Source organism: Microcebus murinus, unplaced genomic scaffold (genome assembly GCF_040939455.1).
Source record: "Microcebus murinus isolate Inina unplaced genomic scaffold, M.murinus_Inina_mat1.0 scaf006_hap2_Mmur4.0, whole genome shotgun sequence".
Taxonomy (NCBI): Eukaryota; Metazoa; Chordata; class Mammalia; order Primates; family Cheirogaleidae; genus Microcebus; species Microcebus murinus.
In genome coordinates this window covers 640,836-913,649 of record NW_027438952.1, presented here as the reverse complement: position 1 = coordinate 913,649, position 272,814 = coordinate 640,836, and the positions used below count along the sequence as shown (strand labels likewise).

General features: G+C 62.3%; 1 long non-coding RNA gene and 67 pseudogenes across 3 annotated transcripts; all 68 read left to right on the top strand.

Moving 5' to 3' along the window:
- The first annotated feature begins 613 nt into the window (after positions 1 to 613).
- LOC142866608 (uncharacterized) lies at positions 614 to 732 on the top strand (annotated as a pseudogene).
- A 3,858-nt stretch (positions 733 to 4,590) lies between these two features.
- Positions 4,591 to 4,709, top strand: LOC142866607 (uncharacterized; annotated as a pseudogene).
- A 3,854-nt stretch (positions 4,710 to 8,563) lies between these two features.
- On the top strand, positions 8,564 to 8,682 carry LOC142866606 (uncharacterized; annotated as a pseudogene).
- A 3,851-nt stretch (positions 8,683 to 12,533) lies between these two features.
- On the top strand, positions 12,534 to 12,652 carry LOC142866605 (uncharacterized; annotated as a pseudogene).
- A 3,851-nt stretch (positions 12,653 to 16,503) lies between these two features.
- Positions 16,504 to 16,622, top strand: LOC142866604 (uncharacterized; annotated as a pseudogene).
- Positions 16,623 to 20,467: 3,845 nt separating this feature from the next.
- On the top strand, positions 20,468 to 20,586 carry LOC142866603 (uncharacterized; annotated as a pseudogene).
- A 3,850-nt stretch (positions 20,587 to 24,436) lies between these two features.
- LOC142866602 (uncharacterized) lies at positions 24,437 to 24,555 on the top strand (annotated as a pseudogene).
- Positions 24,556 to 28,392: 3,837 nt separating this feature from the next.
- LOC142866601 (uncharacterized) lies at positions 28,393 to 28,511 on the top strand (annotated as a pseudogene).
- Positions 28,512 to 32,359: 3,848 nt separating this feature from the next.
- On the top strand, positions 32,360 to 32,478 carry LOC142866599 (uncharacterized; annotated as a pseudogene).
- Positions 32,479 to 36,325: 3,847 nt separating this feature from the next.
- Positions 36,326 to 36,444, top strand: LOC142866598 (uncharacterized; annotated as a pseudogene).
- A 3,539-nt stretch (positions 36,445 to 39,983) lies between these two features.
- LOC142866588 (uncharacterized) lies at positions 39,984 to 40,102 on the top strand (annotated as a pseudogene).
- Positions 40,103 to 43,648: 3,546 nt separating this feature from the next.
- LOC142866536 (uncharacterized) lies at positions 43,649 to 43,767 on the top strand (annotated as a pseudogene).
- A 3,555-nt stretch (positions 43,768 to 47,322) lies between these two features.
- LOC142866535 (uncharacterized) lies at positions 47,323 to 47,441 on the top strand (annotated as a pseudogene).
- Positions 47,442 to 51,017: 3,576 nt separating this feature from the next.
- LOC142866585 (uncharacterized) lies at positions 51,018 to 51,136 on the top strand (annotated as a pseudogene).
- Positions 51,137 to 54,702: 3,566 nt separating this feature from the next.
- Positions 54,703 to 54,821, top strand: LOC142866584 (uncharacterized; annotated as a pseudogene).
- A 3,574-nt stretch (positions 54,822 to 58,395) lies between these two features.
- LOC142866597 (uncharacterized) lies at positions 58,396 to 58,514 on the top strand (annotated as a pseudogene).
- Positions 58,515 to 62,082: 3,568 nt separating this feature from the next.
- Positions 62,083 to 62,201, top strand: LOC142866596 (uncharacterized; annotated as a pseudogene).
- A 3,562-nt stretch (positions 62,202 to 65,763) lies between these two features.
- On the top strand, positions 65,764 to 65,882 carry LOC142866595 (uncharacterized; annotated as a pseudogene).
- A 3,564-nt stretch (positions 65,883 to 69,446) lies between these two features.
- Positions 69,447 to 69,565, top strand: LOC142866594 (uncharacterized; annotated as a pseudogene).
- A 3,552-nt stretch (positions 69,566 to 73,117) lies between these two features.
- Positions 73,118 to 73,236, top strand: LOC142866583 (uncharacterized; annotated as a pseudogene).
- Positions 73,237 to 76,798: 3,562 nt separating this feature from the next.
- LOC142866582 (uncharacterized) lies at positions 76,799 to 76,917 on the top strand (annotated as a pseudogene).
- Positions 76,918 to 80,489: 3,572 nt separating this feature from the next.
- Positions 80,490 to 80,608, top strand: LOC142866581 (uncharacterized; annotated as a pseudogene).
- Positions 80,609 to 84,163: 3,555 nt separating this feature from the next.
- Positions 84,164 to 84,282, top strand: LOC142866580 (uncharacterized; annotated as a pseudogene).
- Positions 84,283 to 87,827: 3,545 nt separating this feature from the next.
- LOC142866579 (uncharacterized) lies at positions 87,828 to 87,946 on the top strand (annotated as a pseudogene).
- A 3,541-nt stretch (positions 87,947 to 91,487) lies between these two features.
- On the top strand, positions 91,488 to 91,606 carry LOC142866534 (uncharacterized; annotated as a pseudogene).
- A 3,562-nt stretch (positions 91,607 to 95,168) lies between these two features.
- LOC142866577 (uncharacterized) lies at positions 95,169 to 95,287 on the top strand (annotated as a pseudogene).
- Positions 95,288 to 98,849: 3,562 nt separating this feature from the next.
- Positions 98,850 to 98,968, top strand: LOC142866593 (uncharacterized; annotated as a pseudogene).
- Positions 98,969 to 102,521: 3,553 nt separating this feature from the next.
- LOC142866576 (uncharacterized) lies at positions 102,522 to 102,640 on the top strand (annotated as a pseudogene).
- A 3,577-nt stretch (positions 102,641 to 106,217) lies between these two features.
- Positions 106,218 to 106,336, top strand: LOC142866592 (uncharacterized; annotated as a pseudogene).
- Positions 106,337 to 109,893: 3,557 nt separating this feature from the next.
- On the top strand, positions 109,894 to 110,012 carry LOC142866575 (uncharacterized; annotated as a pseudogene).
- Positions 110,013 to 113,582: 3,570 nt separating this feature from the next.
- LOC142866574 (uncharacterized) lies at positions 113,583 to 113,701 on the top strand (annotated as a pseudogene).
- Positions 113,702 to 117,266: 3,565 nt separating this feature from the next.
- LOC142866573 (uncharacterized) lies at positions 117,267 to 117,385 on the top strand (annotated as a pseudogene).
- Positions 117,386 to 120,952: 3,567 nt separating this feature from the next.
- On the top strand, positions 120,953 to 121,071 carry LOC142866591 (uncharacterized; annotated as a pseudogene).
- Positions 121,072 to 124,636: 3,565 nt separating this feature from the next.
- Positions 124,637 to 124,755, top strand: LOC142866590 (uncharacterized; annotated as a pseudogene).
- A 3,559-nt stretch (positions 124,756 to 128,314) lies between these two features.
- LOC142866571 (uncharacterized) lies at positions 128,315 to 128,433 on the top strand (annotated as a pseudogene).
- Positions 128,434 to 131,990: 3,557 nt separating this feature from the next.
- Positions 131,991 to 132,109, top strand: LOC142866570 (uncharacterized; annotated as a pseudogene).
- Positions 132,110 to 135,672: 3,563 nt separating this feature from the next.
- On the top strand, positions 135,673 to 135,791 carry LOC142866569 (uncharacterized; annotated as a pseudogene).
- Positions 135,792 to 139,370: 3,579 nt separating this feature from the next.
- On the top strand, positions 139,371 to 139,489 carry LOC142866568 (uncharacterized; annotated as a pseudogene).
- A 3,565-nt stretch (positions 139,490 to 143,054) lies between these two features.
- Positions 143,055 to 143,173, top strand: LOC142866567 (uncharacterized; annotated as a pseudogene).
- Positions 143,174 to 146,731: 3,558 nt separating this feature from the next.
- Positions 146,732 to 146,850, top strand: LOC142866565 (uncharacterized; annotated as a pseudogene).
- A 3,545-nt stretch (positions 146,851 to 150,395) lies between these two features.
- On the top strand, positions 150,396 to 150,514 carry LOC142866564 (uncharacterized; annotated as a pseudogene).
- Positions 150,515 to 154,089: 3,575 nt separating this feature from the next.
- On the top strand, positions 154,090 to 154,208 carry LOC142866563 (uncharacterized; annotated as a pseudogene).
- Positions 154,209 to 157,764: 3,556 nt separating this feature from the next.
- On the top strand, positions 157,765 to 157,883 carry LOC142866562 (uncharacterized; annotated as a pseudogene).
- Positions 157,884 to 161,452: 3,569 nt separating this feature from the next.
- LOC142866560 (uncharacterized) lies at positions 161,453 to 161,571 on the top strand (annotated as a pseudogene).
- A 3,541-nt stretch (positions 161,572 to 165,112) lies between these two features.
- On the top strand, positions 165,113 to 165,231 carry LOC142866559 (uncharacterized; annotated as a pseudogene).
- Positions 165,232 to 168,805: 3,574 nt separating this feature from the next.
- On the top strand, positions 168,806 to 168,924 carry LOC142866558 (uncharacterized; annotated as a pseudogene).
- Positions 168,925 to 172,482: 3,558 nt separating this feature from the next.
- Positions 172,483 to 172,601, top strand: LOC142866557 (uncharacterized; annotated as a pseudogene).
- Positions 172,602 to 176,159: 3,558 nt separating this feature from the next.
- On the top strand, positions 176,160 to 176,278 carry LOC142866556 (uncharacterized; annotated as a pseudogene).
- A 3,558-nt stretch (positions 176,279 to 179,836) lies between these two features.
- LOC142866555 (uncharacterized) lies at positions 179,837 to 179,955 on the top strand (annotated as a pseudogene).
- Positions 179,956 to 183,527: 3,572 nt separating this feature from the next.
- LOC142866553 (uncharacterized) lies at positions 183,528 to 183,646 on the top strand (annotated as a pseudogene).
- A 3,567-nt stretch (positions 183,647 to 187,213) lies between these two features.
- On the top strand, positions 187,214 to 187,332 carry LOC142866552 (uncharacterized; annotated as a pseudogene).
- Positions 187,333 to 190,894: 3,562 nt separating this feature from the next.
- LOC142866551 (uncharacterized) lies at positions 190,895 to 191,013 on the top strand (annotated as a pseudogene).
- A 3,573-nt stretch (positions 191,014 to 194,586) lies between these two features.
- Positions 194,587 to 194,705, top strand: LOC142866550 (uncharacterized; annotated as a pseudogene).
- Positions 194,706 to 198,266: 3,561 nt separating this feature from the next.
- LOC142866549 (uncharacterized) lies at positions 198,267 to 198,385 on the top strand (annotated as a pseudogene).
- A 3,579-nt stretch (positions 198,386 to 201,964) lies between these two features.
- Positions 201,965 to 202,083, top strand: LOC142866548 (uncharacterized; annotated as a pseudogene).
- Positions 202,084 to 205,656: 3,573 nt separating this feature from the next.
- LOC142866547 (uncharacterized) lies at positions 205,657 to 205,775 on the top strand (annotated as a pseudogene).
- Positions 205,776 to 209,338: 3,563 nt separating this feature from the next.
- LOC142866546 (uncharacterized) lies at positions 209,339 to 209,457 on the top strand (annotated as a pseudogene).
- Positions 209,458 to 213,020: 3,563 nt separating this feature from the next.
- On the top strand, positions 213,021 to 213,139 carry LOC142866545 (uncharacterized; annotated as a pseudogene).
- A 3,562-nt stretch (positions 213,140 to 216,701) lies between these two features.
- On the top strand, positions 216,702 to 216,820 carry LOC142866544 (uncharacterized; annotated as a pseudogene).
- A 3,578-nt stretch (positions 216,821 to 220,398) lies between these two features.
- On the top strand, positions 220,399 to 220,517 carry LOC142866542 (uncharacterized; annotated as a pseudogene).
- Positions 220,518 to 224,094: 3,577 nt separating this feature from the next.
- On the top strand, positions 224,095 to 224,213 carry LOC142866541 (uncharacterized; annotated as a pseudogene).
- Positions 224,214 to 227,790: 3,577 nt separating this feature from the next.
- LOC142866540 (uncharacterized) lies at positions 227,791 to 227,909 on the top strand (annotated as a pseudogene).
- Positions 227,910 to 231,489: 3,580 nt separating this feature from the next.
- LOC142866695 (uncharacterized) lies at positions 231,490 to 231,608 on the top strand (annotated as a pseudogene).
- A 3,569-nt stretch (positions 231,609 to 235,177) lies between these two features.
- Positions 235,178 to 235,296, top strand: LOC142866533 (uncharacterized; annotated as a pseudogene).
- A 19-nt stretch (positions 235,297 to 235,315) lies between these two features.
- Positions 235,316 to 239,611, top strand: LOC142866413 (uncharacterized). Of its 3 annotated transcripts, none has more exons than XR_012916392.1 (3): positions 235,316 to 237,568; positions 237,689 to 238,521; positions 238,747 to 239,611. It is a non-coding gene; the product is annotated as an uncharacterized LOC142866413 (long non-coding RNA). The 3 variants fall into 3 exon arrangements; XR_012916393.1 differs by having other exon boundaries at positions 235,317 to 236,457; positions 236,578 to 238,521; XR_012916394.1 differs by having other exon boundaries at positions 235,317 to 236,720; positions 236,947 to 238,521.
- Positions 239,612 to 242,544: 2,933 nt separating this feature from the next.
- On the top strand, positions 242,545 to 242,663 carry LOC142866539 (uncharacterized; annotated as a pseudogene).
- A 13,448-nt stretch (positions 242,664 to 256,111) lies between these two features.
- Positions 256,112 to 256,230, top strand: LOC142866538 (uncharacterized; annotated as a pseudogene).
- Positions 256,231 to 258,327: 2,097 nt separating this feature from the next.
- On the top strand, positions 258,328 to 258,446 carry LOC142866586 (uncharacterized; annotated as a pseudogene).
- The last annotated feature ends 14,368 nt before the right edge of the window (positions 258,447 to 272,814 follow it).

The following is a 272,814-nucleotide window of genomic DNA, read 5'->3' as shown; positions in this document are numbered from 1 at the left end:
TTCCAGAGGTGGGAGATGGAGGGGACTGATTTCTTCAGCGCCCCACAAACCACGCCACCCCACCCCACCCCACCCCACCCATGGGACACATCCCCAGAGAGAGATGCCCCATACACTCGCTCCCCTCCCCCTTGCGCTGTGCCCCAGCCCTGGCCCGGGGGAATAGGCGGCAGCCCACCCACAGGGCGGGGGGAGGGGGGCACAGCTGAAAGCGGTTGTGGGGGAGGGCGGCCCCTGGCTGGGGTCAGAGGGCGAGCGCCGGGCGCGTGCGCAGTCAGCGGCGGCGACGCGCTGGGGGTGGGCGGCGGGTAGGTGAAGGAGGCCAGGCGGGGAGAGGAGGGGGGCTGGAAGGTCTCCACCTTGGCGAGTCCAGCCGTGGAGGCGCATCTTGTGTGAGTGTGAGTGAGTGTGAGTGTGTGTGTGTGTAGAGAGAGACAGCCCCCCGCCCCGCCCCGCCCCGCCCCGCCCATCACCCCGGTCCCTCGGAGCCCGCCGGACCCGGCCGCCGGCGAACTCAACAGGCCCGGCCCGGCGCGGGGCCTGGGGCGGGAGGCGGCGGCGGGGAAGCGCAGAGAGGCTCGGCTTCTTGAGCGGGGCAGGGGCGCCCTCCGCCGTCTAGGGCCACACCACCCTGAACGCCCCCCATCTCCTCTGGTCTCGGAAGCTAAGCAGGGTCGGGCCTCGTTAGTACTTGGATGGGAGACCGCCCGGGAATCACGGGTGCCCTAGGCGGCGGCTTTTTTTTTTTTTTTTGCCTCTCGTTCTGTCCCCTTTCTGGGAGCGCGGCGGCGGCCCGGGGTGGGGGTCACCCCCACCCTCAGCGCCCGCCGCTGTGCCTGGCGCCCCAGCCCGCACCGTGGGGCCTCCTCTTGTCCCAAGCCGCGACACCGCCGCCACGCGGCAGCACGCGTGGCATCTGGACTGTCAGGTCTCAGACCAAAGGTCTGCTCTGTGGGAACCGACACGCTGGAGGAAACCTTGAGAGTCTGAGAGGGGAGGGAGTTCCAGAAGAAGGCCAGGATGTCATTTTGAGGGAGTATGTGACCAGAACTCGTCCCGTTGCTTTTGGGGTTCTACGGGCTCCACGTAGGAATCTTTGGTGGTGGCACCTGATGTTGGGGGATCCGGAGTCACACCCAGACCTGCTCCACAGGCCTCCTTTTACTTTTCTCTTCGGATTCATTATTTTTAAAAAGTGTCTCTTACCTCTATTATTGCATTTTCTTTTTTTTTTTTTCTTTTTTTTTTTTTTTTTTTGAGACAGAGTCTCACTTTGTTGTCCAGGCTAGAGTGAGTGCCGTGGCGTCACCCTAGCTCACAGCAACCTCAAACTCCTGGGCTCGAGTGATCCTTCTGCCTCAGCCTCCCGAGTAGCTGGGACTACAGGCATGCGCCACTATGCCCGGCTAATTTTTTTTTATATATATATATATATCAGTTGGCCAATCAATTTCTTTCTATTTATAGTAGAGACGGGGTCTCGCTCTTGCTCAGGCTGGTTTTGAACTCCTGACCTTGAGCAATCCACCCGCCTCGGCCTCCCAAGAGCTAGGATTACAGGCGTGAGCCACCGCGCCCGGCCTCTATTATTGCATTTTCTTTTCTCTCTCTTTTCAAGCAGATGATGGGAGTACAAGTATTCAGGTGACATGTGTTGCCCGTGCCCCCCTCCCCCCTGTGTTCTTATTCATTTACCTCTCATGTTGTATACCTCCAGCGTATTGTGGGGGTACCAATGTTAAGGTCGGGTACGTTGCCCTCTCCCAGCCTCCCCCCTCGGGTCATTAGCTTCAAGTGCGCCCATGCCCCAGTCGGTGCGCACCCACCCCATTCCTAATGGATGTGTATGCCCATCCCCTCCCCCCACCCGCCCGACACCCACCCGAGGAAGGGGATTCCTCTCTGTCCACTTAGGTGTCCATCCGTTCGTACCAATTTGCCGGTGAGCGCGCTCACGTGGTGCTCGTGTGTCCATTCTTGGGATACTTGGCTTACTGGAACGGGTTCCAGCTCTGGCCAGGAGAACACGAGAGGTGCCCTCTCACCGCTGCTCCTCACAGCCGAATGGCACTCCGTGGTGTCCACGCGCCACATTTTATTAATGCACTCCTGGATGGATGGGCACTCGGGTCGCTTCCACATCTTTGCGATTGTGAATTGTGCCCTAACTGTAACCCTAACCCTTACCCAGCCCGTCTCCTCTGCCCCTGCCTGACTCGCTCCTCCCCGGCCAGGCCCGTCACTGTCCTGGGCCCCCGCCTGACCGGCTCCTTCCCGCCCGGCCTGTCACCGTCCTCTGCCCCTGCCTGACATGCTCCTTCCCGCCCGGCCTCTCACCGTCCTCGGCCCCTGCCTGACCGGCTGGCTCCTCCGTCGCCTGGGCCTTCCAAGGGCTTGGTGTGGACGCTGCTTCCAGGAAGCCCTCCAGAAACCCGGCAGCAGGGTGGCCGCAGCAGTCTCCAGCAGCCGTCCCTAAGGCGCTTGTGCGGGGATCGTGCCCCCCCGCTGTGCCCCCTCCCCCCCCCCCCCCCCGCTGTGCCGTGGGGGGGCCCAGCCTGGTGTCTTGCCTGAGGCCCTGGGGCTGCCGCTCCCCGCAAGGGGAGAGCCCCGGAGGTGGGGACCGCCTCCTGATGGGGACGTACACGCAGCTCTCCACGTCGGATTCCGGGGCTCTCTGTCCTGCCCGAAGGCCCAGCTGGCCTGCGGGTCCTTAGAGTGGCAAAAACATCCGAAAACTGAGACTGAGGGTCCGGTGGGTGTCTGCACTTTTGTGCTGGGCACCCCAGGGAGGCCCGGGGGCTGGCTGGACAACGTGGTCTGCTGGGCGGGGGGTTTGGAGGAGCAACCGATGCCCTTTGCACTTTGGGTAGCAAGGGTCTGAGGTGTCTCTGAGCCCTGTGCCATGTCGGTGGAGGGGTGGGGGCGGGGGGTGGGGGGGAAGAGGAGGAGGAGGAGGTGGGAAGGGCCGGGGCCTGCAGTCCTGTTCCCGGGGTGGCACGGCAAGTGGCTTCTTCCACAGGCTGCTTGGCCTGGGCTCCCTGTACCTGGGCCTTTGGAGGACTGGCCCTGTGCTTGCCAACACTTCCTGCAGGGACCCAGAGCTGGGAGGTGGCGTCTCTCAGCCCTGGGTCGGGCAGAGCCCCAGCGGGCCATGCCCACAACCTCTCTCAGCACCGGTCCCCCAGAAGGCTCCTTTGGGACCAGGATTCTCTTGCGGTGACTCTTTAAGGTCTGGCCCCTGGATGGAGGGGCACCAGGAGTAGAGGAGCAGGAAGGGGAAGGGGGTGGCCATGCGAGGGGACACTTTGCGGCCAAGTCCCAGCTTCAGCCTGATCCTCCTGGGAACCCCGCTCTGAGACAAGGAGCCGGGCTTCGCATTCCCACAGCAGCCAGTCGTGGGCTGAGGACACCTGGGGCGTTGGGAACTCCCTGGCTTCTCCTTGGTTTAACATCTGGAGCTGCTTGGGAATCGCGCCGCCACACACACCCGAGTGCAGGTGTCTTCCGCACAGACTGCGGGCCTCGCTCTTCTGAATGCCGCTAGCTCGCCACCCACCCACGGGTGAACCTGGTCAGGGTGCTTTCTCTCGGGGGCAGACTCTGATCCGGGCGGGCTACCGGTGTCTCTGTTTGCTCGTTTCTTTCTTCCATTTCGGGAAAGGCTTCCTTGCTGGGTGTGGAAATCTCCTATGCCTTCCCTCGCCTATTCTGTCAGCTTTCAAATTCTCTTTCAGTTGCCACCCTCACAGATGGATTAGGAAACTCTTTCCGGTGCACTCATTAGTGAAATGACCTCAAGGAAGCTGGAATCCAATATCTAATGGCCGATTTTTAGCGAGTCCACACGCCAGGGTGGTCGGGGTCCAATGCAGCCCCGGCCAGGCCCAGGCCCCTTGGACTGGGCCACAGGAGGACACAGAGGAGGGTCCCGGCCCCCACGGTAGCGGTGCCGGCAGTTCTCCAAGGGCTTGGGCGTTTTCCAGAGGTGGGAGATGGAGGGGACTGATTTCTTCAGCGCCCCACAAACCACGCCACCCCACCCCACCCCACCCCACCCATGGGACACATCCCCAGAGAGAGATGCCCCATACACTCGCTCCCCTCCCCCTTGCGCTGTGCCCCAGCCCTGGCCCGGGGGAATAGGCGGCAGCCCACCCACAGGGCGGGGGGAGGGGGGCACAGCTGAAAGCGGTTGTGGGGGAGGGCGGCCCCTGGCTGGGGTCAGAGGGCGAGCGCCGGGCGCGTGCGCAGTCAGCGGCGGCGACGCGCTGGGGGTGGGCGGCGGGTAGGTGAAGGAGGCCAGGCGGGGAGAGGAGGGGGGCTGGAAGGTCTCCACCTTGGCGAGTCCAGCCGTGGAGGCGCATCTTGTGTGAGTGTGAGTGAGTGTGAGTGTGTGTGTGTGTAGAGAGAGACAGCCCCCCGCCCCGCCCCGCCCCGCCCCGCCCATCACCCCGGTCCCTCGGAGCCCGCCGGACCCGGCCGCCGGCGAACTCAACAGGCCCGGCCCGGCGCGGGGCCTGGGGCGGGAGGCGGCGGCGGGGAAGCGCAGAGAGGCTCGGCTTCTTGAGCGGGGCAGGGGCGCCCTCCGCCGTCTAGGGCCACACCACCCTGAACGCCCCCCATCTCCTCTGGTCTCGGAAGCTAAGCAGGGTCGGGCCTCGTTAGTACTTGGATGGGAGACCGCCCGGGAATCACGGGTGCCCTAGGCGGCGGCTTTTTTTTTTTTTTTGCCTCTCGTTCTGTCCCCTTTCTGGGAGCGCGGCGGCGGCCCGGGGTGGGGGTCACCCCCACCCTCAGCGCCCGCCGCTGTGCCTGGCGCCCCAGCCCGCACCGTGGGGCCTCCTCTTGTCCCAAGCCGCGACACCGCCGCCACGCGGCAGCACGCGTGGCATCTGGACTGTCAGGTCTCAGACCAAAGGTCTGCTCTGTGGGAACCGACACGCTGGAGGAAACCTTGAGAGTCTGAGAGGGGAGGGAGTTCCAGAAGAAGGCCAGGATGTCATTTTGAGGGAGTATGTGACCAGAACTCGTCCCGTTGCTTTTGGGGTTCTACGGGCTCCACGTAGGAATCTTTGGTGGTGGCACCTGATGTTGGGGGATCCGGAGTCACACCCAGACCTGCTCCACAGGCCTCCTTTTACTTTTCTCTTCGGATTCATTATTTTTAAAAAGTGTCTCTTACCTCTATTATTGCATTTTCTTTTTTTTTTTTTCTTTTTTTTTTTTTTTTTTTGAGACAGAGTCTCACTTTGTTGTCCAGGCTAGAGTGAGTGCCGTGGCGTCACCCTAGCTCACAGCAACCTCAAACTCCTGGGCTCGAGTGATCCTTCTGCCTCAGCCTCCCGAGTAGCTGGGACTACAGGCATGCGCCACTATGCCCGGCTAATTTTTTTTTATATATATATATATATCAGTTGGCCAATCAATTTCTTTCTATTTATAGTAGAGACGGGGTCTCGCTCTTGCTCAGGCTGGTTTTGAACTCCTGACCTTGAGCAATCCACCCGCCTCGGCCTCCCAAGAGCTAGGATTACAGGCGTGAGCCACCGCGCCCGGCCTCTATTATTGCATTTTCTTTTCTCTCTCTTTTCAAGCAGATGATGGGAGTACAAGTATTCAGGTGACATGTGTTGCCCGTGCCCCCCTCCCCCCTGTGTTCTTATTCATTTACCTCTCATGTTGTATACCTCCAGCGTATTGTGGGGGTACCAATGTTAAGGTCGGGTACGTTGCCCTCTCCCAGCCTCCCCCCTCGGGTCATTAGCTTCAAGTGCGCCCATGCCCCAGTCGGTGCGCACCCACCCCATTCCTAATGGATGTGTATGCCCATCCCCTCCCCCCACCCGCCCGACACCCACCCGAGGAAGGGGATTCCTCTCTGTCCACTTAGGTGTCCATCCGTTCGTACCAATTTGCCGGTGAGCGCGCTCACGTGGTGCTCGTGTGTCCATTCTTGGGATACTTGGCTTACTGGAACGGGTTCCAGCTCTGGCCAGGAGAACACGAGAGGTGCCCTCTCACCGCTGCTCCTCACAGCCGAATGGCACTCCGTGGTGTCCACGCGCCACATTTTATTAATGCACTCCTGGATGGATGGGCACTCGGGTCGCTTCCACATCTTTGCGATTGTGAATTGTGCCCTAACTGTAACCCTAACCCTTACCCAGCCCGTCTCCTCTGCCCCTGCCTGACTCGCTCCTCCCCGGCCAGGCCCGTCACTGTCCTGGGCCCCCGCCTGACCGGCTCCTTCCCGCCCGGCCTGTCACCGTCCTCTGCCCCTGCCTGACATGCTCCTTCCCGCCCGGCCTCTCACCGTCCTCGGCCCCTGCCTGACCGGCTGGCTCCTCCGTCGCCTGGGCCTTCCAAGGGCTTGGTGTGGACGCTGCTTCCAGGAAGCCCTCCAGAAACCCGGCAGCAGGGTGGCCGCAGCAGTCTCCAGCAGCCGTCCCTAAGGCGCTTGTGCGGGGAACGTGCCCCCCCGCTGTGCCCCCTCCCCCCCCCCCCCGCTGTGCCGTGGGGGGGCCCAGCCTGGTGTCTTGCCTGAGGCCCTGGGGCTGCCGCTCCCCGCAAGGGGAGAGCCCCGGAGGTGGGGACCGCCTCCTGATGGGGACGTACACGCAGCTCTCCACGTCGGATTCCGGGGCTCTCTGTCCTGCCCGAAGGCCCAGCTGGCCTGCGGGTCCTTAGAGTGGCAAAAACATCCGAAAACTGAGACTGAGGGTCCGGTGGGTGTCTGCACTTTTGTGCTGGGCACCCCAGGGAGGCCCGGGGGCTGGCTGGACAACGTGGTCTGCTGGGCGGGGGGTTTGGAGGAGCAACCGATGCCCTTTGCACTTTGGGTAGCAAGGGTCTGAGGTGTCTCTGAGCCCTGTGCCATGTCGGTGGAGGGGTGGGGGCGGGGGGTGGGGGGGAAGAGGAGGAGGAGGAGGTGGGAAGGGCCGGGGCCTGCAGTCCTGTTCCCGGGGTGGCACGGCAAGTGGCTTCTTCCACAGGCTGCTTGGCCTGGGCTCCCTGTACCTGGGCCTTTGGAGGACTGGCCCTGTGCTTGCCAACACTTCCTGCAGGGACCCAGAGCTGGGAGGTGGCGTCTCTCAGCCCTGGGTCGGGCAGAGCCCCAGCGGGCCATGCCCACAACCTCTCTCAGCACCGGTCCCCCAGAAGGCTCCTTTGGGACCAGGATTCTCTTGCGGTGACTCTTTAAGGTCTGGCCCCTGGATGGAGGGGCACCAGGAGTAGAGGAGCAGGAAGGGGAAGGGGGTGGCCATGCGAGGGGACACTTTGCGGCCAAGTCCCAGCTTCAGCCTGATCCTCCTGGGAACCCCGCTCTGAGACAAGGAGCCGGGCTTCGCATTCCCACAGCAGCCAGTCGTGGGCTGAGGACACCTGGGGCGTTGGGAACTCCCTGGCTTCTCCTTGGTTTAACATCTGGAGCTGCTTGGGAATCGCGCCGCCACACACACCCGAGTGCAGGTGTCTTCCGCACAGACTGCGGGCCTCGCTCTTCTGAATGCCGCTAGCTCGCCACCCACCCACGGGTGAACCTGGTCAGGGTGCTTTCTCTCGGGGGCAGACTCTGATCCGGGCGGGCTACCGGTGTCTCTGTTTGCTCGTTTCTTTCTTCCATTTCGGGAAAGGCTTCCTTGCTGGGTGTGGAAATCTCCTATGCCTTCCCTCGCCTATTCTGTCAGCTTTCAAATTCTCTTTCAGTTGCCACCCTCACAGATGGATTAGGAAACTCTTTCCGGTGCACTCATTAGTGAAATGACCTCAAGGAAGCTGGAATCCAATATCTAATGGCCGATTTTTAGCGAGTCCACACGCCAGGGTGGTCGGGGTCCAATGCAGCCCCGGCCAGGCCCAGGCCCCTTGGACTGGGCCACAGGAGGACACAGAGGAGGGTCCCGGCCCCCACGGTAGCGGTGCCGGCAGTTCTCCAAGGGCTTGGGCGTTTTCCAGAGGTGGGAGATGGAGGGGACTGATTTCTTCAGCGCCCCACAAACCACGCCACCCCACCCCACCCCACCCCACCCATGGGACACATCCCCAGAGAGAGATGCCCCATACACTCGCTCCCCTCCCCCTTGCGCTGTGCCCCAGCCCTGGCCCGGGGGAATAGGCGGCAGCCCACCCACAGGGCGGGGGGAGGGGGGCACAGCTGAAAGCGGTTGTGGGGGAGGGCGGCCCCTGGCTGGGGTCAGAGGGCGAGCGCCGGGCGCGTGCGCAGTCAGCGGCGGCGACGCGCTGGGGGTGGGCGGCGGGTAGGTGAAGGAGGCCAGGCGGGGAGAGGAGGGGGGCTGGAAGGTCTCCACCTTGGCGAGTCCAGCCGTGGAGGCGCATCTTGTGTGAGTGTGAGTGAGTGTGAGTGTGTGTGTGTGTAGAGAGAGACAGCCCCCCGCCCCGCCCCGCCCCGCCCCGCCCATCACCCCGGTCCCTCGGAGCCCGCCGGACCCGGCCGCCGGCGAACTCAACAGGCCCGGCCCGGCGCGGGGCCTGGGGCGGGAGGCGGCGGCGGGGAAGCGCAGAGAGGCTCGGCTTCTTGAGCGGGGCAGGGGCGCCCTCCGCCGTCTAGGGCCACACCACCCTGAACGCCCCCCATCTCCTCTGGTCTCGGAAGCTAAGCAGGGTCGGGCCTCGTTAGTACTTGGATGGGAGACCGCCCGGGAATCACGGGTGCCCTAGGCGGCGGCTTTTTTTTTTTTTTTTGCCTCTCGTTCTGTCCCCTTTCTGGGAGCGCGGCGGCGGCCCGGGGTGGGGGTCACCCCCACCCTCAGCGCCCGCCGCTGTGCCTGGCGCCCCAGCCCGCACCGTGGGGCCTCCTCTTGTCCCAAGCCGCGACACCGCCGCCACGCGGCAGCACGCGTGGCATCTGGACTGTCAGGTCTCAGACCAAAGGTCTGCTCTGTGGGAACCGACACGCTGGAGGAAACCTTGAGAGTCTGAGAGGGGAGGGAGTTCCAGAAGAAGGCCAGGATGTCATTTTGAGGGAGTATGTGACCAGAACTCGTCCCGTTGCTTTTGGGGTTCTACGGGCTCCACGTAGGAATCTTTGGTGGTGGCACCTGATGTTGGGGGATCCGGAGTCACACCCAGACCTGCTCCACAGGCCTCCTTTTACTTTTCTCTTCGGATTCATTATTTTTAAAAAGTGTCTCTTACCTCTATTATTGCATTTTCTTTTTTTTTTTTTCTTTTTTTTTTTTTTTTTTGAGACAGAGTCTCACTTTGTTGTCCAGGCTAGAGTGAGTGCCGTGGCGTCACCCTAGCTCACAGCAACCTCAAACTCCTGGGCTCGAGTGATCCTTCTGCCTCAGCCTCCCGAGTAGCTGGGACTACAGGCATGCGCCACTATGCCCGGCTAATTTTTTTTTATATATATATATATATCAGTTGGCCAATCAATTTCTTTCTATTTATAGTAGAGACGGGGTCTCGCTCTTGCTCAGGCTGGTTTTGAACTCCTGACCTTGAGCAATCCACCCGCCTCGGCCTCCCAAGAGCTAGGATTACAGGCGTGAGCCACCGCGCCCGGCCTCTATTATTGCATTTTCTTTTCTCTCTCTTTTCAAGCAGATGATGGGAGTACAAGTATTCAGGTGACATGTGTTGCCCGTGCCCCCCTCCCCCCTGTGTTCTTATTCATTTACCTCTCATGTTGTATACCTCCAGCGTATTGTGGGGGTACCAATGTTAAGGTCGGGTACGTTGCCCTCTCCCAGCCTCCCCCCTCGGGTCATTAGCTTCAAGTGCGCCCATGCCCCAGTCGGTGCGCACCCACCCCATTCCTAATGGATGTGTATGCCCATCCCCTCCCCCCACCCGCCCGACACCCACCCGAGGAAGGGGATTCCTCTCAGTGCACTTAGGTGTCCATCCGTTCGTACCAATTTGCCGGTGAGCGCGCTCACGTGGTGCTCGTGTGTCCATTCTTGGGATACTTGGCTTACTGGAACGGGTTCCAGCTCTGGCCAGGAGAACACGAGAGGTGCCCTCTCACCGCTGCTCCTCACAGCCGAATGGCACTCCGTGGTGTCCACGCGCCACATTTTATTAATGCACTCCTGGATGGATGGGCACTCGGGTCGCTTCCACATCTTTGCGATTGTGAATTGTGCCCTAACTGTAACCCTAACCCTTACCCAGCCCGTCTCCTCTGCCCCTGCCTGACTCGCTCCTCCCCGGCCAGGCCCGTCACTGTCCTGGGCCCCCGCCTGACCGGCTCCTTCCCGCCCGGCCTGTCACCGTCCTCTGCCCCTGCCTGACATGCTCCTTCCCGCCCGGCCTCTCACCGTCCTCGGCCCCTGCCTGACCGGCTGGCTCCTCCGTCGCCTGGGCCTTCCAAGGGCTTGGTGTGGACGCTGCTTCCAGGAAGCCCTCCAGAAACCCGGCAGCAGGGTGGCCGCAGCAGTCTCCAGCAGCCGTCCCTAAGGCGCTTGTGCGGGGATCGTGCCCCCCCGCTGTGCCCCCTCCCCCCCCCCGCTGTGCCGTGGGGGGGCCCAGCCTGGTGTCTTGCCTGAGGCCCTGGGGCTGCCGCTCCCCGCAAGGGGAGAGCCCCGGAGGTGGGGACCGCCTCCTGATGGGGACGTACACGCAGCTCTCCACGTCGGATTCCGGGGCTCTCTGTCCTGCCCGAAGGCCCAGCTGGCCTGCGGGTCCTTAGAGTGGCAAAAACATCCGAAAACTGAGACTGAGGGTCCGGTGGGTGTCTGCACTTTTGTGCTGGGCACCCCAGGGAGGCCCGGGGGCTGGCTGGACAACGTGGTCTGCTGGGCGGGGGGTTTGGAGGAGCAACCGATGCCCTTTGCACTTTGGGTAGCAAGGGTCTGAGGTGTCTCTGAGCCCTGTGCCATGTCGGTGGAGGGGTGGGGGCGGGGGGTGGGGGGGAAGAGGAGGAGGAGGAGGTGGGAAGGGCCGGGGCCTGCAGTCCTGTTCCCGGGGTGGCACGGCAAGTGGCTTCTTCCACAGGCTGCTTGGCCTGGGCTCCCTGTACCTGGGCCTTTGGAGGACTGGCCCTGTGCTTGCCAACACTTCCTGCAGGGACCCAGAGCTGGGAGGTGGCGTCTCTCAGCCCTGGGTCGGGCAGAGCCCCAGCGGGCCATGCCCACAACCTCTCTCAGCACCGGTCCCCCAGAAGGCTCCTTTGGGACCAGGATTCTCTTGCGGTGACTCTTTAAGGTCTGGCCCCTGGATGGAGGGGCACCAGGAGTAGAGGAGCAGGAAGGGGAAGGGGGTGGCCATGCGAGGGGACACTTTGCGGCCAAGTCCCAGCTTCAGCCTGATCCTCCTGGGAACCCCGCTCTGAGACAAGGAGCCGGGCTTCGCATTCCCACAGCAGCCAGTCGTGGGCTGAGGACACCTGGGGCGTTGGGAACTCCCTGGCTTCTCCTTGGTTTAACATCTGGAGCTGCTTGGGAATCGCGCCGCCACACACACCCGAGTGCAGGTGTCTTCCGCACAGACTGCGGGCCTCGCTCTTCTGAATGCCGCTAGCTCGCCACCCACCCACGGGTGAACCTGGTCAGGGTGCTTTCTCTCGGGGGCAGACTCTGATCCGGGCGGGCTACCGGTGTCTCTGTTTGCTCGTTTCTTTCTTCCATTTCGGGAAAGGCTTCCTTGCTGGGTGTGGAAATCTCCTATGCCTTCCCTCGCCTATTCTGTCAGCTTTCAAATTCTCTTTCAGTTGCCACCCTCACAGATGGATTAGGAAACTCTTTCCGGTGCACTCATTAGTGAAATGACCTCAAGGAAGCTGGAATCCAATATCTAATGGCCGATTTTTAGCGAGTCCACACGCCAGGGTGGTCGGGGTCCAATGCAGCCCCGGCCAGGCCCAGGCCCCTTGGACTGGGCCACAGGAGGACACAGAGGAGGGTCCCGGCCCCCACGGTAGCGGTGCCGGCAGTTCTCCAAGGGCTTGGGCGTTTTCCAGAGGTGGGAGATGGAGGGGACTGATTTCTTCAGCGCCCCACAAACCACGCCACCCCACCCCACCCCACCCCACCCATGGGACACATCCCCAGAGAGAGATGCCCCATACACTCGCTCCCCTCCCCCTTGCGCTGTGCCCCAGCCCTGGCCCGGGGGAATAGGCGGCAGCCCACCCACAGGGCGGGGGGAGGGGGGCACAGCTGAAAGCGGTTGTGGGGGAGGGCGGCCCCTGGCTGGGGTCAGAGGGCGAGCGCCGGGCGCGTGCGCAGTCAGCGGCGGCGACGCGCTGGGGGTGGGCGGCGGGTAGGTGAAGGAGGCCAGGCGGGGAGAGGAGGGGGGCTGGAAGGTCTCCACCTTGGCGAGTCCAGCCGTGGAGGCGCATCTTGTGTGAGTGTGAGTGAGTGTGAGTGTGTGTGTGTGTAGAGAGAGACAGCCCCCCGCCCCGCCCCGCCCCGCCCCGCCCATCACCCCGGTCCCTCGGAGCCCGCCGGACCCGGCCGCCGGCGAACTCAACAGGCCCGGCCCGGCGCGGGGCCTGGGGCGGGAGGCGGCGGCGGGGAAGCGCAGAGAGGCTCGGCTTCTTGAGCGGGGCAGGGGCGCCCTCCGCCGTCTAGGGCCACACCACCCTGAACGCCCCCCATCTCCTCTGGTCTCGGAAGCTAAGCAGGGTCGGGCCTCGTTAGTACTTGGATGGGAGACCGCCCGGGAATCACGGGTGCCCTAGGCGGCGGCTTTTTTTTTTTTTTTTGCCTCTCGTTCTGTCCCCTTTCTGGGAGCGCGGCGGCGGCCCGGGGTGGGGGTCACCCCCACCCTCAGCGCCCGCCGCTGTGCCTGGCGCCCCAGCCCGCACCGTGGGGCCTCCTCTTGTCCCAAGCCGCGACACCGCCGCCACGCGGCAGCACGCGTGGCATCTGGACTGTCAGGTCTCAGACCAAAGGTCTGCTCTGTGGGAACCGACACGCTGGAGGAAACCTTGAGAGTCTGAGAGGGGAGGGAGTTCCAGAAGAAGGCCAGGATGTCATTTTGAGGGAGTATGTGACCAGAACTCGTCCCGTTGCTTTTGGGGTTCTACGGGCTCCACGTAGGAATCTTTGGTGGTGGCACCTGATGTTGGGGGATCCGGAGTCACACCCAGACCTGCTCCACAGGCCTCCTTTTACTTTTCTCTTCGGATTCATTATTTTTAAAAAGTGTCTCTTACCTCTATTATTGCATTTTCTTTTTTTTTTTTTCTTTTTTTTTTTTTTTTTTGAGACAGAGTCTCACTTTGTTGTCCAGGCTAGAGTGAGTGCCGTGGCGTCACCCTAGCTCACAGCAACCTCAAACTCCTGGGCTCGAGTGATCCTTCTGCCTCAGCCTCCCGAGTAGCTGGGACTACAGGCATGCGCCACTATGCCCGGCTAATTTTTTTTTATATATATATATATATCAGTTGGCCAATCAATTTCTTTCTATTTATAGTAGAGACGGGGTCTCGCTCTTGCTCAGGCTGGTTTTGAACTCCTGACCTTGAGCAATCCACCCGCCTCGGCCTCCCAAGAGCTAGGATTACAGGCGTGAGCCACCGCGCCCGGCCTCTATTATTGCATTTTCTTTTCTCTCTCTTTTCAAGCAGATGATGGGAGTACAAGTATTCAGGTGACATGTGTTGCCCGTGCCCCCCTCCCCCCTGTGTTCTTATTCATTTACCTCTCATGTTGTATACCTCCAGCGTATTGTGGGGGTACCAATGTTAAGGTCGGGTACGTTGCCCTCTCCCAGCCTCCCCCCTCGGGTCATTAGCTTCAAGTGCGCCCATGCCCCAGTCGGTGCGCACCCACCCCATTCCTAATGGATGTGTATGCCCATCCCCTCCCCCCACCCGCCCGACACCCACCCGAGGAAGGGGATTCCTCTCTGTCCACTTAGGTGTCCATCCGTTCGTACCAATTTGCCGGTGAGCGCGCTCACGTGGTGCTCGTGTGTCCATTCTTGGGATACTTGGCTTACTGGAACGGGTTCCAGCTCTGGCCAGGAGAACACGAGAGGTGCCCTCTCACCGCTGCTCCTCACAGCCGAATGGCACTCCGTGGTGTCCACGCGCCACATTTTATTAATGCACTCCTGGATGGATGGGCACTCGGGTCGCTTCCACATCTTTGCGATTGTGAATTGTGCCCTAACTGTAACCCTAACCCTTACCCAGCCCGTCTCCTCTGCCCCTGCCTGACTCGCTCCTCCCCGGCCAGGCCCGTCACTGTCCTGGGCCCCCGCCTGACCGGCTCCTTCCCGCCCGGCCTGTCACCGTCCTCTGCCCCTGCCTGACATGCTCCTTCCCGCCCGGCCTCTCACCGTCCTCGGCCCCTGCCTGACCGGCTGGCTCCTCCGTCGCCTGGGCCTTCCAAGGGCTTGGTGTGGACGCTGCTTCCAGGAAGCCCTCCAGAAACCCGGCAGCAGGGTGGCCGCAGCAGTCTCCAGCAGCCGTCCCTAAGGCGCTTGTGCGGGGAACGTGCCCCCCCGCTGTGCCCCCTCCCCCCCCCCCCCCCGCTGTGCCGTGGGGGGGCCCAGCCTGGTGTCTTGCCTGAGGCCCTGGGGCTGCCGCTCCCCGCAAGGGGAGAGCCCCGGAGGTGGGGACCGCCTCCTGATGGGGACGTACACGCAGCTCTCCACGTCGGATTCCGGGGCTCTCTGTCCTGCCCGAAGGCCCAGCTGGCCTGCGGGTCCTTAGAGTGGCAAAAACATCCGAAAACTGAGACTGAGGGTCCGGTGGGTGTCTGCACTTTTGTGCTGGGCACCCCAGGGAGGCCCGGGGGCTGGCTGGACAACGTGGTCTGCTGGGCGGGGGGTTTGGAGGAGCAACCGATGCCCTTTGCACTTTGGGTAGCAAGGGTCTGAGGTGTCTCTGAGCCCTGTGCCATGTCGGTGGAGGGGTGGGGGCGGGGGGTGGGGGGGAAGAGGAGGAGGAGGAGGTGGGAAGGGCCGGGGCCTGCAGTCCTGTTCCCGGGGTGGCACGGCAAGTGGCTTCTTCCACAGGCTGCTTGGCCTGGGCTCCCTGTACCTGGGCCTTTGGAGGACTGGCCCTGTGCTTGCCAACACTTCCTGCAGGGACCCAGAGCTGGGAGGTGGCGTCTCTCAGCCCTGGGTCGGGCAGAGCCCCAGCGGGCCATGCCCACAACCTCTCTCAGCACCGGTCCCCCAGAAGGCTCCTTTGGGACCAGGATTCTCTTGCGGTGACTCTTTAAGGTCTGGCCCCTGGATGGAGGGGCACCAGGAGTAGAGGAGCAGGAAGGGGAAGGGGGTGGCCATGCGAGGGGACACTTTGCGGCCAAGTCCCAGCTTCAGCCTGATCCTCCTGGGAACCCCGCTCTGAGACAAGGAGCCGGGCTTCGCATTCCCACAGCAGCCAGTCGTGGGCTGAGGACACCTGGGGCGTTGGGAACTCCCTGGCTTCTCCTTGGTTTAACATCTGGAGCTGCTTGGGAATCGCGCCGCCACACACACCCGAGTGCAGGTGTCTTCCGCACAGACTGCGGGCCTCGCTCTTCTGAATGCCGCTAGCTCGCCACCCACCCACGGGTGAACCTGGTCAGGGTGCTTTCTCTCGGGGGCAGACTCTGATCCGGGCGGGCTACCGGTGTCTCTGTTTGCTCGTTTCTTTCTTCCATTTCGGGAAAGGCTTCCTTGCTGGGTGTGGAAATCTCCTATGCCTTCCCTCGCCTATTCTGTCAGCTTTCAAATTCTCTTTCAGTTGCCACCCTCACAGATGGATTAGGAAACTCTTTCCGGTGCACTCATTAGTGAAATGACCTCAAGGAAGCTGGAATCCAATATCTAATGGCCGATTTTTAGCGAGTCCACACGCCAGGGTGGTCGGGGTCCAATGCAGCCCCGGCCAGGCCCAGGCCCCTTGGACTGGGCCACAGGAGGACACAGAGGAGGGTCCCGGCCCCCACGGTAGCGGTGCCGGCAGTTCTCCAAGGGCTTGGGCGTTTTCCAGAGGTGGGAGATGGAGGGGACTGATTTCTTCAGCGCCCCACAAACCACGCCACCCCACCCCACCCCACCCCACCCATGGGACACATCCCCAGAGAGAGATGCCCCATACACTCGCTCCCCTCCCCCTTGCGCTGTGCCCCAGCCCTGGCCCGGGGGAATAGGCGGCAGCCCACCCACAGGGCGGGGGGAGGGGGGCACAGCTGAAAGCGGTTGTGGGGGAGGGCGGCCCCTGGCTGGGGTCAGAGGGCGAGCGCCGGGCGCGTGCGCAGTCAGCGGCGGCGACGCGCTGGGGGTGGGCGGCGGGTAGGTGAAGGAGGCCAGGCGGGGAGAGGAGGGGGGCTGGAAGGTCTCCACCTTGGCGAGTCCAGCCGTGGAGGCGCATCTTGTGTGAGTGTGAGTGAGTGTGAGTGTGTGTGTGTGTAGAGAGAGACAGCCCCCCGCCCCGCCCCGCCCCGCCCATCACCCCGGTCCCTCGGAGCCCGCCGGACCCGGCCGCCGGCGAACTCAACAGGCCCGGCCCGGCGCGGGGCCTGGGGCGGGAGGCGGCGGCGGGGAAGCGCAGAGAGGCTCGGCTTCTTGAGCGGGGCAGGGGCGCCCTCCGCCGTCTAGGGCCACACCACCCTGAACGCCCCCCATCTCCTCTGGTCTCGGAAGCTAAGCAGGGTCGGGCCTCGTTAGTACTTGGATGGGAGACCGCCCGGGAATCACGGGTGCCCTAGGCGGCGGCTTTTTTTTTTTTTTTGCCTCTCGTTCTGTCCCCTTTCTGGGAGCGCGGCGGCGGCCCGGGGTGGGGGTCACCCCCACCCTCAGCGCCCGCCGCTGTGCCTGGCGCCCCAGCCCGCACCGTGGGGCCTCCTCTTGTCCCAAGCCGCGACACCGCCGCCACGCGGCAGCACGCGTGGCATCTGGACTGTCAGGTCTCAGACCAAAGGTCTGCTCTGTGGGAACCGACACGCTGGAGGAAACCTTGAGAGTCTGAGAGGGGAGGGAGTTCCAGAAGAAGGCCAGGATGTCATTTTGAGGGAGTATGTGACCAGAACTCGTCCCGTTGCTTTTGGGGTTCTACGGGCTCCACGTAGGAATCTTTGGTGGTGGCACCTGATGTTGGGGGATCCGGAGTCACACCCAGACCTGCTCCACAGGCCTCCTTTTACTTTTCTCTTCGGATTCATTATTTTTAAAAAGTGTCTCTTACCTCTATTATTGCATTTTCTTTTTTTTTTTTTCTTTTTTTTTTTTTTTTTTTGAGACAGAGTCTCACTTTGTTGTCCAGGCTAGAGTGAGTGCCGTGGCGTCACCCTAGCTCACAGCAACCTCAAACTCCTGGGCTCGAGTGATCCTTCTGCCTCAGCCTCCCGAGTAGCTGGGACTACAGGCATGCGCCACTATGCCCGGCTAATTTTTTTTTATATATATATATATATCAGTTGGCCAATCAATTTCTTTCTATTTATAGTAGAGACGGGGTCTCGCTCTTGCTCAGGCTGGTTTTGAACTCCTGACCTTGAGCAATCCACCCGCCTCGGCCTCCCAAGAGCTAGGATTACAGGCGTGAGCCACCGCGCCCGGCCTCTATTATTGCATTTTCTTTTCTCTCTCTTTTCAAGCAGATGATGGGAGTACAAGTATTCAGGTGACATGTGTTGCCCGTGCCCCCCTCCCCCCTGTGTTCTTATTCATTTACCTCTCATGTTGTATACCTCCAGCGTATTGTGGGGGTACCAATGTTAAGGTCGGGTACGTTGCCCTCTCCCAGCCTCCCCCCTCGGGTCATTAGCTTCAAGTGCGCCCATGCCCCAGTCGGTGCGCACCCACCCCATTCCTAATGGATGTGTATGCCCATCCCCTCCCCCCACCCGCCCGACACCCACCCGAGGAAGGGGATTCCTCTCTGTCCACTTAGGTGTCCATCCGTTCGTACCAATTTGCCGGTGAGCGCGCTCACGTGGTGCTCGTGTGTCCATTCTTGGGATACTTGGCTTACTGGAACGGGTTCCAGCTCTGGCCAGGAGAACACGAGAGGTGCCCTCTCACCGCTGCTCCTCACAGCCGAATGGCACTCCGTGGTGTCCACGCGCCACATTTTATTAATGCACTCCTGGATGGATGGGCACTCGGGTCGCTTCCACATCTTTGCGATTGTGAATTGTGCCCTAACTGTAACCCTAACCCTTACCCAGCCCGTCTCCTCTGCCCCTGCCTGACTCGCTCCTCCCCGGCCAGGCCCGTCACTGTCCTGGGCCCCCGCCTGACCGGCTCCTTCCCGCCCGGCCTGTCACCGTCCTCTGCCCCTGCCTGACATGCTCCTTCCCGCCCGGCCTCTCACCGTCCTCGGCCCCTGCCTGACCGGCTGGCTCCTCCGTCGCCTGGGCCTTCCAAGGGCTTGGTGTGGACGCTGCTTCCAGGAAGCCCTCCAGAAACCCGGCAGCAGGGTGGCCGCAGCAGTCTCCAGCAGCCGTCCCTAAGGCGCTTGTGCGGGGAACGTGCCCCCCCGCTGTGCCCCCTCCCCCCCCCGCTGTGCCGTGGGGGGGCCCAGCCTGGTGTCTTGCCTGAGGCCCTGGGGCTGCCGCTCCCCGCAAGGGGAGAGCCCCGGAGGTGGGGACCGCCTCCTGATGGGGACGTACACGCAGCTCTCCACGTCGGATTCCGGGGCTCTCTGTCCTGCCCGAAGGCCCAGCTGGCCTGCGGGTCCTTAGAGTGGCAAAAACATCCGAAAACTGAGACTGAGGGTCCGGTGGGTGTCTGCACTTTTGTGCTGGGCACCCCAGGGAGGCCCGGGGGCTGGCTGGACAACGTGGTCTGCTGGGCGGGGGGTTTGGAGGAGCAACCGATGCCCTTTGCACTTTGGGTAGCAAGGGTCTGAGGTGTCTCTGAGCCCTGTGCCATGTCGGTGGAGGGGTGGGGGCGGGGGGTGGGGGGGAAGAGGAGGAGGAGGAGGTGGGAAGGGCCGGGGCCTGCAGTCCTGTTCCCGGGGTGGCACGGCAAGTGGCTTCTTCCACAGGCTGCTTGGCCTGGGCTCCCTGTACCTGGGCCTTTGGAGGACTGGCCCTGTGCTTGCCAACACTTCCTGCAGGGACCCAGAGCTGGGAGGTGGCGTCTCTCAGCCCTGGGTCGGGCAGAGCCCCAGCGGGCCATGCCCACAACCTCTCTCAGCACCGGTCCCCCAGAAGGCTCCTTTGGGACCAGGATTCTCTTGCGGTGACTCTTTAAGGTCTGGCCCCTGGATGGAGGGGCACCAGGAGTAGAGGAGCAGGAAGGGGAAGGGGGTGGCCATGCGAGGGGACACTTTGCGGCCAAGTCCCAGCTTCAGCCTGATCCTCCTGGGAACCCCGCTCTGAGACAAGGAGCCGGGCTTCGCATTCCCACAGCAGCCAGTCGTGGGCTGAGGACACCTGGGGCGTTGGGAACTCCCTGGCTTCTCCTTGGTTTAACATCTGGAGCTGCTTGGGAATCGCGCCGCCACACACACCCGAGTGCAGGTGTCTTCCGCACAGACTGCGGGCCTCGCTCTTCTGAATGCCGCTAGCTCGCCACCCACCCACGGGTGAACCTGGTCAGGGTGCTTTCTCTCGGGGGCAGACTCTGATCCGGGCGGGCTACCGGTGTCTCTGTTTGCTCGTTTCTTTCTTCCATTTCGGGAAAGGCTTCCTTGCTGGGTGTGGAAATCTCCTATGCCTTCCCTCGCCTATTCTGTCAGCTTTCAAATTCTCTTTCAGTTGCCACCCTCACAGATGGATTAGGAAACTCTTTCCGGTGCACTCATTAGTGAAATGACCTCAAGGAAGCTGGAATCCAATATCTAATGGCCGATTTTTAGCGAGTCCACACGCCAGGGTGGTCGGGGTCCAATGCAGCCCCGGCCAGGCCCAGGCCCCTTGGACTGGGCCACAGGAGGACACAGAGGAGGGTCCCGGCCCCCACGGTAGCGGTGCCGGCAGTTCTCCAAGGGCTTGGGCGTTTTCCAGAGGTGGGAGATGGAGGGGACTGATTTCTTCAGCGCCCCACAAACCACGCCACCCCACCCCACCCCACCCCACCCATGGGACACATCCCCAGAGAGAGATGCCCCATACACTCGCTCCCCTCCCCCTTGCGCTGTGCCCCAGCCCTGGCCCGGGGGAATAGGCGGCAGCCCACCCACAGGGCGGGGGGAGGGGGGCACAGCTGAAAGCGGTTGTGGGGGAGGGCGGCCCCTGGCTGGGGTCAGAGGGCGAGCGCCGGGCGCGTGCGCAGTCAGCGGCGGCGACGCGCTGGGGGTGGGCGGCGGGTAGGTGAAGGAGGCCAGGCGGGGAGAGGAGGGGGGCTGGAAGGTCTCCACCTTGGCGAGTCCAGCCGTGGAGGCGCATCTTGTGTGAGTGTGAGTGAGTGTGAGTGTGTGTGTGTGTAGAGAGAGACAGCCCCCCGCCCCGCCCCGCCCCGCCCATCACCCCGGTCCCTCGGAGCCCGCCGGACCCGGCCGCCGGCGAACTCAACAGGCCCGGCCCGGCGCGGGGCCTGGGGCGGGAGGCGGCGGCGGGGAAGCGCAGAGAGGCTCGGCTTCTTGAGCGGGGCAGGGGCGCCCTCCGCCGTCTAGGGCCACACCACCCTGAACGCCCCCCATCTCCTCTGGTCTCGGAAGCTAAGCAGGGTCGGGCCTCGTTAGTACTTGGATGGGAGACCGCCCGGGAATCACGGGTGCCCTAGGCGGCGGCTTTTTTTTTTTTTTTGCCTCTCGTTCTGTCCCCTTTCTGGGAGCGCGGCGGCGGCCCGGGGTGGGGGTCACCCCCACCCTCAGCGCCCGCCGCTGTGCCTGGCGCCCCAGCCCGCACCGTGGGGCCTCCTCTTGTCCCAAGCCGCGACACCGCCGCCACGCGGCAGCACGCGTGGCATCTGGACTGTCAGGTCTCAGACCAAAGGTCTGCTCTGTGGGAACCGACACGCTGGAGGAAACCTTGAGAGTCTGAGAGGGGAGGGAGTTCCAGAAGAAGGCCAGGATGTCATTTTGAGGGAGTATGTGACCAGAACTCGTCCCGTTGCTTTTGGGGTTCTACGGGCTCCACGTAGGAATCTTTGGTGGTGGCACCTGATGTTGGGGGATCCGGAGTCACACCCAGACCTGCTCCACAGGCCTCCTTTTACTTTTCTCTTCGGATTCATTATTTTTAAAAAGTGTCTCTTACCTCTATTATTGCATTTTCTTTTTTTTTTTTTCTTTTTTTTTTTTTTTTTTTGAGACAGAGTCTCACTTTGTTGTCCAGGCTAGAGTGAGTGCCGTGGCGTCACCCTAGCTCACAGCAACCTCAAACTCCTGGGCTCGAGTGATCCTTCTGCCTCAGCCTCCCGAGTAGCTGGGACTACAGGCATGCGCCACTATGCCCGGCTAATTTTTTTTTATATATATATATATATCAGTTGGCCAATCAATTTCTTTCTATTTATAGTAGAGACGGGGTCTCGCTCTTGCTCAGGCTGGTTTTGAACTCCTGACCTTGAGCAATCCACCCGCCTCGGCCTCCCAAGAGCTAGGATTACAGGCGTGAGCCACCGCGCCCGGCCTCTATTATTGCATTTTCTTTTCTCTCTCTTTTCAAGCAGATGATGGGAGTACAAGTATTCAGGTGACATGTGTTGCCCGTGCCCCCCTCCCCCCTGTGTTCTTATTCATTTACCTCTCATGTTGTATACCTCTAGCGTATTGTGGGGGTACCAATGTTAAGGTCGGGTACGTTGCCCTCTCCCAGCCTCCCCCCTCGGGTCATTAGCTTCAAGTGCGCCCATGCCCCAGTCGGTGCGCACCCACCCCATTCCTAATGGATGTGTATGCCCATCCCCTCCCCCCACCCGCCCGACACCCACCCGAGGAAGGGGATTCCTCTCTGTCCACTTAGGTGTCCATCCGTTCGTACCAATTTGCCGGTGAGCGCGCTCACGTGGTGCTCGTGTGTCCATTCTTGGGATACTTGGCTTACTGGAACGGGTTCCAGCTCTGGCCAGGAGAACACGAGAGGTGCCCTCTCACCGCTGCTCCTCACAGCCGAATGGCACTCCGTGGTGTCCACGCGCCACATTTTATTAATGCACTCCTGGATGGATGGGCACTCGGGTCGCTTCCACATCTTTGCGATTGTGAATTGTGCCCTAACTGTAACCCTAACCCTTACCCAGCCCGTCTCCTCTGCCCCTGCCTGACTCGCTCCTCCCCGGCCAGGCCCGTCACTGTCCTGGGCCCCCGCCTGACCGGCTCCTTCCCGCCCGGCCTGTCACCGTCCTCTGCCCCTGCCTGACATGCTCCTTCCCGCCCGGCCTCTCACCGTCCTCGGCCCCTGCCTGACCGGCTGGCTCCTCCGTCGCCTGGGCCTTCCAAGGGCTTGGTGTGGACGCTGCTTCCAGGAAGCCCTCCAGAAACCCGGCAGCAGGGTGGCCGCAGCAGTCTCCAGCAGCCGTCCCTAAGGCGCTTGTGCGGGGAACGTGCCCCCCCGCTGTGCCCCCTCCCCCCCCCCCCCCGCTGTGCCGTGGGGGGGCCCAGCCTGGTGTCTTGCCTGAGGCCCTGGGGCTGCCGCTCCCCGCAAGGGGAGAGCCCCGGAGGTGGGGACCGCCTCCTGATGGGGACGTACACGCAGCTCTCCACGTCGGATTCCGGGGCTCTCTGTCCTGCCCGAAGGCCCAGCTGGCCTGCGGGTCCTTAGAGTGGCAAAAACATCCGAAAACTGAGACTGAGGGTCCGGTGGGTGTCTGCACTTTTGTGCTGGGCACCCCAGGGAGGCCCGGGGGCTGGCTGGACAACGTGGTCTGCTGGGCGGGGGGTTTGGAGGAGCAACCGATGCCCTTTGCACTTTGGGTAGCAAGGGTCTGAGGTGTCTCTGAGCCCTGTGCCATGTCGGTGGAGGGGTGGGGGCGGGGGGTGGGGGGGAAGAGGAGGAGGAGGAGGTGGGAAGGGCCGGGGCCTGCAGTCCTGTTCCCGGGGTGGCACGGCAAGTGGCTTCTTCCACAGGCTGCTTGGCCTGGGCTCCCTGTACCTGGGCCTTTGGAGGACTGGCCCTGTGCTTGCCAACACTTCCTGCAGGGACCCAGAGCTGGGAGGTGGCGTCTCTCAGCCCTGGGTCGGGCAGAGCCCCAGCGGGCCATGCCCACAACCTCTCTCAGCACCGGTCCCCCAGAAGGCTCCTTTGGGACCAGGATTCTCTTGCGGTGACTCTTTAAGGTCTGGCCCCTGGATGGAGGGGCACCAGGAGTAGAGGAGCAGGAAGGGGAAGGGGGTGGCCATGCGAGGGGACACTTTGCGGCCAAGTCCCAGCTTCAGCCTGATCCTCCTGGGAACCCCGCTCTGAGACAAGGAGCCGGGCTTCGCATTCCCACAGCAGCCAGTCGTGGGCTGAGGACACCTGGGGCGTTGGGAACTCCCTGGCTTCTCCTTGGTTTAACATCTGGAGCTGCTTGGGAATCGCGCCGCCACACACACCCGAGTGCAGGTGTCTTCCGCACAGACTGCGGGCCTCGCTCTTCTGAATGCCGCTAGCTCGCCACCCACCCACGGGTGAACCTGGTCAGGGTGCTTTCTCTCGGGGGCAGACTCTGATCCGGGCGGGCTACCGGTGTCTCTGTTTGCTCGTTTCTTTCTTCCATTTCGGGAAAGGCTTCCTTGCTGGGTGTGGAAATCTCCTATGCCTTCCCTCGCCTATTCTGTCAGCTTTCAAATTCTCTTTCAGTTGCCACCCTCACAGATGGATTAGGAAACTCTTTCCGGTGCACTCATTAGTGAAATGACCTCAAGGAAGCTGGAATCCAATATCTAATGGCCGATTTTTAGCGAGTCCACACGCCAGGGTGGTCGGGGTCCAATGCAGCCCCGGCCAGGCCCAGGCCCCTTGGACTGGGCCACAGGAGGACACAGAGGAGGGTCCCGGCCCCCACGGTAGCGGTGCCGGCAGTTCTCCAAGGGCTTGGGCGTTTTCCAGAGGTGGGAGATGGAGGGGACTGATTTCTTCAGCGCCCCACAAACCACGCCACCCCACCCCACCCCACCCCACCCATGGGACACATCCCCAGAGAGAGATGCCCCATACACTCGCTCCCCTCCCCCTTGCGCTGTGCCCCAGCCCTGGCCCGGGGGAATAGGCGGCAGCCCACCCACAGGGCGGGGGGAGGGGGGCACAGCTGAAAGCGGTTGTGGGGGAGGGCGGCCCCTGGCTGGGGTCAGAGGGCGAGCGCCGGGCGCGTGCGCAGTCAGCGGCGGCGACGCGCTGGGGGTGGGCGGCGGGTAGGTGAAGGAGGCCAGGCGGGGAGAGGAGGGGGGCTGGAAGGTCTCCACCTTGGCGAGTCCAGCCGTGGAGGCGCATCTTGTGTGAGTGTGAGTGAGTGTGAGTGTGTGTGTGTGTAGAGAGAGACAGCCCCCCGCCCCGCCCCGCCCCGCCCATCACCCCGGTCCCTCGGAGCCCGCCGGACCCGGCCGCCGGCGAACTCAACAGGCCCGGCCCGGCGCGGGGCCTGGGGCGGGAGGCGGCGGCGGGGAAGCGCAGAGAGGCTCGGCTTCTTGAGCGGGGCAGGGGCGCCCTCCGCCGTCTAGGGCCACACCACCCTGAACGCCCCCCATCTCCTCTGGTCTCGGAAGCTAAGCAGGGTCGGGCCTCGTTAGTACTTGGATGGGAGACCGCCCGGGAATCACGGGTGCCCTAGGCGGCGGCTTTTTTTTTTTTTTTGCCTCTCGTTCTGTCCCCTTTCTGGGAGCGCGGCGGCGGCCCGGGGTGGGGGTCACCCCCACCCTCAGCGCCCGCCGCTGTGCCTGGCGCCCCAGCCCGCACCGTGGGGCCTCCTCTTGTCCCAAGCCGCGACACCGCCGCCACGCGGCAGCACGCGTGGCATCTGGACTGTCAGGTCTCAGACCAAAGGTCTGCTCTGTGGGAACCGACACGCTGGAGGAAACCTTGAGAGTCTGAGAGGGGAGGGAGTTCCAGAAGAAGGCCAGGATGTCATTTTGAGGGAGTATGTGACCAGAACTCGTCCCGTTGCTTTTGGGGTTCTACGGGCTCCACGTAGGAATCTTTGGTGGTGGCACCTGATGTTGGGGGATCCGGAGTCACACCCAGACCTGCTCCACAGGCCTCCTTTTACTTTTCTCTTCGGATTCATTATTTTTAAAAAGTGTCTCTTACCTCTATTATTGCATTTTCTTTTTTTTTTTTTTTTTTTTGAGACAGAGTCTCACTTTGTTGTCCAGGCTAGAGTGAGTGCCGTGGCGTCACCCTAGCTCACAGCAACCTCAAACTCCTGGGCTCGAGTGATCCTTCTGCCTCAGCCTCCCGAGTAGCTGGGACTACAGGCATGCGCCACTATGCCCGGCTAATTTTTTTTTATATATATATATATATCAGTTGGCCAATCAATTTCTTTCTATTTATAGTAGAGACGGGGTCTCGCTCTTGCTCAGGCTGGTTTTGAACTCCTGACCTTGAGCAATCCACCCGCCTCGGCCTCCCAAGAGCTAGGATTACAGGCGTGAGCCACCGCGCCCGGCCTCTATTATTGCATTTTCTTTTCTCTCTCTTTTCAAGCAGATGATGGGAGTACAAGTATTCAGGTGACATGTGTTGCCCGTGCCCCCCTCCCCCCTGTGTTCTTATTCATTTACCTCTCATGTTGTATACCTCTAGCGTATTGTGGGGGTACCAATGTTAAGGTCGGGTACGTTGCCCTCTCCCAGCCTCCCCCCTCGGGTCATTAGCTTCAAGTGCGCCCATGCCCCAGTCGGTGCGCACCCACCCCATTCCTAATGGATGTGTATGCCCATCCCCTCCCCCCACCCGCCCGACACCCACCCGAGGAAGGGGATTCCTCTCTGTCCACTTAGGTGTCCATCCGTTCGTACCAATTTGCCGGTGAGCGCGCTCACGTGGTGCTCGTGTGTCCATTCTTGGGATACTTGGCTTACTGGAACGGGTTCCAGCTCTGGCCAGGAGAACACGAGAGGTGCCCTCTCACCGCTGCTCCTCACAGCCGAATGGCACTCCGTGGTGTCCACGCGCCACATTTTATTAATGCACTCCTGGATGGATGGGCACTCGGGTCGCTTCCACATCTTTGCGATTGTGAATTGTGCCCTAACTGTAACCCTAACCCTTACCCAGCCCGTCTCCTCTGCCCCTGCCTGACTCGCTCCTCCCCGGCCAGGCCCGTCACTGTCCTGGGCCCCCGCCTGACCGGCTCCTTCCCGCCCGGCCTGTCACCGTCCTCTGCCCCTGCCTGACATGCTCCTTCCCGCCCGGCCTCTCACCGTCCTCGGCCCCTGCCTGACCGGCTGGCTCCTCCGTCGCCTGGGCCTTCCAAGGGCTTGGTGTGGACGCTGCTTCCAGGAAGCCCTCCAGAAACCCGGCAGCAGGGTGGCCGCAGCAGTCTCCAGCAGCCGTCCCTAAGGCGCTTGTGCGGGGAACGTGCCCCCCCGCTGTGCCCCCTCCCCCCCCCCCCCCGCTGTGCCGTGGGGGGGCCCAGCCTGGTGTCTTGCCTGAGGCCCTGGGGCTGCCGCTCCCCGCAAGGGGAGAGCCCCGGAGGTGGGGACCGCCTCCTGATGGGGACGTACACGCAGCTCTCCACGTCGGATTCCGGGGCTCTCTGTCCTGCCCGAAGGCCCAGCTGGCCTGCGGGTCCTTAGAGTGGCAAAAACATCCGAAAACTGAGACTGAGGGTCCGGTGGGTGTCTGCACTTTTGTGCTGGGCACCCCAGGGAGGCCCGGGGGCTGGCTGGACAACGTGGTCTGCTGGGCGGGGGGTTTGGAGGAGCAACCGATGCCCTTTGCACTTTGGGTAGCAAGGGTCTGAGGTGTCTCTGAGCCCTGTGCCATGTCGGTGGAGGGGTGGGGGCGGGGGGTGGGGGGGAAGAGGAGGAGGAGGAGGTGGGAAGGGCCGGGGCCTGCAGTCCTGTTCCCGGGGTGGCACGGCAAGTGGCTTCTTCCACAGGCTGCTTGGCCTGGGCTCCCTGTACCTGGGCCTTTGGAGGACTGGCCCTGTGCTTGCCAACACTTCCTGCAGGGACCCAGAGCTGGGAGGTGGCGTCTCTCAGCCCTGGGTCGGGCAGAGCCCCAGCGGGCCATGCCCACAACCTCTCTCAGCACCGGTCCCCCAGAAGGCTCCTTTGGGACCAGGATTCTCTTGCGGTGACTCTTTAAGGTCTGGCCCCTGGATGGAGGGGCACCAGGAGTAGAGGAGCAGGAAGGGGAAGGGGGTGGCCATGCGAGGGGACACTTTGCGGCCAAGTCCCAGCTTCAGCCTGATCCTCCTGGGAACCCCGCTCTGAGACAAGGAGCCGGGCTTCGCATTCCCACAGCAGCCAGTCGTGGGCTGAGGACACCTGGGGCGTTGGGAACTCCCTGGCTTCTCCTTGGTTTAACATCTGGAGCTGCTTGGGAATCGCGCCGCCACACACACCCGAGTGCAGGTGTCTTCCGCACAGACTGCGGGCCTCGCTCTTCTGAATGCCGCTAGCTCGCCACCCACCCACGGGTGAACCTGGTCAGGGTGCTTTCTCTCGGGGGCAGACTCTGATCCGGGCGGGCTACCGGTGTCTCTGTTTGCTCGTTTCTTTCTTCCATTTCGGGAAAGGCTTCCTTGCTGGGTGTGGAAATCTCCTATGCCTTCCCTCGCCTATTCTGTCAGCTTTCAAATTCTCTTTCAGTTGCCACCCTCACAGATGGATTAGGAAACTCTTTCCGGTGCACTCATTAGTGAAATGACCTCAAGGAAGCTGGAATCCAATATCTAATGGCCGATTTTTAGCGAGTCCACACGCCAGGGTGGTCGGGGTCCAATGCAGCCCCGGCCAGGCCCAGGCCCCTTGGACTGGGCCACAGGAGGACACAGAGGAGGGTCCCGGCCCCCACGGTAGCGGTGCCGGCAGTTCTCCAAGGGCTTGGGCGTTTTCCAGAGGTGGGAGATGGAGGGGACTGATTTCTTCAGCGCCCCACAAACCACGCCACCCCACCCCACCCCACCCCACCCATGGGACACATCCCCAGAGAGAGATGCCCCATACACTCGCTCCCCTCCCCCTTGCGCTGTGCCCCAGCCCTGGCCCGGGGGAATAGGCGGCAGCCCACCCACAGGGCGGGGGGAGGGGGGCACAGCTGAAAGCGGTTGTGGGGGAGGGCGGCCCCTGGCTGGGGTCAGAGGGCGAGCGCCGGGCGCGTGCGCAGTCAGCGGCGGCGACGCGCTGGGGGTGGGCGGCGGGTAGGTGAAGGAGGCCAGGCGGGGAGAGGAGGGGGGCTGGAAGGTCTCCACCTTGGCGAGTCCAGCCGTGGAGGCGCATCTTGTGTGAGTGTGAGTGAGTGTGAGTGTGTGTGTGTGTAGAGAGAGACAGCCCCCCGCCCCGCCCCGCCCCGCCCATCACCCCGGTCCCTCGGAGCCCGCCGGACCCGGCCGCCGGCGAACTCAACAGGCCCGGCCCGGCGCGGGGCCTGGGGCGGGAGGCGGCGGCGGGGAAGCGCAGAGAGGCTCGGCTTCTTGAGCGGGGCAGGGGCGCCCTCCGCCGTCTAGGGCCACACCACCCTGAACGCCCCCCATCTCCTCTGGTCTCGGAAGCTAAGCAGGGTCGGGCCTCGTTAGTACTTGGATGGGAGACCGCCCGGGAATCACGGGTGCCCTAGGCGGCGGCTTTTTTTTTTTTTTTGCCTCTCGTTCTGTCCCCTTTCTGGGAGCGCGGCGGCGGCCCGGGGTGGGGGTCACCCCCACCCTCAGCGCCCGCCGCTGTGCCTGGCGCCCCAGCCCGCACCGTGGGGCCTCCTCTTGTCCCAAGCCGCGACACCGCCGCCACGCGGCAGCACGCGTGGCATCTGGACTGTCAGGTCTCAGACCAAAGGTCTGCTCTGTGGGAACCGACACGCTGGAGGAAACCTTGAGAGTCTGAGAGGGGAGGGAGTTCCAGAAGAAGGCCAGGATGTCATTTTGAGGGAGTATGTGACCAGAACTCGTCCCGTTGCTTTTGGGGTTCTACGGGCTCCACGTAGGAATCTTTGGTGGTGGCACCTGATGTTGGGGGATCCGGAGTCACACCCAGACCTGCTCCACAGGCCTCCTTTTACTTTTCTCTTCGGATTCATTATTTTTAAAAAGTGTCTCTTACCTCTATTATTGCATTTTCTTTTTTTTTTTTTCTTTTTTTTTTTTTTTTTTTGAGACAGAGTCTCACTTTGTTGTCCAGGCTAGAGTGAGTGCCGTGGCGTCACCCTAGCTCACAGCAACCTCAAACTCCTGGGCTCGAGTGATCCTTCTGCCTCAGCCTCCCGAGTAGCTGGGACTACAGGCATGCGCCACTATGCCCGGCTAATTTTTTTTTATATATATATATATATCAGTTGGCCAATCAATTTCTTTCTATTTATAGTAGAGACGGGGTCTCGCTCTTGCTCAGGCTGGTTTTGAACTCCTGACCTTGAGCAATCCACCCGCCTCGGCCTCCCAAGAGCTAGGATTACAGGCGTGAGCCACCGCGCCCGGCCTCTATTATTGCATTTTCTTTTCTCTCTCTTTTCAAGCAGATGATGGGAGTACAAGTATTCAGGTGACATGTGTTGCCCGTGCCCCCCTCCCCCCTGTGTTCTTATTCATTTACCTCTCATGTTGTATACCTCCAGCGTATTGTGGGGGTACCAATGTTAAGGTCGGGTACGTTGCCCTCTCCCAGCCTCCCCCCTCGGGTCATTAGCTTCAAGTGCGCCCATGCCCCAGTCGGTGCGCACCCACCCCATTCCTAATGGATGTGTATGCCCATCCCCTCCCCCCACCCGCCCGACACCCACCCGAGGAAGGGGATTCCTCTCTGTCCACTTAGGTGTCCATCCGTTCGTACCAATTTGCCGGTGAGCGCGCTCACGTGGTGCTCGTGTGTCCATTCTTGGGATACTTGGCTTACTGGAACGGGTTCCAGCTCTGGCCAGGAGAACACGAGAGGTGCCCTCTCACCGCTGCTCCTCACAGCCGAATGGCACTCCGTGGTGTCCACGCGCCACATTTTATTAATGCACTCCTGGATGGATGGGCACTCGGGTCGCTTCCACATCTTTGCGATTGTGAATTGTGCCCTAACTGTAACCCTAACCCTTACCCAGCCCGTCTCCTCTGCCCCTGCCTGACTCGCTCCTCCCCGGCCAGGCCCGTCACTGTCCTGGGCCCCCGCCTGACCGGCTCCTTCCCGCCCGGCCTGTCACCGTCCTCTGCCCCTGCCTGACATGCTCCTTCCCGCCCGGCCTCTCACCGTCCTCGGCCCCTGCCTGACCGGCTGGCTCCTCCGTCGCCTGGGCCTTCCAAGGGCTTGGTGTGGACGCTGCTTCCAGGAAGCCCTCCAGAAACCCGGCAGCAGGGTGGCCGCAGCAGTCTCCAGCAGCCGTCCCTAAGGCGCTTGTGCGGGGAACGTGCCCCCCCGCTGTGCCCCCTCCCCCCCCCCCCACTGTGCCGTGGGGGGGCCCAGCCTGGTGTCTTGCCTGAGGCCCTGGGGCTGCCGCTCCCCGCAAGGGGAGAGCCCCGGAGGTGGGGACCGCCTCCTGATGGGGACGTACACGCAGCTCTCCACGTCGGATTCCGGGGCTCTCTGTCCTGCCCGAAGGCCCAGCTGGCCTGCGGGTCCTTAGAGTGGCAAAAACATCCGAAAACTGAGACTGAGGGTCCGGTGGGTGTCTGCACTTTTGTGCTGGGCACCCCAGGGAGGCCCGGGGGCTGGCTGGACAACGTGGTCTGCTGGGCGGGGGGTTTGGAGGAGCAACCGATGCCCTTTGCACTTTGGGTAGCAAGGGTCTGAGGTGTCTCTGAGCCCTGTGCCATGTCGGTGGAGGGGTGGGGGCGGGGGGTGGGGGGGAAGAGGAGGAGGAGGAGGTGGGAAGGGCCGGGGCCTGCAGTCCTGTTCCCGGGGTGGCACGGCAAGTGGCTTCTTCCACAGGCTGCTTGGCCTGGGCTCCCTGTACCTGGGCCTTTGGAGGACTGGCCCTGTGCTTGCCAACACTTCCTGCAGGGACCCAGAGCTGGGAGGTTGCGTCTCTCAGCCCTGGGTCGGGCAGAGCCCCAGCGGGCCATGCCCACAACCTCTCTCAGCACCGGTCCCCCAGAAGGCTCCTTTGGGACCAGGATTCTCTTGCGGTGACTCTTTAAGGTCTGGCCCCTGGATGGAGGGGCACCAGGAGTAGAGGAGCAGGAAGGGGAAGGGGGTGGCCATGCGAGGGGACACTTTGCGGCCAAGTCCCAGCTTCAGCCTGATCCTCCTGGGAACCCCGCTCTGAGACAAGGAGCCGGGCTTCGCATTCCCACAGCAGCCAGTCGTGGGCTGAGGACACCTGGGGCGTTGGGAACTCCCTGGCTTCTCCTTGGTTTAACATCTGGAGCTGCTTGGGAATCGCGCCGCCACACACACCCGAGTGCAGGTGTCTTCCGCACAGACTGCGGGCCTCGCTCTTCTGAATGCCGCTAGCTCGCCACCCACCCACGGGTGAACCTGGTCAGGGTGCTTTCTCTCGGGGGCAGACTCTGATCCGGGCGGGCTACCGGTGTCTCTGTTTGCTCGTTTCTTTCTTCCATTTCGGGAAAGGCTTCCTTGCTGGGTGTGGAAATCTCCTATGCCTTTCCTCGCCTATTCTGTCAGCTTTCAAATTCTCTTTCAGTTGCCACCCTCACAGATGGATTAGGAAACTCTTTCCGGTGCACTCATTAGTGAAATGACCTCAAGGAAGCTGGAATCCAATATCTAATGGCCGATTTTTGGCGAGTCCACACGCCAGGGTGGTCGGGGTCCAATGCAGCCCCGGCCAGGCCCAGGCCCCTTGGACTGGGCCACAGGAGGACACAGAGGAGGGTCCCGGCCCCCACGGTAGCGGTGCCGGCAGTTCTCCAAGGGCTTGGGCGTTTTCCAGAGGTGGGAGATGGAGGGGACTGATTTCTTCAGCGCCCCACAAACCACGCCACCCCACCCCACCCCACCCCACCCATGGGACACATCCCCAGAGAGAGATGCCCCATACACTCGCTCCCCTCCCCCTTGCGCTGTGCCCCAGCCCTGGCCCGGGGGAATAGGCGGCAGCCCACCCACAGGGCGGGGGGAGGGGGGCACAGCTGAAAGCGGTTGTGGGGGAGGGCGGCCCCTGGCTGGGGTCAGAGGGCGAGCGCCGGGCGCGTGCGCAGTCAGCGGCGGCGACGCGCTGGGGGTGGGCGGCGGGTAGGTGAAGGAGGCCAGGCGGGGAGAGGAGGGGGGCTGGAAGGTCTCCACCTTGGCGAGTCCAGCCGTGGAGGCGCATCTTGTGTGAGTGTGAGTGAGTGTGAGTGTGTGTGTGTGTAGAGAGAGACAGCCCCCCGCCCCGCCCCGCCCCGCCCATCACCCCGGTCCCTCGGAGCCCGCCGGACCCGGCCGCCGGCGAACTCAACAGGCCCGGCCCGGCGCGGGGCCTGGGGCGGGAGGCGGCGGCGGGGAAGCGCAGAGAGGCTCGGCTTCTTGAGCGGGGCAGGGGCGCCCTCCGCCGTCTAGGGCCACACCACCCTGAACGCCCCCCATCTCCTCTGGTCTCGGAAGCTAAGCAGGGTCGGGCCTCGTTAGTACTTGGATGGGAGACCGCCCGGGAATCACGGGTGCCCTAGGCGGCGGCTTTTTTTTTTTTTTTGCCTCTCGTTCTGTCCCCTTTCTGGGAGCGCGGCGGCGGCCCGGGGTGGGGGTCACCCCCACCCTCAGCGCCCGCCGCTGTGCCTGGCGCCCCAGCCCGCACCGTGGGGCCTCCTCTTGTCCCAAGCCGCGACACCGCCGCCACGCGGCAGCACGCGTGGCATCTGGACTGTCAGGTCTCAGACCAAAGGTCTGCTCTGTGGGAACCGACACGCTGGAGGAAACCTTGAGAGTCTGAGAGGGGAGGGAGTTCCAGAAGAAGGCCAGGATGTCATTTTGAGGGAGTATGTGACCAGAACTCGTCCCGTTGCTTTTGGGGTTCTACGGGCTCCACGTAGGAATCTTTGGTGGTGGCACCTGATGTTGGGGGATCCGGAGTCACACCCAGACCTGCTCCACAGGCCTCCTTTTACTTTTCTCTTCGGATTCATTATTTTTAAAAAGTGTCTCTTACCTCTATTATTGCATTTTCTTTTTTTTTTTTTTCTTTTTTTTTTTTTTTTTTTGAGACAGAGTCTCACTTTGTTGTCCAGGCTAGAGTGAGTGCCGTGGCGTCACCCTAGCTCACAGCAACCTCAAACTCCTGGGCTCGAGTGATCCTTCTGCCTCAGCCTCCCGAGTAGCTGGGACTACAGGCATGCGCCACTATGCCCGGCTAATTTTTTTTTATATATATATATATATCAGTTGGCCAATCAATTTCTTTCTATTTATAGTAGAGACGGGGTCTCGCTCTTGCTCAGGCTGGTTTTGAACTCCTGACCTTGAGCAATCCACCCGCCTCGGCCTCCCAAGAGCTAGGATTACAGGCGTGAGCCACCGCGCCCGGCCTCTATTATTGCATTTTCTTTTCTCTCTCTTTTCAAGCAGATGATGGGAGTACAAGTATTCAGGTGACATGTGTTGCCCGTGCCCCCCTCCCCCCTGTGTTCTTATTCATTTACCTCTCATGTTGTATACCTCCAGCGTATTGTGGGGGTACCAATGTTAAGGTCGGGTACGTTGCCCTCTCCCAGCCTCCCCCCTCGGGTCATTAGCTTCAAGTGCGCCCATGCCCCAGTCGGTGCGCACCCACCCCATTCCTAATGGATGTGTATGCCCATCCCCTCCCCCCACCCGCCCGACACCCACCCGAGGAAGGGGATTCCTCTCTGTCCACTTAGGTGTCCATCCGTTCGTACCAATTTGCCGGTGAGCGCGCTCACGTGGTGCTCGTGTGTCCATTCTTGGGATACTTGGCTTACTGGAACGGGTTCCAGCTCTGGCCAGGAGAACACGAGAGGTGCCCTCTCACCGCTGCTCCTCACAGCCGAATGGCACTCCGTGGTGTCCACGCGCCACATTTTATTAATGCACTCCTGGATGGATGGGCACTCGGGTCGCTTCCACATCTTTGCGATTGTGAATTGTGCCCTAACTGTAACCCTAACCCTTACCCAGCCCGTCTCCTCTGCCCCTGCCTGACTCGCTCCTCCCCGGCCAGGCCCGTCACTGTCCTGGGCCCCCGCCTGACCGGCTCCTTCCCGCCCGGCCTGTCACCGTCCTCTGCCCCTGCCTGACATGCTCCTTCCCGCCCGGCCTCTCACCGTCCTCGGCCCCTGCCTGACCGGCTGGCTCCTCCGTCGCCTGGGCCTTCCAAGGGCTTGGTGTGGACGCTGCTTCCAGGAAGCCCTCCAGAAACCCGGCAGCAGGGTGGCCGCAGCAGTCTCCAGCAGCCGTCCCTAAGGCGCTTGTGCGGGGAACGTGCCCCCCCGCTGTGCCCCCTCCCCCCCCCCCCCCCGCTGTGCCGTGGGGGGGCCCAGCCTGGTGTCTTGCCTGAGGCCCTGGGGCTGCCGCTCCCCGCAAGGGGAGAGCCCCGGAGGTGGGGACCGCCTCCTGATGGGGACGTACACGCAGCTCTCCACGTCGGATTCCGGGGCTCTCTGTCCTGCCCGAAGGCCCAGCTGGCCTGCGGGTCCTTAGAGTGGCAAAAACATCCGAAAACTGAGACTGAGGGTCCGGTGGGTGTCTGCACTTTTGTGCTGGGCACCCCAGGGAGGCCCGGGGGCTGGCTGGACAACGTGGTCTGCTGGGCGGGGGGTTTGGAGGAGCAACCGATGCCCTTTGCACTTTGGGTAGCAAGGGTCTGAGGTGTCTCTGAGCCCTGTGCCATGTCGGTGGAGGGGTGGGGGCGGGGGGTGGGGGGGAAGAGGAGGAGGAGGAGGTGGGAAGGGCCGGGGCCTGCAGTCCTGTTCCCGGGGTGGCACGGCAAGTGGCTTCTTCCACAGGCTGCTTGGCCTGGGCTCCCTGTACCTGGGCCTTTGGAGGACTGGCCCTGTGCTTGCCAACACTTCCTGCAGGGACCCAGAGCTGGGAGGTGGCGTCTCTCAGCCCTGGGTCGGGCAGAGCCCCAGCGGGCCATGCCCACAACCTCTCTCAGCACCGGTCCCCCAGAAGGCTCCTTTGGGACCAGGATTCTCTTGCGGTGACTCTTTAAGGTCTGGCCCCTGGATGGAGGGGCACCAGGAGTAGAGGAGCAGGAAGGGGAAGGGGGTGGCCGTGCGAGGGGACACTTTGCGGCCAAGTCCCAGCTTCAGCCTGATCCTCCTGGGAACCCCGCTCTGAGACAAGGAGCCGGGCTTCGCATTCCCACAGCAGCCAGTCGTGGGCTGAGGACACCTGGGGCGTTGGGAACTCCCTGGCTTCTCCTTGGTTTAACATCTGGAGCTGCTTGGGAATCGCGCCGCCACACACACCCGAGTGCAGGTGTCTTCCGCACAGACTGCGGGCCTCGCTCTTCTGAATGCCGCTAGCTCGCCACCCACCCACGGGTGAACCTGGTCAGGGTGCTTTCTCTCGGGGGCAGACTCTGATCCGGGCGGGCTACCGGTGTCTCTGTTTGCTCGTTTCTTTCTTCCATTTCGGGAAAGGCTTCCTTGCTGGGTGTGGAAATCTCCTATGCCTTCCCTCGCCTATTCTGTCAGCTTTCAAATTCTCTTTCAGTTGCCACCCTCACAGATGGATTAGGAACCTCTTTCCGGTGCACTCATTAGTGAAATGACCTCAAGGAAGCTGGAATCCAATATCTAATGGCCGATTTTTGGCGAGTCCACACGCCAGGGTGGTCAGGGTCCAATGCAGCCCCGGCCAGGCCCAGGCCCCTTGGACTGGGCCACAGGAGGACACAGAGGAGGGTCCCGGCCCCCACGGTAGCGGTGCCGGCAGTTCTCCAAGGGCTTGGGCGTTTTCCAGAGGTGGGAGATGGAGGGGACTGATTTCTTCAGCGCCCCACAAACCACGCCACCCCACCCCACCCCACCCATGGGACACATCCCCAGAGAGAGATGCCCCATACACTCGCTCCCCTCCCCCTTGCGCTGTGCCCCAGTCCTGGCCCGGGGGAATAGGCGGCAGCCCACCCACAGGGCGGGGGGAGGGGGGCACAGCTGAAAGCGGTTGTGGGGGAGGGCGGCCCCTGGCTGGGGTCAGAGGGCGAGCGCCGGGCGCGTGCGCAGTCAGCGGCGGCGACGCGCTGGGGGTGGGCGGCGGGTAGGTGAAGGAGGCCAGGCGGGGAGAGGAGGGGGGCTGGAAGGTCTCCACCTTGGCGAGTCCAGCCGTGGAGGCGCATCTTGTGTGAGTGTGAGTGAGTGTGAGTGTGTGTGTGTGTAGAGAGAGACAGCCCCCCGCCCCGCCCCGCCCCGCCCATCACCCCGGTCCCTCGGAGCCCGCCGGACCCGGCCGCCGGCGAACTCAACAGGCCCGGCCCGGCGCGGGGCCTGGGGCGGGAGGCGGCGGCGGGGAAGCGCAGAGAGGCTCGGCTTCTTGAGCGGGGCAGGGGCGCCCTCCGCCGTCTAGGGCCACACCACCCTGAACGCCCCCCATCTCCTCTGGTCTCGGAAGCTAAGCAGGGTCGGGCCTCGTTAGTACTTGGATGGGAGACCGCCCGGGAATCACGGGTGCCCTAGGCGGCGGCTTTTTTTTTTTTTTTGCCTCTCGTTCTGTCCCCTTTCTGGGAGCGCGGCGGCGGCCCGGGGTGGGGTTCACCCCCACCCTCAGCGCCCGCCGCTGTGCCTGGCGCCCCAGCCCGCACCGTGGGGCCTCCTCTTGTCCCAAGCCGCGACACCGCCGCCACGCGGCAGCACGCGTGGCATCTGGACTGTCAGGTCTCAGACCAAAGGTCTGCTCTGTGGGAACCGACACGCTGGAGGAAACCTTGAGAGTCTGAGAGGGGAGGGAGTTCCAGAAGAAGGCCAGGATGTCATTTTGAGGGAGTATGTGACCAGAACTCGTCCCGTTGCTTTTGGGGTTCTACGGGCTCCACGTAGGAATCTTTGGTGGTGGCACCTGATGTTGGGGGATCCGGAGTCACACCCAGACCTGCTCGACAGGCCTCCTTTTACTTTTCTTTTCGGATTCATGTTCTTAGAAAGTGTCTCTTATCTCTATTATTGCATTTTCTTTTCTCTCTCCTTTCTAGCAGATGATGGGAGTACAAGTATTGAGGTGACATGTGTTGCCCGTGCCCCCCTCCCCCCTGTCTCCTTATTTATTTCTCATTCTCTCCCAGCGTATTGTGGGGGTACCAATGTTCAGGTCGGGTGCATTGCTCTTTCCCCGCCTCCCCCCTCGGGTCAGAGCTTCAAGTGCGCCCATCCCCCAGTAGGTGCGCACCCACCCCCTCCCTAATGGATGTGTATGCCCACCCCCTCCCCACGCCCGCCCGACACCCACCCGATGAAGGTGATTCCTGGCTGTCCACTTAGGTGTCCATCCGTTCCTACCAATTTGCCGGTGAGCGCGCGCACGTGGTGCTCGTGTGTCCGTTCTTGGGACACCTGGCCTACTGGAACGGGTTCCAGCTCTGGCCAGGAGAACACGAGAGGCGCCCCCTCACCGCTGCTCCTCACAGCCGAATGGCACTCCGTGGTGTCCACGCGCCACATGTTACTAATGCACTCCTGGATGGATGGGCACTCGGGTCGCTTCCACATCTTTGCGATTGTGAATTGTGCCCTAACTGTCACCCTACCCCTTACCCAGCCCGTCTCCTCTGCCCCTGCCTGACGCGCTCCTCCCCCGCCAGGCCCGTCACTGTCCTCGGCCCCTGCCCCTGCCTGACCGGCCCCTTCCCGCCCCGGCCCGTCACCGTCACCGTCACCGTCACCGTCCTCTGCCCCTGCCTGACAGGCTCCTCTCCGCCCGGCCCACCACCTGGGCCACTGCCTGACTCGCTCCTCCCCGGCCAGGCCCGTCACTGTCCTGGGCCCCCGCCTGACCGGCTCCTTCCCGCCCGGCCTGTCACCGTCCTCGGCCCCTGCCTGACACGCTCCTCCCCGCCCGTCACCGTCCTCGGCCCCTGCCTGACCGGCTCCTCCGTCGCCTGGGCCTTCCAGGGGCTTGGTGTGGACGCTGCTTCCAGGAAGCCCTCCAGGAACCCGGCAGCAGGGCGGCCGCAGCAGTCTGGCGCAGGCATCGCTAAGTCGCCTGCCGGGGACAGGGACGTGCCCCGCTGTGCCGCGGGGGCCCAGCCTGGTGTCTTCCCTGAGGCCCTGGGGCTGCCGCTCCCCGCAAGGGGAGAGCCTCGGAGGTGGGGACCGCCTCCTGATGGGGACGTCCACGCAGCTCTCCACGTCGGATTCCGGGGCTCTCTGTCCTGCCTGAAGGCCCAGCTGGCCTGCGGGTCCTTAGAATGGCAGGAACATCCTCAAACTGAGATTGCGAGTCCGGGGGTTGTCTGCACTTTTGTGCTGGGCACCCCAGGGAGGCCCAGGGTCTGGCTGGACAACGCGGTCTGCTCGGGTGCTTTGGAGGAGCAACCGATGCCCTTTGGACTTTGGTAGCAGCGTCTCAGGTGTCTCTGAGCCCTGCGCCATGTCGGGGAGGAGGCGGGAGGGGCCGCGACCTGCAGTCGTGTTCCCGGGGTGGCACGGCATGTGGCTTCTTCCACAGGCTGCTTGGCCTGGGCTCCCTGCACCTGGGCCTTTGGGGGACTGGCCCTGTGCTTGCCAACGCTTCCTGCAGGGACCCGGAGCTGGGAGGTGGCATCTCCCAGCCCTGGGCCGGGCAGAGCCCCAGCGGGCCATGCCCACAACCTCTCTCAGCACGGGTCCCCCAGAAGGCTCCTTTGGGACCAGGATTCTCCTGCGGGTGACTTCTTAAAGTCTGGCCCCTGGATGGAGGGGCACCGGGAGCAGAGGAGCCGGAAGCGGAAGGGGGTGCCCATGCGAGGGGACATTTTCAGGCCAAGTACCAGCTTCAGCCTGATCCTCCTGGGAACCCCGGGGTGTACGTCACACCTCCTGGTTGTCCCGCTCTGAGACAAGGAGCCGCCGGGCTTCGCATTCCCACAGCAGCCAGTCGTGGGCTGAGGACACCTGGGGCCTTGGGAACTCCCTGGCTTCTCTTTGGATTACCATTTGGAGCTGCTTGGGAATCGCGCCGCCACACACACCCGAGTGCAGGTGTCTTCTGCACAGACTGCGGGCCTCGCGCTTCTGAATGCCACTGGCTCGCCACCCACCCACGGGTGAACCTGGTCAGGGTGCTTTCTCTAAGGAGCCGACTCTGATCCGGGCGGGCTACCGGTGTCTCTGTTTGCTCGTTTCTTTCTTCCATTTCGGGAAAGTCTGCCTTACTGGGTGTGGAAATCTCCTATGCCTTTCCTCGCCTATTCTGTCAGCTTTAAAATTCTCTTTCAGTTGCCACCCTCACAGATGGATTAGGAAACTCTTTCCGGTGCACTCATTAGTGAAATGACCTCAAGGAAGCTCGAATCCAATATCTAATCGCCGGCTTTTAGCAAGTCCACACCTGAGGGTGGTTGGGGTCCAATCCAGCCCCGGGCCAGGCCCAGGCCCCTTGGACTGGGCCACAGGAGGACACGGAGCAGGGTCCCGGCCCCCACGGGAGCGGTGCCGGCAGTTCTCCAAGGGCTTGGGGGTTTTCCAGAGGTAGGAGATGGAGGGGACTGATTTCTTCAGCGCCCCCCAAACCACCCCGCCCCACCCCAGCCATGGGACACATCCCGAGAGACGCCCCTACACTCGCTCCCCTCCCCCATGCGCTGTGCCCCAGCCCTGGCCCTGGGGAATAGGCGGCAGCCCACCCACAGGGCGGGGGCGCAGCTGACAGGGGTTGTGCGGGAGGGCGGCCCCTGGCTGGGGTCAAAGGGTGAGCGCGCGTGCGCAGTCAGCGGCGGCGCGCTGGGGGTGGGGGCGGGTAGGTGAAGGAGGCGAGGTGAGGAGAGGAGGGGGGCTGGAAGGTCTCCACCTTGGCGGGTCCAGCCGTGGAGGCGCATCGTGTCTGTGTGTCTGTGTGTGTGTGTGTGTGTGTGTGTGTGTGTGTAGACAGCCCCCCACCCCACCCCACCCCGCCCCGTCCCTCACCTCAGTCCTCCGGAGTCCGCCCGACCGGGCCGGCCAACTGCACAGGCCCGGCGCGGGTCAGCGCTATCGCGGGGAAGCGCAGTGAGGCTGGCCTCTTGAGCGGGGCAGGGGCGCCCTCCGCGGTCTAGGGCCACACCACCCCGAACGCGCCCCATCTTGTCTGATCTCCGAAGCTAAGCAGCGTCGGGCCTGGTTAGTACTTGGATGGGAGACCGCCTGGGAATCCCGGGTGCCCTAGGCTTTTTTTTTTTTTTTTTTTTTTTTTTTGCCTGTTGCTCTGTCCCCTTGCCGGGAGCGCGGCGGGGCGGCGGTCCGGCGGATCACCCCCACCCTCAGCGCCCGCCGCGGTGCCTGCCGCCCCAGCCCGCACCGTGGGGCCTCCTCTTGTCCCAAGCCGGGACACCGCCGCCACGGGGCAGCATGCGTGCCATCTGGACTGTCCGGTCTCAGTCCAAAGGTCTGGTCTGTGGGAAACGACACGCTGGAGGAAACCTGGAGAGTCTGAGAGGGGAGGGAGTTCCGGAAGGATTCCAGGATGTCACTTTGAGCGAGTATGTGACCAGAACTCGTCCCGTTGCTTTTGGGGTTCTATGGGCTACACGTAGGAATCTCTGGTGGTGGCACTGGAGGTTGGGGGATCCGGAGTCACACCCAGACCTGCTCGACAGGCCTCCTTTTACTTTTCTTTTCGGATTCATGTTCTTAGAAAGTGTCTCTTATCTCTATTATTGCATTTCCTTTTCTCTCTCCTTTCTAGCAGATGATGGGAGTACAAGTATTGAGGTGACATGTGTTGCCCGTGCCCCCCTCCCCCCTGTCTCCTTATTTATTTCTCATTCTCTCCCAGCGTATTGTGGGGGTACCAATGTTCAGGTCGGGTGCATTGCTCTTTCCCCGCCTCCCCCCTCGGGTCAGAGCTTCAAGTGCGCCCATCCCCCAGTCGGTGCGCACCCACCCCCTCCCTAATGGATGTGTATGCCCACCCCCTCCCCACGCCCGCCCGACACCCACCCGATGAAGGTGATTCCTGGCTGTCCACTTAGGTGTCCATCCGTTCCTACCAATTTGCCGGTGAGCGCGCGCACGTGGTGCTCGTGTGTCCGTTCTTGGGACACCTGGCCTACTGGAACGGGTTCCAGCTCTGGCCAGGAGAACACGAGAGGCGCCCCCTCACCGCTGCTCCTCACAGCCGAATGGCACTCCGTGGTGTCCACGCGCCACATGTTACTAATGCACTCCTGGATGGATGGGCACTCGGGTCGCTTCCACATCTTTGCGATTGTGAATTGTGCCCTAACTGTCACCCTACCCCTTACCCAGCCCGTCTCCTCTGCCCCTGCCTGACGCGCTCCTCCCCCGCCAGGCCCGTCACTGTCCTCGGCCCCTGCCCCTGCCTGACCGGCCCCTTCCCGCCCCGGCCCGTCACCGTCACCGTCACCGTCACCGTCCTCTGCCCCTGCCTGACAGGCTCCTCTCCGCCCGGCCCACCACCTGGGCCACTGCCTGACTCGCTCCTCCCCGGCCAGGCCCGTCACTGTCCTGGGCCCCCGCCTGACCGGCTCCTTCCCGCCCGGCCTGTCACCGTCCTCGGCCCCTGCCTGACACGCTCCTCCCCGCCCGTCACCGTCCTCGGCCCCTGCCTGACCGGCTCCTCCGTCGCCTGGGCCTTCCAGGGGCTTGGTGTGGACGCTGCTTCCAGGAAGCCCTCCAGGAACCCGGCAGCAGGGCGGCCGCAGCAGTCTGGCGCAGGCATCGCTAAGTCGCCTGCCGGGGACAGGGACGTGCCCCGCTGTGCCGCGGGGGCCCAGCCTGGTGTCTTCCCTGAGGCCCTGGGGCTGCCGCTCCCCGCAAGGGGAGAGCCTCGGAGGTGGGGACCGCCTCCTGATGGGGACGTCCACGCAGCTCTCCACGTCGGATTCCGGGGCTCTCTGTCCTGCCTGAAGGCCCAGCTGGCCTGCGGGTCCTTAGAATGGCAGGAACATCCTCAAACTGAGATTGCGAGTCCGGGGGTTGTCTGCACTTTTGTGCTGGGCACCCCAGGGAGGCCCAGGGTCTGGCTGGACAACGCGGTCTGCTCGGGTGCTTTGGAGGAGCAACCGATGCCCTTTGGACTTTGGTAGCAGCGTCTCAGGTGTCTCTGAGCCCTGCGCCATGTCGGGGAGGAGGCGGGAGGGGCCGCGACCTGCAGTCGTGTTCCCGGGGTGGCACGGCATGTGGCTTCTTCCACAGGCTGCTTGGCCTGGGCTCCCTGCACCTGGGCCTTTGGGGGACTGGCCCTGTGCTTGCCAACGCTTCCTGCAGGGACCCGGAGCTGGGAGGTGGCATCTCCCAGCCCTGGGCCGGGCAGAGCCCCAGCGGGCCATGCCCACAACCTCTCTCAGCACGGGTCCCCCAGAAGGCTCCTTTGGGACCAGGATTCTCCTGCGGGTGACTTCTTAAAGTCTGGCCCCTGGATGGAGGGGCACCGGGAGCAGAGGAGCCGGAAGCGGAAGGGGGTGCCCATGCGAGGGGACATTTTCAGGCCAAGTACCAGCTTCAGCCTGATCCTCCTGGGAACCCCGGGGTGTACGTCACACCTCCTGGTTGTCCCGCTCTGAGACAAGGAGCCGCCGGGCTTCGCATTCCCACAGCAGCCAGTCGTGGGCTGAGGACACCTGGGGCCTTGGGAACTCCCTGGCTTCTCTTTGGATTACCATTTGGAGCTGCTTGGGAATCGCGCCGCCACACACACCCGAGTGCAGGTGTCTTCTGCACAGACTGCGGGCCTCGCGCTTCTGAATGCCACTGGCTCGCCACCCACCCACGGGTGAACCTGGTCAGGGTGCTTTCTCTAAGGAGCCGACTCTGATCCGGGCGGGCTACCGGTGTCTCTGTTTGCTCGTTTCTTTCTTCCATTTCGGGAAAGTCTGCCTTACTGGGTGTGGAAATCTCCTATGCCTTTCCTCGCCTATTCTGTCAGCTTTAAAATTCTCTTTCAGTTGCCACCCTCACAGATGGATTAGGAAACTCTTTCCGGTGCACTCATTAGTGAAATGACCTCAAGGAAGCTCGAATCCAATATCTAATCGCCGGCTTTTAGCAAGTCCACACCCGAGGGTGGTTGGGGTCCAATCCAGCCCCGGGCCAGGCCCAGGCCCCTTGGACTGGGCCACAGGAGGACACGGAGCAGGGTCCCGGCCCCCACGGGAGCGGTGCCGGCAGTTCTCCAAGGGCTTGGGGGTTTTCCAGAGGTAGGAGATGGAGGGGACTGATTTCTTCAGCGCCCCCCAAACCACCCCGCCCCACCCCAGCCATGGGACACATCCCGAGAGACGCCCCTACACTCGCTCCCCTCCCCCATGCGCTGTGCCCCAGCCCTGGCCCTGGGGAATAGGCGGCAGCCCACCCACAGGGCGGGGGCGCAGCTGACAGGGGTTGTGCGGGAGGGCGGCCCCTGGCTGGGGTCAAAGGGTGAGCGCGCGTGCGCAGTCAGCGGCAGCGCGCTGGGGGTGGGGACGGGTAGGTGAAGGAGGCGAGGTGAGGAGAGGAGGGGGGCTGGAAGGTCTCCACCTTGGCGGGTCCAGCCGTGGAGGCGCATCGTGTCTGTGTGTCTGTGTGTGTGTGTGTGTGTGTGTGTGTGTGTGTAGACAGCCCCCCACCCCACCCCACCCCGCCCCGTCCCTCACCTCAGTCCTCCGGAGTCCGCCCGACCGGGCCGGCCAACTGCACAGGCCCGGCGCGGGTCAGCGCTATCGCGGGGAAGCGCAGTGAGGCTGGCCTCTTGAGCGGGACAGGGGCGCCCTCCGCGGTCTAGGGCCACACCACCCCGAACGCGCCCCATCTCGTCTGATCTCCGAAGCTAAGCAGCGTCGGGCCTGGTTAGTACTTGGATGGGAGACCGCCTGGGAATCCCGGGTGCCCTAGGCTTTTTTTTTTTTTTTTTTTTTTTTTTTTGCCTGTTGCTCTGTCCCCTTGCCGGGAGCGCGGCGGGGCGGCCGTCCGGCGGATCACCACCACCCTCAGCGCCCGCCGCGGTGCCTGCCGCCCCAGCCCGCACCGTGGGGCCTCCTCTTGTCCCAAGCCGGGACACCGCCGCCACGGGGCAGCATGCGTGCCATCTGGACTGTCCGGTCTCAGTCCAAAGGTCTGGTCTGTGGGAAACGACACGCTGGAGGAAACCTGGAGAGTCTGAGAGGGGAGGGAGTTCCGGAAGGATTCCAGGATGTCACTTTGAGCGAGTATGTGACCAGAACTCGTCCCGTTGCTTTTGGGGTTCTATGGGCTACACGTAGGAATCTCTGGTGGTGGCACTGGAGGTTGGGGGATCCGGAGTCACACCCAGACCTGCTCGACAGGCCTCCTTTTACTTTTCTTTTCGGATTCATGTTCTTAGAAAGTGTCTCTTATCTCTATTATTGCATTTCCTTTTCTCTCTCCTTTCTAGCAGATGATGGGAGTACAAGTATTGAGGTGACATGTGTTGCCCGTGCCCCCCTCCCCCCTGTCTCCTTATTTATTTCTCATTCTCTCCCAGCGTATTGTGGGGGTACCAATGTTCAGGTCGGGTGCATTGCTCTTTCCCCGCCTCCCCCCTCGGGTCAGAGCTTCAAGTGCGCCCATCCCCCAGTCGGTGCGCACCCACCCCCTCCCTAATGGATGTGTATGCCCACCCCCTCCCCACGCCCGCCCGACACCCACCCGATGAAGGTGATTCCTCGCTGTCCACTTAGGTGTCCATCCGTTCCTACCAATTTGCCGGTGAGCGCGCGCACGTGGTGCTCGTGTGTCCGTTCTTGGGACACCTGGCCTACTGGAACGGGTTCCAGCTCTGGCCAGGAGAACACGAGAGGCGCCCCCTCACCGCTGCTCCTCACAGCCGAATGGCACTCCGTGGTGTCCACGCGCCACATGTTACTAATGCACTCCTGGATGGATGGGCACTCGGGTCGCTTCCACATCTTTGCGATTGTGAATTGTGCCCTAACTGTCACCCTACCCCTTACCCAGCCCGTCTCCTCTGCCCCTGCCTGACGCGCTCCTCCCCCGCCAGGCCCGTCACTGTCCTCGGCCCCTGCCCCTGCCTGACCGGCCCCTTCCCGCCCCGGCCCGTCACCGTCACCGTCACCGTCACCGTCCTCTGCCCCTGCCTGACAGGCTCCTCTCCGCCCGGCCCACCACCTGGGCCACTGCCTGACTCGCTCCTCCCCGGCCAGGCCCGTCACTGTCCTGGGCCCCCGCCTGACCGGCTCCTTTCCGCCCGGCCTGTCACCGTCCTCGGCCCCTGCCTGACACGCTCCTCCCCGCCCGTCACCGTCCTCGGCCCCTGCCTGACCGGCTCCTCCGTCGCCTGGGCCTTCCAGGGGCTTGGTGTGGACGCTGCTTCCAGGAAGCCCTCCAGGAACCCGGCAGCAGGGCGGCCGCAGCAGTCTGGCGCAGGCATCGCTAAGTCGCCTGCCTGCCGGGGACGGGGACGTGCCCCGCTGTGCCGCGGGGGCCCAGCCTGGTGTCTTCCCTGAGGCCCTGGGGCTGCCGCTCCCCGCAAGGGGAGAGCCTCGGAGGTGGGGACCGCCTCCTGATGGGGACGTCCACGCAGCTCTCCACGTCGGATTCCGGGGCTCTCTGTCCTGCCTGAAGGCCCAGCTGGCCTGCGGGTCCTTAGAATGGCAGGAACATCCTCAAACTGAGATTGCGAGTCCGGGGGTTGTCTGCACTTTTGTGCTGGGCACCCCAGGGAGGCCCAGGGGCTGGCTGGACAACGCGGTCTGCTCGGGTGCTTTGGAGGAGCAACCGATGCCCTTGGGACTTTGGTAGCAGCGTCTCAGGTGTCTCTGAGCCCTGCGCCATGTCGGGGAGGAGGCGGGAGGGGCCGCGACCTGCAGTCGTGTTCCCGGGGTGGCACGGCATGTGGCTTCTTCCACAGGCTGCTTGGCCTGGGCTCCCTGCACCTGGGCCTTTGGGGGACTGGCCCTGTGCTTGCCAACGCTTCCTGCAGGGACCCGGAGCTGGGAGGTGGCATCTCCCAGCCCTGGGCCGGGCAGAGCCCCAGCGGGCCATGCCCACAACCTCTCTCAGCACGGGTCCCCCAGAAGGCTCCTTTGGGACCAGGATTCTCCTGCGGGTGACTTCTTAAAGTCTGGCCCCTGGATGGAGGGGCACCGGGAGCAGAGGAGCCGGAAGCGGAAGGGGGTGCCCATGCGAGGGGACATTTTCAGGCCAAGTACCAGCTTCAGCCTGATCCTCCTGGGAACCCCGGGGTGTACGTCGTCACACCTCCTGGTTGTCCCGCTCTGAGACAAGGAGCCGGGCTTCGCATTCCCACAGCAGCCAGTCGTGGGCTGAGGACACCTGGGGCCTTGGGAACTCCCTGGCTTCTCTTTGGATTACCATTTGGAGCTGCTTGGGAATCGTGCCGCCACACACACCCGAGTGCAGGTGTCTTCTGCACAGACTGCGGGCCTCGCGCTTCTGAATGCCACTGGCTCGCCACCCACCCACGGGTGAACCTGGTCAGGGTGCTTTCTCTAAGGAGCCGACTCTGATCCGGGCGGGCTACCGGTGTCTCTGTTTGCTCGTTTCTTTCTTCCATTTCGGGAAAGTCTGCCTTACTGGGTGTGGAAATCTCCTATGCCTTTCCTCGCCTATTCTGTCAGCTTTAAAATTCTCTTTCAGTTGCCACCCTCACAGATGGATTAGGAAACTCTTTCCGGTGCACTCATTAGTGAAATGACCTCAAGGAAGCTCGAATCCAATATCTAATCGCCGGCTTTTAGCAAGTCCACACCCGAGGGTGGTTGGGGTCCAATCCAGCCCCGGGCCAGGCCCAGGCCCCTTGGACTGGGCCACAGGAGGACACGGAGCAGGGTCCCGGCCCCCACGGGAGCGGTGCCGGCAGTTCTCCAAGGGCTTGGGGGTTTTCCAGAGGTAGGAGATGGAGGGGACTGATTTCTTCAGCGCCCCCCAAACCACCCCGCCCCACCCCAGCCATGGGACACATCCCGAGAGACGCCCCTACACTCGCTCCCCTCCCCCATGCGCTGTGCCCCAGCCCTGGCCCTGGGGAATAGGCGGCAGCCCGCCCACCCACAGGGCGGGGGCGCAGCTGACAGGGGTTGTGCGGGAGGGCGGCCCCTGGCTGGGGTCAAAGGGTGAGCGCGCGTGCGCAGTCAGCGGCGGCGCGCTGGGGGTGGGGGCGGGTAGGTGAAGGAGGCGAGGTGAGGAGAGGAGGGGGGCTGGAAGGTCTCCACCTTGGCGGGTCCAGCCGTGGAGGCGCATCGTGTCTGTGTGTCTGTGTGTGTGTGTGTGTGTGTGTGTGTGTGTGTAGACAGCCCCCCACCCCACCCCACCCCGCCCCGTCCCTCACCTCAGTCCTCCGGAGTCCGCCCGACCGGGCCGGCCAACTGCACAGGCCCGGCGCGGGTCAGCGCTATCGCGGGGAAGCGCAGTGAGGCTGGCCTCTTGAGCGGGACAGGGGCGCCCTCCGCGGTCTAGGGCCACACCACCCCGAACGCGCCCCATCTCGTCTGATCTCCGAAGCTAAGCAGCGTCGGGCCTGGTTAGTACTTGGATGGGAGACCGCCTGGGAATCCCGGGTGCCCTAGGCTTTTTTTTTTTTTTTTTTTTTTTTTTTTTGCCTGTTGCTCTGTCCCCTTGCCGGGAGCGCGGCGGGGCGGCCGTCCGGCGGATCACCACCACCCTCAGCGCCCGCCGCGGTGCCTGCCGCCCCAGCCCGCACCGTGGGGCCTCCTCTTGTCCCAAGCCGGGACACCGCCGCCACGGGGCAGCATGCGTGCCATCTGGACTGTCCGGTCTCAGTCCAAAGGTCTGGTCTGTGGGAAACGACACGCTGGAGGAAACCTGGAGAGTCTGAGAGGGGAGGGAGTTCCGGAAGGATTCCAGGATGTCACTTTGAGCGAGTATGTGACCAGAACTCGTCCCGTTGCTTTTGGGGTTCTATGGGCTACACGTAGGAATCTCTGGTGGTGGCACTGGAGGTTGGGGGATCCGGAGTCACACCCAGACCTGCTCGACAGGCCTCCTTTTACTTTTCTTTTCGGATTCATGTTCTTAGAAAGTGTCTCTTATCTCTATTATTGCATTTCCTTTTCTCTCTCCTTTCTAGCAGATGATGGGAGTACAAGTATTGAGGTGACATGTGTTGCCCGTGCCCCCCTCCCCCCTGTCTCCTTATTTATTTCTCATTCTCTCCCAGCGTATTGTGGGGGTACCAATGTTCAGGTCGGGTGCATTGCTCTTTCCCCGCCTCCCCCCTCGGGTCAGAGCTTCAAGTGCGCCCATCCCCCAGTCGGTGCGCACCCACCCCCTCCCTAATGGATGTGTATGCCCACCCCCTCCCCACGCCCGCCCGACACCCACCCGATGAAGGTGATTCCTCGCTGTCCACTTAGGTGTCCATCCGTTCCTACCAATTTGCCGGTGAGCGCGCGCACGTGGTGCTCGTGTGTCCGTTCTTGGGACACCTGGCCTACTGGAACGGGTTCCAGCTCTGGCCAGGAGAACACGAGAGGCGCCCCCTCACCGCTGCTCCTCACAGCCGAATGGCACTCCGTGGTGTCCACGCGCCACATGTTACTAATGCACTCCTGGATGGATGGGCACTCGGGTCGCTTCCACATCTTTGCGATTGTGAATTGTGCCCTAACTGTCACCCTACCCCTTACCCAGCCCGTCTCCTCTGCCCCTGCCTGACGCGCTCCTCCCCCGCCAGGCCCGTCACTGTCCTCGGCCCCTGCCCCTGCCTGACCGGCCCCTTCCCGCCCCGGCCCGTCACCGTCACCGTCACCGTCACCGTCCTCTGCCCCTGCCTGACAGGCTCCTCTCCGCCCGGCCCACCACCTGGGCCACTGCCTGACTCGCTCCTCCCCGGCCAGGCCCGTCACTGTCCTGGGCCCCCGCCTGACCGGCTCCTTTCCGCCCGGCCTGTCACCGTCCTCGGCCCCTGCCTGACACGCTCCTCCCCGCCCGTCACCGTCCTCGGCCCCTGCCTGACCGGCTCCTCCGTCGCCTGGGCCTTCCAGGGGCTTGGTGTGGACGCTGCTTCCAGGAAGCCCTCCAGGAACCCGGCAGCAGGGCGGCCGCAGCAGTCTGGCGCAGGCATCGCTAAGTCGCCTGCCTGCCGGGGACGGGGACGTGCCCCGCTGTGCCGCGGGGGCCCAGCCTGGTGTCTTCCCTGAGGCCCTGGGGCTGCCGCTCCCCGCAAGGGGAGAGCCTCGGAGGTGGGGACCGCCTCCTGATGGGGACGTCCACGCAGCTCTCCACGTCGGATTCCGGGGCTCTCTGTCCTGCCTGAAGGCCCAGCTGGCCTGCGGGTCCTTAGAATGGCAGGAACATCCTCAAACTGAGATTGCGAGTCCGGGGGTTGTCTGCACTTTTGTGCTGGGCACCCCAGGGAGGCCCAGGGGCTGGCTGGACAACGCGGTCTGCTCGGGTGCTTTGGAGGAGCAACCGATGCCCTTTGGACTTTGGTAGCAGCGTCTCAGGTGTCTCTGAGCCCTGCGCCATGTCGGGGAGGAGGCGGGAGGGGCCGCGACCTGCAGTCGTGTTCCCGGGGTGGCACGGCATGTGGCTTCTTCCACAGGCTGCTTGGCCTGGGCTCCCTGCACCTGGGCCTTTGGGGGACTGGCCCTGTGCTTGCCAACGCTTCCTGCAGGGACCCGGAGCTGGGAGGTGGCATCTCCCAGCCCTGGGCCGGGCAGAGCCCCAGCGGGCCATGCCCACAACCTCTCTCAGCACGGGTCCCCCAGAAGGCTCCTTTGGGACCAGGATTCTCCTGCGGGTGACTTCTTAAAGTCTGGCCCCTGGATGGAGGGGCACCGGGAGCAGAGGAGCCGGAAGCGGAAGGGGGTGCCCATGCGAGGGGACATTTTCAGGCCAAGTACCAGCTTCAGCCTGATCCTCCTGGGAACCCCGGGGTGTACGTCGTCACACCTCCTGGTTGTCCCGCTCTGAGACAAGGAGCCGGGCTTCGCATTCCCACAGCAGCCAGTCGTGGGCTGAGGACACCTGGGGCCTTGGGAACTCCCTGGCTTCTCTTTGGATTACCATTTGGAGCTGCTTGGGAATCGTGCCGCCACACACACCCGAGTGCAGGTGTCTTCTGCACAGACTGCGGGCCTCGCGCTTCTGAATGCCACTGGCTCGCCACCCACCCACGGGTGAACCTGGTCAGGGTGCTTTCTCTAAGGAGCCGACTCTGATCCGGGCGGGCTACCGGTGTCTCTGTTTGCTCGTTTCTTTCTTCCATTTCGGGAAAGTCTGCCTTGCTGGGTGTGGAAATCTCCTATGCCTTTCCTCGCCTATTCTGTCAGCTTTAAAATTCTCTTTCAGTTGCCACCCTCACAGATGGATTAGGAAACTCTTTCCGGTGCACTCATTAGTGAAATGACCTCAAGGAAGCTCGAATCCAATATCTAATCGCCGGCTTTTAGCAAGTCCACACCCGAGGGTGGTTGGGGTCCAATCCAGCCCCGGGCCAGGCCCAGGCCCCTTGGACTGGGCCACAGGAGGACACGGAGCAGGGTCCCGGCCCCCACGGGAGCGGTGCCGGCAGTTCTCCAAGGGCTTGGGGGTTTTCCAGAGGTAGGAGATGGAGGGGACTGATTTCTTCAGCGCCCCCCAAACCACCCCGCCCCACCCCAGCCATGGGACACATCCCGAGAGACGCCCCTACACTCGCTCCCCTCCCCCATGCGCTGTGCCCCAGCCCTGGCCCTGGGGAATAGGCGGCAGCCCGCCCACCCACAGGGCGGGGGCGCAGCTGACAGGGGTTGTGCGGGAGGGCGGCCCCTGGCTGGGGTCAAAGGGTGAGCGCGCGTGCGCAGTCAGCGGCGGCGCGCTGGGGGTGGGGGCGGGTAGGTGAAGGAGGCGAGGTGAGGAGAGGAGGGGGGCTGGAAGGTCTCCACCTTGGCGGGTCCAGCCGTGGAGGCGCATCGTGTCTGTGTGTGTGTGTGTTTGTGTGTGTGTGTGTGTGTGTGTGTGTGTGTGTGTGTGTGTGTGTAGACAGCCCCCCACCCCACCCCACCCCGCCCCGTCCCTCACCTCAGTCCTCCGGAGTCCGCCCGACCGGGTCGGCCAACTGCACAGGCCCGGCGCGGGTCAGCGCTATCGCGGGGAAGCGCAGTGAGGCTGGCCTCTTGAGCGGGGCAGGGGCGCCCTCCGCGGTCTAGGGCCACACCACCCCGAACGCGCCCCGTCTCGTCTGATCTCCGAAGCTAAGCAGCGTCGGGCCTGGTTAGTACTTGGATGGGAGACCGCCTGGGAATCCCGGGTGCCCTAGGCTTTTTTTTTTTTTTTTTTTTTTTGCCTGTTGCTCTGTCCCCTTGCCGGGAGCGCGGCGGGGCGGCGGTCCGGCGGATCACCCCCACCCTCAGCGCCCGCCGCGGTGCCTGCCGCCCCAGCCCGCACCGTGGGGCCTCCTCTTGTCCCAAGCCGGGACACCGCCGCCGCGGGGCAGCATGCGTGCCATCTGGACTGTCCGGTCTCAGTCCAAAGGTCTGGTCTGTGGGAAACGACACGCTGGAGGAAACCTGGAGAGTCTGAGAGGGGAGGGAGTTCCGGAAGGATTCCAGGATGTCACTTTGAGCGAGTATGTGACCAGAACTCGTCCCGTTGCTTTTGGGGTTCTATGGGCTACACGTAGGAATCTCTGGTGGTGGCACTGGAGGTTGGGGGATCCGGAGTCACACCCAGACCTGCTCGACAGGCCTCCTTTTACTTTTCTTTTCGGATTCATGTTCTTAGAAAGTGTCTCTTATCTCTATTATTGCATTTTCTTTTCTCTCTCCTTTCTAGCAGATGATGGGAGTACAAGTATTGAGGTGACATGTGTTGCCCGTGCCCCCCTCCCCCCTGTCTCCTTATTTATTTCTCATTCTCTCCCAGCGTATTGTGGGGGTACCAATGTTCAGGTCGGGTGCATTGCTCTTTCCCCGCCTCCCCCCTCGGGTCAGAGCTTCAAGTGCGCCCATCCCCCAGTCGGTGCGCACCCACCCCCTCCCTAATGGATGTGTATGCCCACCCCCTCCCCACGCCCGCCCGACACCCACCCGATGAAGGTGATTCCTCGCTGTCCACTTAGGTGTCCATCCGTTCCTACCAATTTGCCGGTGAGCGCGCGCACGTGGTGCTCGTGTGTCCGTTCTTGGGACACCTGGCCTACTGGAACGGGTTCCAGCTCTGGCCAGGAGAACACGAGAGGCGCCCCCTCACCGCTGCTCCTCACAGCCGAATGGCACTCCGTGGTGTCCACGCGCCACATGTTACTAATGCACTCCTGGATGGATGGGCACTCGGGTCGCTTCCACATCTTTGCGATTGTGAATTGTGCCCTAACTGTCACCCTACCCCTTACCCAGCCCGTCTCCTCTGCCCCTGCCTGACGCGCTCCTCCCCCGCCAGGCCCGTCACTGTCCTCGGCCCCTGCCCCTGCCTGACCGGCCCCTTCCCGCCCCGGCCCGTCACCGTCACCGTCACCGTCACCGTCCTCTGCCCCTGCCTGACAGGCTCCTCTCCGCCCGGCCCACCACCTGGGCCACTGCCTGACTCGCTCCTCCCCGGCCAGGCCCGTCACTGTCCTGGGCCCCCGCCTGACCGGCTCCTTCCCGCCCGGCCTGTCACCGTCCTCGGCCCCTGCCTGACACGCTCCTCCCCGCCCGTCACCGTCCTCGGCCCCTGCCTGACCGGCTCCTCCGTCGCCTGGGCCTTCCAGGGGCTTGGTGTGGACGCTGCTTCCAGGAAGCCCTCCAGGAACCCGGCAGCAGGGCGGCCGCAGCAGTCTGGCGCAGGCATCGCTAAGTCGCCTGCCTGCCGGGGACGGGGACGTGCCCCGCTGTGCCGCGGGGGCCCAGCCTGGTGTCTTCCCTGAGGCCCTGGGGCTGCCGCTCCCCGCAAGGGGAGAGCCTCGGAGGTGGGGACCGCCTCCTGATGGGGACGTCCACGCAGCTCTCCACGTCGGATTCCGGGGCTCTCTGTCCTGCCTGAAGGCCCAGCTGGCCTGCGGGTCCTTAGAATGGCAGGAACATCCTCAAACTGATATTGCGAGTCCGGGGGTTGTCTGCACTTTTGTGCTGGGCACCCCAGGGAGGCCCAGGGGCTGGCTGGACAACGCGGTCTGCTCGGGTGCTTTGGAGGAGCAACCGATGCCCTTTGGACTTTGGTAGCAGCGTCTCAGGTGTCTCTGAGCCCTGCGCCATGTCGGGGAGGAGGCGGGAGGGGCCGCGACCTGCAGTCGTGTTCCCGGGGTGGCACGGCATGTGGCTTCTTCCACAGGCTGCTTGGCCTGGGCTCCCTGCACCTGGGCCTTTGGGGGACTGGCCCTGTGCTTGCCAACGCTTCCTGCAGGGACCCGGAGCTGGGAGGTGGCATCTCCCAGCCCTGGGCCGGGCAGAGCCCCAGCGGGCCATGCCCACAACCTCTCTCAGCACGGGTCCCCCAGAAGGCTCCTTTGGGACCAGGATTCTCCTGCGGGTGACTTCTTAAAGTCTGGCCCCTGGATGGAGGGGCACCGGGAGCAGAGGAGCCGGAAGCGGAAGGGGGTGCCCATGCGAGGGGACATTTTCAGGCCAAGTACCAGCTTCAGCCTGATCCTCCTGGGAACCCCGGGGTGTACGTCGTCACACCTCCTGGTTGTCCCGCTCTGAGACAAGGAGCCGGGCTTCGCATTCCCACAGCAGCCAGTCGTGGGCTGAGGACACCTGGGGCCTTGGGAACTCCCTGGCTTCTCTTTGGATTACCATTTGGAGCTGCTTGGGAATCGTGCCGCCACACACACCCGAGTGCAGGTGTCTTCTGCACAGACTGCGGGCCTCGCGCTTCTGAATGCCACTGGCTCGCCACCCACCCACGGGTGAACCTGGTCAGGGTGCTTTCTCTAAGGAGCCGACTCTGATCCGGGCGGGCTACCGGTGTCTCTGTTTGCTCGTTTCTTTCTTCCATTTCGGGAAAGTCTGCCTTACTGGGTGTGGAAATCTCCTATGCCTTTCCTCGCCTATTCTGTCAGCTTTAAAATTCTCTTTCAGTTGCCACCCTCACAGATGGATTAGGAAACTCTTTCCGGTGCACTCATTAGTGAAATGACCTCAAGGAAGCTCGAATCCAATATCTAATCGCCGGCTTTTAGCAAGTCCACACCCGAGGGTGGTTGGGGTCCAATCCAGCCCCGGGCCAGGCCCAGGCCCCTTGGACTGGGCCACAGGAGGACACGGAGCAGGGTCCCGGCCCCCACGGGAGCGGTGCCGGCAGTTCTCCAAGGGCTTGGGGGTTTTCCAGAGGTAGGAGATGGAGGGGACTGATTTCTTCAGCGCCCCCCAAACCACCCCGCCCCACCCCAGCCATGGGACACATCCCGAGAGACGCCCCTACACTCGCTCCCCTCCCCCATGCGCTGTGCCCCAGCCCTGGCCCTGGGGAATAGGCGGCAGCCCGCCCACCCACAGGGCGGGGGCGCAGCTGACAGGGGTTGTGCGGGAGGGCGGCCCCTGGCTGGGGTCAAAGGGTGAGCGCGCGTGCGCAGTCAGCGGCGGCGCGCTGGGGGTGGGGGCGGGTAGGTGAAGGAGGCGAGGTGAGGAGAGGAGGGGGGCTGGAAGGTCTCCACCTTGGCGGGTCCAGCCGTGGAGGCGCATCGTGTCTGTGTGTGTGTGTGTTTGTGTGTGTGTGTGTGTGTGTGTGTGTGTGTGTGTGTGTGTAGACAGCCCCCCACCCCACCCCACCCCGCCCCGTCCCTCACCTCAGTCCTCCGGAGTCCGCCCGACCGGGTCGGCCAACTGCACAGGCCCGGCGCGGGTCAGCGCTATCGCGGGGAAGCGCAGTGAGGCTGGCCTCTTGAGCGGGGCAGGGGCGCCCTCCGCGGTCTAGGGCCACACCACCCCGAACGCGCCCCGTCTCGTCTGATCTCCGAAGCTAAGCAGCGTCGGGCCTGGTTAGTACTTGGATGGGAGACCGCCTGGGAATCCCGGGTGCCCTAGGCTTTTTTTTTTTTTTTTTTTTTTTTTTTGCCTGTTGCTCTGTCCCCTTGCCCGGAGCGCGGCGGGGCGGCGGTCCGGCGGATCACCCCCACCCTCAGCGCCCGCCGCGGTGCCTGCCGCCCCAGCCCGCACCGTGGGGCCTCCTCTTGTCCCAAGCCGGGACACCGCCGCCGCGGGGCAGCATGCGTGCCATCTGGACTGTCCGGTCTCAGTCCAAAGGTCTGGTCTGTGGGAAACGACACGCTGGAGGAAACCTGGAGAGTCTGAGAGGGGAGGGAGTTCCGGAAGGATTCCAGGATGTCACTTTGAGCGAGTATGTGACCAGAACTCGTCCCGTTGCTTTTGGGGTTCTATGGGCTACACGTAGGAATCTCTGGTGGTGGCACTGGAGGTTGGGGGATCCGGAGTCACACCCAGACCTGCTCGACAGGCCTCCTTTTACTTTTCTTTTCGGATTCATGTTCTTAGAAAGTGTCTCTTATCTCTATTATTGCATTTTCTTTTCTCTCTCCTTTCTAGCAGATGATGGGAGTACAAGTATTGAGGTGACATGTGTTGCCCGTGCCCCCCTCCCCCCTGTCTCCTTATTTATTTCTCATTCTCTCCCAGCGTATTGTGGGGGTACCAATGTTCAGGTCGGGTGCATTGCTCTTTCCCCGCCTCCCCCCTCGGGTCAGAGCTTCAAGTGCGCCCATCCCCCAGTCGGTGCGCACCCACCCCCTCCCTAATGGATGTGTATGCCCACCCCCTCCCCACGCCCGCCCGACACCCACCCGATGAAGGTGATTCCTCGCTGTCCACTTAGGTGTCCATCCGTTCCTACCAATTTGCCGGTGAGCGCGCGCACGTGGTGCTCGTGTGTCCGTTCTTGGGACACCTGGCCTACTGGAACGGGTTCCAGCTCTGGCCAGGACAACACGAGAGGCGCCCCCTCACCGCTGCTCCTCACAGCCGAATGGCACTCCGTGGTGTCCACGCGCCACATGTTACTAATGCACTCCTGGATGGATGGGCACTCGGGTCGCTTCCACATCTTTGCGATTGTGAATTGTGCCCTAACTGTCACCCTACCCCTTACCCAGCCCGTCTCCTCTGCCCCTGCCTGACGCGCTCCTCCCCCGCCAGGCCCGTCACTGTCCTCGGCCCCTGCCCCTGCCTGACCGGCCCCTTCCCGCCCCGGCCCGTCACCGTCACCGTCACCGTCACCGTCCTCTGCCCCTGCCTGACAGGCTCCTCTCCGCCCGGCCCACCACCTGGGCCACTGCCTGACTCGCTCCTCCCCGGCCAGGCCCGTCACTGTCCTGGGCCCCCGCCTGACCGGCTCCTTCCCGCCCGGCCTGTCACCGTCCTCGGCCCCTGCCTGACACGCTCCTCCCCGCCCGTCACCGTCCTCGGCCCCTGCCTGACCGGCTCCTCCGTCGCCTGGGCCTTCCAGGGGCTTGGTGTGGACGCTGCTTCCAGGAAGCCCTCCAGGAACCCGGCAGCAGGGCGGCCGCAGCAGTCTGGCGCAGGCATCGCTAAGTCGCCTGCCTGCCGGGGACGGGGACGTGCCCCGCTGTGCCGCGGGGGCCCAGCCTGGTGTCTTCCCTGAGGCCCTGGGGCTGCCGCTCCCCGCAAGGGGAGAGCCTCGGAGGTGGGGACCGCCTCCTGATGGGGACGTCCACGCAGCTCTCCACGTCGGATTCCGGGGCTCTCTGTCCTGCCTGAAGGCCCAGCTGGCCTGCGGGTCCTTAGAATGGCAGGAACATCCTCAAACTGATATTGCGAGTCCGGGGGTTGTCTGCACTTTTGTGCTGGGCACCCCAGGGAGGCCCAGGGGCTGGCTGGACAACGCGGTCTGCTCGGGTGCTTTGGAGGAGCAACCGATGCCCTTTGGACTTTGGTAGCAGCGTCTCAGGTGTCTCTGAGCCCTGCGCCATGTCGGGGAGGAGGCGGGAGGGGCCGCGACCTGCAGTCGTGTTCCCGGGGTGGCACGGCATGTGGCTTCTTCCACAGGCTGCTTGGCCTGGGCTCCCTGCACCTGGGCCTTTGGGGGACTGGCCCTGTGCTTGCCAACGCTTCCTGCAGGGACCCGGAGCTGGGAGGTGGCATCTCCCAGCCCTGGGCCGGGCAGAGCCCCAGCGGGCCATGCCCACAACCTCTCTCAGCACGGGTCCCCCAGAAGGCTCCTTTGGGACCAGGATTCTCCTGCGGGTGACTTCTTAAAGTCTGGCCCCTGGATGGAGGGGCACCGGGAGCAGAGGAGCCGGAAGCGGAAGGGGGTGCCCATGCGAGGGGACATTTTCAGGCCAAGTACCAGCTTCAGCCTGATCCTCCTGGGAACCCCGGGGTGTACGTCGTCACACCTCCTGGTTGTCCCGCTCTGAGACAAGGAGCCGGGCTTCGCATTCCCACAGCAGCCAGTCGTGGGCTGAGGACACCTGGGGCCTTGGGAACTCCCTGGCTTCTCTTTGGATTACCATTTGGAGCTGCTTGGGAATCGTGCCGCCACACACACCCGAGTGCAGGTGTCTTCTGCACAGACTGCGGGCCTCGCGCTTCTGAATGCCACTGGCTCGCCACCCACCCACGGGTGAACCTGGTCAGGGTGCTTTCTCTAAGGAGCCGACTCTGATCCGGGCGGGCTACCGGTGTCTCTGTTTGCTCGTTTCTTTCTTCCATTTCGGGAAAGTCTGCCTTACTGGGTGTGGAAATCTCCTATGCCTTTCCTCGCCTATTCTGTCAGCTTTAAAATTCTCTTTCAGTTGCCACCCTCACAGATGGATTAGGAAACTCTTTCCGGTGCACTCATTAGTGAAATGACCTCAAGGAAGCTCGAATCCAATATCTAATCGCCGGCTTTTAGCAAGTCCACACCCGAGGGTGGTTGGGGTCCAATCCAGCCCCGGGCCAGGCCCAGGCCCCTTGGACTGGGCCACAGGAGGACACGGAGCAGGGTCCCGGCCCCCACGGGAGCGGTGCCGGCAGTTCTCCAAGGGCTTGGGGGTTTTCCAGAGGTAGGAGATGGAGGGGACTGATTTCTTCAGCGCCCCCCAAACCACCCCGCCCCACCCCAGCCATGGGACACATCCCGAGAGACGCCCCTACACTCGCTCCCCTCCCCCATGCGCTGTGCCCCAGCCCTGGCCCTGGGGAATAGGCGGCAGCCCGCCCACCCACAGGGCGGGGGCGCAGCTGACAGGGGTTGTGCGGGAGGGCGGCCCCTGGCTGGGGTCAAAGGGTGAGCGCGCGTGCGCAGTCAGCGGCGGCGCGCTGGGGGTGGGGGCGGGTAGGTGAAGGAGGCGAGGTGAGGAGAGGAGGGGGGCTGGAAGGTCTCCACCTTGGCGGGTCCAGCCGTGGAGGCGCATCGTGTCTGTGTGTGTGTGTGTTTGTGTGTGTGTGTGTGTGTGTGTGTGTGTGTGTGTGTGTGTGTGTAGACAGCCCCCCACCCCACCCCACCCCGCCCCGTCCCTCACCTCAGTCCTCCGGAGTCCGCCCGACCGGGTCGGCCAACTGCACAGGCCCGGCGCGGGTCAGCGCTATCGCGGGGAAGCGCAGTGAGGCTGGCCTCTTGAGCGGGGCAGGGGCGCCCTCCGCGGTCTAGGGCCACACCACCCCGAACGCGCCCCGTCTCGTCTGATCTCCGAAGCTAAGCAGCGTCGGGCCTGGTTAGTACTTGGATGGGAGACCGCCTGGGAATCCCGGGTGCCTTAGGCTTTTTTTTTTTTTTTTTTATTGCCTGTTGCTCTGTCCCCTTGCCGGGAGCGCGGCGGGGCGGCGGTCCGGCGGATCACCCCCACCCTCAGCGCCCGCCGCGGTGCCTGCCGCCCCAGCCCGCACCGTGGGGCCTCCTCTTGTCCCAAGCCGGGACACCGCCGCCGCGGGGCAGCATGCGTGCCATCTGGACTGTCCGGTCTCAGTCCAAAGGTCTGGTCTGTGGGAAACGACACGCTGGAGGAAACCTGGAGAGTCTGAGAGGGGAGGGAGTTCCGGAAGGATTCCAGGATGTCACTTTGAGCGAGTATGTGACCAGAACTCGTCCCGTTGCTTTTGGGGTTCTATGGGCTACACGTAGGAATCTCTGGTGGTGGCACTGGAGGTTGGGGGATCCGGAGTCACACCCAGACCTGCTCGACAGGCCTCCTTTTACTTTTCTTTTCGGATTCATGTTCTTAGAAAGTGTCTCTTATCTCTATTATTGCATTTTCTTTTCTCTCTCCTTTCTAGCAGATGATGGGAGTACAAGTATTGAGGTGACATGTGTTGCCCGTGCCCCCCTCCCCCCTGTCTCCTTATTTATTTCTCATTCTCTCCCAGCGTATTGTGGGGGTACCAATGTTCAGGTCGGGTGCATTGCTCTTTCCCCGCCTCCCCCCTCGGGTCAGAGCTTCAAGTGCGCCCATCCCCCAGTCGGTGCGCACCCACCCCCTCCCTAATGGATGTGTATGCCCACCCCCTCCCCACGCCCGCCCGACACCCACCCGATGAAGGTGATTCCTCGCTGTCCACTTAGGTGTCCATCCGTTCCTACCAATTTGCCGGTGAGCGCGCGCACGTGGTGCTCGTGTGTCCGTTCTTGGGACACCTGGCCTACTGGAACGGGTTCCAGCTCTGGCCAGGAGAACACGAGAGGCGCCCCCTCACCGCTGCTCCTCACAGCCGAATGGCACTCCGTGGTGTCCACGCGCCACATGTTACTAATGCACTCCTGGATGGATGGGCACTCGGGTCGCTTCCACATCTTTGCGATTGTGAATTGTGCCCTAACTGTCACCCTACCCCTTACCCAGCCCGTCTCCTCTGCCCCTGCCTGACGCGCTCCTCCCCCGCCAGGCCCGTCACTGTCCTCGGCCCCTGCCCCTGCCTGACCGGCCCCTTCCCGCCCCGGCCCGTCACCGTCACCGTCACCGTCACCGTCCTCTGCCCCTGCCTGACAGGCTCCTCTCCGCCCGGCCCACCACCTGGGCCACTGCCTGACTCGCTCCTCCCCGGCCAGGCCCGTCACTGTCCTGGGCCCCCGCCTGACCGGCTCCTTCCCGCCCGGCCTGTCACCGTCCTCGGCCCCTGCCTGACACGCTCCTCCCCGCCCGTCACCGTCCTCGGCCCCTGCCTGACCGGCTCCTCCGTCGCCTGGGCCTTCCAGGGGCTTGGTGTGGACGCTGCTTCCAGGAAGCCCTCCAGGAACCCGGCAGCAGGGCGGCCGCAGCAGTCTGGCGCAGGCATCGCTAAGTCGCCTGCCTGCCGGGGACGGGGACGTGCCCCGCTGTGCCGCGGGGGCCCAGCCTGGTGTCTTCCCTGAGGCCCTGGGGCTGCCGCTCCCCGCAAGGGGAGAGCCTCGGAGGTGGGGACCGCCTCCTGATGGGGACGTCCACGCAGCTCTCCACGTCGGATTCCGGGGCTCTCTGTCCTGCCTGAAGGCCCAGCTGGCCTGCGGGTCCTTAGAATGGCAGGAACATCCTCAAACTGATATTGCGAGTCCGGGGGTTGTCTGCACTTTTGTGCTGGGCACCCCAGGGAGGCCCAGGGGCTGGCTGGACAACGCGGTCTGCTCGGGTGCTTTGGAGGAGCAACCGATGCCCTTGGGACTTTGGTAGCAGCGTCTCAGGTGTCTCTGAGCCCTGCGCCATGTCGGGGAGGAGGCGGGAGGGGCCGCGACCTGCAGTCGTGTTCCCGGGGTGGCACGGCATGTGGCTTCTTCCACAGGCTGCTTGGCCTGGGCTCCCTGCACCTGGGCCTTTGGGGGACTGGCCCTGTGCTTGCCAACGCTTCCTGCAGGGACCCGGAGCTGGGAGGTGGCATCTCCCAGCCCTGGGCCGGGCAGAGCCCCAGCGGGCCATGCCCACAACCTCTCTCAGCACGGGTCCCCCAGAAGGCTCCTTTGGGACCAGGATTCTCCTGCGGGTGACTTCTTAAAGTCTGGCCCCTGGATGGAGGGGCACCGGGAGCAGAGGAGCCGGAAGCGGAAGGGGGTGCCCATGCGAGGGGACATTTTCAGGCCAAGTACCAGCTTCAGCCTGATCCTCCTGGGAACCCCGGGGTGTACGTCGTCACACCTCCTGGTTGTCCCGCTCTGAGACAAGGAGCCGGGCTTCGCATTCCCACAGCAGCCAGTCGTGGGCTGAGGACACCTGGGGCCTTGGGAACTCCCTGGCTTCTCTTTGGATTACCATTTGGAGCTGCTTGGGAATCGTGCCGCCACACACACCCGAGTGCAGGTGTCTTCTGCACAGACTGCGGGCCTCGCGCTTCTGAATGCCACTGGCTCGCCACCCACCCACGGGTGAACCTGGTCAGGGTGCTTTCTCTAAGGAGCCGACTCTGATCCGGGCGGGCTACCGGTGTCTCTGTTTGCTCGTTTCTTTCTTCCATTTCGGGAAAGTCTGCCTTACTGGGTGTGGAAATCTCCTATGCCTTTCCTCGCCTATTCTGTCAGCTTTAAAATTCTCTTTCAGTTGCCACCCTCACAGATGGATTAGGAAACTCTTTCCGGTGCACTCATTAGTGAAATGACCTCAAGGAAGCTCGAATCCAATATCTAATCGCCGGCTTTTAGCAAGTCCACACCCGAGGGTGGTTGGGGTCCAATCCAGCCCCGGGCCAGGCCCAGGCCCCTTGGACTGGGCCACAGGAGGACACGGAGCAGGGTCCCGGCCCCCACGGGAGCGGTGCCGGCAGTTCTCCAAGGGCTTGGGGGTTTTCCAGAGGTAGGAGATGGAGGGGACTGATTTCTTCAGCGCCCCCCAAACCACCCCGCCCCACCCCAGCCATGGGACACATCCCGAGAGACGCCCCTACACTCGCTCCCCTCCCCCATGCGCTGTGCCCCAGCCCTGGCCCTGGGGAATAGGCGGCAGCCCGCCCACCCACAGGGCGGGGGCGCAGCTGACAGGGGTTGTGCGGGAGGGCGGCCCCTGGCTGGGGCCAAAGGGTGAGCGCGCGTGCGCAGTCAGCGGCGGCGCGCTGGGGGTGGGGGCGGGTAGGTGAAGGAGGCGAGGTGAGGAGAGGAGGGGGGCTGGAAGGTCTCCACCTTGGCGGGTCCAGCCGTGGAGGCGCATCGTGTCTGTGTGTGTGTGTGTTTGTGTGTGTGTGTGTGTGTGTGTGTGTGTGTGTGTGTGTGTGTGTAGACAGCCCCCCACCCCACCCCACCCCGCCCCGTCCCTCACCTCAGTCCTCCGGAGTCCGCCCGACCGGGTCGGCCAACTGCACAGGCCCGGCGCGGGTCAGCGCTATCGCGGGGAAGCGCAGTGAGGCTGGCCTCTTGAGCGGGGCAGGGGCGCCCTCCGCGGTCTAGGGCCACACCACCCCGAACGCGCCCCGTCTCGTCTGATCTCCGAAGCTAAGCAGCGTCGGGCCTGGTTAGTACTTGGATGGGAGACCGCCTGGGAATCCCGGGTGCCTTAGGCTTTTTTTTTTTTTTTTTTATTGCCTGTTGCTCTGTCCCCTTGCCGGGAGCGCGGCGGGGCGGCGGTCCGGCGGATCACCCCCACCCTCAGCGCCCGCCGCGGTGCCTGCCGCCCCAGCCCGCACCGTGGGGCCTCCTCTTGTCCCAAGCCGGGACACCGCCGCCGCGGGGCAGCATGCGTGCCATCTGGACTGTCCGGTCTCAGTCCAAAGGTCTGGTCTGTGGGAAACGACACGCTGGAGGAAACCTGGAGAGTCTGAGAGGGGAGGGAGTTCCGGAAGGATTCCAGGATGTCACTTTGAGCGAGTATGTGACCAGAACTCGTCCCGTTGCTTTTGGGGTTCTATGGGCTACACGTAGGAATCTCTGGTGGTGGCACTGGAGGTTGGGGGATCCGGAGTCACACCCAGACCTGCTCGACAGGCCTCCTTTTACTTTTCTTTTCGGATTCATGTTCTTAGAAAGTGTCTCTTATCTCTATTATTGCATTTTCTTTTCTCTCTCCTTTCTAGCAGATGATGGGAGTACAAGTATTGAGGTGACATGTGTTGCCCGTGCCCCCCTCCCCCCTGTCTCCTTATTTATTTCTCATTCTCTCCCAGCGTATTGTGGGGGTACCAATGTTCAGGTCGGGTGCATTGCTCTTTCCCCGCCTCCCCCCTCGGGTCAGAGCTTCAAGTGCGCCCATCCCCCAGTCGGTGCGCACCCACCCCCTCCCTAATGGATGTGTATGCCCACCCCCTCCCCACGCCCGCCCGACACCCACCCGATGAAGGTGATTCCTCGCTGTCCACTTAGGTGTCCATCCGTTCCTACCAATTTGCCGGTGAGCGCGCGCACGTGGTGCTCGTGTGTCCGTTCTTGGGACACCTGGCCTACTGGAACGGGTTCCAGCTCTGGCCAGGAGAACACGAGAGGCGCCCCCTCACCGCTGCTCCTCACAGCCGAATGGCACTCCGTGGTGTCCACGCGCCACATGTTACTAATGCACTCCTGGATGGATGGGCACTCGGGTCGCTTCCACATCTTTGCGATTGTGAATTGTGCCCTAACTGTCACCCTACCCCTTACCCAGCCCGTCTCCTCTGCCCCTGCCTGACGCGCTCCTCCCCCGCCAGGCCCGTCACTGTCCTCGGCCCCTGCCCCTGCCTGACCGGCCCCTTCCCGCCCCGGCCCGTCACCGTCACCGTCACCGTCACCGTCCTCTGCCCCTGCCTGACAGGCTCCTCTCCGCCCGGCCCACCACCTGGGCCACTGCCTGACTCGCTCCTCCCCGGCCAGGCCCGTCACTGTCCTGGGCCCCCGCCTGACCGGCTCCTTCCCGCCCGGCCTGTCACCGTCCTCGGCCCCTGCCTGACACGCTCCTCCCCGCCCGTCACCGTCCTCGGCCCCTGCCTGACCGGCTCCTCCGTCGCCTGGGCCTTCCAGGGGCTTGGTGTGGACGCTGCTTCCAGGAAGCCCTCCAGGAACCCGGCAGCAGGGCGGCCGCAGCAGTCTGGCGCAGGCATCGCTAAGTCGCCTGCCTGCCGGGGACGGGGACGTGCCCCGCTGTGCCGCGGGGGCCCAGCCTGGTGTCTTCCCTGAGGCCCTGGGGCTGCCGCTCCCCGCAAGGGGAGAGCCTCGGAGGTGGGGACCGCCTCCTGATGGGGACGTCCACGCAGCTCTCCACGTCGGATTCCGGGGCTCTCTGTCCTGCCTGAAGGCCCAGCTGGCCTGCGGGTCCTTAGAATGGCAGGAACATCCTCAAACTGATATTGCGAGTCCGGGGGTTGTCTGCACTTTTGTGCTGGGCACCCCAGGGAGGCCCAGGGGCTGGCTGGACAACGCGGTCTGCTCGGGTGCTTTGGAGGAGCAACCGATGCCCTTTGGACTTTGGTAGCAGCGTCTCAGGTGTCTCTGAGCCCTGCGCCATGTCGGGGAGGAGGCGGGAGGGGCCGCGACCTGCAGTCGTGTTCCCGGGGTGGCACGGCATGTGGCTTCTTCCACAGGCTGCTTGGCCTGGGCTCCCTGCACCTGGGCCTTTGGGGGACTGGCCCTGTGCTTGCCAACGCTTCCTGCAGGGACCCGGAGCTGGGAGGTGGCATCTCCCAGCCCTGGGCCGGGCAGAGCCCCAGCGGGCCATGCCCACAACCTCTCTCAGCACGGGTCCCCCAGAAGGCTCCTTTGGGACCAGGATTCTCCTGCGGGTGACTTCTTAAAGTCTGGCCCCTGGATGGAGGGGCACCGGGAGCAGAGGAGCCGGAAGCGGAAGGGGGTGCCCATGCGAGGGGACATTTTCAGGCCAAGTACCAGCTTCAGCCTGATCCTCCTGGGAACCCCGGGGTGTACGTCGTCACACCTCCTGGTTGTCCCGCTCTGAGACAAGGAGCCGGGCTTCGCATTCCCACAGCAGCCAGTCGTGGGCTGAGGACACCTGGGGCCTTGGGAACTCCCTGGCTTCTCTTTGGATTACCATTTGGAGCTGCTTGGGAATCGTGCCGCCACACACACCCGAGTGCAGGTGTCTTCTGCACAGACTGCGGGCCTCGCGCTTCTGAATGCCACTGGCTCGCCACCCACCCACGGGTGAACCTGGTCAGGGTGCTTTCTCTAAGGAGCCGACTCTGATCCGGGCGGGCTACCGGTGTCTCTGTTTGCTCGTTTCTTTCTTCCATTTCGGGAAAGTCTGCCTTACTGGGTGTGGAAATCTCCTATGCCTTTCCTCGCCTATTCTGTCAGCTTTAAAATTCTCTTTCAGTTGCCACCCTCACAGATGGATTAGGAAACTCTTTCCGGTGCACTCATTAGTGAAATGACCTCAAGGAAGCTCGAATCCAATATCTAATCGCCGGCTTTTAGCAAGTCCACACCCGAGGGTGGTTGGGGTCCAATCCAGCCCCGGGCCAGGCCCAGGCCCCTTGGACTGGGCCACAGGAGGACACGGAGCAGGGTCCCGGCCCCCACGGGAGCGGTGCCGGCAGTTCTCCAAGGGCTTGGGGGTTTTCCAGAGGTAGGAGATGGAGGGGACTGATTTCTTCAGCGCCCCCCAAACCACCCCGCCCCACCCCAGCCATGGGACACATCCCGAGAGACGCCCCTACACTCGCTCCCCTCCCCCATGCGCTGTGCCCCAGCCCTGGCCCTGGGGAATAGGCGGCAGCCCGCCCACCCACAGGGCGGGGGCGCAGCTGACAGGGGTTGTGCGGGAGGGCGGCCCCTGGCTGGGGCCAAAGGGTGAGCGCGCGTGCGCAGTCAGCGGCGGCGCGCTGGGGGTGGGGGCGGGTAGGTGAAGGAGGCGAGGTGAGGAGAGGAGGGGGGCTGGAAGGTCTCCACCTTGGCGGGTCCAGCCGTGGAGGCGCATCGTGTCTGTGTGTGTGTGTGTTTGTGTGTGTGTGTGTGTGTGTGTGTGTGTGTGTGTGTGTAGACAGCCCCCCACCCCACCCCACCCCGCCCCGTCCCTCACCTCAGTCCTCCGGAGTCCGCCCGACCGGGTCGGCCAACTGCACAGGCCCGGCGCGGGTCAGCGCTATCGCGGGGAAGCGCAGTGAGGCTGGCCTCTTGAGCGGGGCAGGGGCGCCCTCCGCGGTCTAGGGCCACACCACCCCGAACGCGCCCCGTCTCGTCTGATCTCCGAAGCTAAGCAGCGTCGGGCCTGGTTAGTACTTGGATGGGAGACCGCCTGGGAATCCCGGGTGCCTTAGGCTTTTTTTTTTTTTTTTTTTTTGCCTGTTGCTCTGTCCCCTTGCCGGGAGCGCGGCGGGGCGGCGGTCCGGCGGATCACCCCCACCCTCAGCGCCCGCCGCGGTGCCTGCCGCCCCAGCCCGCACCGTGGGGCCTCCTCTTGTCCCAAGCCGGGACACCGCCGCCGCGGGGCAGCATGCGTGCCATCTGGACTGTCCGGTCTCAGTCCAAAGGTCTGGTCTGTGGGAAACGACACGCTGGAGGAAACCTGGAGAGTCTGAGAGGGGAGGGAGTTCCGGAAGGATTCCAGGATGTCACTTTGAGCGAGTATGTGACCAGAACTCGTCCCGTTGCTTTTGGGGTTCTATGGGCTACACGTAGGAATCTCTGGTGGTGGCACTGGAGGTTGGGGGATCCGGAGTCACACCCAGACCTGCTCGACAGGCCTCCTTTTACTTTTCTTTTCGGATTCATGTTCTTAGAAAGTGTCTCTTATCTCTATTATTGCATTTTCTTTTCTCTCTCCTTTCTAGCAGATGATGGGAGTACAAGTATTGAGGTGACATGTGTTGCCCGTGCCCCCCTCCCCCCTGTCTCCTTATTTATTTCTCATTCTCTCCCAGCGTATTGTGGGGGTACCAATGTTCAGGTCGGGTGCATTGCTCTTTCCCCGCCTCCCCCCTCGGGTCAGAGCTTCAAGTGCGCCCATCCCCCAGTCGGTGCGCACCCACCCCCTCCCTAATGGATGTGTATGCCCACCCCCTCCCCACGCCCGCCCGACACCCACCCGATGAAGGTGATTCCTCGCTGTCCACTTAGGTGTCCATCCGTTCCTACCAATTTGCCGGTGAGCGCGCGCACGTGGTGCTCGTGTGTCCGTTCTTGGGACACCTGGCCTACTGGAACGGGTTCCAGCTCTGGCCAGGAGAACACGAGAGGCGCCCCCTCACCGCTGCTCCTCACAGCCGAATGGCACTCCGTGGTGTCCACGCGCCACATGTTACTAATGCACTCCTGGATGGATGGGCACTCGGGTCGCTTCCACATCTTTGCGATTGTGAATTGTGCCCTAACTGTCACCCTACCCCTTACCCAGCCCGTCTCCTCTGCCCCTGCCTGACGCGCTCCTCCCCCGCCAGGCCCGTCACTGTCCTCGGCCCCTGCCCCTGCCTGACCGGCCCCTTCCCGCCCCGGCCCGTCACCGTCACCGTCACCGTCACCGTCCTCTGCCCCTGCCTGACAGGCTCCTCTCCGCCCGGCCCACCACCTGGGCCACTGCCTGACTCGCTCCTCCCCGGCCAGGCCCGTCACTGTCCTGGGCCCCCGCCTGACCGGCTCCTTCCCGCCCGGCCTGTCACCGTCCTCGGCCCCTGCCTGACACGCTCCTCCCCGCCCGTCACCGTCCTCGGCCCCTGCCTGACCGGCTCCTCCGTCGCCTGGGCCTTCCAGGGGCTTGGTGTGGACGCTGCTTCCAGGAAGCCCTCCAGGAACCCGGCAGCAGGGCGGCCGCAGCAGTCTGGCGCAGGCATCGCTAAGTCGCCTGCCTGCCGGGGACGGGGACGTGCCCCGCTGTGCCGCGGGGGCCCAGCCTGGTGTCTTCCCTGAGGCCCTGGGGCTGCCGCTCCCCGCAAGGGGAGAGCCTCGGAGGTGGGGACCGCCTCCTGATGGGGACGTCCACGCAGCTCTCCACGTCGGATTCCGGGGCTCTCTGTCCTGCCTGAAGGCCCAGCTGGCCTGCGGGTCCTTAGAATGGCAGGAACATCCTCAAACTGATATTGCGAGTCCGGGGGTTGTCTGCACTTTTGTGCTGGGCACCCCAGGGAGGCCCAGGGGCTGGCTGGACAACGCGGTCTGCTCGGGTGCTTTGGAGGAGCAACCGATGCCCTTGGGACTTTGGTAGCAGCGTCTCAGGTGTCTCTGAGCCCTGCGCCATGTCGGGGAGGAGGCGGGAGGGGCCGCGACCTGCAGTCGTGTTCCCGGGGTGGCACGGCATGTGGCTTCTTCCACAGGCTGCTTGGCCTGGGCTCCCTGCACCTGGGCCTTTGGGGGACTGGCCCTGTGCTTGCCAACGCTTCCTGCAGGGACCCGGAGCTGGGAGGTGGCATCTCCCAGCCCTGGGCCGGGCAGAGCCCCAGCGGGCCATGCCCACAACCTCTCTCAGCACGGGTCCCCCAGAAGGCTCCTTTGGGACCAGGATTCTCCTGCGGGTGACTTCTTAAAGTCTGGCCCCTGGATGGAGGGGCACCGGGAGCAGAGGAGCCGGAAGCGGAAGGGGGTGCCCATGCGAGGGGACATTTTCAGGCCAAGTACCAGCTTCAGCCTGATCCTCCTGGGAACCCCGGGGTGTACGTCGTCACACCTCCTGGTTGTCCCGCTCTGAGACAAGGAGCCGGGCTTCGCATTCCCACAGCAGCCAGTCGTGGGCTGAGGACACCTGGGGCCTTGGGAACTCCCTGGCTTCTCTTTGGATTACCATTTGGAGCTGCTTGGGAATCGTGCCGCCACACACACCCGAGTGCAGGTGTCTTCTGCACAGACTGCGGGCCTCGCGCTTCTGAATGCCACTGGCTCGCCACCCACCCACGGGTGAACCTGGTCAGGGTGCTTTCTCTAAGGAGCCGACTCTGATCCGGGCGGGCTACCGGTGTCTCTGTTTGCTCGTTTCTTTCTTCCATTTCGGGAAAGTCTGCCTTACTGGGTGTGGAAATCTCCTATGCCTTTCCTCGCCTATTCTGTCAGCTTTAAAATTCTCTTTCAGTTGCCACCCTCACAGATGGATTAGGAAACTCTTTCCGGTGCACTCATTAGTGAAATGACCTCAAGGAAGCTCGAATCCAATATCTAATCGCCGGCTTTTAGCAAGTCCACACCCGAGGGTGGTTGGGGTCCAATCCAGCCCCGGGCCAGGCCCAGGCCCCTTGGACTGGGCCACAGGAGGACACGGAGCAGGGTCCCGGCCCCCACGGGAGCGGTGCCGGCAGTTCTCCAAGGGCTTGGGGGTTTTCCAGAGGTAGGAGATGGAGGGGACTGATTTCTTCAGCGCCCCCCAAACCACCCCGCCCCACCCCAGCCATGGGACACATCCCGAGAGACGCCCCTACACTCGCTCCCCTCCCCCATGCGCTGTGCCCCAGCCCTGGCCCTGGGGAATAGGCGGCAGCCCGCCCACCCACAGGGCGGGGGCGCAGCTGACAGGGGTTGTGCGGGAGGGCGGCCCCTGGCTGGGGCCAAAGGGTGAGCGCGCGTGCGCAGTCAGCGGCGGCGCGCTGGGGGTGGGGGCGGGTAGGTGAAGGAGGCGAGGTGAGGAGAGGAGGGGGGCTGGAAGGTCTCCACCTTGGCGGGTCCAGCCGTGGAGGCGCATCGTGTCTGTGTGTGTGTGTGTTTGTGTGTGTGTGTGTGTGTGTGTGTGTGTGTGTGTGTGTGTAGACAGCCCCCCACCCCACCCCACCCCGCCCCGTCCCTCACCTCAGTCCTCCGGAGTCCGCCCGACCGGGTCGGCCAACTGCACAGGCCCGGCGCGGGTCAGCGCTATCGCGGGGAAGCGCAGTGAGGCTGGCCTCTTGAGCGGGGCAGGGGCGCCCTCCGCGGTCTAGGGCCACACCACCCCGAACGCGCCCCGTCTCGTCTGATCTCCGAAGCTAAGCAGCGTCGGGCCTGGTTAGTACTTGGATGGGAGACCGCCTGGGAATCCCGGGTGCCTTAGGCTTTTTTTTTTTTTTTTTTTTTGCCTGTTGCTCTGTCCCCTTGCCGGGAGCGCGGCGGGGCGGCGGTCCGGCGGATCACCCCCACCCTCAGCGCCCGCCGCGGTGCCTGCCGCCCCAGCCCGCACCGTGGGGCCTCCTCTTGTCCCAAGCCGGGACACCGCCGCCGCGGGGCAGCATGCGTGCCATCTGGACTGTCCGGTCTCAGTCCAAAGGTCTGGTCTGTGGGAAACGACACGCTGGAGGAAACCTGGAGAGTCTGAGAGGGGAGGGAGTTCCGGAAGGATTCCAGGATGTCACTTTGAGCGAGTATGTGACCAGAACTCGTCCCGTTGCTTTTGGGGTTCTATGGGCTACACGTAGGAATCTCTGGTGGTGGCACTGGAGGTTGGGGGATCCGGAGTCACACCCAGACCTGCTCGACAGGCCTCCTTTTACTTTTCTTTTCGGATTCATGTTCTTAGAAAGTGTCTCTTATCTCTATTATTGCATTTTCTTTTCTCTCTCCTTTCTAGCAGATGATGGGAGTACAAGTATTGAGGTGACATGTGTTGCCCGTGCCCCCCTCCCCCCTGTCTCCTTATTTATTTCTCATTCTCTCCCAGCGTATTGTGGGGGTACCAATGTTCAGGTCGGGTGCATTGCTCTTTCCCCGCCTCCCCCCTCGGGTCAGAGCTTCAAGTGCGCCCATCCCCCAGTCGGTGCGCACCCACCCCCTCCCTAATGGATGTGTATGCCCACCCCCTCCCCACGCCCGCCCGACACCCACCCGATGAAGGTGATTCCTCGCTGTCCACTTAGGTGTCCATCCGTTCCTACCAATTTGCCGGTGAGCGCGCGCACGTGGTGCTCGTGTGTCCGTTCTTGGGACACCTGGCCTACTGGAACGGGTTCCAGCTCTGGCCAGGAGAACACGAGAGGCGCCCCCTCACCGCTGCTCCTCACAGCCGAATGGCACTCCGTGGTGTCCACGCGCCACATGTTACTAATGCACTCCTGGATGGATGGGCACTCGGGTCGCTTCCACATCTTTGCGATTGTGAATTGTGCCCTAACTGTCACCCTACCCCTTACCCAGCCCGTCTCCTCTGCCCCTGCCTGACGCGCTCCTCCCCCGCCAGGCCCGTCACTGTCCTCGGCCCCTGCCCCTGCCTGACCGGCCCCTTCCCGCCCCGGCCCGTCACCGTCACCGTCACCGTCACCGTCCTCTGCCCCTGCCTGACAGGCTCCTCTCCGCCCGGCCCACCACCTGGGCCACTGCCTGACTCGCTCCTCCCCGGCCAGGCCCGTCACTGTCCTGGGCCCCCGCCTGACCGGCTCCTTCCCGCCCGGCCTGTCACCGTCCTCGGCCCCTGCCTGACACGCTCCTCCCCGCCCGTCACCGTCCTCGGCCCCTGCCTGACCGGCTCCTCCGTCGCCTGGGCCTTCCAGGGGCTTGGTGTGGACGCTGCTTCCAGGAAGCCCTCCAGGAACCCGGCAGCAGGGCGGCCGCAGCAGTCTGGCGCAGGCATCGCTAAGTCGCCTGCCTGCCGGGGACGGGGACGTGCCCCGCTGTGCCGCGGGGGCCCAGCCTGGTGTCTTCCCTGAGGCCCTGGGGCTGCCGCTCCCCGCAAGGGGAGAGCCTCGGAGGTGGGGACCGCCTCCTGATGGGGACGTCCACGCAGCTCTCCACGTCGGATTCCGGGGCTCTCTGTCCTGCCTGAAGGCCCAGCTGGCCTGCGGGTCCTTAGAATGGCAGGAACATCCTCAAACTGATATTGCGAGTCCGGGGGTTGTCTGCACTTTTGTGCTGGGCACCCCAGGGAGGCCCAGGGGCTGGCTGGACAACGCGGTCTGCTCGGGTGCTTTGGAGGAGCAACCGATGCCCTTGGGACTTTGGTAGCAGCGTCTCAGGTGTCTCTGAGCCCTGCGCCATGTCGGGGAGGAGGCGGGAGGGGCCGCGACCTGCAGTCGTGTTCCCGGGGTGGCACGGCATGTGGCTTCTTCCACAGGCTGCTTGGCCTGGGCTCCCTGCACCTGGGCCTTTGGGGGACTGGCCCTGTGCTTGCCAACGCTTCCTGCAGGGACCCGGAGCTGGGAGGTGGCATCTCCCAGCCCTGGGCCGGGCAGAGCCCCAGCGGGCCATGCCCACAACCTCTCTCAGCACGGGTCCCCCAGAAGGCTCCTTTGGGACCAGGATTCTCCTGCGGGTGACTTCTTAAAGTCTGGCCCCTGGATGGAGGGGCACCGGGAGCAGAGGAGCCGGAAGCGGAAGGGGGTGCCCATGCGAGGGGACATTTTCAGGCCAAGTACCAGCTTCAGCCTGATCCTCCTGGGAACCCCGGGGTGTACGTCGTCACACCTCCTGGTTGTCCCGCTCTGAGACAAGGAGCCGGGCTTCGCATTCCCACAGCAGCCAGTCGTGGGCTGAGGACACCTGGGGCCTTGGGAACTCCCTGGCTTCTCTTTGGATTACCATTTGGAGCTGCTTGGGAATCGTGCCGCCACACACACCCGAGTGCAGGTGTCTTCTGCACAGACTGCGGGCCTCGCGCTTCTGAATGCCACTGGCTCGCCACCCACCCACGGGTGAACCTGGTCAGGGTGCTTTCTCTAAGGAGCCGACTCTGATCCGGGCGGGCTACCGGTGTCTCTGTTTGCTCGTTTCTTTCTTCCATTTCGGGAAAGTCTGCCTTACTGGGTGTGGAAATCTCCTATGCCTTTCCTCGCCTATTCTGTCAGCTTTAAAATTCTCTTTCAGTTGCCACCCTCACAGATGGATTAGGAAACTCTTTCCGGTGCACTCATTAGTGAAATGACCTCAAGGAAGCTCGAATCCAATATCTAATCGCCGGCTTTTAGCAAGTCCACACCCGAGGGTGGTTGGGGTCCAATCCAGCCCCGGGCCAGGCCCAGGCCCCTTGGACTGGGCCACAGGAGGACACGGAGCAGGGTCCCGGCCCCCACGGGAGCGGTGCCGGCAGTTCTCCAAGGGCTTGGGGGTTTTCCAGAGGTAGGAGATGGAGGGGACTGATTTCTTCAGCGCCCCCCAAACCACCCCGCCCCACCCCAGCCATGGGACACATCCCGAGAGACGCCCCTACACTCGCTCCCCTCCCCCATGCGCTGTGCCCCAGCCCTGGCCCTGGGGAATAGGCGGCAGCCCGCCCACCCACAGGGCGGGGGCGCAGCTGACAGGGGTTGTGCGGGAGGGCGGCCCCTGGCTGGGGTCAAAGGGTGAGCGCGCGTGCGCAGTCAGCGGCGGCGCGCTGGGGGTGGGGGCGGGTAGGTGAAGGAGGCGAGGTGAGGAGAGGAGGGGGGCTGGAAGGTCTCCACCTTGGCGGGTCCAGCCGTGGAGGCGCATCGTGTCTGTGTGTGTGTGTGTGTGTGTGTGTGTGTGTGTGTGTGTGTGTGTAGACAGCCCCCCACCCCACCCCACCCCGCCCCGTCCCTCACCTCAGTCCTCCGGAGTCCGCCCGACCGGGTCGGCCAACTGCACAGGCCCGGCGCGGGTCAGCGCTATCGCGGGGAAGCGCAGTGAGGCTGGCCTCTTGAGCGGGGCAGGGGCGCCCTCCGCGGTCTAGGGCCACACCACCCCGAACGCGCCCCGTCTCGTCTGATCTCCGAAGCTAAGCAGCGTCGGGCCTGGTTAGTACTTGGATGGGAGACCGCCTGGGAATCCCGGGTGCCCTAGGCTTTTTTTTTTTTTTTTTTTTTTTTTTTTTTTGCCTGTTGCTCTGTCCCCTTGCCCGGAGCGCGGCGGGGCGGCGGTCCGGCGGATCACCCCCACCCTCAGCGCCCGCCGCGGTGCCTGCCGCCCCAGCCCGCACCGTGGGGCCTCCTCTTGTCCCAAGCCGGGACACCGCCGCCGCGGGGCAGCATGCGTGCCATCTGGACTGTCCGGTCTCAGTCCAAAGGTCTGGTCTGTGGGAAACGACACGCTGGAGGAAACCTGGAGAGTCTGAGAGGGGAGGGAGTTCCGGAAGGATTCCAGGATGTCACTTTGAGCGAGTATGTGACCAGAACTCGTCCCGTTGCTTTTGGGGTTCTATGGGCTACACGTAGGAATCTCTGGTGGTGGCACTGGAGGTTGGGGGATCCGGAGTCACACCCAGACCTGCTCGACAGGCCTCCTTTTACTTTTCTTTTCGGATTCATGTTCTTAGAAAGTGTCTCTTATCTCTATTATTGCATTTTCTTTTCTCTCTCCTTTCTAGCAGATGATGGGAGTACAAGTATTGAGGTGACATGTGTTGCCCGTGCCCCCCTCCCCCCTGTCTCCTTATTTATTTCTCATTCTCTCCCAGCGTATTGTGGGGGTACCAATGTTCAGGTCGGGTGCATTGCTCTTTCCCCGCCTCCCCCCTCGGGTCAGAGCTTCAAGTGCGCCCATCCCCCAGTCGGTGCGCACCCACCCCCTCCCTAATGGATGTGTATGCCCACCCCCTCCCCACGCCCGCCCGACACCCACCCGATGAAGGTGATTCCTCGCTGTCCACTTAGGTGTCCATCCGTTCCTACCAATTTGCCGGTGAGCGCGCGCACGTGGTGCTCGTGTGTCCGTTCTTGGGACACCTGGCCTACTGGAACGGGTTCCAGCTCTGGCCAGGAGAACACGAGAGGCGCCCCCTCACCGCTGCTCCTCACAGCCGAATGGCACTCCGTGGTGTCCACGCGCCACATGTTACTAATGCACTCCTGGATGGATGGGCACTCGGGTCGCTTCCACATCTTTGCGATTGTGAATTGTGCCCTAACTGTCACCCTACCCCTTACCCAGCCCGTCTCCTCTGCCCCTGCCTGACGCGCTCCTCCCCCGCCAGGCCCGTCACTGTCCTCGGCCCCTGCCCCTGCCTGACCGGCCCCTTCCCGCCCCGGCCCGTCACCGTCACCGTCACCGTCACCGTCCTCTGCCCCTGCCTGACAGGCTCCTCTCCGCCCGGCCCACCACCTGGGCCACTGCCTGACTCGCTCCTCCCCGGCCAGGCCCGTCACTGTCCTGGGCCCCCGCCTGACCGGCTCCTTCCCGCCCGGCCTGTCACCGTCCTCGGCCCCTGCCTGACACGCTCCTCCCCGCCCGTCACCGTCCTCGGCCCCTGCCTGACCGGCTCCTCCGTCGCCTGGGCCTTCCAGGGGCTTGGTGTGGACGCTGCTTCCAGGAAGCCCTCCAGGAACCCGGCAGCAGGGCGGCCGCAGCAGTCTGGCGCAGGCATCGCTAAGTCGCCTGCCTGCCGGGGACGGGGACGTGCCCCGCTGTGCCGCGGGGGCCCAGCCTGGTGTCTTCCCTGAGGCCCTGGGGCTGCCGCTCCCCGCAAGGGGAGAGCCTCGGAGGTGGGGACCGCCTCCTGATGGGGACGTCCACGCAGCTCTCCACGTCGGATTCCGGGGCTCTCTGTCCTGCCTGAAGGCCCAGCTGGCCTGCGGGTCCTTAGAATGGCAGGAACATCCTCAAACTGATATTGCGAGTCCGGGGGTTGTCTGCACTTTTGTGCTGGGCACCCCAGGGAGGCCCAGGGGCTGGCTGGACAACGCGGTCTGCTCGGGTGCTTTGGAGGAGCAACCGATGCCCTTGGGACTTTGGTAGCAGCGTCTCAGGTGTCTCTGAGCCCTGCGCCATGTCGGGGAGGAGGCGGGAGGGGCCGCGACCTGCAGTCGTGTTCCCGGGGTGGCACGGCATGTGGCTTCTTCCACAGGCTGCTTGGCCTGGGCTCCCTGCACCTGGGCCTTTGGGGGACTGGCCCTGTGCTTGCCAACGCTTCCTGCAGGGACCCGGAGCTGGGAGGTGGCATCTCCCAGCCCTGGGCCGGGCAGAGCCCCAGCGGGCCATGCCCACAACCTCTCTCAGCACGGGTCCCCCAGAAGGCTCCTTTGGGACCAGGATTCTCCTGCGGGTGACTTCTTAAAGTCTGGCCCCTGGATGGAGGGGCACCGGGAGCAGAGGAGCCGGAAGCGGAAGGGGGTGCCCATGCGAGGGGACATTTTCAGGCCAAGTACCAGCTTCAGCCTGATCCTCCTGGGAACCCCGGGGTGTACGTCGTCACACCTCCTGGTTGTCCCGCTCTGAGACAAGGAGCCGGGCTTCGCATTCCCACAGCAGCCAGTCGTGGGCTGAGGACACCTGGGGCCTTGGGAACTCCCTGGCTTCTCTTTGGATTACCATTTGGAGCTGCTTGGGAATCGTGCCGCCACACACACCCGAGTGCAGGTGTCTTCTGCACAGACTGCGGGCCTCGCGCTTCTGAATGCCACTGGCTCGCCACCCACCCACGGGTGAACCTGGTCAGGGTGCTTTCTCTAAGGAGCCGACTCTGATCCGGGCGGGCTACCGGTGTCTCTGTTTGCTCGTTTCTTTCTTCCATTTCGGGAAAGTCTGCCTTACTGGGTGTGGAAATCTCCTATGCCTTTCCTCGCCTATTCTGTCAGCTTTAAAATTCTCTTTCAGTTGCCACCCTCACAGATGGATTAGGAAACTCTTTCCGGTGCACTCATTAGTGAAATGACCTCAAGGAAGCTCGAATCCAATATCTAATCGCCGGCTTTTAGCAAGTCCACACCCGAGGGTGGTTGGGGTCCAATCCAGCCCCGGGCCAGGCCCAGGCCCCTTGGACTGGGCCACAGGAGGACACGGAGCAGGGTCCCGGCCCCCACGGGAGCGGTGCCGGCAGTTCTCCAAGGGCTTGGGGGTTTTCCAGAGGTAGGAGATGGAGGGGACTGATTTCTTCAGCGCCCCCCAAACCACCCCGCCCCACCCCAGCCATGGGACACATCCCGAGAGACGCCCCTACACTCGCTCCCCTCCCCCATGCGCTGTGCCCCAGCCCTGGCCCTGGGGAATAGGCGGCAGCCCGCCCACCCACAGGGCGGGGGCGCAGCTGACAGGGGTTGTGCGGGAGGGCGGCCCCTGGCTGGGGTCAAAGGGTGAGCGCGCGTGCGCAGTCAGCGGCGGCGCGCTGGGGGTGGGGGCGGGTAGGTGAAGGAGGCGAGGTGAGGAGAGGAGGGGGGCTGGAAGGTCTCCACCTTGGCGGGTCCAGCCGTGGAGGCGCATCGTGTCTGTGTGTGTGTGTGTGTGTGTGTGTGTGTGTGTGTGTGTGTGTGTAGACAGCCCCCCACCCCACCCCACCCCGCCCCGTCCCTCACCTCAGTCCTCCGGAGTCCGCCCGACCGGGTCGGCCAACTGCACAGGCCCGGCGTGGGTCAGCGCTATCGCGGGGAAGCGCAGTGAGGCTGGCCTCTTGAGCGGGGCAGGGGCGCCCTCCGCGGTCTAGGGCCACACCACCCCGAACGCGCCCCGTCTCGTCTGATCTCCGAAGCTAAGCAGCGTCGGGCCTGGTTAGTACTTGGATGGGAGACCGCCTGGGAATCCCGGGTGCCCTAGGCTTTTTTTTTTTTTTTTTTTTTTTTTTTTTTTGCCTGTTGCTCTGTCCCCTTGCCGGGAGCGCGGCGGGGCGGCGGTCCGGCGGATCACCCCCACCCTCAGCGCCCGCCGCGGTGCCTGCCGCCCCAGCCCGCACCGTGGGGCCTCCTCTTGTCCCAAGCCGGGACACCGCCGCCGCGGGGCAGCATGCGTGCCATCTGGACTGTCCGGTCTCAGTCCAAAGGTCTGGTCTGTGGGAAACGACACGCTGGAGGAAACCTGGAGAGTCTGAGAGGGGAGGGAGTTCCGGAAGGATTCCAGGATGTCACTTTGAGCGAGTATGTGACCAGAACTCGTCCCGTTGCTTTTGGGGTTCTATGGGCTACACGTAGGAATCTCTGGTGGTGGCACTGGAGGTTGGGGGATCCGGAGTCACACCCAGACCTGCTCGACAGGCCTCCTTTTACTTTTCTTTTCGGATTCATGTTCTTAGAAAGTGTCTCTTATCTCTATTATTGCATTTTCTTTTCTCTCTCCTTTCTAGCAGATGATGGGAGTACAAGTATTGAGGTGACATGTGTTGCCCGTGCCCCCCTCCCCCCTGTCTCCTTATTTATTTCTCATTCTCTCCCAGCGTATTGTGGGGGTACCAATGTTCAGGTCGGGTGCATTGCTCTTTCCCCGCCTCCCCCCTCGGGTCAGAGCTTCAAGTGCGCCCATCCCCCAGTCGGTGCGCACCCACCCCCTCCCTAATGGATGTGTATGCCCACCCCCTCCCCACGCCCGCCCGACACCCACCCGATGAAGGTGATTCCTCGCTGTCCACTTAGGTGTCCATCCGTTCCTACCAATTTGCCGGTGAGCGCGCGCACGTGGTGCTCGTGTGTCCGTTCTTGGGACACCTGGCCTACTGGAACGGGTTCCAGCTCTGGCCAGGAGAACACGAGAGGCGCCCCCTCACCGCTGCTCCTCACAGCCGAATGGCACTCCGTGGTGTCCACGCGCCACATGTTACTAATGCACTCCTGGATGGATGGGCACTCGGGTCGCTTCCACATCTTTGCGATTGTGAATTGTGCCCTAACTGTCACCCTACCCCTTACCCAGCCCGTCTCCTCTGCCCCTGCCTGACGCGCTCCTCCCCCGCCAGGCCCGTCACTGTCCTCGGCCCCTGCCCCTGCCTGACCGGCCCCTTCCCGCCCCGGCCCGTCACCGTCACCGTCACCGTCACCGTCCTCTGCCCCTGCCTGACAGGCTCCTCTCCGCCCGGCCCACCACCTGGGCCACTGCCTGACTCGCTCCTCCCCGGCCAGGCCCGTCACTGTCCTGGGCCCCCGCCTGACCGGCTCCTTCCCGCCCGGCCTGTCACCGTCCTCGGCCCCTGCCTGACACGCTCCTCCCCGCCCGTCACCGTCCTCGGCCCCTGCCTGACCGGCTCCTCCGTCGCCTGGGCCTTCCAGGGGCTTGGTGTGGACGCTGCTTCCAGGAAGCCCTCCAGGAACCCGGCAGCAGGGCGGCCGCAGCAGTCTGGCGCAGGCATCGCTAAGTCGCCTGCCTGCCGGGGACGGGGACGTGCCCCGCTGTGCCGCGGGGGCCCAGCCTGGTGTCTTCCCTGAGGCCCTGGGGCTGCCGCTCCCCGCAAGGGGAGAGCCTCGGAGGTGGGGACCGCCTCCTGATGGGGACGTCCACGCAGCTCTCCACGTCGGATTCCGGGGCTCTCTGTCCTGCCTGAAGGCCCAGCTGGCCTGCGGGTCCTTAGAATGGCAGGAACATCCTCAAACTGATATTGCGAGTCCGGGGGTTGTCTGCACTTTTGTGCTGGGCACCCCAGGGAGGCCCAGGGGCTGGCTGGACAACGCGGTCTGCTCGGGTGCTTTGGAGGAGCAACCGATGCCCTTGGGACTTTGGTAGCAGCGTCTCAGGTGTCTCTGAGCCCTGCGCCATGTCGGGGAGGAGGCGGGAGGGGCCGCGACCTGCAGTCGTGTTCCCGGGGTGGCACGGCATGTGGCTTCTTCCACAGGCTGCTTGGCCTGGGCTCCCTGCACCTGGGCCTTTGGGGGACTGGCCCTGTGCTTGCCAACGCTTCCTGCAGGGACCCGGAGCTGGGAGGTGGCATCTCCCAGCCCTGGGCCGGGCAGAGCCCCAGCGGGCCATGCCCACAACCTCTCTCAGCACGGGTCCCCCAGAAGGCTCCTTTGGGACCAGGATTCTCCTGCGGGTGACTTCTTAAAGTCTGGCCCCTGGATGGAGGGGCACCGGGAGCAGAGGAGCCGGAAGCGGAAGGGGGTGCCCATGCGAGGGGACATTTTCAGGCCAAGTACCAGCTTCAGCCTGATCCTCCTGGGAACCCCGGGGTGTACGTCGTCACACCTCCTGGTTGTCCCGCTCTGAGACAAGGAGCCGGGCTTCGCATTCCCACAGCAGCCAGTCGTGGGCTGAGGACACCTGGGGCCTTGGGAACTCCCTGGCTTCTCTTTGGATTACCATTTGGAGCTGCTTGGGAATCGTGCCGCCACACACACCCGAGTGCAGGTGTCTTCTGCACAGACTGCGGGCCTCGCGCTTCTGAATGCCACTGGCTCGCCACCCACCCACGGGTGAACCTGGTCAGGGTGCTTTCTCTAAGGAGCCGACTCTGATCCGGGCGGGCTACCGGTGTCTCTGTTTGCTCGTTTCTTTCTTCCATTTCGGGAAAGTCTGCCTTACTGGGTGTGGAAATCTCCTATGCCTTTCCTCGCCTATTCTGTCAGCTTTAAAATTCTCTTTCAGTTGCCACCCTCACAGATGGATTAGGAAACTCTTTCCGGTGCACTCATTAGTGAAATGACCTCAAGGAAGCTCGAATCCAATATCTAATCGCCGGCTTTTAGCAAGTCCACACCCGAGGGTGGTTGGGGTCCAATCCAGCCCCGGGCCAGGCCCAGGCCCCTTGGACTGGGCCACAGGAGGACACGGAGCAGGGTCCCGGCCCCCACGGGAGCGGTGCCGGCAGTTCTCCAAGGGCTTGGGGGTTTTCCAGAGGTAGGAGATGGAGGGGACTGATTTCTTCAGCGCCCCCCAAACCACCCCGCCCCACCCCAGCCATGGGACACATCCCGAGAGACGCCCCTACACTCGCTCCCCTCCCCCATGCGCTGTGCCCCAGCCCTGGCCCTGGGGAATAGGCGGCAGCCCGCCCACCCACAGGGCGGGGGCGCAGCTGACAGGGGTTGTGCGGGAGGGCGGCCCCTGGCTGGGGTCAAAGGGTGAGCGCGCGTGCGCAGTCAGCGGCGGCGCGCTGGGGGTGGGGGCGGGTAGGTGAAGGAGGCGAGGTGAGGAGAGGAGGGGGGCTGGAAGGTCTCCACCTTGGCGGGTCCAGCCGTGGAGGCGCATCGTGTCTGTGTGTGTGTGTGTGTGTGTGTGTGTGTGTGTGTGTGTGTGTGTGTGTTTGTGTAGACAGCCCCCCACCCCACCCCACCCCGCCCCGTCCCTCACCTCAGTCCTCCGGAGTCCGCCCGACCGGGTCGGCCAACTGCACAGGCCCGGCGCGGGTCAGCGCTATCGCGGGGAAGCGCAGTGAGGCTGGCCTCTTGAGCGGGGCAGGGGCGCCCTCCGCGGTCTAGGGCCACACCACCCCGAACGCGCCCCGTCTCGTCTGATCTCCGAAGCTAAGCAGCGTCGGGCCTGGTTAGTACTTGGATGGGAGACCGCCTGGGAATCCCGGGTGCCCTAGGCTTTTTTTTTTTTTTTTTTTTTTTTGCCTGTTGCTCTGTCCCCTTGCCGGGAGCGCGGCGGGGCGGCGGTCCGGCGGATCACCCCCACCCTCAGCGCCCGCCGCGGTGCCTGCCGCCCCAGCCCGCACCGTGGGGCCTCCTCTTGTCCCAAGCCGGGACACCGCCGCCGCGGGGCAGCATGCGTGCCATCTGGACTGTCCGGTCTCAGTCCAAAGGTCTGGTCTGTGGGAAACGACACGCTGGAGGAAACCTGGAGAGTCTGAGAGGGGAGGGAGTTCCGGAAGGATTCCAGGATGTCACTTTGAGCGAGTATGTGACCAGAACTCGTCCCGTTGCTTTTGGGGTTCTATGGGCTACACGTAGGAATCTCTGGTGGTGGCACTGGAGGTTGGGGGATCCGGAGTCACACCCAGACCTGCTCGACAGGCCTCCTTTTACTTTTCTTTTCGGATTCATGTTCTTAGAAAGTGTCTCTTATCTCTATTATTGCATTTTCTTTTCTCTCTCCTTTCTAGCAGATGATGGGAGTACAAGTATTGAGGTGACATGTGTTGCCCGTGCCCCCCTCCCCCCTGTCTCCTTATTTATTTCTCATTCTCTCCCAGCGTATTGTGGGGGTACCAATGTTCAGGTCGGGTGCATTGCTCTTTCCCCGCCTCCCCCCTCGGGTCAGAGCTTCAAGTGCGCCCATCCCCCAGTCGGTGCGCACCCACCCCCTCCCTAATGGATGTGTATGCCCACCCCCTCCCCACGCCCGCCCGACACCCACCCGATGAAGGTGATTCCTCGCTGTCCACTTAGGTGTCCATCCGTTCCTACCAATTTGCCGGTGAGCGCGCGCACGTGGTGCTCGTGTGTCCGTTCTTGGGACACCTGGCCTACTGGAACGGGTTCCAGCTCTGGCCAGGAGAACACGAGAGGCGCCCCCTCACCGCTGCTCCTCACAGCCGAATGGCACTCCGTGGTGTCCACGCGCCACATGTTACTAATGCACTCCTGGATGGATGGGCACTCGGGTCGCTTCCACATCTTTGCGATTGTGAATTGTGCCCTAACTGTCACCCTACCCCTTACCCAGCCCGTCTCCTCTGCCCCTGCCTGACGCGCTCCTCCCCCGCCAGGCCCGTCACTGTCCTCGGCCCCTGCCCCTGCCTGACCGGCCCCTTCCCGCCCCGGCCCGTCACCGTCACCGTCACCGTCACCGTCCTCTGCCCCTGCCTGACAGGCTCCTCTCCGCCCGGCCCACCACCTGGGCCACTGCCTGACTCGCTCCTCCCCGGCCAGGCCCGTCACTGTCCTGGGCCCCCGCCTGACCGGCTCCTTCCCGCCCGGCCTGTCACCGTCCTCGGCCCCTGCCTGACACGCTCCTCCCCGCCCGTCACCGTCCTCGGCCCCTGCCTGACCGGCTCCTCCGTCGCCTGGGCCTTCCAGGGGCTTGGTGTGGACGCTGCTTCCAGGAAGCCCTCCAGGAACCCGGCAGCAGGGCGGCCGCAGCAGTCTGGCGCAGGCATCGCTAAGTCGCCTGCCTGCCGGGGACGGGGACGTGCCCCGCTGTGCCGCGGGGGCCCAGCCTGGTGTCTTCCCTGAGGCCCTGGGGCTGCCGCTCCCCGCAAGGGGAGAGCCTCGGAGGTGGGGACCGCCTCCTGATGGGGACGTCCACGCAGCTCTCCACGTCGGATTCCGGGGCTCTCTGTCCTGCCTGAAGGCCCAGCTGGCCTGCGGGTCCTTAGAATGGCAGGAACATCCTCAAACTGATATTGCGAGTCCGGGGGTTGTCTGCACTTTTGTGCTGGGCACCCCAGGGAGGCCCAGGGGCTGGCTGGACAACGCGGTCTGCTCGGGTGCTTTGGAGGAGCAACCGATGCCCTTGGGACTTTGGTAGCAGCGTCTCAGGTGTCTCTGAGCCCTGCGCCATGTCGGGGAGGAGGCGGGAGGGGCCGCGACCTGCAGTCGTGTTCCCGGGGTGGCACGGCATGTGGCTTCTTCCACAGGCTGCTTGGCCTGGGCTCCCTGCACCTGGGCCTTTGGGGGACTGGCCCTGTGCTTGCCAACGCTTCCTGCAGGGACCCGGAGCTGGGAGGTGGCATCTCCCAGCCCTGGGCCGGGCAGAGCCCCAGCGGGCCATGCCCACAACCTCTCTCAGCACGGGTCCCCCAGAAGGCTCCTTTGGGACCAGGATTCTCCTGCGGGTGACTTCTTAAAGTCTGGCCCCTGGATGGAGGGGCACCGGGAGCAGAGGAGCCGGAAGCGGAAGGGGGTGCCCATGCGAGGGGACATTTTCAGGCCAAGTACCAGCTTCAGCCTGATCCTCCTGGGAACCCCGGGGTGTACGTCGTCACACCTCCTGGTTGTCCCGCTCTGAGACAAGGAGCCGGGCTTCGCATTCCCACAGCAGCCAGTCGTGGGCTGAGGACACCTGGGGCCTTGGGAACTCCCTGGCTTCTCTTTGGATTACCATTTGGAGCTGCTTGGGAATCGTGCCGCCACACACACCCGAGTGCAGGTGTCTTCTGCACAGACTGCGGGCCTCGCGCTTCTGAATGCCACTGGCTCGCCACCCACCCACGGGTGAACCTGGTCAGGGTGCTTTCTCTAAGGAGCCGACTCTGATCCGGGCGGGCTACCGGTGTCTCTGTTTGCTCGTTTCTTTCTTCCATTTCGGGAAAGTCTGCCTTACTGGGTGTGGAAATCTCCTATGCCTTTCCTCGCCTATTCTGTCAGCTTTAAAATTCTCTTTCAGTTGCCACCCTCACAGATGGATTAGGAAACTCTTTCCGGTGCACTCATTAGTGAAATGACCTCAAGGAAGCTCGAATCCAATATCTAATCGCCGGCTTTTAGCAAGTCCACACCCGAGGGTGGTTGGGGTCCAATCCAGCCCCGGGCCAGGCCCAGGCCCCTTGGACTGGGCCACAGGAGGACACGGAGCAGGGTCCCGGCCCCCACGGGAGCGGTGCCGGCAGTTCTCCAAGGGCTTGGGGGTTTTCCAGAGGTAGGAGATGGAGGGGACTGATTTCTTCAGCGCCCCCCAAACCACCCCGCCCCACCCCAGCCATGGGACACATCCCGAGAGACGCCCCTACACTCGCTCCCCTCCCCCATGCGCTGTGCCCCAGCCCTGGCCCTGGGGAATAGGCGGCAGCCCGCCCACCCACAGGGCGGGGGCGCAGCTGACAGGGGTTGTGCGGGAGGGCGGCCCCTGGCTGGGGTCAAAGGGTGAGCGCGCGTGCGCAGTCAGCGGCGGCGCGCTGGGGGTGGGGGCGGGTAGGTGAAGGAGGCGAGGTGAGGAGAGGAGGGGGGCTGGAAGGTCTCCACCTTGGCGGGTCCAGCCGTGGAGGCGCATCGTGTCTGTGTGTGTGTGTGTGTGTGTGTGTGTGTGTGTGTGTGTTTGTGTAGACAGCCCCCCACCCCACCCCACCCCGCCCCGTCCCTCACCTCAGTCCTCCGGAGTCCGCCCGACCGGGTCGGCCAACTGCACAGGCCCGGCGCGGGTCAGCGCTATCGCGGGGAAGCGCAGTGAGGCTGGCCTCTTGAGCGGGGCAGGGGCGCCCTCCGCGGTCTAGGGCCACACCACCCCGAACGCGCCCCGTCTCGTCTGATCTCCGAAGCTAAGCAGCGTCGGGCCTGGTTAGTACTTGGATGGGAGACCGCCTGGGAATCCCGGGTGCCCTAGGCTTTTTTTTTTTTTTTTTTTTTTTTGCCTGTTGCTCTGTCCCCTTGCCGGGAGCGCGGCGGGGCGGCGGTCCGGCGGATCACCCCCACCCTCAGCGCCCGCCGCGGTGCCTGCCGCCCCAGCCCGCACCGTGGGGCCTCCTCTTGTCCCAAGCCGGGACACCGCCGCCGCGGGGCAGCATGCGTGCCATCTGGACTGTCCGGTCTCAGTCCAAAGGTCTGGTCTGTGGGAAACGACACGCTGGAGGAAACCTGGAGAGTCTGAGAGGGGAGGGAGTTCCGGAAGGATTCCAGGATGTCACTTTGAGCGAGTATGTGACCAGAACTCGTCCCGTTGCTTTTGGGGTTCTATGGGCTACACGTAGGAATCTCTGGTGGTGGCACTGGAGGTTGGGGGATCCGGAGTCACACCCAGACCTGCTCGACAGGCCTCCTTTTACTTTTCTTTTCGGATTCATGTTCTTAGAAAGTGTCTCTTATCTCTATTATTGCATTTTCTTTTCTCTCTCCTTTCTAGCAGATGATGGGAGTACAAGTATTGAGGTGACATGTGTTGCCCGTGCCCCCCTCCCCCCTGTCTCCTTATTTATTTCTCATTCTCTCCCAGCGTATTGTGGGGGTACCAATGTTCAGGTCGGGTGCATTGCTCTTTCCCCGCCTCCCCCCTCGGGTCAGAGCTTCAAGTGCGCCCATCCCCCAGTCGGTGCGCACCCACCCCCTCCCTAATGGATGTGTATGCCCACCCCCTCCCCACGCCCGCCCGACACCCACCCGATGAAGGTGATTCCTCGCTGTCCACTTAGGTGTCCATCCGTTCCTACCAATTTGCCGGTGAGCGCGCGCACGTGGTGCTCGTGTGTCCGTTCTTGGGACACCTGGCCTACTGGAACGGGTTCCAGCTCTGGCCAGGAGAACACGAGAGGCGCCCCCTCACCGCTGCTCCTCACAGCCGAATGGCACTCCGTGGTGTCCACGCGCCACATGTTACTAATGCACTCCTGGATGGATGGGCACTCGGGTCGCTTCCACATCTTTGCGATTGTGAATTGTGCCCTAACTGTCACCCTACCCCTTACCCAGCCCGTCTCCTCTGCCCCTGCCTGACGCGCTCCTCCCCCGCCAGGCCCGTCACTGTCCTCGGCCCCTGCCCCTGCCTGACCGGCCCCTTCCCGCCCCGGCCCGTCACCGTCACCGTCACCGTCACCGTCCTCTGCCCCTGCCTGACAGGCTCCTCTCCGCCCGGCCCACCACCTGGGCCACTGCCTGACTCGCTCCTCCCCGGCCAGGCCCGTCACTGTCCTGGGCCCCCGCCTGACCGGCTCCTTCCCGCCCGGCCTGTCACCGTCCTCGGCCCCTGCCTGACACGCTCCTCCCCGCCCGTCACCGTCCTCGGCCCCTGCCTGACCGGCTCCTCCGTCGCCTGGGCCTTCCAGGGGCTTGGTGTGGACGCTGCTTCCAGGAAGCCCTCCAGGAACCCGGCAGCAGGGCGGCCGCAGCAGTCTGGCGCAGGCATCGCTAAGTCGCCTGCCGGGGACGGGGACGTGCCCCGCTGTGCCGCGGGGGCCCAGCCTGGTGTCTTCCCTGAGGCCCTGGGGCTGCCGCTCCCCGCAAGGGGAGAGCCTCGGAGGTGGGGACCGCCTCCTGATGGGGACGTCCACGCAGCTCTCCACGTCGGATTCCGGGGCTCTCTGTCCTGCCTGAAGGCCCAGCTGGCCTGCGGGTCCTTAGAATGGCAGGAACATCCTCAAACTGAGATTGCGAGTCCGGGGGTTGTCTGCACTTTTGTGCTGGGCACCCCAGGGAGGCCCAGGGTCTGGCTGGACAACGCGGTCTGCTCGGGTGCTTTGGAGGAGCAACCGATGCCCTTTGGACTTTGGTAGCAGCGTCTCAGGTGTCTCTGAGCCCTGCGCCATGTCGGGGAGGAGGCGGGAGGGGCCGCGACCTGCAGTCGTGTTCCCGGGGTGGCACGGCATGTGGCTTCTTCCACAGGCTGCTTGGCCTGGGCTCCCTGCACCTGGGCCTTTGGGGGACTGGCCCTGTGCTTGCCAACGCTTCCTGCAGGGACCCGGAGCTGGGAGGTGGCATCTCCCAGCCCTGGGCCGGGCAGAGCCCCAGCGGGCCATGCCCACAACCTCTCTCAGCACGGGTCCCCCAGAAGGCTCCTTTGGGACCAGGATTCTCCTGCGGGTGACTTCTTAAAGTCTGGCCCCTGGATGGAGGGGCACCGGGAGCAGAGGAGCCGGAAGCGGAAGGGGGTGCCCATGCGAGGGGACATTTTCAGGCCAAGTACCAGCTTCAGCCTGATCCTCCTGGGAACCCCGGGGTGTACGTCACACCTCCTGGTTGTCCCGCTCTGAGACAAGGAGCCGCCGGGCTTCGCATTCCCACAGCAGCCAGTCGTGGGCTGAGGACACCTGGGGCCTTGGGAACTCCCTGGCTTCTCTTTGGATTACCATTTGGAGCTGCTTGGGAATCGCGCCGCCACACACACCCGAGTGCAGGTGTCTTCTGCACAGACTGCGGGCCTCGAGCTTCTGAATGCCACTGGCTCGCCACCCACCCACGGGTGAACCTGGTCAGGGTGCTTTCTCTAAGGAGCCGACTCTGATCCGGGCGGGCTACCGGTGTCTCTGTTTGCTCGTTTCTTTCTTCCATTTCGGGAAAGTCTGCCTTACTGGGTGTGGAAATCTCCTATGCCTTTCCTCGCCTATTCTGTCAGCTTTAAAATTCTCTTTCAGTTGCCACCCTCACAGATGGATTAGGAAACTCTTTCCGGTGCACTCATTAGTGAAATGACCTCAAGGAAGCTCGAATCCAATATCTAATCGCCGGCTTTTAGCAAGTCCACACCTGAGGGTGGTTGGGGTCCAATCCAGCCCCGGGCCAGGCCCAGGCCCCTTGGACTGGGCCACAGGAGGACACGGAGCAGGGTCCCGGCCCCCACGGGAGCGGTGCCGGCAGTTCTCCAAGGGCTTGGGGGTTTTCCAGAGGTAGGAGATGGAGGGGACTGATTTCTTCAGCGCCCCCCAAACCACCCCGCCCCACCCCAGCCATGGGACACATCCCGAGAGACGCCCCTACACTCGCTCCCCTCCCCCATGCGCTGTGCCCCAGCCCTGGCCCTGGGGAATAGGCGGCAGCCCACCCACAGGGCGGGGGCGCAGCTGACAGGGGTTGTGCGGGAGGGCGGCCCCTGGCTGGGGTCAAAGGGTGAGCGCGCGTGCGCAGTCAGCGGCGGCGCGCTGGGGGTGGGGGCGGGTAGGTGAAGGAGGCGAGGTGAGGAGAGGAGGGGGGCTGGAAGGTCTCCACCTTGGCGGGTCCAGCCGTGGAGGCGCATCGTGTCTGTGTGTCTGTGTGTGTGTGTGTGTGTGTGTGTGTGTGTGTGTAGACAGCCCCCCACCCCACCCCACCCCGCCCCGTCCCTCACCTCAGTCCTCCGGAGTCCGCCCGACCGGGTCGGCCAACTGCACAGGCCCGGCGCGGGTCAGCGCTATCGCGGGGAAGCGCAGTGAGGCTGGCCTCTTGAGCGGGGCAGGGGCGCCCTCCGCGGTCTAGGGCCACACCACCCCGAACGCGCCCCGTCTCGTCTGATCTCCGAAGCTAAGCAGCGTCGGGCCTGGTTAGTACTTGGATGGGAGACCGCCTGGGAATCCCGGGTGCCCTAGGCTTTTTTTTTTTTTTTTTTTTTTTTTTTGCCTGTTGCTCTGTCCCCTTGCCGGGAGCGCGGCGGGGCGGCGGTCCGGCGGATCACCCCCACCCTCAGCGCCCGCCGCGGTGCCTGCCGCCCCAGCCCGCACCGTGGGGCCTCCTCTTGTCCCAAGCCGGGACACCGCCGCCACGGGGCAGCATGCGTGCCATCTGGACTGTCCGGTCTCAGTCCAAAGGTCTGGTCTGTGGGAAACGACACGCTGGAGGAAACCTGGAGAGTCTGAGAGGGGAGGGAGTTCCGGAAGGATTCCAGGATGTCACTTTGAGCGAGTATGTGACCAGAACTCGTCCCGTTGCTTTTGGGGTTCTATGGGCTACACGTAGGAATCTCTGGTGGTGGCACTGGAGGTTGGGGGATCCGGAGTCACACCCAGACCTGCTCGACAGGCCTCCTTTTACTTTTCTTTTCGGATTCATGTTCTTAGAAAGTGTCTCTTATCTCTATTATTGCATTTCCTTTTCTCTCTCCTTTCTAGCAGATGATGGGAGTACAAGTATTGAGGTGACATGTGTTGCCCGTGCCCCCCTCCCCCCTGTCTCCTTATTTATTTCTCATTCTCTCCCAGCGTATTGTGGGGGTACCAATGTTCAGGTCGGGTGCATTGCTCTTTCCCCGCCTCCCCCCTCGGGTCAGAGCTTCAAGTGCGCCCATCCCCCAGTAGGTGCGCACCCACCCCCTCCCTAATGGATGTGTATGCCCACCCCCTCCCCACGCCCGCCCGACACCCACCCGATGAAGGTGATTCCTGGCTGTCCACTTAGGTGTCCATCCGTTCCTACCAATTTGCCGGTGAGCGCGCGCACGTGGTGCTCGTGTGTCCGTTCTTGGGACACCTGGCCTACTGGAACGGGTTCCAGCTCTGGCCAGGAGAACACGAGAGGCGCCCCCTCACCGCTGCTCCTCACAGCCGAATGGCACTCCGTGGTGTCCACGCGCCACATGTTACTAATGCACTCCTGGATGGATGGGCACTCGGGTCGCTTCCACATCTTTGCGATTGTGAATTGTGCCCTAACTGTCACCCTACCCCTTACCCAGCCCGTCTCCTCTGCCCCTGCCTGACGCGCTCCTCCCCCGCCAGGCCCGTCACTGTCCTCGGCCCCTGCCCCTGCCTGACCGGCCCCTTCCCGCCCCGGCCCGTCACCGTCACCGTCACCGTCACCGTCCTCTGCCCCTGCCTGACAGGCTCCTCTCCGCCCGGCCCACCACCTGGGCCACTGCCTGACTCGCTCCTCCCCGGCCAGGCCCGTCACTGTCCTGGGCCCCCGCCTGACCGGCTCCTTCCCGCCCGGCCTGTCACCGTCCTCGGCCCCTGCCTGACACGCTCCTCCCCGCCCGTCACCGTCCTCGGCCCCTGCCTGACCGGCTCCTCCGTCGCCTGGGCCTTCCAGGGGCTTGGTGTGGACGCTGCTTCCAGGAAGCCCTCCAGGAACCCGGCAGCAGGGCGGCCGCAGCAGTCTGGCGCAGGCATCGCTAAGTCGCCTGCCGGGGACGGGGACGTGCCCCGCTGTGCCGCGGGGGCCCAGCCTGGTGTCTTCCCTGAGGCCCTGGGGCTGCCGCTCCCCGCAAGGGGAGAGCCTCGGAGGTGGGGACCGCCTCCTGATGGGGACGTCCACGCAGCTCTCCACGTCGGATTCCGGGGCTCTCTGTCCTGCCTGAAGGCCCAGCTGGCCTGCGGGTCCTTAGAATGGCAGGAACATCCTCAAACTGAGATTGCGAGTCCGGGGGTTGTCTGCACTTTTGTGCTGGGCACCCCAGGGAGGCCCAGGGTCTGGCTGGACAACGCGGTCTGCTCGGGTGCTTTGGAGGAGCAACCGATGCCCTTTGGACTTTGGTAGCAGCGTCTCAGGTGTCTCTGAGCCCTGCGCCATGTCGGGGAGGAGGCGGGAGGGGCCGCGACCTGCAGTCGTGTTCCCGGGGTGGCACGGCATGTGGCTTCTTCCACAGGCTGCTTGGCCTGGGCTCCCTGCACCTGGGCCTTTGGGGGACTGGCCCTGTGCTTGCCAACGCTTCCTGCAGGGACCCGGAGCTGGGAGGTGGCATCTCCCAGCCCTGGGCCGGGCAGAGCCCCAGCGGGCCATGCCCACAACCTCTCTCAGCACGGGTCCCCCAGAAGGCTCCTTTGGGACCAGGATTCTCCTGCGGGTGACTTCTTAAAGTCTGGCCCCTGGATGGAGGGGCACCGGGAGCAGAGGAGCCGGAAGCGGAAGGGGGTGCCCATGCGAGGGGACATTTTCAGGCCAAGTACCAGCTTCAGCCTGATCCTCCTGGGAACCCCGGGGTGTACGTCACACCTCCTGGTTGTCCCGCTCTGAGACAAGGAGCCGCCGGGCTTCGCATTCCCACAGCAGCCAGTCGTGGGCTGAGGACACCTGGGGCCTTGGGAACTCCCTGGCTTCTCTTTGGATTACCATTTGGAGCTGCTTGGGAATCGCGCCGCCACACACACCCGAGTGCAGGTGTCTTCTGCACAGACTGCGGGCCTCGAGCTTCTGAATGCCACTGGCTCGCCACCCACCCACGGGTGAACCTGGTCAGGGTGCTTTCTCTAAGGAGCCGACTCTGATCCGGGCGGGCTACCGGTGTCTCTGTTTGCTCGTTTCTTTCTTCCATTTCGGGAAAGTCTGCCTTACTGGGTGTGGAAATCTCCTATGCCTTTCCTCGCCTATTCTGTCAGCTTTAAAATTCTCTTTCAGTTGCCACCCTCACAGATGGATTAGGAAACTCTTTCCGGTGCACTCATTAGTGAAATGACCTCAAGGAAGCTCGAATCCAATATCTAATCGCCGGCTTTTAGCAAGTCCACACCTGAGGGTGGTTGGGGTCCAATCCAGCCCCGGGCCAGGCCCAGGCCCCTTGGACTGGGCCACAGGAGGACACGGAGCAGGGTCCCGGCCCCCACGGGAGCGGTGCCGGCAGTTCTCCAAGGGCTTGGGGGTTTTCCAGAGGTAGGAGATGGAGGGGACTGATTTCTTCAGCGCCCCCCAAACCACCCCGCCCCACCCCAGCCATGGGACACATCCCGAGAGACGCCCCTACACTCGCTCCCCTCCCCCATGCGCTGTGCCCCAGCCCTGGCCCTGGGGAATAGGCGGCAGCCCACCCACAGGGCGGGGGCGCAGCTGACAGGGGTTGTGCGGGAGGGCGGCCCCTGGCTGGGGTCAAAGGGTGAGCGCGCGTGCGCAGTCAGCGGCGGCGCGCTGGGGGTGGGGGCGGGTAGGTGAAGGAGGCGAGGTGAGGAGAGGAGGGGGGCTGGAAGGTCTCCACCTTGGCGGGTCCAGCCGTGGAGGCGCATCGTGTCTGTGTGTCTGTGTGTGTGTGTGTGTGTGTGTGTGTGTGTGTAGACAGCCCCCCACCCCACCCCGCCCCGTCCCTCACCTCAGTCCTCCGGAGTCCGCCCGACCGGGCCGGCCAACTGCACAGGCCCGGCGCGGGTCAGCGCTATCGCGGGGAAGCGCAGTGAGGCTGGCCTCTTGAGCGGGGCAGGGGCGCCCTCCGCGGTCTAGGGCCACACCACCCCGAACGCGCCCCATCTCGTCTGATCTCCGAAGCTAAGCAGCGTCGGGCCTGGTTAGTACTTGGATGGGAGACCGCCTGGGAATCCCGGGTGCCCTAGGCTTTTTTTTTTTTTTTTTTTTTTTTTTTGCCTGTTGCTCTGTCCCCTTGCCGGGAGCGCGGCGGGGCGGCGGTCCGGCGGATCACCCCCACCCTCAGCGCCCGCCGCGGTGCCTGCCGCCCCAGCCCGCACCGTGGGGCCTCCTCTTGTCCCAAGCCGGGACACCGCCGCCACGGGGCAGCATGCGTGCCATCTGGACTGTCCGGTCTCAGTCCAAAGGTCTGGTCTGTGGGAAACGACACGCTGGAGGAAACCTGGAGAGTCTGAGAGGGGAGGGAGTTCCGGAAGGATTCCAGGATGTCACTTTGAGCGAGTATGTGACCAGAACTCGTCCCGTTGCTTTTGGGGTTCTATGGGCTACACGTAGGAATCTCTGGTGGTGGCACTGGAGGTTGGGGGATCCGGAGTCACACCCAGACCTGCTCGACAGGCCTCCTTTTACTTTTCTTTTTGGATTCATGTTCTTAGAAAGTGTCTCTTATCTCTATTATTGCATTTCCTTTTCTCTCTCCTTTCTAGCAGATGATGGGAGTACAAGTATTGAGGTGACATGTGTTGCCCGTGCCCCCCTCCCCCCTGTCTCCTTATTTATTTCTCATTCTCTCCCAGCGTATTGTGGGGGTACCAATGTTCAGGTCGGGTGCATTGCTCTTTCCCCGCCTCCCCCCTCGGGTCAGAGCTTCAAGTGCGCCCATCCCCCAGTCGGTGCGCACCCACCCCCTCCCTAATGGATGTGTATGCCCACCCCGTCCCCACGCCCGCCCGACACCCACCCGATGAAGGTGATTCCTGGCTGTCCACTTAGGTGTCCATCCGTTCCTACCAATTTGCCGGTGAGCGCGCGCACGTGGTGCTCGTGTGTCCGTTCTTGGGACACCTGGCCTACTGGAACGGGTTCCAGCTCTGGCCAGGAGAACACGAGAGGCGCCCCCTCACCGCTGCTCCTCACAGCCGAATGGCACTCCGTGGTGTCCACGCGCCACATGTTACTAATGCACTCCTGGATGGATGGGCACTCGGGTCGCTTCCACATCTTTGCGATTGTGAATTGTGCCCTAACTGTCACCCTACCCCTTACCCAGCCCGTCTCCTCTGCCCCTGCCTGACGCGCTCCTCCCCCGCCAGGCCCGTCACTGTCCTCGGCCCCTGCCCCTGCCTGACCGGCCCCTTCCCGCCCCGGCCCGTCACCGTCACCGTCACCGTCACCGTCCTCTGCCCCTGCCTGACAGGCTCCTCTCCGCCCGGCCCACCACCTGGGCCACTGCCTGACTCGCTCCTCCCCGGCCAGGCCCGTCACTGTCCTGGGCCCCCGCCTGACCGGCTCCTTCCCGCCCGGCCTGTCACCGTCCTCGGCCCCTGCCTGACACGCTCCTCCCCGCCCGTCACCGTCCTCGGCCCCTGCCTGACCGGCTCCTCCGTCGCCTGGGCCTTCCAGGGGCTTGGTGTGGACGCTGCTTCCAGGAAGCCCTCCAGGAACCCGGCAGCAGGGCGGCCGCAGCAGTCTGGCGCAGGCATCGCTAAGTCGCCTGCCGGGGACGGGGACGTGCCCCGCTGTGCCGCGGGGGCCCAGCCTGGTGTCTTCCCTGAGGCCCTGGGGCTGCCGCTCCCCGCAAGGGGAGAGCCTCGGAGGTGGGGACCGCCTCCTGATGGGGACGTCCACGCAGCTCTCCACGTCGGATTCCGGGGCTCTCTGTCCTGCCTGAAGGCCCAGCTGGCCTGCGGGTCCTTAGAATGGCAGGAACATCCTCAAACTGAGATTGCGAGTCCGGGGGTTGTCTGCACTTTTGTGCTGGGCACCCCAGGGAGGCCCAGGGGCTGGCTGGACAACGCGGTCTGCTCGGGTGCTTTGGAGGAGCAACCGATGCCCTTGGGACTTTGGTAGCAGCGTCTCAGGTGTCTCTGAGCCCTGCGCCATGTCGGGGAGGAGGCGGGAGGGGCCGCGACCTGCAGTCGTGTTCCCGGGGTGGCACGGCATGTGGCTTCTTCCACAGGCTGCTTGGCCTGGGCTCCCTGCACCTGGGCCTTTGGGGGACTGGCCCTGTGCTTGCCAACGCTTCCTGCAGGGACCCGGAGCTGGGAGGTGGCATCTCCCAGCCCTGGGCCGGGCAGAGCCCCAGCGGGCCATGCCCACAACCTCTCTCAGCACGGGTCCCCCAGAAGGCTCCTTTGGGACCAGGATTCTCCTGCGGGTGACTTCTTAAAGTCTGGCCCCTGGATGGAGGGGCACCGGGAGCAGAGGAGCCGGAAGCGGAAGGGGGTGCCCATGCGAGGGGACATTTTCAGGCCAAGTACCAGCTTCAGCCTGATCCTCCTGGGAACCCCGGGGTGTACGTCACACCTCCTGGTTGTCCCGCTCTGAGACAAGGAGCCGCCGGGCTTCGCATTCCCACAGCAGCCAGTCGTGGGCTGAGGACACCTGGGGCCTTGGGAACTCCCTGGCTTCTCTTTGGATTACCATTTGGAGCTGCTTGGGAATCGCGCCGCCACACACACCCGAGTGCAGGTGTCTTCTGCACAGACTGCGGGCCTCGCGCTTCTGAATGCCACTGGCTCGCCACCCACCCACGGGTGAACCTGGTCAGGGTGCTTTCTCTAAGGAGCCGACTCTGATCCGGGCGGGCTACCGGTGTCTCTGTTTGCTCGTTTCTTTCTTCCATTTCGGGAAAGTCTGCCTTACTGGGTGTGGAAATCTCCTATGCCTTTCCTCGCCTATTCTGTCAGCTTTAAAATTCTCTTTCAGTTGCCACCCTCACAGATGGATTAGGAAACTCTTTCCGGTGCACTCATTAGTGAAATGACCTCAAGGAAGCTCGAATCCAATATCTAATCGCCGGCTTTTAGCAAGTCCACACCCGAGGGTGGTTGGGGTCCAATCCAGCCCCGGGCCAGGCCCAGGCCCCTTGGACTGGGCCACAGGAGGACACGGAGCAGGGTCCCGGCCCCCACGGGAGCGGTGCCGGCAGTTCTCCAAGGGCTTGGGGGTTTTCCAGAGGTAGGAGATGGAGGGGACTGATTTCTTCAGCGCCCCCCAAACCACCCCGCCCCACCCCAGCCATGGGACACATCCCGAGAGACGCCCCTACACTCGCTCCCCTCCCCCATGCGCTGTGCCCCAGCCCTGGCCCTGGGGAATAGGCGGCAGCCCACCCACAGGGCGGGGGCGCAGCTGACAGGGGTTGTGCGGGAGGGCGGCCCCTGGCTGGGGTCAAAGGGTGAGCGCGCGTGCGCAGTCAGCGGCGGCGCGCTGGGGGTGGGGGCGGGTAGGTGAAGGAGGCGAGGTGAGGAGAGGAGGGGGGCTGGAAGGTCTCCACCTTGGCGGGTCCAGCCGTGGAGGCGCATCGTGTCTGTGTGTCTGTGTGTGTGTGTGTGTGTGTGTGTGTGTGTGTGTGTGTGTGTGTGTGTAGACAGCCCCCCACCCCACCCCACCCCGCCCCGTCCCTCACCTCAGTCCTCCGGAGTCCGCCCGACCGGGCCGGCCAACTGCACAGGCCCGGCGCGGGTCAGCGCTATCGCGGGGAAGCGCAGTGAGGCTGGCCTCTTGAGCGGGGCAGGGGCGCCCTCCGCGGTCTAGGGCCACACCACCCCGAACGCGCCCCGTCTCGTCTGATCTCCGAAGCTAAGCAGCGTCGGGCCTGGTTAGTACTTGGATGGGAGACCGCCTGGGAATCCCGGGTGCCCTAGGCTTTTTTTTTTTTTTTTTTTTTTTTTTTTTGCCTGTTGCTCTGTCCCCTTGCCGGGAGCGCGGCGGGGCGGCCGTCCGGCGGATCACCCCCACCCTCAGCGCCCGCCGCGGTGCCTGCCGCCCCAGCCCGCACCGTGGGGCCTCCTCTTGTCCCAAGCCGGGACACCGCCGCCACGGGGCAGCATGCGTGCCATCTGGACTGTCCGGTCTCAGTCCAAAGGTCTGGTCTGTGGGAAACGACACGCTGGAGGAAACCTGGAGAGTCTGAGAGGGGAGGGAGTTCCGGAAGGATTCCAGGATGTCACTTTGAGCGAGTATGTGACCAGAACTCGTCCCGTTGCTTTTGGGGTTCTATGGGCTACACGTAGGAATCTCTGGTGGTGGCACTGGAGGTTGGGGGATCCGGAGTCACACCCAGACCTGCTCGACAGGCCTCCTTTTACTTTTCTTTTCGGATTCATGTTCTTAGAAAGTGTCTCTTATCTCTATTATTGCATTTCCTTTTCTCTCTCCTTTCTAGCAGATGATGGGAGTACAAGTATTGAGGTGACATGTGTTGCCCGTGCCCCCCTCCCCCCTGTCTCCTTATTTATTTCTCATTCTCTCCCAGCGTATTGTGGGGGTACCAATGTTCAGGTCGGGTGCATTGCTCTTTCCCCGCCTCCCCCCTCGGGTCAGAGCTTCAAGTGCGCCCATCCCCCAGTCGGTGCGCACCCACCCCCTCCCTAATGGATGTGTATGCCCACCCCCTCCCCACGCCCGCCCGACACCCACCCGATGAAGGTGATTCCTGGCTGTCCACTTAGGTGTCCATCCGTTCCTACCAATTTGCCGGTGAGCGCGCGCACGTGGTGCTCGTGTGTCCGTTCTTGGGACACCTGGCCTACTGGAACGGGTTCCAGCTCTGGCCAGGAGAACACGAGAGGCGCCCCCTCACCGCTGCTCCTCACAGCCGAATGGCACTCCGTGGTGTCCACGCGCCACATGTTACTAATGCACTCCTGGATGGATGGGCACTCGGGTCGCTTCCACATCTTTGCGATTGTGAATTGTGCCCTAACTGTCACCCTACCCCTTACCCAGCCCGTCTCCTCTGCCCCTGCCTGACGCGCTCCTCCCCCGCCAGGCCCGTCACTGTCCTCGGCCCCTGCCCCTGCCTGACCGGCCCCTTCCCGCCCCGGCCCGTCACCGTCACCGTCACCGTCCTCTGCCCCTGCCTGACAGGCTCCTCTCCGCCCGGCCCACCACCTGGGCCACTGCCTGACTCGCTCCTCCCCGGCCAGGCCCGTCACTGTCCTGGGCCCCCGCCTGACCGGCTCCTTCCCGCCCGGCCTGTCACCGTCCTCGGCCCCTGCCTGACACGCTCCTCCCCGCCCGTCACCGTCCTCGGCCCCTGCCTGACCGGCTCCTCCGTCGCCTGGGCCTTCCAGGGGCTTGGTGTGGACGCTGCTTCCAGGAAGCCCTCCAGGAACCCGGCAGCAGGGCGGCCGCAGCAGTCTGGCGCAGGCATCGCTAAGTCGCCTGCCGGGGACAGGGACGTGCCCCGCTGTGCCGCGGGGGCCCAGCCTGGTGTCTTCCCTGAGGCCCTGGGGCTGCCGCTCCCCGCAAGGGGAGAGCCTCGGAGGTGGGGACCGCCTCCTGATGGGGACGTCCACGCAGCTCTCCACGTCGGATTCCGGGGCTCTCTGTCCTGCCTGAAGGCCCAGCTGGCCTGCGGGTCCTTAGAATGGCAGGAACATCCTCAAACTGAGATTGCGAGTCCGGGGGTTGTCTGCACTTTTGTGCTGGGCACCCCAGGGAGGCCCAGGGTCTGGCTGGACAACGCGGTCTGCTCGGGTGCTTTGGAGGAGCAACCGATGCCCTTTGGACTTTGGTAGCAGCGTCTCAGGTGTCTCTGAGCCCTGCGCCATGTCGGGGAGGAGGCGGGAGGGGCCGCGACCTGCAGTCGTGTTCCCGGGGTGGCACGGCATGTGGCTTCTTCCACAGGCTGCTTGGCCTGGGCTCCCTGCACCTGGGCCTTTGGGGGACTGGCCCTGTGCTTGCCAACGCTTCCTGCAGGGACCCGGAGCTGGGAGGTGGCATCTCCCAGCCCTGGGCCGGGCAGAGCCCCAGCGGGCCATGCCCACAACCTCTCTCAGCACGGGTCCCCCAGAAGGCTCCTTTGGGACCAGGATTCTCCTGCGGGTGACTTCTTAAAGTCTGGCCCCTGGATGGAGGGGCACCGGGAGCAGAGGAGCCGGAAGCGGAAGGGGGTGCCCATGCGAGGGGACATTTTCAGGCCAAGTACCAGCTTCAGCCTGATCCTCCTGGGAACCCCGGGGTGTACGTCACACCTCCTGGTTGTCCCGCTCTGAGACAAGGAGCCGCCGGGCTTCGCATTCCCACAGCAGCCAGTCGTGGGCTGAGGACACCTGGGGCCTTGGGAACTCCCTGGCTTCTCTTTGGATTACCATTTGGAGCTGCTTGGGAATCGCGCCGCCACACACACCCGAGTGCAGGTGTCTTCTGCACAGACTGCGGGCCTCGCGCTTCTGAATGCCACTGGCTCGCCACCCACCCACGGGTGAACCTGGTCAGGGTGCTTTCTCTAAGGAGCCGACTCTGATCCGGGCGGGCTACCGGTGTCTCTGTTTGCTCGTTTCTTTCTTCCATTTCGGGAAAGTCTGCCTTACTGGGTGTGGAAATCTCCTATGCCTTTCCTCGCCTATTCTGTCAGCTTTAAAATTCTCTTTCAGTTGCCACCCTCACAGATGGATTAGGAAACTCTTTCCGGTGCACTCATTAGTGAAATGACCTCAAGGAAGCTCGAATCCAATATCTAATCGCCGGCTTTTAGCAAGTCCACACCCGAGGGTGGTTGGGGTCCAATCCAGCCCCAGGCCAGGCCCAGGCCCCTTGGACTGGGCCACAGGAGGACACGGAGCAGGGTCCCGGCCCCCACGGGAGCGGTGCCGGCAGTTCTCCAAGGGCTTGGGGGTTTTCCAGAGGTAGGAGATGGAGGGGACTGATTTCTTCAGCGCCCCCCAAACCACCCCGCCCCACCCCAGCCATGGGACACATCCCGAGAGACGCCCCTACACTCGCTCCCCTCCCCCATGCGCTGTGCCCCAGCCCTGGCCCTGGGGAATAGGCGGCAGCCCGCCCACCCACAGGGCGGGGGCGCAGCTGACAGGGGTTGTGCGGGAGGGCGGCCCCTGGCTGGGGCCAAAGGGTGAGCGCGCGTGCGCAGTCAGCGGCGGCGCGCTGGGGGTGGGGGCGGGTAGGTGAAGGAGGCGAGGTGAGGAGAGGAGGGGGGCTGGAAGGTCTCCACCTTGGCGGGTCCAGCCGTGGAGGCGCATCGTGTCTGTGTGTGTGTGTGTTTGTGTGTGTGTGTGTGTGTGTGTGTGTGTGTGTGTGTGTGTAGACAGCCCCCCACCCCACCCCACCCCGCCCCGTCCCTCACCTCAGTCCTCCGGAGTCCGCCCGACCGGGTCGGCCAACTGCACAGGCCCGGCGCGGGTCAGCGCTATCGCGGGGAAGCGCAGTGAGGCTGGCCTCTTGAGCGGGGCAGGGGCGCCCTCCGCGGTCTAGGGCCACACCACCCCGAACGCGCCCCGTCTCGTCTGATCTCCGAAGCTAAGCAGCGTCGGGCCTGGTTAGTACTTGGATGGGAGACCGCCTGGGAATCCCGGGTGCCTTAGGCTTTTTTTTTTTTTTTTTTTTTTGCCTGTTGCTCTGTCCCCTTGCCGGGAGCGCGGCGGGGCGGCGGTCCGGCGGATCACCCCCACCCTCAGCGCCCGCCGCGGTGCCTGCCGCCCCAGCCCGCACCGTGGGGCCTCCTCTTGTCCCAAGCCGGGACACCGCCGCCGCGGGGCAGCATGCGTGCCATCTGGACTGTCCGGTCTCAGTCCAAAGGTCTGGTCTGTGGGAAACGACACGCTGGAGGAAACCTGGAGAGTCTGAGAGGGGAGGGAGTTCCGGAAGGATTCCAGGATGTCACTTTGAGCGAGTATGTGACCAGAACTCGTCCCGTTGCTTTTGGGGTTCTATGGGCTACACGTAGGAATCTCTGGTGGTGGCACTGGAGGTTGGGGGATCCGGAGTCACACCCAGACCTGCTCGACAGGCCTCCTTTTACTTTTCTTTTCGGATTCATGTTCTTAGAAAGTGTCTCTTATCTCTATTATTGCATTTTCTTTTCTCTCTCCTTTCTAGCAGATGATGGGAGTACAAGTATTGAGGTGACATGTGTTGCCCGTGCCCCCCTCCCCCCTGTCTCCTTATTTATTTCTCATTCTCTCCCAGCGTATTGTGGGGGTACCAATGTTCAGGTCGGGTGCATTGCTCTTTCCCCGCCTCCCCCCTCGGGTCAGAGCTTCAAGTGCGCCCATCCCCCAGTCGGTGCGCACCCACCCCCTCCCTAATGGATGTGTATGCCCACCCCCTCCCCACGCCCGCCCGACACCCACCCGATGAAGGTGATTCCTCGCTGTCCACTTAGGTGTCCATCCGTTCCTACCAATTTGCCGGTGAGCGCGCGCACGTGGTGCTCGTGTGTCCGTTCTTGGGACACCTGGCCTACTGGAACGGGTTCCAGCTCTGGCCAGGAGAACACGAGAGGCGCCCCCTCACCGCTGCTCCTCACAGCCGAATGGCACTCCGTGGTGTCCACGCGCCACATGTTACTAATGCACTCCTGGATGGATGGGCACTCGGGTCGCTTCCACATCTTTGCGATTGTGAATTGTGCCCTAACTGTCACCCTACCCCTTACCCAGCCCGTCTCCTCTGCCCCTGCCTGACGCGCTCCTCCCCCGCCAGGCCCGTCACTGTCCTCGGCCCCTGCCCCTGCCTGACCGGCCCCTTCCCGCCCCGGCCCGTCACCGTCACCGTCACCGTCACCGTCCTCTGCCCCTGCCTGACAGGCTCCTCTCCGCCCGGCCCACCACCTGGGCCACTGCCTGACTCGCTCCTCCCCGGCCAGGCCCGTCACTGTCCTGGGCCCCCGCCTGACCGGCTCCTTCCCGCCCGGCCTGTCACCGTCCTCGGCCCCTGCCTGACACGCTCCTCCCCGCCCGTCACCGTCCTCGGCCCCTGCCTGACCGGCTCCTCCGTCGCCTGGGCCTTCCAGGGGCTTGGTGTGGACGCTGCTTCCAGGAAGCCCTCCAGGAACCCGGCAGCAGGGCGGCCGCAGCAGTCTGGCGCAGGCATCGCTAAGTCGCCTGCCTGCCGGGGACGGGGACGTGCCCCGCTGTGCCGCGGGGGCCCAGCCTGGTGTCTTCCCTGAGGCCCTGGGGCTGCCGCTCCCCGCAAGGGGAGAGCCTCGGAGGTGGGGACCGCCTCCTGATGGGGACGTCCACGCAGCTCTCCACGTCGGATTCCGGGGCTCTCTGTCCTGCCTGAAGGCCCAGCTGGCCTGCGGGTCCTTAGAATGGCAGGAACATCCTCAAACTGATATTGCGAGTCCGGGGGTTGTCTGCACTTTTGTGCTGGGCACCCCAGGGAGGCCCAGGGGCTGGCTGGACAACGCGGTCTGCTCGGGTGCTTTGGAGGAGCAACCGATGCCCTTGGGACTTTGGTAGCAGCGTCTCAGGTGTCTCTGAGCCCTGCGCCATGTCGGGGAGGAGGCGGGAGGGGCCGCGACCTGCAGTCGTGTTCCCGGGGTGGCACGGCATGTGGCTTCTTCCACAGGCTGCTTGGCCTGGGCTCCCTGCACCTGGGCCTTTGGGGGACTGGCCCTGTGCTTGCCAACGCTTCCTGCAGGGACCCGGAGCTGGGAGGTGGCATCTCCCAGCCCTGGGCCGGGCAGAGCCCCAGCGGGCCATGCCCACAACCTCTCTCAGCACGGGTCCCCCAGAAGGCTCCTTTGGGACCAGGATTCTCCTGCGGGTGACTTCTTAAAGTCTGGCCCCTGGATGGAGGGGCACCGGGAGCAGAGGAGCCGGAAGCGGAAGGGGGTGCCCATGCGAGGGGACATTTTCAGGCCAAGTACCAGCTTCAGCCTGATCCTCCTGGGAACCCCGGGGTGTACGTCGTCACACCTCCTGGTTGTCCCGCTCTGAGACAAGGAGCCGGGCTTCGCATTCCCACAGCAGCCAGTCGTGGGCTGAGGACACCTGGGGCCTTGGGAACTCCCTGGCTTCTCTTTGGATTACCATTTGGAGCTGCTTGGGAATCGTGCCGCCACACACACCCGAGTGCAGGTGTCTTCTGCACAGACTGCGGGCCTCGCGCTTCTGAATGCCACTGGCTCGCCACCCACCCACGGGTGAACCTGGTCAGGGTGCTTTCTCTAAGGAGCCGACTCTGATCCGGGCGGGCTACCGGTGTCTCTGTTTGCTCGTTTCTTTCTTCCATTTCGGGAAAGTCTGCCTTACTGGGTGTGGAAATCTCCTATGCCTTTCCTCGCCTATTCTGTCAGCTTTAAAATTCTCTTTCAGTTGCCACCCTCACAGATGGATTAGGAAACTCTTTCCGGTGCACTCATTAGTGAAATGACCTCAAGGAAGCTCGAATCCAATATCTAATCGCCGGCTTTTAGCAAGTCCACACCCGAGGGTGGTTGGGGTCCAATCCAGCCCCGGGCCAGGCCCAGGCCCCTTGGACTGGGCCACAGGAGGACACGGAGCAGGGTCCCGGCCCCCACGGGAGCGGTGCCGGCAGTTCTCCAAGGGCTTGGGGGTTTTCCAGAGGTAGGAGATGGAGGGGACTGATTTCTTCAGCGCCCCCCAAACCACCCCGCCCCACCCCAGCCATGGGACACATCCCGAGAGACGCCCCTACACTCGCTCCCCTCCCCCATGCGCTGTGCCCCAGCCCTGGCCCTGGGGAATAGGCGGCAGCCCGCCCACCCACAGGGCGGGGGCGCAGCTGACAGGGGTTGTGCGGGAGGGCGGCCCCTGGCTGGGGTCAAAGGGTGAGCGCGCGTGCGCAGTCAGCGGCGGCGCGCTGGGGGTGGGGGCGGGTAGGTGAAGGAGGCGAGGTGAGGAGAGGAGGGGGGCTGGAAGGTCTCCACCTTGGCGGGTCCAGCCGTGGAGGCGCATCGTGTCTGTGTGTGTGTGTGTGTGTGTGTGTGTGTGTGTGTGTGTGTGTGTAGACAGCCCCCCACCCCACCCCACCCCGCCCCGTCCCTCACCTCAGTCCTCCAGAGTCCGCCCGACCGGGTCGGCCAACTGCACAGGCCCGGCGCGGGTCAGCGCTATCGCGGGGAAGCGCAGTGAGGCTGGCCTCTTGAGCGGGGCAGGGGCGCCCTCCGCGGTCTAGGGCCACACCACCCCGAACGCGCCCCGTCTCGTCTGATCTCCGAAGCTAAGCAGCGTCGGGCCTGGTTAGTACTTGGATGGGAGACCGCCTGGGAATCCCGGGTGCCCTAGGCTTTTTTTTTTTTTTTTTTTTTTTTTTTTTTTTGCCTGTTGCTCTGTCCCCTTGCCCGGAGCGCGGCGGGGCGGCGGTCCGGCGGATCACCCCCACCCTCAGCGCCCGCCGCGGTGCCTGCCGCCCCAGCCCGCACCGTGGGGCCTCCTCTTGTCCCAAGCCGGGACACCGCCGCCGCGGGGCAGCATGCGTGCCATCTGGACTGTCCGGTCTCAGTCCAAAGGTCTGGTCTGTGGGAAACGACACGCTGGAGGAAACCTGGAGAGTCTGAGAGGGGAGGGAGTTCCGGAAGGATTCCAGGATGTCACTTTGAGCGAGTATGTGACCAGAACTCGTCCCGTTGCTTTTGGGGTTCTATGGGCTACACGTAGGAATCTCTGGTGGTGGCACTGGAGGTTGGGGGATCCGGAGTCACACCCAGACCTGCTCGACAGGCCTCCTTTTACTTTTCTTTTCGGATTCATGTTCTTAGAAAGTGTCTCTTATCTCTATTATTGCATTTTCTTTTCTCTCTCCTTTCTAGCAGATGATGGGAGTACAAGTATTGAGGTGACATGTGTTGCCCGTGCCCCCCTCCCCCCTGTCTCCTTATTTATTTCTCATTCTCTCCCAGCGTATTGTGGGGGTACCAATGTTCAGGTCGGGTGCATTGCTCTTTCCCCGCCTCCCCCCTCGGGTCAGAGCTTCAAGTGCGCCCATCCCCCAGTCGGTGCGCACCCACCCCCTCCCTAATGGATGTGTATGCCCACCCCCTCCCCACGCCCGCCCGACACCCACCCGATGAAGGTGATTCCTCGCTGTCCACTTAGGTGTCCATCCGTTCCTACCAATTTGCCGGTGAGCGCGCGCACGTGGTGCTCGTGTGTCCGTTCTTGGGACACCTGGCCTACTGGAACGGGTTCCAGCTCTGGCCAGGAGAACACGAGAGGCGCCCCCTCACCGCTGCTCCTCACAGCCGAATGGCACTCCGTGGTGTCCACGCGCCACATGTTACTAATGCACTCCTGGATGGATGGGCACTCGGGTCGCTTCCACATCTTTGCGATTGTGAATTGTGCCCTAACTGTCACCCTACCCCTTACCCAGCCCGTCTCCTCTGCCCCTGCCTGACGCGCTCCTCCCCCGCCAGGCCCGTCACTGTCCTCGGCCCCTGCCCCTGCCTGACCGGCCCCTTCCCGCCCCGGCCCGTCACCGTCACCGTCACCGTCACCGTCCTCTGCCCCTGCCTGACAGGCTCCTCTCCGCCCGGCCCACCACCTGGGCCACTGCCTGACTCGCTCCTCCCCGGCCAGGCCCGTCACTGTCCTGGGCCCCCGCCTGACCGGCTCCTTCCCGCCCGGCCTGTCACCGTCCTCGGCCCCTGCCTGACACGCTCCTCCCCGCCCGTCACCGTCCTCGGCCCCTGCCTGACCGGCTCCTCCGTCGCCTGGGCCTTCCAGGGGCTTGGTGTGGACGCTGCTTCCAGGAAGCCCTCCAGGAACCCGGCAGCAGGGCGGCCGCAGCAGTCTGGCGCAGGCATCGCTAAGTCGCCTGCCTGCCGGGGACGGGGACGTGCCCCGCTGTGCCGCGGGGGCCCAGCCTGGTGTCTTCCCTGAGGCCCTGGGGCTGCCGCTCCCCGCAAGGGGAGAGCCTCGGAGGTGGGGACCGCCTCCTGATGGGGACGTCCACGCAGCTCTCCACGTCGGATTCCGGGGCTCTCTGTCCTGCCTGAAGGCCCAGCTGGCCTGCGGGTCCTTAGAATGGCAGGAACATCCTCAAACTGAGATTGCGAGTCCGGGGGTTGTCTGCACTTTTGTGCTGGGCACCCCAGGGAGGCCCAGGGTCTGGCTGGACAACGCGGTCTGCTCGGGTGCTTTGGAGGAGCAACCGATGCCCTTTGGACTTTGGTAGCAGCGTCTCAGGTGTCTCTGAGCCCTGCGCCATGTCGGGGAGGAGGCGGGAGGGGCCGCGACCTGCAGTCGTGTTCCCGGGGTGGCACGGCATGTGGCTTCTTCCACAGGCTGCTTGGCCTGGGCTCCCTGCACCTGGGCCTTTGGGGGACTGGCCCTGTGCTTGCCAACGCTTCCTGCAGGGACCCGGAGCTGGGAGGTGGCATCTCCCAGCCCTGGGCCGGGCAGAGCCCCAGCGGGCCATGCCCACAACCTCTCTCAGCACGGGTCCCCCAGAAGGCTCCTTTGGGACCAGGATTCTCCTGCGGGTGACTTCTTAAAGTCTGGCCCCTGGATGGAGGGGCACCGGGAGCAGAGGAGCCGGAAGCGGAAGGGGGTGCCCATGCGAGGGGACATTTTCAGGCCAAGTACCAGCTTCAGCCTGATCCTCCTGGGAACCCCGGGGTGTACGTCACACCTCCTGGTTGTCCCGCTCTGAGACAAGGAGCCGCCGGGCTTCGCATTCCCACAGCAGCCAGTCGTGGGCTGAGGACACCTGGGGCCTTGGGAACTCCCTGGCTTCTCTTTGGATTACCATTTGGAGCTGCTTGGGAATCGCGCCGCCACACACACCCGAGTGCAGGTGTCTTCTGCACAGACTGCGGGCCTCGCGCTTCTGAATGCCACTGGCTCGCCACCCACCCACGGGTGAACCTGGTCAGGGTGCTTTCTCTAAGGAGCCGACTCTGATCCGGGCGGGCTACCGGTGTCTCTGTTTGCTCGTTTCTTTCTTCCATTTCGGGAAAGTCTGCCTTACTGGGTGTGGAAATCTCCTATGCCTTTCCTCGCCTATTCTGTCAGCTTTAAAATTCTCTTTCAGTTGCCACCCTCACAGATGGATTAGGAAACTCTTTCCGGTGCACTCATTAGTGAAATGACCTCAAGGAAGCTCGAATCCAATATCTAATCGCCGGCTTTTAGCAAGTCCACACCCGAGGGTGGTTGGGGTCCAATCCAGCCCCGGGCCAGGCCCAGGCCCCTTGGACTGGGCCACAGGAGGACACGGAGCAGGGTCCCGGCCCCCACGGGAGCGGTGCCGGCAGTTCTCCAAGGGCTTGGGGGTTTTCCAGAGGTAGGAGATGGAGGGGACTGATTTCTTCAGCGCCCCCCAAACCACCCCGCCCCACCCCAGCCATGGGACACATCCCGAGAGACGCCCCTACACTCGCTCCCCTCCCCCATGCGCTGTGCCCCAGCCCTGGCCCTGGGGAATAGGCGGCAGCCCGCCCACCCACAGGGCGGGGGCGCAGCTGACAGGGGTTGTGCGGGAGGGCGGCCCCTGGCTGGGGCCAAAGGGTGAGCGCGCGTGCGCAGTCAGCGGCGGCGCGCTGGGGGTGGGGGCGGGTAGGTGAAGGAGGCGAGGTGAGGAGAGGAGGGGGGCTGGAAGGTCTCCACCTTGGCGGGTCCAGCCGTGGAGGCGCATCGTGTCTGTGTGTGTGTGTGTTTGTGTGTGTGTGTGTGTGTGTGTGTGTGTGTGTGTGTGTGTGTAGACAGCCCCCCACCCCACCCCACCCCGCCCCGTCCCTCACCTCAGTCCTCCGGAGTCCGCCCGACCGGGTCGGCCAACTGCACAGGCCCGGCGCGGGTCAGCGCTATCGCGGGGAAGCGCAGTGAGGCTGGCCTCTTGAGCGGGGCAGGGGCGCCCTCCGCGGTCTAGGGCCACACCACCCCGAACGCGCCCCGTCTCGTCTGATCTCCGAAGCTAAGCAGCGTCGGGCCTGGTTAGTACTTGGATGGGAGACCGCCTGGGAATCCCGGGTGCCTTAGGCTTTTTTTTTTTTTTTTTTTTTTGCCTGTTGCTCTGTCCCCTTGCCGGGAGCGCGGCGGGGCGGCGGTCCGGCGGATCACCCCCACCCTCAGCGCCCGCCGCGGTGCCTGCCGCCCCAGCCGGCACCGTGGGGCCTCCTCTTGTCCCAAGCCGGGACACCGCCGCCGCGGGGCAGCATGCGTGCCATCTGGACTGTCCGGTCTCAGTCCAAAGGTCTGGTCTGTGGGAAACGACACGCTGGAGGAAACCTGGAGAGTCTGAGAGGGGAGGGAGTTCCGGAAGGATTCCAGGATGTCACTTTGAGCGAGTATGTGACCAGAACTCGTCCCGTTGCTTTTGGGGTTCTATGGGCTACACGTAGGAATCTCTGGTGGTGGCACTGGAGGTTGGGGGATCCGGAGTCACACCCAGACCTGCTCGACAGGCCTCCTTTTACTTTTCTTTTCGGATTCATGTTCTTAGAAAGTGTCTCTTATCTCTATTATTGCATTTTCTTTTCTCTCTCCTTTCTAGCAGATGATGGGAGTACAAGTATTGAGGTGACATGTGTTGCCCGTGCCCCCCTCCCCCCTGTCTCCTTATTTATTTCTCATTCTCTCCCAGCGTATTGTGGGGGTACCAATGTTCAGGTCGGGTGCATTGCTCTTTCCCCGCCTCCCCCCTCGGGTCAGAGCTTCAAGTGCGCCCATCCCCCAGTCGGTGCGCACCCACCCCCTCCCTAATGGATGTGTATGCCCACCCCCTCCCCACGCCCGCCCGACACCCACCCGATGAAGGTGATTCCTCGCTGTCCACTTAGGTGTCCATCCGTTCCTACCAATTTGCCGGTGAGCGCGCGCACGTGGTGCTCGTGTGTCCGTTCTTGGGACACCTGGCCTACTGGAACGGGTTCCAGCTCTGGCCAGGAGAACACGAGAGGCGCCCCCTCACCGCTGCTCCTCACAGCCGAATGGCACTCCGTGGTGTCCACGCGCCACATGTTACTAATGCACTCCTGGATGGATGGGCACTCGGGTCGCTTCCACATCTTTGCGATTGTGAATTGTGCCCTAACTGTCACCCTACCCCTTACCCAGCCCGTCTCCTCTGCCCCTGCCTGACGCGCTCCTCCCCCGCCAGGCCCGTCACTGTCCTCGGCCCCTGCCCCTGCCTGACCGGCCCCTTCCCGCCCCGGCCCGTCACCGTCACCGTCACCGTCACCGTCCTCTGCCCCTGCCTGACAGGCTCCTCTCCGCCCGGCCCACCACCTGGGCCACTGCCTGACTCGCTCCTCCCCGGCCAGGCCTGTCACTGTCCTGGGCCCCCGCCTGACCGGCTCCTTCCCGCCCGGCCTGTCACCGTCCTCGGCCCCTGCCTGACACGCTCCTCCCCGCCCGTCACCGTCCTCGGCCCCTGCCTGACCGGCTCCTCCGTCGCCTGGGCCTTCCAGGGGCTTGGTGTGGACGCTGCTTCCAGGAAGCCCTCCAGGAACCCGGCAGCAGGGCGGCCGCAGCAGTCTGGCGCAGGCATCGCTAAGTCGCCTGCCTGCCGGGGACGGGGACGTGCCCCGCTGTGCCGCGGGGGCCCAGCCTGGTGTCTTCCCTGAGGCCCTGGGGCTGCCGCTCCCCGCAAGGGGAGAGCCTCGGAGGTGGGGACCGCCTCCTGATGGGGACGTCCACGCAGCTCTCCACGTCGGATTCCGGGGCTCTCTGTCCTGCCTGAAGGCCCAGCTGGCCTGCGGGTCCTTAGAATGGCAGGAACATCCTCAAACTGATATTGCGAGTCCGGGGGTTGTCTGCACTTTTGTGCTGGGCACCCCAGGGAGGCCCAGGGGCTGGCTGGACAACGCGGTCTGCTCGGGTGCTTTGGAGGAGCAACCGATGCCCTTGGGACTTTGGTAGCAGCGTCTCAGGTGTCTCTGAGCCCTGCGCCATGTCGGGGAGGAGGCGGGAGGGGCCGCGACCTGCAGTCGTGTTCCCGGGGTGGCACGGCATGTGGCTTCTTCCACAGGCTGCTTGGCCTGGGCTCCCTGCACCTGGGCCTTTGGGGGACTGGCCCTGTGCTTGCCAACGCTTCCTGCAGGGACCCGGAGCTGGGAGGTGGCATCTCCCAGCCCTGGGCCGGGCAGAGCCCCAGCGGGCCATGCCCACAACCTCTCTCAGCACGGGTCCCCCAGAAGGCTCCTTTGGGACCAGGATTCTCCTGCGGGTGACTTCTTAAAGTCTGGCCCCTGGATGGAGGGGCACCGGGAGCAGAGGAGCCGGAAGCGGAAGGGGGTGCCCATGCGAGGGGACATTTTCAGGCCAAGTACCAGCTTCAGCCTGATCCTCCTGGGAACCCCGGGGTGTACGTCGTCACACCTCCTGGTTGTCCCGCTCTGAGACAAGGAGCCGGGCTTCGCATTCCCACAGCAGCCAGTCGTGGGCTGAGGACACCTGGGGCCTTGGGAACTCCCTGGCTTCTCTTTGGATTACCATTTGGAGCTGCTTGGGAATCGTGCCGCCACACACACCCGAGTGCAGGTGTCTTCTGCACAGACTGCGGGCCTCGCGCTTCTGAATGCCACTGGCTCGCCACCCACCCACGGGTGAACCTGGTCAGGGTGCTTTCTCTAAGGAGCCGACTCTGATCCGGGCGGGCTACCGGTGTCTCTGTTTGCTCGTTTCTTTCTTCCATTTCGGGAAAGTCTGCCTTACTGGGTGTGGAAATCTCCTATGCCTTTCCTCGCCTATTCTGTCAGCTTTAAAATTCTCTTTCAGTTGCCACCCTCACAGATGGATTAGGAAACTCTTTCCGGTGCACTCATTAGTGAAATGACCTCAAGGAAGCTCGAATCCAATATCTAATCGCCGGCTTTTAGCAAGTCCACACCCGAGGGTGGTTGGGGTCCAATCCAGCCCCGGGCCAGGCCCAGGCCCCTTGGACTGGGCCACAGGAGGACACGGAGCAGGGTCCCGGCCCCCACGGGAGCGGTGCCGGCAGTTCTCCAAGGGCTTGGGGGTTTTCCAGAGGTAGGAGATGGAGGGGACTGATTTCTTCAGCGCCCCCCAAACCACCCCGCCCCACCCCAGCCATGGGACACATCCCGAGAGACGCCCCTACACTCGCTCCCCTCCCCCATGCGCTGTGCCCCAGCCCTGGCCCTGGGGAATAGGCGGCAGCCCGCCCACCCACAGGGCGGGGGCGCAGCTGACAGGGGTTGTGCGGGAGGGCGGCCCCTGGCTGGGGTCAAAGGGTGAGCGCGCGTGCGCAGTCAGCGGCGGCGCGCTGGGGGTGGGGGCGGGTAGGTGAAGGAGGCGAGGTGAGGAGAGGAGGGGGGCTGGAAGGTCTCCACCTTGGCGGGTCCAGCCGTGGAGGCGCATCGTGTCTGTGTGTGTGTGTGTGTGTGTGTGTGTGTGTGTGTGTGTGTGTGTGTGTAGACAGCCCCCCACCCCACCCCACCCCGCCCCGTCCCTCACCTCAGTCCTCCGGAGTCCGCCCGACCGGGTCGGCCAACTGCACAGGCCCGGCGCGGGTCAGCGCTATCGCGGGGAAGCGCAGTGAGGCTGGCCTCTTGAGCGGGGCAGGGGCGCCCTCCGCGGTCTAGGGCCACACCACCCCGAACGCGCCCCGTCTCGTCTGATCTCCGAAGCTAAGCAGCGTCGGGCCTGGTTAGTACTTGGATGGGAGACCGCCTGGGAATCCCGGGTGCCCTAGGCTTTTTTTTTTTTTTTTTTTTTTTTTTTTTTTTTGCCTGTTGCTCTGTCCCCTTGCCCGGAGCGCGGCGGGGCGGCGGTCCGGCGGATCACCCCCACCCTCAGCGCCCGCCGCGGTGCCTGCCGCCCCAGCCCGCACCGTGGGGCCTCCTCTTGTCCCAAGCCGGGACACCGCCGCCGCGGGGCAGCATGCGTGCCATCTGGACTGTCCGGTCTCAGTCCAAAGGTCTGGTCTGTGGGAAACGACACGCTGGAGGAAACCTGGAGAGTCTGAGAGGGGAGGGAGTTCCGGAAGGATTCCAGGATGTCACTTTGAGCGAGTATGTGACCAGAACTCGTCCCGTTGCTTTTGGGGTTCTATGGGCTACACGTAGGAATCTCTGGTGGTGGCACTGGAGGTTGGGGGATCCGGAGTCACACCCAGACCTGCTCGACAGGCCTCCTTTTACTTTTCTTTTCGGATTCATGTTCTTAGAAAGTGTCTCTTATCTCTATTATTGCATTTTCTTTTCTCTCTCCTTTCTAGCAGATGATGGGAGTACAAGTATTGAGGTGACATGTGTTGCCCGTGCCCCCCTCCCCCCTGTCTCCTTATTTATTTCTCATTCTCTCCCAGCGTATTGTGGGGGTACCAATGTTCAGGTCGGGTGCATTGCTCTTTCCCCGCCTCCCCCCTCGGGTCAGAGCTTCAAGTGCGCCCATCCCCCAGTCGGTGCGCACCCACCCCCTCCCTAATGGATGTGTATGCCCACCCCCTCCCCACGCCCGCCCGACACCCACCCGATGAAGGTGATTCCTCGCTGTCCACTTAGGTGTCCATCCGTTCCTACCAATTTGCCGGTGAGCGCGCGCACGTGGTGCTCGTGTGTCCGTTCTTGGGACACCTGGCCTACTGGAACGGGTTCCAGCTCTGGCCAGGAGAACACGAGAGGCGCCCCCTCACCGCTGCTCCTCACAGCCGAATGGCACTCCGTGGTGTCCACGCGCCACATGTTACTAATGCACTCCTGGATGGATGGGCACTCGGGTCGCTTCCACATCTTTGCGATTGTGAATTGTGCCCTAACTGTCACCCTACCCCTTACCCAGCCCGTCTCCTCTGCCCCTGCCTGACGCGCTCCTCCCCCGCCAGGCCCGTCACTGTCCTCGGCCCCTGCCCCTGCCTGACCGGCCCCTTCCCGCCCCGGCCCGTCACCGTCACCGTCACCGTCACCGTCCTCTGCCCCTGCCTGACAGGCTCCTCTCCGCCCGGCCCACCACCTGGGCCACTGCCTGACTCGCTCCTCCCCGGCCAGGCCCGTCACTGTCCTGGGCCCCCGCCTGACCGGCTCCTTCCCGCCCGGCCTGTCACCGTCCTCGGCCCCTGCCTGACACGCTCCTCCCCGCCCGTCACCGTCCTCGGCCCCTGCCTGACCGGCTCCTCCGTCGCCTGGGCCTTCCAGGGGCTTGGTGTGGACGCTGCTTCCAGGAAGCCCTCCAGGAACCCGGCAGCAGGGCGGCCGCAGCAGTCTGGCGCAGGCATCGCTAAGTCGCCTGCCTGCCGGGGACGGGGACGTGCCCCGCTGTGCCGCGGGGGCCCAGCCTGGTGTCTTCCCTGAGGCCCTGGGGCTGCCGCTCCCCGCAAGGGGAGAGCCTCGGAGGTGGGGACCGCCTCCTGATGGGGACGTCCACGCAGCTCTCCACGTCGGATTCCGGGGCTCTCTGTCCTGCCTGAAGGCCCAGCTGGCCTGCGGGTCCTTAGAATGGCAGGAACATCCTCAAACTGATATTGCGAGTCCGGGGGTTGTCTGCACTTTTGTGCTGGGCACCCCAGGGAGGCCCAGGGGCTGGCTGGACAACGCGGTCTGCTCGGGTGCTTTGGAGGAGCAACCGATGCCCTTGGGACTTTGGTAGCAGCGTCTCAGGTGTCTCTGAGCCCTGCGCCATGTCGGGGAGGAGGCGGGAGGGGCCGCGACCTGCAGTCGTGTTCCCGGGGTGGCACGGCATGTGGCTTCTTCCACAGGCTGCTTGGCCTGGGCTCCCTGCACCTGGGCCTTTGGGGGACTGGCCCTGTGCTTGCCAACGCTTCCTGCAGGGACCCGGAGCTGGGAGGTGGCATCTCCCAGCCCTGGGCCGGGCAGAGCCCCAGCGGGCCATGCCCACAACCTCTCTCAGCACGGGTCCCCCAGAAGGCTCCTTTGGGACCAGGATTCTCCTGCGGGTGACTTCTTAAAGTCTGGCCCCTGGATGGAGGGGCACCGGGAGCAGAGGAGCCGGAAGCGGAAGGGGGTGCCCATGCGAGGGGACATTTTCAGGCCAAGTACCAGCTTCAGCCTGATCCTCCTGGGAACCCCGGGGTGTACGTCGTCACACCTCCTGGTTGTCCCGCTCTGAGACAAGGAGCCGGGCTTCGCATTCCCACAGCAGCCAGTCGTGGGCTGAGGACACCTGGGGCCTTGGGAACTCCCTGGCTTCTCTTTGGATTACCATTTGGAGCTGCTTGGGAATCGTGCCGCCACACACACCCGAGTGCAGGTGTCTTCTGCACAGACTGCGGGCCTCGCGCTTCTGAATGCCACTGGCTCGCCACCCACCCACGGGTGAACCTGGTCAGGGTGCTTTCTCTAAGGAGCCGACTCTGATCCGGGCGGGCTACCGGTGTCTCTGTTTGCTCGTTTCTTTCTTCCATTTCGGGAAAGTCTGCCTTACTGGGTGTGGAAATCTCCTATGCCTTTCCTCGCCTATTCTGTCAGCTTTAAAATTCTCTTTCAGTTGCCACCCTCACAGATGGATTAGGAAACTCTTTCCGGTGCACTCATTAGTGAAATGACCTCAAGGAAGCTCGAATCCAATATCTAATCGCCGGCTTTTAGCAAGTCCACACCCGAGGGTGGTTGGGGTCCAATCCAGCCCCGGGCCAGGCCCAGGCCCCTTGGACTGGGCCACAGGAGGACACGGAGCAGGGTCCCGGCCCCCACGGGAGCGGTGCCGGCAGTTCTCCAAGGGCTTGGGGGTTTTCCAGAGGTAGGAGATGGAGGGGACTGATTTCTTCAGCGCCCCCCAAACCACCCCGCCCCACCCCAGCCATGGGACACATCCCGAGAGACGCCCCTACACTCGCTCCCCTCCCCCATGCGCTGTGCCCCAGCCCTGGCCCTGGGGAATAGGCGGCAGCCCGCCCACCCACAGGGCGGGGGCGCAGCTGACAGGGGTTGTGCGGGAGGGCGGCCCCTGGCTGGGGTCAAAGGGTGAGCGCGCGTGCGCAGTCAGCGGCGGCGCGCTGGGGGTGGGGGCGGGTAGGTGAAGGAGGCGAGGTGAGGAGAGGAGGGGGGCTGGAAGGTCTCCACCTTGGCGGGTCCAGCCGTGGAGGCGCATCGTGTCTGTGTGTGTGTGTGTGTGTGTGTGTGTGTGTGTGTGTGTGTGTGTGTGTGTAGACAGCCCCCCACCCCACCCCACCCCGCCCCGTCCCTCACCTCAGTCCTCCGGAGTCCGCCCGACCGGGTCGGCCAACTGCACAGGCCCGGCGCGGGTCAGCGCTATCGCGGGGAAGCGCAGTGAGGCTGGCCTCTTGAGCGGGGCAGGGGCGCCCTCCGCGGTCTAGGGCCACACCACCCCGAACGCGCCCCGTCTCGTCTGATCTCCGAAGCTAAGCAGCGTCGGGCCTGGTTAGTACTTGGATGGGAGACCGCCTGGGAATCCCGGGTGCCCTAGGCTTTTTTTTTTTTTTTTTTTTTTTTTTTTTTTTGCCTGTTGCTCTGTCCCCTTGCCCGGAGCGCGGCGGGGCGGCGGTCCGGCGGATCACCCCCACCCTCAGCGCCCGCCGCGGTGCCTGCCGCCCCAGCCCGCACCGTGGGGCCTCCTCTTGTCCCAAGCCGGGACACCGCCGCCGCGGGGCAGCATGCGTGCCATCTGGACTGTCCGGTCTCAGTCCAAAGGTCTGGTCTGTGGGAAACGACACGCTGGAGGAAACCTGGAGAGTCTGAGAGGGGAGGGAGTTCCGGAAGGATTCCAGGATGTCACTTTGAGCGAGTATGTGACCAGAACTCGTCCCGTTGCTTTTGGGGTTCTATGGGCTACACGTAGGAATCTCTGGTGGTGGCACTGGAGGTTGGGGGATCCGGAGTCACACCCAGACCTGCTCGACAGGCCTCCTTTTACTTTTCTTTTCGGATTCATGTTCTTAGAAAGTGTCTCTTATCTCTATTATTGCATTTTCTTTTCTCTCTCCTTTCTAGCAGATGATGGGAGTACAAGTATTGAGGTGACATGTGTTGCCCGTGCCCCCCTCCCCCCTGTCTCCTTATTTATTTCTCATTCTCTCCCAGCGTATTGTGGGGGTACCAATGTTCAGGTCGGGTGCATTGCTCTTTCCCCGCCTCCCCCCTCGGGTCAGAGCTTCAAGTGCGCCCATCCCCCAGTCGGTGCGCACCCACCCCCTCCCTAATGGATGTGTATGCCCACCCCCTCCCCACGCCCGCCCGACACCCACCCGATGAAGGTGATTCCTCGCTGTCCACTTAGGTGTCCATCCGTTCCTACCAATTTGCCGGTGAGCGCGCGCACGTGGTGCTCGTGTGTCCGTTCTTGGGACACCTGGCCTACTGGAACGGGTTCCAGCTCTGGCCAGGAGAACACGAGAGGCGCCCCCTCACCGCTGCTCCTCACAGCCGAATGGCACTCCGTGGTGTCCACGCGCCACATGTTACTAATGCACTCCTGGATGGATGGGCACTCGGGTCGCTTCCACATCTTTGCGATTGTGAATTGTGCCCTAACTGTCACCCTACCCCTTACCCAGCCCGTCTCCTCTGCCCCTGCCTGACGCGCTCCTCCCCCGCCAGGCCCGTCACTGTCCTCGGCCCCTGCCCCTGCCTGACCGGCCCCTTCCCGCCCCGGCCCGTCACCGTCACCGTCACCGTCACCGTCCTCTGCCCCTGCCTGACAGGCTCCTCTCCGCCCGGCCCACCACCTGGGCCACTGCCTGACTCGCTCCTCCCCGGCCAGGCCCGTCACTGTCCTGGGCCCCCGCCTGACCGGCTCCTTCCCGCCCGGCCTGTCACCGTCCTCGGCCCCTGCCTGACACGCTCCTCCCCGCCCGTCACCGTCCTCGGCCCCTGCCTGACCGGCTCCTCCGTCGCCTGGGCCTTCCAGGGGCTTGGTGTGGACGCTGCTTCCAGGAAGCCCTCCAGGAACCCGGCAGCAGGGCGGCCGCAGCAGTCTGGCGCAGGCATCGCTAAGTCGCCTGCCTGCCGGGGACGGGGACGTGCCCCGCTGTGCCGCGGGGGCCCAGCCTGGTGTCTTCCCTGAGGCCCTGGGGCTGCCGCTCCCCGCAAGGGGAGAGCCTCGGAGGTGGGGACCGCCTCCTGATGGGGACGTCCACGCAGCTCTCCACGTCGGATTCCGGGGCTCTCTGTCCTGCCTGAAGGCCCAGCTGGCCTGCGGGTCCTTAGAATGGCAGGAACATCCTCAAACTGATATTGCGAGTCCGGGGGTTGTCTGCACTTTTGTGCTGGGCACCCCAGGGAGGCCCAGGGGCTGGCTGGACAACGCGGTCTGCTCGGGTGCTTTGGAGGAGCAACCGATGCCCTTGGGACTTTGGTAGCAGCGTCTCAGGTGTCTCTGAGCCCTGCGCCATGTCGGGGAGGAGGCGGGAGGGGCCGCGACCTGCAGTCGTGTTCCCGGGGTGGCACGGCATGTGGCTTCTTCCACAGGCTGCTTGGCCTGGGCTCCCTGCACCTGGGCCTTTGGGGGACTGGCCCTGTGCTTGCCAACGCTTCCTGCAGGGACCCGGAGCTGGGAGGTGGCATCTCCCAGCCCTGGGCCGGGCAGAGCCCCAGCGGGCCATGCCCACAACCTCTCTCAGCACGGGTCCCCCAGAAGGCTCCTTTGGGACCAGGATTCTCCTGCGGGTGACTTCTTAAAGTCTGGCCCCTGGATGGAGGGGCACCGGGAGCAGAGGAGCCGGAAGCGGAAGGGGGTGCCCATGCGAGGGGACATTTTCAGGCCAAGTACCAGCTTCAGCCTGATCCTCCTGGGAACCCCGGGGTGTACGTCGTCACACCTCCTGGTTGTCCCGCTCTGAGACAAGGAGCCGGGCTTCGCATTCCCACAGCAGCCAGTCGTGGGCTGAGGACACCTGGGGCCTTGGGAACTCCCTGGCTTCTCTTTGGATTACCATTTGGAGCTGCTTGGGAATCGTGCCGCCACACACACCCGAGTGCAGGTGTCTTCTGCACAGACTGCGGGCCTCGCGCTTCTGAATGCCACTGGCTCGCCACCCACCCACGGGTGAACCTGGTCAGGGTGCTTTCTCTAAGGAGCCGACTCTGATCCGGGCGGGCTACCGGTGTCTCTGTTTGCTCGTTTCTTTCTTCCATTTCGGGAAAGTCTGCCTTACTGGGTGTGGAAATCTCCTATGCCTTTCCTCGCCTATTCTGTCAGCTTTAAAATTCTCTTTCAGTTGCCACCCTCACAGATGGATTAGGAAACTCTTTCCGGTGCACTCATTAGTGAAATGACCTCAAGGAAGCTCGAATCCAATATCTAATCGCCGGCTTTTAGCAAGTCCACACCCGAGGGTGGTTGGGGTCCAATCCAGCCCCGGGCCAGGCCCAGGCCCCTTGGACTGGGCCACAGGAGGACACGGAGCAGGGTCCCGGCCCCCACGGGAGCGGTGCCGGCAGTTCTCCAAGGGCTTGGGGGTTTTCCAGAGGTAGGAGATGGAGGGGACTGATTTCTTCAGCGCCCCCCAAACCACCCCGCCCCACCCCAGCCATGGGACACATCCCGAGAGACGCCCCTACACTCGCTCCCCTCCCCCATGCGCTGTGCCCCAGCCCTGGCCCTGGGGAATAGGCGGCAGCCCGCCCACCCACAGGGCGGGGGCGCAGCTGACAGGGGTTGTGCGGGAGGGCGGCCCCTGGCTGGGGTCAAAGGGTGAGCGCGCGTGCGCAGTCAGCGGCGGCGCGCTGGGGGTGGGGGCGGGTAGGTGAAGGAGGTGAGGTGAGGAGAGGAGGGGGGCTGGAAGGTCTCCACCTTGGCGGGTCCAGCCGTGGAGGCGCATCGTGTCTGTGTGTGTGTGTGTGTGTGTGTGTGTGTGTGTGTGTGTGTTTGTGTAGACAGCCCCCCACCCCACCCCACCCCGCCCCGTCCCTCACCTCAGTCCTCCGGAGTCCGCCCGACCGGGTCGGCCAACTGCACAGGCCCGGCGCGGGTCAGCGCTATCGCGGGGAAGCGCAGTGAGGCTGGCCTCTTGAGCGGGGCAGGGGCGCCCTCCGCGGTCTAGGGCCACACCACCCCGAACGCGCCCCGTCTCGTCTGATCTCCGAAGCTAAGCAGCGTCGGGCCTGGTTAGTACTTGGATGGGAGACCGCCTGGGAATCCCGGGTGCCCTAGGCTTTTTTTTTTTTTTTTTTTTTTTTGCCTGTTGCTCTGTCCCCTTGCCGGGAGCCCGGCGGGGCGGCGGTCCGGCGGATCACCCCCACCCTCAGCGCCCGCCGCGGTGCCTGCCGCCCCAGCCCGCACCGTGGGGCCTCCTCTTGTCCCAAGCCGGGACACCGCCGCCGCGGGGCAGCATGCGTGCCATCTGGACTGTCCGGTCTCAGTCCAAAGGTCTGGTCTGTGGGAAACGACACGCTGGAGGAAACCTGGAGAGTCTGAGAGGGGAGGGAGTTCCGGAAGGATTCCAGGATGTCACTTTGAGCGAGTATGTGACCAGAACTCGTCCCGTTGCTTTTGGGGTTCTATGGGCTACACGTAGGAATCTCTGGTGGTGGCACTGGAGGTTGGGGGATCCGGAGTCACACCCAGACCTGCTCGACAGGCCTCCTTTTACTTTTCTTTTCGGATTCATGTTCTTAGAAAGTGTCTCTTATCTCTATTATTGCATTTTCTTTTCTCTCTCCTTTCTAGCAGATGATGGGAGTACAAGTATTGAGGTGACATGTGTTGCCCGTGCCCCCCTCCCCCCTGTCTCCTTATTTATTTCTCATTCTCTCCCAGCGTATTGTGGGGGTACCAATGTTCAGGTCGGGTGCATTGCTCTTTCCCCGCCTCCCCCCTCGGGTCAGAGCTTCAAGTGCGCCCATCCCCCAGTCGGTGCGCACCCACCCCCTCCCTAATGGATGTGTATGCCCACCCCCTCCCCACGCCCGCCCGACACCCACCCGATGAAGGTGATTCCTCGCTGTCCACTTAGGTGTCCATCCGTTCCTACCAATTTGCCGGTGAGCGCGCGCACGTGGTGCTCGTGTGTCCGTTCTTGGGACACCTGGCCTACTGGAACGGGTTCCAGCTCTGGCCAGGAGAACACGAGAGGCGCCCCCTCACCGCTGCTCCTCACAGCCGAATGGCACTCCGTGGTGTCCACGCGCCACATGTTACTAATGCACTCCTGGATGGATGGGCACTCGGGTCGCTTCCACATCTTTGCGATTGTGAATTGTGCCCTAACTGTCACCCTACCCCTTACCCAGCCCGTCTCCTCTGCCCCTGCCTGACGCGCTCCTCCCCCGCCAGGCCCGTCACTGTCCTCGGCCCCTGCCCCTGCCTGACCGGCCCCTTCCCGCCCCGGCCCGTCACCGTCACCGTCACCGTCACCGTCCTCTGCCCCTGCCTGACAGGCTCCTCTCCGCCCGGCCCACCACCTGGGCCACTGCCTGACTCGCTCCTCCCCGGCCAGGCCCGTCACTGTCCTGGGCCCCCGCCTGACCGGCTCCTTCCCGCCCGGCCTGTCACCGTCCTCGGCCCCTGCCTGACACGCTCCTCCCCGCCCGTCACCGTCCTCGGCCCCTGCCTGACCGGCTCCTCCGTCGCCTGGGCCTTCCAGGGGCTTGGTGTGGACGCTGCTTCCAGGAAGCCCTCCAGGAACCCGGCAGCAGGGCGGCCGCAGCAGTCTGGCGCAGGCATCGCTAAGTCGCCTGCCTGCCGGGGACGGGGACGTGCCCCGCTGTGCCGCGGGGGCCCAGCCTGGTGTCTTCCCTGAGGCCCTGGGGCTGCCGCTCCCCGCAAGGGGAGAGCCTCGGAGGTGGGGACCGCCTCCTGATGGGGACGTCCACGCAGCTCTCCACGTCGGATTCCGGGGCTCTCTGTCCTGCCTGAAGGCCCAGCTGGCCTGCGGGTCCTTAGAATGGCAGGAACATCCTCAAACTGAGATTGCGAGTCCGGGGGTTGTCTGCACTTTTGTGCTGGGCACCCCAGGGAGGCCCAGGGTCTGGCTGGACAACGCGGTCTGCTCGGGTGCTTTGGAGGAGCAACCGATGCCCTTTGGACTTTGGTAGCAGCGTCTCAGGTGTCTCTGAGCCCTGCGCCATGTCGGGGAGGAGGCGGGAGGGGCCGCGACCTGCAGTCGTGTTCCCGGGGTGGCACGGCATGTGGCTTCTTCCACAGGCTGCTTGGCCTGGGCTCCCTGCACCTGGGCCTTTGGGGGACTGGCCCTGTGCTTGCCAACGCTTCCTGCAGGGACCCGGAGCTGGGAGGTGGCATCTCCCAGCCCTGGGCCGGGCAGAGCCCCAGCGGGCCATGCCCACAACCTCTCTCAGCACGGGTCCCCCAGAAGGCTCCTTTGGGACCAGGATTCTCCTGCGGGTGACTTCTTAAAGTCTGGCCCCTGGATGGAGGGGCACCGGGAGCAGAGGAGCCGGAAGCGGAAGGGGGTGCCCATGCGAGGGGACATTTTCAGGCCAAGTACCAGCTTCAGCCTGATCCTCCTGGGAACCCCGGGGTGTACGTCACACCTCCTGGTTGTCCCGCTCTGAGACAAGGAGCCGCCGGGCTTCGCATTCCCACAGCAGCCAGTCGTGGGCTGAGGACACCTGGGGCCTTGGGAACTCCCTGGCTTCTCTTTGGATTACCATTTGGAGCTGCTTGGGAATCGCGCCGCCACACACACCCGAGTGCAGGTGTCTTCTGCACAGACTGCGGGCCTCGCGCTTCTGAATGCCACTGGCTCGCCACCCACCCACGGGTGAACCTGGTCAGGGTGCTTTCTCTAAGGAGCCGACTCTGATCCGGGCGGGCTACCGGTGTCTCTGTTTGCTCGTTTCTTTCTTCCATTTCGGGAAAGTCTGCCTTACTGGGTGTGGAAATCTCCTATGCCTTTCCTCGCCTATTCTGTCAGCTTTAAAATTCTCTTTCAGTTGCCACCCTCACAGATGGATTAGGAAACTCTTTCCGGTGCACTCATTAGTGAAATGACCTCAAGGAAGCTCGAATCCAATATCTAATCGCCGGCTTTTAGCAAGTCCACACCCGAGGGTGGTTGGGGTCCAATCCAGCCCCGGGCCAGGCCCAGGCCCCTTGGACTGGGCCACAGGAGGACACGGAGCAGGGTCCCGGCCCCCACGGGAGCGGTGCCGGCAGTTCTCCAAGGGCTTGGGGGTTTTCCAGAGGTAGGAGATGGAGGGGACTGATTTCTTCAGCGCCCCCCAAACCACCCCGCCCCACCCCAGCCATGGGACACATCCCGAGAGACGCCCCTACACTCGCTCCCCTCCCCCATGCGCTGTGCCCCAGCCCTGGCCCTGGGGAATAGGCGGCAGCCCGCCCACCCACAGGGCGGGGGCGCAGCTGACAGGGGTTGTGCGGGAGGGCGGCCCCTGGCTGGGGCCAAAGGGTGAGCGCGCGTGCGCAGTCAGCGGCGGCGCGCTGGGGGTGGGGGCGGGTAGGTGAAGGAGGCGAGGTGAGGAGAGGAGGGGGGCTGGAAGGTCTCCACCTTGGCGGGTCCAGCCGTGGAGGCGCATCGTGTCTGTGTGTGTGTGTGTTTGTGTGTGTGTGTGTGTGTGTGTGTGTGTGTGTGTGTGTGTAGACAGCCCCCCACCCCACCCCACCCCGCCCCGTCCCTCACCTCAGTCCTCCGGAGTCCGCCCGACCGGGTCGGCCAACTGCACAGGCCCGGCGCGGGTCAGCGCTATCGCGGGGAAGCGCAGTGAGGCTGGCCTCTTGAGCGGGGCAGGGGCGCCCTCCGCGGTCTAGGGCCACACCACCCCGAACGCGCCCCGTCTCGTCTGATCTCCGAAGCTAAGCAGCGTCGGGCCTGGTTAGTACTTGGATGGGAGACCGCCTGGGAATCCCGGGTGCCTTAGGCTTTTTTTTTTTTTTTTTTTTTTGCCTGTTGCTCTGTCCCCTTGCCGGGAGCGCGGCGGGGCGGCGGTCCGGCGGATCACCCCCACCCTCAGCGCCCGCCGCGGTGCCTGCCGCCCCAGCCCGCACCGTGGGGCCTCCTCTTGTCCCAAGCCGGGACACCGCCGCCGCGGGGCAGCATGCGTGCCATCTGGACTGTCCGGTCTCAGTCCAAAGGTCTGGTCTGTGGGAAACGACACGCTGGAGGAAACCTGGAGAGTCTGAGAGGGGAGGGAGTTCCGGAAGGATTCCAGGATGTCACTTTGAGCGAGTATGTGACCAGAACTCGTCCCGTTGCTTTTGGGGTTCTATGGGCTACACGTAGGAATCTCTGGTGGTGGCACTGGAGGTTGGGGGATCCGGAGTCACACCCAGACCTGCTCGACAGGCCTCCTTTTACTTTTCTTTTCGGATTCATGTTCTTAGAAAGTGTCTCTTATCTCTATTATTGCATTTTCTTTTCTCTCTCCTTTCTAGCAGATGATGGGAGTACAAGTATTGAGGTGACATGTGTTGCCCGTGCCCCCCTCCCCCCTGTCTCCTTATTTATTTCTCATTCTCTCCCAGCGTATTGTGGGGGTACCAATGTTCAGGTCGGGTGCATTGCTCTTTCCCCGCCTCCCCCCTCGGGTCAGAGCTTCAAGTGCGCCCATCCCCCAGTCGGTGCGCACCCACCCCCTCCCTAATGGATGTGTATGCCCACCCCCTCCCCACGCCCGCCCGACACCCACCCGATGAAGGTGATTCCTCGCTGTCCACTTAGGTGTCCATCCGTTCCTACCAATTTGCCGGTGAGCGCGCGCACGTGGTGCTCGTGTGTCCGTTCTTGGGACACCTGGCCTACTGGAACGGGTTCCAGCTCTGGCCAGGAGAACACGAGAGGCGCCCCCTCACCGCTGCTCCTCACAGCCGAATGGCACTCCGTGGTGTCCACGCGCCACATGTTACTAATGCACTCCTGGATGGATGGGCACTCGGGTCGCTTCCACATCTTTGCGATTGTGAATTGTGCCCTAACTGTCACCCTACCCCTTACCCAGCCCGTCTCCTCTGCCCCTGCCTGACGCGCTCCTCCCCCGCCAGGCCCGTCACTGTCCTCGGCCCCTGCCCCTGCCTGACCGGCCCCTTCCCGCCCCGGCCCGTCACCGTCACCGTCACCGTCACCGTCCTCTGCCCCTGCCTGACAGGCTCCTCTCCGCCCGGCCCACCACCTGGGCCACTGCCTGACTCGCTCCTCCCCGGCCAGGCCCGTCACTGTCCTGGGCCCCCGCCTGACCGGCTCCTTCCCGCCCGGCCTGTCACCGTCCTCGGCCCCTGCCTGACACGCTCCTCCCCGCCCGTCACCGTCCTCGGCCCCTGCCTGACCGGCTCCTCCGTCGCCTGGGCCTTCCAGGGGCTTGGTGTGGACGCTGCTTCCAGGAAGCCCTCCAGGAACCCGGCAGCAGGGCGGCCGCAGCAGTCTGGCGCAGGCATCGCTAAGTCGCCTGCCTGCCGGGGACGGGGACGTGCCCCGCTGTGCCGCGGGGGCCCAGCCTGGTGTCTTCCCTGAGGCCCTGGGGCTGCCGCTCCCCGCAAGGGGAGAGCCTCGGAGGTGGGGACCGCCTCCTGATGGGGACGTCCACGCAGCTCTCCACGTCGGATTCCGGGGCTCTCTGTCCTGCCTGAAGGCCCAGCTGGCCTGCGGGTCCTTAGAATGGCAGGAACATCCTCAAACTGATATTGCGAGTCCGGGGGTTGTCTGCACTTTTGTGCTGGGCACCCCAGGGAGGCCCAGGGGCTGGCTGGACAACGCGGTCTGCTCGGGTGCTTTGGAGGAGCAACCGATGCCCTTGGGACTTTGGTAGCAGCGTCTCAGGTGTCTCTGAGCCCTGCGCCATGTCGGGGAGGAGGCGGGAGGGGCCGCGACCTGCAGTCGTGTTCCCGGGGTGGCACGGCATGTGGCTTCTTCCACAGGCTGCTTGGCCTGGGCTCCCTGCACCTGGGCCTTTGGGGGACTGGCCCTGTGCTTGCCAACGCTTCCTGCAGGGACCCGGAGCTGGGAGGTGGCATCTCCCAGCCCTGGGCCGGGCAGAGCCCCAGCGGGCCATGCCCACAACCTCTCTCAGCACGGGTCCCCCAGAAGGCTCCTTTGGGACCAGGATTCTCCTGCGGGTGACTTCTTAAAGTCTGGCCCCTGGATGGAGGGGCACCGGGAGCAGAGGAGCCGGAAGCGGAAGGGGGTGCCCATGCGAGGGGACATTTTCAGGCCAAGTACCAGCTTCAGCCTGATCCTCCTGGGAACCCCGGGGTGTACGTCGTCACACCTCCTGGTTGTCCCGCTCTGAGACAAGGAGCCGGGCTTCGCATTCCCACAGCAGCCAGTCGTGGGCTGAGGACACCTGGGGCCTTGGGAACTCCCTGGCTTCTCTTTGGATTACCATTTGGAGCTGCTTGGGAATCGTGCCGCCACACACACCCGAGTGCAGGTGTCTTCTGCACAGACTGCGGGCCTCGCGCTTCTGAATGCCACTGGCTCGCCACCCACCCACGGGTGAACCTGGTCAGGGTGCTTTCTCTAAGGAGCCGACTCTGATCCGGGCGGGCTACCGGTGTCTCTGTTTGCTCGTTTCTTTCTTCCATTTCGGGAAAGTCTGCCTTACTGGGTGTGGAAATCTCCTATGCCTTTCCTCGCCTATTCTGTCAGCTTTAAAATTCTCTTTCAGTTGCCACCCTCACAGATGGATTAGGAAACTCTTTCCGGTGCACTCATTAGTGAAATGACCTCAAGGAAGCTCGAATCCAATATCTAATCGCCGGCTTTTAGCAAGTCCACACCCGAGGGTGGTTGGGGTCCAATCCAGCCCCGGGCCAGGCCCAGGCCCCTTGGACTGGGCCACAGGAGGACACGGAGCAGGGTCCCGGCCCCCACGGGAGCGGTGCCGGCAGTTCTCCAAGGGCTTGGGGGTTTTCCAGAGGTAGGAGATGGAGGGGACTGATTTCTTCAGCGCCCCCCAAACCACCCCGCCCCACCCCAGCCATGGGACACATCCCGAGAGACGCCCCTACACTCGCTCCCCTCCCCCATGCGCTGTGCCCCAGCCCTGGCCCTGGGGAATAGGCGGCAGCCCGCCCACCCACAGGGCGGGGGCGCAGCTGACAGGGGTTGTGCGGGAGGGCGGCCCCTGGCTGGGGCCAAAGGGTGAGCGCGCGTGCGCAGTCAGCGGCGGCGCGCTGGGGGTGGGGGCGGGTAGGTGAAGGAGGCGAGGTGAGGAGAGGAGGGGGGCTGGAAGGTCTCCACCTTGGCGGGTCCAGCCGTGGAGGCGCATCGTGTCTGTGTGTGTGTGTGTTTGTGTGTGTGTGTGTGTGTGTGTGTGTGTGTGTGTGTGTGTAGACAGCCCCCCACCCCACCCCACCCCGCCCCGTCCCTCACCTCAGTCCTCCGGAGTCCGCCCGACCGGGTCGGCCAACTGCACAGGCCCGGCGCGGGTCAGCGCTATCGCGGGGAAGCGCAGTGAGGCTGGCCTCTTGAGCGGGGCAGGGGCGCCCTCCGCGGTCTAGGGCCACACCACCCCGAACGCGCCCCGTCTCGTCTGATCTCCGAAGCTAAGCAGCGTCGGGCCTGGTTAGTACTTGGATGGGAGACCGCCTGGGAATCCCGGGTGCCTTAGGCTTTTTTTTTTTTTTTTTTTTTTGCCTGTTGCTCTGTCCCCTTGCCGGGAGCGCGGCGGGGCGGCGGTCCGGCGGATCACCCCCACCCTCAGCGCCCGCCGCGGTGCCTGCCGCCCCAGCCCGCACCGTGGGGCCTCCTCTTGTCCCAAGCCGGGACACCGCCGCCGCGGGGCAGCATGCGTGCCATCTGGACTGTCCGGTCTCAGTCCAAAGGTCTGGTCTGTGGGAAACGACACGCTGGAGGAAACCTGGAGAGTCTGAGAGGGGAGGGAGTTCCGGAAGGATTCCAGGATGTCACTTTGAGCGAGTATGTGACCAGAACTCGTCCCGTTGCTTTTGGGGTTCTATGGGCTACACGTAGGAATCTCTGGTGGTGGCACTGGAGGTTGGGGGATCCGGAGTCACACCCAGACCTGCTCGACAGGCCTCCTTTTACTTTTCTTTTCGGATTCATGTTCTTAGAAAGTGTCTCTTATCTCTATTATTGCATTTTCTTTTCTCTCTCCTTTCTAGCAGATGATGGGAGTACAAGTATTGAGGTGACATGTGTTGCCCGTGCCCCCCTCCCCCCTGTCTCCTTATTTATTTCTCATTCTCTCCCAGCGTATTGTGGGGGTACCAATGTTCAGGTCGGGTGCATTGCTCTTTCCCCGCCTCCCCCCTCGGGTCAGAGCTTCAAGTGCGCCCATCCCCCAGTCGGTGCGCACCCACCCCCTCCCTAATGGATGTGTATGCCCACCCCCTCCCCACGCCCGCCCGACACCCACCCGATGAAGGTGATTCCTCGCTGTCCACTTAGGTGTCCATCCGTTCCTACCAATTTGCCGGTGAGCGCGCGCACGTGGTGCTCGTGTGTCCGTTCTTGGGACACCTGGCCTACTGGAACGGGTTCCAGCTCTGGCCAGGAGAACACGAGAGGCGCCCCCTCACCGCTGCTCCTCACAGCCGAATGGCACTCCGTGGTGTCCACGCGCCACATGTTACTAATGCACTCCTGGATGGATGGGCACTCGGGTCGCTTCCACATCTTTGCGATTGTGAATTGTGCCCTAACTGTCACCCTACCCCTTACCCAGCCCGTCTCCTCTGCCCCTGCCTGACGCGCTCCTCCCCCGCCAGGCCCGTCACTGTCCTCGGCCCCTGCCCCTGCCTGACCGGCCCCTTCCCGCCCCGGCCCGTCACCGTCACCGTCACCGTCACCGTCCTCTGCCCCTGCCTGACAGGCTCCTCTCCGCCCGGCCCACCACCTGGGCCACTGCCTGACTCGCTCCTCCCCGGCCAGGCCCGTCACTGTCCTGGGCCCCCGCCTGACCGGCTCCTTCCCGCCCGGCCTGTCACCGTCCTCGGCCCCTGCCTGACACGCTCCTCCCCGCCCGTCACCGTCCTCGGCCCCTGCCTGACCGGCTCCTCCGTCGCCTGGGCCTTCCAGGGGCTTGGTGTGGACGCTGCTTCCAGGAAGCCCTCCAGGAACCCGGCAGCAGGGCGGCCGCAGCAGTCTGGCGCAGGCATCGCTAAGTCGCCTGCCTGCCGGGGACGGGGACGTGCCCCGCTGTGCCGCGGGGGCCCAGCCTGGTGTCTTCCCTGAGGCCCTGGGGCTGCCGCTCCCCGCAAGGGGAGAGCCTCGGAGGTGGGGACCGCCTCCTGATGGGGACGTCCACGCAGCTCTCCACGTCGGATTCCGGGGCTCTCTGTCCTGCCTGAAGGCCCAGCTGGCCTGCGGGTCCTTAGAATGGCAGGAACATCCTCAAACTGATATTGCGAGTCCGGGGGTTGTCTGCACTTTTGTGCTGGGCACCCCAGGGAGGCCCAGGGGCTGGCTGGACAACGCGGTCTGCTCGGGTGCTTTGGAGGAGCAACCGATGCCCTTGGGACTTTGGTAGCAGCGTCTCAGGTGTCTCTGAGCCCTGCGCCATGTCGGGGAGGAGGCGGGAGGGGCCGCGACCTGCAGTCGTGTTCCCGGGGTGGCACGGCATGTGGCTTCTTCCACAGGCTGCTTGGCCTGGGCTCCCTGCACCTGGGCCTTTGGGGGACTGGCCCTGTGCTTGCCAACGCTTCCTGCAGGGACCCGGAGCTGGGAGGTGGCATCTCCCAGCCCTGGGCCGGGCAGAGCCCCAGCGGGCCATGCCCACAACCTCTCTCAGCACGGGTCCCCCAGAAGGCTCCTTTGGGACCAGGATTCTCCTGCGGGTGACTTCTTAAAGTCTGGCCCCTGGATGGAGGGGCACCGGGAGCAGAGGAGCCGGAAGCGGAAGGGGGTGCCCATGCGAGGGGACATTTTCAGGCCAAGTACCAGCTTCAGCCTGATCCTCCTGGGAACCCCGGGGTGTACGTCGTCACACCTCCTGGTTGTCCCGCTCTGAGACAAGGAGCCGGGCTTCGCATTCCCACAGCAGCCAGTCGTGGGCTGAGGACACCTGGGGCCTTGGGAACTCCCTGGCTTCTCTTTGGATTACCATTTGGAGCTGCTTGGGAATCGTGCCGCCACACACACCCGAGTGCAGGTGTCTTCTGCACAGACTGCGGGCCTCGCGCTTCTGAATGCCACTGGCTCGCCACCCACCCACGGGTGAACCTGGTCAGGGTGCTTTCTCTAAGGAGCCGACTCTGATCCGGGCGGGCTACCGGTGTCTCTGTTTGCTCGTTTCTTTCTTCCATTTCGGGAAAGTCTGCCTTACTGGGTGTGGAAATCTCCTATGCCTTTCCTCGCCTATTCTGTCAGCTTTAAAATTCTCTTTCAGTTGCCACCCTCACAGATGGATTAGGAAACTCTTTCCGGTGCACTCATTAGTGAAATGACCTCAAGGAAGCTCGAATCCAATATCTAATCGCCGGCTTTTAGCAAGTCCACACCCGAGGGTGGTTGGGGTCCAATCCAGCCCCGGGCCAGGCCCAGGCCCCTTGGACTGGGCCACAGGAGGACACGGAGCAGGGTCCCGGCCCCCACGGGAGCGGTGCCGGCAGTTCTCCAAGGGCTTGGGGGTTTTCCAGAGGTAGGAGATGGAGGGGACTGATTTCTTCAGCGCCCCCCAAACCACCCCGCCCCACCCCAGCCATGGGACACATCCCGAGAGACGCCCCTACACTCGCTCCCCTCCCCCATGCGCTGTGCCCCAGCCCTGGCCCTGGGGAATAGGCGGCAGCCCGCCCACCCACAGGGCGGGGGCGCAGCTGACAGGGGTTGTGCGGGAGGGCGGCCCCTGGCTGGGGTCAAAGGGTGAGCGCGCGTGCGCAGTCAGCGGCGGCGCGCTGGGGGTGGGGGCGGGTAGGTGAAGGAGGCGAGGTGAGGAGAGGAGGGGGGCTGGAAGGTCTCCACCTTGGCGGGTCCAGCCGTGGAGGCGCATCGTGTCTGTGTGTGTGTGTGTGTGTGTGTGTGTGTGTGTGTGTGTGTGTGTGTGTGTAGACAGCCCCCCACCCCACCCCACCCCGCCCCGTCCCTCACCTCAGTCCTCCGGAGTCCGCCCGACCGGGTCGGCCAACTGCACAGGCCCGGCGCGGGTCAGCGCTATCGCGGGGAAGCGCAGTGAGGCTGGCCTCTTGAGCGGGGCAGGGGCGCCCTCCGCGGTCTAGGGCCACACCACCCCGAACGCGCCCCGTCTCGTCTGATCTCCGAAGCTAAGCAGCGTCGGGCCTGGTTAGTACTTGGATGGGAGACCGCCTGGGAATCCCGGGTGCCCTAGGCTTTTTTTTTTTTTTTTTTTTTTTTTTTTTTTTGCCTGTTGCTCTGTCCCCTTGCCCGGAGCGCGGCGGGGCGGCGGTCCGGCGGATCACCCCCACCCTCAGCGCCCGCCGCGGTGCCTGCCGCCCCAGCCCGCACCGTGGGGCCTCCTCTTGTCCCAAGCCGGGACACCGCCGCCGCGGGGCAGCATGCGTGCCATCTGGACTGTCCGGTCTCAGTCCAAAGGTCTGGTCTGTGGGAAACGACACGCTGGAGGAAACCTGGAGAGTCTGAGAGGGGAGGGAGTTCCGGAAGGATTCCAGGATGTCACTTTGAGCGAGTATGTGACCAGAACTCGTCCCGTTGCTTTTGGGGTTCTATGGGCTACACGTAGGAATCTCTGGTGGTGGCACTGGAGGTTGGGGGATCCGGAGTCACACCCAGACCTGCTCGACAGGCCTCCTTTTACTTTTCTTTTCGGATTCATGTTCTTAGAAAGTGTCTCTTATCTCTATTATTGCATTTTCTTTTCTCTCTCCTTTCTAGCAGATGATGGGAGTACAAGTATTGAGGTGACATGTGTTGCCCGTGCCCCCCTCCCCCCTGTCTCCTTATTTATTTCTCATTCTCTCCCAGCGTATTGTGGGGGTACCAATGTTCAGGTCGGGTGCATTGCTCTTTCCCCGCCTCCCCCCTCGGGTCAGAGCTTCAAGTGCGCCCATCCCCCAGTCGGTGCGCACCCACCCCCTCCCTAATGGATGTGTATGCCCACCCCCTCCCCACGCCCGCCCGACACCCACCCGATGAAGGTGATTCCTCGCTGTCCACTTAGGTGTCCATCCGTTCCTACCAATTTGCCGGTGAGCGCGCGCACGTGGTGCTCGTGTGTCCGTTCTTGGGACACCTGGCCTACTGGAACGGGTTCCAGCTCTGGCCAGGAGAACACGAGAGGCGCCCCCTCACCGCTGCTCCTCACAGCCGAATGGCACTCCGTGGTGTCCACGCGCCACATGTTACTAATGCACTCCTGGATGGATGGGCACTCGGGTCGCTTCCACATCTTTGCGATTGTGAATTGTGCCCTAACTGTCACCCTACCCCTTACCCAGCCCGTCTCCTCTGCCCCTGCCTGACGCGCTCCTCCCCCGCCAGGCCCGTCACTGTCCTCGGCCCCTGCCCCTGCCTGACCGGCCCCTTCCCGCCCCGGCCCGTCACCGTCACCGTCACCGTCCTCTGCCCCTGCCTGACAGGCTCCTCTCCGCCCGGCCCACCACCTGGGCCACTGCCTGACTCGCTCCTCCCCGGCCAGGCCCGTCACTGTCCTGGGCCCCCGCCTGACCGGCTCCTTCCCGCCCGGCCTGTCACCGTCCTCGGCCCCTGCCTGACACGCTCCTCCCCGCCCGTCACCGTCCTCGGCCCCTGCCTGACCGGCTCCTCCGTCGCCTGGGCCTTCCAGGGGCTTGGTGTGGACGCTGCTTCCAGGAAGCCCTCCAGGAACCCGGCAGCAGGGCGGCCGCAGCAGTCTGGCGCAGGCATCGCTAAGTCGCCTGCCTGCCGGGGACGGGGACGTGCCCCGCTGTGCCGCGGGGGCCCAGCCTGGTGTCTTCCCTGAGGCCCTGGGGCTGCCGCTCCCCGCAAGGGGAGAGCCTCGGAGGTGGGGACCGCCTCCTGATGGGGACGTCCACGCAGCTCTCCACGTCGGATTCCGGGGCTCTCTGTCCTGCCTGAAGGCCCAGCTGGCCTGCGGGTCCTTAGAATGGCAGGAACATCCTCAAACTGATATTGCGAGTCCGGGGGTTGTCTGCACTTTTGTGCTGGGCACCCCAGGGAGGCCCAGGGGCTGGCTGGACAACGCGGTCTGCTCGGGTGCTTTGGAGGAGCAACCGATGCCCTTGGGACTTTGGTAGCAGCGTCTCAGGTGTCTCTGAGCCCTGCGCCATGTCGGGGAGGAGGCGGGAGGGGCCGCGACCTGCAGTCGTGTTCCCGGGGTGGCACGGCATGTGGCTTCTTCCACAGGCTGCTTGGCCTGGGCTCCCTGCACCTGGGCCTTTGGGGGACTGGCCCTGTGCTTGCCAACGCTTCCTGCAGGGACCCGGAGCTGGGAGGTGGCATCTCCCAGCCCTGGGCCGGGCAGAGCCCCAGCGGGCCATGCCCACAACCTCTCTCAGCACGGGTCCCCCAGAAGGCTCCTTTGGGACCAGGATTCTCCTGCGGGTGACTTCTTAAAGTCTGGCCCCTGGATGGAGGGGCACCGGGAGCAGAGGAGCCGGAAGCGGAAGGGGGTGCCCATGCGAGGGGACATTTTCAGGCCAAGTACCAGCTTCAGCCTGATCCTCCTGGGAACCCCGGGGTGTACGTCGTCACACCTCCTGGTTGTCCCGCTCTGAGACAAGGAGCCGGGCTTCGCATTCCCACAGCAGCCAGTCGTGGGCTGAGGACACCTGGGGCCTTGGGAACTCCCTGGCTTCTCTTTGGATTACCATTTGGAGCTGCTTGGGAATCGTGCCGCCACACACACCCGAGTGCAGGTGTCTTCTGCACAGACTGCGGGCCTCGCGCTTCTGAATGCCACTGGCTCGCCACCCACCCACGGGTGAACCTGGTCAGGGTGCTTTCTCTAAGGAGCCGACTCTGATCCGGGCGGGCTACCGGTGTCTCTGTTTGCTCGTTTCTTTCTTCCATTTCGGGAAAGTCTGCCTTACTGGGTGTGGAAATCTCCTATGCCTTTCCTCGCCTATTCTGTCAGCTTTAAAATTCTCTTTCAGTTGCCACCCTCACAGATGGATTAGGAAACTCTTTCCGGTGCACTCATTAGTGAAATGACCTCAAGGAAGCTCGAATCCAATATCTAATCGCCGGCTTTTAGCAAGTCCACACCCGAGGGTGGTTGGGGTCCAATCCAGCCCCGGGCCAGGCCCAGGCCCCTTGGACTGGGCCACAGGAGGACACGGAGCAGGGTCCCGGCCCCCACGGGAGCGGTGCCGGCAGTTCTCCAAGGGCTTGGGGGTTTTCCAGAGGTAGGAGATGGAGGGGACTGATTTCTTCAGCGCCCCCCAAACCACCCCGCCCCACCCCAGCCATGGGACACATCCCGAGAGACGCCCCTACACTCGCTCCCCTCCCCCATGCGCTGTGCCCCAGCCCTGGCCCTGGGGAATAGGCGGCAGCCCGCCCACCCACAGGGCGGGGGCGCAGCTGACAGGGGTTGTGCGGGAGGGCGGCCCCTGGCTGGGGTCAAAGGGTGAGCGCGCGTGCGCAGTCAGCGGCGGTGCGCTGGGGGTGGGGGCGGGTAGGTGAAGGAGGCGAGGTGAGGAGAGGAGGGGGGCTGGAAGGTCTCCACCTTGGCGGGTCCAGCCGTGGAGGCGCATCGTGTCTGTGTGTGTGTGTGTGTGTGTGTGTGTGTGTGTGTGTGTTTGTGTAGACAGCCCCCCACCCCACCCCACCCCGCCCCGTCCCTCACCTCAGTCCTCCGGAGTCCGCCCGACCGGGTCGGCCAACTGCACAGGCCCGGCGCGGGTCAGCGCTATCGCGGGGAAGCGCAGTGAGGCTGGCCTCTTGAGCGGGGCAGGGGCGCCCTCCGCGGTCTAGGGCCACACCACCCCGAACGCGCCCCGTCTCGTCTGATCTCCGAAGCTAAGCAGCGTCGGGCCTGGTTAGTACTTGGATGGGAGACCGCCTGGGAATCCCGGGTGCCCTAGGCTTTTTTTTTTTTTTTTTTTTTTTTTTGCCTGTTGCTCTGTCCCCTTGCCGGGAGCGCGGCAGGGCGGCGGTCCGGCGGATCACCCCCACCCTCAGCGCCCGCCGCGGTGCCTGCCGCCCCAGCCCGCACCGTGGGGCCTCCTCTTGTCCCAAGCCGGGACACCGCCGCCGCGGGGCAGCATGCGTGCCATCTGGACTGTCCGGTCTCAGTCCAAAGGTCTGGTCTGTGGGAAACGACACGCTGGAGGAAACCTGGAGAGTCTGAGAGGGGAGGGAGTTCCGGAAGGATTCCAGGATGTCACTTTGAGCGAGTATGTGACCAGAACTCGTCCCGTTGCTTTTGGGGTTCTATGGGCTACACGTAGGAATCTCTGGTGGTGGCACTGGAGGTTGGGGGATCCGGAGTCACACCCAGACCTGCTCGACAGGCCTCCTTTTACTTTTCTTTTCGGATTCATGTTCTTAGAAAGTGTCTCTTATCTCTATTATTGCATTTTCTTTTCTCTCTCCTTTCTAGCAGATGATGGGAGTACAAGTATTGAGGTGACATGTGTTGCCCGTGCCCCCCTCCCCCCTGTCTCCTTATTTATTTCTCATTCTCTCCCAGCGTATTGTGGGGGTACCAATGTTCAGGTCGGGTGCATTGCTCTTTCCCCGCCTCCCCCCTCGGGTCAGAGCTTCAAGTGCGCCCATCCCCCAGTCGGTGCGCACCCACCCCCTCCCTAATGGATGTGTATGCCCACCCCCTCCCCACGCCCGCCCGACACCCACCCGATGAAGGTGATTCCTCGCTGTCCACTTAGGTGTCCATCCGTTCCTACCAATTTGCCGGTGAGCGCGCGCACGTGGTGCTCGTGTGTCCGTTCTTGGGACACCTGGCCTACTGGAACGGGTTCCAGCTCTGGCCAGGAGAACACGAGAGGCGCCCCCTCACCGCTGCTCCTCACAGCCGAATGGCACTCCGTGGTGTCCACGCGCCACATGTTACTAATGCACTCCTGGATGGATGGGCACTCGGGTCGCTTCCACATCTTTGCGATTGTGAATTGTGCCCTAACTGTCACCCTACCCCTTACCCAGCCCGTCTCCTCTGCCCCTGCCTGACGCGCTCCTCCCCCGCCAGGCCCGTCACTGTCCTCGGCCCCTGCCCCTGCCTGACCGGCCCCTTCCCGCCCCGGCCCGTCACCGTCACCGTCACCGTCACCGTCCTCTGCCCCTGCCTGACAGGCTCCTCTCCGCCCGGCCCACCACCTGGGCCACTGCCTGACTCGCTCCTCCCCGGCCAGGCCCGTCACTGTCCTGGGCCCCCGCCTGACCGGCTCCTTCCCGCCCGGCCTGTCACCGTCCTCGGCCCCTGCCTGACACGCTCCTCCCCGCCCGTCACCGTCCTCGGCCCCTGCCTGACCGGCTCCTCCGTCGCCTGGGCCTTCCAGGGGCTTGGTGTGGACGCTGCTTCCAGGAAGCCCTCCAGGAACCCGGCAGCAGGGCGGCCGCAGCAGTCTGGCGCAGGCATCGCTAAGTCGCCTGCCTGCCGGGGACGGGGACGTGCCCCGCTGTGCCGCGGGGGCCCAGCCTGGTGTCTTCCCTGAGGCCCTGGGGCTGCCGCTCCCCGCAAGGGGAGAGCCTCGGAGGTGGGGACCGCCTCCTGATGGGGACGTCCACGCAGCTCTCCACGTCGGATTCCGGGGCTCTCTGTCCTGCCTGAAGGCCCAGCTGGCCTGCGGGTCCTTAGAATGGCAGGAACATCCTCAAACTGATATTGCGAGTCCGGGGGTTGTCTGCACTTTTGTGCTGGGCACCCCAGGGAGGCCCAGGGGCTGGCTGGACAACGCGGTCTGCTCGGGTGCTTTGGAGGAGCAACCGATGCCCTTGGGACTTTGGTAGCAGCGTCTCAGGTGTCTCTGAGCCCTGCGCCATGTCGGGGAGGAGGCGGGAGGGGCCGCGACCTGCAGTCGTGTTCCCGGGGTGGCACGGCATGTGGCTTCTTCCACAGGCTGCTTGGCCTGGGCTCCCTGCACCTGGGCCTTTGGGGGACTGGCCCTGTGCTTGCCAACGCTTCCTGCAGGGACCCGGAGCTGGGAGGTGGCATCTCCCAGCCCTGGGCCGGGCAGAGCCCCAGCGGGCCATGCCCACAACCTCTCTCAGCACGGGTCCCCCAGAAGGCTCCTTTGGGACCAGGATTCTCCTGCGGGTGACTTCTTAAAGTCTGGCCCCTGGATGGAGGGGCACCGGGAGCAGAGGAGCCGGAAGCGGAAGGGGGTGCCCATGCGAGGGGACATTTTCAGGCCAAGTACCAGCTTCAGCCTGATCCTCCTGGGAACCCCGGGGTGTACGTCGTCACACCTCCTGGTTGTCCCGCTCTGAGACAAGGAGCCGGGCTTCGCATTCCCACAGCAGCCAGTCGTGGGCTGAGGACACCTGGGGCCTTGGGAACTCCCTGGCTTCTCTTTGGATTACCATTTGGAGCTGCTTGGGAATCGTGCCGCCACACACACCCGAGTGCAGGTGTCTTCTGCACAGACTGCGGGCCTCGCGCTTCTGAATGCCACTGGCTCGCCACCCACCCACGGGTGAACCTGGTCAGGGTGCTTTCTCTAAGGAGCCGACTCTGATCCGGGCGGGCTACCGGTGTCTCTGTTTGCTCGTTTCTTTCTTCCATTTCGGGAAAGTCTGCCTTACTGGGTGTGGAAATCTCCTATGCCTTTCCTCGCCTATTCTGTCAGCTTTAAAATTCTCTTTCAGTTGCCACCCTCACAGATGGATTAGGAAACTCTTTCCGGTGCACTCATTAGTGAAATGACCTCAAGGAAGCTCGAATCCAATATCTAATCGCCGGCTTTTAGCAAGTCCACACCCGAGGGTGGTTGGGGTCCAATCCAGCCCCGGGCCAGGCCCAGGCCCCTTGGACTGGGCCACAGGAGGACACGGAGCAGGGTCCCGGCCCCCACGGGAGCGGTGCCGGCAGTTCTCCAAGGGCTTGGGGGTTTTCCAGAGGTAGGAGATGGAGGGGACTGATTTCTTCAGCGCCCCCCAAACCACCCCGCCCCACCCCAGCCATGGGACACATCCCGAGAGACGCCCCTACACTCGCTCCCCTCCCCCATGCGCTGTGCCCCAGCCCTGGCCCTGGGGAATAGGCGGCAGCCCGCCCACCCACAGGGCGGGGGCGCAGCTGACAGGGGTTGTGCGGGAGGGCGGCCCCTGGCTGGGGTCAAAGGGTGAGCGCGCGTGCGCAGTCAGCGGCGGCGCGCTGGGGGTGGGGGCGGGTAGGTGAAGGAGGCGAGGTGAGGAGAGGAGGGGGGCTGGAAGGTCTCCACCTTGGCGGGTCCAGCCGTGGAGGCGCATCGTGTCTGTGTGTGTGTGTGTTTGTGTGTGTGTGTGTGTGTGTGTGTGTGTGTGTGTAGACAGCCCCCCACCCCACCCCACCCCGCCCCGTCCCTCACCTCAGTCCTCCGGAGTCCGCCCGACCGGGTCGGCCAACTGCACAGGCCCGGCGCGGGTCAGCGCTATCGCGGGGAAGCGCAGTGAGGCTGGCCTCTTGAGCGGGGCAGGGGCGCCCTCCGCGGTCTAGGGCCACACCACCCCGAACGCGCCCCGTCTCGTCTGATCTCCGAAGCTAAGCAGCGTCGGGCCTGGTTAGTACTTGGATGGGAGACCGCCTGGGAATCCCGGGTGCCCTAGGCTTTTTTTTTTTTTTTTTTTTTTTTTTTTTTTTGCCTGTTGCTCTGTCCCCTTGCCGGGAGCGCGGCGGGGCGGCGGTCCGGCGGATCACCCCCACCCTCAGCGCCCGCCGCGGTGCCTGCCGCCCCAGCCCGCACCGTGGGGCCTCCTCTTGTCCCAAGCCGGGACACCGCCGCCGCGGGGCAGCATGCGTGCCATCTGGACTGTCCGGTCTCAGTCCAAAGGTCTGGTCTGTGGGAAACGACACGCTGGAGGAAACCTGGAGAGTCTGAGAGGGGAGGGAGTTCCGGAAGGATTCCAGGATGTCACTTTGAGCGAGTATGTGACCAGAACTCGTCCCGTTGCTTTTGGGGTTCTATGGGCTACACGTAGGAATCTCTGGTGGTGGCACTGGAGGTTGGGGGATCCGGAGTCACACCCAGACCTGCTCGACAGGCCTCCTTTTACTTTTCTTTTCGGATTCATGTTCTTAGAAAGTGTCTCTTATCTCTATTATTGCATTTTCTTTTCTCTCTCCTTTCTAGCAGATGATGGGAGTACAAGTATTGAGGTGACATGTGTTGCCCGTGCCCCCCTCCCCCCTGTCTCCTTATTTATTTCTCATTCTCTCCCAGCGTATTGTGGGGGTACCAATGTTCAGGTCGGGTGCATTGCTCTTTCCCCGCCTCCCCCCTCGGGTCAGAGCTTCAAGTGCGCCCATCCCCCAGTCGGTGCGCACCCACCCCCTCCCTAATGGATGTGTATGCCCACCCCCTCCCCACGCCCGCCCGACACCCACCCGATGAAGGTGATTCCTCGCTGTCCACTTAGGTGTCCATCCGTTCCTACCAATTTGCCGGTGAGCGCGCGCACGTGGTGCTCGTGTGTCCGTTCTTGGGACACCTGGCCTACTGGAACGGGTTCCAGCTCTGGCCAGGAGAACACGAGAGGCGCCCCCTCACCGCTGCTCCTCACAGCCGAATGGCACTCCGTGGTGTCCACGCGCCACATGTTACTAATGCACTCCTGGATGGATGGGCACTCGGGTCGCTTCCACATCTTTGCGATTGTGAATTGTGCCCTAACTGTCACCCTACCCCTTACCCAGCCCGTCTCCTCTGCCCCTGCCTGACGCGCTCCTCCCCCGCCAGGCCCGTCACTGTCCTCGGCCCCTGCCCCTGCCTGACCGGCCCCTTCCCGCCCCGGCCCGTCACCGTCACCGTCACCGTCACCGTCCTCTGCCCCTGCCTGACAGGCTCCTCTCCGCCCGGCCCACCACCTGGGCCACTGCCTGACTCGCTCCTCCCCGGCCAGGCCCGTCACTGTCCTGGGCCCCCGCCTGACCGGCTCCTTCCCGCCCGGCCTGTCACCGTCCTCGGCCCCTGCCTGACACGCTCCTCCCCGCCCGTCACCGTCCTCGGCCCCTGCCTGACCGGCTCCTCCGTCGCCTGGGCCTTCCAGGGGCTTGGTGTGGACGCTGCTTCCAGGAAGCCCTCCAGGAACCCGGCAGCAGGGCGGCCGCAGCAGTCTGGCGCAGGCATCGCTAAGTCGCCTGCCTGCCGGGGACGGGGACGTGCCCCGCTGTGCCGCGGGGGCCCAGCCTGGTGTCTTCCCTGAGGCCCTGGGGCTGCCGCTCCCCGCAAGGGGAGAGCCTCGGAGGTGGGGACCGCCTCCTGATGGGGACGTCCACGCAGCTCTCCACGTCGGATTCCGGGGCTCTCTGTCCTGCCTGAAGGCCCAGCTGGCCTGCGGGTCCTTAGAATGGCAGGAACATCCTCAAACTGATATTGCGAGTCCGGGGGTTGTCTGCACTTTTGTGCTGGGCACCCCAGGGAGGCCCAGGGGCTGGCTGGACAACGCGGTCTGCTCGGGTGCTTTGGAGGAGCAACCGATGCCCTTGGGACTTTGGTAGCAGCGTCTCAGGTGTCTCTGAGCCCTGCGCCATGTCGGGGAGGAGGCGGGAGGGGCCGCGACCTGCAGTCGTGTTCCCGGGGTGGCACGGCATGTGGCTTCTTCCACAGGCTGCTTGGCCTGGGCTCCCTGCACCTGGGCCTTTGGGGGACTGGCCCTGTGCTTGCCAACGCTTCCTGCAGGGACCCGGAGCTGGGAGGTGGCATCTCCCAGCCCTGGGCCGGGCAGAGCCCCAGCGGGCCATGCCCACAACCTCTCTCAGCACGGGTCCCCCAGAAGGCTCCTTTGGGACCAGGATTCTCCTGCGGGTGACTTCTTAAAGTCTGGCCCCTGGATGGAGGGGCACCGGGAGCAGAGGAGCCGGAAGCGGAAGGGGGTGCCCATGCGAGGGGACATTTTCAGGCCAAGTACCAGCTTCAGCCTGATCCTCCTGGGAACCCCGGGGTGTACGTCGTCACACCTCCTGGTTGTCCCGCTCTGAGACAAGGAGCCGGGCTTCGCATTCCCACAGCAGCCAGTCGTGGGCTGAGGACACCTGGGGCCTTGGGAACTCCCTGGCTTCTCTTTGGATTACCATTTGGAGCTGCTTGGGAATCGTGCCGCCACACACACCCGAGTGCAGGTGTCTTCTGCACAGACTGCGGGCCTCGCGCTTCTGAATGCCACTGGCTCGCCACCCACCCACGGGTGAACCTGGTCAGGGTGCTTTCTCTAAGGAGCCGACTCTGATCCGGGCGGGCTACCGGTGTCTCTGTTTGCTCGTTTCTTTCTTCCATTTCGGGAAAGTCTGCCTTACTGGGTGTGGAAATCTCCTATGCCTTTCCTCGCCTATTCTGTCAGCTTTAAAATTCTCTTTCAGTTGCCACCCTCACAGATGGATTAGGAAACTCTTTCCGGTGCACTCATTAGTGAAATGACCTCAAGGAAGCTCGAATCCAATATCTAATCGCCGGCTTTTAGCAAGTCCACACCCGAGGGTGGTTGGGGTCCAATCCAGCCCCGGGCCAGGCCCAGGCCCCTTGGACTGGGCCACAGGAGGACACGGAGCAGGGTCCCGGCCCCCACGGGAGCGGTGCCGGCAGTTCTCCAAGGGCTTGGGGGTTTTCCAGAGGTAGGAGATGGAGGGGACTGATTTCTTCAGCGCCCCCCAAACCACCCCGCCCCACCCCAGCCATGGGACACATCCCGAGAGACGCCCCTACACTCGCTCCCCTCCCCCATGCGCTGTGCCCCAGCCCTGGCCCTGGGGAATAGGCGGCAGCCCGCCCACCCACAGGGCGGGGGCGCAGCTGACAGGGGTTGTGCGGGAGGGCGGCCCCTGGCTGGGGTCAAAGGGTGAGCGCGCGTGCGCAGTCAGCGGCGGCGCGCTGGGGGTGGGGGCGGGTAGGTGAAGGAGGCGAGGTGAGGAGAGGAGGGGGGCTGGAAGGTCTCCACCTTGGCGGGTCCAGCCGTGGAGGCGCATCGTGTCTGTGTGTGTGTGTGTTTGTGTGTGTGTGTGTGTGTGTGTGTGTGTGTGTGTGTGTGTGTGTAGACAGCCCCCCACCCCACCCCACCCCGCCCCGTCCCTCACCTCAGTCCTCCGGAGTCCGCCCGACCGGGTCGGCCAACTGCACAGGCCCGGCGCGGGTCAGCGCTATCGCGGGGAAGCGCAGTGAGGCTGGCCTCTTGAGCGGGGCAGGGGCGCCCTCCGCGGTCTAGGGCCACACCACCCCGAACGCGCCCCGTCTCGTCTGATCTCCGAAGCTAAGCAGCGTCGGGCCTGGTTAGTACTTGGATGGGAGACCGCCTGGGAATCCCGGGTGCCCTAGGCTTTTTTTTTTTTTTTTTTTTTTTTTTTTTTTTGCCTGTTGCTCTGTCCCCTTGCCCGGAGCGCGGCGGGGCGGCGGTCCGGCGGATCACCCCCACCCTCAGCGCCCGCCGCGGTGCCTGCCGCCCCAGCCCGCACCGTGGGGCCTCCTCTTGTCCCAAGCCGGGACACCGCCGCCGCGGGGCAGCATGCGTGCCATCTGGACTGTCCGGTCTCAGTCCAAAGGTCTGGTCTGTGGGAAACGACACGCTGGAGGAAACCTGGAGAGTCTGAGAGGGGAGGGAGTTCCGGAAGGATTCCAGGATGTCACTTTGAGCGAGTATGTGACCAGAACTCGTCCCGTTGCTTTTGGGGTTCTATGGGCTACACGTAGGAATCTCTGGTGGTGGCACTGGAGGTTGGGGGATCCGGAGTCACACCCAGACCTGCTCGACAGGCCTCCTTTTACTTTTCTTTTCGGATTCATGTTCTTAGAAAGTGTCTCTTATCTCTATTATTGCATTTTCTTTTCTCTCTCCTTTCTAGCAGATGATGGGAGTACAAGTATTGAGGTGACATGTGTTGCCCGTGCCCCCCTCCCCCCTGTCTCCTTATTTATTTCTCATTCTCTCCCAGCGTATTGTGGGGGTACCAATGTTCAGGTCGGGTGCATTGCTCTTTCCCCGCCTCCCCCCTCGGGTCAGAGCTTCAAGTGCGCCCATCCCCCAGTCGGTGCGCACCCACCCCCTCCCTAATGGATGTGTATGCCCACCCCCTCCCCATGCCCGCCCGACACCCACCCGATGAAGGTGATTCCTCGCTGTCCACTTAGGTGTCCATCCGTTCCTACCAATTTGCCGGTGAGCGCGCGCACGTGGTGCTCGTGTGTCCGTTCTTGGGACACCTGGCCTACTGGAACGGGTTCCAGCTCTGGCCAGGAGAACACGAGAGGCGCCCCCTCACCGCTGCTCCTCACAGCCGAATGGCACTCCGTGGTGTCCACGCGCCACATGTTACTAATGCACTCCTGGATGGATGGGCACTCGGGTCGCTTCCACATCTTTGCGATTGTGAATTGTGCCCTAACTGTCACCCTACCCCTTACCCAGCCCGTCTCCTCTGCCCCTGCCTGACGCGCTCCTCCCCCGCCAGGCCCGTCACTGTCCTCGGCCCCTGCCCCTGCCTGACCGGCCCCTTCCCGCCCCGGCCCGTCACCGTCACCGTCACCGTCCTCTGCCCCTGCCTGACAGGCTCCTCTCCGCCCGGCCCACCACCTGGGCCACTGCCTGACTCGCTCCTCCCCGGCCAGGCCCGTCACTGTCCTGGGCCCCCGCCTGACCGGCTCCTTCCCGCCCGGCCTGTCACCGTCCTCGGCCCCTGCCTGACACGCTCCTCCCCGCCCGTCACCGTCCTCGGCCCCTGCCTGACCGGCTCCTCCGTCGCCTGGGCCTTCCAGGGGCTTGGTGTGGACGCTGCTTCCAGGAAGCCCTCCAGGAACCCGGCAGCAGGGCGGCCGCAGCAGTCTGGCGCAGGCATCGCTAAGTCGCCTGCCTGCCGGGGACGGGGACGTGCCCCGCTGTGCCGCGGGGGCCCAGCCTGGTGTCTTCCCTGAGGCCCTGGGGCTGCCGCTCCCCGCAAGGGGAGAGCCTCGGAGGTGGGGACCGCCTCCTGATGGGGACGTCCACGCAGCTCTCCACGTCGGATTCCGGGGCTCTCTGTCCTGCCTGAAGGCCCAGCTGGCCTGCGGGTCCTTAGAATGGCAGGAACATCCTCAAACTGATATTGCGAGTCCGGGGGTTGTCTGCACTTTTGTGCTGGGCACCCCAGGGAGGCCCAGGGGCTGGCTGGACAACGCGGTCTGCTCGGGTGCTTTGGAGGAGCAACCGATGCCCTTGGGACTTTGGTAGCAGCGTCTCAGGTGTCTCTGAGCCCTGCGCCATGTCGGGGAGGAGGCGGGAGGGGCCGCGACCTGCAGTCGTGTTCCCGGGGTGGCACGGCATGTGGCTTCTTCCACAGGCTGCTTGGCCTGGGCTCCCTGCACCTGGGCCTTTGGGGGACTGGCCCTGTGCTTGCCAACGCTTCCTGCAGGGACCCGGAGCTGGGAGGTGGCATCTCCCAGCCCTGGGCCGGGCAGAGCCCCAGCGGGCCATGCCCACAACCTCTCTCAGCACGGGTCCCCCAGAAGGCTCCTTTGGGACCAGGATTCTCCTGCGGGTGACTTCTTAAAGTCTGGCCCCTGGATGGAGGGGCACCGGGAGCAGAGGAGCCGGAAGCGGAAGGGGGTGCCCATGCGAGGGGACATTTTCAGGCCAAGTACCAGCTTCAGCCTGATCCTCCTGGGAACCCCGGGGTGTACGTCGTCACACCTCCTGGTTGTCCCGCTCTGAGACAAGGAGCCGGGCTTCGCATTCCCACAGCAGCCAGTCGTGGGCTGAGGACACCTGGGGCCTTGGGAACTCCCTGGCTTCTCTTTGGATTACCATTTGGAGCTGCTTGGGAATCGTGCCGCCACACACACCCGAGTGCAGGTGTCTTCTGCACAGACTGCGGGCCTCGCGCTTCTGAATGCCACTGGCTCGCCACCCACCCACGGGTGAACCTGGTCAGGGTGCTTTCTCTAAGGAGCCGACTCTGATCCGGGCGGGCTACCGGTGTCTCTGTTTGCTCGTTTCTTTCTTCCATTTCGGGAAAGTCTGCCTTACTGGGTGTGGAAATCTCCTATGCCTTTCCTCGCCTATTCTGTCAGCTTTAAAATTCTCTTTCAGTTGCCACCCTCACAGATGGATTAGGAAACTCTTTCCGGTGCACTCATTAGTGAAATGACCTCAAGGAAGCTCGAATCCAATATCTAATCGCCGGCTTTTAGCAAGTCCACACCCGAGGGTGGTTGGGGTCCAATCCAGCCCCGGGCCAGGCCCAGGCCCCTTGGACTGGGCCACAGGAGGACACGGAGCAGGGTCCCGGCCCCCACGGGAGCGGTGCCGGCAGTTCTCCAAGGGCTTGGGGGTTTTCCAGAGGTAGGAGATGGAGGGGACTGATTTCTTCAGCGCCCCCCAAACCACCCCGCCCCACCCCAGCCATGGGACACATCCCGAGAGACGCCCCTACACTCGCTCCCCTCCCCCATGCGCTGTGCCCCAGCCCTGGCCCTGGGGAATAGGCGGCAGCCCACCCACAGGGCGGGGGCGCAGCTGACAGGGGTTGTGCGGGAGGGCGGCCCCTGGCTGGGGTCAAAGGGTGAGCGCGCGTGCGCAGTCAGCGGCGGCGCGCTGGGGGTGGGGGCGGGTAGGTGAAGGAGGCGAGGTGAGGAGAGGAGGGGGGCTGGAAGGTCTCCACCTTGGCGGGTCCAGCCGTGGAGGCGCATCGTGTCTGTGTGTGTGTGTGTTTGTGTGTGTGTGTGTGTGTGTGTGTGTGTGTGTGTGTGTGTAGACAGCCCCCCACCCCACCCCACCCCGCCCCGTCCCTCACCTCAGTCCTCCGGAGTCCGCCCGACCGGGTCGGCCAACTGCACAGGCCCGGCGCGGGTCAGCGCTATCGCGGGGAAGCGCAGTGAGGCTGGCCTCTTGAGCGGGGCAGGGGCGCCCTCCGCGGTCTAGGGCCACACCACCCCGAACGCGCCCCGTCTCGTCTGATCTCCGAAGCTAAGCAGCGTCGGGCCTGGTTAGTACTTGGATGGGAGACCGCCTGGGAATCCCGGGTGCCCTAGGCTTTTTTTTTTTTTTTGCCTGTTGCTCTGTCCCCTTGCCCGGAGCGCGGCGGGGCGGCGGTCCGGCGGATCACCCCCACCCTCAGCGCCCGCCGCGGTGCCTGCCGCCCCAGCCCGCACCGTGGGGCCTCCTCTTGTCCCAAGCCGGGACACCGCCGCCGCGGGGCAGCATGCGTGCCATCTGGACTGTCCGGTCTCAGTCCAAAGGTCTGGTCTGTGGGAAACGACACGCTGGAGGAAACCTGGAGAGTCTGAGAGGGGAGGGAGTTCCGGAAGGATTCCAGGATGTCACTTTGAGCGAGTATGTGACCAGAACTCGTCCCGTTGCTTTTGGGGTTCTATGGGCTACACGTAGGAATCTCTGGTGGTGGCACTGGAGGTTGGGGGATCCGGAGTCACACCCAGACCTGCTCGACAGGCCTCCTTTTACTTTTCTTTTCGGATTCATGTTCTTAGAAAGTGTCTCTTATCTCTATTATTGCATTTTCTTTTCTCTCTCCTTTCTAGCAGATGATGGGAGTACAAGTATTGAGGTGACATGTGTTGCCCGTGCCCCCCTCCCCCCTGTCTCCTTATTTATTTCTCATTCTCTCCCAGCGTATTGTGGGGGTACCAATGTTCAGGTCGGGTGCATTGCTCTTTCCCCGCCTCCCCCCTCGGGTCAGAGCTTCAAGTGCGCCCATCCCCCAGTCGGTGCGCACCCACCCCCTCCCTAATGGATGTGTATGCCCACCCCCTCCCCACGCCCGCCCGACACCCACCCGATGAAGGTGATTCCTCGCTGTCCACTTAGGTGTCCATCCGTTCCTACCAATTTGCCGGTGAGCGCGCGCACGTGGTGCTCGTGTGTCCGTTCTTGGGACACCTGGCCTACTGGAACGGGTTCCAGCTCTGGCCAGGAGAACACGAGAGGCGCCCCCTCACCGCTGCTCCTCACAGCCGAATGGCACTCCGTGGTGTCCACGCGCCACATGTTACTAATGCACTCCTGGATGGATGGGCACTCGGGTCGCTTCCACATCTTTGCGATTGTGAATTGTGCCCTAACTGTCACCCTACCCCTTACCCAGCCCGTCTCCTCTGCCCCTGCCTGACGCGCTCCTCCCCCGCCAGGCCCGTCACTGTCCTCGGCCCCTGCCCCTGCCTGACCGGCCCCTTCCCGCCCCGGCCCGTCACCGTCACCGTCACCGTCACCGTCCTCTGCCCCTGCCTGACAGGCTCCTCTCCGCCCGGCCCACCACCTGGGCCACTGCCTGACTCGCTCCTCCCCGGCCAGGCCCGTCACTGTCCTGGGCCCCCGCCTGACCGGCTCCTTCCCGCCCGGCCTGTCACCGTCCTCGGCCCCTGCCTGACACGCTCCTCCCCGCCCGTCACCGTCCTCGGCCCCTGCCTGACCGGCTCCTCCGTCGCCTGGGCCTTCCAGGGGCTTGGTGTGGACGCTGCTTCCAGGAAGCCCTCCAGGAACCCGGCAGCAGGGCGGCCGCAGCAGTCTGGCGCAGGCATCGCTAAGTCGCCTGCCTGCCGGGGACGGGGACGTGCCCCGCTGTGCCGCGGGGGCCCAGCCTGGTGTCTTCCCTGAGGCCCTGGGGCTGCCGCTCCCCGCAAGGGGAGAGCCTCGGAGGTGGGGACCGCCTCCTGATGGGGACGTCCACGCAGCTCTCCACGTCGGATTCCGGGGCTCTCTGTCCTGCCTGAAGGCCCAGCTGGCCTGCGGGTCCTTAGAATGGCAGGAACATCCTCAAACTGATATTGCGAGTCCGGGGGTTGTCTGCACTTTTGTGCTGGGCACCCCAGGGAGGCCCAGGGGCTGGCTGGACAACGCGGTCTGCTCGGGTGCTTTGGAGGAGCAACCGATGCCCTTGGGACTTTGGTAGCAGCGTCTCAGGTGTCTCTGAGCCCTGCGCCATGTCGGGGAGGAGGCGGGAGGGGCCGCGACCTGCAGTCGTGTTCCCGGGGTGGCACGGCATGTGGCTTCTTCCACAGGCTGCTTGGCCTGGGCTCCCTGCACCTGGGCCTTTGGGGGACTGGCCCTGTGCTTGCCAACGCTTCCTGCAGGGACCCGGAGCTGGGAGGTGGCATCTCCCAGCCCTGGGCCGGGCAGAGCCCCAGCGGGCCATGCCCACAACCTCTCTCAGCACGGGTCCCCCAGAAGGCTCCTTTGGGACCAGGATTCTCCTGCGGGTGACTTCTTAAAGTCTGGCCCCTGGATGGAGGGGCACCGGGAGCAGAGGAGCCGGAAGCGGAAGGGGGTGCCCATGCGAGGGGACATTTTCAGGCCAAGTACCAGCTTCAGCCTGATCCTCCTGGGAACCCCGGGGTGTACGTCGTCACACCTCCTGGTTGTCCCGCTCTGAGACAAGGAGCCGGGCTTCGCATTCCCACAGCAGCCAGTCGTGGGCTGAGGACACCTGGGGCCTTGGGAACTCCCTGGCTTCTCTTTGGATTACCATTTGGAGCTGCTTGGGAATCGTGCCGCCACACACACCCGAGTGCAGGTGTCTTCTGCACAGACTGCGGGCCTCGCGCTTCTGAATGCCACTGGCTCGCCACCCACCCACGGGTGAACCTGGTCAGGGTGCTTTCTCTAAGGAGCCGACTCTGATCCGGGCGGGCTACCGGTGTCTCTGTTTGCTCGTTTCTTTCTTCCATTTCGGGAAAGTCTGCCTTACTGGGTGTGGAAATCTCCTATGCCTTTCCTCGCCTATTCTGTCAGCTTTAAAATTCTCTTTCAGTTGCCACCCTCACAGATGGATTAGGAAACTCTTTCCGGTGCACTCATTAGTGAAATGACCTCAAGGAAGCTCGAATCCAATATCTAATCGCCGGCTTTTAGCAAGTCCACACCCGAGGGTGGTTGGGGTCCAATCCAGCCCCGGGCCAGGCCCAGGCCCCTTGGACTGGGCCACAGGAGGACACGGAGCAGGGTCCCGGCCCCCACGGGAGCGGTGCCGGCAGTTCTCCAAGGGCTTGGGGGTTTTCCAGAGGTAGGAGATGGAGGGGACTGATTTCTTCAGCGCCCCCCAAACCACCCCGCCCCACCCCAGCCATGGGACACATCCCGAGAGACGCCCCTACACTCGCTCCCCTCCCCCATGCGCTGTGCCCCAGCCCTGGCCCTGGGGAATAGGCGGCAGCCCACCCACAGGGCGGGGGCGCAGCTGACAGGGGTTGTGCGGGAGGGCGGCCCCTGGCTGGGGTCAAAGGGTGAGCGCGCGTGCGCAGTCAGCGGCGGCGCGCTGGGGGTGGGGGCGGGTAGGTGAAGGAGGCGAGGTGAGGAGAGGAGGGGGGCTGGAAGGTCTCCACCTTGGCGGGTCCAGCCGTGGAGGCGCATCGTGTCTGTGTGTGTGTGTGTTTGTGTGTGTGTGTGTGTGTGTGTGTGTGTGTGTGTGTGTGTGTGTAGACAGCCCCCCACCCCACCCCACCCCGCCCCGTCCCTCACCTCAGTCCTCCGGAGTCCGCCCGACCGGGTCGGCCAACTGCACAGGCCCGGCGCGGGTCAGCGCTATCGCGGGGAAGCGCAGTGAGGCTGGCCTCTTGAGCGGGGCAGGGGCGCCCTCCGCGGTCTAGGGCCACACCACCCCGAACGCGCCCCGTCTCGTCTGATCTCCGAAGCTAAGCAGCGTCGGGCCTGGTTAGTACTTGGATGGGAGACCGCCTGGGAATCCCGGGTGCCCTAGGCTTTTTTTTTTTTTTTGCCTGTTGCTCTGTCCCCTTGCCGGGAGCGCGGCGGGGCGGCGGTCCGGCGGATCACCCCCACCCTCAGCGCCCGCCGCGGTGCCTGCCGCCCCAGCCCGCACCGTGGGGCCTCCTCTTGTCCCAAGCCGGGACACCGCCGCCGCGGGGCAGCATGCGTGCCATCTGGACTGTCCGGTCTCAGTCCAAAGGTCTGGTCTGTGGGAAACGACACGCTGGAGGAAACCTGGAGAGTCTGAGAGGGGAGGGAGTTCCGGAAGGATTCCAGGATGTCACTTTGAGCGAGTATGTGACCAGAACTCGTCCCGTTGCTTTTGGGGTTCTATGGGCTACACGTAGGAATCTCTGGTGGTGGCACTGGAGGTTGGGGGATCCGGAGTCACACCCAGACCTGCTCGACAGGCCTCCTTTTACTTTTCTTTTCGGATTCATGTTCTTAGAAAGTGTCTCTTATCTCTATTATTGCATTTTCTTTTCTCTCTCCTTTCTAGCAGATCATGGGAGTACAAGTATTGAGGTGACATGTGTTGCCCGTGCCCCCCTCCCCCCTGTCTCCTTATTTATTTCTCATTCTCTCCCAGCGTATTGTGGGGGTACCAATGTTCAGGTCGGGTGCATTGCTCTTTCCCCGCCTCCCCCCTCGGGTCAGAGCTTCAAGTGCGCCCATCCCCCAGTCGGTGCGCACCCACCCCCTCCCTAATGGATGTGTATGCCCACCCCCTCCCCACGCCCGCCCGACACCCACCCGATGAAGGTGATTCCTCGCTGTCCACTTAGGTGTCCATCCGTTCCTACCAATTTGCCGGTGAGCGCGCGCACGTGGTGCTCGTGTGTCCGTTCTTGGGACACCTGGCCTACTGGAACGGGTTCCAGCTCTGGCCAGGAGAACACGAGAGGCGCCCCCTCACCGCTGCTCCTCACAGCCGAATGGCACTCCGTGGTGTCCACGCGCCACATGTTACTAATGCACTCCTGGATGGATGGGCACTCGGGTCGCTTCCACATCTTTGCGATTGTGAATTGTGCCCTAACTGTCACCCTACCCCTTACCCAGCCCGTCTCCTCTGCCCCTGCCTGACGCGCTCCTCCCCCGCCAGGCCCGTCACTGTCCTCGGCCCCTGCCCCTGCCTGACCGGCCCCTTCCCGCCCCGTCACCGTCACCGTCCTCTGCCCCTGCCTGACAGGCTCCTCTCCGCCCGGCCCACCACCTGGGCCACTGCCTGACTCGCTCCTCCCCGGCCAGGCCCGTCACTGTCCTGGGCCCCCGCCTGACCGGCTCCTTCCCGCCCGGCCTGTCACCGTCCTCGGCCCCTGCCTGACACGCTCCTCCCCGCCCGTCACCGTCCTCGGCCCCTGCCTGACCGGCTCCTCCGTCGCCTGGGCCTTCCAGGGGCTTGGTGTGGACGCTGCTTCCAGGAAGCCCTCCAGGAACCCGGCAGCAGGGCGGCCGCAGCAGTCTGGCGCAGGCATCGCTAAGTCGCCTGCCTGCCGGGGACGGGGACGTGCCCCGCTGTGCCGCGGGGGCCCAGCCTGGTGTCTTCCCTGAGGCCCTGGGGCTGCCGCTCCCCGCAAGGGGAGAGCCTCGGAGGTGGGGACCGCCTCCTGATGGGGACGTCCACGCAGCTCTCCACGTCGGATTCCGGGGCTCTCTGTCCTGCCTGAAGGCCCAGCTGGCCTGCGGGTCCTTAGAATGGCAGGAACATCCTCAAACTGATATTGCGAGTCCGGGGGTTGTCTGCACTTTTGTGCTGGGCACCCCAGGGAGGCCCAGGGGCTGGCTGGACAACGCGGTCTGCTCGGGTGCTTTGGAGGAGCAACCGATGCCCTTGGGACTTTGGTAGCAGCGTCTCAGGTGTCTCTGAGCCCTGCGCCATGTCGGGGAGGAGGCGGGAGGGGCCGCGACCTGCAGTCGTGTTCCCGGGGTGGCACGGCATGTGGCTTCTTCCACAGGCTGCTTGGCCTGGGCTCCCTGCACCTGGGCCTTTGGGGGACTGGCCCTGTGCTTGCCAACGCTTCCTGCAGGGACCCGGAGCTGGGAGGTGGCATCTCCCAGCCCTGGGTCGGGCAGAGCCCCAGCGGGCCATGCCCACAACCTCTCTCAGCACGGGTCCCCCAGAAGGCTCCTTTGGGACCAGGATTCTCCTGCGGGTGACTTCTTAAAGTCTGGCCCCTGGATGGAGGGGCACCGGGAGCAGAGGAGCCGGAAGCGGAAGGGGGTGCCCATGCGAGGGGACATTTTCAGGCCAAGTACCAGCTTCAGCCTGATCCTCCTGGGAACCCCGGGGTGTACGTCGTCACACCTCCTGGTTGTCCCGCTCTGAGACAAGGAGCCGGGCTTCGCATTCCCACAGCAGCCAGTCGTGGGCTGAGGACACCTGGGGCCTTGGGAACTCCCTGGCTTCTCTTTGGATTACCATTTGGAGCTGCTTGGGAATCGTGCCGCCACACACACCCGAGTGCAGGTGTCTTCTGCACAGACTGCGGGCCTCGCGCTTCTGAATGCCACTGGCTCGCCACCCACCCACGGGTGAACCTGGTCAGGGTGCTTTCTCTAAGGAGCCGACTCTGATCCGGGCGGGCTACCGGTGTCTCTGTTTGCTCGTTTCTTTCTTCCATTTCGGGAAAGTCTGCCTTACTGGGTGTGGAAATCTCCTATGCCTTTCCTCGCCTATTCTGTCAGCTTTAAAATTCTCTTTCAGTTGCCACCCTCACAGATGGATTAGGAAACTCTTTCCGGTGCACTCATTAGTGAAATGACCTCAAGGAAGCTCGAATCCAATATCTAATCGCCGGCTTTTAGCAAGTCCACACCCGAGGGTGGTTGGGGTCCAATCCAGCCCCGGGCCAGGCCCAGGCCCCTTGGACTGGGCCACAGGAGGACACGGAGCAGGGTCCCGGCCCCCACGGGAGCGGTGCCGGCAGTTCTCCAAGGGCTTGGGGGTTTTCCAGAGGTAGGAGATGGAGGGGACTGATTTCTTCAGCGCCCCCCAAACCACCCCGCCCCACCCCAGCCATGGGACACATCCCGAGAGACGCCCCTACACTCGCTCCCCTCCCCCATGCGCTGTGCCCCAGCCCTGGCCCTGGGGAATAGGCGGCAGCCCGCCCACCCACAGGGCGGGGGCGCAGCTGACAGGGGTTGTGCGGGAGGGCGGCCCCTGGCTGGGGTCAAAGGGTGAGCGCGCGTGCGCAGTCAGCGGCGGCGCGCTGGGGGTGGGGGCGGGTAGGTGAAGGAGGCGAGGTGAGGAGAGGAGGGGGGCTGGAAGGTCTCCACCTTGGCGGGTCCAGCCGTGGAGGCGCATCGTGTCTGTGTGTGTGTGTGTTTGTGTGTGTGTGTGTGTGTGTGTGTGTGTGTGTGTGTGTGTGTGTAGACAGCCCCCCACCCCACCCCACCCCGCCCCGTCCCTCACCTCAGTCCTCCGGAGTCCGCCCGACCGGGTCGGCCAACTGCACAGGCCCGGCGCGGGTCAGCGCTATCGCGGGGAAGCGCAGTGAGGCTGGCCTCTTGAGCGGGGCAGGGGCGCCCTCCGCGGTCTAGGGCCACACCACCCCGAACGCGCCCCGTCTCGTCTGATCTCCGAAGCTAAGCAGCGTCGGGCCTGGTTAGTACTTGGATGGGAGACCGCCTGGGAATCCCGGGTGCCCTAGGCTTTTTTTTTTTTTTTTTTTTTTTTTTTTTTTTGCCTGTTGCTCTGTCCCCTTGCCCGGAGCGCGGCGGGGCGGCGGTCCGGCGGATCACCCCCACCCTCAGCGCCCGCCGCGGTGCCTGCCGCCCCAGCCCGCACCGTGGGGCCTCCTCTTGTCCCAAGCCGGGACACCGCCGCCGCGGGGCAGCATGCGTGCCATCTGGACTGTCCGGTCTCAGTCCAAAGGTCTGGTCTGTGGGAAACGACACGCTGGAGGAAACCTGGAGAGTCTGAGAGGGGAGGGAGTTCCGGAAGGATTCCAGGATGTCACTTTGAGCGAGTATGTGACCAGAACTCGTCCCGTTGCTTTTGGGGTTCTATGGGCTACACGTAGGAATCTCTGGTGGTGGCACTGGAGGTTGGGGGATCCGGAGTCACACCCAGACCTGCTCGACAGGCCTCCTTTTACTTTTCTTTTCGGATTCATGTTCTTAGAAAGTGTCTCTTATCTCTATTATTGCATTTTCTTTTCTCTCTCCTTTCTAGCAGATGATGGGAGTACAAGTATTGAGGTGACATGTGTTGCCCGTGCCCCCCTCCCCCCTGTCTCCTTATTTATTTCTCATTCTCTCCCAGCGTATTGTGGGGGTACCAATGTTCAGGTCGGGTGCATTGCTCTTTCCCCGCCTCCCCCCTCGGGTCAGAGCTTCAAGTGCGCCCATCCCCCAGTCGGTGCGCACCCACCCCCTCCCTAATGGATGTGTATGCCCACCCCCTCCCCACGCCCGCCCGACACCCACCCGATGAAGGTGATTCCTCGCTGTCCACTTAGGTGTCCATCCGTTCCTACCAATTTGCCGGTGAGCGCGCGCACGTGGTGCTCGTGTGTCCGTTCTTGGGACACCTGGCCTACTGGAACGGGTTCCAGCTCTGGCCAGGAGAACACGAGAGGCGCCCCCTCACCGCTGCTCCTCACAGCCGAATGGCACTCCGTGGTGTCCACGCGCCACATGTTACTAATGCACTCCTGGATGGATGGGCACTCGGGTCGCTTCCACATCTTTGCGATTGTGAATTGTGCCCTAACTGTCACCCTACCCCTTACCCAGCCCGTCTCCTCTGCCCCTGCCTGACGCGCTCCTCCCCCGCCAGGCCCGTCACTGTCCTCGGCCCCTGCCCCTGCCTGACCGGCCCCTTCCCGCCCCGGCCCGTCACCGTCACCGTCACCGTCACCGTCCTCTGCCCCTGCCTGACAGGCTCCTCTCCGCCCGGCCCACCACCTGGGCCACTGCCTGACTCGCTCCTCCCCGGCCAGGCCCGTCACTGTCCTGGGCCCCCGCCTGACCGGCTCCTTCCCGCCCGGCCTGTCACCGTCCTCGGCCCCTGCCTGACACGCTCCTCCCCGCCCGTCACCGTCCTCGGCCCCTGCCTGACCGGCTCCTCCGTCGCCTGGGCCTTCCAGGGGCTTGGTGTGGACGCTGCTTCCAGGAAGCCCTCCAGGAACCCGGCAGCAGGGCGGCCGCAGCAGTCTGGCGCAGGCATCGCTAAGTCGCCTGCCTGCCGGGGACGGGGACGTGCCCCGCTGTGCCGCGGGGGCCCAGCCTGGTGTCTTCCCTGAGGCCCTGGGGCTGCCGCTCCCCGCAAGGGGAGAGCCTCGGAGGTGGGGACCGCCTCCTGATGGGGACGTCCACGCAGCTCTCCACGTCGGATTCCGGGGCTCTCTGTCCTGCCTGAAGGCCCAGCTGGCCTGCGGGTCCTTAGAATGGCAGGAACATCCTCAAACTGATATTGCGAGTCCGGGGGTTGTCTGCACTTTTGTGCTGGGCACCCCAGGGAGGCCCAGGGGCTGGCTGGACAACGCGGTCTGCTCGGGTGCTTTGGAGGAGCAACCGATGCCCTTGGGACTTTGGTAGCAGCGTCTCAGGTGTCTCTGAGCCCTGCGCCATGTCGGGGAGGAGGCGGGAGGGGCCGCGACCTGCAGTCGTGTTCCCGGGGTGGCACGGCATGTGGCTTCTTCCACAGGCTGCTTGGCCTGGGCTCCCTGCACCTGGGCCTTTGGGGGACTGGCCCTGTGCTTGCCAACGCTTCCTGCAGGGACCCGGAGCTGGGAGGTGGCATCTCCCAGCCCTGGGCCGGGCAGAGCCCCAGCGGGCCATGCCCACAACCTCTCTCAGCACGGGTCCCCCAGAAGGCTCCTTTGGGACCAGGATTCTCCTGCGGGTGACTTCTTAAAGTCTGGCCCCTGGATGGAGGGGGACCGGGAGCAGAGGAGCCGGAAGCGGAAGGGGGTGCCCATGCGAGGGGACATTTTCAGGCCAAGTACCAGCTTCAGCCTGATCCTCCTGGGAACCCCGGGGTGTACGTCGTCACACCTCCTGGTTGTCCCGCTCTGAGACAAGGAGCCGGGCTTCGCATTCCCACAGCAGCCAGTCGTGGGCTGAGGACACCTGGGGCCTTGGGAACTCCCTGGCTTCTCTTTGGATTACCATTTGGAGCTGCTTGGGAATCGTGCCGCCACACACACCCGAGTGCAGGTGTCTTCTGCACAGACTGCGGGCCTCGCGCTTCTGAATGCCACTGGCTCGCCACCCACCCACGGGTGAACCTGGTCAGGGTGCTTTCTCTAAGGAGCCGACTCTGATCCGGGCGGGCTACCGGTGTCTCTGTTTGCTCGTTTCTTTCTTCCATTTCGGGAAAGTCTGCCTTACTGGGTGTGGAAATCTCCTATGCCTTTCCTCGCCTATTCTGTCAGCTTTAAAATTCTCTTTCAGTTGCCACCCTCACAGATGGATTAGGAAACTCTTTCCGGTGCACTCATTAGTGAAATGACCTCAAGGAAGCTCGAATCCAATATCTAATCGCCGGCTTTTAGCAAGTCCACACCCGAGGGTGGTTGGGGTCCAATCCAGCCCCGGGCCAGGCCCAGGCCCCTTGGACTGGGCCACAGGAGGACACGGAGCAGGGTCCCGGCCCCCACGGGAGCGGTGCCGGCAGTTCTCCAAGGGCTTGGGGGTTTTCCAGAGGTAGGAGATGGAGGGGACTGATTTCTTCAGCGCCCCCCAAACCACCCCGCCCCACCCCAGCCATGGGACACATCCCGAGAGACGCCCCTACACTCGCTCCCCTCCCCCATGCGCTGTGCCCCAGCCCTGGCCCTGGGGAATAGGCGGCAGCCCACCCACAGGGCGGGGGCGCAGCTGACAGGGGTTGTGCGGGAGGGCGGCCCCTGGCTGGGGTCAAAGGGTGAGCGCGCGTGCGCAGTCAGCGGCGGCGCGCTGGGGGTGGGGGCGGGTAGGTGAAGGAGGCGAGGTGAGGAGAGGAGGGGGGCTGGAAGGTCTCCACCTTGGCGGGTCCAGCCGTGGAGGCGCATCGTGTCTGTGTGTGTGTGTGTTTGTGTGTGTGTGTGTGTGTGTGTGTGTGTGTGTGTGTGTGTGTGTAGACAGCCCCCCACCCCACCCCACCCCGCCCCGTCCCTCACCTCAGTCCTCCGGAGTCCGCCCGACCGGGTCGGCCAACTGCACAGGCCCGGCGCGGGTCAGCGCTATCGCGGGGAAGCGCAGTGAGGCTGGCCTCTTGAGCGGGGCAGGGGCGCCCTCCGCGGTCTAGGGCCACACCACCCCGAACGCGCCCCGTCTCGTCTGATCTCCGAAGCTAAGCAGCGTCGGGCCTGGTTAGTACTTGGATGGGAGACCGCCTGGGAATCCCGGGTGCCCTAGGCTTTTTTTTTTTTTTTGCCTGTTGCTCTGTCCCCTTGCCGGGAGCGCGGCGGGGCGGCGGTCCGGCGGATCACCCCCACCCTCAGCGCCCGCCGCGGTGCCTGCCGCCCCAGCCCGCACCGTGGGGCCTCCTCTTGTCCCAAGCCGGGACACCGCCGCCGCGGGGCAGCATGCGTGCCATCTGGACTGTCCGGTCTCAGTCCAAAGGTCTGGTCTGTGGGAAACGACACGCTGGAGGAAACCTGGAGAGTCTGAGAGGGGAGGGAGTTCCGGAAGGATTCCAGGATGTCACTTTGAGCGAGTATGTGACCAGAACTCGTCCCGTTGCTTTTGGGGTTCTATGGGCTACACGTAGGAATCTCTGGTGGTGGCACTGGAGGTTGGGGGATCCGGAGTCACACCCAGACCTGCTCGACAGGCCTCCTTTTACTTTTCTTTTCGGATTCATGTTCTTAGAAAGTGTCTCTTATCTCTATTATTGCATTTTCTTTTCTCTCTCCTTTCTAGCAGATGATGGGAGTACAAGTATTGAGGTGACATGTGTTGCCCGTGCCCCCCTCCCCCCTGTCTCCTTATTTATTTCTCATTCTCTCCCAGCGTATTGTGGGGGTACCAATGTTCAGGTCGGGTGCATTGCTCTTTCCCCGCCTCCCCCCTCGGGTCAGAGCTTCAAGTGCGCCCATCCCCCAGTCGGTGCGCACCCACCCCCTCCCTAATGGATGTGTATGCCCACCCCCTCCCCACGCCCGCCCGACACCCACCCGATGAAGGTGATTCCTCGCTGTCCACTTAGGTGTCCATCCGTTCCTACCAATTTGCCGGTGAGCGCGCGCACGTGGTGCTCGTGTGTCCGTTCTTGGGACACCTGGCCTACTGGAACGGGTTCCAGCTCTGGCCAGGAGAACACGAGAGGCGCCCCCTCACCGCTGCTCCTCACAGCCGAATGGCACTCCGTGGTGTCCACGCGCCACATGTTACTAATGCACTCCTGGATGGATGGGCACTCGGGTCGCTTCCACATCTTTGCGATTGTGAATTGTGCCCTAACTGTCACCCTACCCCTTACCCAGCCCGTCTCCTCTGCCCCTGCCTGACGCGCTCCTCCCCCGCCAGGCCCGTCACTGTCCTCGGCCCCTGCCCCTGCCTGACCGGCCCCTTCCCGCCCCGGCCCGTCACCGTCACCGTCACCGTCACCGTCCTCTGCCCCTGCCTGACAGGCTCCTCTCCGCCCGGCCCACCACCTGGGCCACTGCCTGACTCGCTCCTCCCCGGCCAGGCCCGTCACTGTCCTGGGCCCCCGCCTGACCGGCTCCTTCCCGCCCGGCCTGTCACCGTCCTCGGCCCCTGCCTGACACGCTCCTCCCCGCCCGTCACCGTCCTCGGCCCCTGCCTGACCGGCTCCTCCGTCGCCTGGGCCTTCCAGGGGCTTGGTGTGGACGCTGCTTCCAGGAAGCCCTCCAGGAACCCGGCAGCAGGGCGGCCGCAGCAGTCTGGCGCAGGCATCGCTAAGTCGCCTGCCTGCCGGGGACGGGGACGTGCCCCGCTGTGCCGCGGGGGCCCAGCCTGGTGTCTTCCCTGAGGCCCTGGGGCTGCCGCTCCCCGCAAGGGGAGAGCCTCGGAGGTGGGGACCGCCTCCTGATGGGGACGTCCACGCAGCTCTCCACGTCGGATTCCGGGGCTCTCTGTCCTGCCTGAAGGCCCAGCTGGCCTGCGGGTCCTTAGAATGGCAGGAACATCCTCAAACTGATATTGCGAGTCCGGGGGTTGTCTGCACTTTTGTGCTGGGCACCCCAGGGAGGCCCAGGGGCTGGCTGGACAACGCGGTCTGCTCGGGTGCTTTGGAGGAGCAACCGATGCCCTTGGGACTTTGGTAGCAGCGTCTCAGGTGTCTCTGAGCCCTGCGCCATGTCGGGGAGGAGGCGGGAGGGGCCGCGACCTGCAGTCGTGTTCCCGGGGTGGCACGGCATGTGGCTTCTTCCACAGGCTGCTTGGCCTGGGCTCCCTGCACCTGGGCCTTTGGGGGACTGGCCCTGTGCTTGCCAACGCTTCCTGCAGGGACCCGGAGCTGGGAGGTGGCATCTCCCAGCCCTGGGCCGGGCAGAGCCCCAGCGGGCCATGCCCACAACCTCTCTCAGCACGGGTCCCCCAGAAGGCTCCTTTGGGACCAGGATTCTCCTGCGGGTGACTTCTTAAAGTCTGGCCCCTGGATGGAGGGGCACCGGGAGCAGAGGAGCCGGAAGCGGAAGGGGGTGCCCATGCGAGGGGACATTTTCAGGCCAAGTACCAGCTTCAGCCTGATCCTCCTGGGAACCCCGGGGTGTACGTCGTCACACCTCCTGGTTGTCCCGCTCTGAGACAAGGAGCCGGGCTTCGCATTCCCACAGCAGCCAGTCGTGGGCTGAGGACACCTGGGGCCTTGGGAACTCCCTGGCTTCTCTTTGGATTACCATTTGGAGCTGCTTGGGAATCGTGCCGCCACACACACCCGAGTGCAGGTGTCTTCTGCACAGACTGCGGGCCTCGCGCTTCTGAATGCCACTGGCTCGCCACCCACCCACGGGTGAACCTGGTCAGGGTGCTTTCTCTAAGGAGCCGACTCTGATCCGGGCGGGCTACCGGTGTCTCTGTTTGCTCGTTTCTTTCTTCCATTTCGGGAAAGTCTGCCTTACTGGGTGTGGAAATCTCCTATGCCTTTCCTCGCCTATTCTGTCAGCTTTAAAATTCTCTTTCAGTTGCCACCCTCACAGATGGATTAGGAAACTCTTTCCGGTGCACTCATTAGTGAAATGACCTCAAGGAAGCTCGAATCCAATATCTAATCGCCGGCTTTTAGCAAGTCCACACCCGAGGGTGGTTGGGGTCCAATCCAGCCCCGGGCCAGGCCCAGGCCCCTTGGACTGGGCCACAGGAGGACACGGAGCAGGGTCCCGGCCCCCACGGGAGCGGTGCCGGCAGTTCTCCAAGGGCTTGGGGGTTTTCCAGAGGTAGGAGATGGAGGGGACTGATTTCTTCAGCGCCCCCCAAACCACCCCGCCCCACCCCAGCCATGGGACACATCCCGAGAGACGCCCCTACACTCGCTCCCCTCCCCCATGCGCTGTGCCCCAGCCCTGGCCCTGGGGAATAGGCGGCAGCCCACCCACAGGGCGGGGGCGCAGCTGACAGGGGTTGTGCGGGAGGGCGGCCCCTGGCTGGGGTCAAAGGGTGAGCGCGCGTGCGCAGTCAGCGGCGGCGCGCTGGGGGTGGGGGCGGGTAGGTGAAGGAGGCGAGGTGAGGAGAGGAGGGGGGCTGGAAGGTCTCCACCTTGGCGGGTCCAGCCGTGGAGGCGCATCGTGTCTGTGTGTGTGTGTGTTTGTGTGTGTGTGTGTGTGTGTGTGTGTGTGTGTGTGTGTGTGTAGACAGCCCCCCACCCCACCCCACCCCGCCCCGTCCCTCACCTCAGTCCTCCGGAGTCCGCCCGACCGGGTCGGCCAACTGCACAGGCCCGGCGCGGGTCAGCGCTATCGCGGGGAAGCGCAGTGAGGCTGGCCTCTTGAGCGGGGCAGGGGCGCCCTCCGCGGTCTAGGGCCACACCACCCCGAACGCGCCCCGTCTCGTCTGATCTCCGAAGCTAAGCAGCGTCGGGCCTGGTTAGTACTTGGATGGGAGACCGCCTGGGAATCCCGGGTGCCCTAGGCTTTTTTTTTTTTTTTTTTTTTTTTTTTTTTTTGCCTGTTGCTCTGTCCCCTTGCCCGGAGCGCGGCGGGGCGGCGGTCCGGCGGATCACCCCCACCCTCAGCGCCCGCCGCGGTGCCTGCCGCCCCAGCCCGCACCGTGGGGCCTCCTCTTGTCCCAAGCCGGGACACCGCCGCCGCGGGGCAGCATGCGTGCCATCTGGACTGTCCGGTCTCAGTCCAAAGGTCTGGTCTGTGGGAAACGACACGCTGGAGGAAACCTGGAGAGTCTGAGAGGGGAGGGAGTTCCGGAAGGATTCCAGGATGTCACTTTGAGCGAGTATGTGACCAGAACTCGTCCCGTTGCTTTTGGGGTTCTATGGGCTACACGTAGGAATCTCTGGTGGTGGCACTGGAGGTTGGGGGATCCGGAGTCACACCCAGACCTGCTCGACAGGCCTCCTTTTACTTTTCTTTTCGGATTCATGTTCTTAGAAAGTGTCTCTTATCTCTATTATTGCATTTTCTTTTCTCTCTCCTTTCTAGCAGATGATGGGAGTACAAGTATTGAGGTGACATGTGTTGCCCGTGCCCCCCTCCCCCCTGTCTCCTTATTTATTTCTCATTCTCTCCCAGCGTATTGTGGGGGTACCAATGTTCAGGTCGGGTGCATTGCTCTTTCCCCGCCTCCCCCCTCGGGTCAGAGCTTCAAGTGCGCCCATCCCCCAGTCGGTGCGCACCCACCCCCTCCCTAATGGATGTGTATGCCCACCCCCTCCCCACGCCCGCCCGACACCCACCCGATGAAGGTGATTCCTCGCTGTCCACTTAGGTGTCCATCCGTTCCTACCAATTTGCCGGTGAGCGCGCGCACGTGGTGCTCGTGTGTCCGTTCTTGGGACACCTGGCCTACTGGAACGGGTTCCAGCTCTGGCCAGGAGAACACGAGAGGCGCCCCCTCACCGCTGCTCCTCACAGCCGAATGGCACTCCGTGGTGTCCACGCGCCACATGTTACTAATGCACTCCTGGATGGATGGGCACTCGGGTCGCTTCCACATCTTTGCGATTGTGAATTGTGCCCTAACTGTCACCCTACCCCTTACCCAGCCCGTCTCCTCTGCCCCTGCCTGACGCGCTCCTCCCCCGCCAGGCCCGTCACTGTCCTCGGCCCCTGCCCCTGCCTGACCGGCCCCTTCCCGCCCCGGCCCGTCACCGTCACCGTCACCGTCCTCTGCCCCTGCCTGACAGGCTCCTCTCCGCCCGGCCCACCACCTGGGCCACTGCCTGACTCGCTCCTCCCCGGCCAGGCCCGTCACTGTCCTGGGCCCCCGCCTGACCGGCTCCTTCCCGCCCGGCCTGTCACCGTCCTCGGCCCCTGCCTGACACGCTCCTCCCCGCCCGTCACCGTCCTCGGCCCCTGCCTGACCGGCTCCTCCGTCGCCTGGGCCTTCCAGGGGCTTGGTGTGGACGCTGCTTCCAGGAAGCCCTCCAGGAACCCGGCAGCAGGGCGGCCGCAGCAGTCTGGCGCAGGCATCGCTAAGTCGCCTGCCTGCCGGGGACGGGGACGTGCCCCGCTGTGCCGCGGGGGCCCAGCCTGGTGTCTTCCCTGAGGCCCTGGGGCTGCCGCTCCCCGCAAGGGGAGAGCCTCGGAGGTGGGGACCGCCTCCTGATGGGGACGTCCACGCAGCTCTCCACGTCGGATTCCGGGGCTCTCTGTCCTGCCTGAAGGCCCAGCTGGCCTGCGGGTCCTTAGAATGGCAGGAACATCCTCAAACTGATATTGCGAGTCCGGGGGTTGTCTGCACTTTTGTGCTGGGCACCCCAGGGAGGCCCAGGGGCTGGCTGGACAACGCGGTCTGCTCGGGTGCTTTGGAGGAGCAACCGATGCCCTTGGGACTTTGGTAGCAGCGTCTCAGGTGTCTCTGAGCCCTGCGCCATGTCGGGGAGGAGGCGGGAGGGGCCGCGACCTGCAGTCGTGTTCCCGGGGTGGCACGGCATGTGGCTTCTTCCACAGGCTGCTTGGCCTGGGCTCCCTGCACCTGGGCCTTTGGGGGACTGGCCCTGTGCTTGCCAACGCTTCCTGCAGGGACCCGGAGCTGGGAGGTGGCATCTCCCAGCCCTGGGCCGGGCAGAGCCCCAGCGGGCCATGCCCACAACCTCTCTCAGCACGGGTCCCCCAGAAGGCTCCTTTGGGACCAGGATTCTCCTGCGGGTGACTTCTTAAAGTCTGGCCCCTGGATGGAGGGGCACCGGGAGCAGAGGAGCCGGAAGCGGAAGGGGGTGCCCATGCGAGGGGACATTTTCAGGCCAAGTACCAGCTTCAGCCTGATCCTCCTGGGAACCCCGGGGTGTACGTCGTCACACCTCCTGGTTGTCCCGCTCTGAGACAAGGAGCCGGGCTTCGCATTCCCACAGCAGCCAGTCGTGGGCTGAGGACACCTGGGGCCTTGGGAACTCCCTGGCTTCTCTTTGGATTACCATTTGGAGCTGCTTGGGAATCGTGCCGCCACACACACCCGAGTGCAGGTGTCTTCTGCACAGACTGCGGGCCTCGCGCTTCTGAATGCCACTGGCTCGCCACCCACCCACGGGTGAACCTGGTCAGGGTGCTTTCTCTAAGGAGCCGACTCTGATCCGGGCGGGCTACCGGTGTCTCTGTTTGCTCGTTTCTTTCTTCCATTTCGGGAAAGTCTGCCTTACTGGGTGTGGAAATCTCCTATGCCTTTCCTCGCCTATTCTGTCAGCTTTAAAATTCTCTTTCAGTTGCCACCCTCACAGATGGATTAGGAAACTCTTTCCGGTGCACTCATTAGTGAAATGACCTCAAGGAAGCTCGAATCCAATATCTAATCGCCGGCTTTTAGCAAGTCCACACCCGAGGGTGGTTGGGGTCCAATCCAGCCCCGGGCCAGGCCCAGGCCCCTTGGACTGGGCCACAGGAGGACACGGAGCAGGGTCCCGGCCCCCACGGGAGCGGTGCCGGCAGTTCTCCAAGGGCTTGGGGGTTTTCCAGAGGTAGGAGATGGAGGGGACTGATTTCTTCAGCGCCCCCCAAACCACCCCGCCCCACCCCAGCCATGGGACACATCCCGAGAGACGCCCCTACACTCGCTCCCCTCCCCCATGCGCTGTGCCCCAGCCCTGGCCCTGGGGAATAGGCGGCAGCCCACCCACAGGGCGGGGGCGCAGCTGACAGGGGTTGTGCGGGAGGGCGGCCCCTGGCTGGGGTCAAAGGGTGAGCGCGCGTGCGCAGTCAGCGGCGGCGCGCTGGGGGTGGGGGCGGGTAGGTGAAGGAGGCGAGGTGAGGAGAGGAGGGGGGCTGGAAGGTCTCCACCTTGGCGGGTCCAGCCGTGGAGGCGCATCGTGTCTGTGTGTGTGTGTGTTTGTGTGTGTGTGTGTGTGTGTGTGTGTGTGTGTGTGTGTGTGTGTAGACAGCCCCCCACCCCACCCCACCCCGCCCCGTCCCTCACCTCAGTCCTCCGGAGTCCGCCCGACCGGGTCGGCCAACTGCACAGGCCCGGCGCGGGTCAGCGCTATCGCGGGGAAGCGCAGTGAGGCTGGCCTCTTGAGCGGGGCAGGGGCGCCCTCCGCGGTCTAGGGCCACACCACCCCGAACGCGCCCCGTCTCGTCTGATCTCCGAAGCTAAGCAGCGTCGGGCCTGGTTAGTACTTGGATGGGAGACCGCCTGGGAATCCCGGGTGCCCTAGGCTTTTTTTTTTTTTTTGCCTGTTGCTCTGTCCCCTTGCCGGGAGCGCGGCGGGGCGGCGGTCCGGCGGATCACCCCCACCCTCAGCGCCCGCCGCGGTGCCTGCCGCCCCAGCCCGCACCGTGGGGCCTCCTCTTGTCCCAAGCCGGGACACCGCCGCCGCGGGGCAGCATGCGTGCCATCTGGACTGTCCGGTCTCAGTCCAAAGGTCTGGTCTGTGGGAAACGACACGCTGGAGGAAACCTGGAGAGTCTGAGAGGGGAGGGAGTTCCGGAAGGATTCCAGGATGTCACTTTGAGCGAGTATGTGACCAGAACTCGTCCCGTTGCTTTTGGGGTTCTATGGGCTACACGTAGGAATCTCTGGTGGTGGCACTGGAGGTTGGGGGATCCGGAGTCACACCCAGACCTGCTCGACAGGCCTCCTTTTACTTTTCTTTTCGGATTCATGTTCTTAGAAAGTGTCTCTTATCTCTATTATTGCATTTTCTTTTCTCTCTCCTTTCTAGCAGATGATGGGAGTACAAGTATTGAGGTGACATGTGTTGCCCGTGCCCCCCTCCCCCCTGTCTCCTTATTTATTTCTCATTCTCTCCCAGCGTATTGTGGGGGTACCAATGTTCAGGTCGGGTGCATTGCTCTTTCCCCGCCTCCCCCCTCGGGTCAGAGCTTCAAGTGCGCCCATCCCCCAGTCGGTGCGCACCCACCCCCTCCCTAATGGATGTGTATGCCCACCCCCTCCCCACGCCCGCCCGACACCCACCCGATGAAGGTGATTCCTCGCTGTCCACTTAGGTGTCCATCCGTTCCTACCAATTTGCCGGTGAGCGCGCGCACGTGGTGCTCGTGTGTCCGTTCTTGGGACACCTGGCCTACTGGAACGGGTTCCAGCTCTGGCCAGGAGAACACGAGAGGCGCCCCCTCACCGCTGCTCCTCACAGCCGAATGGCACTCCGTGGTGTCCACGCGCCACATGTTACTAATGCACTCCTGGATGGATGGGCACTCGGGTCGCTTCCACATCTTTGCGATTGTGAATTGTGCCCTAACTGTCACCCTACCCCTTACCCAGCCCGTCTCCTCTGCCCCTGCCTGACGCGCTCCTCCCCCGCCAGGCCCGTCACTGTCCTCGGCCCCTGCCCCTGCCTGACCGGCCCCTTCCCGCCCCGTCACCGTCACCGTCCTCTGCCCCTGCCTGACAGGCTCCTCTCCGCCCGGCCCACCACCTGGGCCACTGCCTGACTCGCTCCTCCCCGGCCAGGCCCGTCACTGTCCTGGGCCCCCGCCTGACCGGCTCCTTCCCGCCCGGCCTGTCACCGTCCTCGGCCCCTGCCTGACACGCTCCTCCCCGCCCGTCACCGTCCTCGGCCCCTGCCTGACCGGCTCCTCCGTCGCCTGGGCCTTCCAGGGGCTTGGTGTGGACGCTGCTTCCAGGAAGCCCTCCAGGAACCCGGCAGCAGGGCGGCCGCAGCAGTCTGGCGCAGGCATCGCTAAGTCGCCTGCCTGCCGGGGACGGGGACGTGCCCCGCTGTGCCGCGGGGGCCCAGCCTGGTGTCTTCCCTGAGGCCCTGGGGCTGCCGCTCCCCGCAAGGGGAGAGCCTCGGAGGTGGGGACCGCCTCCTGATGGGGACGTCCACGCAGCTCTCCACGTCGGATTCCGGGGCTCTCTGTCCTGCCTGAAGGCCCAGCTGGCCTGCGGGTCCTTAGAATGGCAGGAACATCCTCAAACTGATATTGCGAGTCCGGGGGTTGTCTGCACTTTTGTGCTGGGCACCCCAGGGAGGCCCAGGGGCTGGCTGGACAACGCGGTCTGCTCGGGTGCTTTGGAGGAGCAACCGATGCCCTTGGGACTTTGGTAGCAGCGTCTCAGGTGTCTCTGAGCCCTGCGCCATGTCGGGGAGGAGGCGGGAGGGGCCGCGACCTGCAGTCGTGTTCCCGGGGTGGCACGGCATGTGGCTTCTTCCACAGGCTGCTTGGCCTGGGCTCCCTGCACCTGGGCCTTTGGGGGACTGGCCCTGTGCTTGCCAACGCTTCCTGCAGGGACCCGGAGCTGGGAGGTGGCATCTCCCAGCCCTGGGCCGGGCAGAGCCCCAGCGGGCCATGCCCACAACCTCTCTCAGCACGGGTCCCCCAGAAGGCTCCTTTGGGACCAGGATTCTCCTGCGGGTGACTTCTTAAAGTCTGGCCCCTGGATGGAGGGGCACCGGGAGCAGAGGAGCCGGAAGCGGAAGGGGGTGCCCATGCGAGGGGACATTTTCAGGCCAAGTACCAGCTTCAGCCTGATCCTCCTGGGAACCCCGGGGTGTACGTCGTCACACCTCCTGGTTGTCCCGCTCTGAGACAAGGAGCCGGGCTTCGCATTCCCACAGCAGCCAGTCGTGGGCTGAGGACACCTGGGGCCTTGGGAACTCCCTGGCTTCTCTTTGGATTACCATTTGGAGCTGCTTGGGAATCGTGCCGCCACACACACCCGAGTGCAGGTGTCTTCTGCACAGACTGCGGGCCTCGCGCTTCTGAATGCCACTGGCTCGCCACCCACCCACGGGTGAACCTGGTCAGGGTGCTTTCTCTAAGGAGCCGACTCTGATCCGGGCGGGCTACCGGTGTCTCTGTTTGCTCGTTTCTTTCTTCCATTTCGGGAAAGTCTGCCTTACTGGGTGTGGAAATCTCCTATGCCTTTCCTCGCCTATTCTGTCAGCTTTAAAATTCTCTTTCAGTTGCCACCCTCACAGATGGATTAGGAAACTCTTTCCGGTGCACTCATTAGTGAAATGACCTCAAGGAAGCTCGAATCCAATATCTAATCGCCGGCTTTTAGCAAGTCCACACCCGAGGGTGGTTGGGGTCCAATCCAGCCCCGGGCCAGGCCCAGGCCCCTTGGACTGGGCCACAGGAGGACACGGAGCAGGGTCCCGGCCCCCACGGGAGCGGTGCCGGCAGTTCTCCAAGGGCTTGGGGGTTTTCCAGAGGTAGGAGATGGAGGGGACTGATTTCTTCAGCGCCCCCCAAACCACCCCGCCCCACCCCAGCCATGGGACACATCCCGAGAGACGCCCCTACACTCGCTCCCCTCCCCCATGCGCTGTGCCCCAGCCCTGGCCCTGGGGAATAGGCGGCAGCCCACCCACAGGGCGGGGGCGCAGCTGACAGGGGTTGTGCGGGAGGGCGGCCCCTGGCTGGGGTCAAAGGGTGAGCGCGCGTGCGCAGTCAGCGGCGGCGCGCTGGGGGTGGGGGCGGGTAGGTGAAGGAGGCGAGGTGAGGAGAGGAGGGGGGCTGGAAGGTCTCCACCTTGGCGGGTCCAGCCGTGGAGGCGCATCGTGTCTGTGTGTGTGTGTGTTTGTGTGTGTGTGTGTGTGTGTGTGTGTGTGTGTGTGTGTGTGTGTAGACAGCCCCCCACCCCACCCCACCCCGCCCCGTCCCTCACCTCAGTCCTCCGGAGTCCGCCCGACCGGGTCGGCCAACTGCACAGGCCCGGCGCGGGTCAGCGCTATCGCGGGGAAGCGCAGTGAGGCTGGCCTCTTGAGCGGGGCAGGGGCGCCCTCCGCGGTCTAGGGCCACACCACCCCGAACGCGCCCCGTCTCGTCTGATCTCCGAAGCTAAGCAGCGTCGGGCCTGGTTAGTACTTGGATGGGAGACCGCCTGGGAATCCCGGGTGCCCTAGGCTTTTTTTTTTTTTTTTTTTTTTTTTTTTTTTGCCTGTTGCTCTGTCCCCTTGCCCGGAGCGCGGCGGGGCGGCGGTCCGGCGGATCACCCCCACCCTCAGCGCCCGCCGCGGTGCCTGCCGCCCCAGCCCGCACCGTGGGGCCTCCTCTTGTCCCAAGCCGGGACACCGCCGCCGCGGGGCAGCATGCGTGCCATCTGGACTGTCCGGTCTCAGTCCAAAGGTCTGGTCTGTGGGAAACGACACGCTGGAGGAAACCTGGAGAGTCTGAGAGGGGAGGGAGTTCCGGAAGGATTCCAGGATGTCACTTTGAGCGAGTATGTGACCAGAACTCGTCCCGTTGCTTTTGGGGTTCTATGGGCTACACGTAGGAATCTCTGGTGGTGGCACTGGAGGTTGGGGGATCCGGAGTCACACCCAGACCTGCTCGACAGGCCTCCTTTTACTTTTCTTTTCGGATTCATGTTCTTAGAAAGTGTCTCTTATCTCTATTATTGCATTTTCTTTTCTCTCTCCTTTCTAGCAGATGATGGGAGTACAAGTATTGAGGTGACATGTGTTGCCCGTGCCCCCCTCCCCCCTGTCTCCTTATTTATTTCTCATTCTCTCCCAGCGTATTGTGGGGGTACCAATGTTCAGGTCGGGTGCATTGCTCTTTCCCCGCCTCCCCCCTCGGGTCAGAGCTTCAAGTGCGCCCATCCCCCAGTCGGTGCGCACCCACCCCCTCCCTAATGGATGTGTATGCCCACCCCCTCCCCACGCCCGCCCGACACCCACCCGATGAAGGTGATTCCTCGCTGTCCACTTAGGTGTCCATCCGTTCCTACCAATTTGCCGGTGAGCGCGCGCACGTGGTGCTCGTGTGTCCGTTCTTGGGACACCTGGCCTACTGGAACGGGTTCCAGCTCTGGCCAGGAGAACACGAGAGGCGCCCCCTCACCGCTGCTCCTCACAGCCGAATGGCACTCCGTGGTGTCCACGCGCCACATGTTACTAATGCACTCCTGGATGGATGGGCACTCGGGTCGCTTCCACATCTTTGCGATTGTGAATTGTGCCCTAACTGTCACCCTACCCCTTACCCAGCCCGTCTCCTCTGCCCCTGCCTGACGCGCTCCTCCCCCGCCAGGCCCGTCACTGTCCTCGGCCCCTGCCCCTGCCTGACCGGCCCCTTCCCGCCCCGGCCCGTCACCGTCACCGTCACCGTCACCGTCCTCTGCCCCTGCCTGACAGGCTCCTCTCCGCCCGGCCCACCACCTGGGCCACTGCCTGACTCGCTCCTCCCCGGCCAGGCCCGTCACTGTCCTGGGCCCCCGCCTGACCGGCTCCTTCCCGCCCGGCCTGTCACCGTCCTCGGCCCCTGCCTGACACGCTCCTCCCCGCCCGTCACCGTCCTCGGCCCCTGCCTGACCGGCTCCTCCGTCGCCTGGGCCTTCCAGGGGCTTGGTGTGGACGCTGCTTCCAGGAAGCCCTCCAGGAACCCGGCAGCAGGGCGGCCGCAGCAGTCTGGCGCAGGCATCGCTAAGTCGCCTGCCTGCCGGGGACGGGGACGTGCCCCGCTGTGCCGCGGGGGCCCAGCCTGGTGTCTTCCCTGAGGCCCTGGGGCTGCCGCTCCCCGCAAGGGGAGAGCCTCGGAGGTGGGGACCGCCTCCTGATGGGGACGTCCACGCAGCTCTCCACGTCGGATTCCGGGGCTCTCTGTCCTGCCTGAAGGCCCAGCTGGCCTGCGGGTCCTTAGAATGGCAGGAACATCCTCAAACTGATATTGCGAGTCCGGGGGTTGTCTGCACTTTTGTGCTGGGCACCCCAGGGAGGCCCAGGGGCTGGCTGGACAACGCGGTCTGCTCGGGTGCTTTGGAGGAGCAACCGATGCCCTTGGGACTTTGGTAGCAGCGTCTCAGGTGTCTCTGAGCCCTGCGCCATGTCGGGGAGGAGGCGGGAGGGGCCGCGACCTGCAGTCGTGTTCCCGGGGTGGCACGGCATGTGGCTTCTTCCACAGGCTGCTTGGCCTGGGCTCCCTGCACCTGGGCCTTTGGGGGACTGGCCCTGTGCTTGCCAACGCTTCCTGCAGGGACCCGGAGCTGGGAGGTGGCATCTCCCAGCCCTGGGCCGGGCAGAGCCCCAGCGGGCCATGCCCACAACCTCTCTCAGCACGGGTCCCCCAGAAGGCTCCTTTGGGACCAGGATTCTCCTGCGGGTGACTTCTTAAAGTCTGGCCCCTGGATGGAGGGGGACCGGGAGCAGAGGAGCCGGAAGCGGAAGGGGGTGCCCATGCGAGGGGACATTTTCAGGCCAAGTACCAGCTTCAGCCTGATCCTCCTGGGAACCCCGGGGTGTACGTCGTCACACCTCCTGGTTGTCCCGCTCTGAGACAAGGAGCCGGGCTTCGCATTCCCACAGCAGCCAGTCGTGGGCTGAGGACACCTGGGGCCTTGGGAACTCCCTGGCTTCTCTTTGGATTACCATTTGGAGCTGCTTGGGAATCGTGCCGCCACACACACCCGAGTGCAGGTGTCTTCTGCACAGACTGCGGGCCTCGCGCTTCTGAATGCCACTGGCTCGCCACCCACCCACGGGTGAACCTGGTCAGGGTGCTTTCTCTAAGGAGCCGACTCTGATCCGGGCGGGCTACCGGTGTCTCTGTTTGCTCGTTTCTTTCTTCCATTTCGGGAAAGTCTGCCTTACTGGGTGTGGAAATCTCCTATGCCTTTCCTCGCCTATTCTGTCAGCTTTAAAATTCTCTTTCAGTTGCCACCCTCACAGATGGATTAGGAAACTCTTTCCGGTGCACTCATTAGTGAAATGACCTCAAGGAAGCTCGAATCCAATATCTAATCGCCGGCTTTTAGCAAGTCCACACCCGAGGGTGGTTGGGGTCCAATCCAGCCCCGGGCCAGGCCCAGGCCCCTTGGACTGGGCCACAGGAGGACACGGAGCAGGGTCCCGGCCCCCACGGGAGCGGTGCCGGCAGTTCTCCAAGGGCTTGGGGGTTTTCCAGAGGTAGGAGATGGAGGGGACTGATTTCTTCAGCGCCCCCCAAACCACCCCGCCCCACCCCAGCCATGGGACACATCCCGAGAGACGCCCCTACACTCGCTCCCCTCCCCCATGCGCTGTGCCCCAGCCCTGGCCCTGGGGAATAGGCGGCAGCCCACCCACAGGGCGGGGGCGCAGCTGACAGGGGTTGTGCGGGAGGGCGGCCCCTGGCTGGGGTCAAAGGGTGAGCGCGCGTGCGCAGTCAGCGGCGGCGCGCTGGGGGTGGGGGCGGGTAGGTGAAGGAGGCGAGGTGAGGAGAGGAGGGGGGCTGGAAGGTCTCCACCTTGGCGGGTCCAGCCGTGGAGGCGCATCGTGTCTGTGTGTGTGTGTGTTTGTGTGTGTGTGTGTGTGTGTGTGTGTGTGTGTGTGTGTGTGTGTAGACAGCCCCCCACCCCACCCCACCCCGCCCCGTCCCTCACCTCAGTCCTCCGGAGTCCGCCCGACCGGGTCGGCCAACTGCACAGGCCCGGCGCGGGTCAGCGCTATCGCGGGGAAGCGCAGTGAGGCTGGCCTCTTGAGCGGGGCAGGGGCGCCCTCCGCGGTCTAGGGCCACACCACCCCGAACGCGCCCCGTCTCGTCTGATCTCCGAAGCTAAGCAGCGTCGGGCCTGGTTAGTACTTGGATGGGAGACCGCCTGGGAATCCCGGGTGCCCTAGGCTTTTTTTTTTTTTTTGCCTGTTGCTCTGTCCCCTTGCCGGGAGCGCGGCGGGGCGGCGGTCCGGCGGATCACCCCCACCCTCAGCGCCCGCCGCGGTGCCTGCCGCCCCAGCCCGCACCGTGGGGCCTCCTCTTGTCCCAAGCCGGGACACCGCCGCCGCGGGGCAGCATGCGTGCCATCTGGACTGTCCGGTCTCAGTCCAAAGGTCTGGTCTGTGGGAAACGACACGCTGGAGGAAACCTGGAGAGTCTGAGAGGGGAGGGAGTTCCGGAAGGATTCCAGGATGTCACTTTGAGCGAGTATGTGACCAGAACTCGTCCCGTTGCTTTTGGGGTTCTATGGGCTACACGTAGGAATCTCTGGTGGTGGCACTGGAGGTTGGGGGATCCGGAGTCACACCCAGACCTGCTCGACAGGCCTCCTTTTACTTTTCTTTTCGGATTCATGTTCTTAGAAAGTGTCTCTTATCTCTATTATTGCATTTTCTTTTCTCTCTCCTTTCTAGCAGATGATGGGAGTACAAGTATTGAGGTGACATGTGTTGCCCGTGCCCCCCTCCCCCCTGTCTCCTTATTTATTTCTCATTCTCTCCCAGCGTATTGTGGGGGTACCAATGTTCAGGTCGGGTGCATTGCTCTTTCCCCGCCTCCCCCCTCGGGTCAGAGCTTCAAGTGCGCCCATCCCCCAGTCGGTGCGCACCCACCCCCTCCCTAATGGATGTGTATGCCCACCCCCTCCCCACGCCCGCCCGACACCCACCCGATGAAGGTGATTCCTCGCTGTCCACTTAGGTGTCCATCCGTTCCTACCAATTTGCCGGTGAGCGCGCGCACGTGGTGCTCGTGTGTCCGTTCTTGGGACACCTGGCCTACTGGAACGGGTTCCAGCTCTGGCCAGGAGAACACGAGAGGCGCCCCCTCACCGCTGCTCCTCACAGCCGAATGGCACTCCGTGGTGTCCACGCGCCACATGTTACTAATGCACTCCTGGATGGATGGGCACTCGGGTCGCTTCCACATCTTTGCGATTGTGAATTGTGCCCTAACTGTCACCCTACCCCTTACCCAGCCCGTCTCCTCTGCCCCTGCCTGACGCGCTCCTCCCCCGCCAGGCCCGTCACTGTCCTCGGCCCCTGCCCCTGCCTGACCGGCCCCTTCCCGCCCCGGCCCGTCACCGTCACCGTCACCGTCACCGTCCTCTGCCCCTGCCTGACAGGCTCCTCTCCGCCCGGCCCACCACCTGGGCCACTGCCTGACTCGCTCCTCCCCGGCCAGGCCCGTCACTGTCCTGGGCCCCCGCCTGACCGGCTCCTTCCCGCCCGGCCTGTCACCGTCCTCGGCCCCTGCCTGACACGCTCCTCCCCGCCCGTCACCGTCCTCGGCCCCTGCCTGACCGGCTCCTCCGTCGCCTGGGCCTTCCAGGGGCTTGGTGTGGACGCTGCTTCCAGGAAGCCCTCCAGGAACCCGGCAGCAGGGCGGCCGCAGCAGTCTGGCGCAGGCATCGCTAAGTCGCCTGCCTGCCGGGGACGGGGACGTGCCCCGCTGTGCCACGGGGGCCCAGCCTGGTGTCTTCCCTGAGGCCCTGGGGCTGCCGCTCCCCGCAAGGGGAGAGCCTCGGAGGTGGGGACCGCCTCCTGATGGGGACGTCCACGCAGCTCTCCACGTCGGATTCCGGGGCTCTCTGTCCTGCCTGAAGGCCCAGCTGGCCTGCGGGTCCTTAGAATGGCAGGAACATCCTCAAACTGATATTGCGAGTCCGGGGGTTGTCTGCACTTTTGTGCTGGGCACCCCAGGGAGGCCCAGGGGCTGGCTGGACAACGCGGTCTGCTCGGGTGCTTTGGAGGAGCAACCGATGCCCTTGGGACTTTGGTAGCAGCGTCTCAGGTGTCTCTGAGCCCTGCGCCATGTCGGGGAGGAGGCGGGAGGGGCCGCGACCTGCAGTCGTGTTCCCGGGGTGGCACGGCATGTGGCTTCTTCCACAGGCTGCTTGGCCTGGGCTCCCTGCACCTGGGCCTTTGGGGGACTGGCCCTGTGCTTGCCAACGCTTCCTGCAGGGACCCGGAGCTGGGAGGTGGCATCTCCCAGCCCTGGGCCGGGCAGAGCCCCAGCGGGCCATGCCCACAACCTCTCTCAGCACGGGTCCCCCAGAAGGCTCCTTTGGGACCAGGATTCTCCTGCGGGTGACTTCTTAAAGTCTGGCCCCTGGATGGAGGGGCACCGGGAGCAGAGGAGCCGGAAGCGGAAGGGGGTGCCCATGCGAGGGGACATTTTCAGGCCAAGTACCAGCTTCAGCCTGATCCTCCTGGGAACCCCGGGGTGTACGTCGTCACACCTCCTGGTTGTCCCGCTCTGAGACAAGGAGCCGGGCTTCGCATTCCCACAGCAGCCAGTCGTGGGCTGAGGACACCTGGGGCCTTGGGAACTCCCTGGCTTCTCTTTGGATTACCATTTGGAGCTGCTTGGGAATCGTGCCGCCACACACACCCGAGTGCAGGTGTCTTCTGCACAGACTGCGGGCCTCGCGCTTCTGAATGCCACTGGCTCGCCACCCACCCACGGGTGAACCTGGTCAGGGTGCTTTCTCTAAGGAGCCGACTCTGATCCGGGCGGGCTACCGGTGTCTCTGTTTGCTCGTTTCTTTCTTCCATTTCGGGAAAGTCTGCCTTACTGGGTGTGGAAATCTCCTATGCCTTTCCTCGCCTATTCTGTCAGCTTTAAAATTCTCTTTCAGTTGCCACCCTCACAGATGGATTAGGAAACTCTTTCCGGTGCACTCATTAGTGAAATGACCTCAAGGAAGCTCGAATCCAATATCTAATCGCCGGCTTTTAGCAAGTCCACACCCGAGGGTGGTTGGGGTCCAATCCAGCCCCGGGCCAGGCCCAGGCCCCTTGGACTGGGCCACAGGAGGACACGGAGCAGGGTCCCGGCCCCCACGGGAGCGGTGCCGGCAGTTCTCCAAGGGCTTGGGGGTTTTCCAGAGGTAGGAGATGGAGGGGACTGATTTCTTCAGCGCCCCCCAAACCACCCCGCCCCACCCCAGCCATGGGACACATCCCGAGAGACGCCCCTACACTCGCTCCCCTCCCCCATGCGCTGTGCCCCAGCCCTGGCCCTGGGGAATAGGCGGCAGCCCACCCACAGGGCGGGGGCGCAGCTGACAGGGGTTGTGCGGGAGGGCGGCCCCTGGCTGGGGTCAAAGGGTGAGCGCGCGTGCGCAGTCAGCGGCGGCGCGCTGGGGGTGGGGGCGGGTAGGTGAAGGAGGCGAGGTGAGGAGAGGAGGGGGGCTGGAAGGTCTCCACCTTGGCGGGTCCAGCCGTGGAGGCGCATCGTGTCTGTGTGTGTGTGTGTTTGTGTGTGTGTGTGTGTGTGTGTGTGTGTGTGTGTGTGTGTGTGTAGACAGCCCCCCACCCCACCCCACCCCGCCCCGTCCCTCACCTCAGTCCTCCGGAGTCCGCCCGACCGGGTCGGCCAACTGCACAGGCCCGGCGCGGGTCAGCGCTATCGCGGGGAAGCGCAGTGAGGCTGGCCTCTTGAGCGGGGCAGGGGCGCCCTCCGCGGTCTAGGGCCACACCACCCCGAACGCGCCCCGTCTCGTCTGATCTCCGAAGCTAAGCAGCGTCGGGCCTGGTTAGTACTTGGATGGGAGACCGCCTGGGAATCCCGGGTGCCCTAGGCTTTTTTTTTTTTTTTGCCTGTTGCTCTGTCCCCTTGCCGGGAGCGCGGCGGGGCGGCGGTCCGGCGGATCACCCCCACCCTCAGCGCCCGCCGCGGTGCCTGCCGCCCCAGCCCGCACCGTGGGGCCTCCTCTTGTCCCAAGCCGGGACACCGCCGCCGCGGGGCAGCATGCGTGCCATCTGGACTGTCCGGTCTCAGTCCAAAGGTCTGGTCTGTGGGAAACGACACGCTGGAGGAAACCTGGAGAGTCTGAGAGGGGAGGGAGTTCCGGAAGGATTCCAGGATGTCACTTTGAGCGAGTATGTGACCAGAACTCGTCCCGTTGCTTTTGGGGTTCTATGGGCTACACGTAGGAATCTCTGGTGGTGGCACTGGAGGTTGGGGGATCCGGAGTCACACCCAGACCTGCTCGACAGGCCTCCTTTTACTTTTCTTTTCGGATTCATGTTCTTAGAAAGTGTCTCTTATCTCTATTATTGCATTTTCTTTTCTCTCTCCTTTCTAGCAGATGATGGGAGTACAAGTATTGAGGTGACATGTGTTGCCCGTGCCCCCCTCCCCCCTGTCTCCTTATTTATTTCTCATTCTCTCCCAGCGTATTGTGGGGGTACCAATGTTCAGGTCGGGTGCATTGCTCTTTCCCCGCCTCCCCCCTCGGGTCAGAGCTTCAAGTGCGCCCATCCCCCAGTCGGTGCGCACCCACCCCCTCCCTAATGGATGTGTATGCCCACCCCCTCCCCACGCCCGCCCGACACCCACCCGATGAAGGTGATTCCTCGCTGTCCACTTAGGTGTCCATCCGTTCCTACCAATTTGCCGGTGAGCGCGCGCACGTGGTGCTCGTGTGTCCGTTCTTGGGACACCTGGCCTACTGGAACGGGTTCCAGCTCTGGCCAGGAGAACACGAGAGGCGCCCCCTCACCGCTGCTCCTCACAGCCGAATGGCACTCCGTGGTGTCCACGCGCCACATGTTACTAATGCACTCCTGGATGGATGGGCACTCGGGTCGCTTCCACATCTTTGCGATTGTGAATTGTGCCCTAACTGTCACCCTACCCCTTACCCAGCCCGTCTCCTCTGCCCCTGCCTGACGCGCTCCTCCCCCGCCAGGCCCGTCACTGTCCTCGGCCCCTGCCCCTGCCTGACCGGCCCCTTCCCGCCCCGGCCCGTCACCGTCACCGTCACCGTCACCGTCCTCTGCCCCTGCCTGACAGGCTCCTCTCCGCCCGGCCCACCACCTGGGCCACTGCCTGACTCGCTCCTCCCCGGCCAGGCCCGTCACTGTCCTGGGCCCCCGCCTGACCGGCTCCTTCCCGCCCGGCCTGTCACCGTCCTCGGCCCCTGCCTGACACGCTCCTCCCCGCCCGTCACCGTCCTCGGCCCCTGCCTGACCGGCTCCTCCGTCGCCTGGGCCTTCCAGGGGCTTGGTGTGGACGCTGCTTCCAGGAAGCCCTCCAGGAACCCGGCAGCAGGGCGGCCGCAGCAGTCTGGCGCAGGCATCGCTAAGTCGCCTGCCTGCCGGGGACGGGGACGTGCCCCGCTGTGCCGCGGGGGCCCAGCCTGGTGTCTTCCCTGAGGCCCTGGGGCTGCCGCTCCCCGCAAGGGGAGAGCCTCGGAGGTGGGGACCGCCTCCTGATGGGGACGTCCACGCAGCTCTCCACGTCGGATTCCGGGGCTCTCTGTCCTGCCTGAAGGCCCAGCTGGCCTGCGGGTCCTTAGAATGGCAGGAACATCCTCAAACTGATATTGCGAGTCCGGGGGTTGTCTGCACTTTTGTGCTGGGCACCCCAGGGAGGCCCAGGGGCTGGCTGGACAACGCGGTCTGCTCGGGTGCTTTGGAGGAGCAACCGATGCCCTTGGGACTTTGGTAGCAGCGTCTCAGGTGTCTCTGAGCCCTGCGCCATGTCGGGGAGGAGGCGGGAGGGGCCGCGACCTGCAGTCGTGTTCCCGGGGTGGCACGGCATGTGGCTTCTTCCACAGGCTGCTTGGCCTGGGCTCCCTGCACCTGGGCCTTTGGGGGACTGGCCCTGTGCTTGCCAACGCTTCCTGCAGGGACCCGGAGCTGGGAGGTGGCATCTCCCAGCCCTGGGCCGGGCAGAGCCCCAGCGGGCCATGCCCACAACCTCTCTCAGCACGGGTCCCCCAGAAGGCTCCTTTGGGACCAGGATTCTCCTGCGGGTGACTTCTTAAAGTCTGGCCCCTGGATGGAGGGGCACCGGGAGCAGAGGAGCCGGAAGCGGAAGGGGGTGCCCATGCGAGGGGACATTTTCAGGCCAAGTACCAGCTTCAGCCTGATCCTCCTGGGAACCCCGGGGTGTACGTCGTCACACCTCCTGGTTGTCCCGCTCTGAGACAAGGAGCCGGGCTTCGCATTCCCACAGCAGCCAGTCGTGGGCTGAGGACACCTGGGGCCTTGGGAACTCCCTGGCTTCTCTTTGGATTACCATTTGGAGCTGCTTGGGAATCGTGCCGCCACACACACCCGAGTGCAGGTGTCTTCTGCACAGACTGCGGGCCTCGCGCTTCTGAATGCCACTGGCTCGCCACCCACCCACGGGTGAACCTGGTCAGGGTGCTTTCTCTAAGGAGCCGACTCTGATCCGGGCGGGCTACCGGTGTCTCTGTTTGCTCGTTTCTTTCTTCCATTTCGGGAAAGTCTGCCTTACTGGGTGTGGAAATCTCCTATGCCTTTCCTCGCCTATTCTGTCAGCTTTAAAATTCTCTTTCAGTTGCCACCCTCACAGATGGATTAGGAAACTCTTTCCGGTGCACTCATTAGTGAAATGACCTCAAGGAAGCTCGAATCCAATATCTAATCGCCGGCTTTTAGCAAGTCCACACCCGAGGGTGGTTGGGGTCCAATCCAGCCCCGGGCCAGGCCCAGGCCCCTTGGACTGGGCCACAGGAGGACACGGAGCAGGGTCCCGGCCCCCACGGGAGCGGTGCCGGCAGTTCTCCAAGGGCTTGGGGGTTTTCCAGAGGTAGGAGATGGAGGGGACTGATTTCTTCAGCGCCCCCCAAACCACCCCGCCCCACCCCAGCCATGGGACACATCCCGAGAGACGCCCCTACACTCGCTCCCCTCCCCCATGCGCTGTGCCCCAGCCCTGGCCCTGGGGAATAGGCGGCAGCCCACCCACAGGGCGGGGGCGCAGCTGACAGGGGTTGTGCGGGAGGGCGGCCCCTGGCTGGGGTCAAAGGGTGAGCGCGCGTGCGCAGTCAGCGGCGGCGCGCTGGGGGTGGGGGCGGGTAGGTGAAGGAGGCGAGGTGAGGAGAGGAGGGGGGCTGGAAGGTCTCCACCTTGGCGGGTCCAGCCGTGGAGGCGCATCGTGTCTGTGTGTGTGTGTGTTTGTGTGTGTGTGTGTGTGTGTGTGTGTGTGTGTGTGTGTGTGTGTAGACAGCCCCCCACCCCACCCCACCCCGCCCCGTCCCTCACCTCAGTCCTCCGGAGTCCGCCCGACCGGGTCGGCCAACTGCACAGGCCCGGCGCGGGTCAGCGCTATCGCGGGGAAGCGCAGTGAGGCTGGCCTCTTGAGCGGGGCAGGGGCGCCCTCCGCGGTCTAGGGCCACACCACCCCGAACGCGCCCCGTCTCGTCTGATCTCCGAAGCTAAGCAGCGTCGGGCCTGGTTAGTACTTGGATGGGAGACCGCCTGGGAATCCCGGGTGCCCTAGGCTTTTTTTTTTTTTTTGCCTGTTGCTCTGTCCCCTTGCCGGGAGCGCGGCGGGGCGGCGGTCCGGCGGATCACCCCCACCCTCAGCGCCCGCCGCGGTGCCTGCCGCCCCAGCCCGCACCGTGGGGCCTCCTCTTGTCCCAAGCCGGGACACCGCCGCCGCGGGGCAGCATGCGTGCCATCTGGACTGTCCGGTCTCAGTCCAAAGGTCTGGTCTGTGGGAAACGACACGCTGGAGGAAACCTGGAGAGTCTGAGAGGGGAGGGAGTTCCGGAAGGATTCCAGGATGTCACTTTGAGCGAGTATGTGACCAGAACTCGTCCCGTTGCTTTTGGGGTTCTATGGGCTACACGTAGGAATCTCTGGTGGTGGCACTGGAGGTTGGGGGATCCGGAGTCACACCCAGACCTGCTCGACAGGCCTCCTTTTACTTTTCTTTTCGGATTCATGTTCTTAGAAAGTGTCTCTTATCTCTATTATTGCATTTTCTTTTCTCTCTCCTTTCTAGCAGATGATGGGAGTACAAGTATTGAGGTGACATGTGTTGCCCGTGCCCCCCTCCCCCCTGTCTCCTTATTTATTTCTCATTCTCTCCCAGCGTATTGTGGGGGTACCAATGTTCAGGTCGGGTGCATTGCTCTTTCCCCGCCTCCCCCCTCGGGTCAGAGCTTCAAGTGCGCCCATCCCCCAGTCGGTGCGCACCCACCCCCTCCCTAATGGATGTGTATGCCCACCCCCTCCCCACGCCCGCCCGACACCCACCCGATGAAGGTGATTCCTCGCTGTCCACTTAGGTGTCCATCCGTTCCTACCAATTTGCCGGTGAGCGCGCGCACGTGGTGCTCGTGTGTCCGTTCTTGGGACACCTGGCCTACTGGAACGGGTTCCAGCTCTGGCCAGGAGAACACGAGAGGCGCCCCCTCACCGCTGCTCCTCACAGCCGAATGGCACTCCGTGGTGTCCACGCGCCACATGTTACTAATGCACTCCTGGATGGATGGGCACTCGGGTCGCTTCCACATCTTTGCGATTGTGAATTGTGCCCTAACTGTCACCCTACCCCTTACCCAGCCCGTCTCCTCTGCCCCTGCCTGACGCGCTCCTCCCCCGCCAGGCCCGTCACTGTCCTCGGCCCCTGCCCCTGCCTGACCGGCCCCTTCCCGCCCCGGCCCGTCACCGTCACCGTCACCGTCACCGTCCTCTGCCCCTGCCTGACAGGCTCCTCTCCGCCCGGCCCACCACCTGGGCCACTGCCTGACTCGCTCCTCCCCGGCCAGGCCCGTCACTGTCCTGGGCCCCCGCCTGACCGGCTCCTTCCCGCCCGGCCTGTCACCGTCCTCGGCCCCTGCCTGACACGCTCCTCCCCGCCCGTCACCGTCCTCGGCCCCTGCCTGACCGGCTCCTCCGTCGCCTGGGCCTTCCAGGGGCTTGGTGTGGACGCTGCTTCCAGGAAGCCCTCCAGGAACCCGGCAGCAGGGCGGCCGCAGCAGTCTGGCGCAGGCATCGCTAAGTCGCCTGCCTGCCGGGGACGGGGACGTGCCCCGCTGTGCCGCGGGGGCCCAGCCTGGTGTCTTCCCTGAGGCCCTGGGGCTGCCGCTCCCCGCAAGGGGAGAGCCTCGGAGGTGGGGACCGCCTCCTGATGGGGACGTCCACGCAGCTCTCCACGTCGGATTCCGGGGCTCTCTGTCCTGCCTGAAGGCCCAGCTGGCCTGCGGGTCCTTAGAATGGCAGGAACATCCTCAAACTGATATTGCGAGTCCGGGGGTTGTCTGCACTTTTGTGCTGGGCACCCCAGGGAGGCCCAGGGGCTGGCTGGACAACGCGGTCTGCTCGGGTGCTTTGGAGGAGCAACCGATGCCCTTGGGACTTTGGTAGCAGCGTCTCAGGTGTCTCTGAGCCCTGCGCCATGTCGGGGAGGAGGCGGGAGGGGCCGCGACCTGCAGTCGTGTTCCCGGGGTGGCACGGCATGTGGCTTCTTCCACAGGCTGCTTGGCCTGGGCTCCCTGCACCTGGGCCTTTGGGGGACTGGCCCTGTGCTTGCCAACGCTTCCTGCAGGGACCCGGAGCTGGGAGGTGGCATCTCCCAGCCCTGGGCCGGGCAGAGCCCCAGCGGGCCATGCCCACAACCTCTCTCAGCACGGGTCCCCCAGAAGGCTCCTTTGGGACCAGGATTCTCCTGCGGGTGACTTCTTAAAGTCTGGCCCCTGGATGGAGGGGCACCGGGAGCAGAGGAGCCGGAAGCGGAAGGGGGTGCCCATGCGAGGGGACATTTTCAGGCCAAGTACCAGCTTCAGCCTGATCCTCCTGGGAACCCCGGGGTGTACGTCGTCACACCTCCTGGTTGTCCCGCTCTGAGACAAGGAGCCGGGCTTCGCATTCCCACAGCAGCCAGTCGTGGGCTGAGGACACCTGGGGCCTTGGGAACTCCCTGGCTTCTCTTTGGATTACCATTTGGAGCTGCTTGGGAATCGTGCCGCCACACACACCCGAGTGCAGGTGTCTTCTGCACAGACTGCGGGCCTCGCGCTTCTGAATGCCACTGGCTCGCCACCCACCCACGGGTGAACCTGGTCAGGGTGCTTTCTCTAAGGAGCCGACTCTGATCCGGGCGGGCTACCGGTGTCTCTGTTTGCTCGTTTCTTTCTTCCATTTCGGGAAAGTCTGCCTTACTGGGTGTGGAAATCTCCTATGCCTTTCCTCGCCTATTCTGTCAGCTTTAAAATTCTCTTTCAGTTGCCACCCTCACAGATGGATTAGGAAACTCTTTCCGGTGCACTCATTAGTGAAATGACCTCAAGGAAGCTCGAATCCAATATCTAATCGCCGGCTTTTAGCAAGTCCACACCCGAGGGTGGTTGGGGTCCAATCCAGCCCCGGGCCAGGCCCAGGCCCCTTGGACTGGGCCACAGGAGGACACGGAGCAGGGTCCCGGCCCCCACGGGAGCGGTGCCGGCAGTTCTCCAAGGGCTTGGGGGTTTTCCAGAGGTAGGAGATGGAGGGGACTGATTTCTTCAGCGCCCCCCAAACCACCCCGCCCCACCCCAGCCATGGGACACATCCCGAGAGACGCCCCTACACTCGCTCCCCTCCCCCATGCGCTGTGCCCCAGCCCTGGCCCTGGGGAATAGGCGGCAGCCCACCCACAGGGCGGGGGCGCAGCTGACAGGGGTTGTGCGGGAGGGCGGCCCCTGGCTGGGGTCAAAGGGTGAGCGCGCGTGCGCAGTCAGCGGCGGCGCGCTGGGGGTGGGGGCGGGTAGGTGAAGGAGGCGAGGTGAGGAGAGGAGGGGGGCTGGAAGGTCTCCACCTTGGCGGGTCCAGCCGTGGAGGCGCATCGTGTCTGTGTGTGTGTGTGTTTGTGTGTGTGTGTGTGTGTGTGTGTGTGTGTGTGTGTGTGTGTGTAGACAGCCCCCCACCCCACCCCACCCCGCCCCGTCCCTCACCTCAGTCCTCCGGAGTCCGCCCGACCGGGTCGGCCAACTGCACAGGCCCGGCGCGGGTCAGCGCTATCGCGGGGAAGCGCAGTGAGGCTGGCCTCTTGAGCGGGGCAGGGGCGCCCTCCGCGGTCTAGGGCCACACCACCCCGAACGCGCCCCGTCTCGTCTGATCTCCGAAGCTAAGCAGCGTCGGGCCTGGTTAGTACTTGGATGGGAGACCGCCTGGGAATCCCGGGTGCCCTAGGCTTTTTTTTTTTTTTTGCCTGTTGCTCTGTCCCCTTGCCGGGAGCGCGGCGGGGCGGCGGTCCGGCGGATCACCCCCACCCTCAGCGCCCGCCGCGGTGCCTGCCGCCCCAGCCCGCACCGTGGGGCCTCCTCTTGTCCCAAGCCGGGACACCGCCGCCGCGGGGCAGCATGCGTGCCATCTGGACTGTCCGGTCTCAGTCCAAAGGTCTGGTCTGTGGGAAACGACACGCTGGAGGAAACCTGGAGAGTCTGAGAGGGGAGGGAGTTCCGGAAGGATTCCAGGATGTCACTTTGAGCGAGTATGTGACCAGAACTCGTCCCGTTGCTTTTGGGGTTCTATGGGCTACACGTAGGAATCTCTGGTGGTGGCACTGGAGGTTGGGGGATCCGGAGTCACACCCAGACCTGCTCGACAGGCCTCCTTTTACTTTTCTTTTCGGATTCATGTTCTTAGAAAGTGTCTCTTATCTCTATTATTGCATTTTCTTTTCTCTCTCCTTTCTAGCAGATGATGGGAGTACAAGTATTGAGGTGACATGTGTTGCCCGTGCCCCCCTCCCCCCTGTCTCCTTATTTATTTCTCATTCTCTCCCAGCGTATTGTGGGGGTACCAATGTTCAGGTCGGGTGCATTGCTCTTTCCCCGCCTCCCCCCTCGGGTCAGAGCTTCAAGTGCGCCCATCCCCCAGTCGGTGCGCACCCACCCCCTCCCTAATGGATGTGTATGCCCACCCCCTCCCCACGCCCGCCCGACACCCACCCGATGAAGGTGATTCCTCGCTGTCCACTTAGGTGTCCATCCGTTCCTACCAATTTGCCGGTGAGCGCGCGCACGTGGTGCTCGTGTGTCCGTTCTTGGGACACCTGGCCTACTGGAACGGGTTCCAGCTCTGGCCAGGAGAACACGAGAGGCGCCCCCTCACCGCTGCTCCTCACAGCCGAATGGCACTCCGTGGTGTCCACGCGCCACATGTTACTAATGCACTCCTGGATGGATGGGCACTCGGGTCGCTTCCACATCTTTGCGATTGTGAATTGTGCCCTAACTGTCACCCTACCCCTTACCCAGCCCGTCTCCTCTGCCCCTGCCTGACGCGCTCCTCCCCCGCCAGGCCCGTCACTGTCCTCGGCCCCTGCCCCTGCCTGACCGGCCCCTTCCCGCCCCGGCCCGTCACCGTCACCGTCACCGTCACCGTCCTCTGCCCCTGCCTGACAGGCTCCTCTCCGCCCGGCCCACCACCTGGGCCACTGCCTGACTCGCTCCTCCCCGGCCAGGCCCGTCACTGTCCTGGGCCCCCGCCTGACCGGCTCCTTCCCGCCCGGCCTGTCACCGTCCTCGGCCCCTGCCTGACACGCTCCTCCCCGCCCGTCACCGTCCTCGGCCCCTGCCTGACCGGCTCCTCCGTCGCCTGGGCCTTCCAGGGGCTTGGTGTGGACGCTGCTTCCAGGAAGCCCTCCAGGAACCCGGCAGCAGGGCGGCCGCAGCAGTCTGGCGCAGGCATCGCTAAGTCGCCTGCCTGCCGGGGACGGGGACGTGCCCCGCTGTGCCGCGGGGGCCCAGCCTGGTGTCTTCCCTGAGGCCCTGGGGCTGCCGCTCCCCGCAAGGGGAGAGCCTCGGAGGTGGGGACCGCCTCCTGATGGGGACGTCCACGCAGCTCTCCACGTCGGATTCCGGGGCTCTCTGTCCTGCCTGAAGGCCCAGCTGGCCTGCGGGTCCTTAGAATGGCAGGAACATCCTCAAACTGATATTGCGAGTCCGGGGGTTGTCTGCACTTTTGTGCTGGGCACCCCAGGGAGGCCCAGGGGCTGGCTGGACAACGCGGTCTGCTCGGGTGCTTTGGAGGAGCAACCGATGCCCTTGGGACTTTGGTAGCAGCGTCTCAGGTGTCTCTGAGCCCTGCGCCATGTCGGGGAGGAGGCGGGAGGGGCCGCGACCTGCAGTCGTGTTCCCGGGGTGGCACGGCATGTGGCTTCTTCCACAGGCTGCTTGGCCTGGGCTCCCTGCACCTGGGCCTTTGGGGGACTGGCCCTGTGCTTGCCAACGCTTCCTGCAGGGACCCGGAGCTGGGAGGTGGCATCTCCCAGCCCTGGGTCGGGCAGAGCCCCAGCGGGCCATGCCCACAACCTCTCTCAGCACGGGTCCCCCAGAAGGCTCCTTTGGGACCAGGATTCTCCTGCGGGTGACTTCTTAAAGTCTGGCCCCTGGATGGAGGGGCACCGGGAGCAGAGGAGCCGGAAGCGGAAGGGGGTGCCCATGCGAGGGGACATTTTCAGGCCAAGTACCAGCTTCAGCCTGATCCTCCTGGGAACCCCGGGGTGTACGTCGTCACACCTCCTGGTTGTCCCGCTCTGAGACAAGGAGCCGGGCTTCGCATTCCCACAGCAGCCAGTCGTGGGCTGAGGACACCTGGGGCCTTGGGAACTCCCTGGCTTCTCTTTGGATTACCATTTGGAGCTGCTTGGGAATCGTGCCGCCACACACACCCGAGTGCAGGTGTCTTCTGCACAGACTGCGGGCCTCGCGCTTCTGAATGCCACTGGCTCGCCACCCACCCACGGGTGAACCTGGTCAGGGTGCTTTCTCTAAGGAGCCGACTCTGATCCGGGCGGGCTACCGGTGTCTCTGTTTGCTCGTTTCTTTCTTCCATTTCGGGAAAGTCTGCCTTACTGGGTGTGGAAATCTCCTATGCCTTTCCTCGCCTATTCTGTCAGCTTTAAAATTCTCTTTCAGTTGCCACCCTCACAGATGGATTAGGAAACTCTTTCCGGTGCACTCATTAGTGAAATGACCTCAAGGAAGCTCGAATCCAATATCTAATCGCCGGCTTTTAGCAAGTCCACACCCGAGGGTGGTTGGGGTCCAATCCAGCCCCGGGCCAGGCCCAGGCCCCTTGGACTGGGCCACAGGAGGACACGGAGCAGGGTCCCGGCCCCCACGGGAGCGGTGCCGGCAGTTCTCCAAGGGCTTGGGGGTTTTCCAGAGGTAGGAGATGGAGGGGACTGATTTCTTCAGCGCCCCCCAAACCACCCCGCCCCACCCCAGCCATGGGACACATCCCGAGAGACGCCCCTACACTCGCTCCCCTCCCCCATGCGCTGTGCCCCAGCCCTGGCCCTGGGGAATAGGCGGCAGCCCGCCCACCCACAGGGCGGGGGCGCAGCTGACAGGGGTTGTGCGGGAGGGCGGCCCCTGGCTGGGGTCAAAGGGTGAGCGCGCGTGCGCAGTCAGCGGCGGCGCGCTGGGGGTGGGGGCGGGTAGGTGAAGGAGGCGAGGTGAGGAGAGGAGGGGGGCTGGAAGGTCTCCACCTTGGCGGGTCCAGCCGTGGAGGCGCATCGTGTCTGTGTGTGTGTGTGTTTGTGTGTGTGTGTGTGTGTGTGTGTGTGTGTGTGTGTGTGTGTGTGTGTGTGTGTAGACAGCCCCCCACCCCACCCCACCCCGCCCCGTCCCTCACCTCAGTCCTCCGGAGTCCGCCCGACCGGGTCGGCCAACTGCACAGGCCCGGCGCGGGTCAGCGCTATCGCGGGGAAGCGCAGTGAGGCTGGCCTCTTGAGCGGGGCAGGGGCGCCCTCCGCGGTCTAGGGCCACACCACCCCGAACGCGCCCCGTCTCGTCTGATCTCCGAAGCTAAGCAGCGTCGGGCCTGGTTAGTACTTGGATGGGAGACCGCCTGGGAATCCCGGGTGCCCTAGGCTTTTTTTTTTTTTTTTTTTTTTTTTTTTTTGCCTGTTGCTCTGTCCCCTTGCCCGGAGCGCGGCGGGGCGGCGGTCCGGCGGATCACCCCCACCCTCAGCGCCCGCCGCGGTGCCTGCCGCCCCAGCCCGCACCGTGGGGCCTCCTCTTGTCCCAAGCCGGGACACCGCCGCCGCGGGGCAGCATGCGTGCCATCTGGACTGTCCGGTCTCAGTCCAAAGGTCTGGTCTGTGGGAAACGACACGCTGGAGGAAACCTGGAGAGTCTGAGAGGGGAGGGAGTTCCGGAAGGATTCCAGGATGTCACTTTGAGCGAGTATGTGACCAGAACTCGTCCCGTTGCTTTTGGGGTTCTATGGGCTACACGTAGGAATCTCTGGTGGTGGCACTGGAGGTTGGGGGATCCGGAGTCACACCCAGACCTGCTCGACAGGCCTCCTTTTACTTTTCTTTTCGGATTCATGTTCTTAGAAAGTGTCTCTTATCTCTATTATTGCATTTTCTTTTCTCTCTCCTTTCTAGCAGATGATGGGAGTACAAGTATTGAGGTGACATGTGTTGCCCGTGCCCCCCTCCCCCCTGTCTCCTTATTTATTTCTCATTCTCTCCCAGCGTATTGTGGGGGTACCAATGTTCAGGTCGGGTGCATTGCTCTTTCCCCGCCTCCCCCCTCGGGTCAGAGCTTCAAGTGCGCCCATCCCCCAGTCGGTGCGCACCCACCCCCTCCCTAATGGATGTGTATGCCCACCCCCTCCCCACGCCCGCCCGACACCCACCCGATGAAGGTGATTCCTCGCTGTCCACTTAGGTGTCCATCCGTTCCTACCAATTTGCCGGTGAGCGCGCGCACGTGGTGCTCGTGTGTCCGTTCTTGGGACACCTGGCCTACTGGAACGGGTTCCAGCTCTGGCCAGGAGAACACGAGAGGCGCCCCCTCACCGCTGCTCCTCACAGCCGAATGGCACTCCGTGGTGTCCACGCGCCACATGTTACTAATGCACTCCTGGATGGATGGGCACTCGGGTCGCTTCCACATCTTTGCGATTGTGAATTGTGCCCTAACTGTCACCCTACCCCTTACCCAGCCCGTCTCCTCTGCCCCTGCCTGACGCGCTCCTCCCCCGCCAGGCCCGTCACTGTCCTCGGCCCCTGCCCCTGCCTGACCGGCCCCTTCCCGCCCCGGCCCGTCACCGTCACCGTCACCGTCCTCTGCCCCTGCCTGACAGGCTCCTCTCCGCCCGGCCCACCACCTGGGCCACTGCCTGACTCGCTCCTCCCCGGCCAGGCCCGTCACTGTCCTGGGCCCCCGCCTGACCGGCTCCTTCCCGCCCGGCCTGTCACCGTCCTCGGCCCCTGCCTGACACGCTCCTCCCCGCCCGTCACCGTCCTCGGCCCCTGCCTGACCGGCTCCTCCGTCGCCTGGGCCTTCCAGGGGCTTGGTGTGGACGCTGCTTCCAGGAAGCCCTCCAGGAACCCGGCAGCAGGGCGGCCGCAGCAGTCTGGCGCAGGCATCGCTAAGTCGCCTGCCTGCCGGGGACGGGGACGTGCCCCGCTGTGCCGCGGGGGCCCAGCCTGGTGTCTTCCCTGAGGCCCTGGGGCTGCCGCTCCCCGCAAGGGGAGAGCCTCGGAGGTGGGGACCGCCTCCTGATGGGGACGTCCACGCAGCTCTCCACGTCGGATTCCGGGGCTCTCTGTCCTGCCTGAAGGCCCAGCTGGCCTGCGGGTCCTTAGAATGGCAGGAACATCCTCAAACTGATATTGCGAGTCCGGGGGTTGTCTGCACTTTTGTGCTGGGCACCCCAGGGAGGCCCAGGGGCTGGCTGGACAACGCGGTCTGCTCGGGTGCTTTGGAGGAGCAACCGATGCCCTTGGGACTTTGGTAGCAGCGTCTCAGGTGTCTCTGAGCCCTGCGCCATGTCGGGGAGGAGGCGGGAGGGGCCGCGACCTGCAGTCGTGTTCCCGGGGTGGCACGGCATGTGGCTTCTTCCACAGGCTGCTTGGCCTGGGCTCCCTGCACCTGGGCCTTTGGGGGACTGGCCCTGTGCTTGCCAACGCTTCCTGCAGGGACCCGGAGCTGGGAGGTGGCATCTCCCAGCCCTGGGCCGGGCAGAGCCCCAGCGGGCCATGCCCACAACCTCTCTCAGCACGGGTCCCCCAGAAGGCTCCTTTGGGACCAGGATTCTCCTGCGGGTGACTTCTTAAAGTCTGGCCCCTGGATGGAGGGGGACCGGGAGCAGAGGAGCCGGAAGCGGAAGGGGGTGCCCATGCGAGGGGACATTTTCAGGCCAAGTACCAGCTTCAGCCTGATCCTCCTGGGAACCCCGGGGTGTACGTCGTCACACCTCCTGGTTGTCCCGCTCTGAGACAAGGAGCCGGGCTTCGCATTCCCACAGCAGCCAGTCGTGGGCTGAGGACACCTGGGGCCTTGGGAACTCCCTGGCTTCTCTTTGGATTACCATTTGGAGCTGCTTGGGAATCGTGCCGCCACACACACCCGAGTGCAGGTGTCTTCTGCACAGACTGCGGGCCTCGCGCTTCTGAATGCCACTGGCTCGCCACCCACCCACGGGTGAACCTGGTCAGGGTGCTTTCTCTAAGGAGCCGACTCTGATCCGGGCGGGCTACCGGTGTCTCTGTTTGCTCGTTTCTTTCTTCCATTTCGGGAAAGTCTGCCTTACTGGGTGTGGAAATCTCCTATGCCTTTCCTCGCCTATTCTGTCAGCTTTAAAATTCTCTTTCAGTTGCCACCCTCACAGATGGATTAGGAAACTCTTTCCGGTGCACTCATTAGTGAAATGACCTCAAGGAAGCTCGAATCCAATATCTAATCGCCGGCTTTTAGCAAGTCCACACCCGAGGGTGGTTGGGGTCCAATCCAGCCCCGGGCCAGGCCCAGGCCCCTTGGACTGGGCCACAGGAGGACACGGAGCAGGGTCCCGGCCCCCACGGGAGCGGTGCCGGCAGTTCTCCAAGGGCTTGGGGGTTTTCCAGAGGTAGGAGATGGAGGGGACTGATTTCTTCAGCGCCCCCCAAACCACCCCGCCCCACCCCAGCCATGGGACACATCCCGAGAGACGCCCCTACACTCGCTCCCCTCCCCCATGCGCTGTGCCCCAGCCCTGGCCCTGGGGAATAGGCGGCAGCCCACCCACAGGGCGGGGGCGCAGCTGACAGGGGTTGTGCGGGAGGGCGGCCCCTGGCTGGGGTCAAAGGGTGAGCGCGCGTGCGCAGTCAGCGGCGGCGCGCTGGGGGTGGGGGCGGGTAGGTGAAGGAGGCGAGGTGAGGAGAGGAGGGGGGCTGGAAGGTCTCCACCTTGGCGGGTCCAGCCGTGGAGGCGCATCGTGTCTGTGTGTGTGTGTGTTTGTGTGTGTGTGTGTGTGTGTGTGTGTGTGTGTGTGTGTGTGTGTAGACAGCCCCCCACCCCACCCCACCCCGCCCCGTCCCTCACCTCAGTCCTCCGGAGTCCGCCCGACCGGGTCGGCCAACTGCACAGGCCCGGCGCGGGTCAGCGCTATCGCGGGGAAGCGCAGTGAGGCTGGCCTCTTGAGCGGGGCAGGGGCGCCCTCCGCGGTCTAGGGCCACACCACCCCGAACGCGCCCCGTCTCGTCTGATCTCCGAAGCTAAGCAGCGTCGGGCCTGGTTAGTACTTGGATGGGAGACCGCCTGGGAATCCCGGGTGCCCTAGGCTTTTTTTTTTTTTTTGCCTGTTGCTCTGTCCCCTTGCCGGGAGCGCGGCGGGGCGGCGGTCCGGCGGATCACCCCCACCCTCAGCGCCCGCCGCGGTGCCTGCCGCCCCAGCCCGCACCGTGGGGCCTCCTCTTGTCCCAAGCCGGGACACCGCCGCCGCGGGGCAGCATGCGTGCCATCTGGACTGTCCGGTCTCAGTCCAAAGGTCTGGTCTGTGGGAAACGACACGCTGGAGGAAACCTGGAGAGTCTGAGAGGGGAGGGAGTTCCGGAAGGATTCCAGGATGTCACTTTGAGCGAGTATGTGACCAGAACTCGTCCCGTTGCTTTTGGGGTTCTATGGGCTACACGTAGGAATCTCTGGTGGTGGCACTGGAGGTTGGGGGATCCGGAGTCACACCCAGACCTGCTCGACAGGCCTCCTTTTACTTTTCTTTTCGGATTCATGTTCTTAGAAAGTGTCTCTTATCTCTATTATTGCATTTTCTTTTCTCTCTCCTTTCTAGCAGATCATGGGAGTACAAGTATTGAGGTGACATGTGTTGCCCGTGCCCCCCTCCCCCCTGTCTCCTTATTTATTTCTCATTCTCTCCCAGCGTATTGTGGGGGTACCAATGTTCAGGTCGGGTGCATTGCTCTTTCCCCGCCTCCCCCCTCGGGTCAGAGCTTCAAGTGCGCCCATCCCCCAGTCGGTGCGCACCCACCCCCTCCCTAATGGATGTGTATGCCCACCCCCTCCCCACGCCCGCCCGACACCCACCCGATGAAGGTGATTCCTCGCTGTCCACTTAGGTGTCCATCCGTTCCTACCAATTTGCCGGTGAGCGCGCGCACGTGGTGCTCGTGTGTCCGTTCTTGGGACACCTGGCCTACTGGAACGGGTTCCAGCTCTGGCCAGGAGAACACGAGAGGCGCCCCCTCACCGCTGCTCCTCACAGCCGAATGGCACTCCGTGGTGTCCACGCGCCACATGTTACTAATGCACTCCTGGATGGATGGGCACTCGGGTCGCTTCCACATCTTTGCGATTGTGAATTGTGCCCTAACTGTCACCCTACCCCTTACCCAGCCCGTCTCCTCTGCCCCTGCCTGACGCGCTCCTCCCCCGCCAGGCCCGTCACTGTCCTCGGCCCCTGCCCCTGCCTGACCGGCCCCTTCCCGCCCCGGCCCGTCACCGTCACCGTCACCGTCACCGTCCTCTGCCCCTGCCTGACAGGCTCCTCTCCGCCCGGCCCACCACCTGGGCCACTGCCTGACTCGCTCCTCCCCGGCCAGGCCCGTCACTGTCCTGGGCCCCCGCCTGACCGGCTCCTTCCCGCCCGGCCTGTCACCGTCCTCGGCCCCTGCCTGACACGCTCCTCCCCGCCCGTCACCGTCCTCGGCCCCTGCCTGACCGGCTCCTCCGTCGCCTGGGCCTTCCAGGGGCTTGGTGTGGACGCTGCTTCCAGGAAGCCCTCCAGGAACCCGGCAGCAGGGCGGCCGCAGCAGTCTGGCGCAGGCATCGCTAAGTCGCCTGCCTGCCGGGGACGGGGACGTGCCCCGCTGTGCCGCGGGGGCCCAGCCTGGTGTCTTCCCTGAGGCCCTGGGGCTGCCGCTCCCCGCAAGGGGAGAGCCTCGGAGGTGGGGACCGCCTCCTGATGGGGACGTCCACGCAGCTCTCCACGTCGGATTCCGGGGCTCTCTGTCCTGCCTGAAGGCCCAGCTGGCCTGCGGGTCCTTAGAATGGCAGGAACATCCTCAAACTGATATTGCGAGTCCGGGGGTTGTCTGCACTTTTGTGCTGGGCACCCCAGGGAGGCCCAGGGGCTGGCTGGACAACGCGGTCTGCTCGGGTGCTTTGGAGGAGCAACCGATGCCCTTGGGACTTTGGTAGCAGCGTCTCAGGTGTCTCTGAGCCCTGCGCCATGTCGGGGAGGAGGCGGGAGGGGCCGCGACCTGCAGTCGTGTTCCCGGGGTGGCACGGCATGTGGCTTCTTCCACAGGCTGCTTGGCCTGGGCTCCCTGCACCTGGGCCTTTGGGGGACTGGCCCTGTGCTTGCCAACGCTTCCTGCAGGGACCCGGAGCTGGGAGGTGGCATCTCCCAGCCCTGGGCCGGGCAGAGCCCCAGCGGGCCATGCCCACAACCTCTCTCAGCACGGGTCCCCCAGAAGGCTCCTTTGGGACCAGGATTCTCCTGCGGGTGACTTCTTAAAGTCTGGCCCCTGGATGGAGGGGCACCGGGAGCAGAGGAGCCGGAAGCGGAAGGGGGTGCCCATGCGAGGGGACATTTTCAGGCCAAGTACCAGCTTCAGCCTGATCCTCCTGGGAACCCCGGGGTGTACGTCGTCACACCTCCTGGTTGTCCCGCTCTGAGACAAGGAGCCGGGCTTCGCATTCCCACAGCAGCCAGTCGTGGGCTGAGGACACCTGGGGCCTTGGGAACTCCCTGGCTTCTCTTTGGATTACCATTTGGAGCTGCTTGGGAATCGTGCCGCCACACACACCCGAGTGCAGGTGTCTTCTGCACAGACTGCGGGCCTCGCGCTTCTGAATGCCACTGGCTCGCCACCCACCCACGGGTGAACCTGGTCAGGGTGCTTTCTCTAAGGAGCCGACTCTGATCCGGGCGGGCTACCGGTGTCTCTGTTTGCTCGTTTCTTTCTTCCATTTCGGGAAAGTCTGCCTTACTGGGTGTGGAAATCTCCTATGCCTTTCCTCGCCTATTCTGTCAGCTTTAAAATTCTCTTTCAGTTGCCACCCTCACAGATGGATTAGGAAACTCTTTCCGGTGCACTCATTAGTGAAATGACCTCAAGGAAGCTCGAATCCAATATCTAATCGCCGGCTTTTAGCAAGTCCACACCCGAGGGTGGTTGGGGTCCAATCCAGCCCCGGGCCAGGCCCAGGCCCCTTGGACTGGGCCACAGGAGGACACGGAGCAGGGTCCCGGCCCCCACGGGAGCGGTGCCGGCAGTTCTCCAAGGGCTTGGGGGTTTTCCAGAGGTAGGAGATGGAGGGGACTGATTTCTTCAGCGCCCCCCAAACCACCCCGCCCCACCCCAGCCATGGGACACATCCCGAGAGACGCCCCTACACTCGCTCCCCTCCCCCATGCGCTGTGCCCCAGCCCTGGCCCTGGGGAATAGGCGGCAGCCCGCCCACCCACAGGGCGGGGGCGCAGCTGACAGGGGTTGTGCGGGAGGGCGGCCCCTGGCTGGGGTCAAAGGGTGAGCGCGCGTGCGCAGTCAGCGGCGGCGCGCTGGGGGTGGGGGCGGGTAGGTGAAGGAGGCGAGGTGAGGAGAGGACGGGGGCTGGAAGGTCTCCACCTTGGCGGGTCCAGCCGTGGAGGCGCATCGTGTCTGTGTGTGTGTGTGTTTGTGTGTGTGTGTGTGTGTGTGTGTGTGTGTGTGTGTGTGTGTGTAGACAGCCCCCCACCCCACCCCACCCCGCCCCGTCCCTCACCTCAGTCCTCCGGAGTCCGCCCGACCGGGTCGGCCAACTGCACAGGCCCGGCGCGGGTCAGCGCTATCGCGGGGAAGCGCAGTGAGGCTGGCCTCTTGAGCGGGGCAGGGGCGCCCTCCGCGGTCTAGGGCCACACCACCCCGAACGCGCCCCGTCTCGTCTGATCTCCGAAGCTAAGCAGCGTCGGGCCTGGTTAGTACTTGGATGGGAGACCGCCTGGGAATCCCGGGTGCCCTAGGCTTTTTTTTTTTTTTTTTTTTTTTTGCCTGTTGCTCTGTCCCCTTGCCGGGAGCGCGGCGGGGCGGCGGTCCGGCGGATCACCCCCACCCTCAGCGCCCGCCGCGGTGCCTGCCGCCCCAGCCCGCACCGTGGGGCCTCCTCTTGTCCCAAGCCGGGACACCGCCGCCGCGGGGCAGCATGCGTGCCATCTGGACTGTCCGGTCTCAGTCCAAAGGTCTGGTCTGTGGGAAACGACACGCTGGAGGAAACCTGGAGAGTCTGAGAGGGGAGGGAGTTCCGGAAGGATTCCAGGATGTCACTTTGAGCGAGTATGTGACCAGAACTCGTCCCGTTGCTTTTGGGGTTCTATGGGCTACACGTAGGAATCTCTGGTGGTGGCACTGGAGGTTGGGGGATCCGGAGTCACACCCAGACCTGCTCGACAGGCCTCCTTTTACTTTTCTTTTCGGATTCATGTTCTTAGAAAGTGTCTCTTATCTCTATTATTGCATTTTCTTTTCTCTCTCCTTTCTAGCAGATGATGGGAGTACAAGTATTGAGGTGACATGTGTTGCCCGTGCCCCCCTCCCCCCTGTCTCCTTATTTATTTCTCATTCTCTCCCAGCGTATTGTGGGGGTACCAATGTTCAGGTCGGGTGCATTGCTCTTTCCCCGCCTCCCCCCTCGGGTCAGAGCTTCAAGTGCGCCCATCCCCCAGTCGGTGCGCACCCACCCCCTCCCTAATGGATGTGTATGCCCACCCCCTCCCCACGCCCGCCCGACACCCACCCGATGAAGGTGATTCCTCGCTGTCCACTTAGGTGTCCATCCGTTCCTACCAATTTGCCGGTGAGCGCGCGCACGTGGTGCTCGTGTGTCCGTTCTTGGGACACCTGGCCTACTGGAACGGGTTCCAGCTCTGGCCAGGAGAACACGAGAGGCGCCCCCTCACCGCTGCTCCTCACAGCCGAATGGCACTCCGTGGTGTCCACGCGCCACATGTTACTAATGCACTCCTGGATGGATGGGCACTCGGGTCGCTTCCACATCTTTGCGATTGTGAATTGTGCCCTAACTGTCACCCTACCCCTTACCCAGCCCGTCTCCTCTGCCCCTGCCTGACGCGCTCCTCCCCCGCCAGGCCCGTCACTGTCCTCGGCCCCTGCCCCTGCCTGACCGGCCCCTTCCCGCCCCGGCCCGTCACCGTCACCGTCACCGTCACCGTCCTCTGCCCCTGCCTGACAGGCTCCTCTCCGCCCGGCCCACCACCTGGGCCACTGCCTGACTCGCTCCTCCCCGGCCAGGCCCGTCACTGTCCTGGGCCCCCGCCTGACCGGCTCCTTCCCGCCCGGCCTGTCACCGTCCTCGGCCCCTGCCTGACACGCTCCTCCCCGCCCGTCACCGTCCTCGGCCCCTGCCTGACCGGCTCCTCCGTCGCCTGGGCCTTCCAGGGGCTTGGTGTGGACGCTGCTTCCAGGAAGCCCTCCAGGAACCCGGCAGCAGGGCGGCCGCAGCAGTCTGGCGCAGGCATCGCTAAGTCGCCTGCCTGCCGGGGACGGGGACGTGCCCCGCTGTGCCGCGGGGGCCCAGCCTGGTGTCTTCCCTGAGGCCCTGGGGCTGCCGCTCCCCGCAAGGGGAGAGCCTCGGAGGTGGGGACCGCCTCCTGATGGGGACGTCCACGCAGCTCTCCACGTCGGATTCCGGGGCTCTCTGTCCTGCCTGAAGGCCCAGCTGGCCTGCGGGTCCTTAGAATGGCAGGAACATCCTCAAACTGATATTGCGAGTCCGGGGGTTGTCTGCACTTTTGTGCTGGGCACCCCAGGGAGGCCCAGGGGCTGGCTGGACAACGCGGTCTGCTCGGGTGCTTTGGAGGAGCAACCGATGCCCTTGGGACTTTGGTAGCAGCGTCTCAGGTGTCTCTGAGCCCTGCGCCATGTCGGGGAGGAGGCGGGAGGGGCCGCGACCTGCAGTCGTGTTCCCGGGGTGGCACGGCATGTGGCTTCTTCCACAGGCTGCTTGGCCTGGGCTCCCTGCACCTGGGCCTTTGGGGGACTGGCCCTGTGCTTGCCAACGCTTCCTGCAGGGACCCGGAGCTGGGAGGTGGCATCTCCCAGCCCTGGGCCGGGCAGAGCCCCAGCGGGCCATGCCCACAACCTCTCTCAGCACGGGTCCCCCAGAAGGCTCCTTTGGGACCAGGATTCTCCTGCGGGTGACTTCTTAAAGTCTGGCCCCTGGATGGAGGGGCACCGGGAGCAGAGGAGCCGGAAGCGGAAGGGGGTGCCCATGCGAGGGGACATTTTCAGGCCAAGTACCAGCTTCAGCCTGATCCTCCTGGGAACCCCGGGGTGTACGTCGTCACACCTCCTGGTTGTCCCGCTCTGAGACAAGGAGCCGGGCTTCGCATTCCCACAGCAGCCAGTCGTGGGCTGAGGACACCTGGGGCCTTGGGAACTCCCTGGCTTCTCTTTGGATTACCATTTGGAGCTGCTTGGGAATCGTGCCGCCACACACACCCGAGTGCAGGTGTCTTCTGCACAGACTGCGGGCCTCGCGCTTCTGAATGCCACTGGCTCGCCACCCACCCACGGGTGAACCTGGTCAGGGTGCTTTCTCTAAGGAGCCGACTCTGATCCGGGCGGGCTACCGGTGTCTCTGTTTGCTCGTTTCTTTCTTCCATTTCGGGAAAGTCTGCCTTACTGGGTGTGGAAATCTCCTATGCCTTTCCTCGCCTATTCTGTCAGCTTTAAAATTCTCTTTCAGTTGCCACCCTCACAGATGGATTAGGAAACTCTTTCCGGTGCACTCATTAGTGAAATGACCTCAAGGAAGCTCGAATCCAATATCTAATCGCCGGCTTTTAGCAAGTCCACACCCGAGGGTGGTTGGGGTCCAATCCAGCCCCGGGCCAGGCCCAGGCCCCTTGGACTGGGCCACAGGAGGACACGGAGCAGGGTCCCGGCCCCCACGGGAGCGGTGCCGGCAGTTCTCCAAGGGCTTGGGGGTTTTCCAGAGGTAGGAGATGGAGGGGACTGATTTCTTCAGCGCCCCCCAAACCACCCCGCCCCACCCCAGCCATGGGACACATCCCGAGAGACGCCCCTACACTCGCTCCCCTCCCCCATGCGCTGTGCCCCAGCCCTGGCCCTGGGGAATAGGCGGCAGCCCGCCCACCCACAGGGCGGGGGCGCAGCTGACAGGGGTTGTGCGGGAGGGCGGCCCCTGGCTGGGGTCAAAGGGTGAGCGCGCGTGCGCAGTCAGCGGCGGCGCGCTGGGGGTGGGGGCGGGTAGGTGAAGGAGGCGAGGTGAGGAGAGGAGGGGGGCTGGAAGGTCTCCACCTTGGCGGGTCCAGCCGTGGAGGCGCATCGTGTCTGTGTGTGTGTGTTTGTGTGTGTGTGTGTGTGTGTGTGTGTGTGTGTGTGTGTGTGTGTGTGTAGACAGCCCCCCACCCCACCCCACCCCGCCCCGTCCCTCACCTCAGTCCTCCGGAGTCCGCCCGACCGGGTCGGCCAACTGCACAGGCCCGGCGCGGGTCAGCGCTATCGCGGGGAAGCGCAGTGAGGCTGGCCTCTTGAGCGGGGCAGGGGCGCCCTCCGCGGTCTAGGGCCACACCACCCCGAACGCGCCCCGTCTCGTCTGATCTCCGAAGCTAAGCAGCGTCGGGCCTGGTTAGTACTTGGATGGGAGACCGCCTGGGAATCCCGGGTGCCCTAGGCTTTTTTTTTTTTTTTTTTTTTTTTTTTTTTGCCTGTTGCTCTGTCCCCTTGCCGGGAGCGCGGCGGGGCGGCGGTCCGGCGGATCACCCCCACCCTCAGCGCCCGCCGCGGTGCCTGCCGCCCCAGCCCGCACCGTGGGGCCTCCTCTTGTCCCAAGCCGGGACACCGCCGCCGCGGGGCAGCATGCGTGCCATCTGGACTGTCCGGTCTCAGTCCAAAGGTCTGGTCTGTGGGAAACGACACGCTGGAGGAAACCTGGAGAGTCTGAGAGGGGAGGGAGTTCCGGAAGGATTCCAGGATGTCACTTTGAGCGAGTATGTGACCAGAACTCGTCCCGTTGCTTTTGGGGTTCTATGGGCTACACGTAGGAATCTCTGGTGGTGGCACTGGAGGTTGGGGGATCCGGAGTCACACCCAGACCTGCTCGACAGGCCTCCTTTTACTTTTCTTTTCGGATTCATGTTCTTAGAAAGTGTCTCTTATCTCTATTATTGCATTTTCTTTTCTCTCTCCTTTCTAGCAGATGATGGGAGTACAAGTATTGAGGTGACATGTGTTGCCCGTGCCCCCCTCCCCCCTGTCTCCTTATTTATTTCTCATTCTCTCCCAGCGTATTGTGGGGGTACCAATGTTCAGGTCGGGTGCATTGCTCTTTCCCCGCCTCCCCCCTCGGGTCAGAGCTTCAAGTGCGCCCATCCCCCAGTCGGTGCGCACCCACCCCCTCCCTAATGGATGTGTATGCCCACCCCCTCCCCACGCCCGCCCGACACCCACCCGATGAAGGTGATTCCTCGCTGTCCACTTAGGTGTCCATCCGTTCCTACCAATTTGCCGGTGAGCGCGCGCACGTGGTGCTCGTGTGTCCGTTCTTGGGACACCTGGCCTACTGGAACGGGTTCCAGCTCTGGCCAGGAGAACACGAGAGGCGCCCCCTCACCGCTGCTCCTCACAGCCGAATGGCACTCCGTGGTGTCCACGCGCCACATGTTACTAATGCACTCCTGGATGGATGGGCACTCGGGTCGCTTCCACATCTTTGCGATTGTGAATTGTGCCCTAACTGTCACCCTACCCCTTACCCAGCCCGTCTCCTCTGCCCCTGCCTGACGCGCTCCTCCCCCGCCAGGCCCGTCACTGTCCTCGGCCCCTGCCCCTGCCTGACCGGCCCCTTCCCGCCCCGGCCCGTCACCGTCACCGTCACCGTCACCGTCCTCTGCCCCTGCCTGACAGGCTCCTCTCCGCCCGGCCCACCACCTGGGCCACTGCCTGACTCGCTCCTCCCCGGCCAGGCCCGTCACTGTCCTGGGCCCCCGCCTGACCGGCTCCTTCCCGCCCGGCCTGTCACCGTCCTCGGCCCCTGCCTGACACGCTCCTCCCCGCCCGTCACCGTCCTCGGCCCCTGCCTGACCGGCTCCTCCGTCGCCTGGGCCTTCCAGGGGCTTGGTGTGGACGCTGCTTCCAGGAAGCCCTCCAGGAACCCGGCAGCAGGGCGGCCGCAGCAGTCTGGCGCAGGCATCGCTAAGTCGCCTGCCTGCCGGGGACGGGGACGTGCCCCGCTGTGCCGCGGGGGCCCAGCCTGGTGTCTTCCCTGAGGCCCTGGGGCTGCCGCTCCCCGCAAGGGGAGAGCCTCGGAGGTGGGGACCGCCTCCTGATGGGGACGTCCACGCAGCTCTCCACGTCGGATTCCGGGGCTCTCTGTCCTGCCTGAAGGCCCAGCTGGCCTGCGGGTCCTTAGAATGGCAGGAACATCCTCAAACTGATATTGCGAGTCCGGGGGTTGTCTGCACTTTTGTGCTGGGCACCCCAGGGAGGCCCAGGGGCTGGCTGGACAACGCGGTCTGCTCGGGTGCTTTGGAGGAGCAACCGATGCCCTTTGGACTTTGGTAGCAGCGTCTCAGGTGTCTCTGAGCCCTGCGCCATGTCGGGGAGGAGGCGGGAGGGGCCGCGACCTGCAGTCGTGTTCCCGGGGTGGCACGGCATGTGGCTTCTTCCACAGGCTGCTTGGCCTGGGCTCCCTGCACCTGGGCCTTTGGGGGACTGGCCCTGTGCTTGCCAACGCTTCCTGCAGGGACCCGGAGCTGGGAGGTGGCATCTCCCAGCCCTGGGCCGGGCAGAGCCCCAGCGGGCCATGCCCACAACCTCTCTCAGCACGGGTCCCCCAGAAGGCTCCTTTGGGACCAGGATTCTCCTGCGGGTGACTTCTTAAAGTCTGGCCCCTGGATGGAGGGGCACCGGGAGCAGAGGAGCCGGAAGCGGAAGGGGGTGCCCATGCGAGGGGACATTTTCAGGCCAAGTACCAGCTTCAGCCTGATCCTCCTGGGAACCCCGGGGTGTACGTCGTCACACCTCCTGGTTGTCCCGCTCTGAGACAAGGAGCCGGGCTTCGCATTCCCACAGCAGCCAGTCGTGGGCTGAGGACACCTGGGGCCTTGGGAACTCCCTGGCTTCTCTTTGGATTACCATTTGGAGCTGCTTGGGAATCGTGCCGCCACACACACCCGAGTGCAGGTGTCTTCTGCACAGACTGCGGGCCTCGCGCTTCTGAATGCCACTGGCTCGCCACCCACCCACGGGTGAACCTGGTCAGGGTGCTTTCTCTAAGGAGCCGACTCTGATCCGGGCGGGCTACCGGTGTCTCTGTTTGCTCGTTTCTTTCTTCCATTTCGGGAAAGTCTGCCTTACTGGGTGTGGAAATCTCCTATGCCTTTCCTCGCCTATTCTGTCAGCTTTAAAATTCTCTTTCAGTTGCCACCCTCACAGATGGATTAGGAAACTCTTTCCGGTGCACTCATTAGTGAAATGACCTCAAGGAAGCTCGAATCCAATATCTAATCGCCGGCTTTTAGCAAGTCCACACCCGAGGGTGGTTGGGGTCCAATCCAGCCCCGGGCCAGGCCCAGGCCCCTTGGACTGGGCCACAGGAGGACACGGAGCAGGGTCCCGGCCCCCACGGGAGCGGTGCCGGCAGTTCTCCAAGGGCTTGGGGGTTTTCCAGAGGTAGGAGATGGAGGGGACTGATTTCTTCAGCGCCCCCCAAACCACCCCGCCCCACCCCAGCCATGGGACACATCCCGAGAGACGCCCCTACACTCGCTCCCCTCCCCCATGCGCTGTGCCCCAGCCCTGGCCCTGGGGAATAGGCGGCAGCCCGCCCACCCACAGGGCGGGGGCGCAGCTGACAGGGGTTGTGCGGGAGGGCGGCCCCTGGCTGGGGTCAAAGGGTGAGCGCGCGTGCGCAGTCAGCGGCGGCGCGCTGGGGGTGGGGGCGGGTAGGTGAAGGAGGCGAGGTGAGGAGAGGAGGGGGGCTGGAAGGTCTCCACCTTGGCGGGTCCAGCCGTGGAGGCGCATCGTGTCTGTGTGTGTGTGTGTGTGTGTGTGTGTGTGTGTGTGTGTGTGTGTAGACAGCCCCCCACCCCACCCCACCCCGCCCCGTCCCTCACCTCAGTCCTCCGGAGTCCGCCCGACCGGGTCGGCCAACTGCACAGGCCCGGCGCGGGTCAGCGCTATCGCGGGGAAGCGCAGTGAGGCTGGCCTCTTGAGCGGGGCAGGGGCGCCCTCCGCGGTCTAGGGCCACACCACCCCGAACGCGCCCCGTCTCGTCTGATCTCCGAAGCTAAGCAGCGTCGGGCCTGGTTAGTACTTGGATGGGAGACCGCCTGGGAATCCCGGGTGCCCTAGGCTTTTTTTTTTTTTTTTTTTTTTTTTTTTTTTTGCCTGTTGCTCTGTCCCCTTGCCCGGAGCGCGGCGGGGCGGCGGTCCGGCGGATCACCCCCACCCTCAGCGCCCGCCGCGGTGCCTGCCGCCCCAGCCCGCACCGTGGGGCCTCCTCTTGTCCCAAGCCGGGACACCGCCGCCGCGGGGCAGCATGCGTGCCATCTGGACTGTCCGGTCTCAGTCCAAAGGTCTGGTCTGTGGGAAACGACACGCTGGAGGAAACCTGGAGAGTCTGAGAGGGGAGGGAGTTCCGGAAGGATTCCAGGATGTCACTTTGAGCGAGTATGTGACCAGAACTCGTCCCGTTGCTTTTGGGGTTCTATGGGCTACACGTAGGAATCTCTGGTGGTGGCACTGGAGGTTGGGGGATCCGGAGTCACACCCAGACCTGCTCGACAGGCCTCCTTTTACTTTTCTTTTCGGATTCATGTTCTTAGAAAGTGTCTCTTATCTCTATTATTGCATTTTCTTTTCTCTCTCCTTTCTAGCAGATGATGGGAGTACAAGTATTGAGGTGACATGTGTTGCCCGTGCCCCCCTCCCCCCTGTCTCCTTATTTATTTCTCATTCTCTCCCAGCGTATTGTGGGGGTACCAATGTTCAGGTCGGGTGCATTGCTCTTTCCCCGCCTCCCCCCTCGGGTCAGAGCTTCAAGTGCGCCCATCCCCCAGTCGGTGCGCACCCACCCCCTCCCTAATGGATGTGTATGCCCACCCCCTCCCCACGCCCGCCCGACACCCACCCGATGAAGGTGATTCCTCGCTGTCCACTTAGGTGTCCATCCGTTCCTACCAATTTGCCGGTGAGCGCGCGCACGTGGTGCTCGTGTGTCCGTTCTTGGGACACCTGGCCTACTGGAACGGGTTCCAGCTCTGGCCAGGAGAACACGAGAGGCGCCCCCTCACCGCTGCTCCTCACAGCCGAATGGCACTCCGTGGTGTCCACGCGCCACATGTTACTAATGCACTCCTGGATGGATGGGCACTCGGGTCGCTTCCACATCTTTGCGATTGTGAATTGTGCCCTAACTGTCACCCTACCCCTTACCCAGCCCGTCTCCTCTGCCCCTGCCTGACGCGCTCCTCCCCCGCCAGGCCCGTCACTGTCCTCGGCCCCTGCCCCTGCCTGACCGGCCCCTTCCCGCCCCGGCCCGTCACCGTCACCGTCACCGTCACCGTCCTCTGCCCCTGCCTGACAGGCTCCTCTCCGCCCGGCCCACCACCTGGGCCACTGCCTGACTCGCTCCTCCCCGGCCAGGCCCGTCACTGTCCTGGGCCCCCGCCTGACCGGCTCCTTCCCGCCCGGCCTGTCACCGTCCTCGGCCCCTGCCTGACACGCTCCTCCCCGCCCGTCACCGTCCTCGGCCCCTGCCTGACCGGCTCCTCCGTCGCCTGGGCCTTCCAGGGGCTTGGTGTGGACGCTGCTTCCAGGAAGCCCTCCAGGAACCCGGCAGCAGGGCGGCCGCAGCAGTCTGGCGCAGGCATCGCTAAGTCGCCTGCCTGCCGGGGACGGGGACGTGCCCCGCTGTGCCGCGGGGGCCCAGCCTGGTGTCTTCCCTGAGGCCCTGGGGCTGCCGCTCCCCGCAAGGGGAGAGCCTCGGAGGTGGGGACCGCCTCCTGATGGGGACGTCCACGCAGCTCTCCACGTCGGATTCCGGGGCTCTCTGTCCTGCCTGAAGGCCCAGCTGGCCTGCGGGTCCTTAGAATGGCAGGAACATCCTCAAACTGATATTGCGAGTCCGGGGGTTGTCTGCACTTTTGTGCTGGGCACCCCAGGGAGGCCCAGGGGCTGGCTGGACAACGCGGTCTGCTCGGGTGCTTTGGAGGAGCAACCGATGCCCTTTGGACTTTGGTAGCAGCGTCTCAGGTGTCTCTGAGCCCTGCGCCATGTCGGGGAGGAGGCGGGAGGGGCCGCGACCTGCAGTCGTGTTCCCGGGGTGGCACGGCATGTGGCTTCTTCCACAGGCTGCTTGGCCTGGGCTCCCTGCACCTGGGCCTTTGGGGGACTGGCCCTGTGCTTGCCAACGCTTCCTGCAGGGACCCGGAGCTGGGAGGTGGCATCTCCCAGCCCTGGGCCGGGCAGAGCCCCAGCGGGCCATGCCCACAACCTCTCTCAGCACGGGTCCCCCAGAAGGCTCCTTTGGGACCAGGATTCTCCTGCGGGTGACTTCTTAAAGTCTGGCCCCTGGATGGAGGGGCACCGGGAGCAGAGGAGCCGGAAGCGGAAGGGGGTGCCCATGCGAGGGGACATTTTCAGGCCAAGTACCAGCTTCAGCCTGATCCTCCTGGGAACCCCGGGGTGTACGTCGTCACACCTCCTGGTTGTCCCGCTCTGAGACAAGGAGCCGGGCTTCGCATTCCCACAGCAGCCAGTCGTGGGCTGAGGACACCTGGGGCCTTGGGAACTCCCTGGCTTCTCTTTGGATTACCATTTGGAGCTGCTTGGGAATCGTGCCGCCACACACACCCGAGTGCAGGTGTCTTCTGCACAGACTGCGGGCCTCGCGCTTCTGAATGCCACTGGCTCGCCACCCACCCACGGGTGAACCTGGTCAGGGTGCTTTCTCTAAGGAGCCGACTCTGATCCGGGCGGGCTACCGGTGTCTCTGTTTGCTCGTTTCTTTCTTCCATTTCGGGAAAGTCTGCCTTACTGGGTGTGGAAATCTCCTATGCCTTTCCTCGCCTATTCTGTCAGCTTTAAAATTCTCTTTCAGTTGCCACCCTCACAGATGGATTAGGAAACTCTTTCCGGTGCACTCATTAGTGAAATGACCTCAAGGAAGCTCGAATCCAATATCTAATCGCCGGCTTTTAGCAAGTCCACACCCGAGGGTGGTTGGGGTCCAATCCAGCCCCGGGCCAGGCCCAGGCCCCTTGGACTGGGCCACAGGAGGACACGGAGCAGGGTCCCGGCCCCCACGGGAGCGGTGCCGGCAGTTCTCCAAGGGCTTGGGGGTTTTCCAGAGGTAGGAGATGGAGGGGACTGATTTCTTCAGCGCCCCCCAAACCACCCCGCCCCACCCCAGCCATGGGACACATCCCGAGAGACGCCCCTACACTCGCTCCCCTCCCCCATGCGCTGTGCCCCAGCCCTGGCCCTGGGGAATAGGCGGCAGCCCGCCCACCCACAGGGCGGGGGCGCAGCTGACAGGGGTTGTGCGGGAGGGCGGCCCCTGGCTGGGGTCAAAGGGTGAGCGCGCGTGCGCAGTCAGCGGCGGCGCGCTGGGGGTGGGGGCGGGTAGGTGAAGGAGGCGAGGTGAGGAGAGGACGGGGGCTGGAAGGTCTCCACCTTGGCGGGTCCAGCCGTGGAGGCGCATCGTGTCTGTGTGTGTGTGTGTTTGTGTGTGTGTGTGTGTGTGTGTGTGTGTGTGTGTGTGTGTGTGTAGACAGCCCCCCACCCCACCCCACCCCGCCCCGTCCCTCACCTCAGTCCTCCGGAGTCCGCCCGACCGGGTCGGCCAACTGCACAGGCCCGGCGCGGGTCAGCGCTATCGCGGGGAAGCGCAGTGAGGCTGGCCTCTTGAGCGGGGCAGGGGCGCCCTCCGCGGTCTAGGGCCACACCACCCCGAACGCGCCCCGTCTCGTCTGATCTCCGAAGCTAAGCAGCGTCGGGCCTGGTTAGTACTTGGATGGGAGACCGCCTGGGAATCCCGGGTGCCCTAGGCTTTTTTTTTTTTTTTTTTTTTTTTGCCTGTTGCTCTGTCCCCTTGCCGGGAGCGCGGCGGGGCGGCGGTCCGGCGGATCACCCCCACCCTCAGCGCCCGCCGCGGTGCCTGCCGCCCCAGCCCGCACCGTGGGGCCTCCTCTTGTCCCAAGCCGGGACACCGCCGCCGCGGGGCAGCATGCGTGCCATCTGGACTGTCCGGTCTCAGTCCAAAGGTCTGGTCTGTGGGAAACGACACGCTGGAGGAAACCTGGAGAGTCTGAGAGGGGAGGGAGTTCCGGAAGGATTCCAGGATGTCACTTTGAGCGAGTATGTGACCAGAACTCGTCCCGTTGCTTTTGGGGTTCTATGGGCTACACGTAGGAATCTCTGGTGGTGGCACTGGAGGTTGGGGGATCCGGAGTCACACCCAGACCTGCTCGACAGGCCTCCTTTTACTTTTCTTTTCGGATTCATGTTCTTAGAAAGTGTCTCTTATCTCTATTATTGCATTTTCTTTTCTCTCTCCTTTCTAGCAGATGATGGGAGTACAAGTATTGAGGTGACATGTGTTGCCCGTGCCCCCCTCCCCCCTGTCTCCTTATTTATTTCTCATTCTCTCCCAGCGTATTGTGGGGGTACCAATGTTCAGGTCGGGTGCATTGCTCTTTCCCCGCCTCCCCCCTCGGGTCAGAGCTTCAAGTGCGCCCATCCCCCAGTCGGTGCGCACCCACCCCCTCCCTAATGGATGTGTATGCCCACCCCCTCCCCACGCCCGCCCGACACCCACCCGATGAAGGTGATTCCTCGCTGTCCACTTAGGTGTCCATCCGTTCCTACCAATTTGCCGGTGAGCGCGCGCACGTGGTGCTCGTGTGTCCGTTCTTGGGACACCTGGCCTACTGGAACGGGTTCCAGCTCTGGCCAGGAGAACACGAGAGGCGCCCCCTCACCGCTGCTCCTCACAGCCGAATGGCACTCCGTGGTGTCCACGCGCCACATGTTACTAATGCACTCCTGGATGGATGGGCACTCGGGTCGCTTCCACATCTTTGCGATTGTGAATTGTGCCCTAACTGTCACCCTACCCCTTACCCAGCCCGTCTCCTCTGCCCCTGCCTGACGCGCTCCTCCCCCGCCAGGCCCGTCACTGTCCTCGGCCCCTGCCCCTGCCTGACCGGCCCCTTCCCGCCCCGGCCCGTCACCGTCACCGTCACCGTCACCGTCCTCTGCCCCTGCCTGACAGGCTCCTCTCCGCCCGGCCCACCACCTGGGCCACTGCCTGACTCGCTCCTCCCCGGCCAGGCCCGTCACTGTCCTGGGCCCCCGCCTGACCGGCTCCTTCCCGCCCGGCCTGTCACCGTCCTCGGCCCCTGCCTGACACGCTCCTCCCCGCCCGTCACCGTCCTCGGCCCCTGCCTGACCGGCTCCTCCGTCGCCTGGGCCTTCCAGGGGCTTGGTGTGGACGCTGCTTCCAGGAAGCCCTCCAGGAACCCGGCAGCAGGGCGGCCGCAGCAGTCTGGCGCAGGCATCGCTAAGTCGCCTGCCTGCCGGGGACGGGGACGTGCCCCGCTGTGCCGCGGGGGCCCAGCCTGGTGTCTTCCCTGAGGCCCTGGGGCTGCCGCTCCCCGCAAGGGGAGAGCCTCGGAGGTGGGGACCGCCTCCTGATGGGGACGTCCACGCAGCTCTCCACGTCGGATTCCGGGGCTCTCTGTCCTGCCTGAAGGCCCAGCTGGCCTGCGGGTCCTTAGAATGGCAGGAACATCCTCAAACTGATATTGCGAGTCCGGGGGTTGTCTGCACTTTTGTGCTGGGCACCCCAGGGAGGCCCAGGGGCTGGCTGGACAACGCGGTCTGCTCGGGTGCTTTGGAGGAGCAACCGATGCCCTTGGGACTTTGGTAGCAGCGTCTCAGGTGTCTCTGAGCCCTGCGCCATGTCGGGGAGGAGGCGGGAGGGGCCGCGACCTGCAGTCGTGTTCCCGGGGTGGCACGGCATGTGGCTTCTTCCACAGGCTGCTTGGCCTGGGCTCCCTGCACCTGGGCCTTTGGGGGACTGGCCCTGTGCTTGCCAACGCTTCCTGCAGGGACCCGGAGCTGGGAGGTGGCATCTCCCAGCCCTGGGCCGGGCAGAGCCCCAGCGGGCCATGCCCACAACCTCTCTCAGCACGGGTCCCCCAGAAGGCTCCTTTGGGACCAGGATTCTCCTGCGGGTGACTTCTTAAAGTCTGGCCCCTGGATGGAGGGGCACCGGGAGCAGAGGAGCCGGAAGCGGAAGGGGGTGCCCATGCGAGGGGACATTTTCAGGCCAAGTACCAGCTTCAGCCTGATCCTCCTGGGAACCCCGGGGTGTACGTCGTCACACCTCCTGGTTGTCCCGCTCTGAGACAAGGAGCCGGGCTTCGCATTCCCACAGCAGCCAGTCGTGGGCTGAGGACACCTGGGGCCTTGGGAACTCCCTGGCTTCTCTTTGGATTACCATTTGGAGCTGCTTGGGAATCGTGCCGCCACACACACCCGAGTGCAGGTGTCTTCTGCACAGACTGCGGGCCTCGCGCTTCTGAATGCCACTGGCTCGCCACCCACCCACGGGTGAACCTGGTCAGGGTGCTTTCTCTAAGGAGCCGACTCTGATCCGGGCGGGCTACCGGTGTCTCTGTTTGCTCGTTTCTTTCTTCCATTTCGGGAAAGTCTGCCTTACTGGGTGTGGAAATCTCCTATGCCTTTCCTCGCCTATTCTGTCAGCTTTAAAATTCTCTTTCAGTTGCCACCCTCACAGATGGATTAGGAAACTCTTTCCGGTGCACTCATTAGTGAAATGACCTCAAGGAAGCTCGAATCCAATATCTAATCGCCGGCTTTTAGCAAGTCCACACCCGAGGGTGGTTGGGGTCCAATCCAGCCCCGGGCCAGGCCCAGGCCCCTTGGACTGGGCCACAGGAGGACACGGAGCAGGGTCCCGGCCCCCACGGGAGCGGTGCCGGCAGTTCTCCAAGGGCTTGGGGGTTTTCCAGAGGTAGGAGATGGAGGGGACTGATTTCTTCAGCGCCCCCCAAACCACCCCGCCCCACCCCAGCCATGGGACACATCCCGAGAGACGCCCCTACACTCGCTCCCCTCCCCCATGCGCTGTGCCCCAGCCCTGGCCCTGGGGAATAGGCGGCAGCCCGCCCACCCACAGGGCGGGGGCGCAGCTGACAGGGGTTGTGCGGGAGGGCGGCCCCTGGCTGGGGTCAAAGGGTGAGCGCGCGTGCGCAGTCAGCGGCGGCGCGCTGGGGGTGGGGGCGGGTAGGTGAAGGAGGCGAGGTGAGGAGAGGAGGGGGGCTGGAAGGTCTCCACCTTGGCGGGTCCAGCCGTGGAGGCGCATCGTGTCTGTGTGTGTGTGTTTGTGTGTGTGTGTGTGTGTGTGTGTGTGTGTGTGTGTGTGTGTGTGTGTAGACAGCCCCCCACCCCACCCCACCCCGCCCCGTCCCTCACCTCAGTCCTCCGGAGTCCGCCCGACCGGGTCGGCCAACTGCACAGGCCCGGCGCGGGTCAGCGCTATCGCGGGGAAGCGCAGTGAGGCTGGCCTCTTGAGCGGGGCAGGGGCGCCCTCCGCGGTCTAGGGCCACACCACCCCGAACGCGCCCCGTCTCGTCTGATCTCCGAAGCTAAGCAGCGTCGGGCCTGGTTAGTACTTGGATGGGAGACCGCCTGGGAATCCCGGGTGCCCTAGGCTTTTTTTTTTTTTTTTTTTTTTTTTTTTTTGCCTGTTGCTCTGTCCCCTTGCCGGGAGCGCGGCGGGGCGGCGGTCCGGCGGATCACCCCCACCCTCAGCGCCCGCCGCGGTGCCTGCCGCCCCAGCCCGCACCGTGGGGCCTCCTCTTGTCCCAAGCCGGGACACCGCCGCCGCGGGGCAGCATGCGTGCCATCTGGACTGTCCGGTCTCAGTCCAAAGGTCTGGTCTGTGGGAAACGACACGCTGGAGGAAACCTGGAGAGTCTGAGAGGGGAGGGAGTTCCGGAAGGATTCCAGGATGTCACTTTGAGCGAGTATGTGACCAGAACTCGTCCCGTTGCTTTTGGGGTTCTATGGGCTACACGTAGGAATCTCTGGTGGTGGCACTGGAGGTTGGGGGATCCGGAGTCACACCCAGACCTGCTCGACAGGCCTCCTTTTACTTTTCTTTTCGGATTCATGTTCTTAGAAAGTGTCTCTTATCTCTATTATTGCATTTTCTTTTCTCTCTCCTTTCTAGCAGATGATGGGAGTACAAGTATTGAGGTGACATGTGTTGCCCGTGCCCCCCTCCCCCCTGTCTCCTTATTTATTTCTCATTCTCTCCCAGCGTATTGTGGGGGTACCAATGTTCAGGTCGGGTGCATTGCTCTTTCCCCGCCTCCCCCCTCGGGTCAGAGCTTCAAGTGCGCCCATCCCCCAGTCGGTGCGCACCCACCCCCTCCCTAATGGATGTGTATGCCCACCCCCTCCCCACGCCCGCCCGACACCCACCCGATGAAGGTGATTCCTCGCTGTCCACTTAGGTGTCCATCCGTTCCTACCAATTTGCCGGTGAGCGCGCGCACGTGGTGCTCGTGTGTCCGTTCTTGGGACACCTGGCCTACTGGAACGGGTTCCAGCTCTGGCCAGGAGAACACGAGAGGCGCCCCCTCACCGCTGCTCCTCACAGCCGAATGGCACTCCGTGGTGTCCACGCGCCACATGTTACTAATGCACTCCTGGATGGATGGGCACTCGGGTCGCTTCCACATCTTTGCGATTGTGAATTGTGCCCTAACTGTCACCCTACCCCTTACCCAGCCCGTCTCCTCTGCCCCTGCCTGACGCGCTCCTCCCCCGCCAGGCCCGTCACTGTCCTCGGCCCCTGCCCCTGCCTGACCGGCCCCTTCCCGCCCCGGCCCGTCACCGTCACCGTCACCGTCACCGTCCTCTGCCCCTGCCTGACAGGCTCCTCTCCGCCCGGCCCACCACCTGGGCCACTGCCTGACTCGCTCCTCCCCGGCCAGGCCCGTCACTGTCCTGGGCCCCCGCCTGACCGGCTCCTTCCCGCCCGGCCTGTCACCGTCCTCGGCCCCTGCCTGACACGCTCCTCCCCGCCCGTCACCGTCCTCGGCCCCTGCCTGACCGGCTCCTCCGTCGCCTGGGCCTTCCAGGGGCTTGGTGTGGACGCTGCTTCCAGGAAGCCCTCCAGGAACCCGGCAGCAGGGCGGCCGCAGCAGTCTGGCGCAGGCATCGCTAAGTCGCCTGCCTGCCGGGGACGGGGACGTGCCCCGCTGTGCCGCGGGGGCCCAGCCTGGTGTCTTCCCTGAGGCCCTGGGGCTGCCGCTCCCCGCAAGGGGAGAGCCTCGGAGGTGGGGACCGCCTCCTGATGGGGACGTCCACGCAGCTCTCCACGTCGGATTCCGGGGCTCTCTGTCCTGCCTGAAGGCCCAGCTGGCCTGCGGGTCCTTAGAATGGCAGGAACATCCTCAAACTGATATTGCGAGTCCGGGGGTTGTCTGCACTTTTGTGCTGGGCACCCCAGGGAGGCCCAGGGGCTGGCTGGACAACGCGGTCTGCTCGGGTGCTTTGGAGGAGCAACCGATGCCCTTTGGACTTTGGTAGCAGCGTCTCAGGTGTCTCTGAGCCCTGCGCCATGTCGGGGAGGAGGCGGGAGGGGCCGCGACCTGCAGTCGTGTTCCCGGGGTGGCACGGCATGTGGCTTCTTCCACAGGCTGCTTGGCCTGGGCTCCCTGCACCTGGGCCTTTGGGGGACTGGCCCTGTGCTTGCCAACGCTTCCTGCAGGGACCCGGAGCTGGGAGGTGGCATCTCCCAGCCCTGGGCCGGGCAGAGCCCCAGCGGGCCATGCCCACAACCTCTCTCAGCACGGGTCCCCCAGAAGGCTCCTTTGGGACCAGGATTCTCCTGCGGGTGACTTCTTAAAGTCTGGCCCCTGGATGGAGGGGCACCGGGAGCAGAGGAGCCGGAAGCGGAAGGGGGTGCCCATGCGAGGGGACATTTTCAGGCCAAGTACCAGCTTCAGCCTGATCCTCCTGGGAACCCCGGGGTGTACGTCGTCACACCTCCTGGTTGTCCCGCTCTGAGACAAGGAGCCGGGCTTCGCATTCCCACAGCAGCCAGTCGTGGGCTGAGGACACCTGGGGCCTTGGGAACTCCCTGGCTTCTCTTTGGATTACCATTTGGAGCTGCTTGGGAATCGTGCCGCCACACACACCCGAGTGCAGGTGTCTTCTGCACAGACTGCGGGCCTCGCGCTTCTGAATGCCACTGGCTCGCCACCCACCCACGGGTGAACCTGGTCAGGGTGCTTTCTCTAAGGAGCCGACTCTGATCCGGGCGGGCTACCGGTGTCTCTGTTTGCTCGTTTCTTTCTTCCATTTCGGGAAAGTCTGCCTTACTGGGTGTGGAAATCTCCTATGCCTTTCCTCGCCTATTCTGTCAGCTTTAAAATTCTCTTTCAGTTGCCACCCTCACAGATGGATTAGGAAACTCTTTCCGGTGCACTCATTAGTGAAATGACCTCAAGGAAGCTCGAATCCAATATCTAATCGCCGGCTTTTAGCAAGTCCACACCCGAGGGTGGTTGGGGTCCAATCCAGCCCCGGGCCAGGCCCAGGCCCCTTGGACTGGGCCACAGGAGGACACGGAGCAGGGTCCCGGCCCCCACGGGAGCGGTGCCGGCAGTTCTCCAAGGGCTTGGGGGTTTTCCAGAGGTAGGAGATGGAGGGGACTGATTTCTTCAGCGCCCCCCAAACCACCCCGCCCCACCCCAGCCATGGGACACATCCCGAGAGACGCCCCTACACTCGCTCCCCTCCCCCATGCGCTGTGCCCCAGCCCTGGCCCTGGGGAATAGGCGGCAGCCCGCCCACCCACAGGGCGGGGGCGCAGCTGACAGGGGTTGTGCGGGAGGGCGGCCCCTGGCTGGGGTCAAAGGGTGAGCGCGCGTGCGCAGTCAGCGGCGGCGCGCTGGGGGTGGGGGCGGGTAGGTGAAGGAGGCGAGGTGAGGAGAGGAGGGGGGCTGGAAGGTCTCCACCTTGGCGGGTCCAGCCGTGGAGGCGCATCGTGTCTGTGTGTGTGTGTGTGTGTGTGTGTGTGTGTGTGTGTGTGTGTGTGTAGACAGCCCCCCACCCCACCCCACCCCGCCCCGTCCCTCACCTCAGTCCTCCGGAGTCCGCCCGACCGGGTCGGCCAACTGCACAGGCCCGGCGCGGGTCAGCGCTATCGCGGGGAAGCGCAGTGAGGCTGGCCTCTTGAGCGGGGCAGGGGCGCCCTCCGCGGTCTAGGGCCACACCACCCCGAACGCGCCCCGTCTCGTCTGATCTCCGAAGCTAAGCAGCGTCGGGCCTGGTTAGTACTTGGATGGGAGACCGCCTGGGAATCCCGGGTGCCCTAGGCTTTTTTTTTTTTTTTTTTTTTTTTTTTTTTTTGCCTGTTGCTCTGTCCCCTTGCCCGGAGCGCGGCGGGGCGGCGGTCCGGCGGATCACCCCCACCCTCAGCGCCCGCCGCGGTGCCTGCCGCCCCAGCCCGCACCGTGGGGCCTCCTCTTGTCCCAAGCCGGGACACCGCCGCCGCGGGGCAGCATGCGTGCCATCTGGACTGTCCGGTCTCAGTCCAAAGGTCTGGTCTGTGGGAAACGACACGCTGGAGGAAACCTGGAGAGTCTGAGAGGGGAGGGAGTTCCGGAAGGATTCCAGGATGTCACTTTGAGCGAGTATGTGACCAGAACTCGTCCCGTTGCTTTTGGGGTTCTATGGGCTACACGTAGGAATCTCTGGTGGTGGCACTGGAGGTTGGGGGATCCGGAGTCACACCCAGACCTGCTCGACAGGCCTCCTTTTACTTTTCTTTTCGGATTCATGTTCTTAGAAAGTGTCTCTTATCTCTATTATTGCATTTTCTTTTCTCTCTCCTTTCTAGCAGATGATGGGAGTACAAGTATTGAGGTGACATGTGTTGCCCGTGCCCCCCTCCCCCCTGTCTCCTTATTTATTTCTCATTCTCTCCCAGCGTATTGTGGGGGTACCAATGTTCAGGTCGGGTGCATTGCTCTTTCCCCGCCTCCCCCCTCGGGTCAGAGCTTCAAGTGCGCCCATCCCCCAGTCGGTGCGCACCCACCCCCTCCCTAATGGATGTGTATGCCCACCCCCTCCCCACGCCCGCCCGACACCCACCCGATGAAGGTGATTCCTCGCTGTCCACTTAGGTGTCCATCCGTTCCTACCAATTTGCCGGTGAGCGCGCGCACGTGGTGCTCGTGTGTCCGTTCTTGGGACACCTGGCCTACTGGAACGGGTTCCAGCTCTGGCCAGGAGAACACGAGAGGCGCCCCCTCACCGCTGCTCCTCACAGCCGAATGGCACTCCGTGGTGTCCACGCGCCACATGTTACTAATGCACTCCTGGATGGATGGGCACTCGGGTCGCTTCCACATCTTTGCGATTGTGAATTGTGCCCTAACTGTCACCCTACCCCTTACCCAGCCCGTCTCCTCTGCCCCTGCCTGACGCGCTCCTCCCCCGCCAGGCCCGTCACTGTCCTCGGCCCCTGCCCCTGCCTGACCGGCCCCTTCCCGCCCCGGCCCGTCACCGTCACCGTCACCGTCACCGTCCTCTGCCCCTGCCTGACAGGCTCCTCTCCGCCCGGCCCACCACCTGGGCCACTGCCTGACTCGCTCCTCCCCGGCCAGGCCCGTCACTGTCCTGGGCCCCCGCCTGACCGGCTCCTTCCCGCCCGGCCTGTCACCGTCCTCGGCCCCTGCCTGACACGCTCCTCCCCGCCCGTCACCGTCCTCGGCCCCTGCCTGACCGGCTCCTCCGTCGCCTGGGCCTTCCAGGGGCTTGGTGTGGACGCTGCTTCCAGGAAGCCCTCCAGGAACCCGGCAGCAGGGCGGCCGCAGCAGTCTGGCGCAGGCATCGCTAAGTCGCCTGCCTGCCGGGGACGGGGACGTGCCCCGCTGTGCCGCGGGGGCCCAGCCTGGTGTCTTCCCTGAGGCCCTGGGGCTGCCGCTCCCCGCAAGGGGAGAGCCTCGGAGGTGGGGACCGCCTCCTGATGGGGACGTCCACGCAGCTCTCCACGTCGGATTCCGGGGCTCTCTGTCCTGCCTGAAGGCCCAGCTGGCCTGCGGGTCCTTAGAATGGCAGGAACATCCTCAAACTGATATTGCGAGTCCGGGGGTTGTCTGCACTTTTGTGCTGGGCACCCCAGGGAGGCCCAGGGGCTGGCTGGACAACGCGGTCTGCTCGGGTGCTTTGGAGGAGCAACCGATGCCCTTTGGACTTTGGTAGCAGCGTCTCAGGTGTCTCTGAGCCCTGCGCCATGTCGGGGAGGAGGCGGGAGGGGCCGCGACCTGCAGTCGTGTTCCCGGGGTGGCACGGCATGTGGCTTCTTCCACAGGCTGCTTGGCCTGGGCTCCCTGCACCTGGGCCTTTGGGGGACTGGCCCTGTGCTTGCCAACGCTTCCTGCAGGGACCCGGAGCTGGGAGGTGGCATCTCCCAGCCCTGGGCCGGGCAGAGCCCCAGCGGGCCATGCCCACAACCTCTCTCAGCACGGGTCCCCCAGAAGGCTCCTTTGGGACCAGGATTCTCCTGCGGGTGACTTCTTAAAGTCTGGCCCCTGGATGGAGGGGCACCGGGAGCAGAGGAGCCGGAAGCGGAAGGGGGTGCCCATGCGAGGGGACATTTTCAGGCCAAGTACCAGCTTCAGCCTGATCCTCCTGGGAACCCCGGGGTGTACGTCGTCACACCTCCTGGTTGTCCCGCTCTGAGACAAGGAGCCGGGCTTCGCATTCCCACAGCAGCCAGTCGTGGGCTGAGGACACCTGGGGCCTTGGGAACTCCCTGGCTTCTCTTTGGATTACCATTTGGAGCTGCTTGGGAATCGTGCCGCCACACACACCCGAGTGCAGGTGTCTTCTGCACAGACTGCGGGCCTCGCGCTTCTGAATGCCACTGGCTCGCCACCCACCCACGGGTGAACCTGGTCAGGGTGCTTTCTCTAAGGAGCCGACTCTGATCCGGGCGGGCTACCGGTGTCTCTGTTTGCTCGTTTCTTTCTTCCATTTCGGGAAAGTCTGCCTTACTGGGTGTGGAAATCTCCTATGCCTTTCCTCGCCTATTCTGTCAGCTTTAAAATTCTCTTTCAGTTGCCACCCTCACAGATGGATTAGGAAACTCTTTCCGGTGCACTCATTAGTGAAATGACCTCAAGGAAGCTCGAATCCAATATCTAATCGCCGGCTTTTAGCAAGTCCACACCCGAGGGTGGTTGGGGTCCAATCCAGCCCCGGGCCAGGCCCAGGCCCCTTGGACTGGGCCACAGGAGGACACGGAGCAGGGTCCCGGCCCCCACGGGAGCGGTGCCGGCAGTTCTCCAAGGGCTTGGGGGTTTTCCAGAGGTAGGAGATGGAGGGGACTGATTTCTTCAGCGCCCCCCAAACCACCCCGCCCCACCCCAGCCATGGGACACATCCCGAGAGACGCCCCTACACTCGCTCCCCTCCCCCATGCGCTGTGCCCCAGCCCTGGCCCTGGGGAATAGGCGGCAGCCCGCCCACCCACAGGGCGGGGGCGCAGCTGACAGGGGTTGTGCGGGAGGGCGGCCCCTGGCTGGGGTCAAAGGGTGAGCGCGCGTGCGCAGTCAGCGGCGGCGCGCTGGGGGTGGGGGCGGGTAGGTGAAGGAGGCGAGGTGAGGAGAGGAGGGGGGCTGGAAGGTCTCCACCTTGGCGGGTCCAGCCGTGGAGGCGCATCGTGTCTGTGTGTGTGTGTGTGTGTGTGTGTGTGTGTGTGTGTGTGTGTGTAGACAGCCCCCCACCCCACCCCACCCCGCCCCGTCCCTCACCTCAGTCCTCCGGAGTCCGCCCGACCGGGTCGGCCAACTGCACAGGCCCGGCGCGGGTCAGCGCTATCGCGGGGAAGCGCAGTGAGGCTGGCCTCTTGAGCGGGGCAGGGGCGCCCTCCGCGGTCTAGGGCCACACCACCCCGAACGCGCCCCGTCTCGTCTGATCTCCGAAGCTAAGCAGCGTCGGGCCTGGTTAGTACTTGGATGGGAGACCGCCTGGGAATCCCGGGTGCCCTAGGCTTTTTTTTTTTTTTTTTTTTTTTTTTTTTTTGCCTGTTGCTCTGTCCCCTTGCCCGGAGCGCGGCGGGGCGGCGGTCCGGCGGATCACCCCCACCCTCAGCGCCCGCCGCGGTGCCTGCCGCCCCAGCCCGCACCGTGGGGCCTCCTCTTGTCCCAAGCCGGGACACCGCCGCCGCGGGGCAGCATGCGTGCCATCTGGACTGTCCGGTCTCAGTCCAAAGGTCTGGTCTGTGGGAAACGACACGCTGGAGGAAACCTGGAGAGTCTGAGAGGGGAGGGAGTTCCGGAAGGATTCCAGGATGTCACTTTGAGCGAGTATGTGACCAGAACTCGTCCCGTTGCTTTTGGGGTTCTATGGGCTACACGTAGGAATCTCTGGTGGTGGCACTGGAGGTTGGGGGATCCGGAGTCACACCCAGACCTGCTCGACAGGCCTCCTTTTACTTTTCTTTTCGGATTCATGTTCTTAGAAAGTGTCTCTTATCTCTATTATTGCATTTTCTTTTCTCTCTCCTTTCTAGCAGATGATGGGAGTACAAGTATTGAGGTGACATGTGTTGCCCGTGCCCCCCTCCCCCCTGTCTCCTTATTTATTTCTCATTCTCTCCCAGCGTATTGTGGGGGTACCAATGTTCAGGTCGGGTGCATTGCTCTTTCCCCGCCTCCCCCCTCGGGTCAGAGCTTCAAGTGCGCCCATCCCCCAGTCGGTGCGCACCCACCCCCTCCCTAATGGATGTGTATGCCCACCCCCTCCCCACGCCCGCCCGACACCCACCCGATGAAGGTGATTCCTCGCTGTCCACTTAGGTGTCCATCCGTTCCTACCAATTTGCCGGTGAGCGCGCGCACGTGGTGCTCGTGTGTCCGTTCTTGGGACACCTGGCCTACTGGAACGGGTTCCAGCTCTGGCCAGGAGAACACGAGAGGCGCCCCCTCACCGCTGCTCCTCACAGCCGAATGGCACTCCGTGGTGTCCACGCGCCACATGTTACTAATGCACTCCTGGATGGATGGGCACTCGGGTCGCTTCCACATCTTTGCGATTGTGAATTGTGCCCTAACTGTCACCCTACCCCTTACCCAGCCCGTCTCCTCTGCCCCTGCCTGACGCGCTCCTCCCCCGCCAGGCCCGTCACTGTCCTCGGCCCCTGCCCCTGCCTGACCGGCCCCTTCCCGCCCCGGCCCGTCACCGTCACCGTCACCGTCACCGTCCTCTGCCCCTGCCTGACAGGCTCCTCTCCGCCCGGCCCACCACCTGGGCCACTGCCTGACTCGCTCCTCCCCGGCCAGGCCCGTCACTGTCCTGGGCCCCCGCCTGACCGGCTCCTTCCCGCCCGGCCTGTCACCGTCCTCGGCCCCTGCCTGACACGCTCCTCCCCGCCCGTCACCGTCCTCGGCCCCTGCCTGACCGGCTCCTCCGTCGCCTGGGCCTTCCAGGGGCTTGGTGTGGACGCTGCTTCCAGGAAGCCCTCCAGGAACCCGGCAGCAGGGCGGCCGCAGCAGTCTGGCGCAGGCATCGCTAAGTCGCCTGCCTGCCGGGGACGGGGACGTGCCCCGCTGTGCCGCGGGGGCCCAGCCTGGTGTCTTCCCTGAGGCCCTGGGGCTGCCGCTCCCCGCAAGGGGAGAGCCTCGGAGGTGGGGACCGCCTCCTGATGGGGACGTCCACGCAGCTCTCCACGTCGGATTCCGGGGCTCTCTGTCCTGCCTGAAGGCCCAGCTGGCCTGCGGGTCCTTAGAATGGCAGGAACATCCTCAAACTGATATTGCGAGTCCGGGGGTTGTCTGCACTTTTGTGCTGGGCACCCCAGGGAGGCCCAGGGGCTGGCTGGACAACGCGGTCTGCTCGGGTGCTTTGGAGGAGCAACCGATGCCCTTTGGACTTTGGTAGCAGCGTCTCAGGTGTCTCTGAGCCCTGCGCCATGTCGGGGAGGAGGCGGGAGGGGCCGCGACCTGCAGTCGTGTTCCCGGGGTGGCACGGCATGTGGCTTCTTCCACAGGCTGCTTGGCCTGGGCTCCCTGCACCTGGGCCTTTGGGGGACTGGCCCTGTGCTTGCCAACGCTTCCTGCAGGGACCCGGAGCTGGGAGGTGGCATCTCCCAGCCCTGGGCCGGGCAGAGCCCCAGCGGGCCATGCCCACAACCTCTCTCAGCACGGGTCCCCCAGAAGGCTCCTTTGGGACCAGGATTCTCCTGCGGGTGACTTCTTAAAGTCTGGCCCCTGGATGGAGGGGCACCGGGAGCAGAGGAGCCGGAAGCGGAAGGGGGTGCCCATGCGAGGGGACATTTTCAGGCCAAGTACCAGCTTCAGCCTGATCCTCCTGGGAACCCCGGGGTGTACGTCGTCACACCTCCTGGTTGTCCCGCTCTGAGACAAGGAGCCGGGCTTCGCATTCCCACAGCAGCCAGTCGTGGGCTGAGGACACCTGGGGCCTTGGGAACTCCCTGGCTTCTCTTTGGATTACCATTTGGAGCTGCTTGGGAATCGTGCCGCCACACACACCCGAGTGCAGGTGTCTTCTGCACAGACTGCGGGCCTCGCGCTTCTGAATGCCACTGGCTCGCCACCCACCCACGGGTGAACCTGGTCAGGGTGCTTTCTCTAAGGAGCCGACTCTGATCCGGGCGGGCTACCGGTGTCTCTGTTTGCTCGTTTCTTTCTTCCATTTCGGGAAAGTCTGCCTTACTGGGTGTGGAAATCTCCTATGCCTTTCCTCGCCTATTCTGTCAGCTTTAAAATTCTCTTTCAGTTGCCACCCTCACAGATGGATTAGGAAACTCTTTCCGGTGCACTCATTAGTGAAATGACCTCAAGGAAGCTCGAATCCAATATCTAATCGCCGGCTTTTAGCAAGTCCACACCCGAGGGTGGTTGGGGTCCAATCCAGCCCCGGGCCAGGCCCAGGCCCCTTGGACTGGGCCACAGGAGGACACGGAGCAGGGTCCCGGCCCCCACGGGAGCGGTGCCGGCAGTTCTCCAAGGGCTTGGGGGTTTTCCAGAGGTAGGAGATGGAGGGGACTGATTTCTTCAGCGCCCCCCAAACCACCCCGCCCCACCCCAGCCATGGGACACATCCCGAGAGACGCCCCTACACTCGCTCCCCTCCCCCATGCGCTGTGCCCCAGCCCTGGCCCTGGGGAATAGGCGGCAGCCCGCCCACCCACAGGGCGGGGGCGCAGCTGACAGGGGTTGTGCGGGAGGGCGGCCCCTGGCTGGGGTCAAAGGGTGAGCGCGCGTGCGCAGTCAGCGGCGGCGCGCTGGGGGTGGGGGCGGGTAGGTGAAGGAGGCGAGGTGAGGAGAGGAGGGGGGCTGGAAGGTCTCCACCTTGGCGGGTCCAGCCGTGGAGGCGCATCGTGTCTGTGTGTGTGTGTGTGTGTGTGTGTGTGTGTGTGTGTGTGTGTGTAGACAGCCCCCCACCCCACCCCACCCCGCCCCGTCCCTCACCTCAGTCCTCCGGAGTCCGCCCGACCGGGTCGGCCAACTGCACAGGCCCGGCGCGGGTCAGCGCTATCGCGGGGAAGCGCAGTGAGGCTGGCCTCTTGAGCGGGGCAGGGGCGCCCTCCGCGGTCTAGGGCCACACCACCCCGAACGCGCCCCGTCTCGTCTGATCTCCGAAGCTAAGCAGCGTCGGGCCTGGTTAGTACTTGGATGGGAGACCGCCTGGGAATCCCGGGTGCCCTAGGCTTTTTTTTTTTTTTTTTTTTTTTTTTTTTTTGCCTGTTGCTCTGTCCCCTTGCCCGGAGCGCGGCGGGGCGGCGGTCCGGCGGATCACCCCCACCCTCAGCGCCCGCCGCGGTGCCTGCCGCCCCAGCCCGCACCGTGGGGCCTCCTCTTGTCCCAAGCCGGGACACCGCCGCCGCGGGGCAGCATGCGTGCCATCTGGACTGTCCGGTCTCAGTCCAAAGGTCTGGTCTGTGGGAAACGACACGCTGGAGGAAACCTGGAGAGTCTGAGAGGGGAGGGAGTTCCGGAAGGATTCCAGGATGTCACTTTGAGCGAGTATGTGACCAGAACTCGTCCCGTTGCTTTTGGGGTTCTATGGGCTACACGTAGGAATCTCTGGTGGTGGCACTGGAGGTTGGGGGATCCGGAGTCACACCCAGACCTGCTCGACAGGCCTCCTTTTACTTTTCTTTTCGGATTCATGTTCTTAGAAAGTGTCTCTTATCTCTATTATTGCATTTTCTTTTCTCTCTCCTTTCTAGCAGATGATGGGAGTACAAGTATTGAGGTGACATGTGTTGCCCGTGCCCCCCTCCCCCCTGTCTCCTTATTTATTTCTCATTCTCTCCCAGCGTATTGTGGGGGTACCAATGTTCAGGTCGGGTGCATTGCTCTTTCCCCGCCTCCCCCCTCGGGTCAGAGCTTCAAGTGCGCCCATCCCCCAGTCGGTGCGCACCCACCCCCTCCCTAATGGATGTGTATGCCCACCCCCTCCCCACGCCCGCCCGACACCCACCCGATGAAGGTGATTCCTCGCTGTCCACTTAGGTGTCCATCCGTTCCTACCAATTTGCCGGTGAGCGCGCGCACGTGGTGCTCGTGTGTCCGTTCTTGGGACACCTGGCCTACTGGAACGGGTTCCAGCTCTGGCCAGGAGAACACGAGAGGCGCCCCCTCACCGCTGCTCCTCACAGCCGAATGGCACTCCGTGGTGTCCACGCGCCACATGTTACTAATGCACTCCTGGATGGATGGGCACTCGGGTCGCTTCCACATCTTTGCGATTGTGAATTGTGCCCTAACTGTCACCCTACCCCTTACCCAGCCCGTCTCCTCTGCCCCTGCCTGACGCGCTCCTCCCCCGCCAGGCCCGTCACTGTCCTCGGCCCCTGCCCCTGCCTGACCGGCCCCTTCCCGCCCCGGCCCGTCACCGTCACCGTCACCGTCACCGTCCTCTGCCCCTGCCTGACAGGCTCCTCTCCGCCCGGCCCACCACCTGGGCCACTGCCTGACTCGCTCCTCCCCGGCCAGGCCCGTCACTGTCCTGGGCCCCCGCCTGACCGGCTCCTTCCCGCCCGGCCTGTCACCGTCCTCGGCCCCTGCCTGACACGCTCCTCCCCGCCCGTCACCGTCCTCGGCCCCTGCCTGACCGGCTCCTCCGTCGCCTGGGCCTTCCAGGGGCTTGGTGTGGACGCTGCTTCCAGGAAGCCCTCCAGGAACCCGGCAGCAGGGCGGCCGCAGCAGTCTGGCGCAGGCATCGCTAAGTCGCCTGCCTGCCGGGGACGGGGACGTGCCCCGCTGTGCCGCGGGGGCCCAGCCTGGTGTCTTCCCTGAGGCCCTGGGGCTGCCGCTCCCCGCAAGGGGAGAGCCTCGGAGGTGGGGACCGCCTCCTGATGGGGACGTCCACGCAGCTCTCCACGTCGGATTCCGGGGCTCTCTGTCCTGCCTGAAGGCCCAGCTGGCCTGCGGGTCCTTAGAATGGCAGGAACATCCTCAAACTGATATTGCGAGTCCGGGGGTTGTCTGCACTTTTGTGCTGGGCACCCCAGGGAGGCCCAGGGGCTGGCTGGACAACGCGGTCTGCTCGGGTGCTTTGGAGGAGCAACCGATGCCCTTTGGACTTTGGTAGCAGCGTCTCAGGTGTCTCTGAGCCCTGCGCCATGTCGGGGAGGAGGCGGGAGGGGCCGCGACCTGCAGTCGTGTTCCCGGGGTGGCACGGCATGTGGCTTCTTCCACAGGCTGCTTGGCCTGGGCTCCCTGCACCTGGGCCTTTGGGGGACTGGCCCTGTGCTTGCCAACGCTTCCTGCAGGGACCCGGAGCTGGGAGGTGGCATCTCCCAGCCCTGGGCCGGGCAGAGCCCCAGCGGGCCATGCCCACAACCTCTCTCAGCACGGGTCCCCCAGAAGGCTCCTTTGGGACCAGGATTCTCCTGCGGGTGACTTCTTAAAGTCTGGCCCCTGGATGGAGGGGCACCGGGAGCAGAGGAGCCGGAAGCGGAAGGGGGTGCCCATGCGAGGGGACATTTTCAGGCCAAGTACCAGCTTCAGCCTGATCCTCCTGGGAACCCCGGGGTGTACGTCGTCACACCTCCTGGTTGTCCCGCTCTGAGACAAGGAGCCGGGCTTCGCATTCCCACAGCAGCCAGTCGTGGGCTGAGGACACCTGGGGCCTTGGGAACTCCCTGGCTTCTCTTTGGATTACCATTTGGAGCTGCTTGGGAATCGTGCCGCCACACACACCCGAGTGCAGGTGTCTTCTGCACAGACTGCGGGCCTCGCGCTTCTGAATGCCACTGGCTCGCCACCCACCCACGGGTGAACCTGGTCAGGGTGCTTTCTCTAAGGAGCCGACTCTGATCCGGGCGGGCTACCGGTGTCTCTGTTTGCTCGTTTCTTTCTTCCATTTCGGGAAAGTCTGCCTTACTGGGTGTGGAAATCTCCTATGCCTTTCCTCGCCTATTCTGTCAGCTTTAAAATTCTCTTTCAGTTGCCACCCTCACAGATGGATTAGGAAACTCTTTCCGGTGCACTCATTAGTGAAATGACCTCAAGGAAGCTCGAATCCAATATCTAATCGCCGGCTTTTAGCAAGTCCACACCCGAGGGTGGTTGGGGTCCAATCCAGCCCCGGGCCAGGCCCAGGCCCCTTGGACTGGGCCACAGGAGGACACGGAGCAGGGTCCCGGCCCCCACGGGAGCGGTGCCGGCAGTTCTCCAAGGGCTTGGGGGTTTTCCAGAGGTAGGAGATGGAGGGGACTGATTTCTTCAGCGCCCCCCAAACCACCCCGCCCCACCCCAGCCATGGGACACATCCCGAGAGACGCCCCTACACTCGCTCCCCTCCCCCATGCGCTGTGCCCCAGCCCTGGCCCTGGGGAATAGGCGGCAGCCCGCCCACCCACAGGGCGGGGGCGCAGCTGACAGGGGTTGTGCGGGAGGGCGGCCCCTGGCTGGGGTCAAAGGGTGAGCGCGCGTGCGCAGTCAGCGGCGGCGCGCTGGGGGTGGGGGCGGGTAGGTGAAGGAGGCGAGGTGAGGAGAGGAGGGGGGCTGGAAGGTCTCCACCTTGGCGGGTCCAGCCGTGGAGGCGCATCGTGTCTGTGTGTGTGTGTTTGTGTGTGTGTGTGTGTGTGTGTGTGTGTGTGTGTGTGTGTGTGTGTAGACAGCCCCCCACCCCACCCCACCCCGCCCCGTCCCTCACCTCAGTCCTCCGGAGTCCGCCCGACCGGGTCGGCCAACTGCACAGGCCCGGCGCGGGTCAGCGCTATCGCGGGGAAGCGCAGTGAGGCTGGCCTCTTGAGCGGGGCAGGGGCGCCCTCCGCGGTCTAGGGCCACACCACCCCGAACGCGCCCCGTCTCGTCTGATCTCCGAAGCTAAGCAGCGTCGGGCCTGGTTAGTACTTGGATGGGAGACCGCCTGGGAATCCCGGGTGCCCTAGGCTTTTTTTTTTTTTTTTTTTTTTTTTTTTTTGCCTGTTGCTCTGTCCCCTTGCCGGGAGCGCGGCGGGGCGGCGGTCCGGCGGATCACCCCCACCCTCAGCGCCCGCCGCGGTGCCTGCCGCCCCAGCCCGCACCGTGGGGCCTCCTCTTGTCCCAAGCCGGGACACCGCCGCCGCGGGGCAGCATGCGTGCCATCTGGACTGTCCGGTCTCAGTCCAAAGGTCTGGTCTGTGGGAAACGACACGCTGGAGGAAACCTGGAGAGTCTGAGAGGGGAGGGAGTTCCGGAAGGATTCCAGGATGTCACTTTGAGCGAGTATGTGACCAGAACTCGTCCCGTTGCTTTTGGGGTTCTATGGGCTACACGTAGGAATCTCTGGTGGTGGCACTGGAGGTTGGGGGATCCGGAGTCACACCCAGACCTGCTCGACAGGCCTCCTTTTACTTTTCTTTTCGGATTCATGTTCTTAGAAAGTGTCTCTTATCTCTATTATTGCATTTTCTTTTCTCTCTCCTTTCTAGCAGATGATGGGAGTACAAGTATTGAGGTGACATGTGTTGCCCGTGCCCCCCTCCCCCCTGTCTCCTTATTTATTTCTCATTCTCTCCCAGCGTATTGTGGGGGTACCAATGTTCAGGTCGGGTGCATTGCTCTTTCCCCGCCTCCCCCCTCGGGTCAGAGCTTCAAGTGCGCCCATCCCCCAGTCGGTGCGCACCCACCCCCTCCCTAATGGATGTGTATGCCCACCCCCTCCCCACGCCCGCCCGACACCCACCCGATGAAGGTGATTCCTCGCTGTCCACTTAGGTGTCCATCCGTTCCTACCAATTTGCCGGTGAGCGCGCGCACGTGGTGCTCGTGTGTCCGTTCTTGGGACACCTGGCCTACTGGAACGGGTTCCAGCTCTGGCCAGGAGAACACGAGAGGCGCCCCCTCACCGCTGCTCCTCACAGCCGAATGGCACTCCGTGGTGTCCACGCGCCACATGTTACTAATGCACTCCTGGATGGATGGGCACTCGGGTCGCTTCCACATCTTTGCGATTGTGAATTGTGCCCTAACTGTCACCCTACCCCTTACCCAGCCCGTCTCCTCTGCCCCTGCCTGACGCGCTCCTCCCCCGCCAGGCCCGTCACTGTCCTCGGCCCCTGCCCCTGCCTGACCGGCCCCTTCCCGCCCCGGCCCGTCACCGTCACCGTCACCGTCACCGTCCTCTGCCCCTGCCTGACAGGCTCCTCTCCGCCCGGCCCACCACCTGGGCCACTGCCTGACTCGCTCCTCCCCGGCCAGGCCCGTCACTGTCCTGGGCCCCCGCCTGACCGGCTCCTTCCCGCCCGGCCTGTCACCGTCCTCGGCCCCTGCCTGACACGCTCCTCCCCGCCCGTCACCGTCCTCGGCCCCTGCCTGACCGGCTCCTCCGTCGCCTGGGCCTTCCAGGGGCTTGGTGTGGACGCTGCTTCCAGGAAGCCCTCCAGGAACCCGGCAGCAGGGCGGCCGCAGCAGTCTGGCGCAGGCATCGCTAAGTCGCCTGCCTGCCGGGGACGGGGACGTGCCCCGCTGTGCCGCGGGGGCCCAGCCTGGTGTCTTCCCTGAGGCCCTGGGGCTGCCGCTCCCCGCAAGGGGAGAGCCTCGGAGGTGGGGACCGCCTCCTGATGGGGACGTCCACGCAGCTCTCCACGTCGGATTCCGGGGCTCTCTGTCCTGCCTGAAGGCCCAGCTGGCCTGCGGGTCCTTAGAATGGCAGGAACATCCTCAAACTGATATTGCGAGTCCGGGGGTTGTCTGCACTTTTGTGCTGGGCACCCCAGGGAGGCCCAGGGGCTGGCTGGACAACGCGGTCTGCTCGGGTGCTTTGGAGGAGCAACCGATGCCCTTTGGACTTTGGTAGCAGCGTCTCAGGTGTCTCTGAGCCCTGCGCCATGTCGGGGAGGAGGCGGGAGGGGCCGCGACCTGCAGTCGTGTTCCCGGGGTGGCACGGCATGTGGCTTCTTCCACAGGCTGCTTGGCCTGGGCTCCCTGCACCTGGGCCTTTGGGGGACTGGCCCTGTGCTTGCCAACGCTTCCTGCAGGGACCCGGAGCTGGGAGGTGGCATCTCCCAGCCCTGGGCCGGGCAGAGCCCCAGCGGGCCATGCCCACAACCTCTCTCAGCACGGGTCCCCCAGAAGGCTCCTTTGGGACCAGGATTCTCCTGCGGGTGACTTCTTAAAGTCTGGCCCCTGGATGGAGGGGCACCGGGAGCAGAGGAGCCGGAAGCGGAAGGGGGTGCCCATGCGAGGGGACATTTTCAGGCCAAGTACCAGCTTCAGCCTGATCCTCCTGGGAACCCCGGGGTGTACGTCGTCACACCTCCTGGTTGTCCCGCTCTGAGACAAGGAGCCGGGCTTCGCATTCCCACAGCAGCCAGTCGTGGGCTGAGGACACCTGGGGCCTTGGGAACTCCCTGGCTTCTCTTTGGATTACCATTTGGAGCTGCTTGGGAATCGTGCCGCCACACACACCCGAGTGCAGGTGTCTTCTGCACAGACTGCGGGCCTCGCGCTTCTGAATGCCACTGGCTCGCCACCCACCCACGGGTGAACCTGGTCAGGGTGCTTTCTCTAAGGAGCCGACTCTGATCCGGGCGGGCTACCGGTGTCTCTGTTTGCTCGTTTCTTTCTTCCATTTCGGGAAAGTCTGCCTTACTGGGTGTGGAAATCTCCTATGCCTTTCCTCGCCTATTCTGTCAGCTTTAAAATTCTCTTTCAGTTGCCACCCTCACAGATGGATTAGGAAACTCTTTCCGGTGCACTCATTAGTGAAATGACCTCAAGGAAGCTCGAATCCAATATCTAATCGCCGGCTTTTAGCAAGTCCACACCCGAGGGTGGTTGGGGTCCAATCCAGCCCCGGGCCAGGCCCAGGCCCCTTGGACTGGGCCACAGGAGGACACGGAGCAGGGTCCCGGCCCCCACGGGAGCGGTGCCGGCAGTTCTCCAAGGGCTTGGGGGTTTTCCAGAGGTAGGAGATGGAGGGGACTGATTTCTTCAGCGCCCCCCAAACCACCCCGCCCCACCCCAGCCATGGGACACATCCCGAGAGACGCCCCTACACTCGCTCCCCTCCCCCATGCGCTGTGCCCCAGCCCTGGCCCTGGGGAATAGGCGGCAGCCCGCCCACCCACAGGGCGGGGGCGCAGCTGACAGGGGTTGTGCGGGAGGGCGGCCCCTGGCTGGGGTCAAAGGGTGAGCGCGCGTGCGCAGTCAGCGGCGGCGCGCTGGGGGTGGGGGCGGGTAGGTGAAGGAGGCGAGGTGAGGAGAGGAGGGGGGCTGGAAGGTCTCCACCTTGGCGGGTCCAGCCGTGGAGGCGCATCGTGTCTGTGTGTGTGTGTTTGTGTGTGTGTGTGTGTGTGTGTGTGTGTGTGTGTGTGTGTGTGTGTAGACAGCCCCCCACCCCACCCCACCCCGCCCCGTCCCTCACCTCAGTCCTCCGGAGTCCGCCCGACCGGGTCGGCCAACTGCACAGGCCCGGCGCGGGTCAGCGCTATCGCGGGGAAGCGCAGTGAGGCTGGCCTCTTGAGCGGGGCAGGGGCGCCCTCCGCGGTCTAGGGCCACACCACCCCGAACGCGCCCCGTCTCGTCTGATCTCCGAAGCTAAGCAGCGTCGGGCCTGGTTAGTACTTGGATGGGAGACCGCCTGGGAATCCCGGGTGCCCTAGGCTTTTTTTTTTTTTTTTTTTTTTTTTTTTTTGCCTGTTGCTCTGTCCCCTTGCCGGGAGCGCGGCGGGGCGGCGGTCCGGCGGATCACCCCCACCCTCAGCGCCCGCCGCGGTGCCTGCCGCCCCAGCCCGCACCGTGGGGCCTCCTCTTGTCCCAAGCCGGGACACCGCCGCCGCGGGGCAGCATGCGTGCCATCTGGACTGTCCGGTCTCAGTCCAAAGGTCTGGTCTGTGGGAAACGACACGCTGGAGGAAACCTGGAGAGTCTGAGAGGGGAGGGAGTTCCGGAAGGATTCCAGGATGTCACTTTGAGCGAGTATGTGACCAGAACTCGTCCCGTTGCTTTTGGGGTTCTATGGGCTACACGTAGGAATCTCTGGTGGTGGCACTGGAGGTTGGGGGATCCGGAGTCACACCCAGACCTGCTCGACAGGCCTCCTTTTACTTTTCTTTTCGGATTCATGTTCTTAGAAAGTGTCTCTTATCTCTATTATTGCATTTTCTTTTCTCTCTCCTTTCTAGCAGATGATGGGAGTACAAGTATTGAGGTGACATGTGTTGCCCGTGCCCCCCTCCCCCCTGTCTCCTTATTTATTTCTCATTCTCTCCCAGCGTATTGTGGGGGTACCAATGTTCAGGTCGGGTGCATTGCTCTTTCCCCGCCTCCCCCCTCGGGTCAGAGCTTCAAGTGCGCCCATCCCCCAGTCGGTGCGCACCCACCCCCTCCCTAATGGATGTGTATGCCCACCCCCTCCCCACGCCCGCCCGACACCCACCCGATGAAGGTGATTCCTCGCTGTCCACTTAGGTGTCCATCCGTTCCTACCAATTTGCCGGTGAGCGCGCGCACGTGGTGCTCGTGTGTCCGTTCTTGGGACACCTGGCCTACTGGAACGGGTTCCAGCTCTGGCCAGGAGAACACGAGAGGCGCCCCCTCACCGCTGCTCCTCACAGCCGAATGGCACTCCGTGGTGTCCACGCGCCACATGTTACTAATGCACTCCTGGATGGATGGGCACTCGGGTCGCTTCCACATCTTTGCGATTGTGAATTGTGCCCTAACTGTCACCCTACCCCTTACCCAGCCCGTCTCCTCTGCCCCTGCCTGACGCGCTCCTCCCCCGCCAGGCCCGTCACTGTCCTCGGCCCCTGCCCCTGCCTGACCGGCCCCTTCCCGCCCCGGCCCGTCACCGTCACCGTCACCGTCACCGTCCTCTGCCCCTGCCTGACAGGCTCCTCTCCGCCCGGCCCACCACCTGGGCCACTGCCTGACTCGCTCCTCCCCGGCCAGGCCCGTCACTGTCCTGGGCCCCCGCCTGACCGGCTCCTTCCCGCCCGGCCTGTCACCGTCCTCGGCCCCTGCCTGACACGCTCCTCCCCGCCCGTCACCGTCCTCGGCCCCTGCCTGACCGGCTCCTCCGTCGCCTGGGCCTTCCAGGGGCTTGGTGTGGACGCTGCTTCCAGGAAGCCCTCCAGGAACCCGGCAGCAGGGCGGCCGCAGCAGTCTGGCGCAGGCATCGCTAAGTCGCCTGCCTGCCGGGGACGGGGACGTGCCCCGCTGTGCCGCGGGGGCCCAGCCTGGTGTCTTCCCTGAGGCCCTGGGGCTGCCGCTCCCCGCAAGGGGAGAGCCTCGGAGGTGGGGACCGCCTCCTGATGGGGACGTCCACGCAGCTCTCCACGTCGGATTCCGGGGCTCTCTGTCCTGCCTGAAGGCCCAGCTGGCCTGCGGGTCCTTAGAATGGCAGGAACATCCTCAAACTGATATTGCGAGTCCGGGGGTTGTCTGCACTTTTGTGCTGGGCACCCCAGGGAGGCCCAGGGGCTGGCTGGACAACGCGGTCTGCTCGGGTGCTTTGGAGGAGCAACCGATGCCCTTTGGACTTTGGTAGCAGCGTCTCAGGTGTCTCTGAGCCCTGCGCCATGTCGGGGAGGAGGCGGGAGGGGCCGCGACCTGCAGTCGTGTTCCCGGGGTGGCACGGCATGTGGCTTCTTCCACAGGCTGCTTGGCCTGGGCTCCCTGCACCTGGGCCTTTGGGGGACTGGCCCTGTGCTTGCCAACGCTTCCTGCAGGGACCCGGAGCTGGGAGGTGGCATCTCCCAGCCCTGGGCCGGGCAGAGCCCCAGCGGGCCATGCCCACAACCTCTCTCAGCACGGGTCCCCCAGAAGGCTCCTTTGGGACCAGGATTCTCCTGCGGGTGACTTCTTAAAGTCTGGCCCCTGGATGGAGGGGCACCGGGAGCAGAGGAGCCGGAAGCGGAAGGGGGTGCCCATGCGAGGGGACATTTTCAGGCCAAGTACCAGCTTCAGCCTGATCCTCCTGGGAACCCCGGGGTGTACGTCGTCACACCTCCTGGTTGTCCCGCTCTGAGACAAGGAGCCGGGCTTCGCATTCCCACAGCAGCCAGTCGTGGGCTGAGGACACCTGGGGCCTTGGGAACTCCCTGGCTTCTCTTTGGATTACCATTTGGAGCTGCTTGGGAATCGTGCCGCCACACACACCCGAGTGCAGGTGTCTTCTGCACAGACTGCGGGCCTCGCGCTTCTGAATGCCACTGGCTCGCCACCCACCCACGGGTGAACCTGGTCAGGGTGCTTTCTCTAAGGAGCCGACTCTGATCCGGGCGGGCTACCGGTGTCTCTGTTTGCTCGTTTCTTTCTTCCATTTCGGGAAAGTCTGCCTTACTGGGTGTGGAAATCTCCTATGCCTTTCCTCGCCTATTCTGTCAGCTTTAAAATTCTCTTTCAGTTGCCACCCTCACAGATGGATTAGGAAACTCTTTCCGGTGCACTCATTAGTGAAATGACCTCAAGGAAGCTCGAATCCAATATCTAATCGCCGGCTTTTAGCAAGTCCACACCCGAGGGTGGTTGGGGTCCAATCCAGCCCCGGGCCAGGCCCAGGCCCCTTGGACTGGGCCACAGGAGGACACGGAGCAGGGTCCCGGCCCCCACGGGAGCGGTGCCGGCAGTTCTCCAAGGGCTTGGGGGTTTTCCAGAGGTAGGAGATGGAGGGGACTGATTTCTTCAGCGCCCCCCAAACCACCCCGCCCCACCCCAGCCATGGGACACATCCCGAGAGACGCCCCTACACTCGCTCCCCTCCCCCATGCGCTGTGCCCCAGCCCTGGCCCTGGGGAATAGGCGGCAGCCCGCCCACCCACAGGGCGGGGGCGCAGCTGACAGGGGTTGTGCGGGAGGGCGGCCCCTGGCTGGGGTCAAAGGGTGAGCGCGCGTGCGCAGTCAGCGGCGGCGCGCTGGGGGTGGGGGCGGGTAGGTGAAGGAGGCGAGGTGAGGAGAGGAGGGGGGCTGGAAGGTCTCCACCTTGGCGGGTCCAGCCGTGGAGGCGCATCGTGTCTGTGTGTGTGTGTTTGTGTGTGTGTGTGTGTGTGTGTGTGTGTGTGTGTGTGTGTGTGTGTAGACAGCCCCCCACCCCACCCCACCCCGCCCCGTCCCTCACCTCAGTCCTCCGGAGTCCGCCCGACCGGGTCGGCCAACTGCACAGGCCCGGCGCGGGTCAGCGCTATCGCGGGGAAGCGCAGTGAGGCTGGCCTCTTGAGCGGGGCAGGGGCGCCCTCCGCGGTCTAGGGCCACACCACCCCGAACGCGCCCCGTCTCGTCTGATCTCCGAAGCTAAGCAGCGTCGGGCCTGGTTAGTACTTGGATGGGAGACCGCCTGGGAATCCCGGGTGCCCTAGGCTTTTTTTTTTTTTTTTTTTTTTTTTTTTTTTGCCTGTTGCTCTGTCCCCTTGCCGGGAGCGCGGCGGGGCGGCGGTCCGGCGGATCACCCCCACCCTCAGCGCCCGCCGCGGTGCCTGCCGCCCCAGCCCGCACCGTGGGGCCTCCTCTTGTCCCAAGCCGGGACACCGCCGCCGCGGGGCAGCATGCGTGCCATCTGGACTGTCCGGTCTCAGTCCAAAGGTCTGGTCTGTGGGAAACGACACGCTGGAGGAAACCTGGAGAGTCTGAGAGGGGAGGGAGTTCCGGAAGGATTCCAGGATGTCACTTTGAGCGAGTATGTGACCAGAACTCGTCCCGTTGCTTTTGGGGTTCTATGGGCTACACGTAGGAATCTCTGGTGGTGGCACTGGAGGTTGGGGGATCCGGAGTCACACCCAGACCTGCTCGACAGGCCTCCTTTTACTTTTCTTTTCGGATTCATGTTCTTAGAAAGTGTCTCTTATCTCTATTATTGCATTTTCTTTTCTCTCTCCTTTCTAGCAGATGATGGGAGTACAAGTATTGAGGTGACATGTGTTGCCCGTGCCCCCCTCCCCCCTGTCTCCTTATTTATTTCTCATTCTCTCCCAGCGTATTGTGGGGGTACCAATGTTCAGGTCGGGTGCATTGCTCTTTCCCCGCCTCCCCCCTCGGGTCAGAGCTTCAAGTGCGCCCATCCCCCAGTCGGTGCGCACCCACCCCCTCCCTAATGGATGTGTATGCCCACCCCCTCCCCACGCCCGCCCGACACCCACCCGATGAAGGTGATTCCTCGCTGTCCACTTAGGTGTCCATCCGTTCCTACCAATTTGCCGGTGAGCGCGCGCACGTGGTGCTCGTGTGTCCGTTCTTGGGACACCTGGCCTACTGGAACGGGTTCCAGCTCTGGCCAGGAGAACACGAGAGGCGCCCCCTCACCGCTGCTCCTCACAGCCGAATGGCACTCCGTGGTGTCCACGCGCCACATGTTACTAATGCACTCCTGGATGGATGGGCACTCGGGTCGCTTCCACATCTTTGCGATTGTGAATTGTGCCCTAACTGTCACCCTACCCCTTACCCAGCCCGTCTCCTCTGCCCCTGCCTGACGCGCTCCTCCCCCGCCAGGCCCGTCACTGTCCTCGGCCCCTGCCCCTGCCTGACCGGCCCCTTCCCGCCCCGGCCCGTCACCGTCACCGTCACCGTCACCGTCCTCTGCCCCTGCCTGACAGGCTCCTCTCCGCCCGGCCCACCACCTGGGCCACTGCCTGACTCGCTCCTCCCCGGCCAGGCCCGTCACTGTCCTGGGCCCCCGCCTGACCGGCTCCTTCCCGCCCGGCCTGTCACCGTCCTCGGCCCCTGCCTGACACGCTCCTCCCCGCCCGTCACCGTCCTCGGCCCCTGCCTGACCGGCTCCTCCGTCGCCTGGGCCTTCCAGGGGCTTGGTGTGGACGCTGCTTCCAGGAAGCCCTCCAGGAACCCGGCAGCAGGGCGGCCGCAGCAGTCTGGCGCAGGCATCGCTAAGTCGCCTGCCTGCCGGGGACGGGGACGTGCCCCGCTGTGCCGCGGGGGCCCAGCCTGGTGTCTTCCCTGAGGCCCTGGGGCTGCCGCTCCCCGCAAGGGGAGAGCCTCGGAGGTGGGGACCGCCTCCTGATGGGGACGTCCACGCAGCTCTCCACGTCGGATTCCGGGGCTCTCTGTCCTGCCTGAAGGCCCAGCTGGCCTGCGGGTCCTTAGAATGGCAGGAACATCCTCAAACTGATATTGCGAGTCCGGGGGTTGTCTGCACTTTTGTGCTGGGCACCCCAGGGAGGCCCAGGGGCTGGCTGGACAACGCGGTCTGCTCGGGTGCTTTGGAGGAGCAACCGATGCCCTTTGGACTTTGGTAGCAGCGTCTCAGGTGTCTCTGAGCCCTGCGCCATGTCGGGGAGGAGGCGGGAGGGGCCGCGACCTGCAGTCGTGTTCCCGGGGTGGCACGGCATGTGGCTTCTTCCACAGGCTGCTTGGCCTGGGCTCCCTGCACCTGGGCCTTTGGGGGACTGGCCCTGTGCTTGCCAACGCTTCCTGCAGGGACCCGGAGCTGGGAGGTGGCATCTCCCAGCCCTGGGCCGGGCAGAGCCCCAGCGGGCCATGCCCACAACCTCTCTCAGCACGGGTCCCCCAGAAGGCTCCTTTGGGACCAGGATTCTCCTGCGGGTGACTTCTTAAAGTCTGGCCCCTGGATGGAGGGGCACCGGGAGCAGAGGAGCCGGAAGCGGAAGGGGGTGCCCATGCGAGGGGACATTTTCAGGCCAAGTACCAGCTTCAGCCTGATCCTCCTGGGAACCCCGGGGTGTACGTCGTCACACCTCCTGGTTGTCCCGCTCTGAGACAAGGAGCCGGGCTTCGCATTCCCACAGCAGCCAGTCGTGGGCTGAGGACACCTGGGGCCTTGGGAACTCCCTGGCTTCTCTTTGGATTACCATTTGGAGCTGCTTGGGAATCGTGCCGCCACACACACCCGAGTGCAGGTGTCTTCTGCACAGACTGCGGGCCTCGCGCTTCTGAATGCCACTGGCTCGCCACCCACCCACGGGTGAACCTGGTCAGGGTGCTTTCTCTAAGGAGCCGACTCTGATCCGGGCGGGCTACCGGTGTCTCTGTTTGCTCGTTTCTTTCTTCCATTTCGGGAAAGTCTGCCTTACTGGGTGTGGAAATCTCCTATGCCTTTCCTCGCCTATTCTGTCAGCTTTAAAATTCTCTTTCAGTTGCCACCCTCACAGATGGATTAGGAAACTCTTTCCGGTGCACTCATTAGTGAAATGACCTCAAGGAAGCTCGAATCCAATATCTAATCGCCGGCTTTTAGCAAGTCCACACCCGAGGGTGGTTGGGGTCCAATCCAGCCCCGGGCCAGGCCCAGGCCCCTTGGACTGGGCCACAGGAGGACACGGAGCAGGGTCCCGGCCCCCACGGGAGCGGTGCCGGCAGTTCTCCAAGGGCTTGGGGGTTTTCCAGAGGTAGGAGATGGAGGGGACTGATTTCTTCAGCGCCCCCCAAACCACCCCGCCCCACCCCAGCCATGGGACACATCCCGAGAGACGCCCCTACACTCGCTCCCCTCCCCCATGCGCTGTGCCCCAGCCCTGGCCCTGGGGAATAGGCGGCAGCCCGCCCACCCACAGGGCGGGGGCGCAGCTGACAGGGGTTGTGCGGGAGGGCGGCCCCTGGCTGGGGTCAAAGGGTGAGCGCGCGTGCGCAGTCAGCGGCGGCGCGCTGGGGGTGGGGGCGGGTAGGTGAAGGAGGCGAGGTGAGGAGAGGAGGGGGGCTGGAAGGTCTCCACCTTGGCGGGTCCAGCCGTGGAGGCGCATCGTGTCTGTGTGTGTGTGTTTGTGTGTGTGTGTGTGTGTGTGTGTGTGTGTGTGTGTGTGTGTGTGTGTAGACAGCCCCCCACCCCACCCCACCCCGCCCCGTCCCTCACCTCAGTCCTCCGGAGTCCGCCCGACCGGGTCGGCCAACTGCACAGGCCCGGCGCGGGTCAGCGCTATCGCGGGGAAGCGCAGTGAGGCTGGCCTCTTGAGCGGGGCAGGGGCGCCCTCCGCGGTCTAGGGCCACACCACCCCGAACGCGCCCCGTCTCCTCTGATCTCCGAAGCTAAGCAGCGTCGGGCCTGGTTAGTACTTGGATGGGAGACCGCCTGGGAATCCCGGGTGCCCTAGGCTTTTTTTTTTTTTTTTTTTTTTTTTTTTTTGCCTGTTGCTCTGTCCCCTTGCCGGGAGCGCGGCGGGGCGGCGGTCCGGCGGATCACCCCCACCCTCAGCGCCCGCCGCGGTGCCTGCCGCCCCAGCCCGCACCGTGGGGCCTCCTCTTGTCCCAAGCCGGGACACCGCCGCCGCGGGGCAGCATGCGTGCCATCTGGACTGTCCGGTCTCAGTCCAAAGGTCTGGTCTGTGGGAAACGACACGCTGGAGGAAACCTGGAGAGTCTGAGAGGGGAGGGAGTTCCGGAAGGATTCCAGGATGTCACTTTGAGCGAGTATGTGACCAGAACTCGTCCCGTTGCTTTTGGGGTTCTATGGGCTACACGTAGGAATCTCTGGTGGTGGCACTGGAGGTTGGGGGATCCGGAGTCACACCCAGACCTGCTCGACAGGCCTCCTTTTACTTTTCTTTTCGGATTCATGTTCTTAGAAAGTGTCTCTTATCTCTATTATTGCATTTTCTTTTCTCTCTCCTTTCTAGCAGATGATGGGAGTACAAGTATTGAGGTGACATGTGTTGCCCGTGCCCCCCTCCCCCCTGTCTCCTTATTTATTTCTCATTCTCTCCCAGCGTATTGTGGGGGTACCAATGTTCAGGTCGGGTGCATTGCTCTTTCCCCGCCTCCCCCCTCGGGTCAGAGCTTCAAGTGCGCCCATCCCCCAGTCGGTGCGCACCCACCCCCTCCCTAATGGATGTGTATGCCCACCCCCTCCCCACGCCCGCCCGACACCCACCCGATGAAGGTGATTCCTCGCTGTCCACTTAGGTGTCCATCCGTTCCTACCAATTTGCCGGTGAGCGCGCGCACGTGGTGCTCGTGTGTCCGTTCTTGGGACACCTGGCCTACTGGAACGGGTTCCAGCTCTGGCCAGGAGAACACGAGAGGCGCCCCCTCACCGCTGCTCCTCACAGCCGAATGGCACTCTGTGGTGTCCACGCGCCACATGTTACTAATGCACTCCTGGATGGATGGGCACTCGGGTCGCTTCCACATCTTTGCGATTGTGAATTGTGCCCTAACTGTCACCCTACCCCTTACCCAGCCCGTCTCCTCTGCCCCTGCCTGACGCGCTCCTCCCCCGCCAGGCCCGTCACTGTCCTCGGCCCCTGCCCCTGCCTGACCGGCCCCTTCCCGCCCCGTCACCGTCACCGTCACCGTCCTCTGCCCCTGCCTGACAGGCTCCTCTCCGCCCGGCCCACCACCTGGGCCACTGCCTGACTCGCTCCTCCCCGGCCAGGCCCGTCACTGTCCTGGGCCCCCGCCTGACCGGCTCCTTCCCGCCCGGCCTGTCACCGTCCTCGGCCCCTGCCTGACACGCTCCTCCCCGCCCGTCACCGTCCTCGGCCCCTGCCTGACCGGCTCCTCCGTCGCCTGGGCCTTCCAGGGGCTTGGTGTGGACGCTGCTTCCAGGAAGCCCTCCAGGAACCCGGCAGCAGGGCGGCCGCAGCAGTCTGGCGCAGGCATCGCTAAGTCGCCTGCCTGCCGGGGACGGGGACGTGCCCCGCTGTGCCGGGGACGTGCCCCGCTGTGCCGCGGGGGCCCAGCCTGGTGTCTTCCCTGAGGCCCTGGGGCTGCCGCTCCCCGCAAGGGGAGAGCCTCGGAGGTGGGGACCGCCTCCTGATGGGGACGTCCACGCAGCTCTCCACGTCGGATTCCGGGGCTCTCTGTCCTGCCTGAAGGCCCAGCTGGCCTGCGGGTCCTTAGAATGGCAGGAACATCCTCAAACTGAGATTGCGAGTCCGGGGGTTGTCTGCACTTTTGTGCTGGGCACCCCAGGGAGGCCCAGGGGCTGGCTGGACAACGCGGTCTGCTCGGGTGCTTTGGAGGAGCAACCGATGCCCTTTGGACTTTGGTAGCAGCGTCTCAGGTGTCTCTGAGCCCTGCGCCATGTCGGGGAGGAGGCGGGAGGGGCCGCGACCTGCAGTCGTGTTCCCGGGGTGGCACGGCATGTGGCTTCTTCCACAGGCTGCTTGGCCTGGGCTCCCTGCACCTGGGCCTTTGGGGGACTGGCCCTGTGCTTGCCAACGCTTCCTGCAGGGACCCGGAGCTGGGAGGTGGCATCTCCCAGCCCTGGGCCGGGCAGAGCCCCAGCGGGCCATGCCCACAACCTCTCTCAGCACGGGTCCCCCAGAAGGCTCCTTTGGGACCAGGATTCTCCTGCGGGTGACTTCTTAAAGTCTGGCCCCTGGATGGAGGGGCACCGGGAGCAGAGGAGCCGGAAGCGGAAGGGGGTGCCCATGCGAGGGGACATTTTCAGGCCAAGTACCAGCTTCAGCCTGATCCTCCTGGGAACCCCGGGGTGTACGTCGTCACACCTCCTGGTTGTCCCGCTCTGAGACAAGGAGCCGGGCTTCGCATTCCCACAGCAGCCAGTCGTGGGCTGAGGACACCTGGGGCCTTGGGAACTCCCTGGCTTCTCTTTGGATTACCATTTGGAGCTGCTTGGGAATCGCGCCGCCACACACACCCGAGTGCAGGTGTCTTCTGCACAGACTGCGGGCCTCGCGCTTCTGAATGCCACTGGCTCGCCACCCACCCACGGGTGAACCTGGTCAGGGTGCTTTCTCTAAGGAGCCGACTCTGATCCGGGCGGGCTACCGGTGTCTCTGTTTGCTCGTTTCTTTCTTCCATTTCGGGAAAGTCTGCCTTACTGGGTGTGGAAATCTCCTATGCCTTTCCTCGCCTATTCTGTCAGCTTTAAAATTCTCTTTCAGTTGCCACCCTCACAGATGGATTAGGAAACTCTTTCCGGTGCACTCATTAGTGAAATGACCTCAAGGAAGCTCGAATCCAATATCTAATCGCCGGCTTTTAGCAAGTCCACACCCGAGGGTGGTTGGGGTCCAATCCAGCCCCGGGCCAGGCCCAGGCCCCTTGGACTGGGCCACAGGAGGACACGGAGCAGGGTCCCGGCCCCCACGGGAGCGGTGCCGGCAGTTCTCCAAGGGCTTGGGGGTTTTCCAGAGGTAGGAGATGGAGGGGACTGATTTCTTCAGCGCCCCCCAAACCACCCCGCCCCACCCCAGCCATGGGACACATCCCGAGAGACGCCCCTACACTCGCTCCCCTCCCCCATGCGCTGTGCCCCAGCCCTGGCCCTGGGGAATAGGCGGCAGCCCGCCCACCCACAGGGCGGGGGCGCAGCTGACAGGGGTTGTGCGGGAGGGCGGCCCCTGGCTGGGGTCAAAGGGTGAGCGCGCGTGCGCAGTCAGCGGCGGCGCGCTGGGGGTGGGGGCGGGTAGGTGAAGGAGGCGAGGTGAGGAGAGGAGGGGGGCTGGAAGGTCTCCACCTTGGCGGGTCCAGCCGTGGAGGCGCATCGTGTCTGTGTGTGTGTGTGTGTGTGTGTGTGTGTGTGTGTGTGTGTGTAGACAGCCCCCCACCCCACCCCACCCCGCCCCGTCCCTCACCTCAGTCCTCCGGAGTCCGCCCGACCGGGCCGGCCAACTGCACAGGCCCGGCGCGGCTCAGCGCTATCGCGGGGAAGCGCGGTGAGGCTGGCCTCTTGAGCGGGGCAGGGGCGCCCTCCGCGGTCTAGGGCCACACCACCCCGAACGCGCCCCATCTCGTCTGATCTCCGAAGCTAAGCAGCGTCGGGCCTGGTTAGTACTTGGATGGGAGACCGCCTGGGAATCCCGGGTGCCCTAGGCTTTTTTTTTTTTTTTTTTTTTTTTTGCCTGTTGCTCTGTCCCCTTGCCGGGAGCGCGGCGGGGCGGCGGTCCGGCGGATCACCCGCACCCTCAGCGCCCGCCGCGGTGCCTGCCGCCCCAGCCCGCACCGTGGGGCCTCCTCTTGTCCCAAGCCGGGACACCGCTGCCACGGGGCAGCACGCGTGCCATCTGGACTGTCAGGTCTGAGACCAAAGGTCTGGTCTGTGGGAACCGACACGCTGGAGGAAACCTGGAGAGTCTGAGAGGGGAGGGAGTTCCGGAAGGATTCCAGGATGTCACTTTGAGCGAGTATGTGACCAGAACTCGTCCCGTTGCTTTTGGGGTTCTATGGGCTACACGTAGGAATCTCTAGTGGTGGCACTGGAGGTTGGGGGATCCGGAGTCACACCCAGACCTGCTCGACAGGCCTCGTTTTACTTTTCTTTTCGGATTCATTTTCTTAGAAAGTGTCTCTTATCTCTATTATTGCATTTTCTTTTCTCTCTCTTTTCAAGCAGATGATGGGAGTACAAGTATTGAGGTGACATGTGTTGCCTGTGCCCCCCTCCCCCCGTCTCCTTATTTATTTCTCATTTTCTCCCAGCGGATTGTGGGGGTACCAATGTTCAGGTCGGGTGCATTGCTCTTTCCCCGCCTCCCCCCTCGGGTCAGAGCTTCAGGTGCGCCCATCCCCCAGTCGGTGCGCACCCACCCCCTCCCTATTGGATGTGGAGAAGACCGCCTGGGAATCCAGGGTGCTGTAGGCTTTTTTTTTTTTTTTTGCCTGTTGCTCTGTCCTCTTGCTGGGAGCGTGGCGGGGCGGCGGTCCGGCGGATCACCCCCACTCTCAGCGCCCGCCGCGGTGCCTGCCGCCCCAGCCCGCACCGTGGGGCCTCCTCTTGTCCCAAGCCGCGACACCGCCGCCACGCGGCAGCATGCGTGCCATCTGGACTGTCAGGTCTCAGACCAAAGGTCTGGCACCCTGTCTGACCATCCCCCATGTGTGTGTGGACACACCCAGATCGACACAGCGCACGGCCTACTCGTCTCCCTTGGGTGTGTGGACACAGCTAGATCCACACTGCGCCCTGCCTGCCTCTGTCCCTTTGGTGTGTGGACACAGCCAGTTCCACACTGCGCCCTGACTGCCCGTCTCCCGTCGGTGAGTTTACACAGTCACATCCACACTGCGCCCTGCCCGCCTGTCTCTGGTGGGTGTGTGGACAGAACAAGTTCCACACTGCGCCTTGCCTGCCCTTCTCCCGTGGGTGTGTGGACACAGCCAGTTCCACACTGCGCCCTACCTGCCCGTCTCTTGGGTGATTGGACACAGCCACATCTACACTGCGCCCTGCCTGCCCATCTCCCGTGGGTGTGTGGACACAGCCAGATCCACACGGCGCCCAGCCTGCCCTTCTCCCGTGGGTGAGTGGACACAGCCAAATCCACACTGTGCCCTGCCTGCCCTTCTCCCGTTGGTCAGTGGACACAGCCACATCCACACTGCGCCCTGAATGACCGTCTCCCGTGAGTGTGTGGACACAGCCAGATCCACACGGCGCCCAGCCTGCCTGTCTCCCGTGGGTGTGTGTACACAGCCACATCCACACAGCACCCTGCCTGACTGTCTCCCATGGGTGTGTATATACAGCCATTTCCACACTGCGCCCTGCCTGCATGTTTCCCGTGGGTTAGTGGACACAGCCAGATCCAAATGGTGCCCAGCCTGCCCATCTCCCGTGGGTGAGTGTACACAGCCCGATCCACACTGCGCCTTGCCTGCCTGTCTCCCGTCTGTGTGTGGACACAGCCAGTTCTACACAGAGCCCTGCCTGCCCGTCTTCCATGGGTGTGTGGACACAGCCAGATCCACACGGCGCCCAGCCTGTTCGTCTCCCGTGGGGGTGTGGACACGGCAAGATCCACACTGCGCCCTGCCTGCCCGTGTCATATGGGTGAGTGGACACAGCCAGATACACACTGCGCCATGCCTGCCCGTCACCCTTGGGTGTGTGGACGCAGCCAGTTCCACACTGCGCCCTACCTGCCCGTCTCCCATGGGTGAGTGCACACAGCCACATCCACACTGCGCTCTGCCTGCCCGTCTCCGGTGGGTGTGTGGACACAGCCAGTTGCACACTTCGCCCTGCCTACCCATCACACATGGGAGAGCGGACACAGCCAGATCCACACAGCGCCCTCCCTGCCCGTCTACCGTGGGTGAGTGGACACAGCCAGATCCACACTGCGGCCTGTCTGCCCATCTTCAATGGGTGAGTGGACACAGCCAGATCCATATGGCGCCCAGCCTGCCCTTCTCCCGTGGATGAGTGGACACAGCCACATCTACATTGCGCCCTGCCTGACCATCTCCCTTGGGTTTGTGGACACAGCCACATCCACACTGCGCCCTGCCTGCCCGTCTCCCGTGAGTAAGTGGACACAGCCAGTTCCACACAGAGCCCTGCCTGCCCATCTCCCATTGGTGAGTGGACACAGCCACATCCATACTGAGCCCTGCATGCCCGTCTCCCATGGGTGAGTGGACACAGCCAGTTCCACACTGCGCCTAGCCTGCCGGTCACCCATGGGTGAGTGGACACAGCCAGATCCACACTACACCCTGCCTGCTCGTCTCCCGTGTTTGTGTGGACACAGCCAGTTCCATACAGACCCCTGCCTGACCATCTCCCGTAGGTGTGTGGACATAGCCAGTTCCACACTGCGCTCTGCCCTCTCGTCACCCATGCGTGAGTGGACACAGCCAGATCCACACTGCGCCCTGCCTGCCCGTCTCTCGTGGGTGAGTGGACACATCCACATCCACACTGCGCTCTGCCTGCATGTCTCCCGTGGGTGAGTGGATACAGCCAGTTCCACACAGAGCCCTTCCTGCCCGGCTCTCGTGGGTGTGTGGACACAGCCATTTCCCCACTGCGCCCTGCCTGCCTGTCTCCCGCGGGTTAGTATACACAGCCACATCCACACTGCGCCCTACCTGCCAGTCTCCCATGGGTGTGTTGACACAGCGAGTTCCACACAGTGCCCAGCCTTCCCGTCTCCCATGGGTGTGTGGACACAGGCAGATCCACATGACCCCAAGCCGGCCTGGTTCCTGTGAGTGTGTGGACACACCAGATCCACACAGCACCTTGCCTGACCGTCTCCCATGTGTGTGTGAACACAGACAGATCCACACAGCGCCCTGCCTGCCTGTCTCCCGTGGGTGAGTGGATACAACCACATCCACACAGCGCCCTTCCTGCCCATCTCCATTGGGTGTGTGGACACAGCAAGTTCCACACTGCGCACTGCCTGACGGCACCCATGGGTGTGTGGACACAGCCCGTTCCACACAGCGCCCTTACTGCCTGTTTCTCGTGGGTGTCTGGACACGGCCAAATCCACACAACACCCTGCCTGACTGTCTCTTATGGGTGTTTGGACACAGCCAGATCCACACAGCATCCTGCCAGCCCGTCTGCCGTGGTTGTGTGGACACAGCAAGATCCACACTGTGCCCTGCCTGTCCGTCAACCATGGGTGAGTGGACACAGCCAGATCCACACTGCACACTGCCTGCCCGTCTCCCGTTGGTGTTTGGACACAGCCAGTTCCACACTGCCCCCGCCTGCCCATCTCCCATGGGTGTGTGGACACAGCCAGGTCCACACGGCGCCCAGCCTGCCTGTGTCCCGTGAGTGTGTGGACACACCAGACCCACACAGCACCCTGCCAGACCGTCTTCCTTGGGATTGAGGACACAGCCACATCCCCACAGGACCCTGCCTGACCGTCTCCCGTGGGTGTGTGGACACAGCCAGTTCCACGCAGTGCCCTACCTGCCTGTCTCCCATGGGTGAGTGGACACAGCCACGTCCACACAGCGCCTTAACTGCACATCTCCGGTGGGTGTGTGGACACAGCAAGCTCCACACTGCGTCTCGCCTGCCTGTCTCCCGTGGGTGTGTGGACACAGCCAGTTCCACACAGCGCTCTGCCTGCCTGTCTCCCGTGGGTGTGTGGATATGGCCAGATCCACACAGCGTCTGCTCTGTGGGAACCAACACGCTGGAGGAAACCTTGAGAGTCTGAGAGGGGAGGGAGTTCCAGAAGAAGGCCAGGATGTCATTTTGAGGGAGTATGTGACCAGAACTCGTCTCGTTGCTTTTGGGATTCTATGGGCTACACGTAGGAATCTCTGGTGGTGGCACTGGAGGTTGGGGGATCCGGAGTCACACCCAGACCTGCTCCACAGGCCTCCTTTTACTTTTCTCTTCGGATTCATTATTTTTAAAAAGTGTCTCTTATCTCTATGATTGCATTTTCTTTTCTCTCTCTTTTCAAGCAGATGATGGGAGTACAAGTATTAAGGTGACATGTGTTGCCCCTGCCCCACTCCCCCCTGTGTTCTTATTCATTTACCTCTCATGTTGTTCCAGCGTATTGTGGGGGTCCCAATGTTAAGGTCGGGTGCGTTGCCCTCTCCCAGCCTCCCCCCTCGGGTCAGAGTTTCAAGTGCGCCCATCCCCCAGTGGGTGCGCACCCACCCCATTCCTAGTGGATGTGTATGCCCCTCCCCTCCCCCCACCCGCCCGACACCCACCCGATGAAGGTGATTCCTCTGTGTCCACTTAGGTGTCCATCGGTTCGTACCCATTTGCTGGTGAGCGCGAGCACGTGGTGCTCGTGTGTCCATTCTTGGGATACTTGGCTTACTGGAACGGGTTCCAGCTCTGGCCAGGAGAACCACGAGAGGTGCCCCCTCACCGCTGCTCCTCATAGCCGAATAGCACTCCGTGGTGTCCACGCGCCACATTTTATTTACGCACTCGTGGGTCGATGGGCACTCGGGTCGCTTCCAGGTCTTTGCGATTGTGACTTGTGCCCTGACTCTAACCCTAACCCTTAACCAGCCCGTCTCCTCCTCGGCCCCTGCCTGACTGACTCCTTCCCGCCCAGCCTGTACCTGTCACCGTCCTCTGCCCCGCCTGACACGCTCCTCCCCGCCCGGGCCGTCACCGTCCTCGGCCCCTGCCTGACGGGGCTCCTCCGTCGCCTGGGCCTTCCAAGGGCTTGGTGTGGACGCTGGTTCCAGGACGCCCTCCAGAAACCCGGCAGCAGGGTGGCCGCAGTGTCTCGCGCAACCCAACCGTCCGCCTGCCGCCCTCGCTAAGTGGCCTGCGGGGGACGTGCTCCCCCTGTGCCGCAGGGGCCCAGCCTGGTGTCTTATCTGAGGCCCCGCGGCTGCTACTCCCCGCAAGGGGAGAGCCACGGAGGTGGGGACCGCCTCCTGATGGGGACATACACCCAGCTCTCCACGTCGGATTCCGGGGCTCTCTGTCCTGCCAGAAGGCCCAGCTGGCCTGCGGGTCCTTAGAGTGGCAAAAACACCCGAAAACTGAGATTGAGGGTCCGGTGGGTGTCTGCACTTTTGTGCTGGGCACCCCAGGGAGGCCCGGGGGCTGGCTGGACAACGCGGTCTGCTGGGCGGGGGGTTTGGAGGAGCAACGGATGCCCTTTGCACTTTGGGTAGCAAGTGTCAGAGGTGTCTCTGATCCCTGCACCATGTGGGGGGGAGGAGGAGGAGGAGGAGGAGGAGGAGGAGGAGGAGGGAGGGGCCGGGGCTTACAGTCCTGTTCCCGGGGTGGCATGGCATGTGGCATCTTCCACAGGCTGCTTGGCCTGGGCTCCCTGCACCTGGGCCTTTGGAGGACTGGCCCTGTGCTTGCCAACACTTCCGCTGCAGGGACCCAGAGCTGGGAGGTGGCATCTCTCACCCCTGGGTCGGGCAGAGCCCCAGCGGGCCATGCCCACAACCTCTGTCAGCACGGGTCCCCCAGAAGGCTCCTTTGGGACCAGGATTCTCTTGCGGGTGACTCTTTAAGGTCTGGCCCCTGGATGGAGGGGCACCAGGAGTAGAGGAGCAGGAAGGGGAAGGGGGTGGCCATCCGAGCGGACACTTTCAGGCCAAGTCCCAGCTTCAGCCTGATCCTCCTGGGAACCCCGGTGTGTACATCACACCTCCTGGTTGTCCTGCTCTGAAACAAGGAGCCGGGCTTCGCATTCCCACAGCAGCCAGTCTTGGGCTGAGGACACCTGGGGCGTTGGGAACTCCCTGGCTTCTCCTTGGATTAACATCTGGAGCTGCTTGGGAATCGTGCCGCCACACACCCCCGAGCGCAGGTGTCTTCTGCACAGACTGCGGGCCTCGTGCTTCTGAATGCCGCTGGCTCGCCACCCACCCACGGGTGAACCTGGTCAGGGTACTTTCTCTCAGGGGCAGACTCTGATCCGGGCGGGCTACCGGTGTCTCTGTTTGCTTGTTTTTTCTTCCATTTCGGGAAAGTCTTCCTTGCTGGGTGTGGAAATCTCCTATGCCTTCCCTCGCCTATTCTGTCAGCTTTAAAATTCTTTTTCAGTTGCCACCCTCACAGATGGATTAGGAAACTCTTTTCGGTGCATTCATTAGTGAAATGACCTCAATGGAGCTCGAATCCAATATCTAATCGCCGGCTTTTAGCAAGTGCACACCCCGGGGTGGTTGGGGCCCAATCCACCCCTGGCCAGGCCCAGGCCCCTTGGACTGGGCCACAGGAGGACACAGAGCAGGGTCCCGGCCCCCATGGTAGCGGTGCCGGCAGTTCTCCAAGGGGTTGGGGGTTTTCCAGAGGTAGGAGATGGAGGGGACTGATTTCTTCAGCGCCCCCCAAACCACCCCGCCCCACCCCAGCCATGGGACACATCCCGAGAGACGCGCCTACACTCGCTCCCCTCCCCCATGCGCTTTGCCCCAGCCCTGGCCCTGGGGAATAGGCGGCAGCTCAGGCACAGGGCGGGGGTGCAGCTGACAGGGCTTGTGCAGGAGGGCGGCCCCTGGCTGGGGGCAAAGGTCGAGCTCCCCGCGCGTGCGCAGTCAGCAGAAGTGGCGTGCTGGGGGTGGGGGCGGGTAGGTGAAGGAGGCGAGGTGAGGAGAGGAGGGGGGCTGGAAGGTCTCCACCTTGGCGGGTCCAGCCGTGGAGGCGCATCGTGTCTGTGTGTGTGTGTGTGTGTGTCTGTGTGTGATTGTGTGTTTGTGCGTGTGTGTGGACGGCCCCCCACCGCCCCGCCCCGCCCCCCACGCCAGTCCCGCGGAGCACGCCAGACCCGGCCGGGGAACTCCACAGGCCCGGCCCAGTGTGGGTCAGTGCTGGCGGGGGGAAGCGCAGAGAGGCTCGGCTTCTTGAGCGGGGCAGGGGCGCCCTCCGCGGTCTAGGGCCACACCACCCCGAACGCGCCCCATCTCGTCTGATCTCCGAAGCTAAGCAGCGTCGGGCCTGGTTAGTACTTGGATGGGAGACCGCCTGGGAATCCCGGGTGCCCTGGGCTTTTTTTTTTTTTTTTTTGCCTCTTGTTCTGTCCCCTTTCTGGGAGAGCGGCGGCGGCCCGGGGTGGGGGTCACCCCCACTCTCAGCGCCTGCCGCGGTGCCTGGCGCCCCAGCCCGCACCGTGGGGCCTCCTCTTGTCCCAAGTCGCGACACCGCAGCCACGCGGCAGCATGCATGCCATCTGGACTGTCAGGTGTCAGACCAAAGCTCTGGTCTGTGGGACCCACATGCTGGAGGAAACCTTGAGAGTCTGAGAGGGGAGGGAGTTGCAGAAGAATTCCCAGGATGTCATTTTTTGCGAGTATGTGACCAGAATGCGTCCCGTTGCTTTGGAGGTTCTATGGGCTACACTGTAGGAATCTTTGGTGGTGGCACTGGATGTTGGGGGATCCGGAGTCACACCCACACCTGCTCGACAGGCCCCATTTTACATTTCTTTTCGGATTCATTTTCTTAAAAAGTGTCTCTTATCTCTATTGTTGCATTTCCTTTTCTCTCTCTTTTCAAGCAGATTATGGGAGTACAAGTATTGAGGTGACATGTACTGCCCGTGCCCCCCTCCCCCCTGTTTTCTGATTCATTTATTTCTCATTTTCCCCCAGCGAACTGTGGGGGTACCAATGTTAAGGTGGGTGTGAGGACTAAACTCTAATTTTTTGCTAAAAACTCCTTCCTAAGGAGGCCAGCTGGGTTAGGCTGGCAAATGGTAAGGAGGCCAGCAGGGTTAGGCTGACAAAGGGTAAATTCCCACAAGGTGGCTTTTGTTAACCAAACGAAGCAGTGGTTTACTTTTTGACCTGATTCTGGTATAGCATTAACATCACCTAAAAGATAAGAAGCCCCTGTCTTAACTCCAGCATCCTGGCAGTTGCCTATCATAAATCTAAAATGTCTTAACTGAGCATCCTAGCAGGTGCGTATTCTTTAATTTAAAGCATCTTAAAACATCCTAGCAGGTGCCTATTGTAAATTTAAAATGTCCTCCTGTCTGGACCTCCCAGAGTGCCCACAACCTTATCTTAAAGTAAGCATATCCTTTCTGGTCTTCTAGATAAAGTCTAACCCTCTCAGCCAATTGCCAGCCAAAGAATCTTTAAACCCACCTATAACCTGTAAGCCCCCGCTTCGAGATGTCCCACCTTTTTGGGCCAAACCAATGTATGCCTCTCATGTATTGATTTGTGACGTTGCCTATAACCTTTGTCTATCTAAAAATATATAAAACTAAACTGTAACCCAGCTACAGCGAGCCCACTTGCTCAAGGCTTCTTGAGAGTGGCTCCGGGTCATGGTCCTCAAATTTGGCTCAGAATAAACTTCTTTCAAATATTTCAGGGCTTGGATTTTTTCCGTCCACAATTTTGGCGTAGTCGGCAGGATCTCAGAGAAGACTCGGGACCCCCGAAGGAGTCGCCGGAATCCGGAGCTAAGGTATCAGCACAGGCCCATTGAAGCCCTTCTGACTTCTAGCCACTCCTCCGGCGGGAACAGGTAAGTCCTCCTGAGATCCGGACCTCCCACTCTTGGTCAAAGGTCCCGGTTTATTCTGATCTGTCTGTTCTCTTCCTAAAAATTGTTGTTTGGGATCCTAATTTGATGTAAAAGTGCACTCTTACGGGCTTTCTCTGCTGCCTTTTTCCTCTCAGAGACCAATTTCGATTGGCTTGTCTGCATATTTGCGTAAGGAACCCAACTGTCCTATTCGTAGATAAATGAGAGACTGAGTTTCTCAGCTCCAAAGATAAGGGGCAGCTTACTCCTCCCAGACCTAAGGTAGCCCTGGATGACCAGAGTCCTGATTGGGAGTTGCCTGGGGCGATTCCCCGAGGCGCGAGTAGCCCCACAGGGAACCCCCAACAAATTAATTTAAAAAAAGGCTCGTCCAGAAAACGCGCATAAGAGCTGATCACTTGGCGTTTTGAGCCCTCTCAGAGGTACTAGACCCCCAAAGAGAGTAACTGGGACACATACGAGGGTGGGACCGACTCAGTGGTGAAACACTGAGGAGCCCCACCCACAAGCAGCACACTCTGATTCACTACACCAAACCCTAGACCACAGTTCGGTTCCTTCTTAAAAAAAAAAAAAATGGGAAACAAATTATGTAAAAATGAGAAAAGGCAAAAAGAACGACCTCCTTCAGGCACCCCAGCTGGTTTTATGTTTAATAATTATGGCTCCTCTACTTGCAAGTATTTATATAAATGGAAAGATCTTACTAAAGATGACCTAGGTCTGAGGTTTCCAAAATGGGGAACTTTCAATATTCCCAAATTGGTTTTCTTGCGCGCTAAACTAAAAAAACTAGGTTCTCAAATTAAGAAAAATAAATAAAAATCATACTATTGCTGGCACTTGGAATCATCCAAAAGAGAGAATGATAAACTTGCCTCCCTCCAGGAAGTTAATAAAAAAATACTTGAGGCTGTCTCAGAATTAAAGAAACTAGCAGAAGCCGCTTCTAAAATCAGGAACGCTCCAAAAATTGTCTCTCCTTCTGCTCCCCCTAACCCTCTGTTCTCTAAATTTCCTTATCCTGATGATTTCATTTTCCCCCTTCCTTCCCCTATTCCTTCGCCTCAAGCTGTAAAAGGATCAAAAATAGCTAAAAAAGAAGATAAAATAGTTGTTGCTCCCTTTAAAATAAAACCCACTGGCAGAGGGGACCCTAATACATTATATACACCCTGGACCAAGACAGAGTTAAAGGCTCTGGTGTCTGGGTTCCCTGATCCAACTCAAGACCCCCTCAGGTTTGCCAGAGAATTCCAATTAACACTTAACACCCTGGACCAAGACAGAGTTAAAGGCTCTGGTGTCTGGGTTCCCTGATCCAACTCAAGACCCCCTCAGGTTTGCCAGAGAATTCCAATTAACACTTAAGACCTATGATCCAGGTTTCTCTGACCTGTATCAGCTAATTGAGTTACTAGTCCCCAAAAACAAAGCTAAAAAATGGTTCAGGGTAGCAGGTTAAAAACAACCTTTAAAAGATTTTGATAAAATAGATGCAAATAAAAAAAAAATGCAGGGAGCTCTGTGACCGCCTCTATAAAAACTTACCACAAATTTTCCCTAAAGTTATAGATTGGGCAAAAGTGCAACAATGTAAAATACGCCCAAATAAAACCATACCTGACTTTTATAACAGGTTTTAAAAAACATTCAAACAATATTCAGGGATACCTCCTAAAAATTTTGAGCATGGTAAAAGTGACACTTTACTAAATTCTGGATTTGTACAAGGCTTAGACGACAAATTAGTGACCCTGATAAAAAAAAAATAATGTGGCCTGGGCTTCTCTGCCCACTAGCAGCCTGGTCATCCTAGCCGACCAGTTGTCATAAACAATAGTTAAGAAGCAAAAGAAAACGGCCTCCAAGATTATGAGTTGCTAAAGCAACTTAGTAACCAAGTCAAAAGGTTGGAGGGGTTCCGTCCCCTGCAGAGATCGCAGCTGGCCACCGAGAAAGTGATTTATTATTACTGCAAAAAAAAGGGACACCTTAAAAAAGATTGTAAAAAACTTAAATGGGTGCTTGCACAAAAGGAGCAAAAGGCCTTAGAGGGAGGCACCAAAAAAACTTTAAAACTAGAATAGGGAGGCTCCGAGGGAATAGAGAGGATTTTCCCCTTACTTCTAACAAACACTCTAGGGGAAATAGAAATATCCATAAATAAAAAAGACACCAGAGCCCTTGTGGACACTGGTGCCACGCTGTCAGTCCTCAACCCTACCTTAATTAAAAACCCTCTCCCTCAAAGTAAAAATTCAAATGGTAGGGGTTTCAAACTCCCCAATTGTTGCCTTTAAATCTGATCCACTCCAATTTCAATTGGGAGAGCTTATAGGACAGCATGTTTTCCTTTTAATAGATAGTGCTCCTATACACCTGCTGGGACGGGATTTCTTAGAGACCCATAATGCCCACATCTCATTTTCACAGAAGGGAGAAATGATTCTCAATTTGGGAGACACAGAAGACTTACAAAACCCTACATGCAGTATCGTGCTTGCTGAGGTTAATGGAGATTTTGAACAGGGGGACGTAGAGCCTTTCTTATCCAAAATACCAGATTCTCTATGGGCAAACTCTTCCACGGATATTGGACAAATTAAGCCAGCAGTTCCCATAGAGATCACCATAGATGAGTCTAAACCCCTGCCAAACATTAAACAATACCCCCTTAGGCCTGAAGCCTTACTAGGAATCAAGCCAATCATTCAGGACCACTTAGATAAAGGACTCATAACACCCTGCACCAGGATTGTAACACACCAATCCTCCCAGTCAGAAAACCAAATGGGAAAGGCTGGCGGTTTGTTCAGGACCTAAGAGCCATAAATAAAACAGTGGTTCTGAGGCATCCTGTCGTCCCTAACCCCCACACCTTACTGTCCAATATTCCTATCACTGCCAGCCACTTCTCTGTCGTTGACTTGTGCAGTGCTTTCTTTTGCACACCTGTAGATCAGGACAGTCAATATCTTTTTGCCTTCACTTGGGAAAATCGCCAGTGTACATGGACAGTCTTGCCCCAGGGTTACTCTGAAAGTCCTACATATTTTTCTCAAATATTAAAGGCAGATTTAGATGATATTGTATTCCAAAATGAATCTACTCTGATTCAGTATGTGGATGATTTGCTGTTGTGTTCACCCTCCCTGAGTGAATGCAGAGAAGACACTATATACCTGCTGCAACAGCTTGCCTTGAAGGGACACAAAGTGTCCAGAGATAAATTACAATTTAGGCTCCCCCAAGTTAAATACTTAGGGCACACAATTTCCCCAAAGGGACTTCTTATAAACCCAGAAAGAATCTCTACCATCATGGCCTTTCCTTTGCCCAAAACAAAAAAACAATTAAGAGGGTTCTTAGGGCTAACAGGCTACTGCAGAAGTTGGATTCCAAACTACTCATTAATGGCCCAGCCCTTATACAAAAAACTAAAGCATCACCAACCAGACCCAATATGCTGGGGGGAAGTGAAAAGCAATATATAGAGGATTTAAAACAGGCTCTTACCCAGGCACCTGCTTTAGGACACCCAAACTATAGCCTTCCTTTTTTCCTTTTTATACATGAAGTAGATGGAAATGCACTTGGAGTATTAACTCAAAAGCATGGCAACAGTCACAGGCCAGTTGGTTATTTCAGCCAACAGTTAGACCCAGTAGCAAATGGACACCCCCCTTATATGAGAGCCATATCAGCTGCAGCCATTTTATATAAAAAAAATTGAGAAATTTGTCCTGGGGTCCCCACTAATAATTTATGCCCCTCATTCTGTGGACTCTCTCCTAAACTCTCACCACACTCAACACTGTTCTGTAAGTCGCCTTGCCTCCTATGAAGTGCTTTTGCTTCCTGCCCCTAACATCACTTTGAAGCGCTGCAATATTCTTAACCCTGCAACTCTTCTCCCTCTTCCAGGTGAGCAAGAGGAAAAACATGACTGCAGTCTACTAACTGATATCTTACTCTCTCCTAGAGCAGATTTGCAGGAAACTCCTATCGAGAATGCTGAGTTAATTTGGTTTACAGATGGTTCTTATTTAAAGGACCATCAGGGACATTATCAGGCGGGATATGCTGTCACTTCCATGGTAGACATAATAAAAAGCGCCCAACTCAAAGGAGTAAAATCGGCCCAAATGGCTAAATTAATAGAATTAACTAGAGCTTATATTTTGGCTGAAGGGAAGGTAGCTAATATATACACTGATAGCCGCTATGCCTTTAAAATAGCCCATGATTTTGGCATGCTATGGAAACAGAGAGGATTTCTTACCTCCTCTGGACAACCTATAAGAAATGGGCACCAAGTCTCAGAGCTATTAAAAGCAATTCAAATGCCTAAACAACTGGCAATCATAAAAATTCCTGGGCATTCCAAAGATAACACTAAAAAAGCTAAGGGAAACAATCTAGCTGATGCTGCAGCAAAGAATGCTGCCCTAGAAAAGATGACCTGTCCTGTACGAGAATGCCCTTTCTGACCCACCGACACTCTCACTAACATTCTTTTACAGTACCAACAGGCATCAACCCCTAAAAAAAAAACAAATCTGGCAGCAAAAGGGAGGTGTATTTGACCCAAATAGGGAGTTGTGGCTGGGTCCCAACAAAAAACCTATAGTTCCTTTAGGTGCACAATTTCCTCTCCTTCAATTCATTCATAAAATGACTCACTGGGCCCCTGAAAAAATGATATTATGAAAAAAACAATATTTCTAAAAACCATCCCCCACAATAGCCCAAAAGGTATATTTTCGTTATACTATATGTCCAGAACATAACCCTGGCAAGCCTTTGCATGGCTCCCAAGGCCACTTTCCTTTGCCTGCAGGACCATTTAAAGTTTGGCAACTGGATTTTATCCAGATGCCACCATCCCAGAATTACAAATATGTATTGGTCCTGGTTTGCATGTTCTCCCATTGGGTAGAAGCATTTCCTTGTCGGAGGGCTACTGCCTTAACAGTAGGCAAAATACTGCTGGAAAAAATCATTCCAGTTTGGGGAATCCCTTCTGAGTTACACAGTGATCGTGGAACTCACTTTACTGGACAAATTATCCAATCCATCTGCAAAATTTGGCCCATAATACAACATTTCCATTGTGCCCATCATCCTCAGTCGTCTGGGTTGGTAAAACAAACAAATGGCACAATAAAAACTCAATTAGCTAAATTAACTGAGGCCTTTAACCTCCCCTGGCCAAAAGCCCTCCCACTGGTTTTGCTTAACCTTAGATCCTCTCCCTTTGGGAAGCACTGTCTATCACCTTATGAAATAATAACAGGGAGACCTATGAGGCTGGACGAGGGCTTATATGAGCCAGCCTTACTTAAAGGAGAAATACTACATTATTGTCAGGGACTACTTAAAGCTCTAACAAATAATGCAAAGATGATAACAGAGTCTTTCCACAGTGAGCTTACGGGAGCCAAAGACCCCAAGGATCATGGATTACAGCTAGGTGACTTTGTTTATTGGAAAAGGCACCAACTAAAAGACTCCTTACAACCTCGCTAAAAAAGACCTTACCAGGTACTCTTAACTAACTCTTGTGCTGCAAAATTAAAGGGGGTCGCCTCTTGGATTCATGTCTCACATCTAAAACGAGTGCCTGACCACGCTCCCGACCACACCTGGACTTCTAAATTAATCTCTGACACCCGCCTACGACTTCAGAAAACATCTGAGTCTCAATCGGCCTCCAAAGCGACGTCCAAAGCAACAACCGAAGCGGACAGTCTTCCCAAGACATTGGACCAGGCCAGTCCTCATGAACCCTAAAATAACTCTCATTCTTACTTTACTTGCTATAGAGTATATTGCTGCAAACCCTAAATGCCTTAACCAAGACCCCCAAGAGGTTGTTTGGGATTTGTAAAATCTCCCTTGGTATAACTTTCTAAATGGATATGGTTATAAATTTCCTTGTTAAGATTAAAAAAATATTTCACCTGATTATCCTCCTTCCCATAATTTCCCCTATCTGCCTACCCCACACTCCTGTTCTCTTTAAACCTAAAGATTTTTCCTGGCTTCCTGCAAATCTCACTACCTTCCCTGCCGGTAAAAATCATATCATTTGGTATGACATAGATCAGGATGAAATGAAGGCCACTGAATGGAACAGTTCCACTGTAAATCTCCCTAGAGGGGCCCCCTTTGCAGGTTACCTCTATTATAAAGCCTTAACCAAGTATAATGCCCTGCAGGAATATTTACCGAATAATGCCTCAGGACGATTATTGAGGAGATCTAATCAGATAAAATACTGTGTCACAATAGACATGGGTGATGACAAACTCAGACAACTGCCTGGGTATGATGGGAGAAACCTAGCAGCTTCCTGTGTAAACTGTCGCAGCATAAGCTGCCCAGACAACCACCAGCCCTGTGCTTGTGGCTGGATGCCCTTGTCCAGCACCAACCACACTGACACTGCCCATAAAAAACTATTTATGGGAGTCAGTTGGTGGACAGAAGTCCCTGACAGTACAAATTCCACCCTAAGACAAGGGCGCCTCTGGGAAGCCTCATGGCACACTCAGACAAAGGCATACTTAGGGGTAACCTCCACCCGTCTGACAATTGTCTGGGATACCCAGCGGTTCTGGGTTAACTCCATTTATCCGAATTGCACTGAGGGCATTAGTATACAATGGCAACAGCATTCCTGGTGGATACACCAAAATTGGCCATCCAAAAGACTAAAACGCGATCTCACGGGAAAAATTGGAGCTGGGTTAGGTATATTGGGGCAAGCTAAATTCGCAGCTAATGAGGAGAGACATTCCCTAAAAAAAGATTCCCTCTCAAAAATAGAACACATAAAAAAAATGCTGTTCCAAAAAAAAGAAAAGGGATGGAAAGCTGCCCTAAAAGATAATGCAGGTCTAATAAAGTAGATAGAAGAGACCAGACAAACCCTAAAGACATACGCCCAAACCCAGAGGTGGGAGCGAGCATGTGCTCTGACCCAACAAGGACTCATGTCCATGTTATTACAAATAGAATCTAAAGGGGCTATAAAACAATGGCCTACAATACTCAGTGCTAAGGCTCAATCTAGGCACCTATGGAAAATATATGGTTCCCCAAATCTATAAAAATTTTTAGATGGTAGATGTAATCTTAAACATTATATTTTAAAAATTCTGGCACCAAAGTTAAATGAGGCTCAACAATATCCTGTAGTTCAACTAGCTGGCATTAAAACCATTGTCAATAATACCAAAATACTTCCCATAAAAAGTCGATGGGCTATTTTAGCTGATAAAAACACCTGGCATCCCATTTCCCTCTCAGATTGTAAAAATAAAAAAGGAAAATGGCTATGCCCTCAAAACACTTAAAACCCTGATTTCTCCCAGATTTGGCCCCTAGTATCCACCCCCATAGAACATAACATCTGGTATATGAAAAAGGGCCGTTTTTGCTGGGAGAAAAAACAAAATGACATTATAGAATTATATGATTTCTTTTGTAACAAAGCCTCCTTTTCCCTCCTAAATACTAGTATATGGTGTAACACAAAGGTGGTGAGAAAAATAAATTTGCTAACTGTAAACAAGTCCTATAATAATTTAAATATTAAAGATCAAATGTTTGTCAAATTCAATTTATACCCTCCTCAGGATGTTATACCTATGGAGACTAATTGGCCAGAGGAAAAATTAAACTTATTAGACTCCAAATTGGTATCAGTTTTACAATCCTCAAATAAAATTTACCATAAAGTTCAATTGACTGTTGATAAAAAAGATAAACATATTATAAGTCTGATTAAAAAATATGATGATGCATGCAGAGGATTTTTTTGCTGGTTAGGCTGCTTGCTACCTTCTCATTCTACCTATGACTTTCCTGGGCACCTTCTGTTTAGTACTTTTATGACACTCATTGCCATATTATTATTATATGTTTCTTGTAAATGCTATACCAGATACAGAAAAAGGAAAAAAAAATCAATCAAAGGCCCAGATCATGATAGCTTGCAAAATAGATCTGGTCCAAGACGTGTTTTTAGACTAAGACCCAGGCCTGACTCTATCTGGCCCCTTTTAACAATTGGCTACTAAATCAAGTAGAGTCAAGTCCCTCCCCTAAGATATAACACCGCCTATTCTACAGCACCATGGGACCAGATAGGCAACTCTAGGAATGAGCCTTCCTAGCACCCTGGGACCAGATAGACAACCCTAAAAATGAGCCTTCCTAGCGCCATGGGACCTCATGCTGGTTGTTGGCCTACACATGCATTCCATGGAATGATCTTTGGCCAACAGGGGGAACTGAGGACTAAACTCTAATTTTTTGCTAAAAACTCCTTCCTAAGGAGGCCAGCAGGGTTAGGCTGACAAACGGTAAATTCCCACAAAGCGGCTTTTGTTAACCAAACGAAGCAGTGGTTTACTTCCTGACCTGATTCTGGTATGGCATTAACATCACCTAAAAGATAAGAAGCCCCTGTCTTAACTCCAGCATCCTGGCAGTTGCCTATCATAAATCTAAAATGTCTTAACTGAGCATCCTAGCAGGTGCATATTCTTTAATTTAAAGCATCTTAAAACATCCTAGCAGGCGCCTATTGTAAATTTAAAATGCCCTCCTGTCTGGACCTCCCAGAGTGCCCACAACCTTATCTTAAAGTAAGCATATCCTTTCTGGTCTTCTAGATAAAGTCTAACCCTCTCAGCCAATTGCCAGCCAAAGAATCTTTAAACCCACCTATAACCTGTAAGCCCCCGCTTCGAGATGTCCCACCTTTTCGGGCCAAACCAATGTATGCCTCTCATGTATTGATTTGTGACCTTGCCTATAACCTTTGTCCCTCTAAAAATATATAAAACTAAACTATAACCCAGCTACAGCGAGCCCACTTGCTCAAGGCTACTTGAGAGTGGCTCCAGGGCACGGTCCTCAAATTTGGCTCAAAATAAACTTCTTTCAAATATTTCAGGGCTTGGATTTTTTCCATCCACAGGTGCATCGCCCTTTCCCCGCCCGCCCCCCCCCCTCGGGTCAGAGCTTCAAGTGCGCCCATCCCCCAGTCGGTGCGCACCCACCCCATTCCTAATGGATGTGGATGCCCATCCCCTCCCCCCACCCGCCCGACACCCACCCGATGAAGGTGATTCCTCTCTGTCCACTTAGTGTCCATCCGTTCGTACCAATTTGCTGGTGAGCGCGCTCACGTGGTGCTCGTGTGTCCGTTCTTGGGACACCTGGCCTACTGGAACGGGTTCCAGCTCTGGCCAGGAGAACACGAGAGGCGCCCGCTCACCGCTGCTCCTCACAGCCGAATGGCACTCCGTGGTGTCCACGCGCCACACTTTATCAATGCACTCCTGGATGGATGGGCACTCGGGTCGCTTCCACATCTTTGCGATTGTGAATTGTGCCCTAACTGTAACCCTAACCCTTACCCAGCCCGTCTCCTCTGCCCCTGCCTGACGCGCTCCTCCCCGGCCAGGCCTGTCACTGTCCTGGGCCCCGGCCTGACCGGATCCTTCCCGCCCGGCCTGTCACCATCCTCTGCCCCTGCCTGACACCCTCCTCCCCGGCCGGGCCATCACATCGGCCCCTGCCTGACTGGCTCCTCCCCACCCGGCCCGTCACTGTCCTTGTCCTCGGCCCCTGCCTGACCGGCTCCTTCCGCCCGGCCTGTTACCATCCTCTGCCCCTGCCTGACATGCTCCTTCCTGCCCGGCCTCTCACCGTCCTCGGCCCCTGCCTGACCGGCTGCTCCGTCGCCTGGGCCTTCCAAGGGCATGGTGTGGACACTGCTTCCAGGAAGCCCTCCAGAAACCCAGCAGCAGGGTGGCCTCAGCAGTCTCCAGCAGCCATCCCTAAGTCGCCTGCAGGGGACGTGCCCCCGCTGTGCCGCAGGGGCCCAGCCTGGTGTCTTCCCTGAGGCCCTGCAGCTGCCGCTCCCCGCAAGGGGAGAGCCGTGGAGGTGGGGACCGCCTCCTGATGGGGACATACACGCAGCTCTCCACGTCAGATTCCGGGGCTCTCTGTCCTGCCTGAAGGCCCAGCTGGCCTGCGGGTCCTTAGAGTGGCAAAAACATCCGAAACTGAGATTGTGGGTCCGGTGGGTGTCTGCACTTTTGTGCTGGGCACCCCAGGGAGGCCCGGGTCTGGCTGGACAACGTGGTCTGCTGGGCGGGGGGTTTGGAGGAGAAACTGATGCTCTTTGCACTTTGGGTAGCAAGAGTCTGAGGTGTCCCTGAGCCCTGCGCCATGTCGGGGGGTGGGAGGCAGGGGGGGGGAGGAGCAGGAGGAAGAGGAGGAGGAGGAGGAGGAGGCGGTGTGAAGGGCCGGGCCTGCAGTCCTGTTCCCGGGGTGGCACGGCATGTGGCTTCTTCCACAGGCTGCTTGGCCTGGGCTCCCTGCACCTGGGCCTTTGGAGGACTGGCCCTGTGCTTGCCAACACTTCCTGCAGGGACCCAGAGCTGGGAGGTGGCATCTCTCAGCCCTGGGTCGGGCAGAGCCCCAGCGGGCCATGCCCACAACCTCTCTCAGCACCGGTCCCCCAGAAGGCTCCTTTGGGACCAGGATTCTCTTGCGGGTGACTCTTTAAGGTCTGGCCCCTGGATGGAGGGGCACCAGAAGTAGAGGAGCAGGAAGGGGAAGGGGGTGGCCATGCGAGGGGACACTTTGAGGCCAAGTCCCAGCTTCAGCCTGATCCTCCTGGGAACCCCACTCTGAGACAAGGAGCCGGGCTTCGCATTCCCACAGCAGCCAGTCGTGGGCTGAGGACACCTGGGGCGTTGGGAACTACCTGGCTTCTCCTTGGTTTAACATCTAGAGCTGCTTGTGAATTGTGCCGCCACACACATCCGAGTGCAGGTGTCTTCCGCACAGACTGCGGGCCTCGCTCTTCTGAATGCCGCTAGCTCGCCACCCACCCACGGGTGAACCTGGTCAGGGTGCTTTCTCTCGGGGGCAGACTCTGATCCGGGCGGGCTACCGGTGTCTCTGTTTGCTCGTTTCTTTCTTCCATTTCGGGAAAGGCTTCCTTGCTGGGTGTGGAAATCTCCTATGCCTTTCCTCGCCTATTCTGTCAGCTTTAAAATTCTCTTTCAGTTGCCACCCTCACAGATGGATTAGGAAACTCTTTCCGGTGCACTCATTAGTGAAATGACCTCAATGAAGCTCGAATCCAATATCTAATCGCCGATTTTTAGCGAGTCCACACGCCAGGGTGGTCGGGGTCCAATGCAGCCCCGGCCAGGCCCAGGCCCCTTGGACTTGGCCACAGGTGGACACAGAGCAGTGTCCCGGCCCCCAGGGTAGCGGTGCCGGCAGTTCTCCAAGGGCTTGGGCGTTTTCCAGAGGTAGGAGATGGAGGGGACTGATTTCTTCAGCGCCCCACAAACCATGCCACCCCACCCCACCCCACCCATGGGACACATCCCCAGAGAGAGACGTCCCATACACTCGCTCCCCTCCCCCTTGCACTGTGCCAGAGCCCTGGCCTGAGGGAATAGGCGGCAGCCCACCCACAAGGCAGGGGGCACAGCTGAAAGGGGTTTTGGGGGAGGGCGGCCCCTGGCTGGGGTCAAAGGGCGAGTGCCTGGCGCGTGTGCAGTCAGCGGCGGCGGTGGAGGCGGTGCCGGCAGCAGTGGTGACGCTCTAGGGGTGGGCAGCGGGTAGGTGAAGGAGGCCAGGCGAGGAGAGGAGGGGGGCTGGAAGTTCTCCACCTTGGCGGGTCCAGCCGGGGTGGTTCATCTTGGTGAGTGTGAGTGAGTGTGTGTGTGTGTGTGTATAGAGAGACAGCCCCCCCGCCCCGCCCCGCCCGTCACCCCCGTCCCTCGGAGCCCAACAGGCCCGGCCCGGCGCGGGGCCTGGGGCGGGAGGCGGCGGCGGGGAAGCGCAGAGAGGCTCGGCTTCTTGAGCGGGGCAGGGGCGCCCTCCGCCGCCATCTAGGGCCACACCACCCTGAACGCGCCCAACCTTGTCTGGTCTCGGAAGCTAAGCAGGGTCGGGCCTCGTTAGTACTTGGATGGGAGACCGCCCGGGAATACCGGGTGCCCTAGGCTTTTTTTCTTTTTCTTTTTTTTGCCTGTTGCTCTGTCCCCTTTCTGGGAGCGCGGCGGCGGCCCGGGGTGGGGGTCACCCCCACCCTCAGCGCCTGCCGCGGTGCCTGGCGCCCCAGCCCGCACCGTGGGGCCTCCTCTTGTCCCAAGCCGGGACACCGCCACCACGCGGCAGCATGCGTGGCATCTGGACTGTCAGGTCTCAGACCAAAGGTCTGCTCTGTGGGAACCGACATGCTGGAGGAAATCTTGAGAATCTGAGAGGGGAGGGAGTTCCAGAAGAAGGCCAGGATGTCATTTTGAGGGAGTATGTGACCAGAACTCGTCCCGTTGCTTTTGGGGTTCTATGGGCTACACGCAGGAATCTTTGGTGGTGGCACCTGATGTTGGGGGATCCGGAGTCACACCCAGACCTGCTCCACAGGCCTCCTTTTACTTTTCTCTTCGGATTCATTATTTTTAAAAAGTGTCTCTTACCTCTATTATTGCATTTTCTTTTCTCTCTCTTTTCAAGCAGATGATGGGAGTACAAGTATTAAGGTGACATGTGTTGCCCGTGCCCCCCTCCCCCCTGTGTTCTTATTCATTTACCTCTCATGTTGTTCCAGCGTATTGTGGGGGTACCAATGTTAAGGTCAGGTACGTTGCCCTCTCCAAGCCTCCCCCCTCGGGTCAGAGCTTCGAGTGCGCCCATCCCCCAGTCGGTGCGCACCCACCCCATTCCTAATGGAGGTGTATGCCCCTCCCCTCCCCCCACCCGCCTGACACCCACCCGATGAAGGTGATTCCTCTGTGTCCACTTAGTTGTCCACCAGTTCGTGCCAATTTTCTGGTTAGCGCGCGCACGTGGTGCTCGTGTGTCCATTCTTGGGATACTTACTTGGCTTACTGGGATGGGTTCCAGCTCTGGCCAGGAGAACATGAGAGGTGTCCTGTCACCACTGTCCGTCATAGCTGAATAGCACTCTGTGGTGTCCACGTGCCACATTTTATTAATCCACTCATGGATCGATGGGCACCCGGGTCGCTTCCACAAGTTTGCAATTGTGAATTGTGCCGCCACAGACACCCGATTGAAGGTGTCTTTTGCCTAGATTGCAGGCCTCGCTCTTCTGAATGCCACTTGGGACCCACGGGTGAACCTCGTCAGTGTAGTTTCTCTAGCGAGCAGACTCTGAACCGGGCAGCGCGCCGGTTTGTTTGTTTGCTACTTTCTTCCTTCCGTTTCGGGAAAGTCTTCTTTACTGGGTTTGGGAATTTCCTCTGCCTTCCCTCGCCTATTCTGCCAGCTTTAAAATTCTCTCTCAGTTGCCACCCTCACAAATGGATTAGGAAACTCTTTACATGCATTCATTAGTGAAATGACCTAAATGAACCTCGAATCCAATATCTAATCGCCCATTTTTAGCAAGTCCACACCCCAGGGTGGTTGGGGTCCAATCCACCCCCGGCCAGGCCCAGGCCCCTTGGACTGGGCCACAGGAGGACACAGAGTAGGGGCCTGGTCCCCACGGTAGCGGTGCCGGCAGTTCTCCAAAGGCTTGGTGGTTTTCCAGAGGTAGGAGACGGAGGGGACTGCTTTCTTCGGTGCCCCCGATACCACCCCACCTCACCCCACCCATGGCACACGTCCTGAGAGATGTCCCTACACTCGCTCCCCTCCCCCATGGGCTGTGCCCCAGCCCTGGCCTGGGCGGATAGGCGGCAGCCCACACTCATGGCGGGGGCGCAGCTGGAAGGGATTGTGTGGGAGAGCGGCCCCTGCGACGAAGGGGAGCGCCCTCGCGTGCACAGTCAGCAGCGGTGTGCTGGGGGTGGGGGCGGGTAGGTGAAGGAGGCGAGGTGAGGAGAGGAGGGGGGTTTGAAGGTCTCCACCTTGGGGGGTCCAGCCATGGAGGTGCATCTTGTGTGTGTGTGTGTGTGGACAGGCCCCTACCCCACCCCGCATGGCACCACCGTCCTGGGGAGCCCGTGGGACCCCCGCCGGCCAAAGAACTCAACAGGCAGGGCCCAGCCCGGCGGGGGGCCTGGGGCGGGAGGAGGCGGCGGGGAAGCGCAGAGAGGCTCGGCTTCTTGAGCGGGGCAGGGGCGCCCTCCGCCGTCTAGGGCCACACCACCCTGAACGCCCCCCATCTCGTCTGGTCTCGGAAGCTAAGCAGGGTCGGGCCTCGTTAGTACTTGGATGGGAGACCGCCTGGGAATACCGGGTGCCACAGGCTGCTGCTTTTTTTTTTTTTTTTGCCTCTTGTTCTGTCCCCTTTCTGGGAGCGCGGCGGCGGCCCGGGGTGGGGGTCACCCCCACCCTCAGCGCCCGCGCGGTGCCTGGCGCCCCAGCCCGCACCGTGGGGCCTCCTCTTGTCCCAAGCCGCGACACCGCCGCCACACGGCAGCATGCGTGCCATCTGGACTGTCAGGTCTCAGACCAAAGGTCTGCTCTGTGGGAACCGACATGCTGGAGGAAGTGCGGGCTAGGGATTCTGCAAAGAACCCAACAGACAGGATTCCTGCTCTCCTTCTGGTAACAACATCCGGGGTTCCAGAGGTGGTTGCCAGGGGAAGGGCTCTCTGAGGAGGTGACAACGGAGTAGAGACGTGGATGGAGCCTTCTTGGAGGATGGTGCAGACCCGAATCTGTTGCAGGATGCTGCAGTGTCACCATGTCCTGGGCGCAGGTTAGAAATGCAAAGTCTCCAAGCCCTGACCCTGGAGCGACTGGATCAGAACCTGATCTTTAAGGAGATCCCCAGCTGATTCGCGTACCCTTGAAAGATCGAGAGGCCCCGAGTTAAATCGCGTTTCCCCCCTCTGGGGCTTCCTACATGGGAGGAGAGATCCCCAAGCTCCCTCAAAGTCTTGTAGATTTCATGGGGATTTCACCATCCGCGCCCCCCAGTTTGGTTGTCACCCACACCTTTAGCCCTTTGCACCCGCTTGCCTTCTTCTCGATTCCTTTATTCTACTCGGGATTTAATTTTTTTAAACACCCCAGTTTTTTACAAAGCACGGCAGTAGAGTAAAAAACTGGAGTTTCTTTTCATACGAACTTATTTATTTGGGATTTTTTTTAATATTTCAAATTATTGATACATTCAAAGAGTCATTTTAATCTCTATAAATTTTTCATGATGGGATGTTTGTTGAAGCATTCACCCACACGAAGACCTGGTTTACATGCACATGTTTTGCAAATATAGATCGTCTCTCTTCTTCCTCCTTTGATTTTTCTGTTAGAACAAATGTCACAAGCTTTGTGTGTTTTTTTGTTAGGGTGAGGTGAGATTGTATGGAGCTTTCCATCTACACGTTGCTCTAACTTAGTGGATAATAATCCACCGCTGGGAGTTAGCGGACCATCTCTGAATTCTCCTACAAGATCATGTACTAGTTTCCTAATACATTTCACACGCGTTATCGGTTTTTCATTTTTTCTTTTTTTGGCGTTCTTTGTACGATATATGAATTTACAACACTGGCCTCAAGCCCCCAGAAAAACAACGTACACCACCATTTCAGAGTCTTCCTCATAAAACATTGCAGTGATCAGCTATCTCAACACCCCCCATACGCTTTGTATAGTTGGTCATGACCTTGGGTTTGAGAACTATGTGGCCCGACGTACGAGCTGCCCCCATGCTAACCGTGTCGAGTCACACTCGACATCCGAGTGCAAAGGGTTAGGTGGAAAATCTGGGGGGTGGGCGGGGGGGATTTCAGGGTTTCTAGAACAAGTGACAACGAACAGGCATGCATGTGTCTTGGAGAAGAGGGAGCTCACAATTGCCAGCACAAGGTCCCGCCTCCACCCCACGTGGGGCAGGGGTGGAGCGGCCGTGGTCCCGGCTCCCAACAGGTGGCTGAGCCTAGGAGAAGCATCCTCTCACGGTGGCCTCCAGGAATCCCACAGGGCTGGGGCTGTGGAGGGAATTTTCACTAAGAGGAGGATTAAGGCATCTTCGTGGACCATGGCCGGAACAACCTCATGAGTAACTGAGCACTTAGTGTGCTCCGAGACAAGGTAGCTTTCAGAGCGAGGCTAATTGGCCTTGCCTCTTTGCAACCAGTTTGTTCAGGGGAGACAAAAATGGCCACGTGTGTGGTGACAATTTGCTTTCTACGTGCCCAGGAACTGATGCACAACAACAGTCATCCCAAAACAACAGCAGCAATAACCAGTGCTTACTCTGGTCGGGTGCCACGCTTCCGTTGTTTAGACCAGGCGTCCTCAAACTTTTTAAACAGGGGGCCAGTCCACTGTCCCTCAGACCGTTGGAGGGCCGGACTATAGTTTAAAAAAAACAAACTATGAACAAATTCCTATGCACACTGCACATGTCTTATTTCGAAGTAAAAAAACAAACGGGCAAAAACACCCACGTGTGGCCCTCGGGCCGTAGTTTGAGGCCGCCTGGTTTAGAGCCATATTTATTTAATTCTCACCAGGTGTTACAAGGTAGATGTGATTGTTTTTCTGGTGCTGAGGGTTGTTAAATAAATTATCTTAGACCGCCCGGGTAGGGAGAACTGCTGGAATTTGGCTGCAAAATTGAATTTAGCTCATTTTCTTGTGATTCACTGTCTCTTACTACTTATTCTAAGGCAGTGGTCGCAAAGCCTTGAGTCAAATCCAGGTGTGGGTTGATCTGCGCAGCTTATTAAAGAAGGAGGCTTTTCTCTAGCAATACAATCCAGGTTTCCAGCTTCTCTTGAAAAATCTGAAGATGGGGTCACTTCGGGGCCACTTTTCTTACATGACAGTAACTGGCAGGACATGAGTAGTCTCTGTTTAGAGGGGCATGACCTTGGTTTCTCTCTTGTCTCCAACATTCAGGGACCTCTCCAAATATTTAGGCTACCTGCCAGGTACCGGAAATGATTGGAGTTTGTAGATCCTGAACGAGCCATCCTCATCTCTCCAAAAAAGGTTTCTAAAAATAGTTAAGCTTCTCCGGTAGTTACCGTTCTAAAAGCATGGAGGATGCCAGGCAAATGTTTGACATCCTTTGTACCTTATCATTTGTTACAGCCCTGGGCGAGGGGTGCAGTTATTGACACCCATTTTAATAGGTAAGGAAACTGAGTCTCAGAGAGGGTCAACTATCTGCCTGAGGTTGCACAGCCAACTAGTCAATGGTATTCTGACTTCAAAAGTCTGTGTTCTGGCCCAGGACTTCAAACATCACTTGCATGTGAATTACCAGGAGATCTTGTTCAAATTCAGATTCCAATTTTGTATGTTTGAGGTGGGGCCTGAGATTTTGTCTTTCTTTCTTTCTTCCTTCCTTCCTTCCTTCCTTCCTTCCTTCCTTCCTTCCTTCCTTCCTTCCTTCCTTCCTTCCTTCCTTCCTTCCTTTCTTTCTTTCTTTCTTTCTTTCTTTCTTTCTTTCTTTCTTTCTTTCTTCTTTCTTTTTTCCTTCCTTCCTTCCTTCCTTCCTTCCTTCCTTCCTTCCTTCCTTCCTTCCTTCCTTCCTTCCTTCCTTCCTTCCGTCTTTTCTTTTCCTTCTCTCTCTCTCTCTGTTTTTTTTCCTCCCTCCCTCCCTCCCTCCCTTCCTTCCTTCCTTCCTTCCTTCCTTCCTTCCTTCCTTCCTTCCTTCCTTCCTTCCTTCCTTTTTTATAGAGACAGACTAGAGTGCAGTGGCATGATCCTGGCTCACTATAACCTCAAACTCCCAGCCTCAATCCATCCTCCCATTTCAGCCTCCCAAGTACCGGAAGATGCCACAAAACCCGGCTAATTCTTTTACGTTTTTTCTAGAGATGGGATCTCACTATGTTGCCCAGGCTGGCATCAAATTCTCGGCCTCAAGCAATCCTCCCCCCTCGGCCTCTCAAAAGATTTTGCATTTCTAACAAGCTTGAGGACTGGTCTATGGACCAGTCCTCAAGCTTGAATAGTGAGGGTCTAGGTCATGGTCAGTAAACTGGGCCAGCTGGTCAAACTTGACCCTTCACCTGTTTTGTGTGGTTCACAAGGTGCATTTTTAAGTGGTTGGGGGAAAAAATCGAAAGAAGAATAATATTTCATGATGCATGAAAATTATACAACATGCAGATTTTGGTGCCCATAAATGAGGTATTATCCGAACAAAGTCACGCCTGTTTGTTTACATCTTATTTCTGGGCTGTTTTGGTGCTGCAATGGTGCAGCTGGTAGCTGGAGCTGAGATTGTTTGGCTCGGAAACCCTAAAACATGAAGTATCTGGCTCGTTGCAAAAAATGTTTGCTGACCCCTGGTCTATACCACTATCTAGGGCAGGGGTCCTCAAGCTTTGTAAACAGGGGGCCAGTTCACTGTCCCTCGGGCCATTGGAGAGTGTGCACTGTGGGCCTGGGACCAGTCGGCTGCTAAGCAGGACAGGCAGTGGCAGCAAAAACACCCGGTGGCTGCATAAATGTGCTAAGTGGCCTGCATGTGGCCCTCGGGCCGTTTGATGACGCCTGCTCTAGGGCAATATGCAAGCAGCTTCTCTCGGTTTAGAGTAAAAGAGTCTGAGAATCTTCTGGAATCGGGGCTGGAGGACACATCCCCTCCAACCTGGATGTGAGCTCTGGTCAAATCAAAGGCAGCCAAAGAACCAGGGTGTGGATCAAAGCGATCTCTTACAGGGCACGAGCTGAAGAGGCTCGCAAGACTGGATCAATGAACCTCCCGGGGCTTCTAAGCCCCCTTGTAATCCCTTTAACGTTTCGGCTTTGCAGATAAATGCAGATCGGACTGGAGCATTAAAAGGCGGGCTCTCCGATCCAGCTTCCTGGAGTCCCAGTTTGATGGGCAGCTGACAAGGGAAGCCCAGAGCAGGGGGGAGCGTTGCGAGTGTGCTGTGATTATGCAGAGCGGTTGGTCTCCAGACGACGGGACACTTTTGGTCATGGTGCAGTCGCTCGCTGCAGAGGCAGGACTGGCTGGGGCAGCCAAGGCTGCTCCCTGAAAAGCATCTTTCCTCAGTTGCCCTGGCGATTGTGTTGATGCACAACTGAGGCAGTAATTCAGGGTGACCCTGGCCCGGCTTCCTTCAGCGGGTTGTAATTTGGCCAAAGAAGTGGGTTCCCACCGATTATTTTGCTTGGGCTGGAAAACACTCTGTCTAAATCAACTGACTTGCCAAGAAAAGGGAAAACAAGAGAAAGAGAAAAAGAAAGAGAGGGAAAGATTTATGCCTAGAAATTTAAGGCAGGGAGAAAGACGCTTAGCCAGCTAAGAAGGTCCCTGATCATGGCATTTAATAATATACTTGATAGAAGATACAATATCTCATAGGGTTTTCCTCTAGACCAGGGGTCCTCAAACTTTGTAAACAGGGGGGACCAGGTCACTGTCCCTCAGACTGTTGGAGAGTGCGCACTGTGGGCCCGGGACAAGTCGGCTGCTAAGCAGGACAGGCAGCGGCGGCAAAGACACTGGGCGGGCCGGATAAACAAAGACACTGGGCGGGCCAGATAAATGTTCTTGGCAGCCCACGGGCCATAGTTTGAGGACGCCTGCTCTAGAGGAAATATATCAGTTTATCCAAATATATCAATATTAATCTCTCTGTTTTTTTTTTAAAAAATAGACACAGCTATTATAGAAGATACAAAATCTCTCTCTCGCACACATCCGCATATAAAACATACATATCACAGAGAGGAAAATACTTCTTAGCTGTACCTTCTAGACTGGGAGTCGGCAAACCAGCTGGTGGGCCCAAAATTAGCTTGCTACCTGTTTTGTATAGCATGCTGGCTAAAAATGGTTTTCACATTTTTAAATGGTTGAAGCAAAATCAGAAGAAGAGTCACATTTTGTGGCATGTGAAAACTGCACAAAACCTCATTTTCAAAGTCCATAAATAAAGTTGCATGGGAACGCAGCCATGCTCATTCATGTAGTGGCATCTGAGGCTGCTCTGGCAATGGCTGAGTGGTGGAGACAGGACTTATGTCCCACAAAACTGAAGCATTTGCTACCTGGCTCTATAGCAAAGCAGTTTGCTGACCCCTAAGCTGGAGCCATGTGTTTCCTTAGATTCAATCAAATTATTTCTTAATATTACTTTCCAGGCCAGGCGCGGTGGCTCACGCCTGTCATCCTAGCACTCTGGGAGGCCGAGGCGGGAGGATCGCTCAAGGTCAGGAGTTCGAAACCAGCCTGAGCAAGAGCGAGACACCGTCTCTACTAAAAATAGAAAGAAATTAATTGGCCAGCTAAAAATATATAGAAAACATTAGCCGGGCATGGTGGCGCATGCCTGTAGTCCCAGCTACTCGGGAGGCTGAGGCAGGAGGATCGCTTGAGCCCAGGAGTTTGAGGTTGCTGTGAGCGAGGCTGATGCCACGGCACTCTAGCCCAGGCAACAGAGTGAGACTCTGTCCCACCCCTCAAAAAAAAAAAATTACAGAAAATGTGCATTCTACATACTGTCTTTTACAGCTTACTTTTGTCATACTTAGAAATACTTTGGAGATATCCTTCCATGTCAGTCTATAAAGGGCTAAAAGGCCTAATACATTTCTTAGCTTTTAGAATCCATTGTGTGGATTCTCACTGAGTCAAAAATTTCTCCATTCATGGCCACTTTGGTGATTTTCCATTGTTCCCAATTATATACTACAGGACACTAGCTTTTCTTACGCTACAACATGCCTGTGTGCATTTACCCAATTTTATGTTTCTGTGGGGTAGTTGCAATTGCTAGATCAGAGGATAGTCACATTTAAAATTTTAAGAGCTCTTGCCAAATTGGCCTCCAAAATAATGGTGCCCGTTTCTAGCCCCTTTCTTTTAAAAATTGAGCGTATCTGTGTGCTCTTTGGGCTGAAGCTTGGAAATATCTCAGCTTATACAGCAACCTGGTAATTAATTCTTATTGAATTACCCTGAGTGACAATTTATGCCTTACGAATAGTGAGAAAACAACAGAGTATCAATGTCAGTCATTGTTTTTCTTTTCAAAATAAATGTTACTTGTTTTTAATCATAAAAAATGATGCCCACACACACTCTGTTGGAAGGTTGCCATTCATCCTAACGCTTTTGTAGTTTAAGGTTTGTGAGATGAGGGAGAACCTAATAAATTTGTTATTTTGTGGTCTCTTGGTTCAACAAGCTCAAGGGTTTCCCTTTAACCCTGTGATTAATGAGTATCCCAGAGGGATTTCTCTACGGAGAGAAGGAGGATTCCCTAATGGGAATGATTCCCAGATCTTGAGATTTTTAAGATCAAAGAGATTCTACCGTGGGGATGATCTCTGGGGAGAAATGTGTATTTCCAGCCAGTGTTGTAGAAATTTCTATGAAGCTTGTAGAGGCTTATATGGGAGCATTATAAATGAGAAGTTAAAAAGACAGGTTTTGAAGACAGATTGCTGGGATTGTGGTTTTTTGTTCTGTCTTTTACTAGCCAAATGGCCTTGGGCAATTGACTTAACTCCAGCCTCGGTTTTCCGATCCGAGAAATGGGGATGCCATTACTTGTCTTGTGAGGTTGTTTTGGGGCAACGCATGTCATGTCTCCCCACCCCCCACTGTGCATGGCTGATAGCTGGCCTTGATGTTATTAATAGTAGTTGCTTGTGCTTTCAAGAGGAGTTTAATAGAAACAGGACATGATAAAGGAGTAAGAAGATCTGAATTCAAGACCCTGGAAATTGTAGGTCATGTCATGGATAATAAGTCACTTCCTTATCATGGGCCAAAGCCCTTCATTAGTTAAATGGGAGTGATGATTCTTGTCTCATGGACTAAAGCAGAAGAGATAGAATGGAGCCCCTCCTTACGTGGGACTTCAGGTTCTAAAGGAATGAAACTCCTGGCAGAATAGTACATTCATATTGCATGTCACACGCTCACCTAGTGGCTCATGCGCTTAAGGTGACTAGCGTTTGGTAGAATTGGACCCTAAACCCTCACGATCTCTTTGCCTAAGCGAAATATGCACATGATGTTTATAAAAACGGTTTGCAAGCTATAAGAGGAAGGTAACTTTCAAATTCTGCCCCTGGGATCAGTGTATGAAAAGGGGCTTGTGGCTGGGCAAGGTAGCTCACGCCTGTCATCCTAGCACTCTGGGAGGCCGAGGCGGGAGGATCACTCAAGGTCAGGAGTTCGAAACCAGCCTGAGCAAGAGCGAGACCCCGTCTCTACTAAAAATAGAAACAAATCAATTGGCCAACTAAAAATATATAGAGAAAATCAGCTGGGCATGGAGGCGCATACCTGTAGTCCCAGCTACTCGGGAGGCTGAGGCAGGATCGCTTGAGCTCAGGAGTTGGAGGTTGCTGTGAGCGAGGCTAATGCCTCGGCACTCTAGCCTGGGCGACAGAGTGAAACTCTGTCTCAAAAAAAAAATGGGGGGCTTCTTTTGGGTTCTGTGTCTCACCGATTAGACAGTGAGAAATTCACATCCAAGTTGAGAATCACACAGCATTAAGGAAATTCTTCATCAGTGTCACCGTCGCCTGCTTAATAAGTATGAGTTTTTGTGGCCATGCTAAACAAATGTAAATGCATTTAAAGATCACAAGTGCTTAAGGAGAAGCTCACTCTTCTGAGGCCTGAGAAATAAGGATCTTTGTGCAATATTTGAACCTGAGATCATACCCTGGAAACTCCTGAGATTAGATCTGGCCTGTAGGTGTATTTTGTTAGCATTGCGCAAGATCTTACATTTTGAATTACCATGTTTCCCTGAAAATAAGACAGGATCTTATATTTAGTTTTCCTCAAGAATTATCTTCCTCAAGAAGATGTTTTTGTTTTTTTTTTTAAGTACGGTACAACCATCTACATTGATTCAAATAGAGTGAAGTCGTCTTCTTCTGGAACATCATCCTCACTCTCCAAACCCTGGATTCCATCCTGAATGTCTTGCGACTCTATTTCTTTTAGAACCATTGGCCCCAATCTCTCATGTGGAGCCATAGAGCTCTCACGGGGTAGATGAGAACGGCTGCTCGTGTTCTTTCCCACTCTGCAACGACATGCATGGGTTGTGCAGATGCACTGCGTAGCCACGCCCATCACTAGGGCTTATTTTCATAGCCACGCCCAGCACCAGGGCTTATTTCCATAGCCACGCCCAGCACCAGGGCTTATTTCCATAGCCACGCCCATCTCTAGAGTTTATTTTCATAGCCAAGCCCATCACCAGGGCTTATTTTCATAGCCACGCCTACCACTAGGGCTTATTTTCATAGCCACGCCCAGCACTAGGGCTTATTTTCATAGCCACACCCATCACCAGGGCTTATTTTCATAGCCACGCCCAGCACTAGGGCTTATTTTCATAGCCACGCCCAGCACTAGGGCTTATTTTCGGGGTGGGGCTTCTATTGTGCACATGCTTAGACATCCTGCTGGGGCTTATTTTATGGGTAGGTCTTATTTTCGGGGAAACACGGTCGTTCCCAGCCTTTATGATTTTGTATAAAAAAATTCAGATCTGGGCTTCCCCTGGGAAAATGAAAAGACTATCTTTGTTGACTCTGGTCTTGCATTTCTTCTTTCCTTTTGGAAAGAATGTGTATCCATCATTGTCACTGTCCCCACCATTCCCCGTTCCCCACCTTGCCCTGGCCGGGATCACCATCAGAGTTGGTGGCTACGGAAAGGCAGTGAGTGATCGATCGCACGTGGCCTGCAGGATGGTGGGAGTGGCGGCTTAGCAAGCAGTGGCCCAGCTCGGGGACGGCCCTGCCGGGCGAGCCATCCAAGCGAGCAGCCAAGTCCTCCCTGCCTTGGCCACACTCCCGGGAGGAGCTCCCGTTGTTTCATTTATGTATTTTTATTTCCCAGTTTTATTGGGGGCCATCGGGGAAGGGGGGCCTCCTCCCTGCCAACAGCGGTGCTCACAGTTTCTTCGGCCTCTGCAAGCTGGGGCCCTGGGGGTGGCTGGGCTCACCGGGCACGTGGGTGGCTGTAGGGTGCAGCCTGGCAGGTCACAATGACATAGCTGGTATAGGGTCAGGGGTCCTCAAACTTTGTAAACAGGGGGCCAGTCCACTGTCCCCCAGACCATTGGAGAGTGCACACTGTGGGCCCGGGACGAGCCGGCTGCTAAGCAGGACAGGCAGCAGCGGCAAAAACACCCAGTGGCAGTCCGGATAAATGTGCTAGGCGGCCCGCATGTGGCCCAAGGGCCATAGTTTGAGGACGCCTGGTGCAGGGGCCGAGGGGAGGGGGCAGAATTATAATGAGGTCCCCAGTGAAGGACATGACCAGCACTGGCTCCTTGGTTCAGGCGTTCTTGAGGACGGCAGAGGTGTCACCGCCCTCCCGGCCTGGTGGCAGTGGTGGCAGCCAGGAGCTGACGTGATCGGGCACCAGCTGCATGCGTAGCTTTGCTCATGTGTTTCTCTCCATGTCCTGCTGAAAGCAGCCTCCTTCCTGGGGCTCCTCTTTTATCCTCCACTTTTCTAGTTTTTATTTTATTTTATTTTTTGAGACAGAGTCTCACTCTGTCACCCGGGCTAGAGTGAGTGCCATGGCATCAGCCTAGCTCACAGCAAACTCAATATCCTGGGCTCAAGCAATCCTCCTGCCTCAGCCTCCTGAGTGGCTGGGACTACAGGCATGTGCCACCATGCCCGGCTCATTTTTGTTCATTATATTTTTAGTTGGCCAATTAATTTCTATGTATTTTTTTAGTAGAGACGGGGTCTCGCTCTTGCTCAGGCTGGTCTCAAACTCCTGAACTGGAGCTATCCTCCCGCCTCGGCCTCCCAGAGTGCTAGGATGACAGGTGCGAGCCACCACGCCCGGCCTGTCCTCCACTTTTTTAAAGACAAGGAAACAGGGAAGTTAGATAACATGCCCTGGTCCACACAGGACTAAATAGTGGAGTCAAGGCATGAAATCGGGTTTTTGGGGGTTCAAGATGACAAGTTCTTGGTTCTCGGTTGCGACAGAGATCTGGCATTTTTTTTTGACTCTCCTGGGTGTAAATAGAAAGCTGTAGCTTGGGGGAAATATAGTCTTGCATTCTGTATGGCTTGGGCATGAGATCGGACCAGTGTCTGCCAGGAACAGGGTGTCTGAAGACCCCTGGGCTAGTTGGTTTATTTGAGGCTGGGGTCTTAAGAGTGAAATGCCTGTCTCTCAAATCAGAGTACGTGGTGTCCAGCTTACCGAGGTATCAGAAAGATGCAGCATAGTGAGAAAGCGAATCAAATGCAACTCGATTTCCGGTTACTCAGGAGGCCACTTGCAGTTTTCTAATCAGATCTTCCAAATCCTCTGTTCACCATGCAAAAAAATGTGGCGTTAAATTGCGCCGAATGGGACAGATCGTGAAAGGAGCTGCTGCTTTTTTTTTTTTGAGACAGAGTCTCACTCTGTCACCCAGGTGTGAGTGAGTGCCGTGGCGTCAGCCTCACTCACAGCAACCTCAAACTCCTGAGCTCAAGCCATCCTCCTGCCTCAGCCTCCCGAGTAGCTGGGACTACAGGCATGCACCACCATGCCCGGCTAATTTTTTCTATGTATTTGTAGTTGGCCAATTAATTTCTTTCTATTTTTAGTAGAGATGGGGTCTCGCTCTTGCTCAGGCTGGTTTCGAATTCCTGACCTTGAGCGATCCTCCCGCCTCGGCCTCCCAGAGTGCTAGGATGACAGGTGTCAGCCACTATGACCGGCTGATTTTTTCTATATATTTTTAGTTGGCCAATTAATTTCTTTCTATTTATAGTAGAGATGGGGTCTTGCTCTTGCTCAGGCTGGTTTGAACTCCTGACCTTGAGCGATCCTCCCACCTCGGCCTCCCAGAGTGCCCGGATGACAGGCGTGAACCACCGCACCCAGCTGGGGGCTGCTTCTTTGGAAATGCCATTCGCCTAACGTTCCCTAGAAGAAAACGCCCCAAAAGGGATCAGTGGAGGGATGGAGTTTGCAGTTCTTCCAACCGAGGCCAACTGCACATCAACAAGCATAAAAACAAACAAGAAGGTCATCATCCGGACTTTGGACCCAAGCGTTTGAATATGCGACCTCCAATGCTTTAGGGTTATTGCTGCCACCCACGTTGGCAAAAGAGACTGGAGCAAAAGCACTTTTGGCCGTTGGAAGGCGTTTAATGAGGGCGTTTTTTGATTTTATGTTTGGTAAACCTCTTGGTGATGCGGAAATTGCTTTCACAGTTCTTAAAACATTGGCTCGTTATGTGATTGTGCGTGTGCATGTGACACCCAGAGTGGCCCCTCCAACTTGGAGTTTGAATTGGGCCTCCGGGGGACCTATTAGAAGAATGCAGGGGTTTTCTTTCTTCAAGGATGCTACGAAATTACCCTGATGACACAATTTCTCTGGTGTTTGACCCACAGTCAGGCGCCCAGGAGTGATCCTGGTATTGTCATCCCCGACCACTGGGCCGTTGGACTTTCTCCACCCATTTATTCAATTGTTGGGAGATCCCAACGACAGACTGCTCTCATCTTCTTGAAGTCCCAAATCTGGAGACAGTAGGGCACGTGTCTGTCATCTCGGGCCTGGAATATCTGTAGCCACCGGGAAGGGGACAGACATGCGTTTTCCTGGGTTCCGAGAAGGTGGAATGACCTCATAGATGTGTCCCACTGCTTGGCATTGCAGATTTTTAAAACAGAGTTTCAACATCTTGGTGATAACAGCCGTTTTATTTGTTTATTTATCTTTTATTTTTGTTCATGTAGAATGGGTGAACTTTTTTTTTCTTTTTCTTTTTTCTTTTTTTTTGATAACAGCATTTTAAACCCTTTGCACTCACTTGCTTTTTTCTCATTTTCCACTCGACATTATCCACACTCAACATCCGAGTGCAAAGGGGTAAGGCAGGTTTACTTCTTATTTTATTTTATTTTATTTTATTTTATTTATTTTTGAGACAGAGTCTTGCTTTGTTGCCCAGGCTAGAGTGAGTGCCGTGGCATCAGCCTCGCTCACAGCAACCTCCAACTCCTGGGCTCAAGCGATCCTCCTGCCTCAGCCTCCCGAGTAGCTGGGACTACAGGCATGCGCCACCACACCCAGCTAATTTTTTCTATATATATTTGTTGGCCAATTAATTTCTTTCTATTTATAATAGAGATGGGGTCTTGCTCTTGCTCAGGCTGGTTTCGAACTCCTAACCTTGAGCGATCTGCCCGCCTCGGCCTCCCAGAGTGCTAGGGTTACAGGCGTGAGCCACCACGCCCAGCCCACTTCTTATTTTAAATTAATTTTGATGCACTTGTTGGATAATAAATGTCCGGCTTAGACAATTTGGAAAATGCGGCAAACTCAAGTGATTTCTGGAAAAAAAAATAGCATAATTCCATCGTCTAGTAATGAATACTCTTAGCGTTATGTTGTGATTTCCTTCTAGTCTGTTTTTCTTGCCGTGGAGTTTTACACGGTTGTGTTGGTTTCCTAGAATTGCTGGAACAAATTACTGTCAACTGGGTGACTTAAAATGACAGAAGCTTATTTTTCTCACATTTCTGGTGGCTTGAGGCCGCAAATCAAGGTGTCTGCAGGATCGATTCCTGCCTGAGGCTCCAAGGGCAATCTTTTCTGTGTCACCGTCCTAGTTTCTTGTGGCTGCTGGCATCTTTGGTGTTCTGGGCCGTGGACACGTCACTCCTGTCTCTGGCTCTGTCGTCACTTGGCGTGTTCTTTGTGTCTCTCTGCTTCCCTTCCTGTCTCTTATAAGGACTTACTGAATTTAGACCCACCCTAATCCAGCCTGCTCTCATCTCAAGATCCTTAACCTCATTACATCTGCAAAGACTTTTTTCCAAATGAGGTCACATTTGGAGGTGACATGTCTTTTGGGGGGACCACTATTTAATCCATTGTAATAGTTATGACAATAAAGTATAAAGCACATGCGGGTTTCTTTTTTCTTCTTCTTCTTTGAGACAGGGTCTTGCTCTGTGGCCCGGGCTGGAGTGCAGTGGCGTCAGCATAGCTCACTGCAGCCTCTAACCCCTGGGCTCAGGCGATCCTCCTGCCTCAGCCTCCCGAGTAGCTGAGACTACAGGCACATGCCGCTGCACCTGGCTAATTCTTTTTTTTTTTTTTTTTTGAGACAGAGTCTCACTCTGTCGTCCAGACTAGAGTACCATGTGGTCAGCCTCGCTCACAGCAACCTCAGACTCCTGGGCTCATGCGATCCTCCTGTCTCAGCCTCCCAAGTAGCTGGGACTACAGGCATGTGCCACCATGCCCGGCTAATTTTTTCTATATGTTTTTAGTTGGCCAACTAATTTCTTTCTATTTTTAGTAGAGATGGGGTCTTGCTCTTGCTCAGGCTGGTCTTGAAGTCCTGGCCTCAAGAGAGCCTCCCGCCTCGGCCTCCCACAGTGCTAGGATTACAGGTGTGAGCCCCTGAGCCCAAGCCAAACACAGTTTTATATTCTAAAGCAGTGTGCACAAGCAGGACTTCCTGCATATATTACCTGTGAAAGGTGGTGGCACTGGTTAAGTTAAGGGCGGGGCCTTAACCTTGGGGCAGCCACGTGAGGAATATGCTTTGCATGCTTGCAACAGGAAGCGATTGCACAAGCTGCTGCAAATGCATGGAATTCCGTGATGGAATTTGCTGCCCCCTGTATTGATGAGGTCAGCTCTCTGAATCAGCTGAGCCCAGGCCACTCTC